The sequence below is a fragment of the Cataglyphis hispanica genome, chromosome 5 (assembly GCF_021464435.1).
Source record: "Cataglyphis hispanica isolate Lineage 1 chromosome 5, ULB_Chis1_1.0, whole genome shotgun sequence".
Lineage (NCBI taxonomy): Eukaryota > Metazoa > Arthropoda > Insecta > Hymenoptera > Formicidae > Cataglyphis > Cataglyphis hispanica.
The window spans coordinates 8142-296499 of NC_065958.1; the positions used below are offsets into that span (position 1 = coordinate 8142).

The following is a 288358-nucleotide window of genomic DNA, read 5'->3' on the forward strand; positions in this document are numbered from 1 at the left end:
ATAAAAGTATAATAATGGGAATGAAAGAATAATAAATGAACAAAAGAAGAGAGAGAGAGAGAGAGAGAGAGAGAGAGAGAGCGTAAGTGAACGTATAAGTGAATATGCGAGAAGCATAAAACGATACGTACATAGTGAGCGAGCGATTAGAAAGAGACAGAGTATGATTGAAAAAGAAAGATAGAGAAACTGCAATAATGTTAATGTATGCGTACTCTACATATATGAATTTTGCTCTACACACATAAAAGAGACGAAGATAGTACGATCAGGCCTGCTTTTGTATATATAATATACACAAAAACACACATACATACATATAATACTTTTTTTATATAAAAAATACACAATATTTCATTTATACTCTATAAAATAAAGAATAATTAATTTATTATCTTGTAGAAAAATAAAAAGAAAAAGAATAAAAATCAAACAAATAAAAGAATATAATAATGAGTATAAATGAATACAGTAAAGAACAAGCAGAGAAAGAGAGAGAGTGAGAGAGAGAGAGAGAGAGAGAGAGAGAAACTCAAGTGAGCGTATAAGTAAATATGCGAGAAGCTTGAAATGATACGTAGTGAGCGAGCGATTAGAAAGAGACAAAGTGTATGATTAAAAAAGAAAGATAAAGAAACTGGAGTAATGTTAGTGTACACATACTCTGCAAACATGTATTTTGCTCTACACACATGAAAGAGACGAAGATAGTACGAATATATCTGTCTTTGTCATGTAAGATTGCAGCTCTGTCTATCGCGACATCACGCAACTAATCTACTGCTCTGTTTTACTCTTCAGCCTCGATCTCGCACACACACATATGCACGAAAATTTTAGATTGCATTAACTTTTTTATAAAGCTTCTAAACTCATTTCTCTAAGTTCACTGATACTCTTTGATGAAATGCCAAATCGGATTGTTACTGATTAGGCACGTGCAGATTACAAATTTTTTGTATTAAATAAATGTTGACGGCAGAAGCCGATAACTAAACTGTAATTTTGTAATTTTTTTTCACTTTTTTTATGAAATCATATCTACTCGAGTACGTTATTATATATATTTTAATTATGGAAAAGGATTTATCGATATTTATAATAAACAAAAAGATTATGCACTTTAACTTAATATTCGCGTTTTGATCGGTAAACAGACCTTAGGATCCACTAACTCAATGCTATCCGAACATCTCCTCTACCGTCCACTCCTTCATTCCTTCTCCTTCTTTCTATCCTCCATTCCTTTAATCTATCGTTCTTCCATTCCTGCCCTTCCTTCCTCTTCCGATTCGATTCGTCTTTCTATTCCCCTCTATCTTCGATTTTAGCTCTTTTCTTTCTTCCTTCCATCTCTTCGATTCTATCCTTTCTTCTCGATCTCCACTACCTTATCCATGCTCCTGATTCCTTCCTTTACTTCCTCTTTCATCTTTCTAATCTCTTCCCTCAACCCCTTCATGCCTCTCACTTCATTCATTATCTCCTCGATTTTCAATTTCCAGCTTTTCATCAACTGCTGTAACTCCCCTCCTCCCTCTATCCATCCTAACTCCGCATCTTTTATTACTCCCGATTTTTTTTTACTTCTTAACAACTCCTCATCTCCCTTTCCCAACATCGGCTCCTCTCTTTTCCTTTTCAATAGCTCCTCCACATTTCCGTAGCTACCTCTTCTTTTCCTTCTTTCATGGCGAACTGTGCCATCTTGTTTTCTCGCGCCCTCTATGCAGACTCCCGTCACCTTCCACTAACTTTCCCGTTATTTCACAACGTAAAACTTACGTTTTTCGTTATAAAACGACGTATTACTTACGTACATCAACGTTATTCGTTATGAAACGACGTATTTACTTACGCACATCAACGTTTTTCATTATATAACGACATATTATTTACTTTATCTCGTTATATAACGAAGTATTACTTACATACGTCAATGTTATTTGTTATATTACAACGTATTACTAACGTTATTCGTTATAACGAATATATATAGCGCTATATAGCGACGTATTACTTACGTACATCAACTTTTTTCGTTATATAACGACGTATTACTTATTTATATCAACGTTTTTCGTTATATAACGGCATATTATTTATGTTTTTCGTTATATAATGGCATATTACTTATGTTTTTCGTTATTTAAAGGCATATTACTTACGTATATCAACGTTTTTCGTTATGTAACGACGTATTACTTACGTACATCAACGTTTTTCTTTATATAACGACGTATTACTTACATTTTTCGTAATATAACAACGTATTAGTAACTACGTAAGTACATCTACATTTTTCGTTATGTAACGACGTATTACTTACATTTCTCGTTATATAACGATGTATTACTTACGTTCATGAACGTTTTGCGTTATATAATTACGTATGAATTACGTTTTTCATTATATAACGACGTATTATGTACATCAACGTTTTTCTTTATATAACGACTTATTTCTTACGTACATAACGTTTTTCATTATATAACGACGTATGATTTACGTACATCAACGTAATGTAACAACGTATTACTTACGTATATAACCGTTTTTCCTTATATAACAACATATAACTTACGTTTTTCGTTATATAACGACGTATTACTTACGTTTTTCGTTGTATAACGGGGTATTATTTATTTTTAGAAAAGTTTAAAAAACTCCTTTTTTAATAATTAATTATTTTATTTATAAATTTATAATAAACAAATAATATAATTATGCAATATAATTATGCAGAAAAAAACATGATTTGAAATATTTATCGTACGAAATCTGTTCCATAATCGGATATATTATATACTTTTTAAAGTTTATTTTAAACAAAAAAGTAAAAATTAATATCTAATTATATATATATATATATACAGGGTGTCCCATTTTAAAAGTTCCTCTCTCATAACTTTTCAGGATCAACATTTGAAGGAAAACGACTCGGATAAAAGTTGTGAGGAACAAAGGGAGTTATGTAATAGTGACTTTGGATTTGACATTAAAGGTCATTTTCAAGGTCATTTGAAGGGTCAATTTTTGTTTTAAATGGAAACCCCCATTGCATATTCTTGTAATATATCTCTAGAGCTTTTCAAAACATTATAATAAAATGTTATATATATATATATATAATAAAATATTATATATATTATATATATATATATATATATATATATATATATATATATATATATACGTGTACATAATTTTTGCCGTAATATTATATAAATAATTTAAAATGTTTAAAGCATATAATCTAATTAAACTTTTTATTTAATTGTTTAATTTTATGTCTCATCTTTCTAAATTAATAACAGTTAATTTTTCGAGAAAAAAATATATATTGACCAAGAGTGAACTTTTACGCTCTTTCTTTTTTTATTTAATTTTAATATTCTTTATATAATAATTATATATATAAAATAATTATAAAGTTGAATAATAATTGCTATATATATTTGATTTATAATTTGTATATGAGCATTTAATTGATGAGCTGAGCGCCAAGCTGCTCACATGTATTCTCGATTCTCGATAATAGCTCTGTCAGCTGTAGCTGTAGCTACGCTCGCGCTCGAGAAAGAAAAAGACAGCGCTTGATATGTCTGTTCTCTTCTATTATCCAACTCTATCCGAGCGCCGAGCACACATACACACGGCTCGTTTCTTGTGTGCGCTGCCCCCTCCACACGCGCCGGCAGCGGGCGCAAAACGCAGAACTGGTATCTCTGGCTATAATTGGACCCGCGGGCGTAAAACCCTGTCGGGGGTTGGGAAAGCTACTGCCGCGGACCGACTCCCTAAGCCAAGCTGAAAGCCATCGCGATGAAGGATGCGTGGCACTGGATATGCAGTGTCGTGAACGATGCCTATAGAGTAGCGGGCGAAACCCCGAAGTATCTAGCCTTACCCGGGCATGCGTTGCTCTGCCCGTGCAGACTTCCGTTCCCTAGCTTTTCGCTGGACCAATTATGGATCTAAGTAACTTAAAAATCAATGGCAGTCTTGGGGGAACTAAGGGTGAAGATTCGCAAGGGCTCCCACCTTCAGGGATAGCGGCCTCGGCTCCCAAACGGGCTCTTTAGGGGCGAAAGGGCCGCTGTTGGTGAAACAGCGGCTTCTGGCAAGAGGAACCGTTGTAAAGCCGAGAAAAGTAGGTCCAAGAAGTACAGGAAGCTGGTCTTAGCAGGATCAAATCCCTCTTCCTACGGGGTTCTCGGAGCGACACCTAAGGGGGTGGAAAAGGGGCCCACTGGCAAAAGAGACCGGATAGTCTCTGGGGATGGGAACGGCTCACTTGCGCACAGTACAATTGGACACGTTGCAATTGCGCACTGTGATATTAGACACATAAAGTTGCGCACCGTTCGATTGGACATATTTCAATTGCGCACAATTCGTTTGGACACATTTCATTTGCACACCGTTCAATTGAACACGTTGTTTTTGGACACATGTTTTTGTATAAATTAAAATACATACACATGCATGTATGCATGTATAATTTTGAAATTTTTTGACATTTATTATTAACTCCATTTGATAAATAAATATTTGTTACAGTTCGTTTACACACAGTTTCTGTGCGCGCATTTCTTTTGCGCACATTTCTTTTGAGCACATTTTTTTTGCGCACATTTTTTTTGCGCACATATCTTTTGCACACATTTTGATCGGACATTGTAACGTGTACTTTGTAAGTTGTAAAGCGAGGTCCACCCAGTCTATCGTCGGGGAGGGTGCGGAAGTGGGGCCGAAGGCCCTCCTTGCATTCCCACGTATGTATGTGTGTGTGCGAGCTTAAGAAATGTGTGTAAAAGAAATGTGCGCAAACGATATGTGCGCAAAAGATACGTGCGTAAAAGACATGTGCGCAAAAGATATGTACGCAAAAGATATGTGCGCAAAAGAAATGTGCGCAAAAGAACTGTGTGTAAACGAACTCTAAGAAACGTTTATTAATCAAATGAAATTAATAATAAATGTCAATAAATTTCAAAATTATACATATATACGTGTGTATGTATTTTAAATTATACAAAAATATGTGTTGTGTCCAAAAGCAATGGTGTCCAATTGAACAGTGCGCAAATGAAATGTGTCCAAACGAACTGTGCGCGAATGAAATGTGTCCAATCAAACGGTACGCAACTTTATGTGTCTAATAACACAGTGTGCAATTGCAAAGTGTCCAATTGTACTGTGCGCAAGTGAAGGCTTCTCTCTGGGGATACCCTTCGGTGCAAAGACTGATAAAGAAGCCTATGACTCAGACAACTGGGTCTTCTGCTTCTGCTGCCGACCCCCTGGCGAGAACGATTGTTCAGTAGAGCTACCCCGAACAGGTGGTGACTCCAGAGCAGTTGGTCTTCCCGCAGCTGCGGGGAGCGCTGGCCGCGGAGATAGCGGGAATCCGGAAGAGCCTCCTTTCTCGCTTCATGGGAACTGCGGTGCTTCGCAACAGTGTCATCAAGGGAGAGGATGAATTGGCGCTCAATTAGCTCTCTGAGCGAATTGGGCACATCTCTCCTTGTGAGGGCGCCAAGATTAGGGTGATGGATTTGAACGCTCTTCAAAGCCTGCACAGGACGACTGTCTGGATTCCGGGTCCTCCAGTGCCTGCGGCGGCGATTCTGGGGCTGCTGGAGAAGCAGAATCCGGGCATTGCCACGGCCAGCTGGCAGATTTTTGCCAAGAATGTTGGGGCTTCCCCTCAGGAGAGGAACCTCATTCTCAACATTCCGGAGTCCAGCGTCCTCAAGTTGAGGGCGTGAGACTTTAGGCTTTGCTATGGGCTCAAATAGATCACTGTGGGTCTGTTCGGGGCTCGTAGCGAGGCGATGAGGCAGGAAGAATCCCAGCCAGCATCAGGTCCTCCAATAAAGTGGGCATGGCGATGGTGGGTTTCACCCATATTAACTTGCACCATAGTATCAAGAGCACCTCGGCTGTTCAGACTTGGAGCATGGCTGTAGTGCATACATGTATCACCCTGATGCAGGAACCCTGAGTTTTCAGGAGCTGCATTAGGGGCATTGCGGCCTGTGGTCGCAAACTCTTCAAGTCTCCCACAGAATTCAATCCTAGGGCTGCAATTGCGGTCAAGGGATTGGAAGTGCAGCTCATGACGGAGTTCTGTTCCAGGGATGTTGCAGCGATCGTGATGGATCTTTACAGATTCAACACGGATGAGATCAGGAAAGTAGTAGTGAGCTCAGCGTACTTCCTGCATGAGGAGGGGGGGGGGCTCATTTCCGCCAGGACTTATGGTCAAGCTGGTGGAGAACTGGCAGGCCAAGAGGCTACTGCTAATTGTAGGGTGCGACGCTAATGCGCACAAGGGTTTAAGGTAGCACCAATATCAACGCTCGGGGCAGAAGGCTTCTGGAGTACTTGGTGGTGTCACGTCCTGTCAAAAATTTTAACTTTATTTTCTTTTTTCTTTCCCTCTTAAATAATCAATGTCCAACAAGCGCAACTTGAATAGCGCGCCAAAGACACGTCATGACACCTGATTTCCTCGAGCGCCGAAGCATGGCGCTTCATTAGCTCTTCCCACTACCGCGCGTCCCACCACTACACATCCCTACTCTCGGCAGCGGCCGAGCCGCCGAAACGAAGGAGCTCAGTGCGCGCTCCAACTTAGCCAGTCTCTCCCGCGTCTCCGATCGAGCAACCAAGCTCGCTCGCGAACTCAATCGACATCTGACTCTAAGTTCAAATTCAAATTCAACTTTATTTCTAAATCCAACTTCTAATTCTAGCTTTAATATTTAACCTTATATAATCTTAAATCATCATAATTCCATCTAATTATAATACATATTCCAAATCGATTTAATACTACAGTGTATAAGTATAAAATATATTTTTGTTATAAGTGAATTATTTTTCATTTTTATTACTTATCCTTTCTCTGGATCCAACGTATTCTCATGTTAAGTCTCGTAATTCTGTGAGTAAGTGATACATATCCTAAATTCATTTCTCTACTCTCAATCGTCTGGTTATTCGTTTTTTATTAATATATATATATATATATATATATATATATATATATATATATATATATCTCTATCTGGCTCTATTCAACCACACACACACGCACACACTTACGCTTGATATATCATACCAGCAGTGCGGACCGCCGCACGCTGCTATTGCAAATCAGAATAAAACACAAGATACTGCTATGCGGATCGCCGCACGCCGTGTCCTCTGGTATTACACAGCATTTTGATTAAAGCCAGTAATTATTTTAACAACTTATCAAATGCCTAAAACCAGACGAGGTGGAGTAAAGAATCGCGCGCGCAAAATTCTCCGCGAATTAACGCTACAACCTGCGGATTCTAATAATTCACGATACATCGGAGTAGAATCTTATCGTGATCCAGAATACGAAAAGTTGTTTATAAATCACCATACCACGACTCTCGCGATCGCTCAACGCGTCACCAAGTGCATAACTATTATCGAGTGGCCAGCCAAGTTAATCCTGATAACCATAGAGAGTCCAGCAGTTCCACTCCGCGAAATTGACGACAAGGATCCAAAGAAGGCCAGACATCAGTAAGCCAGGGTAGAAACCCCGCTTCCTCCGTGCAACGTCCCGACATTGAAACATCGAGGTAAAGCCGAACATCACAAGGTAGGAAATTATACTTATGCGCCTGCTAATATCGAACCTCCGATCTATATTCGGATTAGAGGAGGAACGACCACGAGCTTTCCCCTCATATTTTTGCGTCAGGGCATCCGGACGATGTCACGTAACTAGAGCGGCCCTTTGCCAACATTGTTTCCGCAATTTGCCTCGAAACGATCTTCGTGAGTGGCCCACGAGAGATTATCATCGCGTTGAGATCGATTACGATTTCCCAAGCCGGATTGCGTGTTCTAAATGTAACGAAATGTCACACGAGGTTGAGTTACGCTAGACTAGGTTCTGCGTGCCACCACTGTACAAGTAAATTCGTTGAATTCGAAAACAACCCTGATAACATAAAATGGCTAATTAATCACTACGGAAGGAACATAGCATTCAACTCAGAAATAACTTCCCAGTTACCGAATTTATTTCGTTGACTCGACGTACGAAGTTCCTTTAGGTAGTCTCCCTAACATATATATATATATATATATATATATATATATATATATATATATATATATACACTATAGACTATATCTATATATATCTATCTATATCTATCTATATATATATACAGGGTGTCCGATAATTCGCGAATTACCCTTTAAGGAAGGTAGAGGATGTTATTCTGAATAGAAAAGTCCTGTACCATTTTGTGATTTTCTCAATATTTAAGAAAATATTAATTTTAAAGATCAGTCAACGAAGTGCCGCGAAAGCTCGTGGCGCGAAAATGCCTCCACTGTCAATTGATACTCGGTCGCGGCGAAGCAATGGGAGGAGCAGTTTACGAGCATGCTTCGCTATGGCAACCAAAGAAATACACACATAATGCGCGCTCCGTTTTATGTATGTGATCTTTTCATTATGTGTGTATTTTTCAGTTGCCATAGCGAAGCATGCTCGCAAACTGCTCCTCCCATTGCTTCGCCGCGACCGAGTATCAATTGACAGTGGAGGCATTTTCGCGCCACGAGCTTTCGCGGCACTTCGTTGGCTGATCTTTAAAATTAATATTTTCTTAAATATTGAGAAAATCACAAAATGGTACAGGACTTTCTATTCAGAATAACACCTCTACCTTCCCTTATAGGGTAATCCGCGAATTATCGGACACCCTATATATATATATATATATATATATATATATATATATATATATACACTTCCTAGCGGATGTGAGCGTTGAGGCCCAAGGACCCGTAGAACTCTTACTGGGGCTTTTCTTTTAGAGATCCCGGGGGCCTCTGGGGAAAAGGCCAACAAATTGGCCTCCTCTTTAAAGATGGCCCTGCATGAAAAAGAGGGAGTGACAATCACCCGACCGGTGAAGACGGCAGAGGTCCGGGTTCACCATCCAGTCGAATCTTTCGATGCTGAGGAGTTGGCGGGAGCAGCGGCCCAGATCGATGAATGCGAGGTAAACAACATCAAAGTTAGCCGCTTCGCAAAAATAGCAGATGGCCTTAGGGCCGTCATTATTACGTGTCCCGTGGCCGCGGCTAATAAATTGGCCAGGGCAAGCGCGCTGCAGGTGGATTGGAGGTGAGTTGGAGGGGGACAACTAAGCTGCTACCTGCCCGCCTCCTGCAGTGTTACCGGTGCCATGCGCATGGCCACGTACAGGCTGCGTGCAAGGAGGCAGTGGACCGCAGCGCCCAGTGTTACCGCTGTGGCGAGATGGGACACACGGTGACTGGATGCACTGGGCAACCCCACTGCCCGGTTTGTAAGGAGAGGGGGCTCGCATCCGGTCATAAGGCCGGAGGACCGGCTTGCCCCCTTCCAAAAATAAAAGGAAGGTGGGGCACTCTCCCTCATCTTTTGACGAAGGGGCACTCCTCTTCGTCTAAAGATGAGGGTTCTAGGCCCTCCCCCGCCTCAACCCAGGCTCCTCCCCAAAAAAGGGAGAGACCAAGGAGAGAGGAGAGAAAAAGAAAGGCCGACAGGGAAGAATTGGCCTCTCCCGTGTCGGCTGCTCCTAACGCGATAGCTCCGAGTAAACGAAAACGTCTCCGTGTAAAGATCGGAGGCGCTTCAGGAGGAGACGAGATGGAGGCTGAAGTGCTGGGGAATGTTTCCCTATCCCAATTCTCATCCCCGTCCCTACCCATACCTTTTGAGATGGTAAGGAGCGACCCGGAGACCATACCGGCACTGAAGGAGACATCCGCCTCTACAGAAAAGAACGGCGAGAGGATCGGTGATTGGGAAGAGGAGGCCCTGAACAAATGGGATGAGTAGGGCCTCCTCCTTTCCAATTCTTCAGGCCAACCACAACCACTTCTACCAGGCAAACGATCTGTTTGCCCAGTCCCTAGTAGAGGGTGGTTGTGAGTTAGGGATTGTCGCCGACCCCGTTAGGATTCCGCCCGACGACACTCGCTGGGCGGGTGACTCTCTGGGGTGGCGATTATACGAGGGCCGGCCACAGGGTCCCCTCCCATAATCCCGCACACGTGGGGGGAGGGCCTCGTGGCCGATTGGGGGCCCATCTCGGTGGTGGGGGTTTATCTCCCCCCCCCCAGTCTCTCAATCGGGGAGTACGGCGGCCGGTTATCTGAACTGACCAATTGTGTTCGCGGTCTGGGGCCGCGACAGGTTGTCGTCGCGGGGGACTTTAATGCCCACTCCGAGCTGTAGGGTTTCCCGCGAACCAATCTCCGAGGAAGACTGGTGAAGGACTGAGCCGCCGCCGGGAATCTTCGGATCTTAAACCACGGCGGCAGTAGCACGTTCGTGGGGCACCGGGGCAAGTCCATCGTGGATCTCACTTGGGCGAACGAGGCCCGACGAGGGAGACGCCGAGATCACCGATCCCGAATCAGAAGCTGATCGCCTCATGCAGGGGGTCAGCGACGCGTGTTCTGCGTCGATGACCTCTTGTACCGGTGGGGTCAGTGAAGAAGAAAGTATACTGGTGGACTCGGGAGATCGCGAGTCTGCGCTCCGAGTCCGCCAGGAAGGCGTCTCCGTCGAGCCATTAGAAAGCACGGACCGGACCATCCGGACACGCGGAGAGAGCGTCTGGCCCACGGCGAAGCCAGGATCCGCCTTCGCGCCTTAATCAGGGTAGCGAAGCGAACGGTCTGGGGACTCTTGGTGGCCACGCTGGACGAGGATCCCTGGGGGCACCCGTACATAGCAGTCATGACTTTTCATGACTATCAGAGGCGGGCCCCCCAGTCATCGACTCCCCAGCAATTGGATAGGATCGTTCGATCACCTATTCCCGACGGACCCGTCCGAGCTATCGGGCGGCGGAACACTTGTGCCCCCGTTAGCGCCCAGGACGATCCCCCCTTGGTGGTCAGCGAGCAGGGGGTGACGGGGGGGAGGTCGAGAGGATCCTCGAAAGGCTCCGGGGCACTAGGGCTCCCGGACCTGACGAGGTTCATCGAAGGATCTGGGCATTGTCCTTTGGTGTGTTCACGGGAGCCCTGGCACAGCTCTTTGCGTATTTGAGGGAAGGTGTATTTCCCCGGCGGTGGAAGAGGGCCCTTCTTCCTAAAGCCGGAAAAGATCCCTCAAGCCCGGCTCCGTACAGGCCGATCTGCCTGTTGAACGAGGCGGGCAAGATGCTGGAGCGATCATTGCCGACCGCCTCATCCGGCACTTGAGGGAGATAGGATCCGATTTAAACAAATCCCAGTATAGCTTCCGAGAGGGAAGATCAACCGTGGACGCGATATTGCGACTGCGGTCCCTCGCGGAGGGCCATAGTGCGGAGGACGGGGTGACGTTGGCGGTATCATTAGATATCGCCAACGCGTTTAACACTCTGCCCTGGGAACGTGGGGCCCTGGAGAATTTCGGGTCCCCGAATACCTTAGGAAGATAATCGGAGACTATCTTCACGATCGAGTGCTGTTGCACCCGGATCCGGATGGTCAGACGCAGGCCAGGCCCGTCAGTAGGGGGGTTCCGCAAGGGTCCGTGCTGGGCCCCCTCCTGTGGAGCCTCTCTTATGACAGGGTCCTCGTTAAGTGGCTGCCCCGCGGCTGCGGCCTCGTTTGTTACGTAGATGATACGCTGGTCATAGTCGGGGGCAGCAGTTGGCGGGAGGCGTGCACAAAGGCACGCCTCGCGGTGACAGAGGTGGTGCGCAGGATAGAGTCGGTTGGGATGAGGATGGTGCTCCAGAAGACGGATACGTCCTTTCTGCACGATGGCAAGCACGAGGCGCCGCCCGAGGTTAGGTCCAACTAGCTCTGGGAGGAGATACCCGAATATTCGTGGGGCCGGGGTTCAAATACCTCAGCCTCTGGATAGATAGCACCTGGAAGTTCAGAGATCATTTTGCTCACCTGGCCCCCAGAGTGGCCAGGACCTCCGCAGCGTTGGGTAGTCTACTGCCCAACCTCGGGGGTCCGAGAGGCGCCGTCAGGCGCCTCTGGTGTGGAACAGTGCAGGCCATGGCCCTTTACGGGGCCCCGGTCTGGGCCGAGAGGGCCGGGGTCGACCGTTGCATCAAGGATGCGCTACGACGCATCCAACGGCCCCTGACCCTCAAGGCGGCGCGGGTCTCCCGCACCTTCTCACACCGTGCGGCTGGCCTCCCCCCGTGGGAGCTGGTAGCACGCTCGCACGCCGAAATGTATCGGCGTGTGCGCCAGCTCAGGGGGGAAGATACCATCCTAACGGCCGGGACCAAACACCAGTTGAGGTGCTAGGCCCGACGGATCCTTCTGATGAGGTAGCGTCACCACCTCGCCGTAGAACAGGCCCACGTGGAACGAACATGGTTGTTTCGGTGAGTACCTGCATAAGATTGGCAAAGAGGGCACCATTGCGAGGCGGAGAGGGACATGGCGCACACGCTGGACAGTTTCGGGCGCCGCCCGAGGACAACTTGTCCACCGTGGAAGTGCAAGCGCCGTGTCCTTACTAGTGTGATAGGCTTTGACCTTTCCCTCCGGGTAGTAGTCCAGCTGCAATGCTGGAGGGAGAGGTCAAGTGGAGGGTGGTGACCTTCTTCTGCGAGGCAGTTATGTCGCGGAAGATGGCCGAGGGGGGGGGCAAGAGGGGGAGGGAGAGGGATGGGGGTCGCGCCCCTGTTCGGCCGTGGAAGCGGCGGACTCGGGACCCATCGTCTTCGCGGCCCTCAGTGTCGCCCTCGCCGCCCTCTCGTCACCCCAGAGATGGGATAGGAAGACGACGGTGGGGGTCTGTGTCTTCGCTTTCCTCCCCCTTCTTAACTTGAGTTAGAAAGTAGGGCGATGGACGTCTCATCAGGGCTGCAGAGACAACTCCCTCTCCCTTAAAGGAGCAGGATGGGCTCCGAGTGGATGGTGGGTCGCTACGGCAGCCCGTGCGATCTTTACATCCGGAGCCGAAGAGGTCAGGGCGAGATTGGGTCCTCACTCCGAACCTCGCACCCCTCACAATCTCCCCCCCTCCTCCAAACCAGGGGAATATGGTAGGCTGCGGGAGAGGTGGTGTCCCTCCCGCGGCCTAAAATATTGGTTCGACCGGGCCGGAGAACACAATTAGTTCCCCGGCAATGCGGTGGCGGTGGCACAGTTACACGGGCCATCGCTGCCACAGGCAGCTCATGCCCGCGAGGAGAGTGGAAGATTATGCCGCTGGCAAGGCCCACGCTCCCCCCATCCCAAAGGGCAAGGTCGAACACCCGGAGGGATTTTAGTGGGTATTCCCCCGGTAGTCAACGCCGGGAGCGAGTCCCACATAACCCCACCTCAACCCAAAGAGGCGGGGTATGCGTAAAGGCATTTCCCCTCCGTCATAAAAAAAAAGGAGTGCTATTTTATCGATGACGTTCACCGTTGAAATAATTGATTAAAATGTATCTTTTGAACATTTCAACTTTGGACATACCGCCCGGAACCGCTTGGAACAATAGTTGAAATAATATGATGATATGAAATAATAATAAATACAACAATTGCATTAACCGACAAGAACGCACGCCATAATTAACATCATAAGCGAGAATAATGACACAATATGGTTTGACCTACTGCCGTCCGCCTTGGCGGAATGACATTTGCATCTTAACAATTTTAAACTTAAATCTACTGAATTATAATAACGCAATGTAGCGAATGTCCCTAATTGCTCGTCACCTCATTTTTGACCAATATTGCGCACAGTTTCACAATCAGTCTTTTAAATTCAGAGATGGCCGTTTTTACGGTGGGATCGTCCCATTTACGCACATTATGGATCGGACACGACAAAATTTCCCGATCGGATACAAACCCTATCGAACACAGGCTCAATCGGACACCGGCCCGATTGGACACCGGCCCGATCGGACACCGGCCCAATCGAATACCGGTCCGATCAGACATTGTAGCATGTACTTTGTAAATTGTAAAGCGAGGTCCACCCTGCCTTCGGATGTTGTAACGCTGATAAGCGATTGATAATCGCGTCGGCTCCGACGAATATAGTCCCGTTATCCGAGTACATAGATTGCGGTGAGTGAGTCTCGATTGCGCACATTACAGATCGGACACGACAATATTTCCCGATCGAACGGATTTAATAAAGTATTGTTACACCATTTAATTATCTCGTTATTTTTATTTATTAAAAAATGTACTTGGTCATCATTAAAATTTTTAGATATAACTTTGCAAAAGAATTTGTTTTACGTACTTCATTTTGAAGGCGCCATAATTTTAATTGTAATTTCTTTTTATATTTTTTGTGTTTTATCTTCATTTCTTTCATGATTCGATTTTTCTTTCTCAAGTGTCTTTCCAATTGTTCAACTTTTTCTGAACTTTCCTTACTTTGATCCATTAATATGTCACATTTAAATTGATATTGTCACAATCAGGTGTATTTAGTATCATAACATTATTTTCTTTCACTATCATATCTGTGACTTCTACGTTGTCTGTTTCAATCATTTGCTTCTCAATATTTTCTTCTTTTAGCTTTTGGTTGGCAATGGTTTTTCTGAATTAATTGTGTATTCCTTTTTTTTAAATACTGACTTCCGTTTCCGGTGTCGAGTGGTGTGTGGAGAAGTTGTTGACGTGTGTATCTTGTGGGTAGTAAGGAGTTAGAGTGAGGAGGGAAAGAGGAGTGAGTGTGTTGGTGGGAAAGCGTGTGTGAGAAAGAGCGCGGGGAAGTGAAGAGCAAAAGTGGAGGCGCGGTGTAAGGATATAAGAGCATAAAGGGAGGCGTGGAGCAGTGGCAATAGGCCATAGAATATAGATATCGGAGAGCGTAGAGCGGACTAGTAGTGAGGTGTGACGGGAGTCGGCATAGAGGGCGCGGGGAATTAAGATGGCACAGTTCGCTTGTAAAGAAGGTAAAGAAAGGAGAGGGAGTTACGGGAATGTGGAGGAGCTCATGAAAAGGAAGAGAGAGGAGTCGATTATAGGGAAGGAGGAGGAAGAGCTGTTAAGAAGCAGGAAAAGTCAGGATTAATGAAAGATGCAGGGTTAGGATGGATAGAAGGAGAAGGGGAAGAAGGAATGGAAGGTTGGAAGGAGAGGAATGGAAGGAGGAAGGAGGATGGAAGGATGGAAGGAAGAGATGGAAGATGGAGATGGAGGAAGGGATGGAAATGGAGGGAGGAGGAGGAATGGATAGGAGATGGAAAGAGATGGAAGGAGGAAAGAGAAAATGAAAATCGGAATGAGGAGCTAGAGGGGAAAATGGAAAAGATGGAAAGATGGAATGGGAGGGTGGAAGGAATAGGACGGAGTAGAGATGGAATGAAGGATAGGAATGGAAAGGATGGAAGGAATGGAAAGGAGAGAAAGGAAGGAGGAAGGAGGAAGGATGGAGGAATGGAAGGAAGGATGGAAGGATAGGAGAGTGGAAGGAGGAAGGAAGGTGGAAGGAATGGAAAATGAAGGAGGAAGATGGAGGTTTGGAATGAAAGAAACTGTGAAAGGTGGAAGGAAAGAATGGAGGATTGGAAGGAAAGGAGAATGGAGATGGAAAGGATAGGAAGGAGGAGGAAGGAAGGAAGGATAGGGTATGGAAGAATGATAGATGGAAATGGTGGAGATGGATGGAGGAAGAAGGAAGGATGGAAATGGAAATGGAAAGGGGAAGAGATAGGGAGGAAAGGATGGAGTGGAATGGGGATAAGGAATATGGATGGAGGATGGAGATGGATGGAATGGAACATGGAATGGATAAAAGGATGGACAGAGTGGAATGGAAAGGATGGAATGGAGGAAGAAGAAGGGAATGGGAGGGATGTGATAGGAATAAGGAAGGGATGGAAGGTGAAGGAAAGAGATGGAATGGATAGAAGAAGAATGGAGGATAGGAAATGGAATGGATAGAGAGAGGAGATAGAGAGGAATGGAATGAATGGATGGAGAACAGGGAGGAAAATGTTAGAATATTGATTGGGGATGAATGAGAACAGGTGGAGGGAAGAGATTGAAGGAGGAGGGATGGGGAGAATGGAAGGACAAGAGAATTAACAAGGAGGGGAGGGATGGAGATGGAAAAGTGGTGGACAATGGAATGGATGGAATAGAGGGGGGAATGGACGAATGGAGGAAGTGGTGGATCGGATAGATAGGATGGGAGACGAAGAGGTGGATAAATGGATAGGGTGGATAATGGGACTGGATCACCAATCATAGGATGGATAAAGGGAAGAGAGAAAGAAGGAAGGATGGATGGAAAGTGGATGGAGAGAGGGAAGGATGGAATGGAGGGAATGGAATATGAGAGACAAGATAAAGGAGGTGGAGAGGATGGAAGATGAAAGGAAGATGAGGAGATCGAGTGTAAGGAGGAAAAGAATAGGGTGAGAAGAGAGCTGAGGAGATGGAGAGGAAAGGAGGAGGGAATGGAAGAGAAGGAAAGGAAATAGAAGGAATAGAAGAGAATAGGAAAGAAGGAGAAGATGGAAGGAATGGAAGGAAGATAAGAATGGAAGAGTGGGATGGATATTTCAGAAGTCTGCTGGGGGTAGATGGCAGAGTGGTGATGGGGCAGAGAGCAGGAATTTGGATGGATGAGGAGATGGACATAGATAGAAATGAGATAAGATCAGCGATAGGAAGATTGAAAGATAATAAAGCGGTGGGTTTGGATGGAATTCCGGCGGAGGTGTGGAAATATGGAGGAGAGGGCCTGGAGGAATGGGTATGGAAAATATGCAATAGGGTTTGGAAGGGAGAAGGATGGATAGAGGAGTGGAGTGAGGGAGCAATTGTGCCGATATTAAAGAAGGGGGAGGGGAAGAGAGTGGAAGAGTATAGGGGGGTGTCGTTGACCTCGACGCTTTATAAGGTGTATGCTTCGGTGCTGGCAAGTAGACTAAATGAGGAGGTGGAGAAGAAGAGTTTGGTACCGCAGAATCAGACCGGGTTTAGGAAAGGGTTAGGGACAATGGACAACATTTTCATACTAAACTATTTAGTGAATAGACAGTTAGGGAAGAAAAAAGGGAAACTAGTGGCATTTTTTATAGATTTGAAAGCAGCGTTTGACTCGGTGGATAGGAGGAAATTGATGGAAGCGATGAGGGAGAGGGGGGTGAGGGAAGGACTGGTCAGAAGGAGCGAGGATGTTTTAAGGGAGACTAGGAACAGAGTGAGGAGGGGAGAGGATTTAGGAACAGGTTTTTGGACAGGGAGAGGAGTAAGGCAAGGATGCCCTCTGAGCCCTCACCTATTCAATTTGGTAACGGCCGATTTGGAGGAGGTAATGAGAAGAGGAGGATGGGGAGGGGTTAATCTAGGAGGGATGAAGATATTTACCTTGGCATACGCGGATGATGTGGTTTTGATAGCGGAGGAGGAGGACGGGATGAGGAGTATGATTGGAAGGTTAGAGGACTATTTGGAGAAGAAAGGATTGGAGCTAAATATAGGAAAGTCAAAAATATTAAGGTTTAGGAAAGGAGGAGGGAGAGTAAGAACGGTAAACTGGAGGTGGAAGGGGAGGAGGATAGAGGAGGTTAAAGAATTCGCTTATCTGGGGTATATAATGCAGAGAAATGGAGGACAGGAGGCGCAGATAAGAGATAGATTAAGGAAGGGCGGCTGTAATGGGTCAGGTATGGGGATTGGGAAAAAGGAAATTTAAGAACGATTGGGGAAGAAGATCATGGCTCTCGATAAACTGGTGGATGGTGATGGGGTATGGGGTAGAAATTTGGGGGTGGAAAGAGAGAGAGGAGTTTGAGGGGTTACAGGAAAGGTATCTAAGATGGGTGTTAGGAGTGGAATGGGGAACGCCGGGATATACGATGAGGGAGGAGTTGCAGAGAGAGAAGTTAAGAGGAAGGGCAGGGAGAAGGACGTGGGGGTTTGAGAAGGTGGAGGAAGGGAGGAGTGGAAGGAAGATGGAGGAGGAAGAAGGAGAGATGGAAGTGGAAGAGGAAAGATGTGAAGAAGAGGTATGGAATGGAGGTGGAGGAGAAGGAGAGGAAGGAATGTGGAGAAGGATATAGAGAGGGATAGGAAGGAACGATGGGAAAGGATAGAAAGGTCGAGATACAATAGGTTCTATGGAAAAATCAAGGGGAGTGGGATTCCAGAGTACTTGAAGAATGAGTGGGGGGAAAGTAGGTGGCAAAGGTTGGCAAGGTACAGGTTGGGAATGGAATGGAGAGGAATGAGGAATATGGAAGGAGATGAGGAAATGGAGGGAGGAATGGAGATGGGAATGAGGGAATGGAGAGAAGGAATGGAAAGAAGGAGGAGAGATGGAGAGAGGAAAGGAATGAGAAGGAAGAGAGGAGAGAGGAGTGGATGGAGATGAGATGAGAGAGGAATGGAAATGAGAAAGCGGAGGTCGAATAGGAGTGGAAATGGTTGTGTGTGTGTAGGTAGATTAGGAATTGATAGGGATTAAGTTAAGATAAGTTAGAGATAAGTAGTGGAAAGCTAGAGTTAAGATAGTGTAAGTGTTAAATGTAAGAGATTGTAACCCCAAGGGGAGCTAATAAATATCTATCTATCTATCTATCCTTTTTTAAATACTGACAAAGTGATTTTTTGCATTTGTGTAATACCTGTAAAAAGGAATGAAAAACATACATAACTTAATCCTGACATGAGTTAATACTATTATTAATTGCATTGCACCCTATATAGATGTAGATCAAGTTTATTATAGTATTAATTGTATAGATTATTATTAAAGATATATTATGAAAGCCTTCTAAAACAACATTCTAAATTAGCAATTGCTTCATCAAGAATCTCGCTCTAATTGTAAATTAACGAATAGTAGATGTAATATAAACTCAAGTGCTCAAGTTATATTTTTAACTTTTAATAAAACAGATATCAATATATAAGCTACTCTCTAACTATTTGTTTAACAAATAAAATAATATATATTAAGCTTACTATATTGTAACATATTTCCGATAACATATTGTAACATATTTTAATTGGCATTGTACATTTAGTTTTAATTTTTATTTTTTCCCAAATATTTCTTCGTCTTCCCACATATCATTATTAAAATGTTTCTGAAAAAAGTATTAGAATTAAGTATAATATATATTAAAATAAATAAATAATAAATAATTATAGCTCATCACAAACAAATAAAAAATAGCTTTAAAATTTACGTTGCAGGATAATGCAGGATATCTTTGTTGAGGAAAACCAATATCTTTTGCCCACATTTTTCTTTAGAAAGGATATTTAAGGAAATTGAACATTTTATGCCCATTTCTTGAACTATGACAATTACGAGCAGTGTTCGCATTGCAATTGATATTGTAAAACTCATAAAAGCTAACGAATAAAAATTATTTCTGTCTCAGAGGTTAGATATTTTTCTATGATTTTTATTTAAATAACAATTTTGCAAACTATAAAATATCACAACATTAATTCTTTCTTATTTATACATAATACTTACATTTATGAATTTACTTTTGTACACATTGGCTGCACTCAGCAACCAAAGCAGCTCACTGCAGTCACTGCACTGCGCAACAATCAAAGCTGTCAAAAGCATGGCGCACATTTTGAAACACGGAAGTGACTCTTGAATGGCGACGACCAATCCGCAGCCTATTTATCTGTTGTTTGATCCCTTACTAAAGGCCGTTCCAAAATTCACTGCCAGTACTGAAAATTTATAATATAATATAATGTTACGTGAACTATAGATTTTCAGTACTGGCAGTGAATTTTGGAACACGGCTAAAGAAACAAGAAGAAACATATTAATCACAAATTGATATCGGAGATATCGTAAGAAATATAATAATCGTTGAAATAATGACGAGAAATATTAAATTTTTTTAGCTTAATTATGTCGATGAAAATCTTGTAAAAAAAAAGTTACAATTATGTGCGACAATATAAAAAGTAACCCATTTGCTGGGTTGTTTTCCACGGATAATGATGCTGTCTCATTCTCCTTTCAACATCAAATTGCTGATGAAAGTTGCAATACTAATTACATGGATGAATTATCGGACACAATTAATAATAAATCTGAAAATGAAGAGGCAGAATCCAGAATTTTGGATGACAAAGTCAGTCAGCTCCTAGCACATGTATTTGGATTAACGCTGCGTCGAGATAGCGATGGTCGTACACAAGGATCTCTGGTGTACATCGATGCTGATTCAATTGAACATGCTGTCTTCGAGCGCCTGATGTTGTCAGATCCTAAATCTACAGTGAAAGATATTGTACAAGATGCCGATAGCCACATTGTTCAGACACAAGTTATAACTTATCTTTATGAATGTTATTGTCGATTAAAACATTATCAGATTAACAATGATTTGGAACATATTATAAGAAATACTTGCCAAATTGTATTGAGGAATGTCAATACAGCTTTACAGGAACCAGACTTGTTCCAACATCAAGAGGTATTTTATATTTTCTTGATAGACCAATATAATTCTATGAGAAACTAAATTTTCTTTTAGAAAACAATTGTGAAAATAAACTATATTAGCAACGTGTATAGGGAGGGTGATTCAAAATATTACTGACAAACTTGAGGAGCGCATAAAGGCATCATAATATAACAACTTTTAAATAGGAACTCATGTTCTCCAATTCTATGTCAAAACCTGATTTGACATCTGTCGATTACTTTTTTTTTTGAAGTAATTTTTTTCAAAAACCTTGTTTATGAGACATCAGTAGATAACTCTGAAACATTTACAGCATCTGACTTGCTCTGGGAGATGCCTGGGGTATCAGAAAGTATACCAGAGTTTTGTTTGATAATGTTATGCTTGCATTGAATGTGGTGATCATTGCTACTATAATAATGTACAATATCATTGTATTCCTTTGTATTTTCATTGTATTATCTTTATTTAATTATTAAATTTTGTACAAACTAAGATTATTTTTCTTATTAACATGTTGTAGTTCCACAATGTAGTTTTTTATATTTAAAGCTTGTACTTCACAATTATTTTGGAGAACATGAGTTTCTATTCGAAAATTGTTATATTCTGACTCTTCTATTCGCTCTTAAAGTTTATCAGTAACCTTTTGAATCACCATGTATATTATAATAATTATATATTTATTATTTATTTAGATTCACAGTCAATTTGTTGCTTTATTTACGGATGATATTACATCAAAATCAGAATTACCGTCATTTGTTAATGATATAATAGAAGAATTGATAGCGGCAAATAGTGAAAGCGATATAGAAGATATAATTAAAATGTCATTTGTTCCTGTTCTTGACATTATTCAAAAGGAGGCAGCTCAAAGTAATCTGTTCACTTTTCGTCAACAATGGTTTGCTTTACTGAATATATTTTCCACTATTGAATTATTAGCAAAGTTGGTAATTTATCATAGCAGACCAAAAAATAATCAAGGTTGTGGATATTCAGATACATTATTAGGTGCATTCTTCAGCATAAGCTGCTTACCAAAAACAGCTAAAGATCCATACGATCTATTTGATAAACCTTTACAGCAAGTACGGCAACTTTTTTTTACTACTAGAGTAATATTTAAATTACAGAATTTTTGTTTTATACATTGTTGAAATATCGCAGCCAAATACAGTCATGGAAGGTACCATATGGATAGCTATGAACAGCCTAAGTGAACAGTTACACAAAGTTTTTTATTCCTTATTGAAGTGCTCGACAGAAGTTCGTCATTTAACTCTGCAGTGGCTGAGTAATTGTCTTCATACGAATGCAAGTAGAGGAAAACTTTGGAATTCTCACATGGAAGTGGGATTACTTGGGGTATTGTATGTGTCAGATGGTTTCATGCTGAATATGGGCAATGTATTGCTACGTCTTTGTCAACCATTTTGTGTCAAATTTAATGATACCAAAATACCAAAGATAGATCCTACATATTGTAGTGCTGAGGTTGGTTTTTGAAAATTTAACAAAGTGATTATTCACAGACAAAGTGATTAGTCACAGACTAGTTTAAATGTTGATTCTATATTTTATATATATATATATATATATATATATATATATATATATATATATATTTAAGTAAATAAATGTACTTCATTAATGCTATTATATATATTTACATTTTTAGGCCAAAGATGAAACTGAGAGTTTACAACGTGGTATACATATGAAAGAATTGAGTTCAGAGACATGTTTGATACCAACTTCAGAAGGAGAAAGACGACCAATAGCGCATTCATTCGGATTTGTAACAGAATGTTTTTTTCTTACACATCATGCATTAGATCTTAGTTACAGAGTTATACTCGATAAATTTTTAAAGTATGGAAAAATAATTAATCGTGTCATTTTTTAAATAGGTTAACAACATTGCAAAATATTTTATTATTTTTAATTCTAGAACAAATCAAGATTTGGCTAGAATACAAAGAGCTTATAATGATGCTCGAATTGGTGGTAGTTCAGAAGTGCTAGAACTCATAACACAGCGAATGGAGACCGAGATGACAAAGTACATATAAACATATTAATAGATATACATTTTCCATTTTTCTTTCATATTATTATCAAATTTTATGTTATACTATAGATACTTGTCTCTTAAAGCAAGCCTTTTAATGCCAGAAATGTTGGAACACTTGGCAAGATTTCATGCAATGACAGCATTTTGGTTGATACAAGTAAACTTGCATGTCATAACTGATGAAGAAAACGTGGAAAGCTTTGCGCCAAAGCAATATATATCAGTTACATTCCCATTATCAGAGACTATCCCGATTACACTGAGGTATTAAATATATAATATTATAAATGCAAACAATTAAAATTGATAAAATTGATTTATGTCCACAGGTGCATTCCTGAGTTTGTAGTAGAGAACACTATTGGATTCTTATGTTTTTTACATCGCTTTAGCCCGAACACATTTGAGGAGCAGGGTCCCAGTTTTCTAAATCCGATTTTAACAGAAGTAAGTAAAGACACAATAAGCTGTACGTCATCCTGCCAAACAGCATAATTATTACGTTTATGTCAATTTTTTTAGATTATAGTTTTGATGGCGTCTCAACATCGTTTATACAATCCACATTTACGCGCTCGTTTAGCCGAAAGTTTGGAGGCACTTTTGCCGATTGCAGATGAGAGCAGTATTCCAGCAGTACCCAACTTAGGAACATTCCATAGAGAACAGTTGTTTCTTTCTCATCCACACAGACAACAAGTAAGCAGTATTCTACACATATGTAGAGTTCACTAACAAGTAGGAATTTTAAAAAATCGAATTTTTTTAAATGAGGAAAGAAAAACTAAGTAAAAAACTGACACTTTTTGGATAAAAAAAACTTTTTTTTTTTTGTAATTTTGAAAGATAGTACCAAGTTTTTTTCAAACAAAAGATGGTATGGAAATTGAATTAATTGTATTTACTGGAACTGTGTTTCGATATTCACTATCAGTACTGAAAATCTATAGTATACGTAATGTAAATTATAAATTTTCAGTGGCAATGAATATTAGAATGCAGCTTAGTAACCAATTTCAATGAATGTGGTTGAATTGATTACTACTTTGCATTTATTTAATCAGTTGAGTTAGAATATTTTAAAGTAAGTTATTTTTGATTTTTATAATTCAATAATATTTTTTTATGTTCTTTATTTTTAAAGTTATATAAAAGTTAGAAGAAAACTCTTTCAAGCATAGTTAAATTGTTATTATTTTTGTTATTTTATGAACCAGAAGTGAGAATATGACATAGAGAACACAGGACAATGGAATCTGATACCTAATTTTAGTAAATTTGATACTCATTTTTCAAAGCTGTACATCAAAAATTAATAAATAAGCATCAAAATTAGATTTTTACTAATTTTGCTAAATTTTTGAAAATTCTGAATAAAAATTTTGAATTTTGAACATTCTGAATTATTATCATAAAGGATAAAAATTAATAGAGTAAAAAACTCATTTTTGGAGGAGTAAAAAATAATTCTTTACCGAGTTTTTTACCTAATGTATATATCTGTTTTTTATTATCCTTTTAATGTCTACATGCTTGTGCAGTTAATTTCTTTCTCTCATATGTTGTTGATTTGAAAATAGATAATTCCTAATTTGCTGCATGTATTTGTAAGTATCGAAATGACGGGACAGAGTGTACAATTTGAGCAAAAATTCAATTATCGTCGTCCCATGTATATTGTAATGGATTATCTATGGAAGCTTGATGAACATCGTAGCATTTTTATGTAAGTAAAATTATGGTATTTAATCACTATTCTCATTCTATATTTATAAAATTCGGCAGAAAGATGAAATACATTTTATTCAATTATGTGTCAGTGCTTTAGCAAAAGATGCGGAAAATAACATGGAAGCAGTTCAACCACCACTGTTCTTATGTTTTATTAATCTATTGATGAATGACGCTGTATTTCTCTTGGATGAGGCCTTATCAAACATGGCACAGTTAAAACAAATGCTCCAAGCTAGGTATTTCTAAAAATCATGATTTTTTCTATTGTACATTATCTTTTCTGAATCTGTGAAATACTCCGTAAAATATATGCATTAAATATGAAAACTGGTTTTTTTTTTTTTTATATAAATAAAAGGGAAAGCGGAGAATGGAATAAACTGCCATCAAATGAACGCGAACAGCAGGCAGGCTACCTTCAACACATTGGTATGATTGCCCGCTTTGATAATATTCTAGGCAGAAAAACTATACAAACAATAAAAATGTTGACCACTGAAATAAAATCAATCTTTTGCCATCCAACCATGGTGGATCGTATTGCTTCTATGCTTAATTATTTATTATTACAATTGGTGGGACCAAATAAAAAAAATCTCAAGGTAATTTTTAAAGATTTGTGAATATTATGTTAAAAATGATGTCATATAATTTATTGTAATTCCACATCTTCGAAATCTAGGTGAATGATCAAAAAGAATATGCATTTAATCCTGCAAATTTAGTGCTGAATATATGCGAGATCTACATTAATCTGAGTAAAAATGAAAGTTTTACACTAGCTGTGTCGCAAGACGGACGTTCTTACAGCCCAGAACTTTTTAAACTTGCTGACAATGTGCTTGGTAAGCATTTCTACATTTTTCTTAATAATTTTATCTGCAATTTATCTATGTTAGGCAAATAAAAATATAAAAATTAATTTTAATTAAATTATTTGAACAATTAAAAAAAATGTACGTCATGCATACGTCATAGTTCGTATTGGTGGTGTGGGAATCTTGGGAGATTTGGATCAATTTGCAAAGAGCGTGAAAAAGGCTGCAAATCAAAAGCGAGAAGAAGATGAAATTTTGGTCGGTATTCCCGACGAATTCCTGGATCCAATTATGTCAACTGTTATGACAGATCCTGTAATTTTGCCATCGTCAAAAATAACTGTCGATCGTCAAACTATAGCAAGGTTAATTATGCGAAATATAATAAAATATTAACATACATTAATACAAAATATTATATGTATCAATATATTTCAGACATTTACTTAGTGATCAAACTGATCCTTTTAATCGATCTCCTCTTACTATGGACATGATAAAATCAAATGTCGAGCTTCAACAGAAGATACAAGAGTGGATCTCGCAAAGGAAACGAGAAAAGTTAAGCGTCGATACATAATTTATCATTAATTGTTATTACAAAGGAACGTCAAAACATACGCGATATTTGAGATCAATATTTTAAGGCATCAAAAACAATACATATCGATGATAAAAAAAATTGTTGAAGAAAATCCGATTTTGTGGCAACCATCAGTTTGAATTAATAAAAAATAGAACTTAGATATATACTTTACTTTTTTACATTGTTGTTAAATTGGAATCTTATCGTTCGCTGATGTTCGATTTGTCAACGATAGACAATTTTGTATACAAATTTGGCAAATGTAATTATGTACAGGATTTTAAACTAGTTTAGAATTACAATTATTTTAATAGCAATTCATAATGGAGATAATATATTATATACATAGATGGCACACAAAGAAATTGCTATTTCCAGAATAATTGTTTATTATTTCACGTATTGTATAGAACAAAATATATTATTTATGAATGATATTTTTCAAATAATGTCAACTTTAATTTGTATAGTTTAATTCCTAGAGATATATACACACAAATCAATCTGTTAATGGCAATAATTTTTTTCTATCTCAAGACTCTTGGTGGTTCTTCAATAACATTTATAAATTATAAAAGCAAAAACAAGAAACTATAAATTTTTTTCTAATCAAATATATATATATATATATATATATATATATATATATATTCATGTACATATGAATATAAATTATACTATTATAACTTTAATTTATAACTTAAACAACTATAATAAATTCATTTTTGGAAAAATGTAGAACATAGGTTTAATTATGTAGCTTTAAGCCTAAAGATAACAAAAAATAGCACATGTTAATATATTTGGCATATTGTTGATATATTTTTGGCATATTTGATATATTTTACGAATTTATATAATGCATATTTTAGAAATTTAAATGTAGTTATGCATATATTAATTTATTTCATACCTGTATGTGTATATATGTGCGCACACACATGTAATATATAATATACTTATATATATACAGACATATTCTATTTTACAATTATAAGTTTCTCCTAAGTTCATCAAAGTGCATCACAAACCATTCTGCATGTGATTTTACACTTTCCCGAATGATATTACCACCGAATCCTATGTAAATACATTAAAAATTTACTTATTTATTTAATTAATATCATCATTTCAGCATAGAATATTATAAAAATTTCAATAAAAATTCTCTAAAAATAAAAATAAAACAATGTCCCTCAAAGATTCTTAAATAAACATTTTACACACCTATAAATGCATCTGCTGGAGGACACGCTTCTAAATCTGTTGAACCATCACCAATGTGTACAATAGTTTTATATCTTTTTGTTTCTTTAAGATGCTTTATTATTTCTGCTTTGCCACCACTTCTAGATGTTGGCTGATTCTCATCAAATCCAGCATATTCTCCTAAAATATAAAATTGTGTGTTTATATATATCGTACTCTCTTAAAAAAAGCTGTAAAATTTATTAACTTATATTCTCTCACCAGTAAAATAAAATTTCAATCTGTTAGCGTAAATATTCTTGTCTGGTATTTTTAATTGTGAAGCAATTGGTGAAATAAGACAGCGGAAACCACCAGAAATAAGAAATACATCTTTTCCACGAGCTTGTAAATCTGATACCAATTCTCTAAAATATCAATCCTTAATAATGTAATGTATTAAATTAATGTTTATTTTTCCACACATACGTACATACACATATTTTATTTAAAAAATAAATGTCTTACTTGATACCACTACTTAAATTTGATTGATGTATATCCAGGAATTCTTTCACTTGAGTTAAACTTGGATTTATAATCTGCAGTCGCAAGAACAAGGATTGCTGAAAAGTCATATCACCTTGCATGGCCTGCTTTGTCCTGAAAAATATGTTTCAATATTTTGCATTAAGTGAAAGATTTGAAATTTATATTACAACATAATAAACAAGATTGAATTATAATCAAGCTCAAGAAATGCATACAATTTACGAATTTGTTCTCCTTTTCCACAAAAATTTGCGAGTTCATCAATGCCTTCTTCTTTAATAACAGTCGAATCCACATCAAATGTCACAGCATCAGCAGCTTTCCAAACATTTATTATTTTCTTTTGATTCGCCATTTGTAGAAAATATATGCTAAAATATTAATAAAAAAAAGATTATAATAATGTAAATAAAAGCAAAAAAAAATTGAAGTATATATAGAAGCTATAATTAAGTTTTGCATCCTTCTTTTATAATTTCAAAAAAAAAAAATTGTAATTTAGAAAACACTAAAAAATTAAATAAGTTATGTAAAAACATTAAATCACAAGTTTCATAATAATGAGCAAAATTTTGCTATTGTTTTTTGCTTTGCAGTCAAATTGTGTGAATGTAACTTATACATATCCATATAATGCAAGTTTATATTCAGTTGCATATACACTTACATTCAGCTTATTACGTGTCACGTGTCATATTATGATAGTCTCGTGCAGATCGCCGATCGATCACGCGTACGCGTCAATAATGACTCGTGCAATTCCCGATAAATTAAGTAATATAAGGTCGGTCACGCCGAAATAACAATAACCTATTATCACTTTACGTCATTCAGAAAGCAAAAGATCAAGTAATCATGCCGATGTAAACAAGTCCCCTTCTATCCTTCTTTATTATTATCATTTTAGATACAATGAAATGTAAAGCATCTATTTCTGTCAGTTTCTTTACTGCCATCATATTAAATTGTGTCAAAAACGGAGGAATTATGTGATCTTTTATCAAAATTTACGGCTATTTTTTAATCAATAAACTCCAAAAATTTTTGATATACTTTATCAGTCTATATATGATTATACATAAAAATGTGTGTAGAAATTAATTTATTTCAACACAAGGAAAACGAAAAAATTCACGTGGTCTCTGACGCAATATAGGAATATAGCTGCAGTGAGGAATGGTAAGGAAATAGAAGTCGAGCATGAACTGGCAAAAAGAAAGATAGGTCTACAGCTGCATAATTATAGATATAGACTACTCGTAAGTAGAATCACGCATTAAAATGCAACAAAGAAGATAACGATAATTAAGGAGAAACGAGGAACTGAACGGATCAGCTGTGTCAAAAGTTAATAAATCTAAATACATTTCGAGATTCATGAATTTGACATTGCTCACAAAGCACTCTTATATATTTTAGCTTTTTAAAATATAAAATTAATAATTAAATTATTATTAAATTATAATTAAAAGTAAAGATTAGCCTTCCCTGCAGAATTAAAATTTTTATTTTTATAAATTTTTGTTGTGCTGTTAAAATTGTGATATATATTTAAAAAATTGTTAGTTCGATATAAGATAAAATATTTACGATTTTGAGATTAAATTTGTATTCTGCAAATCTTTAATTTATTTAAATTAATTATTAATTTTATATTTTAAAAGTGCTAAAAATACTAAAAGTGCTATATGCGCCATATCAAATTCGTGAATCTTATATGAAATATGTATTTCTAGATTTATTAAAACTTTTGACGTAGCTGATCCGTCCTATTTCCTCCTTAACGGACTGTCTTTTTATTTTTATCAAAAATAAAGGATTACTTGTTAAAAAAGTACTAATAGCGTTAAGTAATTTTATACTTTTACTCGAATATTGTTTGCTCTTTTTACATATATATATAGGGTGAATCTAATAAAAAGTACATCACATTTATCTCGAAAACGGTTAAAGAGATAGAGGAGAAAACACATTATCAAAATTGTAGGAAAAGTAGAGGGATATGATGACCTTGAATAATCGAGTATTCTTGGTTTTCATATTATAAACTAATTTCTTTTTTTAAATAGGAAGAGGTACGTTTGAGTTACTCCATCGATAATACTTAAAGAACTCTTATTAACTTTTGTATCAGACCATCTTTTTGGAAATCATTATCGGGATATTTATAAAATTAGAAGTTATAATATATATATAGAAAATAATATAATAAATGTATAAAAATAAAAACTCGAATTTAAATTTTACATATAAAAATATATAAAATATATAAAATATATAAAAAATAGAACTATATCGTTAATAAATAGAAATGCATTTATTTATTTTAAATTTAAATATTCTGTTAAAATAAATAAAAGATAAAAAGATGTATCTATGCTTAGGATTATTTAGAATTATGCATAGGGTTGTTTAGAATAAAAATTGTGCTCTTCATTATGTATTGCTGAAGCAAGTTATATAAATTACGCTTTTGGTTACACACACACATTAATTTTTTTTCCAACTATTCTATTAAATTTATTCAAGATATGGCGCATGCACACAACAAAAAGTTATTACTCATTAAAAAACTAAAGCATACTCTTATCTAATCATAAAACAAAAAAAAAATTTCATATACATTTGTTAACTATAGAAAGGTATTAATGTAAACCTAAAAAAAATTTAACAGGAAGATAATATCTATCATTTATTTTACTTTGAAAAATTGTCTCAATTAACTTTAAAAAGAAATTATGACTTGATTTATAATGTATAGAATAAAGTATAAGACAAAAAATGCGAAAGGACATTTCGACTAAATTCCGATTATTAATGATTAACATTTGTCAATAATATTGCAGTATTTGTTAATATATGAATAAAATACTAATAATTTTATTCATATATTAATATAATAGAAAAAAGATAGAAATAATAAATTATGTATATTTAAAAAATTTTATAAACAATTGTGCTATTTGAATTAAATGAAGCTTAATTGACTTAGTTTTAAAGATAAACTGTTGCAATGTTTAGAAATACATTTGTAAAAATTATAAGATATAATATATTATTATAATTTTTGAAAAAAAGGGAAATATATATATATATATATATTTTTCATCTGATTAATTTTGCAGTTTAAGGTAATTACCTCGCGACAATACAAACTAAAATTTTATACTCTGTGCCAACGTTAAACATTCGACTACCTATAATCTATAGTTATGGATTGAAAACTTTTGGACATTTTGTACGCTATTGTCAAGTCAACGCTATTGCCAAGTACAATGTTTGCGAGCATCATATGTCTTTGTTTAACTTTTGGTGAATAATAAGGATAAAATGATACTGCAAAGTTTTTATATTATGGTATTTCTAAAACTAAAGGGTCAATAATTTCAGTTTTTTTTAAATAGAATTCCTAAAGTGTCCTTCTATTTTATATTAGTTTTTCATCACTTTCTTATTATTCTTTCTAATTATTAAAATTCAAAATATAAGATTTTTGTATGTTTTGCCTATGCAATACGTATAAAAAGTGCAATTTTTAATAGTGATTATCTCGCGTTGGGTATGATCAATTGCTTTTAAATTGTACAAATGTTTAGATACCACATTTATTAATGTATAGTTAAATTTTTTAATTTTTCTTGTTAATTACGATTTACGAGACAACTATACCTTAATATGAAAAAATTAATTGCGATAAAAGAAGTGAAAAGATTTTTATTTGAGATTCTTTAATTGCAAACTGCATGATAGAAAGATGAGATCGCGAAGAATGATATTTACCTTTTTGATACTATAAAATCAGTAGACGCGATGGATGACAACGGCGAACCAACCAGAACTAACTGCATGTAGCATCGTAACTAGAATCGAAACTAGAATTTATGGTCACGGAGAAGAGGGCAGAGGAAATCTCTGGCGGATTTATTACTCGGTCGACCGCAATTTCAAAGTCGTCGCGTAATCGCGCGTTACTACCGGCAACGACTGAGCACGTTCAAGCTCATTGAAACTTGTTTTTCAATATATATATGATGGATTCTCATCAATACGACAGATTTGTTTTTTATCGATAAAATTACATAGTGATGACTTGGATATTTACTGATTGACTTATCTAATAGTGTCATCCAACTGAATCTTGTGCTCACGTGCTAAAAGGTTTGGATTTAAATATAAATATTTTAGTGTTCAACCGAAATCACTTTTTTTTAGTTTTGACCGAAACCGAAAACGAATATTCGTTTTTTTTTTTCAATTTTGGCCAAAACCAAAATCGAATTTTGGAGGAATCTTACAAGAGCTATTATGATTTAAAAAATATTGTTACGTAAATATTGTTATTATTTACCAAATAATATTACGGAATAATATGCTACAAAGCATTATAATATTGAATTTTATTATCCTCAACTTTTAGTTATAAAATCACAGTTATTACTGAGATCATATAAAAATTTGTATTTAAATTATCTTTATTTGAACTTAATAATTAAATTTAACTAATTTTATATTATAACTTATAGAAAATAAGCCTGGATCTACAATAAATATAATAAACCTCAAGCTATAAAAAGTTAATCAATCTCAGTCAAATGTGAAGAGAATAATCATTGCGGTAATTTTTTATAATTAACTTAAAGGTTTACTATATCAATTGTAGATTCGGCTTAAAAGTTTCTCAACATTTTTGCCCAATAGATTATTGCGACTGTCCACATAAATCTGCCCAGCAGAAATAGCTGTTCGCTTGCCACACTGGTCGCCAGAGCTGATAACAATTTTGTTGCAATCTTTTGTGATTAGAGACAATCTTTATTCTTTTTTTGTAAAATGTGAACGTATTTGTACAGAAATAAAATAAAAAAACGCCAAATATATCTTTCTCTAGCCGAAACAGTTTTTTAGAAAAATTAATTGCCATCAAATATAGTATTTTTAAAAATATTATTTTTTTAATTATTTATAAATTATATTTTTAACAATTGATCCGATCTCGCTAATTTCCTCCCTTTTTTATTAATATTTTCATACATGTTGTTTGAAAATTGCATATAATTCAAGAAAATTCCTTTGTTAATAACTTTTTAATAAACAATTTTAATAAACTTTTTAATAAACGAGCGACGGCTAAAACCTTTTGAATGTTGTTCAGGGTCATGACCTTGACAACATATATCAATGTCATTGCCTTTTGAAGATAGTGACCTTATGTGAATATTTACCAAACTAGTAATTAAACTTAACCAATTTTATAAGTACTTTGTCAAAAATAAATTTTTGGCGCTGCTATATTGATCTAATTAATGTACTTAATTGTTACACATTTTAAATTTAACAGCTTCAAGTTTTTTAATTAAAAATTTTGTACTTGATTTTGTTTTACTATTTTAAAAGACATTACAATTTAAATATAGCATCTTTTTAATATATTAAAATTAATAATAAATAAATTTTGTAGGAGAAGTTTTTATCAATTGGCGCGCTATCTTCCAATATTTTTTTTTTTTGTAGAAAATTAATCAATAAATCAACTCTTTTGTACAACTATGAAGGTAAAATAATACTATATATATATATATATATATATATATATATATATATATATATACACAGAGTGTCCGAAAATTCGCGCGACACCCTTTAAGGAAAGATAGAGGGTGTTATTCTGAACAGAAAAGTCCTGTATCATTTTCTTCTGTAACGCTGTAAATGTTAGCCTATCATCGCCGATCTTCAGCCGGGCGCACGTCGGTGAGCCGTCATAAACATCTGTTCGCTCACGCATACTACCAGGCGCGCGGCTCACCGTGTGTCCAGCTAAAGATCGATGATGATAGGCTAGATTTCATTCAATAATAACTCTTTTATTAAGCGTTATAGAAAAAAATGATAAAAATGAATTGTGTAGATACACAAGATATCTCGCTGTTGCGCGTGACTTAAATAAAACCATTTAATAAAGTTTAGTTTTTCTTATATATATAATACTATATATAATATTACATAATTTTTTACAGCGCGTGCACTTAACATCCATATATATATATATATATATATATATATATATATATAATACTATATATAATACATAATACTATATTGTATATAATACTATATATAATATTACATAATTTTTACAGCGCGTGCACTTAACATCTTTTTCACTTTTTTTTAAGAAGGTAATTTTAGGAATTTATTTTTTATAAATCAATAAAGGAATTTATATTTTAATAAAACAACTAAAGTAATTAAATAAAATAAATAAATAATAAATAAAATAAATTAATTGAGTTTCTAATTAATCAATAGTTTGAATTCATATTATAATAAGTATTTTGTAATGTCTAATGCAAAATTTTCATATAAATATAAACTTTTGAAATTACAAATTAGATCATCAATTTTATAAGTATATTAATTAAGGTTAACTTATCGACCGTATGTATTTCGGTCGATAAATACTTGCCTTAATACGATACATATGGATAACTGCGAGCAATAATATCACAAAATGCTACTAGCGCAATCTTATGTCGAATGCTCTAATCCAACTGTACAATTTCTTGCGCATGCGCATGAGGGCTTGGACGCCTGGGACATCGATGATATTTTCGTAATACAAAACAAACTCAAAGTTTCAATTCAGCTTATTAAAATCGGTTCAGCCATTGCTAAGATTCGATAATTTAAGGTACTCTCTCGACTAACTCGCATATAATGTATAGATAATTACAAAATACTTATTATAATATAGATAATTACATAATATTACATATATATAGATAATTAACAAAATACTAATTATAATATGAATTCAAACTATTGATTAATTAGAAACTCAATTAATTAATTTATTTTATTTAATTACTTTATTTGTTTTATTAAAATATGAATTTCTTTATTGATTTATAAAAAAATGAATTCCTAAAATTACCTTCTTAAAAAAAAAGTGAAAAAAGATGTTAAGTGCACGCGCTGTAAAAAAAATTATGTAATATTATATATAGTATTATATACAATATAGTATTATGTATTATATATAGTATTATATATATATATATATATATATATATATATATATATATATATGGATGTTAAGTGCACGCGCTGTAAAAAAATTATGTAATATTATATATAGTATTATATATATAAGAAAAACTAAACTTTATTAAATGGTTTATTTAAGTCACGCGCAACAGCGAGGTATCTTGTGTATCTACACAAGATACCTCACTGTTGCGCGTGACTTAAATAAAACCATTTAATAAAGCTTAGTTTTTCTTATATAAATCTATTTTTATTTATTATTTTATATATAAAAATATTAAAATAAAATTATCAAAAATTTAAATATTTAGACATGTTTTAACATATAAAATGTGAGATATCTTATAAAGTGTGTTCATTCTTTCATTAAAATATTTACTAAATTTTTTACAGAATAATGAATAGAATCGATTTATAATTCTGTTCTAATTTATAATTCTGATTTTACAAATATTATATAACATAATATAAAGCATTACATATCTGAAAGATGCAATTGTATATTTTTTTCTTAAATGCAATTATGCATATTTTATTATAATATCAATCTTTTTAGACATCTAAAAATGTCTCCTAAATATTTTTTAGAAATGTCTTAAAGATTTCTTTAATGAGACATCTTTTAGACTTCTATAAGACTCGATGTTGTTTTGGTAGTAAATCGTTATATTTGGACATGAATAGAATACTCAGCTACAGCAGACTTGCCCGTTTTCTAGATATACCAATATATAAAATACCAATATATAAATACCAATATATATACCAATATATAAATAATAATTTAATATATGTATAAATAATGTATAAATAATAATTTAATATATATATAAATAATGTATAAATAATAATTTAATATATTAATTAATAAGTTTATATTATTAATCCGGAAAATGAGTATATTAAATATGCTGATACTGAATATTTTGTTTATATTTGAACTTTACTTATAACACAATTGACTATTCGTTATCGAAAAGAATAACACAAGCCGACACAAATTTGACTTTACTTGCGCTATCTTTGAGCTGCATAGGGTGTCCTTGAAGGATTTTGACGCGCTAAAACCGTTACAATATATATATATATATATACAGGGTGTCCCATTTTAAAAGTTCCACCCTTATAACTTTTCAGGATCAACGTTTAAAGGAAAACGACTCGGATAAAAATTGTAGGAAACAAAGGGGGCTATCTAATAGTGACTTTGGATTTGACATTAAAGGTCATTTTCAAGGTCATTTGAAGGTCAACTTTTGTTTTTTTCATGGAAACCTCCATTTTTTATTGCATATTCTTGTAGCTTATCTCGAGAGCTTTTCAAAACACTATAATAAAATATTTTTTCATTGAGAATTTTTTTAGTCATTTTGTATCTTAATCTGGCATATTTTAGTATAAAATATATAATATCTCAAAAATTATTTAGTGTTCGATAATTGTATCGTAATACTTTTATGTACAGAATAATAAGATGAATCAAATGGTGTACAGAAAATAATTGTTTTTAAAAAAAAGTATGCAATTATTTGCAATATATTTTTATAACAATTATTTATTTTTCTTTACATATATATATCTATATATATATATATATATATATATATATATATAGTGTATATATATATATATATTTTCTGTACACCGTATATATATATATACGATGTACAGAAAATAATTGTTTTAAAAAAAGTATGCAATTATTTGCAATATATTTTTTATAACAATTATTTATTTTTCTTTACATATATATATCTATATATATGTATATATATATATATATATATATATATATATATGTAAAGAAAAATAAATAATTGTTATAAAAATATATTGCAAATAATTGCATACTTTTAAAACAATTATTTTCTGTACATCGTATATATATATATATAGTACAGAAATATATATATATATACACTGTATATATATATATATATATATATATATATATATACTATATATATATATATATATATATATATATATATATATATATACAGAGTGTCCGAAAATTTGCGCAACACCCTTTAAGGTAGAGGGTGTTATTCTGAACAGAAAAGTCCTATATCATTTTTTTTTTATAACGCTTAATAAAAGAGTTATTATTGAATGAAATCTAGCCTATCATCATCGATCTTTAGCTGGACACACGGTGAGCCGCGCGCCTGGTAGTATGCGTGAGCGAACAGATGTTTATGACGGCTCACCGACGTGCGCCCGGCTGAAGATCGGCGATGATAGGCTAACATTTACAGCGTTACAGAAGAAAATGATACAGGACTTTTCTGTTCAGAATAACACCCTCTATCTTTCCTTAAAGGGTGTCGCGCGAATTTTCGGACACTCTGTGTATATATATATATATATATATATATATATATATATATATATATATATAGTTTATTTTTGAAGTGGATTTAGCATCACCCATTCTATATCACGTGAAGGTACCATTACTTTACAGAAAGAAAAATATGAAAAAATGTTTGTATAAAACTTTTCAAATTTTCCACGTAAATTTGAAATCTTAAGCTGCAATTTGCGTGGTTACTGCAGTCTGCATCACACTTTTGGTTAGAGATATAATCGATCAAAAATTGAGAAAAAATTTTTTTTTTTTTGCACTTTTGGATAGTTTTATCAGGACAAATATTTTTGCTTTGGGACTTTTAAGATTTTCTACATAGAGTACATAGAAGTCTCAAATTTCAATTTGTGACATGTTCCTATTCAGAGATAAAGCAATCGAAAAGTGCAAAAAATGCGACTTTTCGCACCTTTTGCTACGTTTATCTCAAGAACTTGATGTGATAGACCAAATAATTTTGTCAACGGATTTGGTTTTAGTGCGTCATAATCTTTTGGGGTTGCTCTGTCCAATCCGAGATAACGAGAATGTGTCGGTTTGTGTAATTTTTAAATATACTTGATCTTTTCTTTGTTTTTACGTCTATAGGATATTGTCAACTAGCAAAAAAATTAATATAATTTAATTTTCTTTGTTTCAATAATTTTCAAATCTGTCTTTTATATATATATATATATATATATATATATATATATATATATATATGTTTTCAATTTTATTTTCTGTAGAAAACTTATTTTGGGTAGAGAAATTTTATTTTCGCAAAATAATTGTTATTCTGACTATAAAGAAAGATGTAGGTGACCCTTTTTTACAGCTTTATGTGACGTCTTTTTTAAGCTGATTTCATATATTCTGCAAATTATACATATGCATAAAAATTTATAATTTTTAATTTTCATATATGTCCATTAATCTGCAATAGATCAATTGTTTTTATCCGTGGTATTAATGCATGCAGCAAAATTCAATTATTTCTTTGATACAAATCGTTTAAAAAAAATTTGTCGTATTTAAAAAAATATAATTATTCTCAAATTTATAATTAAAAAAAGCATTTTGAGAAAAGATATGATGTAGCTCTGATTATGTCTATGTATATGTATATATGCGCGCTTATATATAGATGTTGAATGCACAATTACAACTATGGATTCTAGTACGGATGCGGTTGTAGATGCGGATGTGAGTATAGGTGCTGATATGGAATGTAAATATGGATATGCGGATATGGGTGTGATGCAGTGCAGATGTGATATGAATGCAAATGCAAATGCGGTTGAGAATTCGAACGTTATTTATAAAATGTATAAATAATTTATATAATGTTTGCCTAAATCTCTAATGGCAGCGCTACGAACAATATTTAGCGACGTTAAATATAAACCTACAGTTTCCCCATCTCAAAATTTTTTGTGAAGAAGAGAAGAAAAGGAAACATATGACCTCTTGAATTCCTGAAAGCCTAAACAAAAGCGTGTTGTTCAAAAAATGTTCTTTGTGAAATCAAGTAACTTTTATTTGAAACATTCTTCTATAAAAAATATAAGATTTATCAAAAATATCTTAAGATTTATCAAAGGAAGTAAAATTTGATTATTTATTCTATATATAGTTGAAAGCATCAAGTATTCAAAGATACACGAACATTTATGTGATAATTTAACAATAAGTGTTTGCATTGTCATAACTTTTTATAACAAAAATTATAATAATTATATAATAATTATAAAATTATATAAGTATATAATATAATAAATATAAATATTATAACTTCTTCCTTTTATAATAAATAATTAGAAAATATTTATAAATATATATATTTTCTCTTTTTTTACGAAGCTCCCATTTTTATTTCAGTACGAAATACAAACGTTTTTGTACTTTGAATATTGACAATTTTATTGAAATAAAAAGTTGTTTTTTTGTGACTAAATTTCTTGCATTTTTTGTTTTCCACTTTTTAAATACAAAACGATAATTATCTCCCGTTTTAAAATGTGCAAAGGTTTCATTCAAAAAAAGAATTATTTTCTTTACAACTTTTAAATATACAGGGTTATTCGTACAATGTGACTGATGCAATATTAGCAAAAGTTAAAAATATATAAAAAAATTTTGTATACAAAAAATATTTAATACAAAAGAAGTCGCGCGTATGATGGAATGATTTTTTAACGGCATTAAAGAAATTTCAAGGTCAACTTAGTGTAATTTTAAATGAAATCACCGCAATTTATCAATTCCTCACAATATTTAATGTAAAAAGTTATAAGAATGGAGAATGACTAAAAATTTAATAAATTACTAAATATTTCATAATTTATATAGAATTATGTCAAATTAAAGTATAAAATATTTTGTAAATTTCTTAATTTTCAGCCATTCATTATTTTTATTTTTTAAACCGAATATTACGAGAAATTGATTCATATATACAAATTAGAGTGGTACCATTTAAAAAAAAAATAGATTGACTTTGAAATTTCTTTAATGCCTTCATTTACAAAAAAATCGTTTTCATCATACGAAATACGATCTTTCTCTGTATTAAATATTTTATGTGTAAAGAATTTTTTTATCCTATTACACACTTTTGCAAATATTTATATCGCTTTACACGAATCACCTTATGTACAAGGTGTCCGATAATAATCGTACCATTTTTCGTGTACAGATAAAGCAAATGAAACAGAAGAGCAGAAGAGTCTTTTGCCATTTTCGTAATAATTATTGAGAAATTAATTTTAAAAAATCGCCCAGTTCGCGCGAATGTAAGCGCGCTATGAGAAAAGACAGCCCGAAAGTATGCAGTCACTTGGCGCGCAATGAAGTTTTGGGGGAAGCGCTCTACAAATGACAACGGGTACATACGAACAGTACATAACGCTTTTCGCATCTTAGCAACCACACATCAATAGACTGTTTTTTTTTCACGAATTGGTCGATCTTTTTTAATTAAATTCTTAATAGTTATTACGCACACTGCCAAATGGTAGAGGACTTTTTTCCTCGATTTCACTGCTCTATCTGCATAAAGATTGTCTCATTTTATTCCATTCCAATATGTACCTACAAAGAACAAACCTAGGATTTTCAACTATCTTCATACATAAAAAAGTTTTAAAAATTAAATTTATGTCCAAATTATTTTATTCTAGTATAATTTTGTGTATCAAAATAGAATAAAACTTTTTTTATAATTGGGGACCAAATATTTTGTGAAGTAATTCACCTACACTATTGTTTTTTTCTATCACTTGCCGATATAATTAATTAAAATCAAATGCGAATTTTGTTGAGGACATTATTAAAAACGTGATAAATCAGAATTTAGAGTCCAAGATTCTCTGCAATACCAAGATAAAATGTCGCTTTTTTTAAGCTTTTTATTTTCGAACATTTTTTTTCTTCGAACATTCTCCGAAGCGATGAGATTTCATCGGCGTGCGAAAGCGCGAAGCGTCGCGGCGCCACACTACGGCGCGCATCCGCCGACGCAGAGGTGTCGAGCGCCGAGTACGGAGTGGAGCTGCCACAAATAATCACTGTATGGATCGCGGCTGATAGTTTATGATCTTCGGCGCCCTTGTCGTGATGTGCGCCCGCTCTGCGAATTTTAATTCGGCGGTCTTTCTCGCCGCATGCGGTCTGTTGACGGTCGATAGCAGCAGTGACATCGCTAATGATAGATCATTGCCAGTATTAAGGAACGATTCGCGTTGCTCATCGTTACTTAGCATGGTTCTCAGCAATGATAGTATTTTACTGATGGAAACGTCGCAAACGCTCGAAAAGAACGGCAGCCTTCTCTATGATGGTTTCCTTTACCCGGCCGATCTACATTGGACGGACGGCAATGTCACATATGTTTGCGTCTGCAAGTTGCGCAACTGTATCAGGAAATGCTGTCGCGGCGACGAGGTCCTCCGCAAAGATCTTACGGAGAATATTCAAAGGAAGCAACCGGTATGCCAAAAGATATTCCATAATGATACCATGCTGGCTGGAGAAGAAATCAAAACGCAGGATCTACGTTTATCAAAGGAACAAATGGCCGAAGAAATTCAACATGTTGACAAACTGAAAGACTATTTTCTGTTATTAGAAAGTTCAGTTTGTCCTGCCGGCACTTACGCTCTTGATCCAAACGAGTTTCAAGAAAAGAAATATATTCTTCAAGCGAACGGCAGCCTCGTAAATGCCGATGAGGAGATATTCTCGTTCTGGAATTATTGTATCGATTGGCAGATGAATTTCGAACGAATTAATATTTTGATTTGCGTAACACCAGAAACGCCGAACGAAGAAGCAGACACAGCTCATCATATAGGCATCGCAGTATCCATTCCATTTCTTGTCGCAACTTTTCTGGTGTATGCGATTATCCCCGAATTGAAGAATCTCTACGGCAAAACACTCATGTGCTATGTCATCTGCTTAATTATTGCCTACGTTTTCCTGCTCTTGGTTAACTACATTTACATGTCTTCTATGCGCGCGTTATGCTTCATTACGGGTAAGCAGCCACCTTATAGATGATCTAATTTTTTTGCATTTCGATATTTTGATATTTGCTTGATCATGATTGAGATTGCTTACTTTTTCTTCCTTAGATTTTGGCAGTTCTGTTACTTTTTAACTTGCTCGCTCGGTTGCAAATTAAAATTAATTATAAGTTTTGTACATTAGATATTAGATTATATTTGTACATTATATATATTAGAAGTTAATTAAATATGAAAAGAATTAGAATGTATGTGTCGTAATATTAACAAAAGCATGAAAATTTTATAGACTGATCTACTATTTCTTTTGAGTGTGCAAAAGCTAAGCACAATTCTCTTAACGGTTTGGAAATTATTTAAATTTAAAATTAGTATTGATTCTTATGGAAAAACGCGTTGTAACACTTATTGACAAATTTTGACAAGGAAAAAACATTGCCAACAAAATACATATTTTTATATATATTAAAAAGACTGTAATAAATATTTGTGCAAAACTTGATTTAAATTTAATTACACGTTTAAAAGTTTTTTACTTAAAAATTCTAGAAAATTATTATTTCTTTTTCTCTTTTTTTCTACAAATTATTCGATTTTTTGTTTTTTGCAATTGATTTCAGAAGGTATTCACATCAAAAGTTTTTGTTAAAATAGGAAAAATATTAAATATTAATTACAAATATTTTCTTTTACAAAGACAAAAATATATTATTTGTGATATTGTTTTGTGATATTTTAATTGTTTTTATAATTTAGATTTATTTAATTTTAATTTTTCAAATAATATAAAAGTAAGAAATATGTTTTTTTTTTATTTTTGACAATTTTTTGCTACTATTGTATAGCCAAAATATCCTTAATGATGCGGATTAAGAGACATTTATAATTAATTATTTCGCGATATTATCAGTTTAGAATTTTAGGATATAAGCAATGCGAGAAAGATTAATGATCGCATCTTGTAACATACAAACATATTTAAAATAATAAGTTTTATTCTGAATCAATATATTTCATTTTTTAAATCAAATTTACATTTTATTTTGCATCATTTTATTTTTTGTGCATGATGATAATTTTAGAAATAATATTATATAAATATAATAATGTTAAATAATATTATCTATGTATAGAAAATATCAATGTCCATCTCTGCACAAAAAATGCGAATAAATTTATACATACGTATAAATAAAATAGAAACAGCGTTGAAAAAGTTACTTTATATAAAAGTAACTTGTTACCGTTACGATTTCTTTTTCTGAAAGGTAATAATTCGTTTTAAAAAGTAAATTGTTATTTGAAAAGTAACGAGTCTTGAGTCTATAAGTCTACAAAGTTATTTTTTTTTAATGTTAATATATTGTTAAATACATGACAACACAAACAAAAATATTCAATAAAATATATATTTCTAAATATTTTTTATATTAAACTATATAAAATAAATGCGATATAATATTTAAATATTGATGTTTTATCGATATAAAATTAATAGTATAGAGTTAATTTTGATAATAATTTTGGATATTCATATGGAAGAAAACTTTTCTCCCAAAAAATGCAAAAAAATTTTTTTCTTAAAATTTTCTAATGTAATTATGTAATTATAAATAAAAAATACATTTTCTTAGTTTTCTTTTTTAAATATGATTAAAAACAAATCTTCTGCAATTTAAAAATCGTGATGCAAATTAATTTACGAGTCAAATTCGTTTTTAATATACAAAAGTTTGTAAAATTACATGATTTGATTTAAAATAAAAATCCTTGAATTTTATTAAAATTGTTTAAGCTCTATCGTGCTTTCAAAAAATTTTATACGTTTTCTAGTGCTTTCAACCGATTTAATATTTTATATATATTTTTCTTTGCAGAAAACAAACCATAAGTTTTTAAATATTATTTTCCAATGCTGGATAGCACATGATACATTAATTGAAAAACTAATTACTATACATAATCAATATGATTATACATTAACATTCTGTATACATATAATATTTTGTTTTTAAGGCATTTTTAAAGTTGCTAAAATATTGGTTGGAAGCGTTTCACGTAAATCAATTACTCTGCAAGAATAATATTTAATTGTTATTAAATATTATAACATTTTCTATATGTGACAGAACGCGTACATTTTTAAAAACATTTTGTTTTCTTTAAACTTCTCACTCAGTATTAATTGTTTCAAGAAATATTTTATATTTTTTTCAGACTTTGATTTTTAGATATCTTTTGTTTAAAAGTTTTTTGTGAATTAAATTATTATTATTATATTAGTGTCTAATTTTGTGCTTATGCGCATGTATATATGTGCGTGTATGTATATTTTTATACATACATATTATATGTAATATTAGTGTATGTGCTATCCGCATCTGTTTCATTCACTAATACAAAATAAAATATAAATAAATATATTGTATAAATCAACTACAAATGTGTGTGCGCGTTTTTCTGGACGCATAATTCCCATATCTCTGCGATTAGCGATAACATAAAAACCACATGTTATACTTTCTAATGCAATTTAATTCTTACAATTAGTATATGTTTCGTGTTATTTCGAGGAATTTAATGTGATCGAGGGAGTCCTTTTTTGTATCGAGTATACCGAGAAAGTCATATAAGTCGCCAAATATGTCGGAAATCTTCAATTTCTAGTAAAATAAATATTAACGATCCTGCTCTCCCTTTTGCAGCATGTATGTAAGGTACACGCAACGAATGCAAACCGGTTTTTATAATAAGATTTTTTTGCTTTTGCATCGGTTATCATTATCCGCAGAGTGGGATAAATACATTTGCAAAATGAAATATTCAATGCAATTTCAATATTTTAGATCACATACGCGTATCCAAGGGCGTCCGCAGGATTTTTTTTAAAGGGGAGGGGGGGCATGACATAAAATGTCTCAGATTGATTGAAATATATGCTTTGATATTTATCTTTTAATATTAATATATAATAGAATTATGATTATAATTTTTTTTTTTTTTCAAAGGGGGCATGTATCCCTTCTTGGTCTCTCCCCCTTGCGGACACCCATACATACCTATTTTGAAGTCTAGTGAGATAATTATATAAAATTTATGTATGATTTCTTTTGCGTACTATCGATGTATTATTTTTCGAAACATAAATCTTACCATATATATTTAGTGTAGCTAAAAAAAATTTTGTTGTTTGTCTAACTACTTTGTAAAACTAATCTCAGTTTCTACAATTTTCTAAAAAAATATAAGCGTTTAAATTTCTATTGTTGCTTAAATAATTAGTGAAACTATTCGATTAGTGAAGCTATTGATATATAAAGATTTTTTTAGACCGCCCTGTATATATCGCCTCGCAGCAGGTAAACGTTTCTTCAACACTGTGAACGATTCATCGTTTAGTAGTGTCGCCTCATTGCTCGCGTGAGTATATACGTTTTTCGCGCACTCCTGTCTTCTCTATTCTAGAAGAGAAGTAGCAAAATCGAATATCAGTGCCAGTTTTATCAAATCTAGTGAGATAACTAAAAGTCAATCTTAGTCGTTAGCGATAATACAGCAGTTATTTTTGATCCGGATGGATTTTTTGTGTTTCGACGATTTACTGGAAAAAAAAGAAAGAAAGCCGCATAATATATAATAACTTCACTTTCTTTTGCGTTTATTTCATTTTGCTCCGAAAAATGCATATTATATTGCGTGCGTCAATAATTTGATGATATTGACATAAATCTTGTGGTTTTATATTTTATGACGTTTAGATATACGCCCCCTTTTTAAGATAATAGATCAATTGAATTATTAATTAATAATTAATTAAAAAATTACTAATTATTAATTAAAGGTTAGCAGAGAAAATTAGCAATATAAAATAATAGAATATTTTATTGCAACAATATATAACAGGTAATGATCTTATATGTATATAAATTTGCTTATTCAACAATCCGATTAAGACCGGATAACTAAATGCTATTGTACATATTAATTTTGATGTATTACTATGTACTTAGTTATATAATACTATATATTATTAGCCTATCATTATATATAGATATATGTAAATATATATGTATATATAAATATTGTATGTAGATATGTTTTCAATTACATGTAGCATACTAGTACTGTAGTTTACATGTAAACTACAGTAGCTTTAAATAATGAACATTTCATGAAAAATGGGATTACATTAAGAGTTTATATTATTTTTTAAATTAAAGATCACTTAAAAATATCATATACATTTAAATTATCTGAATTTATATGAATAAAATTTTAAACAGTTTTTTAGTATTGTATCTACATATGATTTATAACTACATTTATCATTCAATGTGCTACTTTGTTATACATTTTTATTAGAGATTTTACTTGTCTCATAAATAATCATTTTGTGACCAAAGATTGTTATACCCATACTATCTTTCAAAAAATACACTACATAAGTTCACACTAAAGTATACACTAATCAATCACGCTTTTTTTTATTACTATTATTATTTTTTACTCAGTTCAGCAATTTACGTACTAATGATACGGTGAAACGGATTAATAAAATTTTTCTAAATAATAAGATTAACTGTACGTATTATTAATATTATATGTGGGTCGTAAGAGAGTAGTGTGCGTGCGTATTCTCGAGAGAGTCATTTCACGTTTTCTTTCTCTCTTTTTCTCTTTCACCATTTCTTGCGGCGCTTTCGTGCGTAAACTTCCGCACGATGATAACGCTGTGAGAGACGACGACGATAATTATTTCAAGTTGCCATTTGAGAACAGTTTCACTAATTAGTATAGAATGGAACGGCATCTGAGAACGGCCTTATTCCTTGTTTGTCTCGTGATTTTGATCGCGAACGCTCTCGAAAGCGATCATACAGAGGAAGAGCCAGAGGGATCGTTGGAGGAAAATTTTATCATCCCTCATGTTTATTCAGAGGTAGAGATAATTTCAAGTCCGATCACATTCTTTGTATTGGATACTTAGAATTTATGACAGCAATTCGCATCGCTTTGCTAACGTATAAATATTATCTCCCATAATGATTCTATTAATATTTATACATAGTTCACAAGCAATGTGATTGATATAACATAATATAATAAAAAATAATTTTTCTAAACACAAGAATAAAAATAATTATATTTTATAATTTTTTGATGTTGCACATACAAATCTGGTCCTCAAAATGCTTTTTCATACATCACGATTTTCAGAAATTCAAATCTAAATTTGTCAAAAGGAACTAATTCAATTAATTTACTATATTACAGTTATGATAACATATGTGTAATGTGTTAAAAATATTATTACAATTTATAAACTTCAAATCAACTTCAAATTCAATGTCAAAAATATATTTAAAATGATAGATTTATAATATGGCATTTATATTAAAATTTAAAAAAAAGATAAAAAATTTATATTTGTCATATTGGATTATTTTGAATTTGTTAATTTTGATATCGAATTGTAGTCAGAAATATCAAAAATTTTTATGTACATATAAATATAATATAAATTGGAAAATAATTGATTATATCATCTATAGTTCTTCTTATAATGATTTAATATAATCTTTAAGCAATACGATATTTAATTACAAAAATCTTATTAACTTTAAATTTACAACAAAAATTTTACAAAATTTTTTTCAGGTAATAATTCTAACAATATAATTAATTTTAAACAGAAACTTTTTTACATCATAGTTGTAATATAATATATATATATATATATATATATATATATATATATATATATATAAGTTACTTTAAAAGAATTTTTTACACATTTTTAATTTTAATTTAAAATTTTTTAAAATTAATGATTTTGGAAAAGCCGAATTCATATTTAGTTTAAAAAAAACTAAAAAAATTATTATTCTTTCTCTTATTAAGTGTTTTTCTTATTGAATTATGTAATTAATTCTGGAATAGTAAAACTTTCTAAATATAATAATAACATCAGAAATGGTTACTTACTATTTATGTCATAATTAATCAAGATTTTTAGAAAGACTTATTTTTGAAACTTAAACTTGATTGTAAAAATACTTTAAATGTAATTACATAACCTAAATACTTATTGTTAGATTATGTTAAACAAAAGTTAACAAAAGTTAAAAAAGTGTGATATTATATATAACAAAAATATTAACAAAAATTTTAGCAGACCTTTTCTGTAACTTTAATGTATGCGTTATAAGACTCTACCTAAATAATTGCCTATGTACAAAAATGCGTTATATGTATTTATAACGCATGTATTAAAATTTATGGAATAAACTTGCACATTTCCAGTATTATATCAATTTGTTTATTTGTGATCAATTTAATCCATAATATAATTTGAAATCAATTTTTATAATTTGAAATTTATTTTTATTCTTCAATTGTATAAGTATAGTATGTAGCAAAGAATCAAAATGTTGGATAATATTTCGGATATAGATAGCCATTTTAAAAGAATATCAGAATTAAAATTTTATATGATGAACTAAGACAAAATTGTTTTACCAGGTAGATATAATAATCAATTTCTAATAGTTAATTTTATTTATGCGTGATGCATTACGCATATTCAACAAAATTTTGCAACAAAAATCTAAAAATTAACATTTAGTTTTTTTTTGCACAACTACAATTATAGGCTACTTCATTTGTCTTCATTATTCCCTCGGGCTCTTTTTCCTAGATGACGACCGATATCGAAGATGATGATGGTTCCGGAAAGCCCCGTGTTTCGTTATGTTGTCGCGTTAACACTTTCCTCACCGGAGACAACTGCGTGAAGAGCGCGATAAATGGGACGGAAATAATCCAACTACCGTCAGTTTATGATACCAATCTTGAACTGGCAAATATCACTACGAGCGACGAGTATTTTAATTTTACGGTATGGAATCCATGCGCCGGCAGGAACCGATATCCTTTAAATCCGCACGTTTACTTGGACGAGAAATGGTATCTCATGTCGAATGGCTCTATATTACGACCTCTAGCCGAGGAACGGGAGGAGCGTATTCTCGATTATCATCAATACTGCTTAGCGCGGGTGAAAGGCTACGAGTATCACGAATACTTGCTATTTTTCTGTGAGGAGATATACGCAATTGAGGATGACGACGGCGGTGGGATCGTGTACTCTTTTGGAATGCTTGTGTCCGTGCCGTTTCTAGCCGCCACGTACATCGTCTACTGGTTACTGCCTGATCTGAAAAACTTGCATGGTCTAACGTTGCGCGGATACGTTGGTTGTCTGGCGATGGCGTACAGTATAGTGGGATTGGTTCAATTGACACCGCAGGAGCAAATCCTAACCGACATTTGCATCACACTCGGTATTATATATCCAGAATGATGTAACTTTTCTTTTTGACTTGTGTTGCTATATTAACGCAAAAAAAGAATCATGTTATTTTGAGATGAGATTATGCTGCTGCATAATCTCATCTCAAAATAATCGACGAAAATCTCCGACTGTATTAAACATCGTTGCTATCGATTCTTGAATTTTGGCTTTTCTTGTCTCGAATTATTTTATATTATGCATAGCATATGAATAAAATGTGCCTTTAGCAATATTGCGGATTAAAGAAAGAGTATTTAATATAAGTGAGCGCCAACTTTCTAAATAAGCATTCTCGCAACATCTCTCTGATTTTTCGCAGACATAAGTGACATTTAAAAAGTTATATTAGTTTATTATAGCGTTATTTACGATTTATCTATAGTTTATGATGTATATAAAGTTAATGATTCTGCTAATATTCATCGTATAATAGGTATAAGCAAGATACTTGAACAATGATTCTCAAAAGATAAATATGCTTGGATTATATAATTAATTACATAATTAGGGAATGCGTCATTGGAGAATACTTTTTCTCAGCTCGCTTCTTTTCATTATTCTGCTTGGTATATTTGCACTTAATGTAACTGCTTGCTTTTTTTTATTCAACTAACGCATATATAAAATATGGCCTAATTTAATATAAAATTTTTCACAAAAAATTTTACACAAAATATATAATTATATAATTATTTTAAATAATTATTTTAAATAATTAAATAATTATTTTAAATTACTCTTCTTTCAGAATTTTTTTAAAAATATTAAAAACAGAATATAAGAAAAATTTTCACGATTCAATGATTTATCTTGGCTACTATAAAACGAATTGTGAAAACAAATCAAAACAAATATTTATATTGTATCCTTCTTCAAATCACACCCCTCGCAAATCAAACTATTGACGTTTTTGAATAGATGAGTTAATCCAACTCAGATCAATTAATTACTTATTTTACTATGAATTCAAGTCTTTTATTGATACTGACAATGCAATGATGTCATTAATGGCAGAGTGAATTAACTTGCTATATTTGAAAACGCTATATGAAATTTAAAAGAATTAATGTTTTCCATTGTCATCCTACCATTATTTTCGGCTGATCGAGGATCTATCTTATCGCGATAGCTTCTTAACAATGTGACTCTCTTTTTAACGTGCATTCGCCACGTGTATTTGCCACGAAAGCTGGTTTGTCCTTTGCTGGAATAAAAATATTCCTATTGCAGTCAAGGCACTGCAAATTAACACGCGTATTCTCGTTTCCGTAGTCCGCGATATCATTGTGGTTGCTGGACATATCTGACAAGGCTGACTAAAGAAAAACCAAGCCGTAATTTAAATTAGTAAATTCGACGCATCAACAAATGATGTATAAATCCGCGTTTTGGTGTGGCACGTTTTTGCTCGTCGTTTCATCCTCAGAACTTCGACAAAATTCTACAAGATATGAATTTTATACGAACTCTACAAGAAATCATGGAGATAAAGAGAAATTGTTGCAACGTAATTTGCACGAAAATTCCACTAAGGATAACGACAATATGCAATATAAATTCCATACTAACTCGACTAACTACCGCGAAGATGACAATTCGACGCGATATGAATTTCGCTCGCATTCCATAAAGGATCATAAGGAAAGAAATCAAATGCTGACGGAGCTTGGCGTGAACTCTACTAAGATCGACGACAAGAATAACCCCATGTCAATTCATGGAAACTTTACGCGAACCAAAATCAAGAACAACTTTACGTCGTATGAATTTCGTGGAAACTTCACACAAATCGAAAATCAAGACAACTTGACATTATATGAATTCCATGAAAAATCCAACAGAAATGATACGAAAAACAATATTTTTCCATATGAAATTTGCGATAATATTACTTGCATTCCACTCTGTTGCCCCCTTGGTGATCGTTTGATTGAAGAGAAATGCATCGCTGGAAAAGGTAATTATCCTTTTCCAGATGTATATAGTTACGTAAGGAGCGATTCGCTACGGAGAGAAGATAAAAAGTTGGATGCATTATTTGAACTGGTCGTCTACGATCCATGTCAGCAGACTGAACGTTTTGTGCTTAATCCCGACGATTCCGAGTATCCAAACGATGAATATATATTTCTCACCAATGGCTCTTTATATCAACCGTATTACAAGGATTTCGTTCCAGCGACATCCTATTGCCTCGCCGTCGTAGATCGGGACAAGTTTGAGGTGACTATCTGTTTTGGGAACCAGACATCTGATAACGAGATACCTGATGTAAATCATTCACTCGGTATACCCGTGGGTCTTATAATATCCCTGCCGTTTCTACTGGTTACGTTCGTGGTATACTCTATACTGCCAGAACTTATGAACATGCATGGTTACACGCTCCGCGGATACGTTGGATCGTTGTTCATCGCGTACACAGTCCTCGTGGTGCTTCAGCTAACCAAATCAGATGCTATAGCGTATTCCGTCTGCATTATACTGGGTACAGCATATCTAAATTATTTAAAAATACAATATAATATATTTGAATCTTATCGTTTATACATTTGTTTGTTAACAATTTTTTTTTCTTTTTTTTTGCTACTCTTTGATATAACCGCATAAATTATTGAAATCTTAAAAATTAACTAGGATAATTAATAGTGAATAAAATTTAAATTTTTGGATTATTTAGATAAATATCTTTTTTTGTTATCTAAACTTTCCGGAAATTATATTTTAATGTAATAAGAAATGATAGATTAATGTATATAATCAGTTATAATAAAAATTAAATTATCTACAATACAAAAAATACAAAATTAAAATAACTTCGTAATATTTAGGGAATATTTAAGTGTAAGGAAAGTTTTTTACATGATATTTATAAACAATTGGCAGTTTAAACAATAATACTAATTGTTTGCAAAAAAAACATATAATTAAAAATAATTAAAATTTATTTAAAAAATTTATGATATTAATTAAAAAAAACTTTGAGAGAAACAAAGTCTAACATTTAATTTTTGTATAATAATGAATATAATAATAATATAACAATACGTAATAATATAACAATATATAATAATAGTTTAAGCAAAAATAACAAAAATTTTTTTTTAACACGTGCAAGAGTGTTATCATTTTTTGTAGTTTTTTTTACGCTAAATACTTAATAATTTTTTTTACATGATATACTGAATACTTAATACTTAGAGATTGAAATGATTATTTATCTGTTTCAGCCTTCGTCATACAATTCTCATTTTTGGCGAGTTTCTTCTGGTTAAATGTAATGTGTTTCGACATTTGGTGGACATTTGGGTAAGTTTTTGAGTATAAAAAGATTTATTTTATTTTTAAAATGTGCTGTGAATCAAAGAATATCTTAAAAATGATTATTTGGATTACTATTTTTATTATAATGAATTATTTATATTTAATATACTTTTAATAATTACAATCGAGACATTAATTAGAGTTTATCAAAGGTGAAAGGTGTAGATCAAATGTAGGTCAAAAATGGGTTAATTGATTCATAAAATATTTTTACAAGCGCCACTTGATCCGGCGCTTATAGCAAAGAAATTTGATAATTGATAAACATAGGGAGGAAATTGATAGCGACAGGATGCGAATTAATATCCGGTACGTGACTGACGTGCGTATATAGCGCAAACACAATCGAGTTAATTTTGATCTCGTTCGCGGTCAGACGTCGGTCCAAGAAGCCATTTCAATCGGGCAATATATTTGGTGCTCGGAAAATATCAGTAGAGTATATCCCCTAACATCGATATATGCACAAGCGTGAGTTTACTGCTGTAATCAAATAATATAATATCAAAAAAGATTTAAAACTAGCTAAAAAAATAATGTACCTTCTAAATAAAATTAGAAAAAGATTGCGATATGTAAATAATTGTCGCTCATATAGTGATCAATTTAATAATGTGTTATCATACATATTATATATAAAATATAGTTCATGTGTTTTCGATTGTGCTTATGACTTACACGTGCGTATTTTTTCATTTGTTATGCACTCTTTATTATTATTTTTTTCTTTATTCACGCAGGGCGATACCACGAAGTAATTTTTTACCTTTTGCGTGTCAATGAAATTCCATCACGTGGCAATTTCGTGTTACTATTTACTGTTTCCGTATGTGTGCGAATGATCTGTTGTCGCCAAGCCTACAGTCGTCACGTTGTTACGAGGGTGTGACGATTATCTGTGTGCGTATGCTGTGCGTCCTCTTATAATCAATTACGGCAAAAAAGTGTTATGCGCGCGACCATATACTCAGAATTGAATTAATTTCCTTCTTTATTACATGTACACATCGTATAGCGATATCATGTGTTGTCCTTACACACATCTAAAAATACGCATGTCTTTACACACACCTAAAAATACGCAAGTCCATCTTATGCTATCTTATATTATCTACCAAACATGCATACATACATACACACACACAACAAATATTTATAAAGGTCATAATGAATTTAATAAAAAAATATAAGTTATTAATAAAGTTAGAGATATTATATATATATATATATATATATATATATATATATATATTTATATTTATATATATTATATTTATATATATTTATATATGTATAACTATATGTATATACCGGACTTTCTTTTAATGGCAGATTCCTTAGAACATTTCAAGGCGAAAATCCTAATACAAAAATGTCGAGAATATAATAGTTTTTAAATGGGAAGTAATTATACAATTTTACGAATGAAAGGGCTGAGATTTCGTGAGCTTAGGCACGGCGAAATAACAAATGAAAAAAATGTTCTTTAAATGGATGCCCTTTTTATAATATTATGATTATCGTATAAATTTACAATAGCATATATATATATATATATATATATATATATATATATATATATATAATATAATATAATATAATATATATAATATAATATATATATAATAAAAAAACACGATTTTTTTAAGATAATAAAACCTTAAAAAAATCATGTTTTTTTTCATTAAATTAACGAGCGTTAAAAATGCGTAATTTTAAAGAACAAAACAATGTATTCCTTTTTAAAGCACAGAACAAAGAAAGTAAAAAAGAATTTAAAAACTATGACAATAACGTGTTAAAGCTGAAACTTCAAGCAATAAAATGGTGTTTTAGTTTTTTGTCTATGTTGATTTTTCGTCGAGTTTCAGCGGTTGAAAGTAGCCCAATTTTTAACGTATTAAAAGTGTTCCCTATCTTTTTTTTTAGTATGTATTATAATAACATATTCTTCAGATAAAATAAAATTAAAAATTTTAATACGAAAATAAAAAAGGATTTTATGTATGCAATAATTTTTAGTTATAAACTCAAAATTTACCAATACGATATAATAATATTGATCATGTACAATGTCACGCGCTCAGACTTGTAATTACGTAACAAAATTTATTAATTAAGAATTTGCTAATTTATTATTAATTTTTATAGTTATTTGATATTGATTTTTAATTTTATTTAAAAAAAATTAAGTTTGATTGATACGAGACAAACTGTTAAATTCAATTTTTCTTGAATGACAGCTTCCTGGCGACACTGTTTTAAGATTTATAATATTATAAAGGTAATATTAATGAATCAATAACTTTTTTGTGATGTACCACATTTTCTAACATAAATAACATTTATCACTTTTTATACCTGAAATTAGAAAAAAAATGCTGTTATATTTTGTATTATATTTCTAAATCTGTTCATTATTTGAGGTTTTGTAATGTTCTTCTGAAAGAACTTAGAAATTCTATAGAGTTTATAACTTATAATTTTCAGCTTAAATAATAATCGAGAGCTAATAAGAGCTATACGAATGATACTTACCGCGAAGATTAATTTTTGAACAAAAAAAGTTATAAAAAAAAATCCGTATCATCTAACCGTTATTTCTTTTACATTTACATTATGAGTTCTATCCTATTTATTATTGACTAAATATAATATGCATACTAAATATGTACTATAATATGTTCTTATAGAGGATTCCGCTCGTTACAAGGAAGCGTGAAACAACGAGAGAAAAAGAAGTTTATAATATATTCGATCTATGCATGGGGAAGCGCCTCCATCTTCACTATTGTCTGTGCCATCATGGATTTCGTTCCCAACGTGCCAGAAAGCTTCATCCGACCGGAATTCGGCGCCGAGAGATGTTGGTTCCGTAGTAAGTGGATAGGTTATTAGTATAAGTATATTTTATTAAAACAATATGATTAAATCTTTGTTAAAATTAAAAATATATTATATAATCATATATATATATATATATATATATTTTTTTCTGATAAAAAAAAGAAATGTTTTTCTTCTTAAAAAAAAAAAAACGCACGATTTTTTAGAAGAACGGTTAATTTGCTTGAATTTGTGATATATCGTACTTCTTGTGTCTCTGATCAAATTATAGAAAATTTCTATGTTAGTTTCTGAATTATATGGGTATACAAAAAGTCGGAATCTTTTAATTTCAAAAAATATGCATTATTGAAAACAATATTTCATACAAATTGTAGTGTTTTATGTAACGTATTATATAACAATATTTTTATGATCTTGGATAGCATTGTTAAAGTCACGTAAAAATCGCCTTGAAATTCTTAAATGGATACTTATTTGAAATATTTTTCTCAAAAATGCTATATTTTGGAGATTTGAAAAAATATTTCAAATAAAAATTGTAGGGTTTTAAGTTACGCATTATGTATTAATTTGTTGATTGTGTGTCTTTAAATAGCATTATTGAGATCGTGTAAAAATAAATTTCAGATAATACTAATGCTGTCAGTATTGTATCTTTTTCAAGCTTTCTAACTCAGAAAATACTTAATGAAAAAATACTTTTTTATAGTGTTTTGAAAAATTCTCAAAGTAAACACAAGGATTGAGATGAGGAAAGAATTTAAGGCGGCAAGTCTTTTGCTTTCCAGGTAACTGCTCTTACCACTGACAATGAGTTGTTCAGATAGAATACTCACATATTATGCTACTTAATATAATTTACACGGCTATAAGAATATGCAATCAAAAATGAACGTTTCCATTTAAAAATTTAAAAATGATTTTTATGTGACCTTAACAACGTTATGCAAATCCATAATAATATTACTATGTAATGCGTCATATAAAATCCTACAACTTTTGTATGGAACATTTTTTTCGTAAATGCGTATTTTTCAAAATATCAAAGAGTTTTGACATTTATTATATATATCCGTATAATTCAGAAACTAGCAATAAAAATTTTTTGTAACTTGACACTTTTGATCAGAGACACAAGAATTATAACATATCACAAATTCAAGCAAATTGACTGAAAATATTCTTCTCATAAGAATCGTGTGTGGTCTTTTATTTTTTTTTCATTTTTTCATTTTTTTACTTTTTTCATATTTTCTTTTATTCATATGAAAAAAACCAAAGTTCTTATATTTCTAATTTATCTTCTTTTAAAAGAATTTTTTATGGATTAATGAGACTTTTGTGGCAACTTAAAAATATGGCATGATTCGGTTACTTTTCAGTTAGATACATAACAAATATGCATCTACAACTGAAAATTATCATCATGTTTAATATTAGTTTAATTGCAAAAATCTTATTAATTCATTAAAATACTTTGGAAAAAGATAAATTAAAAATATAAGACTTTAGCTTTTTTATTTATATTAAAATAGTAGCTATATATAAAGTATATTTAATAAAAATACAAACTGTGTTTTTGTCGACACATAAATACAATTTATTCAATTTTGATTTTTTTGAAGAATTTATTTAATTGAAAATAGTGGTCACATATACAAGATGTCCTGCAAAAATTGTGTCAACGCTCGTGAGCAGGTAAAGGACAGTAAATTAAACAGAAAAATCCTTTTTGCAATTTTTGCAATAATTATTGAAATATTAATTAAAAAGTATTGGCGAATAAGCACGCGTTTCGCGCGGCTATCGCGCGGTTAGACCATGGGACGTATGCTTTAAGCGTGACAGCACCGAGCTTCATAATGTCGCACGACAATGAAAAGTTTGGCCTCGCGACGAAAGGGATACGCGTGAGACCAAACTTTTCGTTGCCGTGCGACACTACGAAGCACGCCGCTGGCTCGCCTAGAGCATACCGTCTCATGATCTAGCGCGACAGCCGCGCGAAACGCGTGCTGATTCGCCAATACTTTTTAATTAATATTTCAATAATTATTGCGAAAATTGCAAAATGGTAAAGGACTTTTCTGTTCAGTTTACTGTCCTCTATCCACTCGAGCGTTGGCACAATCTTTGCAGGACACCCTGTATATATATATATATATATATATATATATATGTATAACTATAGCCAATTTGAATACAATATATATTTAAAATAGTGGTAGTTCAAATTTATTATATAAAAAAAAACTAAAAATAATGAAAAAAAATCAACTTGCAATAATCAAAGATGTTAAATATTATAGTTAAATATCTGAGAAAAAGCTCAGAAATTGAGAAAAATATCTGAGAAAAACCTAATCTAACCAAATTATGAAAAAAACAAGGCTTATTGTATTTTTTACAAAAAATCATATTTTATGAAACAAAAATCAATAATTCTTTTTTCTATTTACATCTTTAGATGTAATATTACAAATTCATTTCTGTTTTAGCGAACGATGCGAAAGCGTTATACTTTTACGGACCCATGGGTATCACTGTTTTCTGCAATATTTGCTTATTCATCTCGACAGCATTAAAGATCGTGCGCCATAAGAAAGACACAGCCCTTCATCTGAGAAGTTCGGAGAGCCGGCGTCATGATGACAATAAACAATGGTTTGTACTAAAGTCTTTTTTTGCATATTGCTATTATTGATAATTTATTTGAATAACGAGATATGTATTTCGATATATCCGTTTGCTAACGGCTTTGTATAATGTCAATCGTTCCCAAGATGATTATTTTTAGACGGCAATTTCCCATGCGGAGCTTTGCTTTCATAATTGCGAAATCTTTTGTAAAAACAAACACGTCATTGCTGTTTCGATCGCGTGAGCGGGATTCCATGAGAGCATATGCGATTCTTGAAAAGATGAGAAACTATATAATACTAAAACAAATAAAACTAGAAAATAGATATTCTCATTTAGTAAAAATGGAAACCATATTTCTTAAGGCTTCTGTATTCTCACTGCAATTATATTGTATTATAACATCAAAAGCAAAAAATCATATAAATTTTTTTCTTGCAGAATGCATCGAAATAAATTTTTTTTTTTAAATTAGAACACTCGAGATAATATGGATTAATTAAAATACGGTAAAAACTCACTTTTCTGTCATTCTGCATTTGTTGTAATCCAACCATTTACGTAATATCAAACATTAAAGAGTATTAAAAGAAAAGATTAAGAAAAAGTGAACAGTAAAAATTGAATAAAAATTTATTTAATATAGTTCTTTAAATCAATAATAATTAAAAATGAAAATGCGTTAAAAATAATATTTTATACATAGTGTTTTATTTTTTAATTAATTTTGTTTTTTGATCTTTTGAGCTTGAAATCCTTTTAAACTTATTTTCTTAAGGTTAGTAAAAAGCTGCATTATGAAATATATATTTGTAATCTATTCGTAATGTAATCAAACTTTAATTCTGTCACAAAATTAATTATTAATGTGATTGAAAGAAGAATAAGAAATGGGGATTTTGAGCTTAGATCTATTATTTTTTGGAATTGAGATTTGATCAATTTATTACTAGTTATTTAAGAATATTTAAAAATAAAATAACTACAGTTTTTCAAAATTTTTATTGTCTTTATTGATATAAAAATCGATTGTTTTGAATTTTTAGCCATAGCTAAATCTTCCAATTTGATCCGATTAATTTCGTTTTTAGTGATCTTATAATTAAAAATATGTATATTTTATTTATTTCGGGCACATAATAATAATGTTTAGTTTATTTTAGATATAGTAATAAATCGTCATAAGCATAAAAAGTACAGAAACAAATACATTCATTCGTAGGTTCAATCTGTATTTGAAGCTGTTTATCGTGATGGGCATAAATTGGTCTATGGAAATAGTGTCATGGCTGTTTGATAAGAGTGTGCCGACGTACATCTGGTATCTCACCGATTTGACAAATGCCCTGCAAGGTCTCATTATTTTCATTATTTTCGTGTGGAAGGAGAAGATCAAGCGACTACTGCTAAAGCGATTTGGTTATCAGGATCGCGGTTTTTTTTCTAGAAGCTCGACCCGCAGTGGTTGCCACAGCTTGTCAGCTTCACGTACTTGCACCACTACATCAGGGATAATACCCCTGCAGGAAAAGATCAGTCCTTTCGTACAAGCGAACTGTCGTGCAAAAAATTCATCTGATAAAGCCGACCCTTAATGCTATAACGCGCCAAAAAAAAAAAATTATCATAGATCAGGGATTAATAATTAATTTAGCAGTTTGCCTGTACCATAAATTACCTACATAGCGCAGAACATTACAACAATATTGCAACAACAATATTGCTACATTGCCAACATTGCAATATCACTACAATGTTCTGTGTTCTGTAGGTAATTCTCTAACCGAAGATTAATTTTACTTTATTGTTATGCATTAATCTCTTTATTTAGAACACGGAAATGGTACAATCACAAATTTTCACATAATAATGCTTGTCTTCTTCTTTTCGTTAATTTTTTTAGTAAAACTACATAAAAGGTAACACACCTTTAATATTTTATTGCTACTTAAGCATTGTCTACAATACGTGGAGTAAGTCTGACGTAAGGAGTAAGAGTAGGCGTAAGACGGCTATTTCCGGTTTAAGAGGGCTGAAGTAAGGGCATAAGCGAAATAAATTATTTTTATTTCTTACTCCTACTCTTTCTCCTATTGTAGACGGGCCTTTAAATATGTTGTAGGAGAGATTCTTCAGGGTAACTTTTGGAGGACGGCAGTGATTTAGGAGGCTCCGCCCCTCCCCCTGTATCCCTCGAAAAAAATCTAACCTAACCAAACCTATTTTCAGGATAAATCTTCAATATAGGTATGACCTCATAATTTTTGGAACTCACATATTTTATATATTTTGAGGCATAGAAAAACGAATTGGAAAGCAGAAATATAAATTTTAATTTTAAATCAGAAATAGGTTTGGGTTAGATTATATCTTCCGGAAGCGAAAGCCTCCCCTTAAGAAAGCGGAGTCCATTATATTCATTATATTTTACAACGCGAAGCGAGGTTCTTCCCACAATTGTTGGATAGGAAAGTGTATGCGTGGACGCAGTGAGTTTCGTCCCCCTTCCTCTTCTTTACATGGTTCTACTTTTGAAAGATATAACCTAACCCAAATCAAATTTTAGTTTTAAATCAGAAATAAGAAAGACTTTGCTCTTATAAACAAACACTTTTTCCACGTCCGCTCTACACAAATACAACATAAACAAACTTCATTTTTCCTTATTTTATAATAGAAAAAACATTAAAACTGTAAAATTTTTATCTGTTATATCTTCTGAACCAATACTGTCCCCTACAAATTTCTTGCTTATTTAGAAGAAATACCTCCTCTACAACATATTTAAGTGGCAATAAAATCGAAGGTGTATGTTATGCAAATTTACCATTGTTTTTATTTTAAAGATATATTTTAAATCTTTCTTTCATTCTTTTTTTACAATTCATAAAATATTATTTTTTTTTAATTCTTTCATATTATCAACATATCATGACATTATAATCAATTTTTATTATTTATAATATTTTTTAAAGTTTAAAAAATTTATATAATATTATCACAAAAAAATTTATATAAAATTATCATAAACTATTATTACATTCATAAATTATTATTATACGCACTTCTTATAATATTAATGTGATCATATATATTTTTATATTATCGTCAAATTATTCAATTTCATTTTTTACTTATATAATATAGTTTCATGATTTTTAATTTCATCTTACGATAAATTTCTGACTGATTTATTGTTGCATCTATGTCAAATAAATGACTTTTTTTAAATTTTCTATTCCAAATATTCAGCTGCATATTATATAAAAATATTTATATTGAAAGAAAAATATATTTCTGAGACAACGAATAAAAACAAATTAGATGAAGAAAGAATCGAATATATCTCTTGAAATATATACATATTTCTTGAAATTACTTGAATATATTATATGATCGATATTTCCAACATATCTATAAGTGTGACTATTTAAAATTATCTTATCATAAACGTATCCTATTGCGTCTCAAAGATAATATTTTTTTTGTTCAATAGTATCTTTATTTCGATATTTTATATACTTGGCGATGGAAATATCTCAACATTTAAAATAATGCAATCGAACTCATACAATATATAGATATTCATATTATGCTTCATGAATTGTGTTTGACAGTAAAATGTGTATAAGCACAGTATATACCAAAAATACGAATATATATCGCTAAAACTAATTCAAGAGAAATATTTACATATGTCTTTCTATAGTAATAAGAAAACTTAGCTTATGTTCTATAGAGACAAATATATGTGCTCTCTCTCTCTCCCTTCCTTTCCTCCTCCCTCTCCTCCCTCTTTTCCTTTCTTCCTCTCTTTCTCTCTGTTTTAAAAATATGAAAAATGTAACGTAAATATACAACATTTATAGTAGTACTTTTTTAACCAAAGATCACGATGAACAAATATCTATATATGATGTATAAATCTTGAGTATGTAAAAATATATGCAACATTTTATAATATTTCAAATGCATATTTATGGTATTAAATGTATAATAAATTATTCTTAAAAATAAAAGCGCCAGATCATATATAATATAATTACAGGATGTCCCATTTTAATCGCCTCAAGCAAATATTTCAAAAAATATGAAAGGTACGAAAAAACGTTTCAAACAAAAAATTGTAGGATATCAAGGGAAACAAATGATGCTGACATTTGTTTGACTTGCAATTGCACCTTGAAAATCCCTGCCAAGGTCAATTTTAAATTTTTTAATAGGAACCTGTACTTTTTATTGCATATTTTTGTACCTTATCTTAAGAGCTTTTCGAAACACTGTAATAAAGTTTCTTTCCAACAGCATTTTCCGAATTATGAGGTTTGAAAAGTACTTTAGAATTAATATTACTTGAAAGTGATTGTTACATAACATTAACAATGCTATTTCAAGTCACATTAACATTGCTACTTAATGCGCCGCTAAGACCGTACTATTATATTTGTATTTGAAACATTTTCCTCAAATCTCAAAAATAGCATTTTTGAGAAAATGTTTCAAATAAAAGTTGTAGGGTCTTAAGCAATGATACAATTTTTGTCTAAAATGTTTTTCCGTATCTTCCATATTTCTCGAGAAATTTGCCCGAGACAATTAAAATAGAACACCTTGTATATATCAATTTAATTCAAAAATAACAATAGTACTTATGTTAGTACGCGCGTAATATAAGAATATAAGAATATAAAATTACTCGCTCTTCTCTCTCTCTCTCCCTCTCTCCCCGTTCCCTCCCCCCCTCTCGCCCCTTTCTCCTTTCCCCTTTTTCTCCCCCACCCCTTCCTCTATATTTATTATTATCCTTAATAAAATAATAAAAGCATGTAGTGTGTATGTTATGTATTGTGACAATTGTGACATACAGGGTGATTCAGAACATCCTGATGTCCTTGAAATGACATATTTTTGAGCGAATCCTAAGACAATTTTTCCTTTTAAAATTTTGTACGAAGTTTGGTTTTCGAGTTTATAATTGAAAATCATCCTATATTATGTATATTGACTGCCATATGCCATAAATTTATTTACATAAATTTTGCTTTAATATATATACAAATAATGTATTATTGTATACTTAATAACATTATTTTGATAAAAATACTATGAACAATTATATTAAAATTTACCTTCAATTTTATTAGATTTTTTTTTAAATTTAGCTTCAATTTTTTTAGATAACTCTAATGTATATCTTTTATATCCGCTTTTTTCTGTATTAATAGTTGTTTTATATTTTTCTTATATGTTTCATGTTATTAAATCTCTCTCAACTAAAAAATACATATAATAAATGTATTTTTGAATATAAATATTTATATAGATAAAATAATTTCTATATCTTTTTTCGTTGCAATAATATTTATTATTAAATATTCAATATGAATGTCAATCTGTATATTAAATAAGACGTATCTTATATCATATATCTTGGAAATCTTTATGCTGAACTTTATATAACATATTTATATTTAATTAAAATATTATTTACACATATATTAAAATAAACAAAATAAAATTAATTTATTTATATTAAATTGCACATAAAATTTTCTGACATTTTACTCATCTACTACAACAAAAATATATAATGTACTTTATTACAAAAACTATATAAAACGTATGTGTTTTTACTTCTGTCCATTTCATAAAGTACTTTTATGATTATATAAATTATAAATAATATTTAATATATAAATAAATAATATTTAATATATAAATAATTATTTAATATATAATATACCTATATATTAATATCTGGATAAATATGCATAATAGGTCATCTCACGATTTTATTGCTACTTATTGTTAGATATTTGATAGAAGACGTCGTGTGTGTATGTGTATGTGTGTGTGTGCGCGTGCGTGCGTGCGTGTGTGTGTGTGTGTTCTGAGTAATTCCCCACAAAAATTAAGTAGAGGATGACATTGCTTTAGAAGATATTAAGACTAAATTAAAATTTGATAATTATAATGCTTCTCTTTAGGTATTATGAATTGATATTAGTAAAATTTGTGTGTACGCTAATTAATCTATTTATCTTCATCTTCTAAGTAGAAAAAATTTTTTATATTATTTAAAGGATAGCTACATGGACATAGATATTTTGTCAACAATCAGTTTCACATATTTCTCGCAATTTGTTAACAATTTTTTACATAACAATACAATTTTTCATATAACAATACAAATTTTTAAGCGTTGAAGAACAATGATTTAACAGATTTTCTTGCTGATCAAAAAGTTATGGACACAATATATATGTTCACAGTGTGGAAAATAATATTTATCAAATGCGGAGCTTTTCCTCTGTCTACGTGTGAAAATCATAAACATCAGAAACTTTTTCAGTCAATCACTAACAGATTATTATGGCGTACACACACTTTACTATCAAATTTTAATTTGTCATATTTTCTAAAACGCGCGCGTGCGCAATATCTACATATTTAATACATTTATAAAATAAAAGCAAAGTATTAAAAATAGACTTTTACAAAATTACAATGCAAGGAATAATAAAAACAGGATTCACAATCGCGCTGCAGTTAAATACATATATGTATATGAAATACATAATGTTTATTTAAGGCTTTTTAATCTGTATATTTACATATATCATTATTACATGTATTTGTAATCGTCTATGTATACGATTAGATGAGGAACCAAAAAAAAAAAAATAAAAATTATTATAACATTCTTACATACTGCTTATATTTCACTACTATATGTATTTCATCAAAAGATTTTCAAAGATTAATTATATTTTGTTATTTAGCGTTTTTAGATTTTCTAATCTAACAGAACTACTGAATCATTTGAAGTTTGTCTGGCAAATGGATTTTATAATATAAGCTATGTATTATACTAGCTATAGACTGCTAACAGTGATTAAAGTGAGTTAATGGCTAAAGATGATGTTAAAGAATATGTAGGTTGAAGATAAAATGTTCACATTACAAATTCTATCATATTTTTATTTAGAATCCAATTTTATCTTTTATCGTATTTTCAATTAGATTGTTGATATTTATCTTTGAACATAAAGCTGCAATATTTCATATAAAAGTTTTTAATTTATAAATATTTGATGTGTGTTTAAGAATACATGAGAATATAGTTTCTAGTCAAAAATTATATTTTTCTTGATAAAAAATTTAGTCTAATTAAAAAAAAAAAAATGTATGTACTTACAGAAAAAAATTGGTATTTCTTTCTCTCTTTAGAATATTTAAATAATTAATAATATTTATTAAGAATATTTATTTGCAGTCAAATATGTTATTTGATACAATTATTTTTTATTTTTATATTTGCACTATATACACTTGATTATGCACTATCTCAATTTTTCTTTAAAATATACGTTTATTATTACGTTATCAAATATCAAATTTTGCGACATTCAGTATGTAGCATTCTATCCACTCAGAAAATAATTATCCTTGCATATTTCATCATTTACAATTAGCCATATTAGCGGTATAATATAGTCTGTAATCGTGATTTTTATTTTATAGTTTCTATTCGGAGTTGGTCTGCCCCTCCTATCAATCTTTAAATAATATTTAAGACTTTAATTTGTATTTGTTTATTATTATTATATTTACGTATTTATTAATTGCCTATACAATTAAACAAGATAAAAAATAAAAAATATAAATATTATTCGACAAACGTTTACTATTGTTTATTATTATTACGGGTATTTATTTATAATCACTTATGTATACGATAATTAGAACAGGAAATAAAAAATGAAAAGCATTACAAGTAATACAGACTTACAAATTCGTTATATATATATATCTTGTTTTCATTCTATTCTTGAATTTAATTTATGCAAACATGTCTTCTCGATCTGCTCCAACGCCGTCACCGTCTTCCAAGCTCGAGAAGTTGAGAAAATGAGCTGGCCTGTGCACTTCATGATAAAATTCTTTTGGATTCGCCAGTTGTAGCTCGTATTTCATGTTGGGATCATGCCTTACACCCATAAAATTGTAATTCCATGAACCTTGGCTGGGCACCATGAAAAAGCCAAGGAAACGATCGGACAGAAGCATCTGTACCTTTTCGTAATGGCTAGGTAAATAACCCTTCGGATTGTTTCCCTTATCAGTGTTTTGCTTGCCCCACTCAAAGCCACTCGGAGTCAACTTGTACGCTGTAAGAGAGCAAGAGCCGGGTGTGAAGCTGCAAGTGATAACAATAGTTTTCTCGCCGTCCCAGATAGAATTCTCCGCCATAATCCGGGCGTGAGTAGATATGTCCTGCGGTGACAGTTGCGGCAGTTCGTTGGGCTGCGTATGTATCCATCCCAGCGGTTCCATCTCCTTCAAGTATTGATGATTAGGTAACGTATTTGGCAAGTGAACAGTTTGATGAGTTCCCCATTGTGGTGCCATTACGATGCATCTGATTTCTTTCACCTATTATATTATAAAATAAAATTCGATCAATTGAGACAAAAGAATCAGTATGAAAATATATATATATATATATTTTTTTTTTTCAATCAATTATTGCTCGTTTAGAGAGCTGCAGCGATCTTTTTTTTTAATTACCCTAATATATATATATACATACATACATATATATATATATATTAAGGTGGTTAAAAAGAAAAATTATCGCTACCGCCTCTAAAAGAGTAGCAATTGATAGAAAAAAAGTTTTGTAAAACCCTAAGTCTGTAAATTAAAGGGTACAAGTGCCTCATGAAAATACAAGTTTAATAATCTGCTTTTTTTCATTTTTTTCCCAAGATTTTGCTTATTATTTGATTAATATAATAGTTAATTTTTTATTGAATAAATTATATTTTATTGAATATTTTATTTTATTGAATAAAATTATATTTTCTATGATTGACAAAAAAATTCATTAAAATTCGATTGTTTCCATTTAAATTGATTGTTACATCTATTTGTCGTACTAAAAATGATAAGCAAAATTAAAAAAAAAAATTAAAAAATGAAAAAAAATAGAAAAAACAGATTATTAAATTCGTATTTTCATGAGGCAACTGTTCTCTTTAATTTACAGACTTGATTCTACAGAACTTTTTTTTTATTAAGCATTACTCTTTTAGGGCGCAGCAGCGATAATTTTTTTTTATTACAAAGTAATAATTAATGCAATACATAATTATTACGTATTATGTATTTTATATATTTCAATATTTAATAATTAGTCACAGATATCAAAAATCCACTATTATATCAAAGCCTTTCAAATATAAAACCTTATATTTATTTTCTCTAAATTATATAATAATAATCTTTTTTTAAATTAACACGCACGATGTATCAAGCCCATGTATCAATTAATTGACTTAAGTTTTTGCACATTTTTTAATCTAAAATATTTCGCATTTTTCTAAAAATGTTCAACACACACATGTTCAAGATAAATTTTTATATATAAAAATTTGAACCTTTTTTTCATTTGAAAATATATTATTACTTCTGTTTCTCCAAAATAAAAATTTTCAAGTCTCCAAATTAATATCCTCATTAATATATATTTTAAATTGTCTTAAAGAGAGAAGAATTAATACGTACATTATAGATGGATTATAGATTTATATATTACAGATTTTTCTAAAGTGATCTTTTACATACTATTTTCATTCTCAAAACCTAATATGTTCCCTTTTTCAAATTTAAATATGCAAAATGTCTTCAATCATTAGTATGTATTAGATAAAATTTCATAAAACTAAAAATATCTAAAATCTATTCTTCCTCAAAAAAATCCTAAAAATATTTTTTTTTTTCAAACAAAAACTTTTATATTTAGACACTTAATGTATTTAGATAAAATTACTTTTTAATAATAGAGATAATTAAATCAATATTATCTAAATATATAATATAAAAATAATAAAATGAAAAAAGTTTAAAGGATGAACGATATTAAAATATATTATTTGTAAAGTTCGAGATAATTTTAATAAACAAAACTAGTAAAATTACTTACCTGAGGATTATCAGGAGGGCTGATACCGTATAGATAACCGGCTATCTGCGCTCGCAGATCAGAGATCGTAACAAATTTCTTCAGCACATTCTTCGGCAAGATGTAAGTATAACCAGTTTCTTTGATGTCATCAGACGAGACGTAGATATGATTTGTCCGAAGATGAAGATTGGTCGCTGAAATGGCACGTACTCGCCATTCAGTCTTCGAACTGAAGGTCTGTGTCTCGTAGTTGGATGTGGTCGCGGTGATAATCTCGTCACCATGCTTATTCACTGTTCGTGTGGTAGTGGCGGTAAGCTGACTCTGCTCTTTAGTTTGCTTCTCGATTTCAGCGATTTGTTGACGTTGCGCAGACGGCGCACTTATCTCCATACCCAGAATGATATCGCGGATCTCAGACTGCGTGAGCGACGCAACGTTGACGTTATTCTTTTTACCGTAATCCGCCAAGATCAGATCCTTCAGCTGCACTTCCACCTTGATCCACTCATCGTCCGTCAGCGATGGCCATATGTGATGCGGCTCAGTGATAGTTGTTTTATCGGGCTTTAACACAACTTTCGTTCTTTCGGTGTTGACGTGCAAAGCCCGTAAGATCAGGATCAGTCGTGAGAACGCCGTGTAAGACGAGATAGTCTTCAACCAGTCATCGTAAAGATTGAATAGTACCATTTGCGGCTCGGTTGCCTTCAGAATCAAATCGCCGAACTTCTCCACCTTGAGACACGCCTGGAAAGGTAACTGCAATTCAGATCCTTTAATGACTATATTGGGAAAGTCCAACAAGTGAACTTCCAGCGGATCTAACATTCCCTTTCTGGTAACAATAATCTGCTTCGGCTGTTCCTCCACTGGTAGGGAGCGAATCAGTGCGGCAACTTCCTCGGCGGTCTTCCACTTGGCTAATTGACCAAGACGCTTCTGGCCCGCCCAGACGGAGGTATGAATAATTTTCAGGAACAATTGTCCCGTGCGCGGATTGAAGATGAAAATCGCACCGTTAATTGGTTTTGTCGTCAAGTTGCCCTCGAAGGTTTTATGAATCGTCACGCGATACACATTTGTGTCATCAACGAACCATATGATTTGATTGGAGAAGAGTTCACCGTAATTTTGCGAAGAGAGATAAGGTTCCGTGGGTTCAGATGAATATAGCTGCAAGGCTTTGCGAATGCGTTCGCGTAATACGTACAAAGCAGGATTCGCTTTCATAATCTTCGCCATGGCTTGCTGTATGAGCGGCTTGCAGCCAGGGAACCAATTACCATAGGCACTGTGCAGATTATATGCCAGGTCGATAGCTATCAGAAGACCGGTGGGCGATGGGTATATCGACATATTGTCTGTTGTGTAATCCAAGAATTTAGCGCGAGCGTATCGTTCGATATCATGTGAGTCATAATCGCCCCATCTCAGTTGAACATCGATCCAATATTTCTGCGTAGTGGTGTTGTCCATCACATCTTTCGAATCGGCGAGGAGCGATGGTCGAGATACGGTCCATTTATAAGCGGAGAACAAAAGGATGTCGGCGCATGAAGAATTCATCTTGTAGGACTTTCGCGGATGTATAGTTTCCTTCTGCACGGTCTCAATTTCCAGCGCGTCCAATTCTTGATCGAACACTTGACAAAGATCCATCACGATGGATTCGTGCACCTTTTGCCACAAGTGAGCGCGGAATATTTGGATTAAGGATATTTTGAGAGTCGGTATTTTACCATGCATAAATATTCCTGTCAGATCGAGTTGTACTTGAAAACCAACGTAAACGTTAGCGCGATTGATAGTGGGCGACCACCATAGAGTAAATCGACGATTGGGAATCTGATTGAGACCAGAACGTTGCGCGTTTGTCAGTTTCTTGTATTTCATGGACTCCTCAAAGCCAGACGCCTTTTCCCAGAAGAGACCCTCCCATGTCGGGAAGTAAGTTCCCTTAAAAAGAGTGTGCTCAAGAATACCTTCGACACCGCCTAGCGCCTGGATCATGTCAGTTCGATAGTTATTTAGATTCCACAGTTTGCCATCGTGACGCTGATGAGTCCACCAAAACGGATTCTGCTTCAGTACCTGATATTGTTTGAATTCTGTACGAATACGCCAACCCTTGTCATAGGCCAGTGTGTGCCGATCTTTCTGGAATAATGTATTTATCCTAGGGATACCACGATCCCAGCTGTCCTCAAGATCCTCCAAAGTGAGCCTGCGATTCTGAGCATTGGCCTCTTGTCGTTTCAGGGCATACTCTGCCCAAACACGTTGAGAATCAATAAATTCTGACTCCCAGGGCTGTATGTAGCGATATAAGTTGGGAATCAATTGATCCTCGTCGTGACTCATACCTGAACGAAAGTGAGTGATGCCCACATCGGTTTGTTTCGACCATCTCAAGTCCGATTGAGGTATCAACACATGACCCATCGACAGCATTCCCAGACCACCCAATTCCTTAGGAGTATAAAAGACGACGGGTGGAAAACGCGACGGCATTTTGGAGTTCAACCCAATCTTGATACGCGTCTGGATCTTGTTTTCACATTTGACCAAAAGATCCAGCAATTCTTGCGTATTCACCACGGCTTCTCTGAAATAAGTCATCAGACCGATCAAAGCGGTGTTCCATTTGTTCACGATTTTCGTGAATGTGGTCGAACCTGAAGCCATTAGAATCTGCCTGACTCGATTGTGAAAACGCTGCAGGCTCTCGTCGTCGACACGCAAGAAACATTGCGCCGTTCTTTCCTTCGTGATCTCGTTCTGGAGATTCCAAACACCATCTCGGTGAGTAAATTCTTCATGGGTCGTTCTGCATTTAGGCAAAATTCTGCACTCGAAACCGCTCATATTAAAGAGCAAATTGGGATTATCCTTACTATAGACACTAACAAAACTGTTCTCCCACTGGATAGTGGTGGTGGAACGTGGAAGTCGGTTCTTGATATCCCAGAATACTGCGCGACCTAGATTCACATCGTGCTTCATCAATCTCATACGGGCGTCCCGCGGCCAACATTTCTTATTATTGTAGCCAACAATATTTTCGTTATTTGGATCAGGATGTTCAGTGAGGTAACGCTGAATGAGGTCTCTCGCCTCATCAGCAGAAAAGCGCAGGAACAGATGTATCCTATCGACATAGCGGCAATATAATCTAATAGGGTGCGCAGTCTCAGAGGCAACATCCTGGAATGTAAGAAAGTCGTTTGGCATTTGCGGCGGGCCGGCCATTTCGCTGGCTCGCTGGAGACCCAACACCAGTAGGTCCAACACTAGTCCGTAATATTGGGCAATAAAAGACGCGAATTGCAATCCTCTAATAATGCCATAGCTGTTAGTGTGGTTCATATCTTTATAATTGATGACAACATTATTCTTTGCCGTCATATAATCAGCAATGTTATGATCGACTATCAAACGTAACAGCCTGTTGAGTAGCGTGAGATCGATCTTTTCGTACAGCTTCTCAAATTTCGATTCTAGCAGCACGTTGCACTCGCCCTCGTTGACATCCCAAACATCCTGGAGGTTGTTGATACCTTGGCACCACTTGTAAACAAGAAGCGGCGGTGGTTCCGTGTCAGCCGGTTTCACCCACGGTGGGAACAATCGCCTTTTGTCTGCCTCGTACCACAAATATTGATCTAGGTAGGCGTCTGTGATTTTCTCGAGTGGCTCCACATCATACACGGGAATTAAGTGACTGTAGAGATCCATAAATTCGATGCCAACTTCCTTGAAAGCTCTCTGTGTCAACAAATGTCGCTTGATCCTGGACAATGCCTCATGTGGATTATCGTATGCTTGTTCTATTAAGCCCAGTTCTTCTCGTTGACTTTGATTCAGTCTAGATTTAACGCTATAAGCTTCCTTCAAGCGTTCCAGGGCTAATATCAACAATTTCGTATCGTGTTTATAAGATAATGGCGGAAAGGGTATTGGCGCGAATCTTCGAGATTCTAGCCAATGAACCGAAGTTGTGAATATAGCTACAGCTTCCTCCGGCGATATATACGGACCATCCTTCAAATAATTGTGTTGCCGTTCCTGCTCGGCTTTCAAATAGAGACGCGTCAAGCGACCAAGGTTCTTTTTACACACAGTTTTGTCCACCGTAGCTCCGCGTCGAATTCTCTCTCGATTGTAATGAGCCGTATTCGTCCACCAGTCGGCCTTCATCTTGACATAACGTAGTATCATGTTTTCGATCGGAATCGGCAAACCCGGCACTTTCCACGGAATATTCGCTTTCCAACAGCGCCAAGCTTCGCTCAAATGCTGAAGAATTGTTCGCGCCTTATTCTGCTTTATTCCCTCGGGCATCATATCAACTATATCGTGCATAACAGACGCTCGTAATTCAAGATCAAAGTGTGATTCAACTCGCTGCTTCGTCACCGTCTTCGCTACGCCCTTCGAATGACGGCCCTCGAATTGTCTTGACAATAAGTTACCCAACCATCTTTCCAATAACGGAGTGATGCCTCTCATAAAGAATAACCAAACGCGCCAACCGGGTGCCCAAAATCCACAGCCAGGTCCTTTACCAACTGGTCCAGTGTTAAAACGATAATAAATTAGATGCTTCAAGTCTTTACACATCCTGATCTGTCGCATCAATTTGTACTTATACCGATACATGCCGGTCAATTGACCGACGTGTGCGAAAATATATTGCAGCCCATCGGCGAGTTGAAAGGCATCCACGTTGTTCAACCGATATTGAACGTGAGAATCGATAATGAGTTTAGTTAGGCGAAGAATTTCGCGACATAAATGGAAGGCGTTACCAAAGCGCGATTTCTTTCTCTCTTTTGTTGTAAGCGTTTTGACAGGTTTCAAGTTAAAATTGTAATCCAAATGAAGATAGTTGAGATTCTTTCGATGTATTAGTAGATTCAACATATTATATCCTTGACGACACACCTGCAAACCAGCTTCTACCCAATCTATTGTCGTTGTCTGAAAGAACTTGGTCGATTTAAAAGAGCGGAACAAATAGCGTTTCTTTTGTGGTTTCGGTGGTCTGTGCTTCAAAGCGTTCAGAACAAAGTATTTCAGCAGTTTCTGATAACTGACTCGCACTTTTACAGGTTGACCGGGTGGACAGTGCTCTCTGTACCATGACTTGACTAAGGGAATATCAATGGCTCTTCTTGTTCTGCCGGAACGCGTATTAAACGGCCTCGGCGCCCACAAAAGAGCTATTCCATTCGCTGTATTATCAGTATAAAGAGGTGTTTCCTGAAGGAATGGTTGCACTTCGCCAGATAGAATAAAGTCTTCATCATCTTCGATTTGTGGTTCCATCGTCTATATGATAATAATTGAATATTATATAAAATTATGGTACTACAATATTTATTTTATTTAATAATTTCAAATTTACCTTTAGCGAATTTCTATGAGAAATTGGATTAATTAATGGATCAAAATAAAATGCAGGCAAATCCGGATCTTCGGTCTTTATATATACAACATTTGGAGCATGATACCTATAAAACGTATATGCATAAATTATAATGCATAATATAAAAAAATAATACACAAAAATATTTTATTTAAAAAAAATAGTAGAAATTATTGTATGTGATATCAGCGGTTTCTTTTTATAATCTTCATAAAAGAACAAATAACGATCACTAAATTTGCTTTACCACACTGCTAGAAAGATCATTTTGTATTGATAACCAGATCTTAAAACTAGTGTGGAAATAAATTTAATAATAAAAATTTAATTAGACATAGCAGCTTACCATGAAAGATGAACAAAATGTGGCATATTATTGTATAAATAAGGAAACGCAATCCTATATTCTGTCCTAATAGGTTGCCTGATAATAATCTTATTTATATCATTGAATTCATTCCAATCTTCATCAGCAGCATTTGAATCTTTTACCAGTGGCTCGAATTTTGGTCCTCCAGGAATAGCCATATTTAAGGCTTTTGCAGTAAAGAATGACTTGGGATCAAATAGATAAAAAAAATTTTGATCCACTAAGTCAGTCAACAATTGATTAGCCAAACGATACAAAGTAGCCATTTGCGGTAATGTCAGATTCCATCTCCGGTATGTAGATCCGTTAACGTGTCTAAAATATGTTTTATTATTTAAATTTTATTATATATGCAATGGATAAATAACATTCTCAAAAATATTCTTTCAGTATAGCATTTTGTCCAACTGAATAACTTGTACCATCTTAATGATAGCCAGTAATTCAAGTTGTCAACTCACATATATAGTTGATTTCAGGACCCCTACGCTTTTCATCATTAAAGAACAAATAAATTAATATAATGCGCCAATAAATAAGTAGTATAGCAACAATCCTTTTTTTTCTGTTATAATTATTCATATATACAAGGTTCGGCCTCAATCGTATCATCTGCACACGACGAATGATGCGATTAACGCCGGACACCCTGTATATATGCCAATATATATTTACTTACTTTGTCCCAACTAATGGCTTGTGTTCATAAAACCATGATGCGACCGATTCATCTTCCTCCGAATCAAGTTCGATTTGTATAGCCTCTAAAGGTTCAACATCCAAAACATTATCCGCATAATCTAGAGGAGGCTCTTCATCATCAAAAGGTGGAAATCTCATTCTCTTAAAATGTCTGCGATCTCTTTTTTCTCGTCTCATCATAATCCACATAGTGCTAAGAAAAAAAAAATAACATTTTTAATGTAATTTGTACTATTAAATAAAAACAAGATTTCATGACTGTGCAAAATTTCTTACCCCCACTGAGCTATGTACACAGGCTCTATAACCCAAGGAATTTCATTGACAAATGTAATGGCTCCAGTAATATGATACAAGACCTTTACATCCCTTATTTGTTCCCATGGCATTGGCATATTTTCCAATAGTTTCATAACAGCATGTGGCATGTACTTTAACGCCCTGTAACAGATTACAGACATTTATAAAAATTCTGATTATGTATAATTTTAAACAATAACTTACCCCAAATAAACACGTTTATCGTGTCTGTATTTTCTACTGCTCATATCACCATGATCTCTAATAATTTTTCTTATATGCTCAGCTGGCATATCTTCTTTTTGAGCATCTACAAAGCCAAACTTTCTCTTTTCTGCGAAACGCTTTGACTGCAACTGCTGCCATTTTTGAGCTAGAACAATTAATATTGTTATTAATAGGAAATTATATATAGGGTGTTAAAAAAAAGGATTCAAGATTTTAAGGATAGTATTCACAAAATGAAGGAAAAAATTGTGTTTTATTTTGAACAATTTTTCATTTTGATTAAAGTAAGTGATTTATTTGTTTATGATACTCTCACGCAGCATAAAAAGAAACATTATGACGAATTAGACATCAGACATTATGACATCAGAGTATAAAATATCAAATAGTTAAAATAATACTGGAAATTTTTTAAAGAGTTCGCAATTGTATGACAATGTAAAACATTTGGAAATGAGAAATTGTATGTAAGAAACCTTCTGTAAACTTTGAAATTTTAAGAATTCTTCTTTTAAAAAAAATAAATACTTCTCTTGGATGAAAAAATGATAAGATAATCCATTGTTGATGAATTGTTCATAACTCCAACAATATTAATTTTTCAATCCACATTTATTCGAACTTTTTACTTCCATTTTGTGAGTACTATCTGCCTTTAAAATCCTAAACCCTTTTTAATATTCTGTATATAAATAATATTAATTATCTAAAATAAAATTACCTTTTTCTTGAAGTTTGTCCTCAGACAGAACTTCCGGTTGTTTAGGAATCTGAGGCAACGGCGGCCCTGCTATAGCCTGCATGTGAGCATGATGAGCGGCTTGTGCTGCAGCCTGAGCGTGCGCTTGGGCAGCTGCCAATTGGACTTGTTGCTGGGCCATCATTGTGGCCCATGGATTTGGACCCAGCAAATATGGTGGGATAGACATGACTTCAAATTGTCTTTAAGAGCTCTGCAAAATGCAAAATAACAATATATAAAATTCAAGAAATTGTTTACAATATAAGTACATTGATATATTTCTTTTTTATATAAAACGGATTTATAATAAATATTTTAAATTAATTCTTGGCTCCTTAAAAGGTTAAGATAAAATGGATCAATTATTTTTTTTTTTTTTAATAACGAAATTCTGGAGTAATACGAGTAGCCGCGTGGAAGAAAGTGTCATGTTGTTGCACAACTAGCCGATAATTAAATAATGAAGTTGCACATACGTTTATCACTTATCTGTTTATCAGTTCTTATATGATAATCATGATATAATTAATTCATCGCTTACAATTAACTTTTTAATAGTACTTCGCACTTTCGTATACGCATAATCTCACAATCTTACTCTCGATACACATAATGGCCGTGTTCGGTAGAGAAAATGCTCAGTTTCTCAAAGTGAGGTCGAGAAGACGCTAGAAGTGCTTCGGAGAATTTCGAGAACGGTCGATTTAGAACTTGAAAACGTTTCAGCAGAATTAATAACATTGAAATAGATATCCTCCTTTATTTTGCTTCCAAAAGGTGCGTTCAGGAAATAAAATCATTAGATAACTATCGAACGTGATTGGTTGTAGAATCAGCAAATCAACGTCGAGTGTTGATTTGCAGATTTCCTTATAGCGTATTGGATTTGTTGACTCTACCCGATTCTGGATCGAATCGAGTCAGATCTCAAGTTCGATTTGAAACAATATTATTTATCATATTTTCGTTATTACTACTTATTCTTCTTTTTATTTTATATAATATAAACTTATATTTCTATGATGATGATGATGATCAAGAATAATGTTAAAGACTCTTTGATGGAGGTTATGAATCACGAAACCAATCATAAACCGCTTTCCGCCATGATAGTTTAGGAAGGATAGTTTAGTAAGGAAATTGATTGGTTCATTTTCTTATGCATACATTTGTGGACCAATCAATTTCTTTATGTTTATGGTTATGCACTTATGCAAAAGTGTGTGCTCCCCGCTTTATTGAGGTTGCGTTCCGTTTCACGCATAGAGCGCATAGATCGCTTGAAAATCTATAATATATGTTACGTGAACTATAGATTTTCAGGCGATCTATGCGTTCAATTCGTGAAACGGAACGCATCCTGAGTTTCAAATCGATCTTGAGATCTGACTGTAATCGACCCAGAGTCGGGTAGAGTCAACAAATCGAATACGCTATTAGACGACTGAAAAATCTGGATGGAATTGTTCGCCGCGGGATTGAAGACAAAAGGGGTAAGAGGATTGAAGGTTCTAGTATGACGGATATAAACATCGGACAAAACAACCAAGATGACGGAGTATCCAATAATCATATATGTAAACTACTATAGTTACTACTATAGCTAGTGTTCATGACGTAATCTATAGATTTTCAGTACTAGCAATGAATATTGGAACACAGCCTATATTGCTAGTCAAAGCTCAACGCAGACGAAAACGTTATGGTGCAGACGTATATCAATCTCTTGCTTTCACGATTTGTATACTTGATGAAATGTGCAATGCGCATGCGCATACATAGAACCCATACAGCGGCAGGATTCAGTAATTTGTCGACTGTTTTCGGTATCGGTAAAGGCCATTGCACGTTAAAAAATTTTAGTCATAATCATAATGCTGTAAGAAAATTGACCAATCACAATCAAACATTCTAAACATAATAAGAATGTTTGAACTGATTGATTGATTTACTTACGGCTTTACGATTATGACTAAAAAAATTTTTAACGTGCAATGGCCTTAACTAGCGACAGCCAATGGCAATGACAATCCTAATAAAAAGCGCAACTCTCATAGGCTATCGCTCGCTAACGACAACGATAATTAAGCGGGGAACACACACTTTTGCATAAGCGCATAGCCATAAGTATAAGGAAATTGATTGGTTCATTTCGTTAGGCATATGTTTGTGGACCAATCAATTTCTTTATGCTTATGACTATGCGCTTATGCAAAAGTGTGTGTTCCCCGCTTTATTGTTAAGCGGGAAGCACACACTTTTGCATAAGCGCATAACCATAAACATAAAGAATTGATTGGTCCACAAATGTATTCATAAGAAAATGAACCAATCAATTTTCTTATGCTTATTGTTATGCGCTTATGCAAAAGTGTGTGCTCCCCGCTTAAGACCAGAGAGAAGCCTGAGAGCGGCCATCTCGGCATTTTTCGTACGATAACTCTCAGTCCCGTACAACAGCGCCTCTACGTCCATTTTACGGCCGTTTGGAACTACATAGCCACATCCATTTTCAGGCAGGATAAAACAGCCGAATGGTTAATTTCCGTGCTACGTCCACTTTTCAATTTTGTTGATACTGGTAGTACAGTGATCGCTAGACAAAGAGAGATGATTGCGCCGTCTTCGTCTCTCTTTCATCGCGTATGGTGCATCCATGAAGGCACAAGCGCCACATGTTGAGCACATGGATGCGATTGTTGGGAATTGGGATGAGATAATATCAGACAAGGAGCGACAATCGCATGCTGTCCTTGTTTCTCAAGCGTATCGCTTTAAGGTCGAGATATAGGCTGAAAATGCTTTTTGGCCTTTCGTGGTAGAAAGCAGTTACGCAACAAGACTAATAAGCACCCACTTTTTGCAAATTTTATACTTGCGTATATACATATGTGAATATATATGTTCAAATTATAATTAAAATTATACAATGCAATTAAATATTATTTGATGATAATTATAATAGTCGAATAATAGGTAACAGAATGAACAAATACAAAATATGTAAGACACGGGTGTTCTCTTTGTCTAGCGATCATCAGTGTACTACCATCGACAATATCGTAAAGTGGATGTAGCACGGAAATGAACCATTCGGCTGTTTTATCCTGCCTGAAAATGGATGTGGCTATGTAGTTCCAAGCGGCCGTTAAATGGACGTAGATGCGCTGCTGTACAGAACCGAGAGCTATCGTATGAAAAATGCCGGGATGGCCGCTCTCAGGCTTCTCTCTGGTATTACATATATGGCTCTATCTATATTTAATATATCTATGATCAAGACGAATGCAGCCATAGCCTATCCTAAGCAAAATTTGAGGAATTGGCAGTCTAGGCATCATATAGAAGTCCGTGGATAAAGAGGAATCATTTTAATAATAAGAGAGAAACAATTGAAAAAGGAGAAAAAAATGGATATAGAACGAAAAAATAACTATAGTATGTGTATGTAATAGAGTGTGTTCAAAAAAAGACATATATTGAAAAAAAAGACGAAATGAACCCGATTGAGCTATTTTTCTTGTAATATACTTTAATATGCTCATGTGTGGTATATATTTCTTCGCAAGCTCTACATACTAATATATTTATCATACGTGGAGATATCATATGTTATATACACACACATACATACATATATATGTATGATCAGGGAGTGATACACACGTCACACGAATGAATTGACAATTTAATTGAGTTTAATGAATCGTGTGCCACACGATATAAAACAGTGTTTTGTGCAAAGGTTAGAAAAATTTATAAGAATTTTGTAAAAGATTATATCCTATGATGTGTGATATAGAAAAGTAATTTCCATCTTGATACATGTCGAAATTAAAATATATCTTATAAGGTTGAAAAGGTATATAATTCACATTTATATAAAATCTATTTTTTTTTATGTAGTTAGTATTCGTCATATGCCTCATGTCTCAAAGAATCAGTTAAAATTTTAGGAATGTAATTATATAGGATATCCCAGACCTACCAGCATCACCTAATAATAGCAGATTCTTGGGATCATTTTAAGATGATTTTTTCCTCAGCAGAAATGTCAAGGCATCAATAATTTCCATGTTATAAGCAATTCAAAAAAAAGATTTTTTACAAACTGAACTTTATAGAGAATTAAAACATTCTTTAATTAATTTTAGATAGAATTTATTTTAATAGAAGGAGAGAATGTTAATTTAAGACTTAGTAGCGAAGATATGTGAAGGAAAAAATTGGAAACTTACAAAAAATAATGACCTCTCTTGACATTTTCATTGAAGAAAAATCATCTTCAAATGATTTAAAAAATCTGTTTATTAGCAGATGATGCAGTAGATCTGGGACACCCTGTATACAATACATATATCTTTGATATATTTTTCTAAGAAATTCTTGAGATATTTATTTTTCCATTTATCGCTCATAAGAGGTTCAATCAAAACATCTATGATTTTTGGTATACGAAATAGCAATAATTTATATGTGTGTAAATAAGTAAAAATATATATTTTTTATGAGCATGTATTTGCAAAAATATATAAATATATAGACTTCTTAATGAAGAAAATAATAGGACAAACATTTCACTTTTTAATATATATATATATATATATATATATATATATATATATATATATATATATATACATATATGTATTATTATATAAAAGTTTAACATATTAAACAGCAATAATGCTAATTGCACATTTATCTTACAATATTTGTTTTTCATAAGAATCTTAATTGATGGGATTCAGAAATTCTTTATTTTAATATTTTAACTGCTGCAATTTAAAATAATATCTTTAATTTGATTAATTTATTATATTTACAACTAAGGATATGTAAGATTGAAAATTATTTAAATAATAATATAAATAATAAAATATTTAAATTCTAGTTTAAACGTTCAGTTCTTTGCATAAACATTAACAAAATTATGATACACATTTATAATTTTTATCTAATAAAATAAGTATTAATCATAAAGATTATGTAATAAGTATTTAATCAATGTTACATTCTTATTTGTTATACATAATATCATTAAACCACTGCATGACATCAAAAAATAGGATTTATAGCAAATTTTTAAAATTTTTTATATTAGTTATAATGAGATAATTGCTTCTTTATCATGTTCTAGATAGTAACAATAATTATGATATACAGGGTGTCCCATTTTCAAAGTTCCACCCTCATAACTTTTCAGGATCAACATTTGAAGGAAAACGACTTGGACAAAAGTTGTAGGGAACAAAGGGAGCTATCTAATAGTGACTTTGGATTTGATATTAAAGGTCATTTTCAAGGTCATTTGAAGGTCAACTTCCGTTTTTTAAATTAAAACCCTCATTTTTTATTGCATATTCTTGCGGCTTATCTCGAGAGCTTTTCAAAACACTATAATAAAATATTTTTTATTTTATTAAGAGTTTTTTGAGTTATTTTGTATCTTAATCTGACATATTTTAGTATAAAATATAAAATATCTCGAAAATTATTTAGTGTTTGATAATTGTAATATTTTTATGTACAGAATAATAAGATGAATCAAATGGTGTACAGAAAATAATTGTTTTTAAAAACAGTATGCAATTATTTGCAATATATTTTTTTATAACAATTATTTATTTTTTTTTACACCATTTGATTCATCTTATTATTCTGTACATAACAGTATTACGATACAATTATCGAACACTAAATAATTTTCGAGATATTTTATATTATAAAAATACTAAAATATGTCAGATTAAGATACAAAATAACTCTTCAAAAAATTCTTAATGAAAAAATATTTTATTATAGTGTTTTGAAAAGCTCTCGAGGTAAGCTACAAGAATATGCAATAAAAAATGGGAGTTTCCATTTAAAAAACGGAAGTTGACCTTCAAATAACCTTTAATATCAAATCCAGGGTCAGATAGGTCAGGTATTAGATAGCTCCCTTTGTTCCCTACAACTTTTATCCGAGTCGTTTTCCTTCAAACGTTGATCCTGAAAAGTTATGAGGGTGGAGAACTTTTAAAATGGGACACCTTGTATAGCAAAGAATTGAAATTAATTAAAATTTATGAATTATACTTAAAGAGAAAAATAAACTAAAATTTTTTCCTTTATAAGTAATTTAATATATAATTTTTATATCTATAATGTTGAAAATAAGATAGAATAAAGTTAAGAAATAATATATAATCTTTAATTAAAATAAATTTTTCTAATGTGCTTTATGTAAATATCATAACTTAACAATATTTATAAATTTTAACAAAACGGATATGCATATTGTATATTTTTGATATTATATTTAGTTTTACATGCCAAAAAATTTATACATTTTAGGTTTTTTTGAATATTATATAAATATATTGTTGCTTACAGAGTGTTCCCAATTTAAACGTCAAAACATCTGGAGTATGTAGAGGACCGATAAACTAAGAAAAAAAGTCCTTTAGAGATTTGCACGTTTTTGCTTCGTTTTGAAGAAAATCGCAAAAAAAGAAACAATAAATTTTTATCAAAAAACTTAAAACAACACTAAAATTATTAGGCCTAAAAATACCACGAAATAAAAATTGTAAGGCACGAAATTAAGAAAAGAGAGATAAAATTAGATTAGAGAGAAAATTTCGCGTTGTCGCGTATTTATTTACAATCTTTTAATTTTACCTCAGGATCACTATTTTAATTCACTTTCTTTTTTAAATTTTACAATTTTTATTTTGTGATACTCTTTGCTAAGCTAAATAATTTTAGTATTGTTTTAAGTTTTCTGATAAAAATTTTTTGTTTCTTTTTTTAAAATTTTTTTTAAAACGAAGCAAAAACGAGCAAACCTCCAAAGGATTTTTTTTTATAGTTTATTAGTCCCCTATACAGTGACCGAAGATTTGATGCTTAAATTGAGGACATCCTGTATACTAATATGTATAACAATATATCACTTTGTTAGAAAGTAATAATATAATTTGATATCAAAAAAGATATCAGTAACTTATGTATTTATGTTGAACAGTACTATAATTTAACTTTTGACTTATAGCAGAGAGCTCATCTACTCTATAACACATTTTTTAATGATAATGCCAAGTAGTTTCTCAATGTTTTACTATTATGTATGGTTATTTTGCATTTATCACAGTACATTCACAATAATGATGAAGATTGGAATTTAAGCAAGCTAAACAATTTATAATATGTATATATGTATATATAATTATATGTATATATAATTATAAATATATATATAATTATATGTATATATAATTATATGTATATATAATTATAAATATATAATTATATATATGTATATATAATTATATATAAGTATATATAATTATGTATAATTATATATAATTATATATAAGTATATATAATTATATATAATTATAAATATTGATATTAATACTACATTGACTAGAACAAATTATTATGAAATATTGTTTGCATATTATAATAAAAACAGGGTTGGAAAGTTATTAAAAGTAACTCGTTATTCACTATCAAAAAATGTAATGAAGTTACTTTTTCTGTTACAAATAAAATTTGTAATGCCGTTACTGTTATAATTGCCGAAAAAAAATTGTAATGGCATTACAAATAACGCGTTACTTTCCAACTCTGAATAAAAATCAGTTTTATATTATATTATTTTAATGTTAAAGTGTTATTGTATTATATTATTTGGGATATGCGAATGTATATTTTTCACACATATATAACAACAAATGTTGATAGATGCACTATTCTTGGCATTACAAATACTTTAAAATGTGTGATTGACCAATCAAAACAGAAAAAAAATTTTTTATCCTGATTAATGATTGAAAATGATTTTAACTCTTAGGACTAATTTCACCACCTTCAGTTAAGTTAAAATCAGCAGGCGGTTAAAATCAGCAGGGTGGCAACAGAAAATAGAGGTGAAGGAAAACCAAGCATTCTTATCATTTCAGTTGCCACTCTGCTGATTTTAACCGTCAGTTAACTTAATCAAAGATGGTGAAATTGGCCCTTAATAAGAGTTTCTTAGAAGCATATCCTATATATATATATATATATATATATATATATATATATATATATATATATATATATAATCATATTATATCATTATATCATTTTGAATTAAATTCTTTTTACTATAAAAGATTTTTATTACAGAAGAGTATGCTTTTATTACAGTACAACGTATATTTATTCATGTTGTACAAAAAGGCTTGGTAACATATATTTTCAAAGCTATTTATAAAACAATACTAATATTATATAACACACACACACACACACACATATGTACATATATATATTATTGCTAAATTATATTTTGATTTTTGCAAATTTTATTTACAGATTAATTGTTTAGAAAGTCATGTTGAGTAATTCTACTGCCATTCAACGTTCAAAAAATCAAGCTCCTACTAATGGTGCTCAAAAAACTGCTGGGAAAAAAAAATCCACTCGAATGGAACACAGTTTGAGCCATCCACACAATGTTTCAATCCAGAATTTGGATCCAGATCATTTAACGCTTTGGCAACATCCAATTACAACATTACATTATTTCTTTAGCGAAGTGTTCATCAATATATTTAGTTTAGTGAAGAAAACGTGGCTTTACAAACGAACAGTATGCATTATAATTTCAATTATAATACTATTTCTTCTATCAGGCCGAATATCTGGTCCACAACAACAGGTATGTGTGTGTTGTATCATTTATAATTTTGGACATATATATTAGTAGAATTATATTATTGCTTCACGTACAATTCTTTGTTTAATTTCTTTGGGATATATATGTTGAAAGTGGAAAATTATGATTTTTCTTGACATTTTTGATAATAGTAAGCAAAAAACGACGATGTGCGCGCGCATGCATATTAGGTATATAAGACTTCATATAAGGCTTTTTCTTCACCAACTATTGAAAATAATAAAATTATTTTTTTTGGCATTTTAATGTTAGTTTATATTTTTTTTGGCATTTTAATGTTAGTTTATATTTTTTTTATGTAATGAAATATCGATATTAAAACTTTAAGGGGACAGAAAAGAGGGTTTCTTTCATTTTTTAAATGAAATATGATTTGTTTCATATACTACAAGTATAATTATTTTGCTTATTAAGGTAGAATCATATATATATATATATATATATATATATATATATATATATATATATATAAATCATGATTTTTTTACTTTTTTGAAGATACAATATTCTATCATCTGGTAAAAGATTTTAGTCCAAACTAAAATGCTCAGAAAATTTTTTTGCTATCTTTAAGTTTCCAAGAAAAAAGCTTATAACACTTTAAGAAATTATTTATAGTACTTTAAGAAGTATTTATATATATGTATAATATATGTCTAATGTGTATATAAGAAATTTTTATCTAGATATATAATAGATATAAATTAATTCTTTTGTTTTTTATTTCTAGATTTTTAAGTTGTGGGAAGCTAAGATTATATGGTGGTTATATTGGATAGGACTTGGTGTATTATCAAGCGTAGGTCTTGGAACAGGTTTGCATACCTTTGTGCTATACTTAGGACCACACATAGCAGCTGTTACTATGGCAGCATACGAATGTGGTGCTCTAAATTTCCCTGAACCACCTTATCCTGACCAAATAGTATGCCCAACGAAAATTGATCCAATATGGGCAGTAGGTATATTAAATATTATGAAAAAAGTACATGTAGAAGCCATGCTATGGGGAGCTGGTACTGCACTTGGCGAGTTACCGCCATATTTTATGGCTAGAGCTGCAAGGATAAGTGGTCAAAACAGCAAAAATGATAATTTTGATGAAGATCTAAAAGAATTAGAAGCCTTAGAAGAGTTAGAAAATGAGAAAAATGTATCGTTTGTGACGCGTATCAAGTTGTCTATGAAGCATTTTGTTGAGAAAGCTGGATTCTGGGGCATATTAGCTTGCGCATCAGTATGTATAATTTTTTCTTTTTTTTTTTTAAATTTTTCGCAAGAAATTATTTATAAGCAATAATATAATCTACTTTTTATGTTGCATTTATTAAAATAAAATTTGGCAGATTCCAAATCCACTGTTTGACCTGGCTGGTTTGACATGTGGACATTATCTCATTCCATTCTGGACATTCTTCGGTGCGACGTTAATAGGAAAAGCTGTCATCAAAATGCATATACAACAATTAGCAGTAATCATAGCCTTCAATGAAGAACTTTTAGATAAATTTATTAGTTTATTAGCAGTCATACCATTTGTTGGTAGAAAATTCCAAGAACCATTAAAGAAATATTTTATTGAACAGAAACAAAAGCTACATATTAAGTCATCAATGGTAAGTCATTTTTATAAATTATAATAAACAATATGTATCGAGACCAATCTCAAAATTAATATATTTTTACAGGATGGAACGACTACAATATCATGGCTATTTGACAAATTTGTAACAATAATGGTTTGCTATTTTTTAGTAACAATTATTCATGCATTAGCGCGAAATCATCATCGTAGACGAACAAAACCGTCTATTGATTAAAACTTAAAAGATATAGGACAATTAGAAATAAAGTTTTATCACAACATGTAGATAAATATAAATTGTTTTTGTGGCAAGAAAAATAAGGTATATAAAAACATGGGGAATGTTATATTTTTCATTTCTGCAGTTTCTGTTCACATTAGAAGCACATATTTTACTTGATATATTAAGTATATAATATAGAATATTAAGAAAATTCTTCTTTTTGAATATATGTTTTATTTTGTTATAATACTTTGTGATTACTACAAGATAATTCTTGCTGTATGTACATGTTTGCATGTATATAAATATTTTTTTTTTCCTTTATGAAACAAATATTTGAACAATATACTATAACATTTCTGCATAATTGGTTGAGATTCAAATTTTTACATATTATATTATTAACACGGGGATTAAATTTGGACAATTTTGCAAACAATGAAAATTATATATATATATATATATATATATATATATATATATATATATACATATATATATGCTGTAATCAATAAAATTATCTAGCTAAATTTCTATAAATTTGTATGCATATATTAAATCAAAAATAAGATTAAAATTTCGAATTCAGCTCCAGTTATTTCATATTAGCGAAAGAGATATGTAATAAACTCTTGATTTAAATATAAAAAAATAATACATTATTAATGAAACATTAAATATTTTAATCAATTTATTGTAACTAAAACATGTGAATGTGAATTTATAATAAAACTTTTTTATAAGGCATATAGAAAATCCTCTATTCTGCAGAACCACAATTAAACTAATTATGATAGTAGCTAAAATTAAAAATAACTAACTAATAAATAATACTCTCTCTCTTTCTGTGATATACTAACTAAATATATAATATTAGTTATGCTACATATATTATTAACAATATATGTAAGTTTAAGAATTTTTCACAAAATTTTAATAAAATTAAATTCTTTAAATATGTTTATTATTTTATTATCTTTAGTACAAATTATTTTTATTATTTATTATTATTTTTAATATAAATTATTTATTATTTTATTTAAATAAATAAATTATTTGCTTCTTTTTGGATTGAATATCTTCAAATCTATGATCGATATGTGAACACTTCAAAAATTTCAAAAATTTTTATTACAAAATATATTATTTTTGAAGATTGCTTATACCTTTTATTTATATTTTTTATTTTATTTATATATATTATAAATATTATATATCTTATAAATATTAATTGTTATATTAATAAAATTAATTCTTATAATTTGTGACGGTGAACAGCAAGCATTGCTACTACAGGTCCACCCCCTGCTCCCCCGAACTCTGTATCATAATCTTGTATAATGTCATCATAATACAGTTCTCACTATCTCTATCTCTCTTTATCTCACGCATGACATAATGTAGGATAAAATTATTTTTTTCATGCACGCGATCCTCTCCGCGAACTCGACCTCTATCGTCGGTATAGCACAGTGTGGGGCCCTGTCCGAATATATAAGGCCATCCGGTTAACACACCGATACCAGATCCGATCCAATCTTCCCGTTCATCCGATCTATGAAACTCCTTCGACTTTCATATTACCTGTCCGGGCTAAGATGTATCTCGGTTCTGTCGAGTTTCCGATACCGCTTCACTCGCGCTTGCATATACATGCCGCTAGAATAATGCGTCATTCTGCAACAGCGACTATTTATCCAAATTCGTATTGTTATCCGTATCGTCACCGTTTATGTGTATATATAAATGTTGACTAAATTTTTAATAACACTTGTACAAAGCTTTCCATTTGTATGCGTTTAAAAGATAAAACTGATTATAATTGGCACTTTTATACCAGACAGTATATAAGAATGTATATATGTATAGAATTCAGTTCATTGTACTTATTGAGCATTATTGCCAATCCATATAATTTCGAAACATTCCTTAGTCCTTATATCTATTTTATAAGTTTATTATATAGATTTAAACATATCCAATTTTATTAATTTAACAAATTCGACATCAACAGTTAAAAGAAAAAAAAAAGTTACATAAATATGCACAAAAAATAATTCTTTAAAAATAAAGATTGTATATTTTTATAATTGAACTCAATAATATTCTATTGAAATTAATTTAACATCACTTACAATGTTAAATAAAAATTATAAGCGCAAGAAAATACGTTCTACATCAGCACAGTTATAATAAATTAACTAAGATGCAACAAATTAGATTAATTTTATGACTAGATATTTGTAATTTCACAATGAGAAAATAAATCGTTTGTTGTAAAAGTCATAACTGGTTTTTCTTAGCCTCCGATATGCTGTATTTGCGATTCTTCAAATTAATCACAACGACGGTAATATTATCCGCAGATCCTCTACAAAACATAAAGAGATATAAATAAATTATATATTACATTGACATAAAATACAAAATAGATTACATATTATATACTAAACTTACATTTTAAACTATTTTTTAAATCAAATTTTTTTCAAAAATGAAAAAAAATCAAAATTAATAGATTATAGAGATTAATTTGACATAATTTTACATAAACTCTCTATGAAATATCTCGTAAAAAATTAATTTTTTTATTATCTTACGTCAATATTTTTGCACAAAATAATGAAAGAAATCAACTGATGTAAAGAAAACACAATTGGTTTATTTATTTATTTTTTTTTTAATATGAATTTGTAATGAGCAGCTACATATTTTTTCTTCAAAACAAATATGCTTTCTTTGTACTAATACTATATGTTTTCTTTATACTAATTGATTTCTCTTATAATTCTGTGCATAAAAATAATCAAGTAAGAAAAACAAAAAATAAAAATTTTACAAAATATTTCATAGTTTATGTAAAATTATGTTAAATTAAAGTATAAATTATCTCGTAAACTATTCAATTTTTGGTCACCCTACTCTTATAATTTTTTACATCAAATTTTTTGAGAAATCGATTTATATAAAAAAAATTATAGTGGTTCCAAAAAAAACTAGATTGATTTTCATATGACTTTGGCACCTACATCAAAAGTCAAACTTTTTCTCTATCTTTTCCTCCTTCAAATCAAACAACTTTTGTATAAAACATTTTTTATAATTCAACAAACATTTCTAATATGCTTTAAGAAAATAAGTTTTAAGAAGATAAGCTTGTAATATTTTGAATGCTTCATCCTGTATATGCGCGCAAATGATTTTTATGTAAAATCACGCACATCTTACCTGTAAAAACTCTGCAGTGTAATACTTTTCGCACCAAAATGTGGCTCATTGATACGCTCTTTAATAAAAGCTACAGCTTCTTCGTTCGAAAACGTATCCCATAGGCCATCGGATGCCAGTACTATAAACATAGGATTATGATCATTCAAATCAAATGTTAAAATATCTGGATCAGCAATGACAAGTTTTTTATCTTTTAAAGGATAATCTCCTAGAGCACGAGAAGTTGCTAAGATGCCAGCAACTCTCCATACACCGTTAAAAGTTACCAAACCACCAGCTTTATTTATTCTCTTCCTTTCTCTTTCCTAGAAGCAGATAAATTTAATCCAATAATTTAAAAATATGATTATTAATACATAATATCATGTTTGTATATATAAAATATTTTTTTATATTTTTGTGTTTAAGTTACCATAAATCTATTTACAATTATTTATATTTGATACAAAGTTCTTATCTCTAATTCTTTGTTGAAATTGGAATAAATTTTTTCTTATCTAAAAATAATTGGAATAAATTTTTTCTTATCTAAAAATTCTTTTCTAAAAATAAAGACAATATAAATTTTTTAAATTTAAATTTTAAATTTCATAATATTTTAAAACTATATCCATTTTTTCAACAATGACGAATTAAATCTCTTGTTATTATTTTTAAAAGTCAGCAAGAGAGAGAGTGACGGATAAACTCCGAATTAATATTGGAGATTTCGCGAGATGATAATCTGACAATGCGCAATTCCAATTTCAAGATTATTAAAATGTAATTATAAAAAAGGATTATAAAAAATACTTGTTGTGGTTTGTGATCGAAAGATAAAGGAATTGCATTGCCTTTTCCATCACACATCACTCCTCTAGAATCTCCAACATTTGCTATAGTTAGCTTATTATCTTCCAAAAGAGCAATCAAAGCAGTTGTACCTAAAATTATCAATATAATTTGCATTAAAAAGAAGATAAACGACATCAATTACAAACAATAAAATATATACAATTGCTTCTTTCTTAATTTTAAAATATTTTACGTTTTCAAAAGTTAATATTTTTTTATAATATATTTCATATATACATATATGAATACAGATTAATATTATTCATAGTGACTTATTTAAATTGTTATTACAAGAGAATTGTCTACTTTTATATTTTTTTTTAATGTTACAAGATATTCTGCTAACTTAATATATTTTTACTCTCAACAGAACTAATATCAATAACTTATTCAATATTTGTAGTAAGATATTTGTTTACATTTTTAGAAAAACGAAAATAATTACCAGCAACATCCATATGTTTCTTAGCAGTTTCCACCAACAATCGATCAACTGCTAGAACTTCATCTGTTAGAAGCTTGCCATAATTAATTTTGTTTCCTTCAAGATATTTCATCATATCTACTTTAGGCATTAGTTCCTCATTTTGCCTACATGGTCTGACCTATGAATAAAAAAATGTAATACACAATAGAAAACAGATAAAACTTACTTTTTTTTCCAAATTTATCTATTTACTATTATTTTTTACTATTATTATTATCAATTTATAGATTCTTCTTACGAAAAATAAACTGAATTTTTTAGTGTAGAAAATTGAAAATATTTAATTATAAAAAATATAAAATTTTTATATAATGTATAAATAATTATAAATTATAAATATCTTTTCACATGTGCGCGTGTGCGATGTTTTGAGTTTTTTAAATTTTTTAATATAATAAGTATAAACTACATAATTCATGCTCGCATATTAAATAAATAATTGCTATAGAATATATAGACATTCTAGCAGTCCTATACATACAATCTTGTAGAAAAAAATTATTTGTAGTATGAAATATAAAGTATAAAGAGTATGAAATCAAGCCTGTCTTTGTACATATTGTTAAGAATTCAATCTGCTGCCAAATGACTAAGCATTTACTTTAGCTTTAGAGGTATTTATTGGCTGTAGAGAGTATTATATACAATGTTTATATCTGTACAATACACATATACAAAATGTATAAAGATGTTTTATATTAATAATTTGTAGCTCTCAAAGAAGTTGTTTATTTTCGAAAGGCGATATTCCAGGATGCCATACAGTAGTTGCTTTCTATTTACATCAAAATTCAGATAATTCTCACTTATGGTGTCATAACTCAGTTGAATGCTCTTTTTGATGCTGAGAAAGTGAGATTCAAGTGAGTTTCTGTACACGATCGAGACCGTATGCTTTAGGAAGTCTAATAGACTAACATACAAAAGTAAGTTATGAACCTGCAATATCACTTGCGCGTTCCTTTTACTCATTGAACAATTGACATTTTATCTGAGTGTAAAATACTCACATAACTGAGTGACTCAGTATCACTTGAGTGCAAATGGAAAGCAACTAGCAAAAATGTTTAGCCTTAGACTGCATTCCAGTGCATCAATTAGGATGTACTCTGTATGTTCCCAATGTATTTTCTATGAAAGCAGAGTCTGGTCGCTTCTATTATTACATCTGCAGCGATGGTAAGAGCAGCACAGGTATTTGCCAAACATGTCACAACTTCTGAGACCTGTATTATCTTACTCTTATATTCTACAAAGCTAAGAGCTCCTTCGATGGACTTGTAGTAAAATGGAAGCTCAATTTGAATTCTATGAGAGCAAAGATCAAGATATCTGCTGTAGCTTTGGTTCTACTGCTTGCTGCTTCTGTTCCTCATCATGAAAGTCCTGGCAATTTTAGTGGTAGTAAACAACTAGACTTTGTCATGTCTAGACTACTGACTGCACTATGTATGTCTCATTTATCGAGTCCTTAAATTATTGTGGATACTCAACAATTGTACTTACTGGCTGCTCGCTGGCCGAGAATAACAATAAGGTACATGTGAAACGATGGGAAAACTTCAACTGCATTTTTCTATTCACATTTTTATTCTTCTTTCATAGCTGTTTTTTTTAGGAAATCTGTAAAAAAAAAATCGATATTTTTCTTTCACAGAATTGTTATTCTATATGCAACATATTTGAATTATTTTACATTATTTAACTTACTTATTCACATTTATTTATAATAATGTCAATTAGAAGAAAAATTTCATTTCTCATCCAACACTTTAATTCTTCAGTTGTGTGATTGCGCAAAAGAATTAATGCATAACACCATGATGTTATATTATATAACTTTCTTATATAATTTTTTGTTGACTGCGCAAAAGAATGGCATATTTTATCATAAGTGCAACGAGATGCGGCCTTTATAATAGCCAATTGATTATTCAGCAGGCGCCGGATGTTATCGGCTGCCGTGCTTTTAGGCGCTCTGAGAGACTGCCATAAGAAGTATAAAATACAAGAAATGAAGCATAAACAGTAGAAAACATATATTAATAATTTTATTTAAGTTAGAAATCTTCTTTCTAATCATCTTCCTAATAGTAAAAATCTATTTTATGATATTTTTTCATGTAAATATATCGAGAATAAAAAAAAACTAAATAAGAGAATAAAATAATCTATTCTACATGTGTATGTTCTACATATATGCATAATATTACGTATATATTCTTAAAAAATCGATCGATGCTATTTGATATATATTAATTTTATATATCTCGATTATTTGTATTACTCTACCTTTCTTGTAATCGGTGTTATGCTCTCCAATTTATCCAGCAATTCAGAGTCAGTTACTTCAATAGCTTTTTTCATGCAATCGTCCGTTAAAGAAGTACTCGCAACTTTACGAGTACTTTTAAAAGATTTTCTTCTTTCCAGCGAATTTTCATCTGTTTTGTCTTCTTTCTTTTTCTCTGGTTCAGTTATAGTCAGCTGATTCTGAGAAATTAGTACTTTACCAGCCAATATATTCTTCAATTCAATAACCTTTTTGTTAATATTGGAGATAAGTTTGTCACGAGCATAGTTGGCTGCAAACTGGAAAAAAAAAAATTGAATTAACATTGCATATCTTTTTGATAAAAAATTTTCTCGTTAAATTTAAGAATTTTTTTTCTCAGCAAAAATGTCGAGAAGAGTCATTGTTTCTAGAAGTTTTTAATTTTTATCATATATTTTTGTAACTAACAATAAGCCTTAGAATAAAATTCTATTAAAGTAAACTCTACTTGAAGTTAACTAAAAAATAGTTGTGTTAATTTTCTCTTTTCATAAAGTTTAATTTAAAACTTTTCTTTTTGAATCGTTTATAATTCGAAAATTAGCCTTAGATATTTTCGCTGAAGAAATTATTTGTCTCCAAATACTCTCAAGAATTTGCTAGTGGCAAGTAATACATTGATTCTTGTTTCATATTAATAGAAACAATTATATATTTTTTAAACTTGACATACTGCAGAAAATATTTCAGATAAATTATAGAAGGTTTTGAGAAAAAAAGAATTAATAATATTAAATTTTTAATTAACAATAATATTTTTCTAGGTCATATAAGTCAACTAGTTTTTTTAAATAAAACTATACACAAATGATAAAAAATAGAATACTGTACTTTTGATATAATTTTATATAAATTATGAAATATCTCATAAAATATTAAGTTTTTTAATTATTTTATCTCAATACTTTTATATACAAAGTAATGAGAAGAATCAATTGGTGTAAAGAAAATACATAGTTGTTTGTAAAAAGAAGTAACTTGCAACAACAGTTATGCATAATGTTTAAATGCATTCGTTTTACAGAAATATGATGAGTTTATGAAAGATAATGCAAAATTTAATCAAATATCTTGTTTTACTAAATATATGTAAATATATTATGCATATTGTATTTAATATCTCATTAACTGATGACAATAATATTCCTAATTGTATTATTTGTACACTATAATATATATACCTAATATATATATATATATATATATATATATATATATATATATATATATATATATATATATATGTATGTATGTATATGTATGTATGTATGTATGTATGTATGTATGTATGTAATGTATGTATGTATGTATGTATGTATGTATGTATGTATGTATGTATGTATGTATGTATGTATATATATTTATATGGATGTATGTATGTATGTGTGTGTGTGTGTGTGTGTGTGTGTAGTGTGTGTATATATATATATACTAATGTATATACTTTGCATTCATTGTTTATAATCAAGATTGTTTATTATGTAACAACTAAGAGAATAAAGATAATATGCAGCTAATTTCAGTGTGATTACTAAAAAAGGCAAAGCTTATGAAAGGAAACTCTGTTGAATGTCTTAGCATAAAAATAATTAATAATATACATAGTACAATATTATCACAATAAATAACTGAGATAACACTATGAAGTAATGTTTACGAAATAATCAACAATATCATGCAGAGATATATGAAATAAATATTGGAGTTTACCATTAGATCAGAGGAAACAGAATCAGTTACATTACTCATATGAGTTATTGGACAATCTAAAGTTATATCAGCATTGAGAAATGGTATATATTTAAAAAAAATTTATATAAATAAAGATGTATAAATTATTATTCTTCTTATTCATCTGCCAGTCATTCTCTTATTCATTAACATTTTATTCTACTTAAAAATACAATATTAAAATCAAAATTAATATAAATTATCAGTTTGTATTAAATTAATACCTCTCCACCATGGCCATCAAACACTGCAAACAAAGAAACTCCAGTATTGTTCAGATCTTCATTCACCACAAAGCGATCTTCCATCCGAGCCCTGTGTCCTTGCACAGCATATGCTGCAATGTGACCTTGTTTTAATTCCCAACTAAGTTTTACTGCATTATTCACTGAATCATTAACTAAGAATTGCAGTTTAGATCCCTGCAGGACACCAAAAAAATATATAATATAAAGAAAAAAAAAAAAAAATATATATATATATATATATATATATATATATATATATACAGGGTGTCCTGCAAAGATTGTGCCAATGCTCGTGAGCGAGTAGAGCACAGTAAACTGAACAGAAAAGTCCCTTACCATTTTTTGACCTGAGTTTTCTTTTCGTTTTTATACGATGTTAAAGTTAGCTAATCAGCTCCTACCTATACAGCAGAAAGCCGTCTCATTACTCCGACCTCCGACGTCCCTCCTTTGTTTTTCGTTGTAGATAGGCGCTGATTAGCTAATTTTAACATCATATAACAAGGAAAAAGAAAGCTCAGATCAAAAAATGGTAAAGAACTTTTCTGTTCAGTTTACTGTATTCTATCCACTCATGGCGTTGGCACAATCTTTGCAGATACCTATATATATATATATATATATATATATATATATATATATATATATATATAAATATATTGTGTATTGTATATAATATATAGTCTATACAAATGTATATATATATATCTTTCTTGAAAATATATAGATTAAAATTTAAAAATATATCTATAGCAAGACACAAAATAGCATGTGTTATATGTATTTTGCGTTACATTTTTTTATATAAAGAAGATACTCAAAAACTCTGAATATCTTGAATTAAAAAATATTAATTAATATATCAGAAAAAACTTAATTTACTTCAAATATTTGTATTTATTTGTATTTGAACATTTAATATATCTTTGAAAAATGATACATGTATGTGTGTGTGTGTGTGTAAATAATATATTTTTATAATGCAATTATACCTTGGTACGTCCCAGAGTATATTGAATTCTTCCTAGAAGTGCTTTAGTCCAAATATCTACAGCTTGTATATAGAATAAAATAATTGCCAGGATCATACCACAGATAAGCACTTCTGGTCTCAAAGCATAAATTCGCATAATTCTATAGAGATAATTTAATGGGCTGTTAATCCCAATATTCAACCCAGAGGGAATGCTCACAGCAAACTTCGATACTAGCTTCATGTGTGATATATATGTCTGTATGAATTATAAACAATTTAGATTTTTAAATAAATTGGTTTAAATAAATAATACAATATCAAAAAGGCACACTTTTTCTTTTATAGAACGCATCTGACATTTATGATATATTTGTTTTATTAATATAATATATATATATATATATATATATATATATATATATATATATATATGATGAGAGAGAGAGAGAGAGAGATTTCACTTTTCAACACATTAAGCATTAAGTTACTTAATGTTAAAAATTTTTAACATTAAGTAGCTTAATGCTTAATGTGTTGAAAAGTGAAATCTCTATTCAAATTGTACAAGTAATTAAAAATGAGATGAATTTACATATACGAAAAGATTTATTTATCAGGAACTTGTAATTTTCAATGTCTTTAGAAACTTTTATTAAAAGATTTTTAATTTAGAATATTTTGAGTTATATACATTTAAAAATTATTTCTAAATTAAAATAATTTGGTATTTATTGAAGTATTATTCATATTACGTTCTTATTAAAGGCTGGTACGCCAACATCTCTTAGGGCAAAATTTAATTTAAAAAAATAATTGACTAGTTATTTGCTTAACCAATCAATTGCTATAACCAACAAAGTAATTTATTTATTTCTTAGTTTTAAAGGAATTCGTTTGTTTCCGTATCTGTACTAAACAAAAGACTATAACCTAAAATAGAATAATGACTCCTTAAATTAAGCTGTTTAATCCAGACACTTAATACACGGACAATAAACGAATAATTTTAAATGTTTATAATTAATTAAGACAGCTAATAAAACAAAATGTTTAGAAAATCACTAGAAAATATATATGTAATCTCTTTATCTTTACGTTAAAAAAATTATAGTTAAACTAAAATATAGCGTACTATGTATATCATTATATGATACAACTCAACAAAATTTTTTAGGTTTATTTTTAAACTCATTTTTATGTAACGTTATTTCTTTACCTGATATAGAATTAGATCTTCAAGCTCGTCGTCCATAATATTTTGATGAATTTTAAATTATTCTTGATTCTTGTATGTATTACTAGTGCCTATATTGAACTTTGAACACTATATGTGTGAATTGTGAACAATTATGAACAGCTGGATTTATCTCTTCGTTTAGTACTGATATTGGATTAATATAGGATGCGTTCCGTTTCACGTATTGAGCGCATAGATCGTCTGAAAATCTATAGTTCACGTTACTTATATTATAGATTTCCAAACGACCTATGCGTTCTATGCATGATACGGAACGCACCAACAACATAGATTGCGTTCCGTTTCACGCATAGAGCGCATAGATCGCTTAGAAATCTATAATATATGTTACGTGAATTATAGATTTTCAGGCGATCTATGCGCTCAATGCGTGAAACGGAACGCATCCATAGTTTAAAGGCCGTATTACACTAGGGGTTGTAAGCTCGGTTGCGGTTGTGGATTGACCAATCAGAGCAAAGCCGCTTGTCAATTGATTGGTCAATCCGCAATCTGTAATGTAATATAGCCTTAACATATGCGTTAAAATATGAAGCAATGATGATGACGACTCGAATTTAATTTCTTCCTCTAGATATATCCAACAATTTTAAATTGAATAATTTTTTCTTAACACTAATAGTTTATGAGTTATCAAGAGTTATTATTTTATTTGGGATATGTTGGGGTGTTGTATACAAAAAAAAAAAAAATTATAACTAAATCAAAATTATACCAAAGTAATGTCACAAGATGGAATTATAATTACATGAATTTAATATAAAATCGATATATATATATATATATATATATATATATAATATAACATTATATATATTGGAACAAAATGTACTAAAAAACGCGATCTTGGTATCCGCTATCAGCCATACTGGAACTCGGCTTAGTTGGTCCCCCAGGTACTTGATGGTGTGGATGACGCAAGTGACCAGGTCGTCTGGGCGGTGCCAGATATTCAAACATACTCTGAGTATGTTGTGCCAGCATTTTACTGAGATCACATGGCATTGGATCAGTCCAGAAAAAATCATGATTGAGGGCTGAGTCAGAATCGCATCTTTTGCTAGGATCGAGAATTAAAAGTTTGTCCAACAAGTCACAGGCATAAGGATCCTTCAGATATGGCTTTAATCTATCCTTCACCTATATAAAATCATATTAAAATTACACAAATTTATTAAAATTAAATATTATTAATTATATAAAATTATATAATTACACATAAATTAATTATATAAAATTGAAAACATGTTTCTGTTATAATTAATATAAATATTAATAGGTATAATTTATACAAGAAAAAAAACACATTAATAAAAAAGTAATAATAAAAAGTAATTTATAATTCATTCTTTGTAAGAGTTTAAAATAAAGTTTATGTTAAAGATTAAGTTTTTTTCTTTCTATCTAGAGTAGGCTTTTATAGCTGTGTTAATAATTATTGATAATATTAATTATTTGTAAACTTTTTATGATAACAATTCTATAAAATTTGCTATCATTGGAACTTGATGTATTATTAATTTTAATATAATGTAACGCATGTATGTAGGTTTTTATACATTTTAATTCTTAGAAAATAAATTAATTCTAGAAAATAAATTAAAGGTCAATGTTATTATGTTAATATGTTATTAAAGTCACTACAGATATATGCATATGCAAAAAATTTTTATTGACTCTTTACCTTTCTTTTTTGCCCTTTAGGAAGATCCATTTTGTTAAACAAATCTAGGTTTTCAACTCCAGGCCACACTTCAGTCGTTATTGAGCCACATAATTGCGAAATCAATATAAGCTGTTGCTGCTCAGTATTACCCTGCATTATAGGAGACCTGAGAATTTATAAAATATGCAAATATATATATTTGTATATAAAATTATACAATTACACACAAGATAAAACAATTACATACGTTGGTCAAGATATATTTACAGAGAACGCAATACATGCCTTGTCCACATTTCTGCCATTATACAACCAGCACCCCACAAATCTACAGGAGGTCCATAATTCCTATCACCGAGTAGAAGTTCAGGCGGCCGGTACCAAAGAGTAACAACTCTGTTTGTGTAACGATTTGAATGACCATTTTTTGCACTAAATGCTCGTGCCAAGCCAAAGTCAGCTAACTTTAGTACACCATTCTTTGTTATTAGGACATTAGCAGCTTTCATATCTCTATGTAAAATCTATGATATATAAAATAATATATTATTTTTTACCATTTATTATCTTTATCGTGATAATAATAAATAATAACTAGTGTTATCATCATTATCATTATTATTATTATTATTCTTATTGTTATTATTATTATTATATTATTATTATTATAAATTAATTCATTAAAGAATAATTGGATTATAATCTAATTATTCTTTAATGAATTAATTTATAATAATATATAAATATAATAAATATTCAATAATCTAACATTATAGGATGGCTCATTTTAATTTATTCAAATATTTCAAAATCTATAAGTTTTAGAAGAAAACTATTTAGACAAAAGTTGTTTGGTAGAAAATAATTGTTTTTAAAAAAAGTATAATTATTTACAATATATTTTTTATAACAATTATTTGTTTTTTTTTACACTATTTGACAATCAACCCTCAGAACCAAACAATTTTTATCTGAAAAGTTTCCTTCTAAAATTTATAGGTTTTAAGATATTTGAGTGGATAAATTAAAATAAGCCATCCTGTAGAATGTAATTCTTTTAATTAATTATAATGATAATATTAAGAGTAATAATGATGGTGAATGGTGATATAATGATGGATAATGGTGAATGAATATGGTGATAATGATGATGATGCTGATTATTATGTTATAAAATAACAAAATATTCTTATTAAATATATGTAAAGAATACTTATAAAAAATAAAATATGTAATAATTTCTCACCTTATTACTATGTATATAATAAAGACCATTCAATAATTGTTGCATAACTTTTTTTATCTCTCCTAAACTAAATTTTACATTTACATTTGACAGCAAGCCAGCCAAGTCATGTTCACAGAAATCGAATATTAGATAGAAAGTAGAACGATACCGATTGTATTGAGTTGCTGAAAGCACACACACACACACACACACACACATATATATATATATATATATATATATATATATATATATATATATATATATATAAAAATTATAAAAATTAGCTATATTTAAAAATTTTAATGATTATTTTTATAAAGAAAAATTTCTAAATAAGAACAAACATTTATAAAATAATTGGTCATAAAGTGTCTTGACAAGTAATATTATTTTTATTTATTGTACAAGTTTATTCTGGAAGAATAAAATCGACCTTGCAAACTGAATTTTTTATTTTTACTTTTTCATTTACAAGTAACAGAAGATATTAAAAACCTTCATAAAAAATTATTTTTTAACTAAAATTAGTAGTATATATACATATTAAAAATACCATGTTACATAACATAATGTAATGGTTTCTGCACACAGGACGCGGAAACGTTTGCCGCGCGACAAAAAGTGATACGATAGCTAATCAATTTACGATTATTATTAGAACGAAAAATTAATTGGCTAAGAGACGTTGCCTCTTGGCACATGTAACGTGTTGATGCATCTTGTATGCAGAAGCTTAAAGCGACACGATGCTGTCAAAGTGACAGGTACATCTACACGTTATAGTTTATTAATAATTATAAAACAGTATATTATTTACCTCGTGTTCTGCAAATCTCTATAAGATTGACAACATTTTCATGTTTCAGCAATTGTAATATTTTTATCTCTCGTAATGCTGTAATAGGAAACTGTAACAAAATTTTATATGTAACTGCTAGTTGCATATTCATACTTTTTCTTAAAAACAACTGTTTTCTTTACACTAAATGATTTCTCTCATTATTTTATGCATGAAAATATTGCAGTACGATAATCAAAAAATAAATATTTTACGAGGTATTTTATAGTTTATGTAAAACTATGTGAAATTAAAATATAAAATATTTCGTAAACTATTCAATCTTTAACGATCCTATCCTTATAACTTTTTACATCAAATATGCGAGGAATCGATTTATTATTTACAAAAATTTTATTAAAAATTATTATAAAAAATTAGAATAATTTGATTTAAAAAAAATTTGATTGATCTTCATATGACCTTGAAAAATGCTCTTAATTAAAATCCAAGGTTATCAACTTCTTTCTCCCTCAAAATCCTAAATTTTGTCTGAAACATTTTTTGTACGACATTAAGTTTCAGAGAAAACAGCTTGTAACATGTTAAATGTGTCCCACCTTGTGTATATATATATATATACATTTAAAATAAATTACAAAACATTTTTTAAAAATATTAAATAAAGTTATCTATTTTACATCAAATTAACATAAATGAGTAAAAAAAAACTAGGTTTTTATAACAGATTAAGATATTCTTGATATCTTAATTATACAGTGCACAACAACAACAAAAAAAAAAACAAAACTAATCACTTTCCATAGTTTTTTTTTTTTTAATGTTGAATACGATTTCGATACCAAATTGCTCCATCATAATTTTGAGAAATTTGCAGTTAAAGTTGCAAGAAAAACAGCATTTAAAAATTTTAAAAAAGCTAATTAAAATTCTGAAAAAAGATAATCAGAGCCAAACGCGTTATGTGGAGCGCAATATATTTTATTGTATAAGACAAACTCTATAATACAACTCTATAATAAAAGAGATGGAATATAAAGACAGACGTTTCTATATATTATGCTTGGCTGATTGCCTTTTTTTCAGAATTTGATTTTAACTCTGAGAGCTTTTATATATATATTTGTTTCTTAAAAAAGCTTTTTTATAACTTTTTAAAGTTGTTTTTTATTCAAAATTAATTATTATTAGCAAAATTATTACACATTTTATATCAATAACAATTAAAATTATCAATTTTTTTTATATTTTAATATAAAATAAAATTTCACATGTAAATTTTTTAAATGTTCAAATTGATTTTATATTAATTTCAAAAAAAGAAACGAAAATTGTAACAACTCATTATCATTTGAGTAACATCAAACTATAATTTGAGTAATGGTAATAAATTACTTTTAAAAATTAATAATCTAATAAATAATCTGATAAACTATTTTTCAAAAAAAGAAATGATGTAATGTATATTTTGATTGCAATAAAATTTTTCCAATACGTCACATGCTATAACTATAATATGATATAAAATATACTTAAAAAAAAATAAATAAAAATAATCTTTCTTACAACTTAAACTGAAAATTTCTCAAAATTGTGACATGAATTGGACAGAATTTGAAAACTGGAAATATATTCAGCACCAAAAATATTATAAAATTTAATTAATTTTGTCCTTGTGTTTCAATAAAAGTTTTGGTTGAATTATGTTATTATATAACCATAATTATATTATATAAACTTACTCCTTCTTTTTCATTGTCCATTAAAACTTTCTTCATTGCAACAAACTTCTTATTCGTTTTCTTGTCTCTAGCCTTAAATACTTCTCTGTAAAATAAATATATATATTAATTAAAATATAAAAATTGATAAAAAATTAGATATATATAATACACATTTATAATGTAGTTATATAATAGCTATATAATAGTAGCTATATAATAAATACAGTGGATATATAATTTTTCTTTCATATTTCTGAAAAATGTATTCAAATAGATTTAAATTTTTTAAATATAAATTACATTTTTATATAAAAAAAAGATAGTAGTAAGTATAAGATAGTAGTCAAATATTTATACGTTCAGACTGTATTATTGCAACAGTGAATAGCAAGGATAGAATAAAAAGCAAAGAATGATAATAAAATTGATCGCAAGCTGTGTAATTGCTTGCAATGCAATTTGAACAAAAAAATATATCATAATATAAAATCTAAATAATTATTTCATCATGATCATTTGATCGTAATATTTAAGCTTAATTAAGTAAAAATCCAAAAATCAATACAGTATAACTTCTTAAAAATATTCATGGATGTACAAAGTGTAGAATATAAATATCACTAATAATATAAACTTCATAGTATGAGCAATCATAATAGAAAAAAAGTCAATGACGTAAATTAATGTATTCATTCAATCGTAGATGACTAATAAACTACAAGGTTGCATTCTAAAATTTATTCCTTACAATAGAATAACATTTATTGATTAATCTGCACAAAAAAAAAATTTTTTGTTCTTATTAATCAAATGTTACTCTACTCCAAAATATAAACTTTAAAATGTAATTAAGTATGTAAATAACAAATAATAATATATGCTACTCTCATATGGAGAATATTTAGTAAAAATCCAAATAAAATTTTTAAAATTTATAGATATGTTTGAGTGTAATTATAAGAAAAAATAAAGATTAACGCCAATAAAAAGATGAAAATTTATATATATCGCAATTCTAAATCTAGTGTTACAGACTTATGTAACATGCAGGCTGTGTTTTGATATTCACTATATATATGTGTGTGTGTGTGTGTATTATATTAATGTACATTATATAGATATTTATTTTTTTAAAGTTGATTATTAACACACACATGCACGCATATATATATATATATATATATATATATATATATATATATTCTAACTGAATTAAAAATATAATTACAAATAAAGCATTACAAATTATAAAAATCTTTTAATAACATTATTACATAACCTTAAAATAGATTACGCTTACCCAAAAGTTCCCTGGCCAATTTTTGCAACTTTTTCATACTTCGAAGATTCATCGCAATATGGAAAATCGAATTCCTCAATGTACTTCTCTTTTTCTTTCGTATTCATTATCGTTGTGTTATGTATGTACAATTTCTTGAAATAACTTGAAATAACTGTAAATAATATAAAAGATCGAAGCTTTTATCACCATAAACTATGGAGCACAAATGTCTATTGGGATCTGACATGTAGCACCACGATTTCTGGTGGTAGAAAATCAAACTACAGCAAAGCATACTTTTTGCACGTTTCGCATATTATACATAAAATCATCAGTTATATAATATTTACAAAAAAGTTAATAATGATCAAAATTAGCAGATTTTCACCACTTCATAAAATTAGCCGGTCAACATTCACTTTTATAATTTTTTTTTAACGAATTGTTTGTTTGTCATTTGTTAGTGATTGTTGGCCTAATTACAACACATTTGTTGGTTAATATTTTTTTTGAAAATACGAAATAAAATTTTATGTGAACCGGAAAAATATTATTTTTCTTTTAATCTTAATTCAATCGATGCGCAATTGTTTGTTGGTCACGGAAAAACTAATTAAAACGTTTGTTGATTCATATTTGCCGTGAAAAACGAAAAAAACTAATGCAATATTGGCGGGAAAGGGATTGGTAAAACTTAAGATTAAGAGCGATCTCAATGACCTTGATATATGTTGTCAAGGACATACATATGTTCAGAAATTTATAAAAAAATCCTGAGTAGATTCATTGAAGTGATCAAAAGATGAGAATTTTAATTTGCAGCGAATTAAGAATGTTGTGTCATATATCGAAATATTAAAAGCATGAAAATTTCATAGACTGTTCTACTATTTCTTTTAAATATCTGTACAAAAACTGAGCACAATTTTTTTAACGGTTTGGAAATTATTTAAGTTTAAAGTTACTACTCTTATGGAAAATCGTGTATTGTAGCACTTATTGATAAATTTGACAAGGAAAAAATATTACCAATAAAATAAAAATTTTCACATATATTAAGAAAATTCTAATAAATATTTGTGTAAAACTTGATTTAGAGCCATTTATTCCTTTAAAAGTTATTTACTAAAAATTGTAGAAAAATATTGTCTCTCTCTCTTTCTGCAAATTACTCGTTTTTTATTGTTTCTGCCAATCGATTTCAGCAGATATTCACAATCAAAAATTTTTGCCATAAATTAAGAAAAATATTAATTACAATTATGTTTCATTTACAAAGACGTCAAAATCCATATTATTTTGTCATATTTTAATTTTTTCACAATTCAAATTTATTTGTTTAATTTTTCAAACAGTATAAATATAAGAAATATATATTTTTTTTAATTTTAACAGCTCTTTGATGAAATTTTAACAGTTCTTTTTTTAAATTTTAATAGTTACTATTGTACATGCAAAGCAATCTTAATACACAAATTATAAAAGAATTTACTTGAACAATTTTAAGATATCTTCAAAATGACGTCTTTTAAATGCTTCTAATATCCATTATTGATCAGTGACGTCGTAAATTATAAATAATTAAAAATAGACATTATTGAATAATCTTCTGATCACTCTATTATTTGGGTTTCAATATATAAAAAGTTATTCTCCCATTCTTTTCAGAAACGCCGAAAAATTTTTCAATTACTATGTTTATAATGGCTGAATAATACGTCAACATTTGACCTTGGAAAAATCATAGCAAACGTGACAATGATATAAATGATAACTAATCAAATGTCATTTGATTTTTAATGAACATATTACATCTTTTTTTCGGACATAATTTGCATTAGAATTAGTGTTTCGGTTATTACTTTTATTATATGCAAACTTGCATATTAAATTATAAAATTTAATCCCTAATCTATCTACCTATCTCTTTCTCTCTTTCTCTCTCTGATTTAATCTTTGATCTTTCTCTTTCTCTTTCAAGCATAATGTGATGGTGGCACCGTTAGATCTTGTAAGACAGCCAATTGTTCCTCTGTAAAATGTTGCGCATGACCATTCATGCCTGTCCAGCCATCATAATGTGTTCGTTTGAAATCACTCAGAGTCTTTCTTATTGTCATCTGTAAGTCAAATATTTATTACAAGAAAACTGATTATATATCATTAATATAATCATATATCCAAGTTGAACAATTGTTAACATATATATATTTAGTAATGTATTCAAGAAATATTTAAAGAAAAAATCAAGAAAAATGATAAAATTACTGGTATGGGTTGCGGATCATTCATATGAAAACCGAGATGTTCGAAGACTGAAGGCACATATTTCGGCACATCATACGGATGGGCGCGAATGAAAGCGCATAGTCCGAGTATACCTGCATGACGTATACGTATCGCATCGACCTTTTCTATATTTTTCAACGCATTATCGGTCTGATTATTTTTCTTGTGCAACCGCGTCCTCGACTTTCTCTTGAATTCCTCCTAAAATCATAAAAAATATTTTGTCTTCAACTTTTTTGGAACGCTAATGCGATTACTACGTGAGACAAAAGCTTTAAGTAACAACATTTTAGCCACTTGCCAATAATTTTTCTCCATCTGCAATGAACGTGCAGTGCAACAATCCCCCGAGTACCAGACTGGCCTTCTCCCTGACTTCTAAACGCTCATCCTCTAATAAGCGCAGAACGATATTCTTAACGCAATCAATCCACGATATGTTACTAAGAATTATACCCATGTTATGAAAGACTAATACTTGAAGGAATTCCAAGCTAGTGAATCTAGCAGACCATGACGAGTGCTCGGACATTGTCTTCACAGCGGTCAATGCTATTGACATAACTTCTGGCAATGTGAACGCTTGCGCGAGCGTTGCCAGGGTACATAAACACAACTTATTTAGTTCTTCGTCCGCTTCCGAGCTTTCTAATTGACATATAATCGGAAATATCTCATAATATCCTGATCTCGCAGCGTATTGCGAACGAGATAGACTATTTATAATCCATTTGCAGACAGTTTTTAGCAATCTCTTAGGAATTTCCTCTTCTTCTGCTATGGATACTTCCTTTAATTCATCGAATGAAACATTAGCAACTTTTTGTAATAAATTCTCTTTATCTAAACCATTTAATTTGGTTGCATCATCGTCCTCTATAAGTTGTTTCAGTTTTGGTATAATTTTATCAATCAAAGTCTGCATTTGCGGTATTGCAGTGTCGGATGAGCCATGCGGAAATTTTAGATCAGCGTCGAATACAGTAACCAGCACTGATCCTAGGCGTTCACGAACGTTCTGAAACGGATTAGTGAGTAATCGATTTTCCAAGCGCACTAATAGACGTTGCAGTAACTCTGTGACTCGCCACGACTGTTGATTCAAGGCGCCTTGCAGCACGTAAAGACGACCGCATTCTACGAAGGAAGATTCTGAGTCTTTCAGAAGCGGCTCCTCCATCAGGCACTCTAGTAGCCAGTGGTGCCTATTTGGATCCCTACGTTGTTGTGCCGTCGCGAGGCATATACCCCAGTCTACGACAGTTTCTTCTGTTAGATTCACAATCGCGATTCTTATAATGGGCAACAACGCTTGCCACATGTCGCACACCATCTGAAATGGCCAATGCTTGGCACCTCTGATGATCCCAGCTGTGATTTCCGCGGCGCATCGTTGGCTGCTCTCGTGCTTGTCCGTCACCAGTCGCTGCAAATGCGGCAAAAAATGTTTCAAGTAGACGATTCCATGATTGCGAAACAAGCCTTTAAATAGAAAACATCTGGACGCATTGAATTTGTCTTTGCCCTTCTTCTCTTCCAGACTGAGGTAACTTATGAACTTCTCGATGTTCTGTGGATTGTCAAAAAAGAGATGGACTTCTCGCTCGCAATCTGTTAGCTCACGCATTTGCATATCGAGGCATGGCTGTTGAGATGAAGGCGCATATACTTCCAAAGTTTTTGGCCAGACATAATAGCCCACGTATGGTTGATGAACGTATCTACATTCATCCCATTGCTCGGTAGTCAACGGACGAGTCTCATAATTGTATTGAAGCCAAGAATTGTCACTTCTTATTCCGGGCGTAATATTTTGACCTTCTGAGCTCTCCTTTAACATGTTCTTGTTAGACAGACTGCATATGTCAACTGTCACCTTTAAGTAAACATTTTAATGTATAACCAACAATTTATATAAATAATTAATATTTATTGTACATGTAATAAAAATTGCATACTTTTGGATGTTTTTGCTTTTGTTGTTTTAACATAAATACTACTACTTTAATAGCAATCTTTCTTTCTTCCAAGGAATCATGTATAAGCGCTTGCAAGAAATAACGCACTACTTTTGCGGAATAGATTTGATTTGGCTGAACCAAATCCCGTATAAAACTCATTGCCATTAATTTATGTCGCCAGTGTAGAGATTCTTCAAGTATACAACGTAATAGTTCATCAAGCAAACCGGTATACATCATTAGATTAGATTCACTAAATTGCTTTAAGTTTTGTGCGCCCTCTTGTGTTTCAATCTCATTAGGCTGCGGCAGTGTCGGTTGCGGGAAATTTTTCCACAATGTGCGCGCAGCTATCAGGCATCTGTCAGGTATTTGGAGTTCGATTGTATTCATATAAAAGTATTTGCTTATAGTATTTACAATATTCTCCTTAAGTCGAATCACAGAAAGTTTTTCTGATGGCTTGGAAAGTACGATGGCTGGCCACAGTGATTTCAACACACTCCAGTCTCTCTCTGTAATAATGGGAACATGTTGCGGTCCAAGCAGCATATATAAAACACCCTGTTTTCAAATAGTTTAAAAATTTAATGTTATTATTTTTTCAGCAATTATTCTTAATAATTAGCATTTTTATAACTATCATTATTACCTTATACGCATCGTGATATTCTTCGGTATCTTTTGCCAAAATATCAATAAGACGGGGAACTATAAATGTATAAGAATATGGGAAATTTTTTAGGGCAGAGAAAAGGCTGAATTGAGCTTTCGAACGCACATCTGCGTATCTGCTTATCGCTAGCGTGAATAGCTCCAACATTATTCGTTTATGAATCTCCGTTAATGCGATCGATTGCGCGAGTATTCGGAGCTCATGCTGAATATCACAACGTTCCAGTATCAATGGACCCATCCGGTCCTTGTTTCCTATCAATTTATCTTCAAATATCCTTTTGGCGACTTGAAAAGTCTTACGTCGTTCATCATGCGATTCGCGCAATCGTATTTTTCCCAGTAACAAACTAGACCAAATCTGTAATTTAAATAAAATATTTTTGAAAAAGTAATAAAACACATAAGTTTAGCAAATTTAAAAAATATATAAAATAGCATTTTCCCACAAATATCCTTCGAAATGTTGTATCTAAAACTTTTACTTTAATAAGTATCTAACAAGGGAAATATCAGACATAGCACTCTCCAATTTCGCCAAGTCTAATATACAAGGTGAGTTATTTTAATCAATACACGCAAATATCTCGTAAAGTAAGCAAAATAGAAAAAAATATTTTATACAAAAGTTCTTGAAAAATCGTATTGCGCATAACACAGCAGACATGAGGCACCAGCAAAGAGACTCACACTAAACTCAAGCACTCCAAGGGGAATAAAAAACTACTACGTCCACGTTGTTCCTGGGTAGCGTTAAAAGAAATAGAATTAAAAATATTATGAATTAAAAATCGTATGCTGCCGTGTTACGCGCAGCATACGATTTTTCAAGTCTCATAACTCAAAAAGTACTTTATGAAAAAATATTTTATTATAATGTTTTGAAAATGTCTTGACGCCAGCTACAAGAATATGATATAAGAAATTGGTAATTCCACTTAAGAAAATCAAGTTGACCTTAAGATGACCCCTAAATTTGATTCCAAGATCAAAGTCAAGATCACCATCAGGTTCCCCTCTTAACTCTACAACTTTTGTATAAAATATTTTTTTCCATCTTACTTTACGAGATATTTGCGTGTATTGATTGAAATGATTCACCCTGTATATTATAGTCCTACTCCTCCACTAGCCCATGATAAAATAATACGACCTAACTCTTAAACACTTGCAAAAAAAAACGCATTAAAAAATTTATGTTTCTATGTATCAAGTTGTAAAAACATTATAAGAACCTATCTAAGCCATGATTTATTGTTAGTGAGCAAGGCGCCAGACTACTATAATATATATTATTGATTCTTGCTTTTTGAAACTTCTTTTATTTTTTTAATCTGCATTGAAGCGAATTATTGTGTTATGTATTTTTATTATTTTAACAAAAAAAATGTTTTAATTATAAAATTTATTATATTTAAAAATTGTTTGCATTATGTATCCTTCTTATAAGATATTATATTGTGTCTTTAAAAAAAAATTGATTTTGTCCTTTTCCTAGTAAAACTCAATAAATTATCATTACACACACACACACATATTGCACAAAAAAAATTGTGAATATACATGTACACATTTTTGTACAATGTGTGTGTGTGTGTGTGACGAGATTGATGAGTTCTACTAGCAAAAATATTGATATCCGAGTAAAATCTTCATGAAATGATTTATATGCATATGTACGCGTAACACACATGCATAAAAACATACATACATACACATGCACGCACGCACACACACACACACCACGCGCGCGCGCGCACACACACACGCACCCGTATTAATGCAAAGAAACTCTTCGTATTGTCTTCTGCATTTTTAAGCATCGTTTGTTGGACTCGGCTCATAATCTCAGTGAGATGATGCCTAACATTGCTACCATCAGGCATTGTAACATGTCCGCTCATTCCATATACAGGCAATACAGATACATTCCACTCTAAGGAAGATTTGACTACTTCAAGTGGTGTTTCTGTCCAAACTGGTAGGACAGATTCGGAACCTCTAATAATGCTGCATATGATGTTTAAACTGGAGAACAACTCCTCCCTACAATTATTCATATAATTATTATTATTATTATTATTATTATTATTATTATATATATATATATATATATATATATATATATATATGCATCATTTGAAATTTAATCTAAACATTTTACATAAGGCTCAATATATATTTTACATAAGTTTGTTTTCTATTAATGCAAAGTAATCTAACTTGTATGTGCTTTTTATTATAAATTTAAATTCTGTAGATAAATTCAAATATAAAATATTGAAATAAAAATTGTGCGAACTGACCTATCTAGAACTCTAGAATCTTTGCAGTATCTATTAAGCTTGTCAATTTGAATTGTCAAATATCTTGAGAATATTCGTTGAATAGCAGCAATCTCTTCTTCGCCAGGAATATACCATTTGATGCAAAAGTTATCAATATCTACGCTTTGACCCCAATCTCTAATGTAAGGATAGTTAGGATCATTGTAGTCTCTCTTGCTGGACTTATATTGGCATGGAGTAATAGTCGACAATGACCAGAGAATACATTTTAGTAGATGACAGGCTAGTTTATTTCCGTCTATCGATCTTAAGAGAAGAACGCGATCGAGGACCTTGAGCAGCGTGTCCATATGTGGTATCAAGTTATTTCCTGGAGTATCGACAATCGCGGACAATATGAGCATAGCATGTAGAAGGCGATGATCCAAATTCTCTTCCTTCAATACATCCTCTTCTTCATTAACAAGCGGTAAGATAGTTTGTGTAAGTACAGGCACCAGCGCATGCAGTGTATCGCGCCCATTAAAGCGAGAGAAACTCTTGCACACAACCGCTGCCAATTGGCCTGCAACTTTTGTCTCGAGAATACGTTCTGTCATGAACGTACGTAATTTATGCAAAGCACTCTCGAAAATCGCGTCACTGGTCTCCATCAAAAGTGTCGTGCATACGCCAGAGAGTGCTGTTTCCGCGATCGACTCCAGTTTGCTTTTCAAGTTACCGCCGCGGTTTTCGAGCCGCACGCTTTCCAACGAACTGGAATCTATGAACATGAATACCCTGTCCAGAAATTGCAGTATAAAATCTTCGAAACGCGATGTCGCTTCGCAAATCATCCTTTCATTCTCTGTCATAATCGCAATTGATCTAGAGGAATCCACAATGGGGATTAGCGTGGCATAAACGGAAATGAAACGGAACGTAGCAAAACATTTTCCAATATCATTTGGATCGATCCCAGGTAATGATGAAAACAGCAATGGCAATACGTGCGATGGTCCTTCCAAGAATGTGTAACCTGTAGAAAACAAAGATAAAATTATATATATACATGAGAGAGATAGATATACCGGGTGAGGAAAAAGTATCGGACCGGTAAAATATCTCAAAAATAAGACATTTGAGAAAAAAATGTTATATATAAATATACGATTTCAACAAATGCATCAAACAGAGATATCCATTTGACCTTAAATGCTATTATGAAAAAGATCTCAAAATCAACTCTTTTAATGTAAGCTATAAGAATATCTGATATTTATTTTGTTAAATTGTTCCTGAATATATCTATAAATTGTTAATTTTGTACCTGTGTTTATATTCCTAGAACCTTGCACCATTGGTCTGGCAACAGCTACCATACAGATCATTGAGGCTGTAAGTTTATGCGGTTCAGTCAAGGAATCAAATGTAGAATACATTCTTTCTAACATATCTGGTATTACTAAATTCGGTCTCATAGTAGCAAGGTACTGTAAAGCGTGGCAGGCGTCATTTACACCAAATTTACTGAACATAGCTGTCATAGCTACAGGCAACATACTTTTAACAAAGGCATCAACATCACTATCAGTTAATTTGTAATTATCGGGAATTGAAGTTTCCCATGTTACCTTCGCATATCTTTCTCTGAAATCATAAGTATATTTATTTAATTGGTTATCTTAAAAATATATTTTAAAATAAATTTTACTTGTGCTGAGATGGGGAAGAGGGAAAATTTTTGTAGAAAATAATATAAAATAATATAAATATTATAATCAAGGTGCAAATATTAAATATCTACATACTTGTGTAAGCGTAAAATAAAGTGATATGGAAGTTTGATAAGAAGTTCCTTTAACTTTCCAAACCATCGTCCAAAATTGGCTGGATAAAAATATGTTTCTATAGTTTTTAGAAATTTTTCCAAATACATCTGTGCACTTGAGCCATTTCCCTGTACAAGATATATATGTATGTATATATATATATATATATATATATATATGCATATATATGAGTAAAATTAATGTATATATGCAAGAAATAAATATTACAGGATAATTCTGAATAAGTGTAAAAAGCTTTGAAATTAAAATATTTGTGGAAAGAATTATTTTAAATAAAAATTGTCATATGAATATAAATTCCCAATACACTTATGTAATCACAGAAGTTTTAAAATTTTATTACTGCTTAGTAAAATCACATGTTTGATACAATGTAATTTTTAGGAAATTAAAGCACAATAGAAAAATATAAAATATTATTTATTTTTAGTTTATGTTCATAATAAATTCTCATTCTTGAGAAAATTTTAAAACTTGCAAAATATATATATATATATATATATATATATATATATATATATTGAAAAATATATATTGAAAATAGGACCTATGACACTTTTTATTCAGAATAACTTTCCGAACAATATATCAAATTTTTCTTACACTTGTTCTGAATCAATCTCTCTCTCTCTCTCTCTCTATGTATGTATATATATATATATATATATATATATATATATATATATATATATGTATATATATGTATATGTATGTATATGTATATATATGTATATATATGTATGTGTGTGTGTGTGTGTGTGTATACGTATGTATATGTACGTATGTATATATATATATATAGGGTGTCCGATAATTCGCGGATTACCCTTTAAGGGAAGGTAGAGGATGTTATTCTGAATAGAAAAGTCCTGTACCAATTTGTGATTTTCTCAATATTTAAGAAAATATTAATTTTAAAAGATTAGCCAACGAAGTGCCGCGAAAAGCTCGTGGCGTGAAAATGCCTCCCACTGTGAAAAAAATACACACATAATGAAAAGATCACATATATAAAACGGAGCGCGCATTATGTGTGTATTTCTTTTGGTTGCCATAGCGAAGCATGCTCGCAAACTGCTCCTCCCATTGCTTCGCCGCAGACCGAGTATCAATTGATAGTGGGAGGCATTTTCGCGCCACGAGCTTTTCGCGGCACTTCATTGGCTGATCTTTTAAAATTAATATTTTCTTAAATATTGAGAAAATCACAAAATGGTACAGGACTTTTCTATTCAGAATAACACTCTACCTTCCCTTAAAGGGTAATCCGCAAATTATCGGACACCCTGTATATACACATACTTTAAAAAAATATATCTTACTATTCACATATTAATCGGGCAATCTTACCAAAACCGCTACTATCCATAGAGCTATTGGTGCTATTTCTAGTTTATGATTCTTGCTGTTTTGTGTTTGCTTGTATGTTACTGGCAAATTTAAGCACCGTATAAATCTAGTGAACATTAAGGGAAAATGTGGTTCCCAGTCAATGTATCCAATATTGTGAGTTGCCAATCTTGCCATTAACCACATCATATTGTTTTCCCACTGTGGCGCATTGTGACACACTTTCCATATAGTCATAAATTCATCAAACCATAACTGATGTCCAATAGAATGATGCTTAGGAGGTAGTTGCAATGGTAAAAAACATTCTAAAGTCTGAAGACTTGTACACATTGTCATACTATCAAAAGGACAGAATGTTGGTCTTAGCTCATCTAATATTTCTTGCGTGGCATTCAACTGTTGCAACAATATTGTTAAATATAGAATTAGTTACATGCTGAATGAAAAAGGAAAAAAGAAATGCCTCCTTTTTTAAAAAAATTATTCTTACAGGGAAATAAATCTTTACGGAGCGAATTACGCAATGTAATATATTTTTCAACCATAAAGGTTGACGATATATTTCTGCTGAATTCTCTTTTAAGGGACGTATTATTTCATATAAAGGTCTCCATGCAAGTTCTAGCTCATCAGGACTAATTAATTCTTTTTTCCTAAAAAAAAAAAAAAATGAGATTAACTATGTCCAATAGAGTATCTATATATATGTATGTGTGTATAAGTATATAGAGGGTGTTAAAAAAAAAGGATTCAGGAGTTTACAAACAAATAATTCTCATGGAATAAAAAAAAAATCTCAATAAATATAGGTCGTTAAATTAATATTATTGGAGTTATAAACAATTCTTCATTTTGGTTAAATAAATAACTTTCTTGCTTCTAGTGCTCTCATGCTCGAGGTAAAAATATTATGATAAACTACATCAGAGAATATAAAATGTCTATCAAATAGTTAAAGCAAAGCTGGGAATTTTTTAAAAAGTTCTGTGGTACGAAAATGTGAAGCTTATGTGATAAAAGAAAGACATGTAGAAAATCTATAAACTTTGCAGTTTAAAGAATTCTTTGTTTCTTTTGGAAGAAATTCTTCTTTTAGATGAAGAAATGGTAAGATAATCTATTGTTGAAAAGTAATTCATAACTCCAACAATATTAATTTTTTGATTCATATTTATTAGAATTTTTTTCTTCTTCCTCCATTTCATGAGTATTATCTGCTCTTAAAGTCCTAAACCATTTTTTTTTTAATATTCTGTATATAGTGTCTTTTGAAACTATTTTCGATAGCAAATCGTCAATATAAAAATGTCTAATGTACAAACTAAATTTACAATGCTCTTTAATTCTATTCCCCTTACTTCAGTAGTAGAATTAAGGTAGTACCAAATTTGTTGACAAGATTTGGATCTAAATTTGGTATGGTAACAAGTTCGTATATTAATTTTACAAACGCTATATGATCTTCCTTACTAAATTTCATCCCATATAGTTTTATATATCTAGAAGACAATGCAAAATCAATATTAATAAATAAATTAGTATGATGTAATATCTAAAAAATTTATGATGCCAAGAGCGAGGCTATACATATTGCTCACATATTCAATCTATTTGTCCAAAAAACACATCCTGGCTTGAGCTCTCGTAGCATGACTGCACGTCCTAGGTTTCCTTTGATCTCGGCGAGCCATACTCGCGATTCTACGTCAAGCTTATCCGCGTATGGTAACAATTTATTGTACACTAATTCCTTTTGCGGTCGAAATCCTAGATCTGTTCTGGACAATGCTTGTCTCCGCGGATTGTCTTCTTCGCTGCGCTTGCACTCGTCGATTATCATCTCACTTTTGACGTTATTTAGCATCACGACAAGTTAGATCCGATTAATCGAGTTTTACAAAGTGTCCGTGGACAGTGTAGTATCACGAGCGTGATTGAATCAGCAATAACTTGCTTATTCTTGTTCATTTCTATCGTGTCATGTTTTCTATCTCTGGAGCCATGTTTGTTACGTACAAGCTGAACTCAGCTGAATTTTACTTGAAGAAAGCGCTGTCATCATGAGCCAAATTAGGCCGCATTCTAAAGGCCCTTGTACAATGCGAGGCGATAGCGATAAGAATAAGGAAATAGCGATAGCGATAGGCAATATTCAATGACAGATCTACTTTTTCAAAAAAGCAATGTTCTCATTGGATATTGCCTTTCGTTATCGCTATTCTCTTATATCGCTATGTCTTTGCACAATGCGAGGCGATAGCGATAGAAACAAGACAATGGCTGCATTCAGCCGAAAAAGCAGCTTTGCAACTATTATAAAATTCTTTAATATGATTGGATCTTGCCCTTAATTCCAGCCGGATCTAAATGCATAAACCAATCATATTAAAGAATTTTACACAGTTGCTTTTTCTGCTGAACGCAGTCAATAGCAATAGTGATAGACGATATCCAATGAAAGATTTAAAGCCCTTGCACAATGTGAGACGATAGCGATAAGAACAAGAGAATAGCGATAAATGATAATCAATAAAAGATCTACTTTTTCGAAAAAGCAGTGTTCTCATTGGATATTGCCTATCGCTATCGCCTCGCATTCTGCAAAGGCTTTATTGCTTTGCATTGTACAATGGCTTTAGAGAAAATGGCGGCGGTCCTGTATGTGTAAAACGCATTATTTGGTGAGTTTTATTTACGGTATGTATCAATGGCTAAAAAAAATCTTTTTTGTAAAAATAAAAAATATGACTTACTTCACTCGTGTCGTTTGACAGTTTGACAGATCGACAGTTTAACAGTTTCACAGATTATGATAAAAAATTGAATAAAAATAACTATTATTTTTATAATTAATATTTATTTTAGTAATTTATTTAATTTGTCAATCTAAACCATAGACATAGTATATCTAGACCGAGCATTTGTCCCATATAGTAGTTATGTAATACTACTATATTGCTAGTGTTACTTCTCAGCGACGCTCTTTTTCTCTCTATACCTCAGTTAGTGAGAAAAAGATTGCTCTTGTAACGTCCTGCCAATTTTAAAAACTATATTTTAGCTAGTAATTAAGTACCGCTTTTATCCCTACAAAATACCTATAGAATAATTATGTAATCCATTTGCTTTTATTTTAATTGTTAACTAATTTCATTAATCGCTTATTATTTTAGTTCCATATGGTTATTTAGCCTAAAACCTGAATATATTTTAATCTTTTTAGTATAATAATCGATGGCGCAAGGAATTAAGAATTCCTTGGATTGACGAATCAGGAAGCATTATTTAGAACTAGCTAGTTGTACAGCAGTGACTTTCTAGAACTAACCTGCTGATTACTTTAAGAACGAACTTGCGAGCGAGTTTCATACTCGATAATATCGATACTAATATCTAACTTTTAAGATTTTAATATTTAATCATACAGACAAATATATATATAATAATTACTCACTCTTAAATTGAGGAGTAAATGCGCCGTACTTTATGGAATCATAAAACGTATATAATAATAATTTGTTGACTATAATTTGTTGAATATTTATAATTATTTTATCCAAAACATCACATATAAAACTTTCAATACTATATCCAATACAATTATACTTTATAAATAATTAAAATCATATTAATTAAAACAGGTTATTATATAATGCGCGAATGCTTCCATAAAGAAATGATTTTAATAAAATTAATATGCTTTATTGTAGTATCGATCAAGCGACCATAAATATAAATTTAAGAGGCTTATATTCTATGGAATCATAAATTATATACATTGCATATAATACAAATAAGTTATCTAAAATATCTATATAGTTAAACTATAGAATGCCATAACTTTAATTAAATTGCCAACTTATTATCAGAACTGAAATAAATAGAACAAATGATTCCATAAATTAATAAGCATAAATATTAACCATATTATTAAGGATTTTATATTATAAAATATTAACTAAGCTTAAGAAGAGAATGCGCATAAGAGGCCTCATGTTAGTGAAACCTGATATTGCGAGCGATAAGTCGAACGGACATGCGACGGCTACGACCACGAGCGCCGAAACTCAATAGTCAGATAAACATATCGATCGACAATTCTCAGAAGAATTGTTGTTAAAAATCTTTCTTCTCAGAAGTCCTTCACTGAATCATTCTAAGAATCTTCCAGAGCGCGACGCGTGTGCTGCGCACGGCCCGAAGACCCTTTGTTTCGACAGTATATAAGCCGGCGATTTCGAACCTTCGGGGCAGTCAAATCGGAGCAGTCAAATCGGAGCAGTCAGTTTGGGGCATTACATTCAGATCATTCAGCATTACGTTCATTGCAGTCAATTCAGAACTCTTCAAACATTTGAATCATTTATTCTTAGCTAACATCATTCATTATTAATTCCTTACTATTTCGTACAAGTATTCGCTCCGTATTATTCGTTCATTGTTCGCGTACTATTCATTATTCCATTTCGATTAATATAATTGTCGATTCAGTGTTAAGGTGTGTAAAACTAAAGAAATAATAAAGAACTTTGTGCATACATCTGTGTACTTTTATCTACTTTTGTCTACTTCATCCACGACCGAGGTCTTAAAGGACGAGAGAAGGGCTTAACAAAGTACGACCAGAACTTGAACAGAAGAAAAGATTTTTCTGCCACATTACGGTAAGTACTTACAATTACTATAAATCCCATCTTTCCATAAATATTAGAAACTTTATTTGAATTAACTGACAACCCCTAACATCAATTAATTATCTTTTCATCCTCTAAATAATAAGAAATCCTCTGTCAAGCATTAGCATGTGGCTGACAGTTTCCAGTCAGTCAACTTTAATCTATTATCCTACTATTATTTAAAACACACCCCTAATATCAATACTAAGTAAGATTTATAAATTCCATGCAAAATATATACTACTGTTGTCATTTGAACCTGACTTAATCTTGCAACACTTTGCTCTTTTTCCCGAAAATCCATCGTTGCCGAGCGCTTATGGTGCCCCTGGCGACTCCCTCCTTTCTTTCTAAATTCTGAATATAATCCTCAAACCACGTTGCCGAGCGCTTATGGTGCCCCTGGCGATTCCCTTTTTCCTAAATTTTGACCTCGTTGCCGAGCACTTATGGTGCCCCTGGCGACGCCCTCCTTTCTTCCTAAATTCTGAATATAACCCTTAAACCTCGTTGCCGAGCGCTTATGGTGCCCCTAGCGACTCCTTTTTTCCTAAATTTTGACCTCGTTGCCGAGCGCTTATGGTGCCCCTGGCGACTCCCTTTTTTCTAAATTTTGACCTCGTTGCCGAGCGCTTATGGTGTCCCTGGCGACTTCCTCCTTTCTTCTTGAATTCTTTATATAACCCTTAAACCTAGTTGCCGAGCGCTGATCGAGGTGCCCTGGCGGCGTTTCCTATCAATTTAAAAATCTCCCACAAGAAATGACAACAGGAGATTAAATTAAAATCAAATTTATTATCTAATTTTCTGAACACAACCCAATCCTTGAACCTAGTTGCCGAGCGCTAATTACGGTGCTCTGGCGACATTACACATTCTCCCTAAAATTCCATCGTTGCCGAGCGCTTATTACGGTGCCCCTGGCGACATTCGACCTCTTTTCTAAACCTTCTCTTTCTATCAGAAATTTAGAGTCATAATATAATCAAGTATTGATATTAAATAAAAGACCTTATTTCTTAGACAATTCTCATAATAAATTAATTCGATCTAACTAACTCTCTATTATTTAGTGTCCACAATTTGTTAACTATCTTTAATTTCTATCATAATGTTCCTTTTCAAATCTTAATTCTCTAACTCTTACGGTTTCTAATTAATATATATATATATATCTTAAGTAACAAGCCCCTTGCATATGGTGAACCCGCAATACAAGCGGATGTACGTCTCAGCGACGCTCTTTCTCTCTCCATACCTCAGTTAGTGAGAAAAAGATTGCTTTCTACTTTTATAGGGCAACCTGCTTCCACCGGCTATACCCCAGGGACGCCGAGAGCTAGGACTAATCTAGTGGATCTAGGGGAATGATGTAGGCGCGGAACTATTTGGTTACTAGGAAGTTTCACTAGGTATTTTAGGGATATAGACGCAACTAGGTATATGTAATTCGAAGGTTAATCAGGTTTAAAGAATAGACTTTTAATATTATAATAAAAGAAAGATATCGATTATGGTTGCGTTTTAGCGGCAAGTCCGCTTGTATTGCGGGTTCACCATATGCAAGGGGCTTGTTACTTAAGATATATATATATTAATTAGAAACCGTAAGAGTTAGAGAATTAAGATTTGAAAAGGAACATTATGATAGAAATTAAGGATAGTTAACAAATTGTGGACACTAAATAATAGAGAGTTAGTTAGATCGAATTAATTTATTATGAGAATTGCCTAAAGGATAAGGTCTTTTATTTAATATCAATACTTGATTATATTATGACTCTAAATTTCTGATAGAAAGGGAAGGTTTAGAAAAGAGATCGAATGTCGCCAGGGGCACCGTAATAAGCGCTCGGCAACGATGGAATTTTAGGGAGAATGTGTAATGTCGCCAGGGCACCGTAATTAGCGCTCGGCAACTAGGTTCAAGGATTGGGTTGTGTTCAGAAAATTAGATAATAAATTTGATTTTAATTTAATCTCCTGTTGTCATTTCTTGTGGGAGATTTTTAAATTGATAGGAAACGCCGCCAGGGCACCTCGATCAGCGCTCGGCAACTAGGTTTAAGGGTTATATAAAGAATTCAAGAAGAAAGGAGGAAGTCGCCAGGGCACCATAAGCGCTCGGCAACGAGGTCAAAATTTAGGAAAAAGGGAGTCGCCAGGGGCACCATAAGCGCTCGGCAACGAGGTCAAAATTTAGGAAAAAGGGAGTCGCCAGGGGCACCATAAGCGCTCGGCAACGAGGTTTAAGGATTATATTCAGAATTTAGGAAGAAAGGAGGGAGTCGCCAGGGGCACCATAAGCGCTCGGCAACGATGGATTTTCTGGAAAAAGAGCAAAGTGTTGCAAGATTAAGTCAGGTTCAAATGACAACAGTAGTATATATTTTGCATGGAATTTATAAATCTTACTTAGTATTGATATTAGGGTGTGTTTTAAATAATAGTAGGATAATAGATTAAAGTTGACTGACTGGAAACTATCAGCCACATGCTAATGCTTAACAGAGGATTTCTTATTATTTAGAGGATGAAAAGATAATTAATTGATATTAGGGGTTGTCAGTTAATTCAAATAAAGTTTCTAATATTTATGGAAAGATGGGATTTATAGTAATTGTAAGTACTTACCGTAATGTGGCAGAAAAATCTTTTCTTCTGTTCAAGTTCTAATCGTACTTTGTTAAGCCCTTCTCTCGTCCTTTAAGACCTCGGTCGTGGATGAAGTAGGCCGGATAAAAGTACACAGATGTATGCACAAAGTTCTTTATTATTTCTTTAGTTTTACACACCTTAACACTGAATCGACAATTATATTAATCGAAATGGAATAATGAATAGTACGCGAACAATGAACGAATAATACGGAGCGAATACTTGTACGAAATAGTAAGGAATTAATAATGAATAATGTTAGCTAAGAATAAATGATTCGAATGCTTGAAAAGCTCTGAATTGACTGCAATGAACGTAATGCTCTGATTTGACTGCCCCGATTTGACTGCAATGAACGTAATGCTCTGAATTGACTGCCCCGATTTGACTGCAATGAACGTAATGCTCTGATTTGACTGCCCCGATTTGATTGCTCCGATTTGACTGCCCCGATGGTTCGAAATCGCCGGCTTATATACTGTCGAAACAAGGGGTCTTCGGGCCGTGCGCAGCACACGCGTCGCGCTCTGGAAGATTCTTAGAATGATTCAGTAAAGGACTTCTGAGAAGAAAGATTTTTAACAACAATTCTTCTGAGAATTGTCGATCGATATGTTTATCTGACTATTGAGTTTCGGCGCTCGTGGTCGTAGCCGTCGCATGTCCGTTCGACTTATCGCTCGCAATATCAGGTTTCACTAACATGAGGCCTCTTATGCGCATTCTCTTCTTAAGCTTAGTTAATATTTTATAATATAAAATCCTTAATAATATGGTTAATATTTATGCTTATTAATTTATGGAATCATTTGTTCTATTTATTTCAGTTCTGATAATAAGTTGGCAATTTAATTAAAGTTATGGCATTCTATAGTTTAAAAATATAGATATTTTAGATAACTTATTTGTATTATATGCAATGTATATAATTTATGATTCCATAGAATATAAGCCTCTTAAATTTATATTTATGGTCGCTTGATCGATACTACAATAAAGCATATTAATTTTATTAAAATCATCTCTTTATGGAAGCATTCGCGCATTGTATAATAACCTGTTTTAATTAATATGATTTTAATTATTTATAAGGTATAATTGTATTGAATATAGTATTGAAAGTTTTATATGTGATGTTTTGGATAAAATAATTATAAATATTCAACAAATTATTATTATATACGTTTTATGATTCCATAAAGTACGGCGCATTTACTCCTCAATTTAAGAATGAGTAATTATTAAATATATATTTGTCTGTATGATTGAATATTAAAATCTTAAAAGTTAGATATTAGTATCGATATTTTCGAATGTGAAACTCGCTCGCAAGTCCGTTCTTAAAGTAATCAGCAGGTTAGTTCTAGAAAGTCACTGCTGTACAATTAGTTAGTTCTAAATAATGCTTCCTGATTCGTCGATCCAAGGAATTCTCAATTCCTTGCGCCATCGATTATTATTACTAAAAGGATTAAAATATATTCAGGTTTTAGGCTAAATAGCCATATGGAACTAAAATAATAAGCGATTAATGAAATTAGTTAACAATTAAAATAAAAGCAAATAGATTACATAATTATTCCATAGGTAATTTTGCAGGGATAAAAGCGGTACTTAATTACTAGCTAAAATATAGTTTTTTAAAATTGGCAGGACGTTACATAAGACACGATAATGAGATTAAAGCGAAGAGCACACATTTTTGCATAAGCGCATAACCATAAGTATAAGGAAATTGATTGGTTCATTTTCTTATGCATACATTTGTGGACCAATCAATTTCTTTATGTTTATGGTTATGCGCTTATGGAAAAGTGTGTGTTCCCCGCTTAACATTTATTTCACGAAAATCACATCTAAACTAATATTTCAAGAGAGATTAGATTATTGTATTTTTTTTTTCAATCTAAATAGAGACCATAGATGGCGTTGATAATCGCGAATGTAGCTTCGGGCGCCCTCGGGTTTGCTCGGCCATTCAAATTTTCCGATTCAAATTTAGTTTAACGACGCCACGGACAACGTACGCACAAGTCGCACAATTAGAGGTAATTAAATACGTTAATTAACTTTCTAGATGTTAAAAAAACTGCTCGAACAGCATTTTCTAATTCCTTATGCGTCTTGAAACATCTTCGTGATATCTGTTATGTTCGAATTTCGATAATCGACGAAAAATAATAATATAATTTGTCGCGAAACGCCATAAGTACTGCGAAGTAACGGAAGTTGAATTTTACACGAAGAAAAATGTTTATTTATCTTGTACTTAAAATCCCTTGAGATGTTTATTTTTGCGACAATTAGTTGCAAAGATTAATTGCAATGTTTTGTAGATGATCCTCGATCAAGATCGAATTTTCACACCAAGGGACGCTCATCAGGATAGATGTTCGAGATTGCAGCAATCTCGAACTCGCATGTTGTTGCCGCGCGACGCGTCATCGCCGCGCGCGCGATGTGAGGCAGCGTTTTCTGTGACCGAGCGAAAACGCGCGGTAACAACAAACATCGTCGCCCTTCTCGAAGGATCTAAGGTAAAATTGCGACAAACAAGTCACCTAAAAACTGTCGGCGGAAATGACTAAATTTTGGGGACCTTCTGGATCCTTCGAAAAGGCGACGACAATATAAAAGTAAGCCGCCAACCGAGCGCGACGCACTCCGCTCAGAGTGCTTTGACGCGAGTACGCTACTCAAGTGAGATAAAGATTCGGTCTCGTTCGTAGAAATAGACATATTTCAGTGCCGTTGTGTGACTACCGGGGCTATCCCGAGACAGACGATTTATCGCTGTTTATCCGCCGCGTGCGAATTACAATCGTATCTCGCGTACGATTAATACAGCAAAAGTGTTAAGATTCTATTCATCTTAGAATCGAGCGCGTTTCGATACTCGCGGGTGTCGTTGTCCGTCGGCCGCCTCATTTCGCGCTTGTCTCTTTTGGAGCACGCTTGCTCGCACGCTCACTATAACTTTCGCGCTCAATAGAAAAGGATAGAAAAGGACAGAAAAGGAATAGGAAAAGAATACACAGGAGTATATGAGTAAGAATTGTTTATTTATATTAAATTGAGATAAATATATATAAGCCATTGCAAAGAAAATGCATTACTCGACGATCCGAACATTCGAATCATATTTCGCAAATTGTATGTGCGTGTATTGTTAATCGGCAAAAATATAACTTACACACGCAATCTATATATATATATATATATATATATAGACTTATGTATTATGTACAATAAGTTAGACATTTATTTAAATAGGAGAAAATACTTAATCTAGACGAATAGAGACATAAGTTATTTGAATAACGAATAAATATATATATATATATATATATATATATATATATATATATATATCTTTCTCTGTCTTAATAAAATGGCCGTTCTTAATAAAATTTGCTTACTCAGAAATAAAATTCACATTTCAATATAAATATAATATGTATATAAATATATATCTTCTTTTCGCTTTCTCTACGGCTGTAATAAAATGTGGCGAATTGTCAAAATCACTGTTAGAATTTTATGCACATGATAAAGATTGCTTAATTTCGCAAAATTTGACAAGAGATTCCGTAAATTTTTTATACACGATAGAAAATATATACGACTCATTATTAATCGGATTGATTTTTCTTTTCTCATAGTCTACGATCTGACGGATATAGTCGAGATAATGGGAAACGCGCGTGTAAACGCCGGGTACGCCGGCCTGACCGCAGCCAATGCCCCAGGAAACGACTCCGGCTAATTGCCAGCGGCCGTGACGCTCGCAGACCATCGGACCGCCTCCGTCACCTTTGCAGGCGTCTTTGCCCTCTTCGCCGCCGGCGCAGATGAAGCCCGGATGCAGATTGAAGCTGGGTCCGAGCCGCGTTCGTCTCATCTGCTGCTGGCAGACGTGATTGCTGACAACAGGTACGTCAACCTCCTTCAGTATGTTTTGATACTTGCCGTAGTCGCCGAAGGCGTCCTTGCCCCATCCGGTGGTCCAGCATCTATATCATATGTCATGATTATTAATTAAATTTGAATAAAGACGAGTTACATTTTTAATAAAGATATCGCTCAGAAAGAATAATCACATTTAATAATGTTCTAAAATTTATCGAATTCTTGAAATAATATTTAATAATAATATATATTTAATTTTAATATAAGATATAGATAAAAATACTTTATATTTATACTTTATATATTTTACAATTATTTTTATCTCCAAAGTCTCTTATGAAATCTTCTCTCCACTATAGTGTGTGATAAATTATTTTATTAGCAAATCCAGAAAATTATAGAAGTTTAAATTTTTCAATTCTGAATTTTTAATTCGCGATGATAATAATTTTTACGCGATTCGCTGCTTTGTATTTAAATTAAGGGGAGAGAGACATACCTTGTTCCTGTAAAATCGTCAAGTTTGTCCGGTAGGCAGGCGGCACTAATGTGAGGATTCTTTCCGAAATCGACGTCGTGGTCTAATTTAAGAATGGCGATGTCGTTTGCGAGAGTAGCGGCATAAAATTCAGGATGCACGAATACGCTGACGATGTCGCGTTCGATGTAGGGATAGAATTCGACGTCGTGATTCACATCCCATTCGCCCAATCGCGCACGAAGATCACGACCGGCGTGAGTCTTCACGCAATGAGCAGCGGTGATAATGTGACGCGACGAGATCAATGTGCCACCGCAGACATAGACACTTTCGGTAGGATCCTTTTTCAGGATGGCAACTTGCCACGGGTATTCACCTGAGTTAAGGAAATATTTCATATAATAGAATAATTAAATATTATAATTAAATATTATTTAATGTTACAATAACATTAAAAATTTAACATTTTTAATATTATATATATGAAATATTTGAAATGTAATATCACACATACAAATTAATATTTCAACTAGAGAAAATGTGTCAGATATTTAAAAAGTTAATATTATTGAAATTAAATACATAAATACAATATAATTTTTAATTTAAATATAAAATAATAACAGCTGTTTTTATTTTTAATATTTATTGTTAAACTAGATCAACACATATCTATTAAAACAGCGATCAACAAATGGCCACATTAAACATTTGTTATTGTTAAGAAAAAAAGAAAAATAATAACTTTGTCAGCGTGATATTCTTGAGAAACTTTGCGGAGGGATTAGAATCTCGGGACGCGGTTTTTGTAAATTTCCATCGCAAATACAACATTTCTAAAGTGGCGGTACTCCACGATGGTTATTTACCTCCAGCTTCGATTCCGGATTTCTCTTTGCCGGAGGTAATTGATAGTAGAAATGTAATAGGAACGAACGAGACCAGAAACTATCCCAATTATACCATTCCCCTGATCGGGATTTCTTGCGAGCTCTCACGCGCAAGGGTTTACAAGACATGAGATATCTGGGGGACACTGGGTTACAGGCACCCCAACATCATCGACCCCAACATCGTCGATCCACTTTTTCGCAAGGCAAACATTCTCGACAGACTACAACCCAGTTTCCTCCTCCTGCTCCTTCTCTTCCTGCTGTCGGTGAAACACCGGCCTCCTTGGCAAATCGCATCAATGTAGAAAAGATGTCTTGTCAAAACACAGGAGACGAATTGTTCTTCAGGTAATCTACGCTTAGCTCTCTGTTTCTTTTTTTACATATTTTTTAAATAAAATTTAGCAAAAATATAGAAAAAAAAAGTGATTAATATAAAAAGCCTAATTTAATAGAATAGAATAGAATAGATTAATTGATCATTAATCATTAAATTTTAACAAGTTTATCATATTTATTCGAGTTTAATTTAGATTATTTCTTACATATGTGTTACGCAATTCGTTATATCATAGAGCATCCATCAAAGTACCGAGAAACTCGGCTCCGCCGGTGATAGATAATGTGATGCGTGAAACTTGTCAAGTGATAGCTGTCAGGGATTCTTATCACATTAATTTTGAAAGGGATCAAGTCTGGGATTGCGGGGTCGTTGATTGTTCCGCGGAGGGTAACCGATCGTATTGTCTCGAGCTGAGATTTCCAATGATTTCCGGTCTACGTTTGAGAGACGATCACAGGGTGACGTTACAATGTAAAACACAGGATAAGATCGCGTATCACACAAAGCGAATCAACGTGAAAACTCTGGAAGTGTAAGAAAGATGTGTCATTTATCTTTTGGTGGAAGGCAGCAAGAATGAGCTTTTATCTCTGATGGAAAATGCAGGAAAATTATATTCAAATATATATGTTGATTTCAGGAAAACGAGAAATGTTCCGAGTATGCTCAACGGCGGTTCCAAGAACGCTCTGGACGTGGATGTGGGACTGTTTAGAAAGACTTACAACTCGGAAAACATTTTCGATACAAGGATACAATCAGGCGGCACTGTCGTTCTCGGCGAAGAGATTCTGCTGCGCGTGTTAGTCAACGGTGACGACGGTAAGCGCATTAGAGTGCTGAGTAGCATGGTGATAGTACCGTACACATTTTTATTCCTTTAGTAAGACAAATGGTGTTTCTGAAACTCCGACAGGGGCTTTGTGTAACTTGTAGTTTCCTAGATCGATAAATTTATCCGAAGAAAGACGCGTAACAAAGATATTATTTATACAATTTTACTAATAAAAATTAATATAATCAAGTCAAATATACAGATAAAAATTAGAATTGCATAACATCATTAATTTTTTCTTTTACTCCGTAATTGAATGTTGCAAAATATCTTAATTATACGATTCTAATTTTTTTACCCATCCATACTCCAAGGCTGGCGACATTCTAAGATTGGCCAAGTGACGATGCACTATGTGGAAGAGAGACAGCAACAGAAGGTTGTCAACAGTTTGTGGATCCTGGACAAGGATGGTTGCTTAAATTCGGACGTACACGAAATCTGTCCTCGAGAACAGTACATGGCATCGTCATTGGAGAGCTATCTAATTTTCCAGGCATTCATGTTCGATGGCATGAAGGAGACTGACGAAATTTCTCTCACCGTGAAGGCGATGGCGTGTCTGGAGCCTGTGGATTGCGTTCTGAATTGTCCTGCCGGTCATATTAGACGCGCCAGGAATGTTCCAGATCGAAACAATACCGTCGAGTGGCAGGATGACATAATCCTGCGTGTGATTCTTCCAAAATACGAATCACGCATTTCGCAAAATTATTATTTAGCGATCTTATTGTTAATAATGGCATTACTCGCGCTAATCGCAATATTACGGATCATTAAAACTTCGCTTCGTCGAAGAACAATAAAATCCTGAATAATTTCAAATATTTAATAAAAAAAAAATGTAATGGTCACTGCTAATATATTATGCGGTAAATAGCTTCTCGTTTATTTTAATATGACTGCCACTGCAATTTGATAGGATAGTTTTAATAATGATTATACAGCGATTGATGTCAATATCTGATCTTACGAAACGCGATTTGGCATCTCCCATGCATCCAGCTCGGAGCACAGCTTTAATCCGACCGCAAACAATGCGAGAGACGCGAATACGCTTCTCACGAATGGATCCCTGCTTAGAGCGTACACCATGCAAGCTAGAGAACACGTGCATACGTCTTCGAAATAGTTGAAGCCCTTTGGCAGATAATAATGATCTATGACCCATTGTCGTTCCTTCAATTTGCGCATAAAACGTTCTGCAATACGAAGAAATTTCGATTTATAAAATACAAAATAATGTATAAACTATGATGCCTACAGATTTTCTTAAGAAGGAAAAAATCAATATTTCTTGAAAAATGACAGTACTGAGGTTTTCTTTTTTGAAAATAAACTAACTGCTTGCCTTTCTGCTCTTTTACGAAAGGGCACGTCTCATCGCAAACATCTGCAATTTTAGGTTTGCGCGAGATAATTCGGTTTACTTTTGCAGGTATTTCTTTTTTAATTCGTCGTTCTTCAGGCTCTCTTGATGGTCTGGCATTGTTGCGATCAATTTCCTCATAGACCGCATTCCTGGGAATTTCTCGAGGCATCTCTCTTGGCTTCTCCGGAATTTTATTTTTTCTTAGAGCGTCCCGCAATTCTTCGGCGATAAATTTTTCGTAATCGGTAATGCCTTCTTCGCCCTCGTCATATTCTACATGCTTCTCGGGTTCAACTGGAATTACGTTTGAAATTAGTGTCAATCGAAGTTCTCTATAAGAAAATTCATTACTCTTATAATTACAATATTCTTCCTCCGGCAATTCAGGTTCGATTTCTGCTGCCCGCTCAATTTCAGCCTCGATTATTTCAGGTTTTTCAACTGGTATCTCTTTTACCGGTTCCGCTACAGTTATTTCATTTACTAATTCTTTCTTTTTGATTAAATCAATTTTTTCTTCATAATTTGATATCCTTTCCATCGGGATGGCAACTTCTTCCTGAATGATCGTATCTTCTTAGACCTCTTCTTCAACCAAATCGATTTTCTCATTATGATTCACTATCCTTTCCGCCAATTCTTGGACAATTTTTGTTTCCTCGATAACTACTTTCTCTGGGATAGGCGTTACTTCGACGATCTTGTTTGATGGTATCTCCTCAATTTTTTCATTATAATCGATTGGTTTTTTATTAATTACGTCAATCACAATTTTTTTTTCCTCGATAACTGCTTTCTCTGGGATAGGCGTTACTTCAACGATGTCTTTTGATGGTATTTCCTCAATTTTTTCAATATAATTGATTGGTTTTTTGGATAATTGTATTGCAGATATTTCGATAATCAATGCGCGAAATATATCTTAGAAAAAAATGTACTATGCTTTACAGACACATAAATGTTCTTTCAATGGATTGGATTATCTCGCAGAAATCCTTTGGAATCGTAATTCGCGACATCCAAGTAGATTGTGTACTTGGCTGAATGTGTTTGACATACCACAATTTAAACTTTGGCTAAAATCACAGTATGAAAAAAAAAACATATTACTATACTTTCATTATGAAATTATTTTTTAGAATTATTTTCTAGTCCTAGGTCAATTTATCCAAAATCATGGCTATGGAATAAAGAAGATGCAGCCTTACAAATACAGAGATATGTTCGTGGTTGGCTCATTAGAAAGAGAGTGGAGGTTGAGGAGATGCGCCAATTTTGGAAGGTATCAGTATGATTGAGAGCCAAAGAATTAAAATATATAATGACTGTCATGTAAATTGTAGGTCATCCGTACAGAGAAAATGGATAGTTTTACTCCTGAACTGGACTATACATTTAATAAAGCGGAGCTTTGAAAGAGTTAGACTGATCATTATATTTTTATTTTTGCTTAAAATAATTTATTGCATTACACTTTTCAGAACTTATTTATAAAATATTTATTTTTCTAATAAATATATTTATTCTTCTAAATTAAATACATGCTCTCATGAAGACGTGACTTCTTCTGACTTTGGGAAAAAAATACTAGACTCGTCCACATTAAAATTCAGTTTCACCGTAGGACTTTCTCCCTCTTCAGCTAATCTGTAATTCTTAACGCTACCTCCCTCAAAATTATACTTAAGACATAATTTTGGTTCCTCGGATACTTTCTCTCCTTTTGCCTTCATCTGCCGCATTATGATTTGTGCAAGTAACGGTGGAAGATCTGTTGTTCTAGGCAAGATTCTTTTCTCTGGTAATTTCGCATTCTCAAGATACAAATGCTCCTGATCTTTGGGTATCAACATATAATCAGCCTTGTAAGTCACAGAATCCAGCTGAACAGGTTTCGGGTTTTTATGACCGCGAAAAACTCTCTCGACTAGTACCATAACTTTACGGTCATTCTAAAATAAGTTATGTCTGTGTGAATATTGCAATATAAGCACTATTTTATATTACAATTAATCATTATTTTTAATTAATACTTACATAAGTTTCATCGGGCAAGGGCATTGCAGCGACTTTCAGTATCTTCATATAACAGGCTTCGGGATATCTTTGGAAACGATTTCTTATCACGAGTCTTCCGACGCCGAAGTTTCTCAAATTTCCCAAAATCTCCCATAAGGTTTTCCCTTTAAAATCTGTCGAGCGACCGATGAATTTTATAGGCATCGTGTAGCCGTTAAATCTCGTTAAACGTCTTTTCAACGTTATCCTCTATTATTTATAAGACACGTGTTGCGTCTCAGCGACGTGTCTCAGCGACGCTCTTTCTCTCTTGTTACGTCTCAGCGACGCTCTTTCTCTCTCTATACCTCAGTTAGTGAGAAAAAGATTGCTCTCTACTTTTATAGGGCAACCTGCTTCCACCGGCTATACCCCAGGGACGCCGAGAGCTAGGACTAATCTAGTGGATCTAGGGGAATGATGTAGACGCGGAACTATTTGGTTACTAGGAAGTTTCACTAGGTATTTTAGGGATATAGACACAACTAGGTATATGTAATTCGAAGGTTAATCAGGTTTAAAGAATAGACTTTTAATATTATAATAAAAGAAAGATATCGATTATGGTTGCGTTTTAGCGGCAAGTCCGCTTGTATTGCGGGTTCACCATATGCAAGGGGCTTGTTACTTAAGATATATATATATTAATTAGAAACCGTAAGAGTTAGAGAATTAAGATTTGAAAAGGAACATTATGATAGAAATTAAGAATAGTTAACAAATTGTGGACACTAAATAATAGAGAGTTAGTTAGATCGAATTAATTTATTATGAGAATTGTCTAAATAAGGTCTTTTATTTAATATCAATACTTGATTATATTATGACTCTAAATTTCTGATGGAAAGGGAAGGTTTAGAAAAGAGATCGAATGTCGCCAGGGGCACCGTAAGAAGCGCTCGGCAACGATGGATTTTCAGGAAAAAAAAGCAAAGTGTTGCAAGATTAAGTCAGGTTCAAAAGACAACAGTAGTATATATATTTTGCATGGAATTTATAAATCTTACTTAGTATTGATATTAGGGTGTGTTTTAAATAATAGTAGGATAATAGATTAAAGTTGACTGACTGGAAACTGTCAGCCACATGCTAATGCTTGACAGAGGATTTCTTATTATTTAGAGGATGAAAAGGTAATTAATTGATATTAGGGGTTGTCAGTTAATTCAAATAAAGTTTCTAATATTTATGGAAAGATGGGATTTATAGTAATTGTAAGTACTTACCGTGATGTGGCAGAAAAATCTTTCCTTCTGTTCAAGTTCTGGTCGTACCTTGTTAAGCCCTTCTCTCGTCCTTTAAGACCTCGGTCGTGGATGAAGTAGGCCGGATAAAAGTACACAGATGTATGCACAAAGTTCTTTATTATTTCTTTAGTTTTACACAACTTAACACTGATTCGACAATTATATTAATCGAAATGGAATAGTGAATAGTACGCGAACAATGAAAGAATAATATGGAGCAAACACTTGTACGAAATAGTAAGGAAATAGTAATGAATAATGTTAGCTAAGAATAAATGGTATCGAATGCTTGAAGATCTCTTAATTGACTGACCGAACTGAATGTAATGCTCTGAATTGACTGAACGTAATGCTCTGAATTGACTGCTCCGATTTGACTGCAATGAACGTAATGCTCTGAATTGACTGCTCCGATTTGACTGCAATGAACGTAATGCTCTGAATTGACTGCTCCGATTTGACTGCCCGATTTGACTGCTCCGAAGGTTCGAAATCGCCGGCTTATATACTGTCGAAACAAAGGGTCTTCGGGCCGTGCGCAGCACACGCGTCGCGCTCTGGAAGATTCTTAGAATGATTCAGTGAAGGACTTCTGAGAAGAAAGATTTTTAACAACAATTCTTCTGAGAATTGTCGATCGATATTTTTATCTGACTATTGAGTTTCGGCGCTCGTGGTCGTAGCCGTCGCATGTCCGTTCGACTTATCGCTCGCAATATCAGGTTTCACTAACATGAGGCCTCTTATGCGCATTCTCTTCTTAAGCTTAGTTAATATTTTATAATATAAAATCCTTAATAATATGGTTAATATTTATGCTTATTAATTTATGGAATCATTTGTTCTATTTATTTCAGTTCTGATAATAAGTTGGCAATTTAAATAAAGTTATGGCATTCTATAGTTTATTAAAAATATAGATATTTTAGATAACTTATATGTATTATATGTAATGTATATAATTTATGATTCCATAGAATATAAGCCTCTTAAATTTATATTTATGGTCGCTTGATCGATACTACAATAAAGCATATTAATTTTATTAAAATCATTTCTTTATGGAAGCATTCACGCATTATATAATAATTTGTTTTAATTAATATGATTTTAATTATTTATAAATTATAATTGTATTGGATATAGTATTGAAAGTTTTATATGTGATGTTTTGGATAAAATAATTATAAATATTCAACAAATTGTAGTCAACAAATTATTATTATATACGTTTTATGATTCCATAAAGTACGACGCATTTACTCCTCAATTTAAGAGTGAGTAATTATTATATCTATTTGTCTGTATGATTAAATATTAAAATCTTAAAAGTTAGATATTAGTATCGATATTATCGAGTATGAAACTCGCTCGCAAGTTCGTTCTTAAAGTAATCGGCAGGTTAGTTCTAGAAAATCACTGCTGTACAACTAGCTAGTTCTAAATAATGCTTCCTGATTCGTCGATCCAAGGAATTCTCAATTCCTTGCGCCATCGATTATTATTACTAAAAGGATTAAAATATATTCAGGTTTTAGGCTAAATAACCATATGGAACTAAAATAATAAGCGATTAATGAAATTAGTTAACAATTAAAATAAAGCAAATGGATTACATAATTATTCTACAGGTATTTTGTAGGGATAAAAGCGGTACTTAATTACTAGCTAAAATATAGTTTTTAAAATTGGCAGGACGTTACAAGAGAAAGAGCGTCGCTGAGACGTAACAAAGTAATATATGGCCTTAAACGGGGAGCTCACAATTTTGCATAAGCGCATAATTATAAGCATAAGGAAATTGATTGGTTCATTTTCTTATGCATATATTTGTGGACCAATCAATTTCTTTATGTTTATGGTTATGCGCTTATGCAAAAGTGTGTGCTCCCCGCTTTAATACTATTAGCTGAACGAAATTCGCGCATGCGCATTGCATCAAGTACACAATTGAGAAAGCGAGAGGTTGATATACGTCTGCATCGTAATATTTTCGCTAACGCCGCTTATTGGGAAGATATGTGACTAGCAATATAGTAGCATTACATATATGCCTCAACTCAAATATTATGTAAACGTGGAATGATGTGCGGTGGTCTGTCTGTCTGTCTGTCATTGTTTTCCATACATTCAATTTTCCGTTTTGTTTCGCTATTTAATAATACAAGTATGTACAACGGCTACATTAACAAAAATGAGCGATGACTAATTATCCAAGCAAAAAAATTCGCATCATTCAACTGGAATATTTACATACCGTATAGCTCGTGTATTTGAAGGTTGGGATTGACGTAAGTTCGTCATTTTATTTAAAGTTCAATAATAATTACATTTAATTCTCCATTTTATTCCAATTTATTTGGTACGACTTACCGGTACTATTAGTTTTCGTTTCATAATCGTGATTTAGTCATGCATCATGAAAATATCTTAGCTCTTAATTAATATGGACTCTGATGCATTGCATGTAGATTAAGTACTTAGTTGCTTTCCATTTGTACTCAAGTGATACTCAGTTATGTGAGTATTTTACACTTAGATAAAATGTCAATTCAATGAGTAAAAGAAACACGCAAGTGATATTGCAGGTTCATATCCTTACTTTTATATGTGAGTCTATTAGACTCACTAAAGCACACGATCGTGTGCAGAAATTTAGTTGAATCTCAGCTTTAAAAGGAACGTGCATTCAACTGAGTTATGACATCATAAGTGAGAATTATCTGAGTTTTGATGTAAATGGAAAGCAACTATTAAGTGCCTATTTATGTAACATTAACTTCTAGCGAATTCGATCACTCCTATAATCTACTAGTGAATATTAAATATATGAAGTATCTAAATACAATGGCATGATATACAGGGTGTCTTACAAAGATTGTGCCATCGCTCGTGAGTGGGTAGAGCACAGTAAACTGAACAGAAAAGTCCTTTACCATTTTTTGATCCGAGCTTTCTTTTCGTTGTTATACGATGTTAAAGTCAGCTAATCAGCGCCTATCTACAACAGAAAACAAAGGAGGGACGTCGGAGGTCAGAGAAACGAGACGGCTTTCTGTTGTATAGGCAGGAGCTGATTAGCTAACTTTAACATCGTATAACAACTTTTCTGTGCTCTATCCGCTCACGACCATTGGCACAATCTTTGCAGGACACCCTGTATAGTATTAAAGAAAAGATCTTATATTTTGAGACCAGGTAATATTGATCAAAACAAGAAAAAAAGATCTAAATTCAAAAAGATCTAATTCACATGGATCCTACAGTCAATATCTATGAATCAAACTATCTTCCTCTTTTTTCTTTTCTTATTAATTGTGTCATCTCTACAATGCAGTAAACAAAACAGTACCTATTAGTTTTGCAGTCAGCATTATAGGAGGTGTTCTGTGATTCCCATTTATTGTCGTGCATTTTTTAGCTCTACATTTCAGAGAATCACGCATTTTTTCAAACACATTAGCTGTTCTCATATTTGCTGACACGCATTGAAAATGCAGTCCTGCAGTATTTATATGTTATTGAGTATTGAATATAACAAGATCTTTAAGTGTCCCTGTAGCCAAAAATCTAGAGGATTAAGAACAAATAGACGAAAAGCTCAAATAAAAAAATAGTCTGCATCTTCAAAAATATTGATTGTAGAATCCATGTTAATACAATTAGACCTTTTTTTTATTTTGATCAATACTATAATTATAATTAATACTAATATTTGCTTTCAAAATATGTGACCCTTTTTTTTTATTTAATACTTTGTATAAACATCTTTGATGATGATTTAGAATTATTAAGAAAACTGCCTTTTAAGATAACTTCATAAATATTATTACTATTTGTTAGTTTTACACAAAAAAAGTTTAAGGCAAAAGTTAAATAATTTTAAAAGGGTTATATTTTGGTAATTTTAATTTATTTTTAAGAGGCACCAAAAAGTCTTGAAAGTCATTTCAAATTTTTTAAATGAAAAACTCTATTTTTGATCAACTATAATTGTAGAGAATGATAGATGTATATATATATATATATATATATATATATATATATATATATATTCCTTTTATACATATATATATATATATATATATATATATATATATATATATATATATATAAAGGAAAGTAAGATAAAACCGGATAAGGATCAAACCAGGTACCTCTATTTCTTCGTGATAAGTGTTATTATTGTTGGCTAACTTATGTTATTAGTCGTAGATTGATGCCATCATTATTTTGAAATAAATTATGCCCATATGCTCACACACGATATTTCTTTCTTAAGAGTTCAAAATTTTTGGACCGAAAAAAATCGATATCAGGGCAACAATCGAATCATTATAGATTTTTTCTACACAGAGCATTTACTTCGATAAATGCAGCATTGCATTCTGTACATATTAGAAAGTACATTAATTTTGATCACTTTGTACGTCGGAAGTACAGTCGCTGAATTTATTTTCCTCGTGTTGGGTACCTATACATTTTTCATGTAATGAGAAGAGGAAAACTGTTATCCTGACTTTGTCTCCCTACAGAAAGTAGTTAAAAACGAAAACTATTACTTAGAAAAAGAAATTACCAAAAAAAATTTTTTTGCGATAATTGCAATTGGTGTTATACGTTTTCAAATGGGTATTCAGTTTTATCCTTCCAGTAGAGCAAAATCGGGTATTTTTGCTAAAAAAGTCTTATTATCAAATATTTTTTTTAGCAACTAGTCTCATTTTCTCATAGTTTAAGGCCCACTAAAGACTATTAACAGTCAGCAAAATTTTTTTTACTTTCTGATTTTTTATAGGAAGACAAATCCAAAAAAGTACTCGGTTTTTTTATCTTACTTTCCTCTACAGGGTATTACAAAATTATCGGACTTCCTTTTAATGGCAGATTCCTTAGAACATTTTAAGACGAAAATCCGAATACAAAATGTCGAGGCATAATAATTTTTAAACGGTAAGCAATTATATTTTACGAATGAGAGCGCTGAGATTTCGTGCACTCAGGCACGGCGAAATAACAAGTAAAAAAAGTACTCTATAAATGTGATGCTCTTTTTATAATATTATGTGATTATTGTATAAATTTATAATAGCATTGTAATTATATGTTTTCCCACTTCTCTACGCATTACAATAATATATTCTTTTTACGAATAATGAATGCGAGAACTAAAAGCATCTTAAAAATGATTCAAATAAAATTTTGCAACATGTTTCAACTTCATCTGTCAAAGTGATCAATGTTACCGTGGTGTGTGCTATGATATGCTATGCAAAACAAATAAATTGTAATAGAATTAGATTTGACATTTATTTATTTTGCATTTTGAAATATTTTGGAATCTTTGTAATGAAGTACAAATCGTAACCGTTTTCATAACATATCATAATAGACATCTTCATTGTAATATTAATCGATCACTTTGACAGTTGAAGTTGGAACAGGTCGCAAATTTTTTAATCATTTTTGAGATGCCTTATTTAGTTTTCGTATTCATTATTTGTAAAAAGAATGCAATGCGTAGAGAAGCGAAAAAACATATAATGACAATACTATTGTAAATTTATACGATAATATTATAAAAAGGGCATCCTCTTTATAAAGCACTTTTTTCACTTGTTATTTCGCGGTATCTAAGCGCGCGAAAATCTCAGCCCTCTCATTCGTAAAATATAATCGTTTCCCGTTTAAAAACTATTATAGCATCAACATTTTTGTATTAGGATTTTCGTCTTGAAATGTTCTAAGGAATCTGTCATTAAGAGGAAGTCCGGTAATTTTGGAACACCCTGTATATATGATTATACATAAATAATCAAATCTATTTACCCTGCTTTCTTAGATTTTTTTCTGCAAACAGGCACTTGTTTAATTATAAATGCAAGAATATTTTTAATAAAAATGTTTTTTAATTTAATAATGTTTATTAAATATTATTTATTAAATTTATATTCAGAGAGAGCCTATATCTATGAATTATGTTTCTTAATAATGTTTTCTAAAAATACGTGCGTTTCTAAAAATATTCTATTATATATCCAATTTACACATATGCGCGCGTATGTCTTTGTATATGATTTTTGATATCAGAGTTGTGTGATCTCTTTTAATAGAACGATATCATATATTTATTATCTCGAGGCAATGTTAATAATATTCATTATTTTTATACTTCAGCTTATAGTTTCATAGAAGTCTAAAGAAATGGCTCAAGAGGAGAAAGCTGTTCCGTCACCCATGACTCAATGCTATGAAAATTACATTATAGTTGATGTTGGTGCCAATTTAACAAATAAGAAATATAGTCGAGATTTAGATAGTGTAATACAACGAGCAAAGGATGCCGGTGTACAAAAGATTATGGTGATAGGTGCCAGCATTCGTTCCAGCAAAGAAGCCTTGAGGCTAACTAGAATATATCCCGGGACGCTTTACTCCACAGCTGGCATACATCCGCACGATGCCAAATCTTGGGAAGACCCAGACACTTTGCGTGAACTAGAAAGCATAGCTAATAATCTTGAATGTGTTGCGATCGGAGAATGTGGCTTAGATTATAGTCGCGACTTCTCCGCCCCGGAGACTCAACGCGCTGTGTTTCATAAACAAATAGAATTAGCCTGTACATTAAATAAACCGTTAGTAATACATGAAAGAAGTGCACAAAAGGATGTTTTAGAAGTTCTTAATCAATATAAGAATCGTTTACCGCCTGTTCTGATTCACTCCTTCATCGGCACTGCGGAGGAGGCACAGATTTACTTAGATCAAGGCTTTTATCTAGGTATCACAGGCTACTTATGCAAGGATAAATCTGACAGCGGGATAAGACAATTGCTAGAAGGTGGACAGGCACCATTAGATAAAATCTTAATAGAAACCGACGCACCATTTATGTATCCCAATACCAGAGCCAGCAAATTACCCGCATATGTGAAGGATGCTTTAACGGAACGGTCTATGATGTTCCTCCATCGTTATTGCACCTTTCAACGTAATGAACCATGTGCCTTGCCAGCAATTGTAGAAATGGTAGCGGCATTTATGCGAACCACGCCGGAGCAAGTTGCATTGGCTACCGCTTTTAATGCTTTAAAATTATTCGGTTTAAATCAATAATGATATTCAGATCTCATTAAATTATATATAAAATGGTGCTAAGAGAGTCGGTGCTATGTAAGAGTTTTATTATGATTTTTAATGTATAAAGCTTTAAATTTTTTTTAGTCATGATTTATTTCTTTATAATGGTTTTTTTTCTTGATGAGAGAAATAGTACATTAATACTTTAAAAAACTGAGTTAATAACTGGCTGCTTGTAGATTGATAAAAAGTTGATAATAAAATTTATATATAATTGTATAAGTTTATATAAACTATAAAGAAGTGTGTATGTTTTACAGATATTTTTGTATATATTATTCTACATATAACATATTAATTGTACATGTATCAGAATATTTTATTATATTGAGATTTTTGAATTTCTCTGGGTTTTTTTTTTTTTTTTTTGTAAAATGTTGATTGTTCAGCTATACATATGATATATATGTAGATACAAATCTATATACTCTAATATTATATGTTTTATTGTTAATGCATTATAAATATTTTTGTACAAATAAATTGTTATAAAAAGATATTTTTTTTTTAATATTGTCAAAGATAATTCTTTTTCTCTTGATGAGTGGTGTAGAATTTATAGAATTTAAAGATAAAATGTGCATTTAGAATTAATTAAGCACAAGACAATTGATAAATTGATTTATTTTTTAAAATCATTTAATTGTTGAATAAAGTTGTATATTTTCATTTGTACATTTTTAAAGATGTATAAGTGTCATGTGTCAAAATATTGACAAAACATGAAAATTTTGTAGACTGTTCTACTATTTCTTCTGAATATCCACGCAAAACCTGAACACAATTCGCTTAACAGTTTGAAAATTATTTAAGTTTAAAATTAGTATTGATTCTTATGAAAAATCGATATTGTAGCACTTATTGACAAATTTGACAAGGAAAAAACATTACCAACGAAATAAAAATTTTTAAAAATTAAGAAGACTAATAAATAAAACTTGGTTTACATCCACTTACCCGTTTAAAAGTTATTTACTAAAAATTATAGAAAAATATTATCTCTCTCTGTCTCCCTTTCTTTCTACAAATTACTTTTTTTAATAATGTAATGTGGGTTAGCTAATAATTTCGTGCGGTTTTCTTATATGTAAGATGAATGATCTTACATGAAAGATGATTTTTTTATAGATGGGAATAACTTCAATCAACAATGTATTGGCCATTTTGCTCTTTTGTCATCTTTCGGGCAGCTGCATAATTCCTCGCTTAAAAAACTTCTTGTCTTTTTCGGCAAAAAAATTTTCCAAGTGTTGTTGATGCCTTCCTCGGAAATGAAGCGCTGTCTATCTAGAGAATTCTGAAGGGAGCAGAACAAATGGAAATCTAAAGGAGCAAGGTCTGGTGAATATGGAGGATGCGATAAGACATCCCAGCCTAGCTCCAATAATTTTTGCCGCAAAATGTTCGCAAAGTATGCGGCCTGGCGTTGTCGTGATGAAAAACGACACCCTTGCAAGTCACCAATTCTGGACGCTTCTCGTGAATTGCTGCGTTCAATTTATCCAGCTGGCTGCAGTAAACATCCGAATTGATTGTTCTGTACTTCGGAAGCAGCTCATAAAACACAACACCCTTCCAATCCCATCAAATTGAGAGCATGACCTTGATGAAGCTCTGCCTTCGATGTGGTTTGTGGCAGTTTGTCGCGCTGTTTCCTCTTCTTTTGCGCTTGATATTATTGTAGAGGATCCATTTTTCATCGCCCGTCACCATTTGCTTCAGAAACGGATCGCTTTCCTCACGTTTTTTCAATGAATCGCTAATGAAAATGCGTTTGATTAAATGAGCTTCACTCAATTCGTGCGGAACTCGAACATCGAGCCGACTAACATAGCCAAGTTGATGCAGATGGTTTTCCACGCCCGATTTTGATATTTGAAGAATGTTTGCAATCTCCCGTATCGTGTAGCGTGGATTGGTATCGATTAATACCTTGATTTTATCGCTGTCAATCTCAATTGGCCGGTCCGATTGTAGCGTCTTGGACAGAAAAATCTCCGCAACAAAATCTCGCAAACCACTTCTGGCACACGCGTTCTTTCACGGCATCTTTGTCATACACTACACATATCTTTTTACAAGTTTTGCATCGCGTTTTTGCCTTTTTCAAAATAAAAAAGCATGATATGTCAAAAATACTCATTTTGGTTATACATCTTTCAAATAACGCCAAACACATAAAACGTAATCAATTTTCACGCTTTTTTTTTTAAATGCGTTGAAATTTCACAATCAAAAACGATTATACACTTTCAATATTTGAAATGAATATAGTTATTTTTCAGAGCACCTAAAGCCATCTATCGGCAAAAACCGCACGAAATTATTGGCCAATCAAATATTTATTTGATTTTTTAAATAGTATAAATGTAAGAAATGTTTTTTTTTTTTAATTTTTTGCTACTGTTGTACAGCTAAAAACATTCTTAAAACATTTATTGTATTTTACATATTTCTAAATTTATCGTGATATATATATATATATAGGGTGTTCCATGAGGTCCATACATTAAGGATGTATTATTGAAATCATTTAGAATTGAAATTGTTTAATAAACATATATGTCTGCAAATGCTTTCTAACAGAACTACAATCATTGAAAATTGGTGTGAATATTGAAAACATTTTCAGTCTGGTAGTTAATTGTTTACATTTAAAAAATGTTTACATTAAAAAAATAAAAAAAAAATTTTGATGGAGCTATTAGATCACTTTTATGCAGGGCAACACTTTGTATCTGCAAGAGATAATTTTGAACAGAATTTGTAATATATTTTGTAAATAAACAAATTAAATTAAATGTTTTTTCTTTCCTTTTTCAAATATTTACATCAACTTTCAATGGTTATAGTTCTGTTAAGAAGCATCTACAGATATATGTTTATTAAATAATTTTACCTCTAAATAACTTTATGCCCTTAATGGACCTTGTGTCATAGGACAGCCTATATATACATACGATGCGTGCGCATGCATTTCAAATATACATACAAAATGTATCAAAATCAGCGCACTAGTATTTGACGAAAATGTTAAAATATTAATAATTTTTAATAAGTTATAAGCGATTAAAAAGCTTTTTGCAAACTAAACTTTGAAAGATCCATATTTTATCGACTATATGTTTGTTTATTCTGTTAACTATCCATTATTATTCAGCATCCTAAAATATTAAAACACACATAATTTTTAGCTAATAATTTGTGTATATGTACACGTAAATATATAATCTGTATTTTACAGAGCTATACCAGAAGTTTCCATGATTTTTTCTGTCAGCCATTACATTAGTGAATTTAAAAAATAGAATTATTATTGGAATATATAATCCTTTTGGTAGAAAAATAATTTATACTTTTATACATATAAGGATGTATGTAAAAAAAAACACATAATAAATAACAAAAATCCAAAAAAGTAGCTACATAAAATGCATTGCCTATCATTGCCACACATTATTTATACATATTTTTATGTACAATCTTCAGGAAAGGTCTTGGCAAATTGGACAACTCTCAAGAGTATTGAACGACTTATTAAGAGCAAAGGATACAAGGAAGCCGCAAAACTGAAGCACAGAAGGCATTAGCAATAATATTAAGGATGTGTTAATTAAATTTATTCTGATAAATCTTATAAATAAGTTGTTATTCACAATATATAAAAACTTCTTTTATTTTAATTTAAAAAATTAGATCTAGTTGCTATCACTTTCCGATAGTTCTGCCTCTTTTTTTATCTTTCGTGTTGCCCTTTTTATCTTTTTTGTTTTATCTAAACCTTTTTTTGATTTTCTATATATCTCTATAGCATGTAATTTTCTTTCTAATGCACATTCTCTATCCTTTTCTCGTTGTGGTATATATTCTTTGGTATATTTTCTTTCGATAATGGATTTAAGAGGTTTATTGGTGATAGCATTTACTTTTGGAAGTGATTTAGTCTCGTGAATCGATACTTCAGAATCGACTATATCTTCTTCTTCGTTCAACTTTTGGACAGCGTTTATTTTGCTTCTTTTAGATCGAGATTTGCAATCTACATTTTCTTCATCCATATCGACGTTATTTAATCTGCATAGAGCTTTCTGCACTCTTTTGCTTAAGGTTAGCTCCATAGATCGCGGCGATATTTTCATTTTAAAGTACATGTCCAACAATTTTTGATTCCTGCTTTCCTCCATTCTCTTCAATATCGGTATCATTGTGTCGTCGAACTTGCCTTTCGTCCATCCAAATTTTTGCCTGGTGTAGTCGCAAAGAAGCACAACGTTCGGTTTACCCCAAGTAAAAGTCTCTTTTGATTCATCAACCGTAGGAAAAAGATACGCTTGGACGACTGCTTGACTTGGAAAATCTGAAATTAGATACATTATTTGCTTTTTCTCTCTCCTTCTTTTTATTTATTCTATTCCTTATCTATCATCTTTTACAGATGATTACTGCTTACCTCTGTCTAACTTCACGTTTCGCAACTTATTGTGTAGGCCCGTTTTTCCGGAAGATTTTCCTTCTTTAATCCACGAGCAAAAATTATATAATCCATGTAATAAGTTATCCCCTTCAGCCGGGAAGGCGGCTAATATTTCTAATGCGGTGACTGGTCCAATACCCGCCACTCCTGTGGTATAATCACTACCAACCAAAAGGGCCAATTGTATCAATTGATTCCGGCTGAGTTCTGTGATATAAAATATGTATATAATGTGTATATTGTTAAACATACATGTACATACATATACAATAATTAATTTCATAATTAATTTTAATTAATTACAAATATTTTAGATAATATATATTATTTACGTATTTTTTGTTTTATTTTAAAAAAATATTAATGGAGATCTATCTCATGCTTACTAAAATGATGTTGAATATCACAGGCACGGAATTGTAACATTCTTCTGTTATTGTTAAAAAAGTTCTTGTATACATATTGACCACCAAACAACCAAATATCGGAGTCGTCTGTAATCGTACCATCGGTGAGTTTAATCTGTTCCAAGAATGCGCACTGCGCTTCCGCTTCCATTGGTGCTGTTATATATGGTATGCCAAATAAATGTAACAATTCCTATAAATAAACATAATATAACACAAATGCAATAAAGTTGCACACATAACAACAATTTCCAATAATATATCCTGAAATATACTTGTGCCTCGGTTTGTATCTGATCAGAAATATTGATAGCTTGTCTCTCAAATTTGCCAATGCCTTTGGTAAGTTCTTCCTGCTCATATTCTAATTGTCCCTGAAATTAGTAAATTCACACATATAAATAAATAATTAAAATTAAAACAATATTAATTTATTTACAGAAGTAATATTGAAAGTATACCTTCAATTCTATTAAATCTTCTTCATTTGTAGGCAATACTGCTATCTTCTCTTGCATATCTTCATTACAATTGTCTTGAGTAGGTAATTCTATATTATTCTTTTTTATTAAAGTGTTAAAGTCTTGAGAGTCGTGCACTTTGCCTTTATCATTTGATATATTCTCGACTAACTGAGTATTTTCCAGTGACTTGATTTCTGTTTTCTCTATGATCAATTCCTCAGGTGTAGTATCCAATAAATTGATTTTTAAATTATTATCTTCAGAAATTAATGGCATTCGGTGTTTACCGTTTTCATTGACAGACTGTATTTGTTTCAAACAATTAGTTAGTAAATCTTCATTTTTATTCTCATTTTTATCCGCTTTTTTAAATATATCGGCGAAAATATCGTCTTCTAATTTTTCATCAGTCTTGAAAGCTATCTCGTCGTTTTCTATATTTTTTTCTAATCTTCCCATATAAGGTATTGGAACATCTTGAATCTCTACAAAATCGTCAGAATCGGAATCTGATGTGTCTGTCTGTACTGTTGAAATTAATTCAACTCTTGTATTGTTATTAGACTTTATAGAAGATTCCTCAGACATCATTGATTTATTAACCATGGATATGACATTAGATGTTGGAACATCTAATGCTTCAGCATTATTTTTTAATGGTTCCTGTTTGGTAAAATCATCTGATTTCACGTTAGATGAAATTAATTTGACAATCATATTATCATTGGTTGAGCATGCATTTAGCATATTTTGCGACTTTACAGATTTCGAAATTTCCATACAATTTTCAGGAAATGTTAATATGGATTTAGCAATTGCTGGAGTTTTATCTTCAGTTAATTCTGAGTTAATATTTTTCTCGTGCATCTTTGCATTTTTACTTACGATTTTTGTTTTATGGCTTTTGTTTTTATTGTATTTCATGAGATGCATAATTTGATTCTGAGACAAACCGCTATACTCTAATAGATATGCTAATGCGGGATTCGATTTAGTTTTACTTAAATGTTTATCTAATGACGCCAACGATTCGTTGATATCAATTTCAGATTCCTTATCACTGTCAAATGCATTTTTATTTATGTCGTTCGAGATAAATGAAAAATCATCGTGAATCGGTACATTAATGTCTTCATCAGAATCCATTAACTCATATTCGTTTATGTCTTCTATAATAGGCGCATGATTACTTGGACCAGCAATAGATTCAATTTTCTCATTCGCATTTTGTAACGTATCATCCGCTTCTGATTCATTTGAGTTTTTTGCCAATGTGTTCTTGTCTGTGAGCAATGATATATATTATATTACAATATATATATATATATATATAATGAAAAATTTTTATTTTGATACTTTGCATACATACCACTGATGTAAATTAATCTCGTTGCACTATCCGCGGCTATTCGAAAAGCTGCATCTTTGCTATTTGTATTAACGCCTTGTTCAGTCAGTAATTTATCTAATTCCTCCAATGTCAGTGTTTTTCCACCCATTTCCTTCTCAGCAGATTCCAAAGATTCTTGCACATATCTACGTTTAAGCAAACGTTTCAACTGGTAGCCAGAAAATTCTTGTGATTCCTATAATTGAATTTTTGTAAAACACTTTATAATTTATTTGTGCATATATATATATATATATATATATATACACAATTATTTAATTTTCATTTCAATTTAATGTACATTATATATATATATATAAGTGTGTGTATATATAGTATGATGTGTGTGTGTGTGTATATAATATATATATGTAAATATAATTTTTTAATTCTTGTACATACATACATACTTGGGGTATTTCATGCAAGCGACCCCAGGAATTTTGTTTCCTCGTTTCTTTAAGATCAGTGAGTATATCATAACGAACATCTGCAGGTAATGCTTTAAATTCATTGCTGGTTACATCAACATTATGTATGTTTCCCATCCATTTAGATTGCTTCCGTGGACTTAGCTCAACAGTAGTGTCAGAATCATCTTCATTATCACTGATATAAGTCTGCATTTTGCTAGTGCTAGGCATATCAGGTAACGTAAACATATCTTCCTTAGAACAGTTAGATTGCATATTTATCATTGCTTGCATTGTTCCATTAGTTTGATCCACCTTGGAATCTTTGTTGAGAACAGTTTTCACAACGCTGTGTTTTATCAAGTTGTTTATCAAGTCTGCCTTCATTTTTTGCGCCTTACTTGTGGCAATAGATTTCTGCTTCCTGCGTAAGGCCTGTGAACAAAAGAATGAGATGGCTCTTTTCTCACTACCTGGTTCCCACGCTGAGAACTAATTACAGTACAAACAATATTATAATCAAGATAAAAAGAACAGTTTTGTTTTTGCATAAATACATAGTGTGTTTAAAGTTTGTAACATACTGTATCTTTTTTGCATTAAATGCACAATATTAGAAAAAAAAAGATCTTATTTGTTAATTAGACAGAATATAATCCTGTATTTACAATTGTATTTTTCTTGAGCATAGGTACGCCTCCATCAAAGACAAAAACAGGCTTGATCTTATAATATAAGAGTTTACATATTCTAGTGAATAATCCAAGCAAATGCGCATTAGGTCTAGGAACACCGTGACGATCTTGATATCCTTGTAATACTTGATATATCCATATCGATATATCTGAAAATTTATATTATATGGATTATCTATTTCACAAAATCTATTTTTAAGTAAGCAAAAGAGAAGCTTTTTTCTCCCATTTATCTTCTGAAAACTTCAACTATAAAAAAAGATACAAAAAGTTGTCATTTATAAATAGACGTTATATTAAAAATTATATTTTCTATCAAACAGTGTTATGGTAAAATTATTATAAGTATTAATGCTTACCAATTGCCAAGACCTTGCCTTCGAGGCTTTCTAGGGGTACCGGTTTCCCGGATGCTTCGAGTAATTTCCATAGGCCGTATACCCCCATTATTTAACACACACTTTGATCTTAAAAATAATACTTATCGCATAAAGATATACAGCAGAAATATTTTATACGAATATTAATTTATTTAAACACGTGTGAGAAAGATTTAATTTATTGAATTATATGTAAATAAATATCATCGGTCATTATTAAGACGTAATCTACAAATATGCAATGAACAAACCGATTTCGTGCAGTACATGATTAATATCGTAAATGCGGAGGTATATAAAGATTTATTAAAAGATGCGTGTTAAATAGTAGAACAAAAATATCGCTTTTTTTCAGACATCGCCATGATTGTCGGCTTTGTGATCAGCTGACGAGCAAAATATAGTGACGAGCAAGTGTACGCGACATATTATTGACTGTAATTATTGACTATACTTTTTCAGTACTGGCAGTTGGCAATTGACAGTTAAGCGGGGAACACACACTTTTCCATAAGCGCATAACCATAAGTTAGGAAATTGATTGGTTCATTTTCTTATGCATACATTTGTGAACCAATCAATTTCTTTATGTTTATGGTTATGCGCTTATGCAAAAGTGTGTGCTCCCCGCTTTAATATCGAAACGCAGTTAGGGCTAATTTCACCACCTTCGGTTAAGTTAATCGACGGTTAATATCAGCAGGGTGGCAACAGAAAATAAAGGTGAATGAAAACCAAGCATTCTTACCATTTCAGTTGCCCTGCCGTCGGTTAAGTTAACCGATGATTAAAATCAGGTGGCAACAAAAATGATCCTAAGGGTGCCGTGTAACAATATTCTATTGACATTTTTGGATGGATGGGTTAACTCGGATTATGAATCCATGTCTTTTATTGGCAGAGACATACAAGTAATGACGTCATTGCATTGTTTCTGCCAATAAAAGACATAGATTCATGATCCGAATTGGGTTAACCCGTCTATCTGAAAACGCCATATGTTTGTATGTACCATGCGCACATTCATGATACTCATATCACAGGGGAGCTATTACAGTTCTTGGGAGTTATTATGGTTCTTGAAACGAGGTGAAAATTACAAAAGTGAACAGATTTACTAGATTTCAACAAATGAAATTGTAGATATTCTAGTGAATTTCCTCACTTTTGTATTTTTCACTTTGTTTCGAAAACCGTAATAAGCCTCAGATAATATAAGGTTCTGCGCGTAATAGAAAAAATATTAGAAATAGAAATAAATATTAAATTTTAAGAAGAATTTGGAATTATTTATTTATTTCAAAAAAAGAACGGAATGTATTAATGCACAATAAAATTAAAATTAAGAATAATTAATCAGTTTTCTTGGTCCTATCAAATTTTTATTAGGAATAGAAATAAGTATTAAATTCTTAAAATTTAATATTTTATTTCTATTCCTAATATTTTCTCTATTGTGCGCAGGGCCTAACATTTGATGATTGTAACGTTCATCATCCGTCTTTGTTTAACTTTCAGTAAACAATAAGGATGAAATAATCCCGAACGTCAACTTGCCAACATAAAATAGAACAATCTATGCTGGGTGTTTTAAAAGTGAAGATGGATCGCTCGAAGGTGATTGGGTACTCAAAAACAAGAAAAAAAGTTGATACGAACATAGATTCGAAAAAACTCGTTTTCGAATTATGCCATTTTTATGTTGAAATTTCAAATTAGTTTGTTTTCAAATTTTTTGTCAAAGTTGAAAGAAGAGATAGTTTTGTATTTATTTATTTTTTTTATTTTATTTATTTTATTTGTATTTTTCTCATTATGGTTTTTTTTAATCCTGAATAATGCTAAAGCTTGCAACTTTTATATTTGACTTTAATTATGTTATAAAACTCATAAAAACCATTTCTTCTTTTAATTTTGATAAAAATTTGAAAGCAAAGCAATTTGAAATTTTAAAATAAAAAAATATTTACATAAAAAAATTTACATAAAATAACTCGAAAACAACGCATTTTCGAATCTATATGTTCATATGAATTTTTTTCTTATTTTCCCCAATCATTTCCCGAATGATTCACCTCCACTTTTGAAACACACCCAACATACTCACACGCGCGATTTCATGCAGTGAGCTCTATAGTATACTGAATCAGAATTAGAGACAAAACAGATATAAACACATATTTTTGGATGAATTTCTGTCTCTTTTTATATTTATATTATCTGAGCTATATAAACATTTCTAAAAACGATACATAGATAAAATAGAACACAACTTCCAGAAAATTTTGATTTTGTTGAAATGAAATTGAAAAAAATTGTGAATTATTAATTTTTCTTTAAATTCGTAAAGCACATATGAAATCAATGTTTTGACTATAATCAGCAAAATCCTCGACAAAGATAGCGATTCACACAAATGTGATTCACATATATTATCTTTTCTATGAATTGGATCATTCGCTCACTCTCGAAAATTTATTCCACGTGTTAAGAAAACATAGACTTTTATTCATTATACTAGACAGCAATACTAATAAGAGCCACTTCGACCTAACTCTGATTAATTTAATTATCGAATAACTTACAGAGCGACTAAAAACAGAATTTAAAAATTCGTATTATATTATATATACGAAAATTATATTGTTAGAATTTTTTATGTTGATCACTCTGTAAGTTAATTAACGATTAAATTAACCAGAAAAGCCCTAAAAGTGACGCAAGGGCATCCGTATCTAATTGAGCTAAATATATATATATATATATATATATATATATATATATATATATATACATATAATACAATATAATACAATATATATATATATATATATATATATATATATATTGTATAGGTTGGACAGCCAAGTATGTTATACAAATCATTGGCATTTATTTATATGTGCACTATATTTTATATGTATACTTGATATTTCCTATTGTTTTCTTTTTGTTTTAAAATATATATTCTCACTATTATATCTTATCAAAAGATATACAACATATCGAGAGAGAATTTTGCAATTGAAAAAAAAGTATATATATATCCCAAGCAAGCACATGATTTTGACATTTTAAATTATATCATTTGATCGTGAATTAGCGTTATTTTGTCAAATGGCGTGCATTTGCTATTAGAATGTGTATATATAGCTGCCCTTATATTACGTTTTACTATATATGAGCCTTATACATATAAGCGATCTCATATATAATATATATGGTGTCTGATAATAATTATATCACCTTTCGTGATGGAGACAGATTGAGTTAAATCGAGTAGGTCTTCTATCGTTTTGCGATCATTCCAATAATTAATAAAAAATTAATTTAAAAAAAAGCTAATATATTCAATCTGCACTAATATAAGCGGTAAAAAAGATAACTCAATGTTACGTAGTTGCTAGGCATGCGGCGAAAAGTTGCGATTAATAATCAAGTGTTTATTAATTATTGCGCCTAGCAACTGTATAATAAATAAAATGTCTCTCTTCTCGTCACGTGTTTATATTCACACGGATTGCCCCAATTTTTTGTTTAAATTAATTTCTCATTAATTATTGCAAAAATCGCAAAATAGTAGAGAACTTTTCTTTTGTTTAACTTGCTCTATCTGCACACAACAGATGATACAATTATTATGGGACACCTTGTATAGAAGTCTGTAGTTATAGAGAAACTCAATGAGTACTCGATCAATTATACAAAACATGAATTTAGACGCATATCGGGACATAAGTATGCTTCGATATACATATATGTATAAATTCATGTGTCAAGGATATATATTAGGATGTTTCAGAAAAATGTTAAAAAAATTTAAGGAGAGATTTCCCAGGTCAAAATGACAGAAAATATTCGTATAAACATCTGTCCATAAATGCTTCATTTCTGAAACACGGCCTCTGAAAGGTGTGGTCAAAAAATGTATCTTTGTGAAAAAAATGTGATAATTGTTGTAAATTAAAATTTGAAATTTTAAGAATGTATGTTAATACTATAGTAGAAGGTCATAATCTGGGAGTTTTGGACATTACTCTTGCTATTTTTACGTGTAATTAATAAGTAGTTAGAGAAACAAAACTTAATTTTACTCCTAGCATTATGCCACTGCATTAAATCAAAAGATTTTACTAACAATAAGATTAAATAGTTGTTTAGATACACCTTTCAAAGAAATTGAAGAAATTGAAGAAAGAAATACTTACTTTACGAGATACTTGAAAAAAATATTGTTTTTTAATTTTTTCTTTAATACTCTGTATCTCTCTCCGAAATAAAGCATTTCTGGATATGTTTATCAGAAATTATTTTCTTGTTTTGACTAGGGAAATTTACTCTTAAATTTTTTTAACATATTTTTAAAAATATTCTATATATATATATATCTACATAAAATGGAAGTACTTTTCGATTTTGGTCTGCAATTTTCCAGGAGGAAAAGAAAAAGAAAATCTCCAAAGTACTGAAACATTTAAATTTTTTTGAATGATTTTCCTCCTCTCTTTAAAAATGTTTGAGGAAATAGATAGCCATGAATGTGGCAAGATATGAAAAACGATAAGCACAAGCGCCTTATTGTTAACATTGTCGATCGGCAATTATTAAAAACCGCGACAAAAACAAAAAAATAAGTTATATAGTGCAATATGTAATGTTATAGCTAGTACAATTAAATGCATGTTGTATTGCATAATATAATTTTGTCAACATCTTATTTTTATACTGATCTCGTAGCAATTTTATGGAAAATGCATATACCATATGCTCCGATATATATATAAATTTATGTATTGAACCATTTCTATTTCGGTATGTATATATATATATATATATATATATATATATATATAATATATATAGTCCGACAATTCGTGATACACCCTTTAAGGAAGATAGAGTGTTATTTGAACAGAAAGTCTGTACCATTTTTTTCTATAACACTTAATAAAAAAGTTATTACTGAGTGAAGTCTGGCCTATCATCGCCGATCTTCAGCCGGACGCACGATCGGTGAGCCACGCGCCTGGTAGTGTGCGTGAGTGCTCAGATGTATGACGACTCACCGACGTGCGCCCGGCTGAAGATCGGCGATGATAGGCCAGACTTCACTCAGTAATAACTTTTTTATTAAGTGTTATAGAAAAAAATGGTACAGGACTTTTCTATTCAAAATAACACTCTCTATTTTTCCTTAAAGGGTATATCGCGAATTGTCGGACACCCTGTATACATATATTATACATATATCGCTCGTGGACATTCGTGAGATTCAACACCACGGATTCTTTTTCTTTTTTTGAATTCTCGTTTTAGTTGAAATAAATTACGATATTTTCAATTTTGATATTTATAAATGTATAAATTATTTATTTTCTTAATACGTATATACATCATCCCATATTAAATTCTTATTTTTCTTAAAATTTTTTAATTATTATTTATATAAAATTTATATAAAATTTTAAATTTTAAGTTGTAAATTACAAAATTGCATAAGTCTACATAATTGCATAGAAAGTCTGTTTAATTTTACTATATATTATATATATTATACACATTAATCTTTCTTTCTCTCGCAAATATTTGAGAAAAATATTACGTTTTTAAAAAAGTGCACAAAATTACAATTAATTACAGAGAATTGAGAACTCTCGAAAAAAGGAAACATTTTTCGAAATCTTTGAAGCAAAATATTTCGAGTAGCTTCGCACGAGAACTTACACGATGATCTCTCCTCTCCTCTCTCCCTCTCTCTCTCTTATTCGCTGTTCTCACACACGCATATGCAGATATACTTTGGCATTATTACGCAGTATCAGCTATCGCTATACGTCTCGCACTCGGGAATCATCACGCGAGGATCACCGTATGGATGCGCCAGTTTATATGCACGCACGATTGTGTGATATATATATATATATATATATATATATATATATGTGCGTGTGTTGTGATGTGTATGTGTGTATGTGTGATATGTGCATGCATGTATGCATGTATGCATGCCATGTCGTATGCATGCATGTATGCATGCATGCATGCATGCATGCACGTACGCACGTATGACGTATGTACGTATGTACGTACGTATGTACTGTACTGCATGTGCATGTATCGTATGCACTGTATGTACGTATGTATGCATGTATGTATGTATGTATGTATGTATGTATGTATGTATGTATGTATGTATGTATGTATGTATGTATGTATGTATGTATGTATGTATGTATGTATGTATGCATATACATACATCTCGTACACTCGTACCCATACGCACATTTATAGATACGGCATATATATATTGTATCGTCATCATCACAGAAGTGGAGTGAGGTAGAGGCCACCCACTCTTTCCCACAGCAGGTTTTTCCCACGCCCCCCAGAGTAACCCCAACATCCTTTTGCGGCAGCAATTCCACGGCCCATGGGGACGCCGTTGGGGAGGGGGAATGACAACCATCAGGACGGGATAGAAGGGGTAAGGGGAAAAGAGGAGGCCGCGAGCGGTACATATCAGGTAGGGAAGCAAGGAACTGAAGGCGCTCGGGTTGACCGGGCCATTGTACAATAGTAAAACAATAGAATCTGCAACACCAGTGACGTATCCGCATGCGCAAGCGCCGTGCCATCACGAAAAATCGCGAATAAAAAAGTGTCATTGCAAATAAAGAAAGAGAGAGAGAAAGAAAATACCAGAGAGTGCTTGATCTACTTCTCGAATACATAATACAGTCTTAAAAGTGCATATATTCGACTCGCTCACATCGATTTAGCGTTCAACGGTGCGATTTATTAAATTTTTTTTTATCTACATCGCAGAGAACAAACACTATAATCCAGAAAAAAAATGCTGCAGGAAATTAGGATTAATCAATATCCTGTAGAACGGCAGGTAGGACTCGCATAAGTATAATACAAACTTTCTCGCATTTTCGAATGTGTTCTATCTAATATATATATATATATATATCCAGCACTTTTTGTACAAAGATCACAAGAACATTAACTTTTAATATATACGCGAAGCGACAGTCTATTTTCAACTACAAAAAAAAATTATGCGCCGGATGCAATATTATCAATGGATGTAATTTAACATAATTGAATGTATCGACGATTTCATGGACAAAATTTTTTCAATGTTTCAAATGCTATTGACATTCGCGCGCGATTTTCATACATTGATATGAACATCGTCACATATCGGATAAGCGCGTACTGTGAGCTCACGTGCGGGATCTCCCCTCCACCCTTCCCCCCCCACACTCATCTCTTTTAATCTCGCCATATTCATGGGACAGTTACTTACCGTATGGCAGTAATAATTTTATGTACGTAGTTGCCGCGAACTCAGTCATCTGTCGGTTGTTGGCTGTGTGGGTAGGCCTTTAACATCGCCGACTCTTTGTGCCAGGCCAATCACGAAGGAGACGATTTATCAGTCGTGCATTAGGAACTCTACTGTCACTTCACTGTCATGTCTGATCGCGCAAAATCCAACGATTTTGCGCTGTCACTCTTCTTATATTCTGCATATATTAATTTAGAAAATTCGTAAAGAGAATCGAGAAATTCTTTCGCGTAAAAACGTGTTATCTTATCCACGCGGGTGAAGTTTAAACTCGCCGCTACTGCGAACATCGTTCGTCGACAGGTTGGCAGGACTGTTCGGAAAATTCGGAGAGTGAACAGGTGTTTTTTGAATGGATTAGAGCGAATATAGGCGACGAGAGGACGGGTGTCTCGTGGACGGTGAATGATCGTCGGGATTTGCCGGCCGTTTCGGATGATCGATAGCTCGGAGGATGCATGCGGGTACGCGGTTGTTCTTGGCGTCCGGGCGAAAATGAGGAGGTTGGTGCTCCGGGAGTCGTGACTTTTTTTTCCCGTCCGCCGGATAAATGTGTGTGCCTGGTAACCTCTCATCTGTGCCGCCTGAAAACGTAAATAAACAAATGACTAACTCTCTCACACACCGCTTCCTTTGCATCGCATCGTGCGAATCGATTATCTCACAATCCTTCATGTCGAACGAGTGCGCGTAATATTTTTTTTCTTTTATTCTCACGCTCAAAGTGTGCTCCGCTTCTTTCATCTCTACCTCAGTCATACCAGTCCAAGACAATGTCCATAAAAAATCCTTTTTCGAGTTTTTAATCAAGTGACACAATAGCGTCGCGATGCCAAATACATAAAAATACAAATAATTTTGCCTACATTTAAAGACTATCATTTTTGCCTATGTTTACCCAAATTTAGATGAAACGATATTATATTAATTTAACTATATTATATGTTTATTTTATATATATGTATTTTTGTAATTTTTATATACATATATATTAACAATTTATTAAAAATTCTATTAATATTTGATAAATAAAAGCATGCATGACAGTAACATGTAAGAGAAATTTAAATTACAAAGCTAGAATGTATATTTTAGCGCATGTTTATATTTTATTATTCATTACCATTACATTAGACACAGCTTGTAAGATATTTTTCTTATTACTGAGCAATAAATTTACAGTTCTTTCTGTTCCTGTGATATTCGATCAGACACTCAGTTATGTTATTAGACAAATAGTGTGCGAATGACAGTTTAAGATTACACGGATTAAACTAAGCAAGTTAAGACATATGTGAGCATGACAAATACTTTTCTCTTTCTCCTTTCTGCATTCTGAAATTATTGCTATCTCAACAAATTTATTATAATAATTTAGTAATTGTTACCTAATTTGTGCTTTACTAATTTTCTATCTAGTTATATAGTTACTGAAAACTACGGTCCAAAAGAAGACTGAAACATACAATTTGGATAATTAAAGAATCTGTCTTTAAGAAAATTGATTGCATCTTTGTGCTTGGCTTTTAGCCTATTATTTAATTTTTATATTTTTATAATTTAATTTTTATAATTTGTGTTATTATGTTACTTTCTCATATTGTTTGATATGCTGCAAAATTAGAGTTATTGTGACATTATGGAATATATAATAGTAACAAAAGCAAATTAAAAAATAGATAAGAAACTCTAAGTATATAACACACATCATTTTTAAGATTCAAAATTAAAAATATTTTATACAATTTAAATTTGATTTTGGCAAAGAAAGATTTTTGCTATTACTCCTCTACTACTTCCAAAATAAAACATTTAGTAAATTGAGTGCTTTAGTAAGATTTTATTCCCTATAAGGGGGGAAATATAAAAAAAATCCTCGGATATTCCAAAAAGAAGATTAATAAAATTATAAAATTTCTTTATATACAGGGTGTTTCAGGTCAGGTTAATGAAAATTCAGAATCTTATAGAAAATTAAATTTGGAACAAAAAAGTTACTATAAACATAGATCCGGAAACAAAATTAAGCTAATGAACTCTGTAAGTAATGTTAATTATGATCAAAATTTAATAAGAGCATTTTTATATTTGCATTTGCACTATAAATAATATATAATGTTTACGTAAAAAGCATCAGAAAATAGTTTTTTCAAGTTTTTGCTTTTTTCAGTGTTTTAAGTTTATTTTTTTTAGATGCTTTATCAGAATTAAATGAAATTGATGTAATTTAGTTTGCTATTTAATTATCCATATTTATTTCGTTATTTTTTTTCAATAAATAAAGTTTTGAAGTTATTTTTGAAAATCATTAAAAACATCATTTTTCGAAGTTTATTAGCTATAACTTTTTAACGAAGCGTTTCTGGAATTATGTTTTTTATCAGAAATATTTTTTTTTTTGTTCCAAATTCAATTTTCTATAAGATCCTGAAGATTTATTGACCTGACCTGGAACACCCTCTATATGTTCGATTTATAACGTATACATTTTGTATAATTAATAAATTGTATTTAATACGCTATTAATTTATATATTTGACCTAACGTGTATTTTATATACATACATACATATATATATATATATATATATATATATATATATATATAATCTCTCTACCTATATAATGAACAAAAAGTGCTTTAATTCGTACAGGTAAAATGAGCTCAACTCGGTTCTCACGATATACGCGTACGTATATATACATGTATATTGTTTCCTTTTTCCTGTGTACTAAGACTAGCAATTCTTGGTGGCTTATTCAAAGAAAGATATCTCGAATTAATTATACTTCCCCTCCCCTTCCTCTCGTAAAAAGCAAAAATTTTTCTCACGCTGAAGTTTTAAATGAGCGAACATTTGTATGCAGTTTGGTACGCTTAATCGCGTTAATAGTGACGTTATTGCATATTATGCGAATATATTATCACGCGCGTTACAAAGCCGCCATAATTTACTTCCAAATATCTTATAATTATTATTTAATAATTATACATGTCTTACTCACGCACAGATTATTTTAAATCTATTCAATGCAATGATGTGTGTACATGCATACAAAACATTATTAGAAATTTATTAAAAGAAGGAAAAACATCATTAAATTGTACTGTTCATTTGTTTTTTAACTGCGTACTAACAATAAGAACTGTTATATAAAACCGTGTTCTACACATCACTCTTCTTTATTAGGGCTAATGACTTGCTTCGAAGCTTTCGACATTCGAAGCTTTGAAAGTTTGAAGATTCGAAACTTTGGCACTAAAATCTTCGAAGATCGAAGTTTTGAAGCTACGAAGCTTCGAATCTTCGAAATTATGATACTTCAATCTTCGAAGGTTCGAAGAATCAAAATTTTATAATTGTTAATTTAAGATAATAATAATAATACCGCAACTATCGAGGTACACATTAATATATAAAATTATATGATAAAATCCAAATAAAATTTTTAATATTACAATAATTAATGTTGAATAATGACATATTTTTTGAGCATATATATATATATATATATATATATATATATATATATATATAATTTCTTTATATTAATTCCTTATATAATATATATTAATAATATATATTATATAATATATGTTAATATATTTCGAAATATATTAATATACTTCGAAATAATATACTTCGAAATTGTCAAAAGTAACAGTTCTACTCTTTATTAATGTTGGAATTAGTATTTTAGCGTTTACGTTCTTTAAGTGATTTTGCTTAATATTTCTATTTGTGTGTAATTCTTCTTTATTTCTTTACCTGCATGCTGTACGCTATTTCCACAGAATAATAATATTATACAATTATTTAATAATTAACGATAATTATATGATACTTTAGTATTTTTTCAATATCATTAAACTTGTATATCTGTAACCTGAGTATATTGAAATATTTGAATTCGTTGTATAGGTAGAAAAGCGGTATAAAAGTGTCTTTCTTGGCGCCTAGAAGATGAAGATATAACAGCGTCAACGGCGGCAGCTTTGTTATCCCGTTCGCACCTAAGGCCCAGACTTATAAATATGCCACATCAGTTTGGATTGCCAACAATGGCGCATAGTATGCAGTCACCGCCTTCACCGACCTCGGTCATGTCCGTTTATCCTCGATTCGGCTCTGGCATCTACAGGCCCGATCAACAGGACCAGCGATTGACCCGCGAGGCAATGGAACGTTACTTGCGCGACCGTAGCGACATGATGATCGTTATCTTACACGCTAAGGTTGCGCAAAAGTCGTATGGTAACGAGAAGCGGTTTTTCTGCCCTCCGCCATGCATCTATCTCTTCGGCGATGGCTGGAGGATGCGTCAGGAGCAAATGCTGCGCGAAGGCGAGAGCGAACAGAATGCTCAGCTGTGCGCTTTCATTGGCATCGGTAATTCGGATCAGGATATGCAGCAATTGGATCTGAATAATGGCAAACAGTATTGTGCGGCGAAGACTCTCTATATCTCCGATTCGGACAAGCGCAAGCATTTTATGCTCTCCGTCAAGATGTTCTATGGCAGCGGTCATGACATCGGTGTGTTTCTCAGCAAGCGCATCAAGGTGATCTCGAAGCCGTCCAAGAAGAAGCAGTCCTTGAAGAACGCAGACCTGTGTATCGCTAGTGGCACAAAGGTGGCGCTTTTCAATCGATTGCGCTCGCAAACGGTCAGCACGCGTTATCTTCACGTGGAGAATGGTAACTTCCACGCGAGCTCGACACAGTGGGGCGCGTTCACCATTCATCTTCTGGACGACAATGAGAGTGAATCAGAGGAATTTCAAGTGCGCGACGGTTATGTGCACTATGGCAGCACTGTAAAATTGGTATGCTCCGTGACGGGAATGGCACTGCCGCGATTGGTAATCCGCAAGGTAGACAAACAGATGGCCAGTTTGGAGGCCGACGATCCTGTCTCCCAGTTACATAAATGCGCCTTTTACATGAAAGACACGGATCATATGTACTTGTGCCTATCGCAAGAGCGTATAATACAATTCCAGGCTACACCTTGCCCGAAAGAAGCAAACAAAGAAATGATCAATGATGGTGCCTGCTGGACGATTATCAGCACGGACAAGGCGGAATATCAATTCTTCGAAGGCATGGGTCCAGTACGATCGCCGGTGACACCCGTACCGCTGGTCCATAGTCTGCATCTGAACGGTGGCGGTGACGTGGCGATGCTTGAGCTCACTGGCGACAACTTTACGCCGAATCTGCAAGTCTGGTTCGGCGATGTTGAGGCCGAGACTATGTACAGATGTCAGGAGAGCATGCTTTGTGTCGTGCCTGACATTTCCTTGTTTCGCGGCGAGTGGCTGTGGGTGCGCCAGCCGACGCAGGTGCCAGTTTCCCTGGTTCGCAATGACGGCATCATCTACGCTACTGGTTTGACCTTCACATACACGCCCGAACCAGGGCCGCGTCCACACTGTCCACCGGCCGATGAAATCATGCGAGCGCCACGTACCATGCACAATCAAGCTAATATACCATCCGCCGCGATGCCTACCGACGTACCCTGGAATACCCACGGACAGCCGCCGCAGTCGGGTCTCTGATATCTTCTAGATAATCGTCACAATGCGAACCAAAGTCTACGATGTAGTAATGATATGGGTGGTGCGACACCAATTGTAGTGTCTCCCGATGACGATGATGAGGATGACAACGATGATGGAAACGAGAGTGGCGGTGATGAGTGCTCATATCTGGCGAAAGATTTGTTACTCGAAATCGATAATAGCGTAACGCAACATGACGCAAACTTAGACAATACGAAGACGTAGCGTTTCGCTCAATCCACTCTACGTGTGGGACATCCGCCTCCGTGCGCTAAAACTGTCTTAGACTAAACTCTCGTAATTTGTTAACAAAAATTTACAGAGATAATAATTTATATAGTAGTTTTTGATTTAACGGTTTATGCGAGAATGTATAGACAGAGTATATGGAATCTGATGATAAAATTTTCAAGAGTGAAGTGAATGGAATTATATAAGATTTGATTCAAAATTTTTGTCGATGCATCCGAAACACTTCTCTTGGAACTTTATTGTCTCGTCTAGCATTTTATGAAGAATTAAAAAAGAAAAACTATTAAACAAGCATAGTTAGTAACGAATGTAATACACAATCTTAGTCTATACATTTGCATATTGGTCACCGAACGGTTGTGCTTTTAACACTATATTTGTTACGAGAGGAGCTATTACGCTCGGAAATCGGTATAGCAAGCTTTGTAATTACAAAGGCATTCTTTGCTCTCTTTATAGGGCGTCCATTAAAGTTCGGGACCAAATTTATACAATAATAATGGGATCGAATAGGTAAAAAGAGTTCATATAAATCTATGTTCGGAAAGCTTTATTAAAGAACAATTTAAAAAATTAAGGTAGTTGTCTACCAAATCGCAATTAACAAGAAAAATTAAAAAATTAATTATACATTTATTAACCATACATTTATTAATAAATGTAGTGTACACATTGAAAGCTATTGATTTTCCCGAACGCGAGATAATCATTATCAAAAATTGCACTTTTTATTCGTACGCAAAACGTACGAAAATCTCATATTTTGAATTTTATTAATTAGAAAAAATAATAAGAAAATAATGAAAAACTAATACAAAGTAGAAAGACACTTTAAGAATCCTTAAAAAAAATCGAAATTATTGACTGTTTAGTTTTAGAAATACAATAATAAAAAGACCTCACGGTATCATTTCATCCTTATTATTTATCGAAAGTTAAATAACCGATAGTAGGATATTTTAAAGTTAATTTCAAGTGTCAAAATTTTAGATTGTACTGTCAAGAGATACCTTAAGATTCTCAAGTGAAAATCACAAATTTTAAATAATCGCAGATTAGTAAGAGTTAGGACGCAGATGATGGTGCGTCAGATTCATAGAAAAACAAGTTTTTTTTATTAAAGAATTATAAGCTTTTAAAGATAAACGAGCAAAATTGTTCTTATAACTTTTTTAGAGTCTTAAGTTATATTAAACGAAATCGTTGATTCAGAAATAGATAATTTATTCAGTTATTTTTACATGTCTTGACCTATACGATCTCTAGACTTCGCACTATACAGGTCTTTACTTCTGTTAGACTTTAATTTGTTTAATGACATAATTTTGATGTTTGAATTGTGATTTCATTTTTGCGATTACAATAAATAATTACGCTCTTTCTGCGAATTATGCGATATTTATTCATATAATATTGTATATCGGCGATTAAGTCTAACAAGTACAACAATTTTACTCGTTTATTTTTTGAACGCTTATAACTCTTTAAGAAAATATTTTCGCGGACATAAGTTTATATGAACTTTTGTTTCACCCACTCGACTCCATTAAGAGGCCATACCCGTTTGAAATCTCGAAAAATAAATACATTTTCCAGAATTTTTTGCAGTGCAACGACTTGATAAAAATTTTTTTATTTTTTTACAATATGAATACAATTTTTATTAATTACTGAAATAAAAATTTTCAGCTTAAACAAATTTTTTTTTTTTAAGTTTATATTCATGTTTCGAAAGTTCAAACTGATATGTTCCTTTAACATGTTGATAAATGTAATCCTGATCATTACGGATGCTCCGTGCACATCATCGCTAGATCATAAAGCAAATTCTAATTTATTGGGATCGCCAATATTGGCGATTTGTTATTCCACCACAAATGGAAATGACTTCGTGAAGAAGGAAAAATATATGGGAAGAAAATAGAAAAAAAAAGAACTATACGGACGTCTGAGCGTTGCCTCGTGTGAATGGTCTATCATGTACAAAGTAGGATAAAGAAAGAGGTACGCAGGGTATTTTTGAACCTACGTTCCTGACATGCTCGACATTTGGTACATTTGTAAATTCGTGCGCGCATACGCAGTGTCAATAAACTTCTCATTATTATTTATTAAAAAATGCATATACTCTTTTTAGCGAGTGAATGTGTGTATCACGTCAATTGGTGCTGATTGTAAAAACGGCTAGAGATTGATTGATCAAGTCAGTAGAATTTGCCTGAATTTTTTATTTTTATTTTTTTTTATATCTCGGAGAAACAATCGTCCAATTTTAAAAATGACACATAGATTTTCTCCTGATATAGCATGCGTACGTGTTATTTTATGTACATAGTATTTCAAATGTATACGTACAGCATTTATTGTGATTACGGATCCCGGTGTAATAATTACGTTAAACATATACCTTCAAGGTATTCGCGTGAAATTAATTTTTGATTAATCATTCTCTTGTAATTCTCATAAAGTATAAAAATCGAATCTATTATATGTTTTTACTTTTTTTATTTTTATTAAAGAAAAATGGAGATATATATGGACACACAATGCCGTGATGTCTAAACAAGATATTTTTAAATTATAGAAAGCTATTTATAAATTATATATTTAATTCTATCATCAGGATGTCTACTTCCTGAAAAACCTGGAATTCTCAGGGATTTCTATTTGGAGAAATTAAAGAGTTCTGATGAAATTTTATTGGGACTCAGGGAATTTTTTTTTAAATTCTTCTTGATAATGCTTTATATTGTAAGCAATCTACAATTCGCCGATAAACCAAGTTACGAATATATAAATTATAAATATATATCTATCTCTTTGTTTATATATTAGACATCTTAACAAAATCTTGCATAGTAAATATTTTTTTTATTGTAACTTTTAGTGATAAAGGAATGAAGATGTTATATAAATGAAAAATATTTATTTTACGAAAGCCACTCAGTTTTTTTAGTAGTTTTGCAAATCTAATATTTGAAACTTAAATGGCTCTGTATTTTTTTTTCGTGTGACTAAAAACCATTAGAAAACAAAATTATACAATAAAAAATCTTATTTAGAAAGTTGCATCGAAAAATCTTTATCTTCTTTACCTGAAATTTTGAACAAGAATACTTGGAAGAACAGAAAATTTTCAGGAAATTTTTTCAGAAGATTTGAGTAGACACCCTGATCATACACTTAGGAGGACTTATGTGCTATGATACTTGAGTTTTTTCAGATGGAGAATTTTCTGTATTATAATCTGTGTAGAACATTTTTTTTTCAGTACTTCTTTGATTTGAAAAAAATGTATTGAAAATTACATTTATATGCTTTATTGTAATTATATATTATAATTATAATAAGTACAATGAAGATATAAAAATATGAATTTTTATCTTCTATATAATTTAGAATAAACTGACAGTTTGTACTACATAATCTTTAATCAATATCAGTTCCTGATTAATCCCCGATCCTATATGTATCTATCATGAAAATTTATAATAGATAAGATATCTCAATAATCTTACGCGCATAAATTTTTTGTTAATCACAGATTGTTTGATGAATTCATTTTAGCATAAGTTTTTAATGTGAAAAAAAGTTAAGTCCGCACACTCAAACAAAATATCTAATACTTTTTATTTTAACAAATTTTTGAACAACTTTAGCGAATAATGAAAAAAAAAATGCGATTTTTTTGCAGCGAGTTAGTTAAGATTTCTTTGATGCAATGCTTTCAGTCATTAACGCTTGGATCTCCTTTTCCTTCTTTTTTTTCCAAGAAATAATCAAAACACCGTCATCTCCAAGAGGAAATGAGATAGCATCGCTTGGGAATCTGTTTGCGAAGAGATCTATGTTGGAAAGAGGGAACAGTAGTATACATTCCATGGGAATTTACCCACGATTAACGTTTGTACCTTGCATGTAAAGAACATGGTCGTTTTTATTCACAATTATAAAAGCGAATTAATTACAATCTTATATGAGGCGTTTATTTCGGAAAAATACTCCGTATATATGTAGACAAAGCGATATTTGAGATATTTCTTATTGTAGATCGCGTCAGTTTATATTTGTATTATCATGCAAATTCATGATTTTCTGACATTTGATCCACCATTTATAAAATAAGCGACTCGTATATTCATTGAACAGGTATAACATGCTGATCATTCGTTATCATGTAGGTGCGCAAAGTTATTACAAATTGCATTATCAAATTATACTGCTATTATGCTCTTGTTATATTAACGCGCACGAGAGTACTTTAAAATCTTATTAATTTTTGAACACAAAATTCACTAATAATAATTAAAATATAGAAATGGTAATAATTTATACAAAACTGTAGTAAAATTCTTAACTATAAGTAAATCATGTACAAATCTTTTGATTAACACAACTTGTGTACATATATAGTTTGTCATTTTCTCTTATTATGAATCGTAAATTAACAGGTAAATATGATCAAATGTATGATTTTCATATTTTATATAAATTATAGCATTAAATGATTCTAAAGATACTTGAATAACTTTTATATTGTGTATAATAATATGTAACATAAACAGGGACGGATAAATATGCGAAGAAATATAAATTCAAATTTCTCGCATTTTCAATTAGATGGAAATAGAATTAATGAGACAATATTGAAGACACTTTTGTGTAAGTGTGTACATCTGTAATATAGAATTTTATATATATTCTCAAATTTATATGTAACATGCCCATAAAAAAATAAATTTAACAATTATCGAAGAGAACGCAAAATGTTACGAAATTATTTTCGTTTATTTGATTCGTATTGTGCGTTGCTTGTTCATGTTCGTGAGCATCAGCGAAATGTAGGAAGTCAAGAGGTCGTCCATCTTATAACCCAGCGAGGTTTCACATAAGAGTTTCGAGCCTCGCACGAGGTTTCCTATCGTCATGTGAAAGTAGGTGTTGCCGGACGACCAATTAGAGATTCTCGTAAAGGGATGTGTAATTAATATGTCCTAGAAATATATGCACAATAAAATTAGCAATAACCAAATTGCTGCACTAATGAGAAGAGATCGTGTACTAATTGTTAATATACATTTTGTCATCTTATACATATAATTAAATATATGTATATATATATATATATATATACATATACATACATACATACATACATATACATATACATACATATATATACATACATACATACATACATACATACATACATACATACATACATACATACATACATACATACATACATACATACATACATACATACATACATACATACATACATACATACATACATACATACATACATACATACATACATACATACATATACATACATACATACATACATACATACATACATACATACATACATACACACATACATACATACATACATACATACATACATACATACATACATACATACATACATACATACATACACATACATACATTACATATACATACATATATATATATATACATATATATATATATATATATATATATATACTTTATATCGAAAGAAGGAAAGATAAAAAAAAGAAGAGAAGGGAAAGCAGCAGAAAGAAGAAAAGAGGAGAAAGAAAAAGGAAGAACGGAAAGAAGAAATAAAGGGAGAAGGGTAGCGAAAAGAAAAAGGAGAGAAAAGAGAAGGAAAAAAAGGGAGGAAGAGAAAAATATCTTTATTACCTTTGATTGAGGATGTATTAGACTCACACCATGTTTATTGATGGCGATTAATAGTAATTCGGGATAGTTCGGTTCCGTGCTTTGTTTCACTTCGAAGAACGCGGAACCGAACGTCGGCCATCGATATACGATCTTTAAGAATGTGATTTTTGCATCTTCCGGACTCATGCCTATGAAGAAATATCTTGATAAAAAATCCGTTCTCTCTTTTTTTTACAATGCATATAGGCTCTATTGAGTTGTGCTGTTTTTTACTTACCAGCGTCTTGATTATAAGCAGCGATTATCGATCTCTTCCAATCGTTAACAGTTTGTACTTTAATCAAATCACTTGGTATAAGTTCTCTTAACATTTGCCTAAAATTAGTCGATATTTTTCTTTCATGTTTTTATTAAATTATTATGTAACGCGAAATACTTACGGGATTGCTTGTAATTCTTGTTTGTTTTCGCCGAATCGTACTCTATATACCAGGGCTGCTAATCTCGAGGCTTCTTCCTTCATACACTTATGATAGCCTATACATTGAGCGACAAAAAAGGGCGCGAAATGCGATTTATAATTACATAATACATTACAATTAATAAATATCTGTCATTACTTACCTCTTAGCAACTTGGGAAGTTCTTGATGGAAATGAAAAATTAAATCGGCATTTCTATCTTTACCGGGAACTGTATTTGTCCACAGTTTTTTCATAAAAAAGACTTGATATGTGAATTGCGGCAGAACACCTTTGGATAATCAATTGATTAATATATACGCATGTATGTATGCAAAAATGTATAAATATATGTAAAAAAATAACAATTTCTATTAAAAATTGCAAAGAAAAATTGCTAATTGCATACCATCTCGTGATGGTCTAGCTTTCCTGATCCAATCGGTCAAATGTCGTACGAAATCAAAGAAGAAATCTCCTTCTGGGACAGAAATGACTTTATCGGCGATTTTAACAAACAAACTAAAGCCTTCCGCCGATCGTAGATTGAGTCTCTGAGCGATATTTTGGCAAAAGTCTTTCGCTCTAGTAGATGAGTCAACTTCGAACGCCTATGAACGGAAATGTGATAGTTAAATAAGTGTCATTAAATAATTATTAAAAGATTGTTTAAATTCAGATAAAATTAAATAATAAGATACATGCCTCGTCTGTATCGTCTGGAAAATAAACCTTGTGAAATATTTGCGTGGTTTTGTGCTGGATAGCTTCAACTTCCACTTGATGCGGCGGATATTTCCGTTGACCGTTGCGCAAGGTTTTCTGTAATCTTTGTAAAGAATCTTGGGATATAGGATGACGTCTTGTACGTAGGAACAGAGTTAATTCCTGAAACAAATGATATATGTATAAAATCATTAACTTTTCATTAAACACGTCATTAATAACATCCTACGAAGAAATTTAATTTGTGTTCAAAGAAATTTAATGATCACTGATAGCTATATGTATATCGTACTTTCAAGAGACTTTGACTGCAAATAAATAGCCCAGTGGCAAGCCACATTAATTCCCATCCTCGCTCTTCACTCAATCTGTTGCGATTATCGGTGAGTTGCTTCATAATCTGACAGTAAATTTCATCCCGCAAAATCTCATTCTTCAACGGTCCGTCAAAGATTAGATCCGTATATTCGTTGCCGATGCGCGGCCGTTTTGTCGGTAGATCGCCCATATACTTCAAAATGGCATTGAAGGCAAAGCATGCTTCTTCAGCCAATTCCTCCTTGGACACGAGTTTTTTTAAAAGTGGTTGCTTTAACGGCTCTCTGGAGTGATGCCATAACTCATCCGTGTGACCACGTCGCGCAGATGTTAAAGTCAACGTCTTAGACATTGTTCTCTTTGGTGGTGTTCTAAGATAAAAGCATTCGAAAAATTATCATGAGTATTATTCGAAAATATAAGATATAGTGTGTTTTGTAATATTTCTATTTACCTGAAATGATCGATTGCGTATTCTAGAAGAGTGTGAGGCTTGTCGCGCGAATCCACGCCGTTTATTTGCTGTGGATAGAGCCTGCGAGTGTTCTCCGTACCCTCGATACTGAATAAAGCCTGAAAATTATTATTGAAAAATTAGAAATAAATACTTTTTAGAAAAAATTAAAGTTATAAATAGGTTTTATATAAGGATATGTAACAAAAGAGAAAAATAAATAAAAATTTATTTTTCTTGAAATTTACATATTCGTTTCTGGCTTTTACTAGAGTTCAGGCAATTTAAATTATATTTTTCAAATAAAAGTCGTATTAATTTTTTTATGTAAAAAAGAAATAAAAATGAAAGAAAGATACAAAAATTTGAATTACAAAAAGAGAAAAAAGAATTCGCGTGCAGAAGAAAAAAACTTAAAAAAAAAAAATTAATAAATGATTGGATTCTTCTTCTCGAAAAGAAAATGATTAAAAATCTATAATTCTCTAAAAATCTAAATAATCTATAATAAATAATACAAATTATTCATATATCGACATACCAATATATCGTTAGGTGGTTTTGTTAAGGAAGGCAATACATAGACCGTTTCAGCCGGAAAATCACCCTTTTCACCGGTCCTCTCGCAGGCTCCGATACACCATCCTGAGTTAAGTACTGTCTCGCCAGTGCTTTCATCGTCGAGGACGATGAGATCGCCTTTTTGAAAGTTCAAGAATGATGAGGCCTCACCGGGCGGTTTATAATCCTGCAGAGCTATGACGAACTTGCTGCGCTTCTTCAGCCCTTCCAGGAAATACACCACTAAATCGCGAATGTCCTCCGCATTCGGGCTTTGGAATGTGAACTCTTCTCCTCGTACCGTTGATAAACTAAATGTTTGTGTAAACATCTTGTTTGTTCTGCAAAAATGTCATCAAGTTGAAGTGTTTTATGATTTTAAATTTAATTTTTTAGTCGCTGCTTACGCACTACATACTTTTGACTAGATACGGTGGTAATTTCAGGGAAAGATAACTCCAGGAGTACTTGCTCCTGATCGTCGACGACATATACTCCGGTCCAATTGACGGCTATGATAACGTCGTTTTTAGGCAGATTCGGTCCGGAATTCCTGTAAGCTTCGTAGAAACGAGAAAACAACAAAGGCCACTTGAATTTTGCATAGCTGACTATATCTTCTTTAACGCGTAATGCTGGTACCTTCTCTTTCAAGTAGTAACTCTGAAAATAAAATATCAAAAATATCAACTAATTAACGGGTCATATCTGTCCACATTATTAATACATTTTTCATAATTCAACATTTAAAAAATTTTTTAGAAAAAATATATTTTTTTTGGCTTTAATACTAATGAATACATGAGAAATTTCTCTTTCAAAATAATAAAGAATTTGTTTTCTATTTGTTTTATATGAAAAATTCTTTTTTATTAAATAACATTAAATTTACATTAAAATATGTAAAATTAATCTATTTCAATTTCCTACTAAAATTATGCTAATATTTGTTCTTATATTTCTTCTCATATAAATAGATTTATATTAATGCTTTTGTATAAATATCTTTTATCCTATTAGAATAAATCATATACTATTTATTATAATAATATTTATTAAAATTTTACCTTCTTGTATGCTTGCAAGACGAGGTGCCCCCATCGATCGATCGCTTTGTCAATCCCCGTTAGACAATAATCTGGTATGTAATTGGGCAAGAGAGTGTACAGTCGGTCGATGTTCATGTCAATGTGATATTCTATGTAATATTGCTGCGCTGCGATCATGGCTAAATCCTCCTCTTTGTCACAGCGATATTCGCCAAACTTGACGCCACGCACTACCTGCTGATAAATTAGATTTGTAGCCACTTGATCCTCGGTCGGCTCGTGCCAAGGTGCAAAGATTTCCTTCCTGAAGAATAATCTCCATGGAGCATTCCGCTCCTGAGCGCCCTGCTCCTTGGCGTATTGCTCGCACTGAGATATCGCATCCATCACATGATCGCCGCCACTGCCTAAGGACGACACCTTGTCAAACAGAGCAATGTACAAAGAAAAGCCGAATTGGTCCCTCAGAGAGATCTTATCGGACAACTGGTTACACAATTCCCTAGCGGTGGTGGCCGAATCGGCTAGCAGTGTCTTCGTGTTACCGTCCATGAAAGTGATCGGCAACATAATCGGTTTCTTCGACTTTGTCGCTTGAAGTTCCAGCCAGCTTGGCGGCTGATTACGGGTGCCATTGTTAAAAGTTCTCTTCAATCTGTCCTCGCAGTAGGGTGCGTAACCGGGTGGTCCCTCTCTGATAAAAGCTCGCAGATAGTTGACAAATTTCTCCGAGGGCGCGAAACAGCCGACGCAAAGGGACAGCAAGATCCAGCCTCGCGCGTGCGACGATTTGGATGGATTGTTGGTCAATTGTTTGCAGATCTGACAATATATTTCGTCCCGTAATTCAGCGCGCAATATACCGTGGCCAATGATAAAGTGCAGCTTCTCGAGGTTCGATGTTGGTCTGGCTTCTAACCAGGATTGATAACTATCGGCAGTATATTCGTCCTCCTGCAATCTTCTTCGCACATCCTCGCCCAGCTTATTCTTTCGCTTCAAAGTTAGCGACACAAGCTTGTGCCTGATAGAGCGTGGTTTTTGTTTGAGGAATGTGTCCTGTAAAAGATACAGATATTACTGTATAAAGAGTATAGAAGTATTTTTCTTATGTTAATATAATTGATGTAAATTTAATATTAATTATAAAGAGAGAGAAAGAAAGAGACGTTCACATATACGTACAGGGTCCATGCCCATCATTTGAGCCTCCTGAAATTCTTTGCTCCTTATAAAATTCCGTCCAAGCGTTGCTGTTACCTTCGACATCACTGAGGTCGTGTCTCTGTCCATAGTATGAAATCGCGGTTCGGGTAAATCGCCCGTAAATCGAAGTATAGTTATCCACAAAGCCTGAGCGGCCAATTGGTCACCTTGCGTGTGTAACGGTAATAATGGATGTTTGAGCGGTTTTCTCGAGTACTGATGCGTGATATTGCCCTGAAAATATGTGGCCGCGAATTTCTGGAACTTAAATTCAGATAGATCCTCCTCATCCTCTGAGGCCATCTGAATCGGGCTAATTATCTCCTGCTGATCGGCTTTTGGTGCAGGTAGATCCTGTAATGAATAAAAAAATTGTATTTCCTATTGAGAAAACAAAATATGTTTTTTTTTGCTCCTATTGAATAAATAGAAATTTCTACTATTAGTCGCAGTAGAGCAAAATTTCTATTTACCTTATTTCTGATCTTCACTCATTTACTTATATAGTCAATTTTTAACAAGAAAATATAAAAACATTATGACTTACGTTAAATACAGATGTTTCTCTCGCCGGAGTTGGAGCCTCGCTACTGGAGTCTGGCAAGAAATCAAACATGGCTTCGACTAGCTTACTATCATCGACCGGTTCATCTTGTTTCTTGGCTGCATCGTTAATCAAATTCTTCTTAATTTCCATTCGCCGTCTGTCTTCAAGCTCCATTTCGATTTCCTTCCGCTCTAGCTCTTGCATGCGCTCCTAAAATTTGTACAAAGTCATAGAGAATTCACAATGATTATGTGAATTGTGATCGTGACTTGTTAAAAGAAATTGGTCAAAGTTCTCAAGAGATAATTCATGTTTTCGCTGTAAGTACTTGCTAGTTCTTGTTAGTTCTTATGAGATTTTTTTATACTTATATACGTATATAATGAAAAAGAAAAACTAATTAAACTTGTGATACAATACAAATAACAAAGAAAAAATAATATTAGATACATTTTTTTTTACCTTCGATAACTATAAAAAGTGAGAAATTCAGTTTCTTTCGTTGGTTATGATAATAAATATAGAATGAGAGAGATTTATTTTACCCTGTAATTTTGTTCCGCGATCTCCTTGGCTCGCTTATTGCCCTGATCCTTCAATTCGCGTTCTTCCTTCTTTCGCAATCGCAGCGCTTCTACATGCAATCTATACTCATATTTGGTCTTCTTGTATCGTCTTTGCGCAATCAGTCTTCTCACGTGCGCCTGTATCTTCACTATAGCCCACAACTTCTTCTGGTACATCTTACGCACTAGGTGACCTCGTGCTCGCGCCTGAAGTGCTACGATATGGCCGCGCAAGTGTCTGAATCTATGCGACAACACGCGTGATCTGATGAGTGCCTGTAGTCGCATGTAACCGATCCGCATGCGTTTGTATCGTTGACGTTGAGCATAGCCCCGCCAATACTTCTGTACGATCTTTGCCGCCATCCTCATCTTTAAAAATCTCCTCCTATAGACCCAGCCGCGAATGTTGCGCTGTAATATCAATATCTTCCGCGTCAATACACGGTCGCGCTCCTGCTCGAGAAAGAGGTCGTGAGCATCCTTGAGAAAAACTTTAGTGTGCCCAAGCTGATAATCCGATCGACCTAATACCGCATGACAAATTTTTGAAGTCGCCGCACGACAGTCCACCTAAAATTAACGATACAAGTTTTTTTAATTAAGAGAATTGACAAAAAGAGAAAAGGAAGAGAGGCGTGTATGTGCATATGTATGTGTACTATATACAGGGTATTCCATTTTAATTATGCACCCCGATTAACATCACAGAAAGTGGTCGGAAAAAATGTTTTAGAGAAAGTTGTTGGATTTTGAGAGAGACATCCAATGGTAACCTTAAGTTTATCGTAGACGACCTTCTTCAAGGTGATTCCAAAGTTGACTTTAGTTTTTCAAATGGAATGACCCATTATTAACACCGGAAATCGAGAGAAGGAAATTTTACGTTAAAAATATGTGATATTTGAGGTCAGATTGACCCCTAAAGGTCATATGAAGGGCATCTTGTGTGTAAATCAGTTTGATGAATAAAAATTGACAGTTCTGCCAATCAAAATCAGTATATGATTTAGCCAGTCAATGCAAGATCTAGGCATGATCCAGCCAGTCAAAGCAAGATCCTGCTCTTTGGATTTTATATATTAACAAGAAAAATAACTTATTTAACAAATTATCTACCTTATGCGCAGGTGGAATACCAGAGATGAGAAATCGATATCTTTCCACAAACTCGGGAAAGGAATGACGAATAGGGTAACCAGCCCGACGAATCCTGATGGTCTCCATCATGCCGGAGTATCTTAATTGTCGACAGCAAAGACCTCGATCAAACATCTGGAATCAAATTTTATGTTTGTAAGATCGTTATGATTATTACGATGGAATTAAGTAAAAAAAAATATTAAGAGAAAATGCTTACCATCGGTTTTTTATATTCGTTTGGCTTGATACATCTTATGAAGAAAGGTTGGCAACTGCATAAGGTTTTCATGAGAGAATCCAGCGATTTTTTGAATTGCGTCGATAATGTGGGCGCTCTCTTCCTAGTTTCCGATCCCATTCCAATGTCTTCGACAAAGCAAGCTTGGAGAAATTTATTCGACGATATGTGAATAAGTTGTAAGAGGTCCGCACTGAATGTATCCCTGTTTTTCTCTAGAAAGCTCCTAGTGTCGTAAAAGACGACCCCCGCAAAATGATTCAGGCCGAAAGACGTGTTAATATCCGATTTTGGTTTCAAATAATTTTTATGACTGCCATGAGTTTTATGGATCTTCGCCAACATGGTTTGATCTGTGCCCTGAAAAAAATTGATAAATATTTAAAATTACGGATAGTAAATAAATATTTTTCAGTTTTTGACAATTTCTTTCCGATTATTAGAGATTTAAGAGATTTTAATGTTTTTTATTAATACTCTTAAATTATCTGAAGCTTATAAAATAGCGCATTTGTACTTTTGGAAATTTCGATTCCTCATCGATAAGTGCCATAATGTTGAGCTGCTTGATAGCTATCAGATCTAAGGCGTCTTGATTGTCAACAAATTCTATGTGTTGCCAATTTATGCCTTCGTGATTGTATTCTTCTTGTTCCAATTTAAATATATGTTGAACGAAGAATTGCTGGAGATTCTCGTTGGCATAGTTGATACAAAACTGCTCAAAACTATTGTGATTGAAATTTTCGAAGCCGAAGATATCTAGCACGCCTATAGCGCTACGGGAATTGTTCTTCGGCCTATATATGGCCTCGTTAATTTTCTTTACAATGTGTATAAATAATCGGCCGTATATCCCTTTCACGAACGCATCTCTGATGTCGACTGATTGTTCTCTCGACAATGTGGAAACCTACGAATGATACAGTTTCGACAGAATACGTCATGATAATTCGTTTGTGATAAAAATTTCACAATCTTATATGAAAAAGAAATACTTACTACTGTCTCACCATGTGCAAATATAGTTCTGCGAGTGAGCGCGTCTATCAAAGATTGTCCTGGCACTCCCAATAAATATGCCACCCTATGTACATTTGTTTGTTCCGTTATCTCCGTAGCGTCCAAATTATCTGGACGTCATGAGTGGAAAAAAATTAGATCTGTCCTAATGTCAACATTATTTATAATAATTTGCGTAATTAAGTTTCATACCTACGACAGTGGCTCTGTACTTTATATTGCCAATGTGTAATAAAGCCGCAAGCAATTTAAGCACTTCCCAGATTTCCATATCGGAGAATAGCAAAACCTTCATAGCCGATCTTATGTCTGCAAATTCGGCCGCGTCGTCACGCCCTTCGCAAGTAATGCCGCCACCCTGAAGATAAAAATAACAATTATGTATATTGAATATTGATAGAGCATATGTGTAATAAAAAGCAAAATAAAAATATATCAAAAAAAGCGTTTTTAAATTATTTTATATAAAATTTTTATTTTATAAAAAATAATACAAGCGTGCGCGTCCGATATTAATATAATACTATAATACTTTAATTGATATAATAATGTGTGTGTGTGTGTGTATGTGTGCGTGTGCGTGCACGCACGCACTTTTTGCAAATTTTATATTTGCGTATATATATATATGTGAATATATGTGTTTAAATTATAATTAAAATTATACGTGCAATTAAATATTGTTTGATAATCAATAATAATAGAATAGTAGAAGAATAATAGAATTTGTTGCTTTGTGACTATTGATACTTTGTGTATCATATCAACGGGAAATAGCACGGTTGTCAATTCTTGTTTGGCATTATTGTTTAACAATCGTAATCGCAATTTCATAAACTAACAATTGCATTATTTTTTTTCAATTGTACAGATATTGTGTAAATACAGATGTACATAAGTATTGTGGAACGTTCCGCATATAAAAGTATTATTAAAATAAATTTCGATAAAACAATTTAAAAAAAAAATAATTTTTATAAAATAATTTATTTTATATAATATTTTTGTTATCTTCATAAAGTGTTACGTACAATAAAATACATTTTTCATTTTATGTATTGTATAACTTATATCTATATTAAAAATTATTTTCCCCCTTTTTATTACCTTTGAAATAAAAATATTGTAAACGTAAGAAGCATACAAGTATATAAAATAGGTAACGATTAAATTTGTCTTACTTTCAACACTATCAAGTAGCTAAATGGGAAGCGTTCGTTTTTTCACGCAGCAGTTCAAATTTCCCGATTTTGTCAAAAAATTTTTTTTTATCTAAATGTATTGTTTGCTCATATGCATTTAAAAAATGCAATTATGTGAAATAAAAAGAATTTTTTAAAATTACTTATTTTATATTTATAATGTAAAAATATTAGTAAACAACATTAGAATGTTTTAATGTTAATATTGATATTAATTTAATAGTAATATTAGAATGTTTAATGTTAATATTAATAAAACAAATAATATATATAATACACACGACCACACGCACGCACGCACGCACGCACGCACGCACGCACGCACGCACGCACGCACGCACGCACGCACGCACGCACGCACGCACACATATATATATATATATATATATATATATATATATATACACACAGGGTGTTCCAAAATTTTTAACACACTCGAAGTGAAGGTAGATTGGGCCAAACTGAATCGGAAAAAAAAATATATATATATATATATATATATATATATATGTATATATATATATATATATATATACTATTATTATTATTATTAATTTTATTTACTTACTCCTATGAGATATTTGTATGTAGATGCATCCTCCAGTTCGAGCTTTTGTTTCTCTTCCCTCGAAAGGCCAGCTAACATGCAATAAAAAATATGATAATTTCTCTCATCTGCGCTTTGATATACGATCCGTGATTTTTCTAGAAGATATTGTTCTATCTTGGCTCCTTCTATTACACCTTGCTCGTTGAAGTGGATATCAATATATTTGCCAAAACGGGAAGAGTTGTCGTTTCTCACGGTTTTTGCATTGCCAAAGGCTATAATAAAATGTCGTTTGATCATCCATTAATTAATTTGGATACTTTAATTTAGATACAAGATTATAACAATTTTACCTTCGAGTATCGGATTTGCTTCCAAGATTTGCTGTTCGATCCATGAATGCTTTCCGCTAATCGCTGCTAAATATTGCAGAATTAATTTCGTGCTTTCTGTTTTTCCGGCTCCGCTCTCGCCGCTAAAGTAAAAGATTTTTTTTTTTCATTAATAATACAAAGGAAAAGAATTGTATGTGAGTTATAATATATAATTTGTATTAATAACGCGCATGCTCTCTCTTTTATAATATATTTATTTATATATAACTATATTTTCAAAATAATAAATATTAGGGCTGGCGATTGGCTTTGAAGATTTCGAGTTTTGCTTCAAAGATTCAAAGCTTTGGCATTAAAATCTTCGAAGATCAAAGTTTTGAAGCTACAAAGTTTCGAAGCTTCGAACCTTTAAAATAACGATACTTCTAATCTTCAAAGTTTCAAAGAATCAAAATTATACAATTGTTAATTTAATATAATAGTAATAGTAATAGTAATAATAGTAATAGTATCGCGATTACTGTGTACCGACATACATATTTATAAAGTTATATGATAAAATCCGAATATAAAATATCTAATGTTACAATAATTAATGTTAAATAATTACATATATCGCACGAATATATTCTTCGAAGCTTCAAACTCTTCGAAGTTGTCAAAAGTCTCTAATAAATTTTATGAAATTAATTATCTTCTTTGCAGACTTCATTTATTTAACAAAATGTCATTTGAAATGATTGATCATCAAGCGTTTTGTGAAGTCGCGCAACATAAATCGCCTTTGACTTCCCCTTTAGTGTCACATATGCAGAAACCTCTCGTACCTAATTACTATGCACTGATCCTGGCCGTATCGGTTCATGTGTGCATAACTATTATCGCCGATGGCAAATATGTGTGGTGGAAGCTCTCCGATTTTACGATCTTTGTAGAGTTTGATTTGTTCCGCGGTATAAATAGGTAGTATCTGATATGGATTAACGGCGACCAGAATGGAGCCTGTGTATGTCTGCAAAATTATTATTTTCACATTGTTACACATTGTGTTTGCGACGTACGGTTGTCGTATTCATATACTTACGTAAATGAGATTCTCGTTGTAACGTATTAATAAATTTCGCAGAATTCCCGCTTCATGGAGGTCTCCTAAACTGATCATATCTTCTACACCTTGCACCGAGGTGGCATGCATGGCTTTTATTCGTCTCTCTGGTGTTAACCATTGTTCCTGCGGAGTTATTTTCTCGTCAATGAATTAAAATAGAATAATTGGGCCTCTTAGGAAAAGTGCGAGCAGTAAAATTCTTACATTCTTCACGATCGGATTTTATTTTATTTTAGCAAAACACACTTCCGTCGACGGATGTCATTTTTAGAATTTTAGTGGGCTCCAAATAGATTCAATTAATCCAAGATATCGATTATAAGTCTCAAATTTGCAAATTTTTTTATACAATACATTTAGAATTAATCAAAAAACTGTTAAAATTGAGACTTTATTTTTTAATTTGTAAAAGATGTTTTTGTAATCACTTGCATTATATGTACCAGTACAATATTACTTTCAACCTTATAAAATGCCATTAGATCTTTTTGCGATATTATTACTCTAACGATCAGATAAAAATCTTGGATTTTCTTCCAAAATAAGTAAAAATATACACGACAATAATATTATAATAATACCTTGTTGTCGTCGTCCTTTACTTGAATACGTCTACCTTCTGCTGAGATTACTCGCGCTCCGATCGCGACGTCAAATTCTCTTCCTGAGATTGGTTCTATCCATATATAATCCCCCTGCAAAGATTTCAATATATTGCATGTCTTCCTTCTTTGCCAGAATTTTACCGCAATATGATGCGGTTCAATGGAAATTGTGTGATTCGTAATTGTATTTTTTCCCGTGAAAACATTCCGGTTCAAGCACGTTTTATTAAAATGTGATCTCAAAGTGTGGAGCATAACACGATTGTGTAATAATTATCTTGTTAAATATTATTACGCGTCATCATTATTAGGATAATTGTGGTAATTTAACATAGTGTAATATAAGTTTGCATTTCTCCATTTTTACATATTTAAACATTTCTTCATTTATTGAACAAACTATCTATTTAATCTTGTAAAAGGAATTCTCTGAAAATTTCCTTATGTATTTTTGAATTCTTTGAGTTCTTTGAAAATTCCCTGAGATATTTTTGTCAAAATTTCAGATAAAGAAAATATTGTAAAAATTTTGGGTGCAACTTTCTAAAATAAGTTTTTTTTATTGTATGCGTTTTTTAATGCTTTTTACTCATGCAAAGGAAAAACACAAAGTCATTTAAGTTTCAAATGCTAGATTTACAAATGTACTGAAAAAAACATAATTTTTATAAAATTTTTTATTTGCATACATTTTCATTTTTTTATTACTAAAAATTACACTAAAAAATATGTACAACATTTTTTGTTAAGATATTGAATATGTAATTGAATATATATATATATATATATATATATATATATATATATATATATATAACACACACATAATTCATAAACTTGGCTTATTGGCGGACTGCCTACAATACAAGATGATTCAAAAGGTTACTGATAAACTTCACGAGCGTATAGAGGAGTCGGAATATAGTAACTTTCGAACAGTAATGATATTCAGTAATTCTGAATCGATATAAGCCTTACATTGAACGTGATGATCGCCTCTTCAAACACCTTTTGTAACATTGTACAATATTATTGTGTACATGTAACCTTTGCTTAGTTATTAAATTTTAATTACAAGATTATTTCTATCATTGGTACATTTTCCACAATATAATTTTTTTACATTCAAAGATTTGAATCATCCCGTATAAAAGCAAAATTATCAAAGACAGAATTTTTGAAAAATTGTAAATTGCATGAAAATTCTCTAATCTTCAAAGTACAAAAAAAAATCTTTGGGAATTCGTTTTTTTTTTTTTTTTCTTCTTCTTCTACATAGAGTGAATTTATAATCATCACATTAAAACAGAATATTAGGCGTGCTTCTATTTTTATTCTTATTGTTAATAGGTATTCAATAAAGCAGTTTTCCACATATGTCTACGCTAGTGTGATTAAATACGACATATGTATATGTAAGCTAAATAATTGTCAAAAGTAGTGAATGTGGCATTAGCGTTACACATAGACGCAATAATTAGGACTATACCATGAAGGAAAAGTAAGGAGAATTATCTACCTAGATTAGAAATGATCACGAAAAATGTTCCGTATGTGGCCAGGTTTGCTAAATAGAATAACTTGGACCATTTCGTGGCCATCTTGAATATTCATATGTGTAATGTTACATTTAGTTTGTGGTAATAATTTAGTAAATAATGTATCGCTAACACATTTTTGCCAATTACTAATACAACTAAATGTAACACATATATGAATATTCAAGATGGCGACAAAATGGTCCAAGTTATTCTATTCGGCACACCTGGCCATATACGGAACATCTTTTGTGACTACTTTTTTGCACTCTATCGAGATATCTCTCCTTTCTCTTACTTCATGGACTATACCACCGACGAGATACTATTAAAGACAGACAGTCCTGGGTAAATTTTTGTGACAATCAAATGGGCCCGGGGGGCCGGGAGATAATTGGAGAATGTTGACATTATCAGCCGTTTGACTGCATCGAAAATAATTACATGAATTATTTAATTCATACAGTGATTTTAATTCATCCAGTTATTATTTTATTATTAAAAATACCGACAAGATATCATTAAAGACCCATGGTCTTATAGAATTTAGTATATTACTCGAAAAAAATTTTGTCACGCTACTGTAGGTAAGTAAATCTTTGCATTGTCGATAATAAAACATTAATTTTACAATAAAATATTTATGTTGTTGTTCTTGAAGCAGTTACATAAAAGATTTATACATTTTTTATAATAAAACAATAACTAGATAGACTAAAATAACACACATCAAATTTTTTTTTCCAATTACACTAAATCCCGTAAGACCACCGGTCTTTAATCATATCTCGTTGATGACTATACTAATTAAAATATAAGTCACGTTAATAATTCACGTTATTGAGTAATTTACAACTTGGCTGGTAGAAATATTTATAGCAATAAAAAATTCTCACGTTTGCAAATATCTACAAGAAATAAGGATCAATCAACGCGAAATATGAAATTTGTATTAATGCGAAAGAGTATCAAGAGTATCTAAATTGAGTTATGATAGTACCGTTGTAATAACTGTATGCTTTATCATTCGGCGTGGTGCGCAGTGCGAAGGAATAAAAAGATGTTATTTCACAATTATTTACACAATGTATTTTTTTCTTATATTGATCGCTTTTAATTTTATTAAATTGTGTCGCATATTAGATCGGTTCGCTCTCTCTTATTATTAGCATTTATAATTAGATCAGGAGAGCACAAGGATTGCATCGCGTTCAAACTTCATAACGCGTAAGATTAATGGAGTGCATTATATGGAGTGCATTTATTTAAATGAGATGTAGGCACTTCCCTTCTCTTATAATCTAAGCCTAATAAAAAAGAAAACAAAGATGTGTCATTAAAAAAAAAGAGAGAAAATCAGAATCAAGATAAGAATGCATAGAATGTGATGTGTTAGACTCTGTGTAACTGATTGTTTCAAGAAATATCTTATAATACTTTAACTGATTTTTAATTAAATAATTATGTTTTCATACTTAAATAAATACTTTTTACAATTTTTGTAAAAATTTGATTAAAAAAAATAGCCATCCTCAAAGGATTAAAAAATTCTTAACAAACAATACTTTCCCATTACTCTATTATGATTAAATACAATGGTCTAAATTAATTTTCAAGCCAGCGAGCAAAAACGAGAGTGAAAAACAGAAATTATACATTAAAAATAATTATTATAAATTATTTTAAAAAATATATAATTAAATAACATATACACAATGTTATTTAAAATATATACACTAACATTTTCATATACTTGTTAATCAAACGGTATTGAAAGTTCGACAAGCGAAAGTAAAGCTGCTGGTGGAAGCAAAAGATAGAAGAGGCTTTTATTTCAAGACGAGGAACGGATGGGCTCTTTCGATGTTCCGGTGAAATGAACAATCGGAACGTATACGTGTATCAAATATACGATCTCGTATTCGTATATTTGATACACGTATACGTTCCGATTGTTCATTTCACAGAAAGATCGTGCCCAAGCTCGTGCCACACGTACATACTATACGCATGCAAACAGTTGCAACATACGGAACTGCATGAAGCATTTCATACAGTGGGAGTTCGATGAGCTTTAATTAAACTGTCTTGCTTAATTTAATTGCAGATTATTCACAATTGATAGATAAAAGAAATAGAAAAATTAATAATAAAATCAATTTTTTTTGAGATGATGATTTTCGTTGTTGTATTTTAATGTTTAAAACAAAAATTGTTTTGAAACTTTTTGCCCTTTAATTCGCTATAAGCCAAGCAAAAAGTGGCAACTAATTCTTTAAAATCTACAAGGAACGCATTTCAATAAATAAGTCAAACTCTGTAGTTTGATGAATATAACAAAAAAAGAAACAGGCAAATGAGAGCCAAAGCGCATTAAATGAGGCGCAATCACATTTTTCAAAATTCTTTTCAAATTTCATTTATAACAAGTTTGATTAAAGAAGAATTTTAAAGAATTTGACTCATTTGCATTGCGCTTTGGCTCTTGTTTGCCTGTTTCCTTTTTTGTTATTATATTATATTATATTTATTATATTAGAATCTAACTTTTCTTTTTGTAATTTGAATCATCCATGCAATCTACGCGATTTTATTTTATTTATTTCCTTACTTTCCTTTCCTATTTTTAATAATTATTTCTTTCTCTATAATGATTTACACAATTCCTCACCATTACCGCAAAATACACACAACGTTGTTTCTTCCTCCAACCATATACTTGAAATAAAAACTATACTACATCATTCATCACGATTTTTCAATTTGTTTCATTCAAGTTGTGATATCGAATGGACTTAATTGGTTTTCGCGATAAAAGACAATAATATGGCACATAAATGATTCACATTCCGTTATGCGACAACTGCCAGTTTTATTTGCGCAAAATACAAAGATGATGTTTGTTCACGAAGTAATAAAAAACTGCTAATTATGCCTAATTAACTGACTATCCATTTCAAAATTCGCGCGCCATCTCTTATTCGCGCATCATTTTGATAAAATACAATATATACTCTTCGTACAATATAGAATTCTACACTAATTTATTTCAGAATTGTTAAGATGATATCTCCGCGGAAGATTTCATTAAGAATTTAAAACTTGACGTACACATTATTAGATATATTATTTAAATATCTGTGGAATTTAAATGAGATTTGCCGTCTCTAAGTCAAGATATTTAGATTTGAAGTTGGCATGATTTGCACGTAATCCATGTACAAAACATGCACCAACAACACATTTTTAATTTTACCGTTAAAACTACATTTACGAATGGAATAAAAAATAAGAGAATATTAGAGAGAGATTACACGAATATTCTGACAAAATCAGAGGATGATTTACCGTCTAATTTTGAAGACACAGGCTTGAGAAGCATGATATCTTTTGTATTATTAGACATATTGGGCGAGCTAATTATCGCGTGAAGAGAAAAAAGGAACGACAGCGAAGCACAGCGTGGATAGACCTAGCAAAAAATTTACTCCCACCGGCATAACAAAAATAATTAATTAAAACAAAAGTTTTGTTATTGATGATAAATAATATTCCTTGTATTATTATACCATTAGAAAGTATCATGTCAATATTATATGTTTTATAGATATTATACTTTATAGATTTTTATACAATGAAATTTTTCTACGACCGTTTAAATTATCGATCTCTTAGACATATACATGAGACAAAACTTTTGGTTGAAGTTGTCGCGGAAGTATTACTTTAAGATTTTATCCCAAAAGATTGAGCTGTGAGAGAAGCTGGAGGAAGGCATACTGACACGTAAGCTTGTTAAATAAAGTTTTTGGACTTGCCGCATGCATCGCATTTTTGAATCCCTAGCAAATTGTTATTTTTCACCTCGTACATTTTATGTAAATTGACCAAAAAACAAATTGTGTGTCGGTCATCATCTTTCACAAAACAATCTTTCGTTTATGTATAATCCATTGTATAAATATTTATTAATATAAGAAAGCCAATGGACCAAAATCTTCTTGATTTCTACAATCCTTTTGTACGCATGACAACATAGCGTATAATCAATCGTCTATAATCAACGTTATCTAATTTTTTCTTTTTCTCTTTTATGCAAAATGTTTTCGATTGTTATTGCATATTAGTCACAATAGCACAAGTGTACATTACAAAATATATAGATATAAATAGATATAGAAACTATTGCCGGCTATCAAATAAATACTAATTAAGCGAACATGGATTTGCGCAATACTATGTACGATTTTATTTTCTAATTATCAAGTGTTAAAACTATATAAAACGAGCTATATAAGAACTTATCGATTATTGTTTTTTTTTTTCAAAATTTGTGCCAGTCGAGTGTGATTTCTCACATAATCGATGTCAAAGTGAAATCGTTCATAAAACGATTTCACTTTGACATAGCTTTACAGTTTGCTTTACACAATTGGAATATCTTACGCTTGAAATATTATTTGCATATTGTTTAACACCTTTTCGGCACTGTCAAATCGAATAGCTCTGCATATACTTATCTTAAATTTTTTTACATCTTTGACCATAGAATATTTCGAAAAATATTTTGATGATTTTCTTTTTTAACGGTTAGTGTAGCGTTTATGCAGCAATAATTTGAGAGAATAAGAAGTTGTATATGCATAAAGATATGAAGCAACGTTTCATTCGCTGCGCTGTCCATCAAAATGACTACGTGAGCAATATTTAGCGATGGGTACATTATTGTTTACAATGAGAGAACCCGATGACTCCCGTTCGATTATTTTCACTCGTCACAGATTCCTACTGACCGTGTTTGAGAATGACGAGGAAAGCGGTAAATGTAATGAATTTAAACTGTGCGAGATTGCAGCTTCATCGAATTTTGCTTGGTTTCGCCATTCGATGCATCAATACACTTACATGCAAATTTCTACCGCTTTTCACCTGCGGAAATTTGTTTGCAATATATCCTCGTTATGATCAATAAAATACAGATTACGGACACAGCAAAATATGTATAATATAAACAGTGTTGCATAGATAATATTGAATTCATTTAGATAAAGATAAGATAAGATATATAATTTTAATTTACATAAGATAAAGATGATTTATTTCAAATTTATTTAAATAATAAATTAAATTAAGCATCTAGATAATATTCTAATTTTTATCTAGATAACAGATATTCTTATCTAGATATTCAGATAACATTACTTAAAAAAAAATAATTAAGAAAAATATGTAACAACTCTCTCTCTCTCTCTCCCTCTCTTTCTTTCTTCCTAAAAAAAATATTTACTTATAAACTTTTTCATTAAATACTTTTTCATATTTTCCGCTATGATATTACTAATAGAGAAATTATACAAAACTAAAAAAATCACATTCGGCAGTGAAAATAATAGAATGTACTACGCACGTTGTATTAGACAGTATGACGCAACATACTTTAGATCTATTCTTTAATAATATAAATAATTTCATACTAACAATGCTTAGTGATTCTTTAATATTCTTTGATTATATTTTATCTGTAGTTCTCGGTTGGATCTAAATATAAAAATCATACTTATTAAAGAATAAAGCGATTACTAAGGGCTAAGTTCTGCTGAATGCAGTCATTATCTTAAATAATTTAAGGCAGATAAAGCATTTTTCCATCTAGAATAAAGATGTAGATAACACATCTTATTATTATCTAAATGAAGATGAGATAATGCAATTGCTTCATGTAATAAACATTATATGCAAACATATAGAACATTCTGATATGATATACTGTTATTATCATATGTGATCAAAATCCGTCAAGTAGAAATTGGTTAGATGAAAATAATAATCTACTTACTACTGTGTGTATATATATATATATATATATATATATATATATATATATATAAAATATATAAATATTATATCAAACTTACCCGTGTGACGATGACCATCTCTTAAGTCGTGGTTGTCGGCACTCTGCCTAGAAACAAAAAAAATATATATATATAAGATTAAATTATATGCGTCAAATGTACGTTTATAATTTTGAATAATAAGAGATTTTTAAAAAATTATATGTATTAAAATTTGCAAATTTTATACATACCTATCACGCAGGTATCTTTATATATAGAGTGTCCCAAAATTAAACCGACAAATTTCAGATGATTGTAAAGAATAAAACAAACCAATTTTGTCGATAAATCCGTGAACCGTTTTGGCATTGGAGAATCAAAGACTAAGAATGACAAAAATCTTTGAAAAATATTATTTTTTTCAAAATTTTATTAATAAATAGAGGTGTTAAATAGTGTTTTTATCATAAAACTTTTGTATAAAATTATTTTTTAATATCTCAAATAATTTTCGAGATATATCGAGGAAAGTAAAAAGCCGGTTTATATATGAGGAGTAATTTCATCCCTTAGAATCATTTTAAAGCCGCAACTGGAAATTTCTAAAATCATCTATTTTTACCTCCACTACATGTGTAAAGTTTCATCAAAATCAGAATTTTTGGATTCGCGAGGTTCATCTTGTCTTTGATTTTCTTATTGTTAGTGTCAAAAAGGTTCATTGAACCTGGATTGGATTTATTAGTAAAATTGACTTGTTTTAGTGTCTTTTATAACTATCTAAAGTTTATTGGTCTAATTCTAAGACACTCTGTATATATGTGTAAAGATTCGAGAGAAATATGATATGAGAGAAATTTACAAATTCATAGGAATTCATTGAAACTGTTAAAGAAACTATGAAAAATCACTTGAACTTTCGAGTCCCAAAAATTTGACGATACTGTGTATCATACGCATGTGTCGTTGCATCTATTTCAAGGAAAAAAACATCCCTATAGACATCGGTAATGTCTGGCGGATCACCGTTACTATGGTAGCAACGCAAAACCTGTTCACAAAAGTGGGTTAGATAGTTTACGTTGCGAGCCATATGGCCTCGATAAGATCCGTGAATCTTCTCGAGATCAATCTCTCATCCGGTGCGCACAGCCATTTAATATTGTTCGAATGCCATCGCACGTTCAGATCCGCAGATCGCAGAATCAAGACCAATTCGAAAATAAAAATTAAAAAGCATTTTATATATTGTTTTTAATGACATATTTTTCAGCCCAAATAAGATATAAATCCGAAGACGAAAGTGAAAGAGACTATATTATTTTTTTTAAACAGAATGCATTATTTTGTAAGATTTGCGCGTTTAGGCACAGTATATATCGCTTATTGTTAATAATAAAAATGCTTTTCTTCTCTTATCATTTATTAATGAAATATTTACGCGCATAATATTGAAATGCTTCATTGACATGAGTGATATTTAAATACAAATAATTAGTAAGTACATTATATATGCAGATAATAATATCATAAAGTATATAATTATATATAATCATATAAAAATCTATAAAATGTTAAATATGTAGTATGCAACGAGCTATTCAAACTATAAACTCATAAAATATCATATGCAATCAAATTCTCTCATAAAAATGTTTTGCTCAATATCAATCGGTATATATTATTTTTAATATACAGATCAGATAGATGTTATACAACTCGATAATGCACAATAAAATATATTGATACAAATGCAATATTTGTGTATTGGTTTACTTATTTCGATTGACAAATTTTATTTACGCGATAAGCTGTCCATTCATGGTAAAATAAAAAATTTTAAATATTGAGCATTTAGTTATTTACAGAATTTAAGTGTTTAGAATCTTTCTTGTATTTATGTATATCTCGCCAGAACATTTTTACCACATTGATACTGGTGGCTGATCTCAAAGTATATAATGTTCGCTGCGCAGATCTTTTGTAAGACTTTTAATTAATTTATATGTCTTTACATACAATTAAATCACACTCATTGTCAGTTTAGTCCTAAAAAATGAATTACAAAACTTGAAATTATAAAAATTTAAGAAATTGATTCACGGAAATTTATGATTTAGTCACAGAACATTTATAAGTTTTATAGAATAATCTTTGATCGCGTCGTGCGTCTCATGTTAGAATGACTCCGAGCAATTTTACAGGTCAACAAGGATTAAGAAGTGGATCAATGCGCGGAGCGTAGACAATATATTAGATTATTTTTCTTAAACCCATACAAACCGAAGACTAATTTTGGAAAAATGATGTAATATTATGTATAAGTCATAAGTTTTTAAAAAATTTTTCTCACATATGGTCTAATTAAATAAAAATTAATGACTTTATATGAGTTATATGATAATTATTTTTAAAGTTCTTTCCACGACGAACACATACATATGCATATCATCTCTCTCTCTCTCACACACACACACACACACACGCGCGCGCGCGCGCGAGCTTGTGCACGCACCGCTTTACGATTTTAATGCAATCTAATATAGAACATAAAACATAAATCCATTCTTCGATATCGGATCGGATCATATTGATAGAATTTAGTGAAATGCAGAAAATTCTATTCTCTCTCTCCAGATGAAATGTATCGGTTTGCGCTTGGCTGCGCAATATATTTTTGAAAAACGAGATAAAAGACAGAATTATTACCGCTCGCAGATTGAACCCGTAAATTGAGCGAATAAATGTATTTGCTTTGCATTATTATTAGGATAGTTTCAGTAGTTTGTTTTTAACAGAAAACAAGTTTAAAATAATTTAATGTAAAAAATTTAATTATTAATTAAATATATCTATATATTCAAAGAGATTTTTCATTTGTACATTTATTATGAAAAAAACTATGAAAGATTGGCAGATTCCTGGCCACGTTTGTTCTAAGAATACTACCCTGATAAATCTTATATGTATGATATTTTTTTATGCTAATTACAAATACGTTTTGTATTATATGTCATGCGTACTGTAGCACATGCAAATCTTTCAGTAAATCGTGAATAAACAAAATTTGTTTATGCGATTGTTGATGCATATATTTTATCGTCCGATAAAATTTCAATTTAATTTCATTCTTGAAATCTCGTTTGTTTTATTAACATATAATAAAACTTGATAATTTTTTAATTATTTATTAATTGACTCTTGTAGATGAGACATTTTGTTTCTCTGTTCCTGATCACATTCATATGAGTCACAATGTCATATCGCAGATTTAGTCATCTCAAAGTGCATAAAAAATCCTACAAAAATGTATATACACTTCTTGATCTGCAGAAAAATGATCATGTACAATTAAATAAAAAAATTAAAAAAATTAATTTTAAACATTTTTTGATAAATATTTATAAAGTGACACCTCATCAATTTTTCCATTTTGATATATGTTATAAAGGATGAATTTTTTTGAATAACTTTTACTTAAGAATTATTTGGGGGTCGCATGTAATTTTCGAGATATATCACTTTAAAGTATTGATGATGGTAAAACTTTACAAAAACGGATTCAATGATTTTGACCCATAGACATAGAATTATTATGTTTATGTTTTGACCTTATATGTCATCAAAATCGCTGTCCTGAGCATTTAAAAGGTTCAAGCATTTCTTGTTGTTTATTAAAAAGTTATTAATAAAAGAATTTTCATGATTTATATGTAATTTTCAGACACTATGTATATTTTATAAAATACATTTTTAACATATTTATTTATGTAGATAATTATATTTATTTGTGTAGATAAATCAAACGCGTGAAAGAAGAAGGGGCTTTGCACCTTCCTCTATATTCCTATCCCGAAGAAACTAAACTATCCCAACTCATGTCCGAGGGATGAATCTTTATTTTAAGTAATAATAGTAAAATTTAAAATAAAAACTCACTTTACGTCGATTGTAGAGTAATATAGAGTAACTTTGGAGTTGTAGATGTATATAAATTACTATTGCTCCCTCTGAATTAAAATCGTTGCTTTCGTTTTTTACATATATAGACATTCGTGTCTCGCCATGAACTTGAAGCACGGGCGTGAGCAGTCGCAGTCATTGACTTTGAAAATATCCGCAGAGAACGGTCAATGGCGTAGCGCCATGCGCGCGAGTAGGAGACTTTAATGGGTGATCGAACGAGGCGTCTTTAGCGCTGGGGAAGCCTATATAACTTAATCCTTAAGTGCATCCCCTACAAGAAAATTTATATATAGACAGATTAAGACATATAATGTTCCAGAAGCCATATTTCTAGTAATATTAGCGTTAATCGTTAAACGTAAAAATTGTATTACATCATATTATAAATTATATTTAAAACGTCATAATTATTAAACAATAATTAATATTTAAAGAATATGAAATAAAAAAACACTGATTTTGACATGCGCAGAATGTTAGATATCTGTTTATTTATCTCTCTGCTCTCTCTCTTTCTCTTCCTCTGGGAGTGTGTAGTGTAAATAATTAATTATGAAGAAAATAAATTTATAATTATTACAATTTATTAATGCGTAACGTGCCCTGTCACGAGTGATATTTTTCTACGAATTATTGATGACCATATATTAAATTAATATTCATGATATACAATTTCAATATGTTAGAAAATTATCAGAAATGAAAAACTAATATTTATTATTCGAAAAATGTAATATATATATAAATATATATATATATATATATATATATAAATATATATATATATATATATATATATATATATATATATATATATATATATATATATATATATATATATATATATATATATATATATATATATATATTAAATGTATAAGTGTATTTGCGTGCATTGTAAAACTCATGTTTCAAACACTTTTCGTCTTAAAATCAATTTATCAATAACTTTATCTCATAGTTAAATATACTTATCTTTTATTATTATCACAGCATCTTTTATTATTATCACCACACGCGCGATATTCACATATACCTATATTAAAGACTCGTTATGTTTTTCTTTTTTTTTTTCATTACTTAGTTATTACTATCGTCAAGTTTCCTCGTAAAAAGACCTATTCGATTCATCGACGCAACATTTGTAGTACAGTTTATCGTTATTTGGTTGTTTATCTATTTCATATCTCAATTATAATCTTTTTGTATTAAAAACTAATGACCGAGAATTCCGGTATCTATCAGTAAATGCTACGTTTGATAAGACTGTTTTAAGATGACTTTTTTTTAAAATCTTTTTTTTTAGGTCTGTTTTTAAGGAAATTGCAAGAGATGCTTTTAAAAAACTATTTAAATTCAAGATTCCAGCTAAACTTGACATGTCAGGGTCGCATTATAAATACATTTTTATTAATATATTGATAATGATTTTTGATAATCTTTTGTAAATTTTTATTCCAGATCAGATGTGCAAAATTTTTGTATATCAGTTTAATCTTCTTTTCGTTTCGAAGCTATTTAGTAAAGTTTATGATTAATTTTAAAACAAATTAATCAGCTTGGACACTTTTCAATTCGAAATTGGTGATGACAATGTGATCGATAGTATTGCAATAAGGATTAAGTAGTTTTATAATTTACGATTTGTAATAAAATATGCAATAAAATAGTGCTATTTTATATACTGTTATATATACTATTTTATATACTATTTTATACAAAATATTTATTTGGAACATAATAATATAATTTTGTAAAAAAAATTAAATGCATTTTATTTTTCTCGAATCTATAATATTTCTATAAATGCAAGATTAATATTATGGTAAATATTATTGTAAATCACAAATCCTCACAACTAAATGAATTCTAAGTACTTGACTAATTAACTATTGATTTCATTTAGTTTTAATTTTTATTTTTAAGGGAAAATTTTTTTATAATTACTTTGTAAAAATAAATACTTTTTTTGTTGCGTACAGTTTAAAGTTGGAATATTTTTTTATGTATTTGTACTAATACTTTTATGTATTTTTTTTATCTTTGTAAGATTTTTTTAATAGCTGTTTTAGTGATGAAGAACATCTTTTCTTGAGAGTATCTTTTTAAAGAGCAAGTTCTATCAAGAGATGCTTTTGAAAAATTATATAAATTCAAAATTTCTCCTATACATAATGCTCCCGCTCTTCAGCGTTAAATAATCCTCGAAAATCCTGATCGTGCAATGACGCGTGGAGATGTGTTTCATCGGCAAAATGAAAAATTGAAATTTTTATCAAATTTTTATCGAATTTTCGCAGTTCTGTTTATGTACTTTCGCTTTGTTCATCTGGAATACGCTTTTTCAACCTGTTCGACTCTGATAATTTCTCGGGATAATAATCTAGTCAATCCTCCATAATTCAATCGCCGAAACAACGGAAAGAGCCAGGATGGAAGGGGGAGAGGGAAGATTTGTGAATCCCCAAGCGTGAAACGGAACTTTCAACAACGTACCTGTTGCGAGTAACGAGAAACACGACGAGAGCGGCTTATATGTCGACGGCACGCTCCATTAAAAGGCACTATACACTGGCACTACACACTTCCGACGCGGTGGCGGACAACTCTCTTCTCATATCCGGTCGCTAGAGATCGGCACCACGATAATGACGGATGAATAACGAGCGAGTGCAAGATGCAAGATGTATAAATTTAAGCGCGAGATGATAATTGAAGTCTAAGTGAATAGGTAGATAAGAGGTAAGGTAAAGTAAAGTCGCTAAGGTGATGAAATCGCGCGCGGGACAGCTAGTGACGATTTACGGAATCACGACAACCAAGAGCAGCAGTCGTCGTTCAGTCGTTGTTCCGGAGGATAGATTACGGTGAACCGGCACATTAATACGTCCGCTCGGCGAGCTTCGGTTCGGATCGGGTGTGCCAGGCTAGAGGCTAGCCAGGCGAAGATAGTAGCGGTAAGGCCGCACGCACTTCGGATTTCCCCACCGAACACTTCGCATCCGCGATAGTGAAGGGTACTATCGTAGACAACAATACGAAACCAACTGTGATTAACCGACTGTCCGACTCTGTACCAGAGTAGCTTCTACGCTGCCAGATTAGTCCACTAGATAACGAGCTACTTGTGCGCTACATCGTTCACCTGGCAGCCCCGTGTCACCTGTTGCAATCGGATCGGCGCGCATTATCGACCGTGGTCTATCTTATCGACGACATAAGAAAATTGACTATATATGGGATGTTCCTAAATTAAACCGACAAACAGTTATCACCAAAGTAGATACCAAAAGTCAATTTTTTTTTAATAAATCCATGTTCGCAAATGAACCGTTTTGGCACTAGAGAATTAAAGACTAACAAGGGCAAAAATCTTCGAAAAAAATTATTTTTTCAAAATTTTGTTAATGTGGTTAAATAGAAGTGCTTTTACCACGAAACTTTTGTATAAAACATTTTTTGATATCTTGAATAATTTTGAGATATATCGAGAAAAGCAAAAAAACACTCTATATATGTATAAGAGGCGAATTCACTTCTTAGAATGCAGTTTTTGGACTGCAACTGGAAATCTCTAAATTCATCTATTTACTCCCACTATACATGTGTATAAAGTTTCATTAAAATCAAAATTTTCGAGTTTGCGAGATTTGTCTTTATTACTCTATTTCTCTAATGTCAAAATGATTCATTTGCGGACACGGGTTTATTGACAAAATTGGCTTGTTTTGGTTTAATTCTGAGATACCTTGTATACATAAGATGGCCCATTTTAAATGATGCATTGATATTTCTCGAAAACCAAGGCTTCCATAAAAAAAATGTTTTGTAATTTTAGGGGAAACATAAGATGGTGCTATCAATTTGATCTTGGATGAAGATCATGAAGTTATTTTAAGATCATCTTTATTTTATTAAATGGAATCACTTTGATTTGCTTATAAAAATTGATTCTTTGCAATATTCAGCATATAAAGTTATAAGGGTAAAATGATCAAAAGTTGAGAAGTTTACGAGATATACTGTAATCATTTTGACATAATTTTATATAAACTATATAAAATATTTTATGTACAATATTTATTTTTCGATTATCTTTATATATTTTAATAGTTTCATACACAAAATAACAAAAGAAATCAATTGATGTAAAGAAAATATGTAGTTGTTTTTAAGAAAAAATATATGAATTCATAATAAATTTGCAACCAGTTTTTTTCATATATATATATATATATATATATATATATATACATATACATATACATATCAGTGTTGGACGTTATTCGAATAAATATTTAATTAAATAACAAATAATTTTTTATTCGTTATTTGTTATTCGAAGAAGGAAACTAATTATTCGTTATTTTTTATTTCTTATTTTTTATTCGAAATAAATATTATTTTTTATATAACAATTTTTTAAATGATTGCTTTGAAAACTGTTCAAATATTTTATTTAATTTTTAAGGGACTTATTTAATTTTTAAAGGACTTTGACATTTCATCAAGACAATTGTCATTTTCAATTTTTTTATTAGGTTAAGCCTTACAGTGACACATAAATGTTAGAAAATCAAAGATCTAGTTGCAGAAAATTTGCTACCTACATGGAAACTTGTGGTAAAAAAGTATTTGATTTCTTCTTTGAAGTAATTATTATTTATAAATACTTTTTATAATTTTTTTATGATAGATTTTCTATTCTTATCTATCGGATCATTATACACGATTGGAATGTCTTACAAAATACCCCGAAATATACGAAAAATATTTATGAAATTCAACACGCCGATAATCTCTTCAACTCCCGTTAAGAGACTTTTCTTGTATGCTACAATGATTAATTTACCACGCTCCTATAAAATTTCCGATAATGTGTTTGAAAAAAGAGTGATACTAAAATCAAATTTAAATAAAATAAGTCACTAAAAAAATTTATTCGTCTTTTTATATAAAAATTTCAAATAACGAATAAAAAGATAACGAATAAATGGAATTTATTTGTTATCCGCAAATAATAATTAAGTAGTTAATTTGTTATTCGTAAATAATAGCTAAATGAAATTTATTCATTATTTTTTATTTATTTTATATTTTATTTTCTTATTTAAAATAAATTTTGCCCACTGATACATACATACATACATATACGTATACATTATATATATACGTATATACATATATATTATATTATATGTATAACAATATATATACATACATATACAGGATCCCATTTTATTTTTGTCAATCAAATATCTCGATATCATGTAGTTTTAGAGGAAAATGTTTCAGATAGAAGTTGTATAGTTTCAAGGGAGACATAAGATGACAATATTTGATCTTAGATACTCGTTTGAAAGTTACGTGAAAGTCACTTTTAATTTTTTAAATGGAAATCTATATTCTTTGCATATTTTTGTAGCTTACCTCAAGATCGTTTCAAAACACTATAATAAAGTATTTTTTTAATTATTTTATATTACAATCTGATATATTTTATAAAATATAAAATATCTCGTAAAATATTTAATTTTCGATAATTGTATCGTAATACTTATGTACAGAATAATGAAATAAAATCAAATAAATCAACTGATATAAAAAAATAATTGTTTTTAAAAAAAGGTAGTTTGTAGCTTACCTCGAGAGGTAAACTACAAAACGCTTTTTAAAACACTTTAATAAAGTATTTTTCATTAAGTATTTTTTGAGTTATTTTATATTTGAATCTGACATACTTTGATATAAAATATAAAATATCTCACAAAATATTTAGTTTTCAACAATCTTACCGTAAAATTTTTATGTACAGAATAATAAGATGAATTAAATGGCATGAAAAACCAAATAATTGTTATAAAAAATACATTGTAAATAATTACATATCTTTTTTTAAAAAACAATTATTTTCTTTATATCATTTGATTCATTTCATTATGTACATAAAAATATTACGGTACAATTATCGAAAATTAAATATTTTATATCAAAACAAAAATATGCAAAGAAAAATATAGGTTTCCATTTAAGAAATTGAAGATGACTTTTACGTGATCTTCAAATGACTATTCAAGATCAAATCATTGCCAACATGTTATGTCCCCCTTGAAACCATACAACTTCTGTCTGAAACATTTTCTTTTAAAACTATGTGATATCAAGATATTTGACTGACAAAAAAAAATGAGACACCCTATATACTCATACACAGGGTGTTAAAAAATTAAACTTTTGATAAACTTTGAAGAAAAATAAAGGACTTCAAAAGAAATATATTTTTTGTTAATAATATTTTTTTCTATGACTTTTTGTTTTAATACTACAGGGTACAAAATAAGAATTTTGTGACTTCAATAAACAAATAAATAAAACATATAAGTGGAAAAAACAAATTATATTTTTATTTTGAACAAATATACGAAAATAATTCACTCTTTTAACGATAAATGCTCAAAGATTCTTCTATTAACTTCAATATAAAAATAACATCGTCTAAACATTCATGCCCTGTGCTGTTCGTCCATTACAATTAACTATTCTATAAATATATATAAGATGCCAATTCTATCCGAATGTACCGCTTCATAATGATAAACAAATTATATATGCAATTTGTCAAAACACACTAAAAACCTTTGTCTATTAAAAGTTTAAATATAGTATAATAATAAATAAATAAATATACTATAATAATAAAACTAAAATGAAACGCCGCCTTATTATCAAGTCCTCTATTTTGTTTCAAAGCTTCTTGATCTAATATTTTAACGCCTATACAGATTGTCCCGCAACGTGATGTCCATATTAAAATTGCGTATTTTTTATGTAATTTTGAATCGAAAAGTCTTAATACACATATGTTCTAGTCCTAAAGTCGAGTGTTTTAAAGTTATAGTGAAAAGAATGCAAAAATAATTATTTCCAAAAACTGCATTTGATTCGGACAAACTTTGACAACGCAAACAAGTGTTTTTATCTCTAGTCTATACAGATAAGCCAGTCAATCAGCAGCAGTTATAGACAAAATAACATACGTTTGTAATGGTATACGTAACGATACGAGACTTCTTTTACGTTCTATAACATTATATAATAACTCAAACAGCAGAATTGTGTGGATTAAAACAGTTGTCATTTTGAACATTTAGAAAGTAGTTAATTATTATTTAATATTATTGTTATCTTTAATAAATAATACTATTCTTATTTTACAATTTTGTTTTTGCGTTCTAACTTTAAAACAATCGACTTTAGGGCAAATGGATATTAAGACTTTTTATTTAGAATGACCAAAAAAACAGAGTTTCGAGTATGGACATCATGTTGCAGAACACCCTGTATATATATGTTTATATCAGGATTAAGTAGTAACTAAAGTTAGTAACATAAGTTGAACCTGTTGCACGAACATTTTTATAACTGTAGTTTTCATTATTTGTTTCTTTTTTTTTGCAAAAATTATCAATCATATGGATAAAATATATATAATTATGTGTATAAAGTTTAAAATAAATTGCCCGCATAGTTTTCAAAAAACAATTTCATAAATATAGACTTTTTTCAGGCTCTCGAAACGACCCTCTAACCTTTTCTTAAAAGTTAAATTAAAAAATTGAAAAGTTAATAATTTTTAACTTAACTTAGTTAATTTTGAACATATTAACTTTTAATTTAATTTTAATTATTTATAAATGCATTAACGTTAACTTATTAATTTTTTTTATACAAGTTAATATAATTCATCAATATTAAAGTGAAAATCATGTGAAAATAGTTAAGCATAATGAATAATGAATAATTCATTTACAATAAATACAATGAGTTTATTGGATATGTCAATTCGCTGTTGGATAGAGAGAATTAAAACTTTTAACTTTAATGAATTAAAAATTTTTTAACTTAACTTTAACTTTAACTGAGTTAATTTTTATTTAAATATCTTTTAACGTAAATTTAATTATTATTTGGACCTTTGCCTTTAAACTGAACTTATTGTTAGTCAAAAAGAAAAATTAACTTACACAATGTTGATGTTCTGAATCCCTTTTATTGAGATTGTATCAGAAATTGAACTGACAAAAAATACTTTGGATCTTATGTTAATACCGGTCGTTTGAAGACTTTATATCCATTTTATGTTAAAAACTTGAATATAAATTATATTAGTTAGTTTTGGTTTTGGGTGCCACATGCGCATGTATATATATGTGTAAGATGTCCTAAAAACATATGGCCAAATGTTATATATACAAGATGTCCCAAAAACATACGGCCAAATGTTAACTAATATATGATGTTCGATTTAATCTGTCCACGCTGATATTTCTGAAATTATCAAAGCTAGACGAAAATAGCTTCATCATAAAAGAAGCTTTGTTTTCAAGCTTTGTAACAAAACATTTATTTATTAGTTTTCTATGCCAATATGCTTAGAATATTGCAAAACGTCGAAAAATTATATTTTTTTAAATGTCCACATGCATGTAATATGTATGTATATGTATGTATATGTATGTATATGTATGTATATGTATGTATATGTATGTATATGTATGTATATGTATGTATATGTATGTATATGTATGTATATATATATATATATGTATGTATGTATATGTATGTATATGTATGTATATGTATGTATATGTATGTTATGTATGGAATATACAGTGCATTCAAAAAGTTATGGGGCTGATTTTTTTCTGGACATACTAACTGCATTATCTCTTGGTCTATATTGGATCTAGTTACTATGAATCTGCCATAGTTTTTTTGCCGCCATTGAATCAATAGTTCCAAGTTCGCATGCATTTAAAATTTTTTTTAATTTTTACGTTGTCATAATTTTCAAAATAGAAATTTTTATTCTAAATATGGAGAAATGGCAACAGAAACACATTAAATGCTGCAAAATGATGCAAGATGCATTTGAAAAAGATTGTCCAGCGCGTAATAAAATGTTCAAATTATCGGCTCATTCAACAAAATTCTGCGCCTCTGCAACGCGCTGCTATCTCTGCTTCGGTGTCAAAGAGTGCGAAATGAACCTCGCACACATATTTCTTTTGTTGAATACGTATAGTTGTTTGTTGAATACGATAGTATGAACATTTCCCATGTATTAATTTATTCAATTTATGTGACATTTCGATCATCAGTTGGCGATTTTGGGCGAGAAGCGCGCGCATACATTTGACATTCTTATAAAAAAGCATTCTTTTCTCGTATCTCGTATCTCGTATCATCCTCAAGTATTTCATGATCATTCTTAAACAGGGTATACCACAAGAACATTTTACCTGTTAGACAATCTTTTTCAATGCATCTTGCATTGAAATCATTTAATATGTTTCTATTGCAATTTTTTTTATTTAAAACAAAACTTCATGATTCTATTTTGAAAATCGTGATAACGTAAAAATTTTAAAAAATATTAAATGCAAACTTTAAAGTATTGATTCAAAGACGGCAAAGAAAATATGACAGTTTCAAGAGACATATCATAATAACTGGACTCAGAAATGTAGACCAAGAAATAACGCAGTTAATATGTCCACATAAAAATCAGTCCCAGAACTTTTTGAATGCACTGTGTATACATATTGTACAAACTTCTAATTTCCACAATTTGTGAGATATGAAGGGCTGAATTTTTAAAAATGAAAGAGTATCATTAAATGATGGTTGGTATTGAATTTAATTAGTAAGAGATTATTTTTTATAAAAATTTGAATTTTTTGAGAAATGTTTGTACACGCTCTAACTTTTGCAAATTTTGAGATTGGATGAAATTTTTTTACTAAAAAATTTTTTAATTAAAAAATCATCATTAAAGGATAGTTGGTATTGATTTTGGTGAGAATCAGTAAAAGGGTTCATCTTTTATAAAATTTTAAATTTTTTGAGAAATGTCTATACACATTATATAATTTTCGCAAATTTTTAAATATTTTCCTCTTTGAGGAAGCCAAAATTGAGACTCACTTGCTTTAAGGAGCTTAAGCTGTGTGAGCGAAATAAAATGATGAGGAAGTAATGTGCAAATTATTTGTACAATTTTCATCTTGTTTTTCTATGGGGGTCATCTTAAAATTTTAGTTTATGCTGCAGAACCTATCCAAAATATATTGATGAATTTCGGAAGCGCATTTTGTAAATTTATTTGATATTATATACAAAATTTTTTAATTATTTATAAAGATTAAGTTAAAAAAGAGTAAAGCCGGAAAAATAAAGAAATGAGATGTTTTTGTAACGTATTGCTATATAAACTTTTTATACTATATAACGTTTTTATCAGTAATCAAATAATTCCATGATTAAATGCATTCTTGCTGAATATATGTGTGGATCGATATCCCATCGCATTCATTTTTTTTCGTCAAATAAAAAAAAAACAATAAAATCATGTAACTATTTTACATTAAAAATATATTTTTATTTTGTATATTAATTCGACGTTGATAGGATACATACACATAGCTTATTAATTATTTCTTTTTACATTCTTCTCTGTTAGTTACATATGTATACTGTATTCCGATAGCGAGTGACATGCAGTGCGTAATTTAACATTCGTTCGTTTTTGTGCATACAATCATGAATGTTTGAATAATCGTCGTTTGACGATATAAATGTTTGGTCGTATAACAGCGTACGTTTATAATAAGAAGCACATATACATATATGTGTTAAATATTGTACATATACCTTTTAGCAAAACATATACAAAAATGCGATAGCACTTGCTATAGTGTTCTCTAATCGGGCTTATAAATGTACAATACATATATATATATATATTTATATTTAATAGATTGTTCATTTGGACCATGTAAATTGTATTTGCACGTTCATCTACTCAAAATGCAAAATTTATTCTGCGAATAAATTTAGATGCACTTTGATAACAAGGATGTTTTCTTTCATAGTCTCAGTGAGACAGTAATTGGTATGAAATAATTTTACATATTTTCAGGTACAAGATATGCTTGTTATGTACATCGGGCGGGGATGAAAAAACTAATTAAAATTGCGTTCTTGTGTGATGTTTACATGAAATAATGTTTTGGTGTTATAATTTATTCGTCTTATACATTCTAAATTTGATGGAAGCTTTTATTATCACTGTATTATCAAAGTTTTTATCATTTTAAAATCGTTTTTTCATGCCAACAAGATCTCTATAATTGCAAAAGTCTATGATAATAATAATAATATCATTTTATTCGACGAAAAGTAAATTATATATAATTTTATAATAGGAAATATAATAAATCATTATATTTAAATGAATTAATTTTGCATAACTTGTACCTCTATATTTTTTGTATTCGAGAAGAGAGAAATTTTAATAATCAAGAAAATAATTGATATAATTAATGCTAGATATTTTTTCTAGTTCTCTCATAAAAAAAGAATGATATAATAATATTTATAAATTATATAACAAATAAGACTATATATATAAAGGACATAATACAAGATATATCACTACTTATTTGAGTTCATTTAAAAATGGTATATAGCTGAAAATTTACATACTAAATTACTCAAATAGTTTAGTAGTAGCAAATAATGTAGAAACGCGAACAAATACAAAATTCTTAAAATATTTGCCTATTTCTATTCTTATATTAAATAAATCATAGTCAATACTTGTACCATTAGTCAATTACTGATTCTATCATTCTCTTAATTGTTTTTTCACCAAAACTAAATTTGGATAACATATACGAGAATACTTTGAAGATTTTGATAATAAAATATGCAAAACAGACAATTGCATTACAATGTATGTAACTAAATGTTGATTTAAATTTGATTGGCCTTTCAATTTCATTATTCATATATCATTTTCATTAATATAAATGTCATTTTTTTGAAAGGAGGATTCTGCGCGATTATATCATTTAATGTAAATTTATCATTAAAAAAATCCAATTTTATTTCAAAAGATATTGCACATTTTTTATGTTGTGTATAGTAACTATATACACATTGTATGTGTTTTAAATTAGGAAATTTATAAACTTTGCATTTACATTCAGGGACTATTATTTATGTGTAATCAAGTATTATTACACAAACGCTTCTGTGGAGGATGGGAAGGCGGGGATATTTCCATTAATACAATATTTTTAAAGACAATTCCATTGAATTAACATGCTTGCGCTGTACTCATTATCTTCTTGAATTGTTCTGATATCTAATGCAGAAAATATATATATGAATAAGCACGTGCTCTAGCAGTATTAATCTGATCGTTTGTTTGCTATTTTGGTATTCTATCAGTACGACGACTAATAACAGACCACCAATTGAATCCAATTTATAATCAGACATATAACATAATCACAAAAAAATAGGTTTTGGGGTATTCTTCCTTCTTTCGCAATTCCAGAGTATATGATATCTATATAATTTGATTTCAACTTCGACATTATATCGATATTCATATATATATATATATAATTCATTGAAAGAGTGCGGTTATATCCCAAATTTTAATAACACGATCCTGTCCGATAGTCAACAATCTTCTCTTAGGAGCATCTAAGTCCATTCCAATGATGCTGTGTTTAGCATCATGGAAAGATGCTAAAGACAATTGGCTATATAAACCAAAAGTAAATCATTTATTATTATTACATTTATCTCGTAATGTCTCCGAGAATATTTCTAAGCAGGACTGGTGACTTACTTCTCAGACTTGAGTTGTATATGACACTGATCACAGACTCTTACTTCAAACTCGAAACCCATCGCCGGTATCGGTATCCGTTGCGATGTGCAGCGGGCACACAATGCGCGACCACAATAGCGACAATGGTGTTGCCTCAAGCCTAATTGTCTTTGATCCATCATTGCTTTTATATTCCAGAAAAAAGGTCTCCCGCAGGCCTACATTCATTCATTTTAAATCAATGTCGCAAATAAAATAGCGTGAAATTTTAAGATCCTGCAAGCAAATAATACCTGACAGATGTCAGATTCGACCCAAGCCGCAGTTTCTTTCCTATTTGCTGCCATATTCCAACAAACGATTACGCCATCTTCGCCTCCGGATAAAAGGAGACGCTCATTGCTCGCATAACATAATGCTGTCACTTTGTTACTGGAAAAAAGTATTTTTTTTTTTAATAATTAAAAGATTTCTGACACAAAAAGTCAGACTTGAAATAATTTTTTCGTATATACTCACTGATGTCCTTGTAATTCATAAGCAGTGCCTTGACGACCTCCAATGTCCCAAACAATAATGCTTTGATCAAAACTTCCAGAAAACAATAATTGTTTTTCAGAATCCCATGCTAATGTATGAATACTTCCTGTGTGTGCTTTTAATGTAGTAATGAAGGTAACACCATTATTATCCAATTTTAACATTGCTATTTGACCAGAATAATCTCCTACGAAAGCATGTTTGGATTGGGCGTCAAATCTATATGCATGAGTTAAGTTTCTCATAGATGTATTATGATTATACTAATATATTGTTCCATTTTTTTACATTGTAAAAATTTCTTTTATTTGCAAAAATATAAAACTTTGTAAAAGGATACTGTAGAGCGGTATACCATGCATCTGTTTGGTATGATCCTAATTTCTGTCCTGTTTCAGAACTGTGCAGTTGAAATAATTTATCGCGACCTATACTTAAAACCCATTCGGAATCTGGCGCAAAAATAATCCCTGTGACTCTTGCTTGATGCGCCAGATAATCGCGCATAGCTGTCATTCGATTATAATCTTGTTCCAAGATAAATTCCTGTAATTGTAAATTCAAATATATGTATAAATTACATATAAGTCTAACAAATAACAGAATAAAAGTAATAATTTAACATACATTTATACTCCCATTATCCAAGCCAACAAATAATTGTCTTGTTTCTATGCAATAATGCATGGAAGTAGCACCTGCTGGCATATATTGACAAATACTTGGCCAATATTGGCCAGAATCCCGCTTTAACCATACTCTAACAGTCCTATAAAAAAAAATATTATTTAAAAAAAATTAATAATATATTAATAAGAATTTTTATTTTATTTTTTTTTCATTTTATTTTGAAATAGTACATTTTATTATGCAAAATAATTATGCATCTATATTAGAATGCTTTTTTTGCTATCATATATCAATGATTTTATTTGCTGTATCAGTGAAGATTAATTATATTTAATTATTAATTATATTATTAATTATATTTATATAATATTATATTATTTTTTATATTATATATTTTTATATTATATTTTATTTTATATTATACTATAATTATTATACATTTATAATTATTATAAGAATATTATTATATATTATATTTTTTTATTACATTTTATATTATAATTATTATACATTAATTACATTATACATTAATTATTATACATTAATAATTATTATAAGAATAGTATTATATATTATATTTTTTATTACATTTTATATTATATTATATTTTTATAATATAATTTTGAAGCATATATTTGTATAAAATTTACTATTCCATTTTTGTATCATTTGACAATATAATGTTTGACAATATAAGGCTTCTTTAGACTTATAATTCGCTATAAAATTTAAGGTAGTTCTATTTATAATTTTGTATTTTTAAATATATATATATATATATATATATATATATATATATATATATATATTGATTTATATATATTTTACAAATAAAAATCTTTTAAATGTAGGAATTTTTTACGCGATTGTTTTAAATGGCGAATAAATTTATTTTGACAAGATGATAATTTCGATATAACAAATAATAATATAAGCATGTATATATAAGACAGAAAAAGAGCAAGATAGAGTCAAAGGTGTGTCCATATAATAACAGAATTATGCGCAATTTTAACATGTAGAGTAAAATTTGCTAATCGAGATCGAAATTAATATTACAAAGACAACCCGTCGAGGAAAAGAATACAAAATATCGACACGTAAAAAACATTTAATTTCCAAAAATTCATGCCCCTGCACGATTAGTACCTGTCATCGCAAATACTGATTACACCCTCTTCCCGCGGAATAATAATAGCGGCATTAACATCGTCACTGCAGCCCTCCAATTTCGATAGAAGTATCGGCTTGCGATTGCTGCTGAATTTATCGTGATTTACACCCGGGGCGGGCTTTATTTCCGCTGCCATTCTAAATTCTTCTCAACCACGCGCGAACGTAAATTCTTAATACTATTGTCATTTGACAGTTGTCAGTCTTCTTATGCTGACCGCAGTTCATACATTAATGAAGATGTCTTCTTTTCAAGCTGAACTTGCACCATAGTATAAATTTATGTAGAGTAATATCATATTACTAATATGATTTTGTTATTCTCGTAAATCAAGTTTCTAGTGCGCATGCGTCACGGCCAATTTCACCACTTTTGGTTAGATTAACCGACGACAGGGTGGCAACTGAAATGATAAGAATGCTTGGTTTTCATTCGCCTCTATTTTCTGTTGCCACTCTACTGATTTTAACTATCGGTTAACTTATAAGCGGGGAGCACACACTTTTGCATAAGCGCATAACCATAAACATAAAGAAATTGATTGGTCCACAAATATATGCATAAGGAAATGAACTAATCAATTTCCTTATGCTTATAATAATGCGCTTGTGCAAAGTGTGTGCTCCTCGCTTTACCTAGTGGATCTAGGGGAATGACGTACGCGGAACTAGTTGGTTACTAGGAATTTCACTAAGATTTATAGGAATATAGACGCAACTATGTATATGTAATTCAAAGGTTATTGAGGTTAAGTGGGGAGCACACACTTTTGCATAAGTGCATAACTATAAGCCTAAAGCGAGGAGCACACACTTTTGCATAAGCGCATAACCATAAACATAAAAAAATTGATTGGTCCACAAATATATGCATAAGGAAATGAACCAATCAATTTCCTTATGCTTATAGTTATGCACTTATGCAAAAGTGTGTGTTTTCACTTAAGGAAATTGATTGGTTCATTTCCTTATGCATATATTTGTGGACCAATCAATTTTTTTATGTTTATGGTAATGCGCTTATGCAAAAGTGTGTGCTCCTCGTTTTAAAGAATAGAATTTAAAGAATTAAGATTTGAAAAAAAATATTATAAAAATTAAGAGTAAATGAATTTGTGAAGACTAAACAATGTAATGTTAGTTAGATCGAATTAATTTATTATGAGAATTGTTTAAGGAATAAAGTCTTTTATTTAATATCAATACTTGATTATATTATGACTCTAAATTTCTGATAGAAAGAGAAGGTTTAGAAAAGACGTCGAATGTCGCTAGGGCACCGTAATCAGCGCTCGGCAACTAGGTTCAAAGATTGGGTTGTGTTCAGAAAATTAGATAATAAATTTTGATTTCAATTTAATCTCCTGTTATCATTTCTTGTGGGAAGTTTTTTAAATCGATAGGAAGCGCGCTAGGGCACCTTGATCAGCGCTCGGCAATGAGGTTTAAGGGTTATATCAAGAATTCAGAATGAAAGGAGGGGGTCGCCAGAGGCACCATAAGCGCTCGGCAACGATGGATTTTTGGAAAAAAGAACAAAATGTTACAAAATTAAGTCAGGTTTAAATGACAACGGTAGTGTATATTATGCATGGAATTTATAAATCTTACTCAGTATTGATATTATGGAGATGTTTCAAATAATAGTAGGATCATAGATTAAAGTTGACTGACTGGAAACTGTCAGCAACTTGCTAATGCTTGACAGGGGATTTCTTATTATTTAAAGGATGAAAAGGTAATTGAATGATATTAGGGAGTTGTCAGTCAATTGAAATAAATTTTCTAATATTTATAGAAAGACGGAGGTTTATAGTAATTGTAAGTACTTACCGTGTGGCAGGAAAATCCTTTCTTCTGCTCAAGTGTTGGTCGTATTCTGTTAAGCTCTTCTCTTGTCCTTTAAGACCTCAATCATGGATGAGGTAGGACGGATAAAAGTACACAGACGTATGCACAAAGTTTTTTATTATTTCCTTAATTTTTACACAACTTAAACGCTGAATCAACAGTAAAAGCATTTAATGTATTAATCGAAATTGTATAGCGAATAGTAACGAATACGCGAACAATGACCAGATGCAGAGCGGATGAATAAGTCGAAAATGAGTTCGTGAGTGAATGAGTTTAATAATAAACGAATAATACGGAGCAAATATTTGAACAATAATATACAAAATAGTAATGAAATAGTAATGAACCGGAGTAGTGAAGTAGTAATGAAGCGCGACTACTGAATGCCCGTGAAATAATGCTTATGAAATACTGCGCTATAATGCTCCGGAAGTTCAAAATCACCTGGTTATATACTGTCGAAACAAAGATCTTCCGGACCGTGTGCAGATCACGCGTTGCGCTCTGGAATGTTCTTAGGATGATTCGGATGATTAGGATGAAGTGGAGAATTTCCGAGAAGAAAGATTTTTAGCGACAATTTTTCTGAGAATTGTCGATCAATATGCTTATATGCCATTTAAGTTTCAGCGCTCGCGGTTGTAACCGTCGCGAATCCGTTCAACTTATCGCTTGCAATATCAGGTGTCACCGATATAAGGCCTTTTATGCGCATTCTTTTCAGCTTAATTATTATTTTGTAATATAAAATTTTTAATAATATGGTTAATATTTATGCTTATTAATATATGGAATCATTTGTTCTATTTATTTCAGTTCTGGTAATAAGTTGAAAATTATAGTTATAGCATTCTATAATTTAGAAAATAGTTATTTTAGATAACTATTATATGTAATGTATATAATTTATGATTTCATAGAATATAAGCCTCTTAAATTTATATTTATGGTCGCTTGATCAATACTACAATAAAGCATATTAATTTTATGATCATTTCTTTATGGAAGCATAATATAATAACCTGTTTTAATTATTATAGTTTTAGTTATTTATAGGGTTAAATTATATTAGATACAGTATTGAAAATTTTGTATGTGATGTTTTAGCTAAATTTATAACATAGAAGAAATATAAATATTTTCAACAAATTATTATTATATACGTTTTATGATCTCATAAAGTGCGGCACATTTACTCCTCAATTTAAGAGTGAGTAATTATTATATATATTTACCGTGGTAAGTACTTACAATTACTATAAACCCCTATCTTTCTATAAATATTAGAAACTTTATTTCAATTGATTGACAACTCCCTAATATCATTCAATTACCTTTTCATCTTCTAAATAATAAGAAATCCCCTGTCAAGCATTAGCAAATTGCTGACAGTTTCTAGTCAGTCAACTTTAATCTATTATTCTACTATTATTTAAAATACCCCCATAATATCAATACTAAGTAAGATTTATAAATTCCATGCAAAATATACACTACTGTTGTCATTTAAACCTGACTTAATCTTGCAACACTTTGCTCTTTTTCCTGAAAATCCATCGTTGCCGAGCGCTTATTACGGTGCCCCTGGCGACATTCGATCTCTTTTCTAAACCTTCCCTTTCCATCAGAAATTTAGAGTCATAATATAATCAAGTATTGATATTAAATAAAAGACCTTATTTAGACAATTCTCATAATAAATTAATTCGATCTAACTAACTCTCTATTATTTAGTGTCCACAATTTGTTAACTATCCTTAATTTCTATCATAATGTTCCTTTTCAAATCTTAATTCTCTAACTCTTACGGTTTCTAATTAATATATATATATATATATATATATATATATATATATATATATATATATATATATATCTTAAGTAACAAGCCCCTTGCATATGGTGAACCCGCAATACAAGCGGACTTGCCGCTAAAACGCAACCATAATCGATATCTTTCTTTTATTATAATATTAAAAGTCTATTCTTTAAACCTGATTAACCTTCGAATTACATATACCTAGTTGCGTCTATATCCCTAAAATACCTAGTGAAACTTCCTAGTAACCAAATAGTTCCGCGCCTACATCATTCCCCTAGATCCACTAGATTAGTCCTAGCTCTCGGCGTCCCTGGGGTATAGCCGGTGGAAGCAGGTTGCCCTATAAAAGTAGAGAGCAATCTTTTTCTCACTAACTGAGGTATAGAGAGAGAAAGAGCGTCGCTGAGACGTAACATTTTAAATTTTGGTGGCAGCGGTGGGATTGCCAAAAGGACTAACAAGGATCTTCCCGAGGGAAAAAGTCTCGAAATTAATCCTTTTCTTCTAAAAAGAAAATAATTTATATACATATTTTTAACTTAAAGATCAATATTTATATAACTGAAATTCACCTAAGATTCGTCGCTGTACAGCGAGGCATAGTATTGTCGCTGACGAAGAGTGTGGCAACAAATACTATTGCTGCTGAAAGCGTGGCAACAAAACAATTGTCGCTGACGAAGAGTGTGGCAACAGTTGTATATGTCGCTGCCGGAAAAGGTGTGGCGTAGTATTGTCGCTGACGAAGAGTGTGGCAACAAATGCTATCGCTGCCGGAAAAGGTGTGGCGTAGTATTGTCGCTGACGAAGAGTGTGGCAACAAATACTATCGCTGCCGAAAAAGTGTGGCAACGAACAATTGTCGCTGACGAGGAGTGTGGCAACAGTTGTAATCGTCGCTGCCGGAAAACGCGGCAACGAACTGTGTTGAATTTCTGACATATTTCAATCTTTATACAGATGCCCAAAAAGGGTGGATGTCGAGTTCAAATTAAAAGGATTAACTTCCAGATTAAAGAAGCACTTCTTTCTTCCCAAGACCCTCTTCCTCATCTTACGAAATTGCAAAACCTATAAAATTTATGAATTATTTGATCCAAAATAAATAAATTTAACAACGTAAGAAAAATCTAAACCTTGAATCATATTCTTTGAATCAAAACATATACATACATCCATTATAGTAACCTAAATAATTAACCATGCCTAATACACGATCCCAATGTTCTAACACTCCTTCTGAGACTAACGAAATTTTAACACAATCAGATTTAGAAATCCTCAATCAAAAATTAAATGAAAAAGAAAAGATGCTTAAAGAACATGCCAAAATGTTACAAATAAAACAGGATGAATTGAAAAACTTACAACGCGAAATTGAACAAAGTAGAAATGCTAATTCCGATAACAATCAACACGAGTCAATAATAAAAAATCTAAATGAACAAATCTCTGCTTTAGTTTCATTGCCTGAACAAATGGAACAATTAAATCAACGTATTAACGACATTCAATTTTCTAATCCACCTCACAATCAACAAACAAATTATAATTCCGATTACTATTCCGCTCAAAATTTTCCTCGCAGGTCTAGCCCTGCAGATACAGCCTCCCCGATTCGCCTTAAAGATGTAGTTGATTCTATTCCTAAATATGATGGACACAAAATTTCTGTTTTTTATTTCAGCAAAATGTGTGAACGAGCCCTCGAATTAATTCCTGGTTATCATGAATATCATTTAGTACAATTAATAATTAATAAATTACAGGGACACGCTTACGCTGCTATAGAAGGTACGGAATATCATACTGTTTTCGAATTAACAAGAAAATTAAAAAGAATTTTTGGCCCTAACAAATCCGTAGACCAATATCGCGGAGAATTAGCAAATATTTATATGAAACCTAACGAAAATATATTTGATTATATAGAAAGAGTAAAGGAATTACGCGCAGCTATAATTGATGGGGAAACTAATGCCGGTGGATATATAGACGAAATTACAAAAGATAGTATTGAGCGTAGCGTAACTACAAGTTTTATTAACGGTCTCCCTTCCGATCTTTTAATCAGAGTTAAATTAGAAGGATCTTATACATTCGATGGAGCTCTAGAATCGGCAATACAACTTTCAAAAACTTTAGAAGCAGAAAACGCGCGTAAACGGACCGTACCACTTTCTAAACCTAACTTTTCCCCTCGCGCTGATTTCTTAAATAAATCGGGCCCTCCCCAAACAAGTAATTTACCGCAATATAATGAAACACAACATCCTCGAAATAATACAACTCCTTTTATAAAACCACTCATTCCCGGAATACCTGGACCTAATTATCCTATCGGAAAAACATGTCGTTATTGCAAAAATCCCGGACATCTTATAGACGAATGTCGCAAACTCGCGTACAGGCGATCTACTGAAAATAATCCATCTACTTCGTATTCCAATAACCATAATAATAATCCGGGAAACGCACAGAGCGTTCCGGTAATAAACGGCGTCCGCCGGAACGACATTCAGACGGGGCGCCCTTCCCTTCCACAACAAGCGCCTGTGACTATGGCATTACCTCAAAACCAAACTCTGATTCCGTCACCCGCATCGAACGAGTAGAAAATAAAATAAAATCTAGTAGTTTACCCTCTGTTATTCTTTCGTCTCCAGATTTAAATATTAAATGTTCTTTCATGATTGACTCAGGCTCTGGAGTTAATCTCATAAAACAGCGCTTTATTAATGAAAATATAATCTTGGATAAAAGTGAAACCTTAATTCTTCAAGGTATATCTTCTGAACCTATCTGTACTGTAGGTTCCGTCATCATACATTTACTCAATCTACCCACCTATTTCCATGTAGTTCCCGACACAGTTGGTTTTCCTCAAGATGGTATTTTAGGAAATATGTTTCTAAAAGAACGAATGGCTAGTATAGATTATAAAAATAAATGCTTGCATTACGATAACTCTAGTATTCCTTTTTCAGAAACAATTTATATTCATATTGGTAAACGATCTGTATCTCCATTTTATATCAATATTACTAATCCTGAAAAACAATATGGATATATACCACGTTATACACCAGCCGAAAATGTTTATTTCGGAGAAGCAATCGTCACGAACATTAAAGGCAAAGCTTATTTACCTATTTTAATACCACTGAATGTGAATACGATATAAAAATTCCTTCTATCGAGTTACTAGACTTTGATCTTGCGGATACGTTTGAAGGATCCACGATCCGAGACGGTGTCGTTGAAGCCCGAGGGAATGAAACGACCAACGATCCTCTTATCAAAAACTCAACTCTCGATATTAATAAAGAAAATAATTCTAAATACATCACTGCAACCTTAGGGCATACAGTGATCAATACAAACTCACTTAATTCTGAAAATAATTATATCGCCACAGCCTTAGGGACCTTAGCGATCTATAATAATCTTAATTCTTCTATTGATAACCCTTTATATTATGAAAGAAATAATAATAATATTGCCCCTGTTAATTTTCTCGACAAGGAAGCCCCCCCTTGCGATCGCGCATCTGCTGTCATGCAGCTTTTACGATTGGAACATTTGAACTCCGAGGAGTCAGACAATGTTAAATCGTTGATTATTAATCATTCCGATAGATTTCATCTTCCAGACGACAGTCTTGGAGCCACTAATGCTACGCAACATTCTATACCCACAACCGACGAAATCCCTATCCATACGAAACAATACCGATTTCCCCCTGTCCACAAAGACGAAATTAATAAACAAGTTAACGAATTATTATTCAATGACTTAATCGAATATTCTACTTCTCCCTATAATTCTCCTGTGTGAATAGTGCCAAAGAAACCTGATTCTCAAGGTAATAAGCGATGGCGAATGGTCATCGATTATCGCAGCCTTAACGAAAAAACTATAGGAGATGCTTATCCTCTTCCAAATATAACTGATATTCTCGATCAATTAGGATCTGCCAAATATTTTTCTGTCCTCGACTTAGCTTCTGGTTTCCAACAAATTCCTATGGCATCTAAGGACGCCCCAAAAACCGCATTTTCAACTCCATATGGTCATTATCAATTTAAAAGAATGCCATTTGGTTTAAAAAACGCTCCTGCAACCTTTCAACGATTAATGGATAATGTCCTTTCCGGGTTGCAAGGTAACGAATTATTCGTTTATATGGATGATATAGTCATCTATGCTAGATCTTTAAAGGAACATGAAGTTAAATTTAATAAATTAATGGAAAGATTAAGAAAAGCAAATTTAAAACTACAGCCGGATAAATGCGAATTTCTTCGCCATGAAGTAGCCTATCTCGGTCATATAATCGGAGCTGACGGAGTTAAACCTGATCCTAATAAAATAAAATCAATATCCGAATTTCCTATACCTAAAAATGAGAAAAACATTAAACAATTTTTGGGATTAGCAGGTTATTACAGACGATTTATTCCACAATTTTCTAAGACTGCCAAGCCATTAACCGATTTGTTAAAGAAAAACAATACATTTAATTGGCAACAACGTCAAACAGAAGCATTTAATATTTTAAGAAACGCATTATGTTCTGAACCGGTACTTCAATATCCTGATTTTACTAAACCCTTTGTTTTAACGACCGATGCATCCGGATATGCTATTGGAGGAGTACTCAGTCAGGGACAAATCGGAAAAGATTTACCTATCGCTTATACATCTCGCGTGTTAAATACCGCAGAACAAAATTATTCCACTATTGAGAAAGAATGTTTAGCAATAATTTATTGTATTAATCACTTTCGACCCTATCTATATGGTAAAAAATTCACAATTGTAACTGATCATAAACCTTTAGTTTGGCTCCATTCAATTAAAGACCCCTCTTCAAGATTATGGAAATGGAGAACAAAATTAGCAGAATACGAATACGAAATACAATATAAGAAGGGAAGTTTGAATAATAATGCAGACGCCTTATCCCGAAACCCACCTATAAACTGCATCCTACCCTTATTTACCGCTAATCCGGTAGACGAATCATCAAACGAATCAACATTTTCTTTTGAACGTAGACCTAGAAGGCCTATCTCAGACAGAGAAATGTCCTCTTCACCAATTGATTTTTCCCCGTATAATCAACAATTAGAAGATAATCAATCCGCATCTGAACAACCTAATATAACAATAGAAGAATATTTTAGCGATGACGACGAAATGGATAGATTAATTGCAAATTCAGATGAAGATAGTAATCAATACGAAGAGATAATTGACCTTAACGATGAACCTCAAAACACAGACCGAATCATTATAACCGAAAACCGCGATAGCTTATTGAAACAATCAGATAACCATGTAATTTTTATTTATTTAAATGGAACTCCTTTTGATAATGGCGCTAAGGAATATCAAGAAGCAAATTTATTACCTAATTATCAAGATCTTATGTATGAAAGGGCTAATGTAAAATCTTTAAATCACGGTAAATTAATATCACTTCCAATAAAACATAATAATCGGACAAATATAGAAATTCAAACTTTAAAAAATTGCATACGCTCTCTTTTAGATGTAATAATGGAATTACAATTAACTTCCTTCAGTATTAGTAAAACTGATAATTTCGATGATTTACCCTGGCATTATATAATAGGCCAGATTCAAGGATATTTAAGAGACTTACCAGTCCACATTACTGTTTGCAAAAACCTTGTCCGAACTCCACCTTTCGAACAACGAGAAGCTCTTATAAATGAAAATCATTCTTCAGCTCACGGTGGTCATAAAGGCATTACTAAAACATATAATCGATTAAGACCTCACTATTACTGGAAAAACATGAAAAAAGACATTCAAAATTTCATTCAAAGATGTCGTCAATGTCAATTAAAGAAATTAACAAGAATAAAAACAAAACAACCCATGGTGATTACAGACACACCTGGTTCTGCATTTGATAAAGTTTCTCTTGATATAGTAGGCCCTCTTCCAATCACAAATACCGGTAACCAATATATTTTGACTATGCAAGATTTATTAACTAAATATTCAGTAGCCGTACCATTAAGAGAAGCAACTTCTTTAGCCATAGCCGATGCTCTTACTAAAAATTTTATTTGTATTTATGGCACTCCCAAAGCTATTCTTACTGATCAAGGAACTAATTTCCTCTCCGCCTTAATGCGTAACTTAACAAAAAAGTTTAATATCCAACATTTTAAAACTACTGCTTATCATCCACAATCCAACGGTTCAATTGAGAGATCACATCACGTACTAACCGAATATCTAAAAACCCAAGTCGAAAAAGAAAAGGAATGGGATAATTATATTAATATGGCAATGTTCTCATATAATACCAGCGTTCACGAAGGTACTAAATTTTCACCATTTGAATTAATTTTTGGTCGTATAGCACGATTACCCTCCGCTCACACACCAATAGACGAGAATCTAGAGATAACTTATCAACAATATTTAACTGATTTATTTAATAAAATCAACGATATACAGGAAGAAGCACGTAAAAATCTTATAGCAGCAAAAGAAAAAAGTAAATATTATTATGATCGAAAAATTAATCCGCAAAATTTTCGCGTAGGATCATATGTATTTTTATTAAAAGAACCCGCAAGAGGGAAATTCTCTGATCAGTATACGGGCCCTCATCAAGTTATAGAAATCTTACCTCAATATAATGTTAAAATTTTAATAAAGAATAAACCTCGAATTGTACACATCAATAAACTAAAACTCGCTCACGTTGAGCCAGGATGAAACAATGTGAATATTATTTTTGGTTACAGATGCGTTGGCATCGCCAACGAATTATTTTATTATTATTTCAGGACAAAAGCATCATTCCTCTTTAACCGCACACCATCATCTGTGCTTTGCTTATTGTGCTAAAGTCCTGGGTTATCTTAAGATGGATAACAACTCTATTCTTTTTTTGAACGGTTATTAACTACTTACTATAAATTATTTTATTTTCGCTTGTTTTATCATTTTATTTTAGCTGGATTATATCATACAGTAGTTATTTATAAATTTTGTCAAATTTGAGAGAGTAACTTAATTTATACGCGCTCAATTTTACGATAAATGCTTTATTTTATACGTTTGATTTATTATTACTTTTAGGAATACCCTAACGCACTATTCTAATGGCATATCATCTGCTTATCATTATTTAACAGCTTCTACTAATTATATTGAACTAATTACTTAATACTTTAACGGAATACTACCATATTATAATTACTAGTGCTAGTTACTAATAAATCTAAATAATAATCATTAACCACTAATCTTTACTATTAACATTAATTAGAATGACATAAGAATATTATATTATAAAGATTATACCAATATAGTTACATTAATAATATTAATATGCTTTGAAATTTCAATAATATATATAAATATATTCCTTCTCAGTATGTAATTATAAGAAAATATATATATAAGAAAAAAAAACATATTTTTTATAAGATAACATTTCTACTTTAGGAAAATATTGAATTTAACACATAAAATACATATTAAGTATTTTATTCATTATAAAAATACAATATAAAATAGATCAAAGGGGATATCTTCTTCTTTTATTGTGAAGTCCATGCACGATCTGAAACAAAAACCAGTAATTTCTGAATTTAACTATAAAATAATAAAGAAAGCACACTCAAGAATAAACATATTATTACCAAAATAAAGGGACTGTTCCCAAGGATCCCACGGCTCCTCCACCTTCACAACTTCGTAGGGCTCCATACCAAATAATTTCGTTAGGTCGAATATGTCGAAGTCGACGCCGTTCCACTCTTCTATCTCCCTTGCTTCCTTTGTGTCGCGCCAAAGTTCCTCCAAATTTCGACGCGCCTCTCGACGCACCGCCCTCACCCACTGGCGATTTTCTATATTTATGAATCCTTCTATTTTTACGTCACTGGAGAACTGGAAAATATAAAATTATATATATTTTGTATTACCAATATTATATTTATTTTAAATTTTATAGAAAGATACATTACCTTATAGAAATTCTATTATAATAATACTGCTTTAAAATTTTAAGACATTTATATATACTTTTCCTTTTAATTGATGTATCGATAATATAATTATTAATATAATTACTCATAACACATATATGTGTATATTAAAACGTACTCTCATATATCCAAACTCTCAAGAAATACATTATGTAGCTATTTATGAGTAGTGACAAAGAAAAAATAATAAAAAAAGGGAAATTTAATCTAGACATTAAGTAAGTAAAATAGGACATCACATATATATATACATGTATATATGTATATTTGTATAACTGCAGAGATGTTAAGACATCTTGCAATATTCATTTTTATAAGCCCACTCTGCGCACTTATCGGGTTTGATTGCGGCGGACAACACCTTAACATTACTTCAGTATCGCTGCTCGATGTTGGTGAATGCAACCTAAATTATCGAAAACCCAATACCAGCGAAACATACGTCCAACTTTTACAACTTTCCGATTACAACCATGCAGAGGTTATCCAATGCAAGGTTGAAATCTCAAGGACAATCTACCACTGCGGAATGCATTCGCACGTCTCGGCAGTCCACAATGGAAGAGCGGACTATATCCACGAGACTGGATACTCCTTATGTCGAAGAATGTTTCAAGATGGAACCTTCTCATTAGGAGCCGGCAACATCATCCATGGTCTGAGAGCTAACCAGACTTCTTTTCACAGCCTTACCCTGGCTGGACGAATTAGCAACGATGGAAGCTGTAAAGGAACGCAATACTCCGATCCTTACGGCACATGGGATGACGTTATTGTTCAAGCTGTCCTTAAGATATCCTTGAGATCATCGCACGTCCCTGTACAGCTAAACTCAGGGAAAATAATATTGAAATCAGGAACCGTTTGCGCTCTCAGCGAAAGTTTCTGTATTGATTCAGACGACGGCTACACGTACTGGAAGCCTATACCAACATCATCATGTAATTTTCATCGGTATGATGTCCTCTATGAAGGCCCAGCCACCAGAATTGTAGATGACGCTATCAATTCTGTGTCTCCCATCATCTACAGCTTAACAACGGAAGACATCACCTTTGCTCTCACCAAAACTAAGGAACAACCCTTGTGTGGATACACTCTACTCTGCACAGAACATCCAAAACTTTTTATCCTGAAAACCAAAAAGGGAGATACCTTTGCCAGTCGTGGCATCATTTCCGTGGATAATCTAGATATTTTCGCATATATGAACTCTAAATTTGTATATGTAGAAAAACATATTCGTCATCAAATGACTTCATTATATCATAATGTCATGCAACAAAAATGCGAACTGGAAAGACAAGTAATAACTAATGCCTTGTCTTTTGCTACTCTTCAACCAGATGAATTCGCATATCGACTTATGAAGGGACCAGGCTATATGGCAGTCACCACTGGAGAAGTTACGCATATTGTCAAATGCATACCTGTAGATGTCACAGTAAGAAGGACAGAAGGATGTTACACGGAGTTACCAGTAACTGTGCGTAATATTTCCTTATTTCTTACTCCTAAATCTCGAGTAATTACCAAACTCGGAAATCAAAGAGAGTGCAGTTACGAATTACCTACGATATATCGCATCGAAGATACTTGGGTTCAATTTACACCTGAACCGCAAGTAAGACAACTACCACCTCAACAATTACGACCATTAACAACTTTATCTTGGGACTACTTAACACCAGGACCTCTTGCTATCAGCGGAATATATTCCAAGAAGGATATAGAAAAGCTGAGGGACCACATTATGTTTCCTGCAGAGAAACCTGCTCTCCTTAATACAATCGCTAGAGGACTCACTGGCCATTCCATCGATACGAACGTAGTCTCCATGTACAATCTGCTAGACGAAGCTTCTCTCAATAAAATAGCTGAGAATGCCGCTTCTCGAGTATGGAATGGATTTGTTACATTTGGTTCTGCAACAGCCGGTATATTTGGCATCCTAGTAGTCATCCGCATTATAAAAATCGTTGTCGATACTGCTATTCATGGATATGCTCTACATACTGCCTATGGATGGAGTTTACATTTATTGGGAGCGATCTGGAGCTCTCTCACCCATTTGTTACTTCATCTTGCACGAGGACCAATTAACAAAGACGACAACAACAAGGACGACATATCACCACCCTCTGCACCCGAAGAGCCACCCCTATTGCCCCTAGAACCACCAGCGACCGATTGTTCTTTAAAAATAAGCGAAAATGCTGGAGTCAACATCGAATCAGCAACCATTGAGATAGATGATTCTGAAAATCATGCTTATAAAAATCTAAGAGACCGATTGAAGGATCTCGAACAAATCACTACGAAAACATCGTAATTTGTTCTTAAATAAGGGGGGAGGTGTAACGTCCTGCCAATTTTAAAAACTATATTTTAGCTAGTAATTAAGTACCGCTTTTATCCCTACAAAATACCTATAGAATAATTATGTAATCCATTTGCTTTTATTTTAATTGTTAACTAATTTCATTAATCGCTTATTATTTTAGTTCCATATGGTTATTTAGCCTAAAACCTGAATATATTTTAATCCTTTTAGTAATAATAATCGATGGCGCAAGGAATTGAGAATTCCTTGGATCGACGAATCAGGAAGCATTATTTAGAACTAGCTAGTTGTACAGCAGTGACTTTCTAGAACTAACCTGCTGATTACTTTAAGAACGAACTTGCGAGCGAGTTTCATACTCGATAATATCGATACTAATATCTAACTTTTAAGATTTTAATATTTAATCATACAGACAAATATATATATAATAATTACTCACTCTTAAATTGAGGAGTAAATGCGCCGTACTTTATGGAATCATAAAACGTATATAATAATAATTTGTTGACTATAATTTGTTGAATATTTATAATTATTTTATCCAAAACATCACATATAAAACTTTCAATACTATATCCAATACAATTATACTTTATAAATAATTAAAATCATATTAATTAAAACAGGTTATTATATAATGCGCGAATGCTTCCATAAAGAAATGATTTTAATAAAATTAATATGCTTTATTGTAATATTGATCAAGCGACCATAAATATAAATTTAAGAGGCTTATATTCTATGGAATCATAAATTATATACATTGCATATAATACATATAAGTTATCTAAAATATGTATATTTTTAAACTATAGAATGCCATAACTTTATTTAAATTGCCAACTTATTATCAGAACTGAAATAAATAGAACAAATGATTCCATAAATTAATAAGCATAAATATTAACCATATTATTAAGGATTTTATATTATAAAATATTAACTAAGCTTAAGAAAAGAACGCGCATAAGAAGCCTCATATCAATGAAACCTGATATTGAGAGCGATAAGTCGAACGGACATGCGACGGCTACGACCACGAGCGCCGAAACTCAATAGTCAGATAAACATATCGATCAACAATTCTCAGAAAAATTGTTGTTAAAAATCTTTCTTCTCAGAAGTCCTCCACTGAATCATTCTAAGAATCTTCCAGAGCGCGACGCGTGTGCTGCGCACGGCCCAAAGACCCTTTGTTTCGACAGTATATAAGCCGGCGATTTCGAATCTTCGGGACAGTCAATTCGGAGCATTACAGTCAATTCGGAACATTACGTGCATTGCAGTCAGTTCGGGCAGTCAATTCGGAGCATTACGTTCAGATCATTCAGTCATAGCATTACATTCAGTTCGGTCAGTCAATTAAGAGATCTTCAAGCATTCGAATCATTCATTCTTAGCTAACATTATTCATTACTAATTCCTTACTATTTCGTACAAGTATTTGCTCCGTATTATTCTTTCATTGTTCGCGTACTATTCACTATTCCATTTCGATTAATATAATTGTCGATTCAGTGTTAAGTTGTGTAAAACTAAGGAAATGATAAAGAACTTTGTGCATACATCTGTGTACTTTTATCCGGCCTACTTCATCCACGACCGAGGTCTTAAAGGACGAGAGAAGGGCTTAACAAAGTACGACCAGAACTTGGACAGAAGGAAGGATTTTCCTGCCACATCACGGTAAGTACTTACAATTACTATAAATTTCCATCTTTCCATAAATATTAGAAACTTTATTTGAATTAACTGACAACCCCTAATATCAATTAATTATCTTTTCATCCTCTAAATAATAAGAAATCCTCTGTCAAGCATTAGCATGTGGCTGACAGTTTCCAGTCAGTCAACTTTAATCTATTATCCTACTATTATTTAAAACACACCCATAATATCAATACTAAGTAAGATTTATAAATTCCATACAAAATATATACTACTGTTGTCATTTGAACCTGACTCAATCTTCCAACACTTTGCTCTTTTTCCCGAAAATCCATCGTTGCCGAGCGCTTATGGTGCCCCTGGCGACTCCCTCCTTTCTTCATAAATTCTGAATATAATCCTTAAACCTCGTTGCCGAGCGCTTATGGTGCCCCTGGCGACTTCCTCCTTTCTTCTTGAATTCTTTATATAACCCCTAAACCTAGTTGCCGAGCGCTGATCGAGGTGCCCTGGCGGCGTTTCCTATCAATTTAAAAATCTCCCACAAGAAATGACAACAGGAGATTAAATTAAAATCAAATTTATTATCTAATTTTCGGAACACAACCCAATCCTTGAACCTAGTTGCCGAGCGCTAATTACGGTGCCCCTGGCGACATTCGACCTCTTTTCTAAACCTTCCCTTTCTATCAGAAATTTAGAGTCATAATATAATCAAGTATTGATATTAAATAAGAGACCTTATCCTTTAGACAATTCTCATAATAAATTAATTCGATCTAACTAACTCTCTATTATTTAGTGTCCACAATTTGTTAACTATCCTTAATTTCTATCATAATGTTCCTTTTCAAATCTTAATTCTCTAACTCTTACGGTTTCTAATTAATATATATATATATATATATATATATATATATATATATATATATATCTTAAGTAACAAGCCCCTTGCATATGGTGAACCCGCAATACAAGCGGACTTGCCGCTAAAACGCAACCATAATCGATATATTTCTTTTATTATAATATTAAAGGTCTATTCTTTAAATCTGATTAACCTTCGAATTACGTATACCTAGTTGCGTCCATATCCCTAAAATACCTAGTGAAACTTCCTAGTAACCAAATAGTTCCGCGCCTACATCATTCCCCTAGATCCACTAGATTAGTCCTAGCTCTCGGCGTCCCTGGGGTATAGCCGGTGGAAGCAGGTTGCCCTATAAAAGTAGAGAGCAATCTTTTTCTCACTAACTGAGGTATAGAGAGGGAAAGAGCGTCGCTGAGACCTAACACGATATTATCGAGTGTGAAAGTCGCTCGCAAGTTCGTTCTTAAAGTAATCAGCAGGTTAGTTCTAAAAAGCTGCTGTACACTTAGCTAGTTCTAAATAATGCTTCCTGATTCGTCGGTCTAAGGAATTCTCAATTCCTTGCGCCATCGATTATTATTATTAAAAGGATTAAAATATATTCGGTTTTAGGCTAAATAACCATATGGAACTAAAATAATAAGCGATTAATGAAATTAGTTAACAATTAAAATAAAAGCAAATGGATTACATAATTATTCTATAGGTATTTTGTAGGGATAAAAGCGGTACTTAATTACTAGCTAAAATATAGTTTTTAAAATTGGCAAGACGTGTAACGTCTTACACTTAGGACCAATTTCAACACCTTTGGTTAGATTAACCGACGGCAGGGTGGCAACTGAAATGATAAGAATGCTTGGTTTTCATTCACCTCTATTTTCTGTTGCTACTCTGCTGATGTTAACCGTCGATTAATTTAACCGAAGGTGGTGAAATTGGTCCTTATATGGCCTTTACGTATGCAACGCATGTGCATTGCATCAAGTACACGAATTGTGGAAGCGAGAGGTTGATATACGTCTGCACCGTAATGTTTTCGCTAACGCTACTTATTGGAAAGATACGTGACTAGCAATATAGTAATATTACATATATGACATAACCACAGCCACTTTATCAGTGTTGTTCTCGAGGACGCTTTCTCGCGCATGCGCGTTAAACGTTGTCTTAAGATACGTGTCAAATATGTTTTAAAGAAAAAAAGTGCCATTAGGCCCTTTACTTAGACAATGTTAAAAATAATCCATATTGTTTTACAAATTAATGAATTATAAATAAATAATTAGGAAATTAATTTAAAAATTAATTAAAAAATAATTATAATTAACTTAAGAACTTCTGACATTAAACATGTTATTGTAAACAATGTCTAATACAAATATGCACTAGATACGTCGTCACTGGATTTCTCTACTACTGGACTGCGCATGCGCGAGAAAATGTCCCTGAAAACAACACTGCATCTTATATCGACTGATGCCTAAGATTACTAGAAACAATTAATTTTAAATTAGCCAATTGGTGACGTATCCAACTATGCTAATAATTAAGTACTGCATTTATTTTTGCAATATATCTATAAAAGGTAGAAGATCCAGATTTGCTTTTATTTCAATTATTAATAAATTTCATTAATAGTAATAGCTTATCGTTCTAGTTTTATATGATTATTTAACTTAGGGCCAATTTCACCACCTTTGGTTAAGTTAACCGATGGTTAAAATCAGCAGGGTGACAACAGAAAATAGAGATAAAGAAAAACCAAGCATTCTTATCATTTCAGTTGCCACCCTGCTGATTTTAACCGTCAGTTAATTTAACCGAAGGTGATAAAATTGATCCTTAAAAATTAAATATATTTTAGTTCTTTTAATAGTAATTAATACAGATTTCTATATAATACTAGACCGCTAACTCCCTTATACTGACCGAAATATTGACCACATAAAGTATGTATAACATATAAGAAGTAAGCACTGCGTATGCGTAACTTAACTAGGAATCGTGGGAATCAATAGGAAAGAAAAGGATAGAAGCTGAATATATAATATGGCCGACGTGTACAGTCGAAAAGTATGTTTGTGCGTGTGAGCTTCATAAAATTAGCTGGTTAACATTCATTTTTATAATTTTTTTTTACGAATCGTTTGTTGGTCGTTTGTTGGTGATTGTTGGCTTAATTACATCGTTTATTGATTAATATTTTTTTTGAAAATATGAAAATAAAATTTTATGTGAAGTTAGCCGGAAAGATATTTTTCTGTCAATTTTAATTCAATCGATGCGCAATCGTTTGTTGGTCACGGAAAAACTAATTAAAACATTTATTGGTTTATATTTGCCTTGAAAAACCGAAAAAATGGTGGCGGGAGAGAGATTGATAAAACTTAAGATTAAGAGCGATCTCACCGATTTCAATGACCTTAATATATGTTGTCAAGGACATAATTCCGAATAACTTTTTCTCCTAATTTAATCGTCGCTTATTAAAAAGTTGCTTATTAAAAAATTGTTTGTTGTTTATTAAAAAGTTATTAACAAAAACAATTTGAAATATACCAAAGTACATGCTTGGAAAGGAAGCATGAGCGCGCACACACACCACACATACGAGGAGGGAGTACAAGGGAGGCTTTTGGCTCCCTTCTCGCACCCTAAACATCGGAAGACAGGGTGGACCTTGCTTTACAATGCATGTACTTTGTAAGTTGTAAGGCGAGGTCCACCCTGCCTACTTGCGGTTGGGTGCGAAAGAGAGATTGATAAAACATAAGACCAAAGGCCCCCCTTGCATCTCTACGTGTGTATGTGCGTATGCGCGCGCACGCGCGTGCTTTCTGTCATGCATGTACTTTGGTATATTCATGCATGTACTTTCGTATATTTCAAACTTTTTTTGTTAATAACTTTTTAATAAGCAACGGGCGACGATTAAATTAGAAGAAAAGATTACTCAGAATTATGTCCTTGACAACATATATCAAGGTCATTGAAATCGGTGAGATCGTCCTTAAGTTTAAATTTTATTCAACCTCTCCCGCCACCATTATTGCATTTGTTTTTCAAAGCAAATAAGAACTAACAAACCTTATAATTAGTTTTTCGGTGACCAACAAACGATTGTGTATCGATTAAACTAAGATTGAAAGAAAAATAATATCTTTCCGGCTAACTTCACACAAAATATTATTTTTGTAATTTAAAAAAAAATATTAACCAGCAAACGTTGTAATTAGGCCAACAATCACCAACAAACGATTTGTAAAAAAAAAATTATAAAAGTGAATGTTGACCGGCTAACTTTATAGAGCTGTCATAAGCATGAGGAAATTGATTGGTTCATTTCTTCATACATATGTTTGTGGACCAATCAATTTCTTTATGTTTTTGGTTATGCGCTTATGCAAAAGTGTGTGTTTCCTGCTTAAGATTTTAATAATTAATTGTATAGAATATATTTTCCAAAATTTAACAAATATACAAGGTGTATCAAAACAACTATAGTGTCCTTAAAGAGTCGTATTTCTGAATGGATTTTAAAGGATTTTTCTTTTACGAAAATGTGATCTGAAGCTTAATTTTTTTTAATTTATTAATTAATTTTTTAAATTATAAAAGAAAATAGTGAGCTAATTACGGGACGGATACATAAGGCAAGGGCGGCGCAACTCGTCCGATGTAGGCGCTTACGCCAGACGCTCGCTGCAGCTGATCGAGCGCTACAGCGTACCGATCCCGTAATTCGCTCGCTATTTCCTTTTATAATTAAAAAAATAAACTTCAGAAATTTTTGTAAAGAAAGAATCATCTTAGAAATCATTCAGCCATACGATCTGTTAAGGCCATTACACGTTAAAAAATTTTAATCGTAATCGTAAGGCCGTAAGAAAATTGACCAATCACAATCAAACATTCTAAAACATAATAAGAATGTTTGAACTGTAATTGGTTGATTTACTTATGGCTTTATGATTACGACTAAAATTTTTTAACGTGCAATGGCCTTTAAGAACGAATGGTTGTTCTGAATTACCCCGCTATAACGCTCGATCAACTGTATGCTGACACACATTTACAGTTTGCGATCGGCAATGGTAGTATCGACTAAAACGGGGAGCACACACTTTTTCATAAGCGTATAACTATAAGCATAAGGAAATTGATTGGTTCATTTTCTTATGCATACATTTGTGGACCAATCAATTTCTTTATGTTTATGATTATGCGCTTATGCAAAAGTGTGTGCTCTCCGCTTTAACCTGCTTGTTATCGTTGCGCAATGTCTGCGTAACCGACGAGATATCATTAAAGACAGGTCTTATATTATTATATTATCCCATAGTCTTATGGGATTTAGTGTGACTGGAAAAAAAATTGCTGTGCGTTATTTTAGTTCATCCAGTTATTGTTTAATTATCAAAAATGTATAAATTTTCTTTTAGTTGAAAAAATATTTGTCTAAAAAATAAAAACTAAATGGGAAATCAATAATTAAGCCAAGTAGAAGAAATTTAATTTGTAAAGATTTATAATTTGAAATAATATTTAGCATAAAATCAATCTTGCATTTAGAAACATTATGGAGTGTCTCAAAAAAATTAAAACGCATTTTATTTTTATTAAAAAATTACACTTATGTTTCAAATAAATATTTTGTATAATATAGAAAATAACATTATTATATTACGGTTTTTATTAAAGATAGTAAATCATAATATTACTTAATCCTTACTGCAATAATGTCGATCACATCGATCACCAATTTTGAATTTAAAAGTCCAAGCCAAATATAGATCGATTTGTTTTAAAATTAATCATAATCTTAGCAGAAGTCCGGAACAAAAGGATTAATATTAAAGCTTGATCTGAAATATAAATTTGTAAAAGATTATTAAAAACCATTATCAATATTAATAAAAATGTAATGCGACCCAGGCACGCCAAGTTTTTATATATCACTTTAATATTAACCTTTTCGTTCCGGGCTTTTACTAAGATTATGATTAATTTTAAAACAAATCGATTTATATTTGGCAAGGACTTTTAAATTCAAAATTGGTGATCGATGTGATCAATATTATTACAGTAAAAATTAAGTAATATTATGATTTACTATCTTTAATAAAAATCGTAATATAATAATGCTATTTTCTATATTATATAAAATATTTATTATACAAAATATTTATTTGGAACATAAGTGCAATTTTTTAATAAAAATAAAATGCGTTTTAATTTTTTTGAGAAAATCCATAATATTTCTATAAATGCAAGATTGATTTTATGACAAATATTATTTCAAATTATAAATCTTCACAAATTAAATTTCTTCTACTTGGCTTAATTATTGATTTAACCACTTAATTTTTATTTTTTAGGGAACAATTTTTTTACAAGTTATTTTTTAGAGATAAATATTTTTTCAACTTTTTGTGGCGTACAAGGAATATTTTTTATGTAAACTTGGCGTACATTTTTTTTTACCTTTTTGAGGTTTTTTTAATGTGATTAAATTGTAGACATTTTTCAAGAACTTTTGCGATCGCGTGTAATAAGGTATTACGACGAACTATGACAACATACGGAATTATTGCCTACGCGCTCTTACTGTATAAATGATAAAGTGAGACATTCCATATACAAAACAATAGCACTATATACAGAATGTCCTGCAAAGTTTGTGCCAATGTTCATGAGTGGGTAGAGCACAGCAAACTGAACAGAAAAGTTCGTTACCATTTTGATCTGTAGCACTTAATAAAAGAATATTATTGAGTAAAGTCTGACCAATCAACGCCGACCTTTAGCCGGACGCACGTCTGTGAGCCGCACGCCTAGTGTGGTGCGCCGCCGTAGTGGTGGAGCGCTCATGCAATCAATCAATCTTCCGCGCTTTCTCTCTTTCTCTCTCTCTCCCTCCCTCTCTCTTTTCTCTCTCCCTCCCCCTGCTGCTCTCTCTCACACTCACTCTCTCTCTCTCTCTCTCTATTTATCTTTTGCTCCCGCTGTCTCTTTTCTCTCTCTCTCTCTCATTCTCTCTCTCACTCTCTCTTTCTTTCTCCCGCTTTCTTTCTCTCTCCATCCCGCTCTTTATCTTTGCGTCACTACTACTTGCGATACTACTGTCAACTACGTCGCTTGATACATATCATATACGCACATACATATTGCCTCTCAAGGCGTATTTGCACATTCAAACGAATAATCGTACATGAGCGCTGTAAACGCGCCTTGAAGGACAAAGTCGCTTTGTATGTGTGCGTGCGGGCATACGTACGTGAGTCTGAAAGTTAAAGAAGAAATTTTTTTCACAATTCTGAAGCTAACGATTATCATTGTAATCACCTTAGAATTGACAGCACCAATCTTATTGAAACTGGTTGCAATCGAAAGCTTGCATCCACATTATATGATAAAAGTGTCATTAGATTTTACGGCTTTAGTTCCTAAGATATTTTAATCGAAAGTTTATCAAAACCATTATAGACATAAAACTCCGGATAAGCTACTTAGGACCATATACTTAATTTTACCAATTTAACTTTTGGTTAAGTTAACCGACGGTTAAAAGCAGCAGGGTGAATTGGCTCTAAGGGGCAATTTCACCACCTTCAGTTAGATTAAAGGTGCCTTTAAATGGCAGCATCGAGCATCGAGCATCGAGCGTCTGCGCTGCGCAGAAGATCATTTCGCAGGATTTCAAAAAGATAGATTTCAGCTTCTTGTTGCTTTTTGCGACTAATAACATGGTGAATCGCACGAGTACGGTCGAGATTAAAAAGATTATATTCTAATATACATTATTATACAATATTGAAAATTAATATTTATTAACATTATACATAAGTAGATATTATTATTGTTAAACAAATATATTGCAGAACATTACTGCCGATAGTGCATATTAGAATCTAATCAAACATTAAGGGATTAATTTTCATAAATTTTTTTACATGTTTTTTCATAATACACACAATCTTACTTTATATATCTTTTCTCTATATTAAAATTACTTCGCAACATTGTTTATTATAGGCATCAAGCTTAGAATTTTAGTGTGGGGTCTGTCAAGTGTAGATGAAAAAGAAATTTTAATCTCGACCGTACTCGTGCGACTCACCATGTTATTAGTCGTAAAAAGCAGCAAGAAGCTGGAATCTATCTTTTTGAAATCCTGCGCAATGATCTTCTGCGCAGGGCAGACGCTCGACGCTCGATGCTCGATGCTGCCATTTAAAGGCACCTTAACCGACGGCAGGATGGCAACTGAAATGATAAGAATGCTTGGTTTTCGTTCACCTCTATTTTCTGTTGCCACCCTGTAGTAACCTGTACATAGGCAAATTCTTCACATGCCAGAAAATTTTTGTCATGTACTTGGCGATTTTTTTTTATGAATTTGGCGTCGCAACGCTACCGCGTCGCTAAATGTAATTGCTTCAAGAACAACAAAATAAACATTTTATTGTAAAATTAATGTTTTATTATCGACAATGCAAAGATTTACTTACCTATAGAAGCGCGGGGCAAACTTTTTTCGAGTAATATACTAAATTCTATAAGATCATGGGTCTTTAATGATATCTTGTCGGTATTTTTAATGATAAAATAATAACCGAAAGAATTAAAATAACCGTATGAATTAAATAATTAAATAATTAAATAATTCATGTAATTAATTTCTATGCAGTCAAACTGATCGGAAATAAGTTAGCGCTGAAAGTTCATATTTTTTAATAATTAATAGTTCAAACAATTGCTCTCTAATTGCTCCGTCAGAATCCACAATTGCTTCCAGTTTAAAATTGATATTTTTTTAAATATTTACAAAAAACGTAAAATAAATTATTTTAACGTAAAAATATATTTTCGATAGTTTTTTGCAACTATATCCAACATAAATCAATTGCTCCTTAATTGCTCTATATTATTCCATTATTATTTTTATTATTTATTGCAATTTTTTTTATCAAAAATTAACTAATTAATCATTTCCCAAGCGAAGCCGCAGCCATCTATCGGCTGTCTATCTCAACTACATGGCTCAGCAGGCAACGACGAGAATATTCAAACATCTCAAAAAGTTTAATCAACATTTCCTATTAATTTTTTGGTAGAATAATTGCTCCTGGCTTGCTCTATTTTGATATTCAAGATCGCTCCACTTGTATAATTAATTTTTTATGAGATTAGCAAAAAACCAATCATTTTCTTGGAAAAACATAGTTTTTGTCGTCTACTGCAAGTATATTCAACATAAAATGATTGTTCCTTAATTGCTTTATATTTAAGACCGTTTTAAGTGTGGTCTTATGCGTCGTCTACAATAGTAAGCTTTAAGCGTAAGAAATTGATCAATCACAATTGAATGTAAGAAAAATAATCGAATATAATTGGTTAATTTTTTACGCTTAAAGATTACTAGATTTATTGTAGTAGACGCACATGTCGTCGTTAACTTGGATCTACAATAGGGGTAATAAGCTTTAAGCCGTAAGAAATTAACTAATCACACTAATCACAGTTAAATTTGAGAAGAATACTCGAATATAATTGGTTAACTTTTCACGGCTTAAAACTTACTATACCTGTTGTAGACTCAGACTTATGCGTTGTTCGTTGCCGTCCTTAGACAGGTCCAAACTTTTTTCAACACGTTACAAGCAAACTTTCTTATTACGTTACTAGAATGCTTGAATGTGATTGGTCAACTTGCTTATGACCTTACCTCCGTATACTTAGTTAGCAAACAAATTTAATATTTCTTATTTTTTATTGTTGCAATTATTTGGGAATTGTTTGGGCAAATTTAGGAATATATTCTCATAGTTTAGAAAATAATAATTTATTTATAATAAATGAAAATTAATTGAACATAGTTGAGTATAGTTGGAAGACATAATTTTAAAAAAATTCTTTTTTTATTTTAATCAACGTGAAATCATTTAGGAAACATGTCTATAATGTTTTCAACGTTTAGAAAATAATAGTTTATTTTATAATAATTAATTTTATATTAGATAATAATGCGGAACCGGATATATAAGGTCAGATATGCAAAGCTAGGTAGACGGGATTCGACATAGCCCATATTGCTAATTGGACATCTACACACTAGAACTTTTCGGTTAATGATATTGGATTAGTTTAATTTCCTTATTCATACATACATATATATTTCTTACATATCGATGGGATTGTATCCATTTGATGATGAAAAAGCACAAAGTAGGTAATCTATTTATAAAATGGAGATATGTTTCATGCTGCACAGTCCCATAGCAGACACACGACACTAATTTATTAAAATAATCATAAGTAAACGCATGTGTGTGTAAGCGAGTAGATATGTACAAGCGATATATCGAGCATATTGATGGTTTTCTTTATCGCGTCTCTCTTGACAAATATCAATTGAAAATACGGATGCATATCTTTCCGCGTGGTGCGTACCAGCAAGGTCCGCCACGTGTACGGAATTTCTCTGAAATGTGAACATATTAGACAATATTAGAGTGTCCAAATCACTATGAGACTCGACATTTTGCTCCGTGAATCCCAAATTTCTCAATATTATAGAATCGGCGGATGACGGTTCCTTTATCGTCTTACCGCACAATAAGGTAGACTTTTTCTAAATCTTTTCTTTATGTTCTTCTTACATTTCAATTCCTCTGGTTGATTACATTTAATTGATTTAATGTCTTATGTACGTTACTATGCATTGGAAAGAATATATACTTTTGTAGTATTTATTATATATATGTCTATATACACAACTCGTTTTTTATCTAATTAATAATAAAAGAATTTTTTACATAGTATATATAATATGGAAATATTCTATATCTTTCAAATAATGGTTTACAATATATCTATAAAACATAGATAGGAAGAATACGAGCAGACTATCTTTTAATAGGTGGACACAAAGGACACTTGTATTAGATATTGCATGGTGTTCTCAACGATAATATCATAACTTCTGATTTTGAAGATTATGTTGTCAAAGTAAGGCATCTGATGGAGGTATTTCTAGGATACTAATTGAATCGATAATAGATCTGCTACTATACCAACGCAGAGTCAGTTTAGTGCTATAGCATCTATTCGCATTAAATGTGTTGACAGCTGGTTTGGACAATCTTGTTATTATCTGAAATGTTTGTACAGAAAAAGCCTTAATATGCATTGATTATCTCCAATTATCTCCGAACCCATCGGGCCCACTTGATAGTTACAAAAATTTATCCAGAACTGATTGTCTTTAATAGTATCTTACCGGTGCCCGCGTACTTTGTGTATTTAATGCGTTTCTTTAAGTGATTAATCGGTAGTGATCCATTGTGAATAATCGGTAATCGATTGTAATCATTATAATCGTTAATAATTGTCTAATTCATCGATTAAGTGCATGAGTGTAAAAGTATAAAAATGTCGATATAACATCGACAAGTGTCGATAAGAAATATTTTGCGTGCTATCTACGGCAGTGCAGCAATTATTTTTGTGTAATGTGAATAATCGGTAATCGATTGTAATTATTATAATCGTTAATATTGTCTAATTCATCGATTAAGTATGTGAGTGTAAAAGTGTAAAAATATCGATGATATAATATCGACAAGTGTCGATAAGAAACATTTTGCGTGCTATCTATCGCAGTGCAGCAATTATATATGTAAATATTTTGTTTATAAAGAATCAAATCTCTACAAGGTAAGAATAAGAGAGTGAGTGAGCGAGCGAACGAACAAGCGAGAGAGAGAGAGAGAAAAAGTGTATTTACTTGTGTATAAAAACGTGTATGCGTTTTACATACACACTCACACACACACACACACAAACTCTCTCTCTCTCCTCCTTTTCTCTCTCTTTCACTCACTCGCTCGCCTTCTCACTCACTCACAGTTCGTCCTTAACAGATCGTAAGCCTGAATGATTTCTAAGATGATTTTTTCTTTACGAAAATTTCTAAAGCTTAGTTTTTAAATTATAAAAGAAAATAGTGAGCAAATTACAGGATGCGTACGCTGCAGCGCTCGATCTGCAGTGAGCGCCTCGCGTAAGCGCCTACATCGGACGAGTTGCGTCGCCCTTGCCTACCATGTATCCATCCTGTAATTCGCTCATTATTTCCTTTTATAATTTAAAAATTAAGCGTCAGATCAAATTTTCATAAAGGAAAAATCGTCTTAGAAATTTATTTAGGAATACGACTCTTTAAGGACACTACTTGTTTTGATACATTCTGTATATGTTTACACAGTTGTGTTCTATGATTATCTAGTACTATGATTATCTAGTACAATATATGATTTTGCATAATTCGTTAGAAAATGGAGATGATAATCTACGATATGCCGGATAGTTATTTCTATTTTACAAATCTGTATACATCATCAGATGGTGTTAAATATGGCCTTCTGTTTTTTAGTTTGAATAACAAAGATATTTTATCACCTAATAACTGATTTTTATAAATATCACAATATATAATATTATACAGTTTATTACAGATATATCCTGCTACGTATTGAACTATGTTATCTATATGGTGTAAACTGCCATAACATTTTTATAATCATAATCGAAAATTAGTATTATTTCATCAGAGTTTTCTATTTCTTTATTTGCTATGAGACAATAAAATTTAAATATTTTTGGATTTGATGATGTATATAAACTTTCTGAACTATCAGAGAGACAATTGTCGATATCAAACTCTTTTAATTCATATCCGATCAATAAACGCCCACATAGCACAGTATGTCTTATAAACATTCATTTTATGTCCATTTTATGTCTGTATATTCATGGATATGAATGTCTATCGTATATCCGATTTGAGATATCAATCAATAGCCAATTAGGACGTCCACAGGATGTCCAGTCTTGAACATCTAATCCATTAATTATAGCATAAGATATCTATAAAACATCCTAATTTGATCGACGTTATTCCAAATTCAGAAATAGAGTCATCCATAAGATTACCTGAGGATATTTTTAATTATTACATACATATTTCTTATACTTCTATTACATATATATTTCTTTTACTTTTTTTTTTTTGTTAAAGTATTTGTCAATTTTATTTTATCGACATTGAAAAGTAAAAAAATTTTTTCGTTTTTTATTGTATCTATATATTAATTGCACGTACACGCATGCGTGCTTTTGCGCATGCATACTTTTGCGCATGCATTTGTGTACAGTTGTCGGTCCGCCGATCTCTATAATCGGAAATCGGAATACTAGTCGAATAATCCTATATCATTTTAGTATGCGGCCGATTAAAAAAAGAAAAATGTGTGTAAACGGACGTGACAGGATAAGATAATAGGATAAGATGAAAATTAGGCACACATCAATTATCTCAAATTGTTAAGTAAATTAGTATTATAAAAATATATTAATATTTAAGATTACTTATACAGCACAAAATATTGCAGTTACATTGCAGTAATGTTACAATCTTGCAAGTTGCAATATAATATTTCTTAAACATTACTAGAACGTGTAATTGTAATAATGAATGATAATGTTACAGCAACTTTCCAAAAACATTACAAAAACCAATATTTGGTAATCATTAATTTGTTCGTTTACCGTTATGCGGCGTGCGTTGCATTATCTATCTTGTATTTAATTTTTAGTCACGATGATTATATAAAAGCTGCAAAGAGCGGCTAATAAGATTAAAGAATAATAATTATTTTTGACAGTATAATTTGTCTGACGATCTTAACACAGGGATTTCAGATATTTGATTGATTGTTCAGAAATCGGACAGATAAATGTCTGAAAAAATTAAAATTGTTTATTCATTATCTACTTAAGATGTAAAATAGAGTCTAATATTTATATAAATAAGATTTTAAGTTTCTCAAATTAAATTATTTAGATTTAATTATTTAATTATTTACTTATGTTATGTTTATATCAAAGTGTTTTTATCATATAATATATATACGTATACAGTAATAATTGTAAAAAATGTAAGGTAGTTTAGAAAGGTATATAAATAATAAGGTATATAAATGTTGAGTTGAAAAACATATATATAGATCTATATTATTATAAATATAATTACACTGTAATGTATTATTACGTTATAAGATTACTGCAATGTTATATTGCAATATTACAAAAAGCGGACATTTTAATGTTGCCGCAATCGTAGCAATGGTGTAACAAATGTTTTGCAACCAATTTGCAATATTACAATGTTTCAATAAAATTATTCTGCAACAAGCCTGCAACCTTTCTGTGTTGTATGTGTATAGTGTTCTGGCATGCACGGATCATCTTATGTATATCACTTGAGAGACATGTATCTAATGTTTTGACTGCTCGATATCAGTTAGAATAAAATATTCAGTAAAAGATAGGGGTATTAAAAAATCTTAATAACATTGATCTCGGTAATGCAAATTGGTTTATTATTCTCTTAAAATAAAACAACTTTGTTTAAAATATTATTTTACAATATTATGCATTTTTTCAAAATATTTTAAATATCGGCATTTAAAATGAGTTACCCTTGTATTTAGCCCTGTATTTAATTATTTCATATCGATCAACTTAGGATAGCACAAAAGATATTTACACACATCCAATGAATATTATTGGGATAGAATTTCGTTATGTAGTTGGACATCCTAAAGATTTCCATTTTAGAATGTCGTATAGATATCTTATAAGCGGACATATAGGCATCCTCAATATATCCTAAGTAAATCCTTAGGTTTTACACGGATAAACTGGTTTTACACGGAAATATCTAAAAATCCCTCCAGATATATCCGACAGACATACCTCGGATCTACTTTTGCTATGTGAGCGTTTGTATACACTTTTCATTTGCAGAGTATTGGATTATTTTTGAACTTTCCACGACTTCTTATAGTACTAAAAAATATTTCAAGACAATCTTGAGATAATTTATATGTTAATAAATATTTACATGACTTTTTTATTTTTAATTTTATATATAATACATATAATTCAATGATTTGCTTTAAAATATAAATTAATTTTGTATAATAGACATAAAATTTTATAATTAATTTAATTTTAATATGAAAAATATATTACAAAAAGTTCAACACTCCGATATTTAGCTCATATAAATATATATAATTTAACAAAAAGTATTTAATATTATTCCATTATTTACTAATCATCAAATTATCTATAGCATCATCAGAAATTAAATTTGATTCTTTCAAATGAAATATCAAATCTTGCAATGTAGTAACTCGCATTAAAAGTTTTCTGTTTTGGTCTTGTAAAGATTTTATTTGTTTGCATTTATTTTCATTCACTTTTTTAACAAAATTGATTACTTTTTTTGCTCTTCTTGGTGTACTAACATCAGAAATAGTAATTTCTGAGACATATCTAGGATATGCAAATGGGCGTTTTTTCGGAGAAGAAAAATTCTCTCTCGATGTACTAATATCAGAAGTTATAATTTCTGAGACATTTGCAAATGAATGTTCTTTCGGAAGAGAAGAAAAGTCTTCTCTCGGTATACTAACATCGGAAGCAATAATTTTGGAGACATATCTAGACTTTGCAAGTAAGCGTTTTTTCAAAGAAGAAAAATTTTCTCTCAGTGTACTAACATCAGAAATAGTAATTTCTGAGACGTCTGCAAATGAGCGTTTTTTCTGAGAAAAAGATGAAGCCTCTTCAGAACCTAAAAATATAAAATATTTTTTATAAAATTATTTATTATAAAATATATTATAAAAGATGACATTTATTTCTTCTAATAAGTATATATCTATTTTTATTTATTTCTATATAATTTATATTTAACTTACATAAATGAGAAGTGGAAATTTCTGATATTGGTTGAACTGCATTATCATTATCTATTATTTTAAGAGTTGAAGATGTACTTTTCACTTCAAGTAATTTAGATATATTTGTACATTTTATTATTGGCACATTTGATAATTTAATTGTTGGATGATTAACTATTTCTGGTGAGGTAGTTACATTTATTGCTGCATTATTATTGGGTATAGCTCCAGGAGGTAACCTCATTTTCTTTTTTATAACTAAATTATGAGGTAAGTTGAAGTGATATGAACAAATATATAAATTGGATACATCAGCTTTTTCTTTAAATCCGCAAGCTTTAATCCATTTTTTACGTAATTCTGTTCTCTTCGGAAATCTCAAAAAAATAATTTAATTTTTGTTATAATTATTGTGAGTGATTATACATTTATTCTTATTATTTGTCAGTAAATTTACTTGTGCAAAGTTGTTTTTCTTTTACAAATGTAACAAGATCGCATTATCGTTGCTTTTTTTATCACTTCTTAAATAAAAACTTCATAAAATCTTCTTAAAATCACTTATTGAAACTGGTTAACTGATTATGGTTAACTGCTATAAGTTACACTAGCGCAACAAAACGCGCGCATGCGCATTGAGTAAAGTACACGAATTGTGGAAGAGAGAGGTTGACGTGCGTAATCATATATACAAGCTGTTCCGGAATAACCTTCCGTCCGTAAAATGACGTATTCCTATACAATTCTAAGACAATTTTTCCTTTACTAAAATTTGAATTGAAGCGTAATTTTTGAGTTACAAGCAAAAATAGTTAGCAAATCACGCGTTGAGTACAGAAGACAGGTAGTCGTGGCGCTTAAAGCGGGGAACACACACTTTTGCATAAGCGCATAACCATAAACATAAAGAAATTAATTGGTCCACAAATGTATGTATAAGAAAATGAACCAATCAATTTCCTTATGCTTATTGTTATGCGCTTATGCAAAAGTGTGTGCTCCCCGCTTAAACCATATATTTATGGACCAATCAATTTCTTTATGTTTATGGTATGCAAAAGTGTGTGCTTCCCGCTTTAACTTCAAAATTTTTCTTTATCTCTCAACAATAAGTAATAATTTGTAATATTTTTAATTGTTTCTGTACTGATTATGTTATGTTACTCCTACTGCTGCTAATTTAATAAATGTGTGTACATACATATAGTTCCGTCATTTTCATTACATAGATTTCAAACTCCTACATCCCCATGGAGCGGAATGAGCGCAAGCAGAATGAACAGAACGAATAGAATAAACATAATGTTTTTAAAATGACTTTTAAATATTGTTTTTATTGGTCATTTTTTATCATCATATACATAAATATTGAAATAAATGCATTCTTATTAGAAATATTGATTAAAAATGTTAAATAAATTAAATAAGTTTTAACGCAATTTTAGCCCTTTTAAAATAATGGCCTAGTTTATACCGATAAAGCGGGGAGCACACACTTTTGCATAACGCATAATGCATAAGGAAATGAGCCAATCAGAATCTCTTATTTTTATCCCCACTCTTCGTTCCGAGGAGCTTGCATTGTGCATAAAACATAATGCATAAGGGGTCGAAAAATACGTAAGAATGAATTTTTATGGTTATGGATTGTGCGAAGAGACGTGTTGCGTGCTGCGTACTACATACAACAAACTACGTTTCCAACCTTTCTAACCTTTTCGCAATATTCTATGAAGATATGTTTAAATGTTTTTTATTAATATTAGATAAAATTCTTTAACTATCATAAAATTATTTTTTTTTGTTATTAAATCATATCTGTATTTAATGTTGATAGGAAAATGGATCATGATTCATATCATTATGCTTCGTCATATCAAGACGAGGACGAAGATTTTGATTATGGGAATAAAAATGAAATGAGCGGAGATGCTTTGCTGATCTCTTTAGTTCGTGATTATCCTTATTTATATAATAAGGAGTTGACTGATTTTAAAGATAGCCTCAAAAAACAGAATGCTTGGGTAGAAATAGCAAGTGTCATGGATATGACAGGTACGTACATAATGCTTTTCTACATTTAAATTATACATTCAGTTATTATTTGAACGCATTTTCAGTAAAAAAAATTACTAATAATAATGTTATTTTTATTGCAAGTGGAAGATTGTCAATCTAGATGGATGCGACTGAGGGAACGCTATTCACGTGAAAAAAAACAACAAGAAGAAACAACCACCGGAAGTGGAGCATCAAAAAGAAAAACATTTGAATTTTTTGACAATATGCAATTCCTAAAACGATTTGTTAAAAGGAGAAAGTAAGATTAATATGTTATTATCTATAATATAGAATATAATATAGAAATTAGATTGGCTAATAAAGCGCATTTCTGCTTTCAGAAAAATAATGAAATTGATAAAACAGAAACAAATAATTGATGTTCTAAGATATTTTATTAATATAATATTAGGTTGTTAAAATTTATTTTAAATTCTCGAACTTCAAACGAATTTTTCGAATAATTTAATACATTACAGGATATTTGCAAGTATATTATTATTCATTTTTTATATTATATCTTTAAAAATATTTATTTCTTTCTTTTCCAGAACGATGACCAACATATACAAGATGAAAAACAAAAGTGTATCTCCGGTAATAGGATCTTCAAATCTACAAAAGTATGTAACACGTAAATTACTGATCAATTTTCATATAAAGTAGAAATCTTATATTTGTACGTAATAAAACCTAGTAAGTAATAAAACCTTTGTTATTTTGTTTCAGGAATTTTGACTCACACGATGAAAAAGGAAATAATTCATCTTCTCAAAATGTGGCTACTTTAAATAAACCGTTAATAAAAAGCATCGTAGATTTAACAAGTGACAGCGCGCAGCATATAGGGTCAGTAAAAGTTGTTATGTTTTTTAAATTCATATGTACATACAGAGGCATACATAGAATAATGTTAAAATTTTTTTTGTTTTTAATGACTCTTTAAGTCCGGATTTGCACTCAAATGTATCTGGCAGCTCTTCTACATCTGCAGTAAATGTCTCTGGACATACGGGGGGCAAAGATTTAATTGGAAAACAGATAAAGCCAAAAGGAAAATCCCAGCCGGATGTTCTAGAAAATGCCATTTGTAAAGTTACTTCTTTATTAGAGAACAGATGTGCTCCAGTTTTTTCATCGCCGTCATCTCTAAAGCCGGAAATAGAAGTAGATTTGGCATTTTGTCAATTAATACTTTCATTATTTATCAGTATGCCCCAATGTGCAAAGGCAGACAAAATGAAAGAAATAATGCGTATTTTATTTGATTATTAATTGCTATATCTTATATGACATTCTACTTTTTTTATATGATATATAATTATTAGTAATAAGTTAAATATTTTAATGCAACATGTAATAATTATGGTACGTCATTTTAAGTTAATTTTTATAATGCAACATGTGATAATCATGGTACGTTATTTTAAGTTTATTTTTATAATGCAACATGTGATAATTATGGTACGTTATTTTAAGTTTATTTTTATAATGCAACATGTGATAATCATGGTACGTTATTTTAAGTTTATTTTTATAATGCAACATGTGATAATTATGGTACGTTATTTTAAGTTTATTTTTATAATGCAACATGTGATAATCATGGTACGTTATTTTAAGTTTATTTTTATAATGCAACATGTGATAAATAGTGATACATGTTAAGTTATTTTTTTATGTAACATGCAATTATTACTGATAAGATATATTAATTTTTAATGCAACACATGTGATAATTAGTGGTACATGTTATGTTTATTTCTTTTATGCAATATGTAACGAGTGACACAAAATGTTATATTTATTTTTTTTATGCAATGTAATAAATCGTTTTATTATAACATAAGCATATGTTTACATAAATATATATATTTAATTTTCAATAGTATTTTATTATGAATCATCACGATGTTGTCCTCTTCTTACATAATCATACTACCACGGAACTTCGCCGGGTTGTGTTAGAAAATAATCAGCCAGTTTGTCTCGTTGTTTGTATGCAATTGTAGTTGCATGATGCTTTGAAGTGGGAGCTATATCTCTCAGTACATTTTCAGTATATTGTCGCCATTCCCCGGGGATGATGTTACCTTCAGAGTCCTCTGAATCTATAAAATGTGGAGGACAGTATACTCTGTTCTTCGCTTCCACAAGATCTTCCTCATATTTTATGAAATTATGTAGACATATAGTCGCCATGACAATCATGTCTACATATTTCGGATGCATATTAATGGGCTTTCGATAAATTCTCCATCGTGAAGATAAAATACCAAAAGTATTTTCTATAGTACGCCTTGCTCTAGATAATCTGCAAAATTAATAAAACATAAAAATAAAAATTAATAAGATTAAGATATATTTTAATAATAGTACATTGTAATAAAAATAATAATTGCGCAAATTGCTTACCTATAATTAAATATTTTTTTTCTTTCATTAAGTATTTTTCCGGAGTAAGGTCGCATCATTAATGTACTGATCGGGAAACCACTGTCTCCAAGAAAAAAACAAGGCATTGTAATGTTACTTCCAGGAAGATTTACAGTCCCTTTGGGAAGATTCAGTAATTCATTTTCCAATGCTGAATAAATGTCAGAAGAAGTAAAAATACCACCGTCACTATTGCCACCATATGAACCAATGTCAACTAGTGAACATATATTTATAATCACATGCAGCCATTAGCACAATACTGAATGTCTTTTTGTAGTTAAAAAATAAACTCCCAGAATTTGGCGGAGCTTGTATTTCTATATGTTTTCCGTCAAAAGATCCAACGCAATTGGGGAAATTCCAGCTTTCCAGAAAACCAGTACAAATATTATTCCATTTTTCTTCTGTTGGCAAACAAAGGTAAATTGGCTGCAATACTTGGACTAGAACTCGACAAGTTTCGTGGATAATTTTTCGAACAGTTGACTCTCCACATCTAAACGCTAATGCAATAGATAGTATTTGATCTCCGGTTGCTAAAAACCTATACAAAATAATTGATAGAAATATTGATATGCAAAAATACTGGCATAAAAAACATTTGGAAAATGATATTGTTTTACACATATGTTTCGTTCTTCAATTAAACAGCCCATAAGAAAATAAGTAACTACCTTAGAGTTATGATCAAACGTTGCTCTGGACTAAATGCTCGATGGTTTGATTTGGTCAAAAATGGTCTTGTCATTTGCAACAGAAGCTTAAAAGTTTCCTCTCTCATCCTTGTATATCGACAAAATATAATTGAATCATTATACTTTACCTCTTGAAAGAGGTGTTCATAATCCCCATATATAGAACGTACAACGTTAATGGGTCTAACCCACCATCTCCGATTTAGCCATCTTTTTCTTCATTTTCTTTTCTTTAATAACGCCAATAGGCACAATTGCCAAACGTACAAAATAAGATCATTTTCATTCATATTTATGGGAACAGATGCCCTGTATCTAGATATATAATCAGACATCGCCTAAAAAAATATTTAAAAAAAACATAATTTCCAAATTCTTACATATACTTAATTACTTACATATTCATATCACATTATTTTATCTTTTTTTACAGCTACATATGAATTATAATATTCTTTAAATATTCGTTACATTTTTAGCGTCTACATTTATAGGAATTATGTTATTAATTACATTAATATTTTATTTATAAATTCAGATATACAACTTACAAAGAAAATCGGTCAATTGTATCTACTTCTCGAATATTTCACAACTTTTTACTTTTACAATATTTTGCCGAAGATTTCACACTTTTAAGTTAAAAAGCGAACTTTGCCATCTTGAATATAAAATTCTTATGTATCGTACATACATACGCGTTGCTGCATATTATGCTATGTGCTAAGCATTATGCGTTATGCGTTATGCAAAAGTGTGTGCTCCCCGCTTAAACTTTAATACGTATTAAGTATATCGGTGTAAACTAGGCCAATGACTTGTGATTGGGTGCGTATCGATTCAAGATGCGCTTATTAAGACCCTTGCACAATACGAGGCGATAGCAATAGGAAAAGGGAATAGCAATAGCGATAAGCAATATCCAATGAGAACACTGCTTTTTCGAAAAAGTATATCTCTCATATCTTAGATATCGTTTATCGCTGTCGCTATTCCCTTGTTCCTATCGCCTTACGTTGTGCAAGGGCCTTTAAGCTAGAGTGTGTTCAATTCCTCACTCGGGTGTACCTAGACATCCAAAAAGCGTTCAGATTCTTTCCAAATGCTCCCGCCGGACTCTCAAGTGAGACGTTCAAATTGTCACTCTATCCATCCGAGAGAGTGTAAAAGCCATTCGGCTCGTAGAGCCGGGTGGTTTGGGTGGTGGTGACGCAATATGCGGGCAATATTGAAAAGTCTAGTAAGTCTAGTTCATTAAGTCACTATTGGGCAAACTATGGAATGTGTTCAGATTCTATTATCCTTTCAGACACTTTTCGTTAGACTCCGCTCATCACCCGCTCACCCAACTATCACTCATCGGGTGAAGAATCGGAACACAGCCCTCCATGGAGATATAGGAGTTTGGAATCATGTAGTAAAAATTGCGGAACTCTTGTGATTGGTTCCGCTCTCGTTCCGCGTTAGGGCAAATTCACACCTTGGCAGAAAAGCAGAAAAGCAGAAGCCAATCAAAACTCACCTGAATCAATAGAACAGCAGAAAAGCAGAAAGCAGAATGTATTGCTTACCAGCGCGAGTTCTGATTGGCTTCTGCTTTCTGTCTTTCTGCCAAGGTGTGAATTTGCCCTTATGCTATTGCGCTGTATGGGTTCGCACCCTTATATTTATATGTAAGTTGTTGCGGTTGGGAGCTTATAGATCTGTAGATATGCAGAATTTTGATACGACTATTAATAAAATAAATTTTTATCATCACATTAATTTAAGCATGTATTTGAAAAAAATATTGATATTAATAAGATTTAAAATTAGCAAAAAAAAAAGAAATGATGCCAACGGTATATGGTATTTCTAAGCAGTCATCCATCTAAGTACTAACCATGCCCAACGTTGCTTAACTTCAGTGATCAAACAAAAACTTTTTTTTAATAAATATATTTATTTCATACTTTTAATATGAATACTAAACATCACAAATATGCTTATATCTATAGTTCCTGCCTATTTCGGTCTTAATCTTCTCGAATAGTTATAATTTATAATAATAATAAATTTTTTACATTGTCAGTATATATTTATTTGCTTTGTCCTTATTTACTATCTTACCCTATGTGTTATAAACCGCAGGAAAAATATAAATAAAAAAACCTACATGTCAATTAAAAGAGATAAATAAATAAATTAAAATTAACAATAATAATGTAAAATAAAAATAAAATTGAAATCGTTTAGTGCGTATAACTTTATGCAATACTTTTGTTTAACTTAAAAATTTATAATTCTTTATATAAGATGACTAATTTTTGATAAAGATACTTTATATTTAAAATGCTTTGGCATATTATTGACTCTTAATTGCATTATATCTTTTGTTAGATTATTATGCTCTAACTGTGTATTATAAAATATTTCCGCTATATTACAAATAAATTCCTTAATGTATGGTATCTGTGTTTGTTCATGTAGCTCAATAATTCGGCTATATCTATCAGCGTTGAACATCAGTCTTAAGACATTTATTTTGAAAATTTTACAGAGGTTTTAAATTAATTTTCGTCATGCCGCACCATACCGCCACCGCAAATGTCAAAATTGGCCTTAGTATAATTTTATATATTAATATCGTATTGCATCTGTTATTAACTGCAGAATCTTTGACCAAAAAAAAATATTGATAAGATTTAAAATTAGCAAAAAAAGAAAAAAAAAAGAAAAGAGATGATGCCAACGGTACATGGTGTTCCCAAACAGTCACCCATCTAAGTACTGACCATGCCCAACGTTGCTTAATTTCAGTGATTAGACGAGAACTTTTTTTTTTCTTAAATAAATATCTTTATTTCATACTTTTAATGTGAATTACAAACATCACAAATATGCCTATTTCTATAGTTCATGCTTTTCAGGCTTAACCTAACTTATCAAATAATTATAATTTATATTAATAATAAATTTTTACATTTCTTTATATATTATACTTTATTCTTGTTTACTATCTTATCCTATGTGTTATAAACCCTAGGAAAAATATAGGACGAGAACTGGTGCATTACAACGTGATATAACTGTTGGCAATAGTAAAATTTCTAATTATTGCAAAATGTAAAATTTAAAAAAATTTTGATATAAATAAAATAGAATTTTATTGTTATAATAATTAAGATATTTAAAAAAATGATTCGTTATTGTTATAATAATTAAGATATCTTAAAAAATGATCTAAATTATATCGTATTTAATATCTTTTTAGTCGCCTTTTAGTCAAAAATTTCATTAAATCATTAAAATTACTTGCAAAAAGTTACAATAAAAAACTAATGTTTTAGTTTTTATGATAAATCATTTCGTTTTTGCTGTTTATCCAGTCTCTTGTTTTCGCACTTATTATAACGATTCGCGTTAATACAAATCGGAAAAATAAGAGAGTCCAACAAGAATTATCGGCTGTCAGTTATGCATCATTTCGGAACTCTGATGATAGATCAACTCGCTCGTCTACTCTGTATTCAATTTTTCTCTCGTGCTCAAATTATGCTAGGACAATCGGAGATATAAAAACAACTATCTTTCGAAGATGTTCATTCATGCACAAGCTGCCAGCTGCGAGAGCAAGCCAACAATACGAACCGAATAAAAATGAGTGAGTAAGATGACTCATCTTCAGAGTGTTTCAAAGTCTCATACATTAAGTTTTCCCCAGTTATCATTCGTTCATATCACAGCAATGACAATTTTTAAAATCTAAATATAAATTCCATTGTTGATATAAATAATAGAATTTTTCTTTTTATATAATATTAATTTTAAAATGTATTATTTATTACAAATTGATTTTTAAGAATAATATGCTGCTGTTGTAATATATATACACACACACACACACACACACACACGCACGCACGCACGCACGCACGCGCGCACGCACGCACCACACACACACATATATATATACATTCAGGGTGTGTCAAAAGTTTGGATATACTCAAATATCTCGTAAACGTTACATTTTAGAGAAAAATATTTCAGATAAAAGTTGTAAGGCTTAAAAAGACGCTCTTATGACAGTATTAATTTGACCATAGGTAGTATTGTCAAATTCAGGTCAAGGTCAACTTAAAATTTTTTAATGGAAACCCTCATTTTTTATTGCATATTTTTGTAGCTTATCTCGAGAGCTTTTCAAAACACTATAATCAAGCGACGCGGTACCATCGCGACGCCAAGTTCATAAAAAAAACGCCAATTATAAAAGAAATCTGTCTGGCTTGTCAAGAGTTTTGTCTATGTACAAAAACCGCGGCGCTACCAAGTAGCTAATCCGGAGTTTTATGTCTATAATACTTTCGATTAAAATATCTCAGGAAATAGAGCCGTAATTAAAAATCTAACTGCACTTTTATCATATAATGTAAATGCAAGCTTTCGATTGCGACCAGTTTGAATAAGATTGGTGCTGTCAATCATGAGAAATGATATTCGTACATAGCAAACGTGGGATTTTTTTTTCTCGGATAAATTTCAGACTCACGTATGTATGCTCGCACGCACACACACAAAGCGATTTTGTCCATCAAGGGACATTCACATTATGAGAGAGAGAGAGAGAGAGAGAGAGAGAGAGGAGGGAGAGGGAGAGGGAGAGGAGAGGAGAGGGAGAGGGAGAGGGAGAGGAGAGGGAGAGGGAGAGGGAGGGAGGAGAGGGAGAGGGAGAGAGGGAGGGGGGAGTAGTGACATGTATACACATTGCAAATAAATTGCTTTAAATTTTAATAAGTTACGATTTTGAAACTAAACTGTATTTGTAGAAATAATGTCGATACTAAATATCATCAGACAAAAATTAGAAAGCATTTTATAAACTTGAAATTTAACTTTAACGCTATTGATAATTTTAAGAATTTTATCATTTTTATTTTTAAAAAATACAGATTTCAAACTCGTGTAACTCGGTCAAAAAAAATCGTAGAAAAATTTAAAAAAAGCATTTTGTAGGCAAAATAGAAATGTTGTAGTTTCTGGAACATGAGATAAATTTTTTAAAAGAAATTTTTTTTATCAAGTTGCAAAGTGTCAAAAATACATAATTTTAAGGAACAAAACAATGTATTCTTTTTTAAAGTACAAAACAAGGCAGATAAAAAAATTTTTTAAAACCATCAATAGAGCGTAAAGTTGAAACTTTAAGTTTTAAAATGCTTTTTTAATTTTGTGTACGATGATTTTTCGACAAGTTTCAACGATTCATCAAAATATTGTAGTTTATAGAACTTAAGTTGAATTTTTCAAGAATTTTTTTATCGAGCTGCAGAGTGTCAAAAATATGTAATTTTAAAGAACAAAACAATGTGTCCTTTTTTAAAGTACAAAACAAACAAGATAAAAAAATATTAAAAATTACTGATAGTGCGGTAAAGTTAAAACTGCAAGCTTTAAAATGGTTTTTTAATTTTGTGTACAATGATTTTTTGTCGAGTTTCAACTTTGTTTGAAAATAGTCCAATTTTTAGGTATGAAAAATGTTTCCTATTTTTTTTAGTAATATATAATTTAGGTTTGAAAATAATCCAATTTTTAGAATATGAAAAATGTTCCCTATCTTTTTAGTAGTGTATATGGATCCAGACTTGTCCATACAATATTCCACGCTATATGAAAATTATTGTTATGTTATATAATAAAAGTATTATTATATTAAATATTTGTATTTTATACAAAATTTTATAAAGTTTTATATAAAAACGTCAAAAAAGATATAATAATAATTAACCAGTCTACTAAAATTTCAATTTATTAGTATATGTTCATTTATAAATTTAAAAAAGTTATATACTTTACAAGAATTAATACAATATAATTTTTCACAATGGAATAATATTCAAAAAATATGTACCAATTGTGATGCTGTCTCAATACGTGAAAAGACTGATATAATAATAACAAGAAGTATTATCATCTTACAGTTATTGTTATTTAAAATTAGTGATATAAAAATTATTAAAATAACAGATTTAAAAATTAAAGCTGTACCTACGGAAAAGATAAGTATTGGTGCGAATATATATAAAGTCATTAGTAGAATTTTTCATCAAGGTAAAAGTATAACTGATGGACATTATGCAAGCATAGTACGTGCTAAAGATACCGAGTGGCAATTAATAAATGATTTAAAAGTACAAAAGTGCAATTGTCCTCGAAATGCTAAAAACACATATATATTCTTTGCAGAAAAAATATAAATTTTTACAAAAAGCAATGAGATCACAATAAAAAAACCTCATAAAGGTAAAAAAAAGTACGCCAAGTACATAAAAAATATTCCTTGTACACAATAGAAAGTTGAAAAGATACTTATCTCTGAAAAATAACTAATAAAAAAATTTTTTTCTAAAAAATAAAAAAACTAAATGAATTCAATAATTAACTGGCCAAGTATTTCAGTTTGTAATTTGAAATAGTAGAAATCATAAAATCAATTTTTATAGAAGTGTTTTAGACAGATTTTCTCCTTAAAATTAAAACACATTTAATTTTTATTAACAGAATGATTTCCGAAATAAGTTCAATTTTGAATAGTATATCACAAATTACATTACTTTAGAGTTTATTAAAGGTGTTATATACTATAATATCAAATCATATTATTAATGTTAAGTGCAATTAGAATTCTTTTGATTTACAAAGTATATCTTACAGGATGTATACTTTGAAAGAAAATTTTTCGTAAACTCTAAGTCGGGGCGCGCGTATAAAACAAACTTACAAAGCAAAATAGAAAAACTTGGCGTGCCCGTCGTAAACATGGAACTAAATTTGTGTTGTCTATACAATATTGCATGTAATATGAAAATTATTTGCATATTATATCATATATTTATTTATATAATTATATATATTTTATAAAATATATTTTGCAAATCAAAAGAATTCTAATATAATTATATATATTTTATAAGATATATTTTGCAAATCAAAGAAATTCTAATATAATTATATATATTTTATAAGATATATTTTGTAAATCATAAGAATTCTAATATAATTATTATATATATTTTATAAGATATATATTTTGCAAAAAAGAAATCTTAAAATATAATTATATATATTTTGCAAATTAAAAGAATTCTAATACAATTATTATATATATTTTATAAAATATATATTTTGCAAATCAAAGAAATCTTAATATATAATTATATATATTTTATAAGATATATTTTGCAAATCAAGGAAATTCTAATATAATTATATATATTTTATTAGATATATTTTGCAAATCAAAGGAATCCTAATTGCACTAATAATGATAAATGATGCAAGTAATTTTTACATAATATGAAATATTGTACAACACGAATTAATTGTATACGTTTATGACCCGGGCACGCCAAGTTTTTATATTTTGCTTTGTAAGTTTGTTTTATACGCGCCCCGACTTAGAACTTACGAAAAATTTTCTTTCAAATTATACTGTAAGATATACTTTGTAAATCAAAAGAATTCTAATTGCACTTAACATTAACAATATGATTTGATATTATAGTATATAACACCTTTAATAAACTCTAAAGTAATGTAATTTGTGATATACTATTCAAAATTGAATTTATTTCGGAAATCATTCTGTTAATAAAAATTATGTGTTTTAATTTTAAGGAGAAAATTTGTCTAAAACTCTACTATTTCAAATTACAAATTTTTATAAACTGAATTACTTGTAAATACTTGGCCAGTTCATTATTGATTTCAGTTTTTTTATTTTTTAGAGAAAAATTTTTTTATTAGTTTTCAGAGATAAGTAACTTTTCAGCTTTCTGATGTGTACAACATATATTTTTTATGTACTTGGCGTACTTTTTTTTACCTTTGTAAGGTTTTTTTATTGTGATAAAGTATTTTTTTATTAAGAATTTTTTGAGTTATTTTGTATCTTAATCTGACATATTTTAGTATAAAATATAAAATATTTCGAAAATTATTTAATGTTCGATAATTATATCGTAATACTTTTATGTACAGAATAATAAAATAAATCAAATAGTATACAAAAAATAATTGTTTTTAAAAAAAGTATGCAATTATTTGCAATATATTTTTTTATAACAATTATTTATTTTTTCTTTACACTATTTGATTCATCTTATTATTTTTTAAAAGTATTACAATACAATTATCGAACACTAAATAATTTTCGAGATATTTTATATTTTATACTAATATATGTCAGACTAAGATACAAAATAACTCAAAAAATTCTTAATGAAAAAATACTTTATTATAGTGTTTTGAAAAGCTCTCAAGATGAGCTTACAAGAATATGTAATAAAGAATGGGGATTTCCATTTAAAAATTTTAAGTTGACCTTGACATGACTTTGGCAATGCCAATTATAATCAAATTAATACTGTCATTAAATGCGTCTTTTTAAACCTTATAACTTTTGTCTGAAATATTTTTCTCTAAAACGTAACGTTTACGAGATATTTGTATCCAAATTTTTGACACACCCTGTACACAAACATATTGAAAGTTTGCTGCTTTTCTCTTTCTTTTTTATTTTCTAAATCAACATTTATACTCATGAATATTATTGTATTTAAGGTATAAAATTTTATAATTCTACAATACATTAAGCATTTAATTCAACTAGAAAAAATTTAAATTTATAAAATTGGAAAGGAATATTACACACAGATTGAGGATTATTTTTGATAAACTACATTGTTTTTACAGATTTATATGTAATTTTATCACGTGTAAATTGAAAATTAAAATATGAATATATTTTATTATACATACAGATTTAAGTTAAGTTATCATGACTTTGATTTGTAAATCATTTATGCGATTTAGAATTTGCGTAAAATTTTTTTTTGAACTATATATCATATAAAAAAATGATTTATTAAAATAATTCTAATTCATTAGTGTGTATTACAAATTTTAATAGCACGTAACTTATTAAATTTGATTTAATTGTATTGATCTCATAGCATAGTTTTTATTTTTTCAAACTTTTTGTTGAGTATAAGTTAAAATATTTTTTATGTACTTAGAGTATTTTTTCACCTTTGTAAAGTTTCTTTTTAGAAGGTAAGAATTATTGTACAAAAATGTGATACTAACGTAAGTTGATTGCGAAACATTGACGTTTATATAAAATTATGTAAATAATAGTATACATAATATCAGGAGAATAATTTTATAAATTACGAAGCGTGCGCGCGTTTTTATTGCAGAAATCGTAAATCAATAGCGTGAAGAAAAAAACAACGACGAAGGAAGATTGCGGCTATACCGACGTATATACATCACGATGTGCATCACGATATACTATAAATAAACGCAGACATAGGCGCCTTACTGCAAAACGCAAGTATTTAATTGTATGTTCATTCTACATTCATCATTCTACATTTTTAAGCTGTTCTTTCAACATGTGTGTATGACGGAGATATTCGAGAGAGCAAACAATTTAAAAAATCAACAATTTAAAAAGAGCAATTTAAAAATTAATAAATTATCTCGGTTCTCAGCGCGTGTACATTTATTAATTACTAACTTCACACGCGTTTTGATTCTCGGATTTGGGATCCTCTTCAGTGGAAAGAAAATGCAATATAAATTAAAATATTGAATAATTTATTATTGTAAATTAAAACTATAAAAATACAAAACACAAATTGAAGAGAATCTCAAATCCGTGATCAAAACGTTTGGAGTTAATATGATATATTGTAATTTAAATAATAAACGCACACGCACTATCAAATGCTGCAGCTCATTAACTGGTTTTTCTACCCAAATTTTTCAGATTTTTTATTTTGTAAACTTGTGCAAAAAATATTCATTTTAATTTAAATCTATTGTGTAAAATTTTTCGATTAAAATAATCGTCAGATAAATTGTTTGTTAACAAAAACTATTCAGTTATTTGCCAATTTATCACTTAATTTAAAATAATTTTTATTTAAAAAAAAAGTTAACAATAATTGAAACAGTTATCAGTCATTGAAAAATCATTGTTGAAACTCTTTTTAGTAATAAATTAAACATGATGGTTTGTTTTAAAATATAGGTCGACGCCAATGAAGTGTAAGCAATTGCATCAGCTATCGCGCTTCGACGCGCGAACGGCGATGATTGGACGCGGCTGCTGAGCGGGAAATCCCCGTTGAAACCTGCTCCGCACCGCGGTTGTCTCGCATTCTTGTATTTATCTTTTCTACTGAGTGAAGACATATACTTAGTAGCTCGAGAGACGTTCAACGATGAACGTATGATGCTGCTCGTATAGAACGTGATATAGCATCTCGCGGTTTCGTAATTTTCTCGATCAAAAATTTTGAAACAAAATGAATTATTGTGCGATAGTATCTTCGTGAAAATTATCGCATTTGATATTCTTGTATATACGTTATCATTACCACACACGTAAGTGACGAGTGCGATTAATGTGCACTGCGTTTTTTTTTTCGTTCTTGTAGAATACATTGATATCGTTATATGCTGAAATTGAGGTGGAACAGTTAATACCATATTAAATAAAAATGGATTCATTTAATAATTACGGTAGGAATGATTTGTCGGAGGTAAGTTTAACGCAAATGAGAGATGTTAACATATATGTATATGCTAGTATATGTTTATGAGATCGTTCAGTCTTTTATCGTAGTTTTTTCTCGGACTTCTTAAAACTTCGAATTATTTATTCAAGTCTAATTTAAAACTTCAGTTTAAACACTTTTATCATTTATTTACATAAATCCTTATTAAAAACAAAATAGATATTTGCACAGCATTAAAAGTCAAATTAAAACAAACATAATTTTAGCAAACAACTATTTTGTTTATTGAGAGTTATCATCGATTATAAGTTTCAAGTTGTTACGCGTGTTCTTTTTCACGCTTTATACTTTGCGAATATTTTCATTAAAGATATTTATATGTGTCACGTATTTTATCAAAACTGACAAAAGCATTAAAATTTCGTAGACTGTTTTACTATTTTTTCTGTGCAAAACATCAGCATAATTTTCTTAACAGTTTGGAAATTATTTAAGTTTAAAGTTAATATTGATTTTTATGGAAACTCATATATTGTAGCACTTATTGACAAATTTGACAAGGAAAAAACATTGTCAATAAAATAAAAAATTTCACATACATTAAATTAAGAAGACTCCAATAAATATTAAAAAAACTTTAATAAATATTTGTGCAAAACTTGATTTATTGTTAGATCCACTTTACTCGTTTAAGATAGTTTTGTCTCGTAAATGGCAATTAACAAGAAAAATTTGAAAAGTTAACTATACATTAATAAATATGGTATCTATAACATGTTTATATAACTTAAAAGCAATTGACTATTCCAAACGCAAGATAATCGCTATCAAAAATTGAATTTTTTATACGTATCACGCAAAACGTACGAAAATCTCGTATTTTGAATTTTAGTCATTAGAAAAAATAACAAGAAAGTGATGAAAAACTAATGCAAAGTAAAAGGACATTAAAAAAAGCGAAATTATAGAAATTATATTGTTTAATTTTAGAAATACAATAATAAAAAGACCTCACGGTATCATTTTATCCTTGTTATTCCGAAAATTAAACAAAAGTAGATGATGTTCGCGAACGTTGCGAACAATTTGCGCTTTTATTTGGCAATAGCGTACAGAACGCCCAAAAATTTTTAATCGATAACCGTCGTATGTTTCAACGTTGATACAGAGTATAAAATTTTAGATTGTACTTTCTCTCTCTCTCTCTCCCTCTCTCTCTGTCTCTCTGCAAATTATTCCTTTTTCTTGTTTCTTACAGTTGATTTCAGAGAGTATTCACGATTAAAGGGTTAAATTTAATTTGTCATAAATTAGGAAAAATATTAATTACAACTATTTTCTTTTACGAATACGTCAAAAAACATATTATTTTATGATACTTTAATTCCTTTTATAATCCGGATTTATTTATTTGATTTTTCGAACAATACAAAGAAATGTTTCTTTTTTTAATTTTGGCAATTTTTTACTACTATTGTACACCCAAAACATCCTTAAATTTATATTTAATGATTTTTTATTGCAAATTTGTCTAAGAAATCAAATATATATAAAAATCTTTTCCTGTATTATGATTTTCTTCTGTTTATCTTATCTAATACATGCTATTTTAAAAATTTTATCTTTTAAACTCTATGATTGCAGATGTATCCGTCGTTTATTAATTTAAACGAAGATGAAAACAATCACTTACTCTTAGACATGGATTCGTTGGTTCCTAGACGTAGTAATTTCTTAGCAAGTCGCGGTTGTGAATCTGCTAGAGACAAGAAGAAATGTTTTCTCGGTAATACATGTAATTTTTTATTTTAATTAAATCATTAGAAAAAATTAATTTTCAAATTTATTCAAATATTTGTTTTATATCTTCCTATCCTTTGTTACAAAGTCTGATAAAATTTCAAACCAAAATCGTGTTATTGTAAGAAAATAATAAATATTAACGCGTTTTTTTTTCTTACATCGCTTTGGCGTCTACGATGACTCGCAACGATTTTTTATTATGATTGCGGGTCCGCAATCACCAATGCAATGATAGTTGTTGGAGGGGGTTTCTCGGGACTACTTAACATTGACGTATTGCGTCGATTTATGGAAAAACCGCATTTAATTTTAGCATTTAATCATTCTAAAAAAATATACGAGATACTCGGCAGATCCGACTTTAAAAATATTTAAATAGGTGATGAGGAATGCAAGGAAATCGATGGTACCGGATGGTCAGACAAACCTATCAAAAACTGGTGTCAAGAAGAAACAATAAATTGGCTTATGTCAGCCGCATCGTATATTGGTCAACCATACAGTTCCATTCAACATAGTCTTGCTGTATCAGGGAAGGAACTTGTGACTTTTACCCGACAAGATTTCATCAACTATGATCCAATATATGGGGATCGATTGTACGATCTTCTTCATTCACAACGTGTATCGAATCTGCGTACGTACGTGAATTTTAATATGTTTATGAATTTTAATATGCAGAATTCATCCCAAAAAACTCAGAGTTTAATTAAGCGATAGATTTTCTGACGAATTTATATTTTGTAATTGTGCTTTACAATTGAAAATTTAAAAATAATGTAAAAAAATTTACCGAGATAGTTCGAGAGAGTAGATTAAGATAAGATATATTAGATATTATAACGCGAAAAATAAATATTAAATGTTATAAACTTCAAATCTTATCGATTTTTTTAAATAGTGCCATCATTCGATATTATTCAACCACAATCGGAGGATGAATACGCGCCAATTATTTCAAACAACATATCTGGTAAATTATTAAAAAAATTTCTATGATTGTATACAGTTGGAAAATTTATGTTTTCTTGTTAAAAAATATGCCGGTTTAAATTTTCGTATTAAATATTTAACATATTTATGTGTTATTTCAGCATATTGCTTTTAATTGAACTCAAATATTAAATCATTAAAACAACTGAAAAAAGGATAAAATAACACTGTGCCTTATTTTTAATTTTACACAATAGATATGTTCCTTATTACTAATGACAGGATTTATCTATTAAAATTTATAGAAAAAAAATGTTGATTTTATTTTTTAATAGCAGTGAGGATGACTACAGGCCACCAATAATTTTTTTTTCTAAGTTCATTTTATTATTAAAAATGTTGATTTTACAAAAAAATATTTTTAATTACTATGAAATTGCATTCATTTTGTATTGAAATATTAATAGTATTATTATCACTATTTAACATATCCATATTATGTTAAATTAACACAAAAATTTGTGTAAACCGTTTGAAATATGCAGATGTGTTTAACACAAACTTTCCAATTGTGTACTGATTTGTATTTGTACAATTTTCACACTTTTTTTTTATACGCTGATGTTTTCGTCTTTTTTCAGATGCAGAATCAGATAACAGTGTCGAAATTGCAACAAAAAGACTACCTGGTAGACCGAGAATATTAAAGACCAAAAAGAATCGTAAGTAGTGCAAAATATTTTTTCGATATAATTCGAAAATGCATGTATTGTATCGACTTAATTACACTTATATAGCTGCCAGTCAAGGAAAATTATGGGAATTTATTAGAGATTTACTACGTAATAGAGAAACGTGTCCTAGTTTAATCTGTTGGGAAGATTATTCACAAGCCAAATTTCGCTTTGTAAAAAGCGACGAGGTAGCAAAACGATGGGGTTCACGGAAAGGAAATACAAAAATGACTTATGAAAAGCTTAGTAGAGCTATGAGGTAATAGAATAATTTGGTTGTGTGTGTGGATATATATATATATATATATATATATATATATATATATATATGATGTGTGTGTGTGTGTGTGTGTGTGTGTGTGTGTGTATAGAAAATAATTTTTAATTATATTCACATGCGGTCGTGTTCTTATAGATACTATTATAAAAGCAAAATATTTCTACCGGTGCTTGGTCGAAGATTGGTATATCAATTTGGACCAAATGCAAAAGGATGGCAAACGGATAATCCGAATTTCCGAAATTGAAACGCCATTGTCAAAAAAAATATTGTCGAGCATATAACGAAATGTGCGAAAACAATAGAATAAACTGAATATTTTGTGATGTTCTCGAAATGTTAAAGATAATCGCGCACTTAACACTTCACTAATTAAAGAAATTATTAATAGGCCTCTCATATTAGAATGAGCCAATCAGTAATATGTTAATATGCTTTATCTAGTATCTTTTTAAATAGTGCCACAAATATAATTATATTGTTTCACAAATATAGAAGCATAATAATAAGATAATATAATAATAAGATCTTGCACAACAAAAAAAGGAGCCTCAAGGAATGTTCCTGTCTTGCCTTAGCGACTCTTGTCATATTCTTATATTTTTAATATTATCAAAACTCTAATTACATATTAATTGCGATAACAATAATTTTAAAATGCAATTTAAAAAAATGTAATTGCAAGAGATACTATTGAAGAAGAAAAAATTACTATTCAAGAAAAAATGAATAATTTCGCAAATAAAATCACGAAGAAACGAATCTTTTATAAAAATGAAAATTCTTTTTATTTCATTGTAATCGTATGTACATATTTATTATTTATATATAAAAAAGACACATTTATTCGTATTTTATGATTATATTCTTATGTAATAAATGTTCAGAAATAGCTTAACAAAAATAAGTTCGTAATTTATTTGTAATAATTTAAAATTATGTAAAATATATGTAAAATATTATTTGTATAAAAATAAAATTTAAAATATTTTTTTCAAAAAGAACAATTTTATTTTCTTTTTTTTTTCGTTGTCAATGAAAAATTTGATATTGCTTTTCTCTTCAGAGGCTACAAAAAATAAACATTTATCAAAATATATGCTTCTTTTAGTGGGAATACACACAAATTAGATAATCAAAATAAATAAATAAATAAATAAATTATATATATATATATATATATATATATATATATATATATATATACATACATATATTTATATTTGTATATATTTATATTTATATGATAGTTTCTTAAAAAGATCAATTTACCTTGGCTTGTGAACCTTTATCTTCCTCTTTAATTTCATCGTTCTTTTCGGATGTATTATTTAAATTAATATATTGAAAGACAAAATTTCTTGTGTTTATTGCATGAGAAGCAGAATCACCTTGCTTTGCCAATGAAGCTATCTTCGCCAAGGACTCTTCTCCTCGAGTTAAGAGCGAACGTTTTTTTATAACATTCTGTAATACGTAGAATCATATGTAAAAAACGTATAAACAAATTTTGTTGTCATAAATAAAATATGGCAATAACATATCATAATGTTGTAAACGTTAATTAACAGTTAATTAATAATCTTACATATATCGTTTGGGATTTTTTTCCAGTATTTGGTCTATTCAATAGATCTGTTATATTTCGCGGCATAATTGGTTCCATATTTTCAGATGAATCTATTTTGTCATCAGAAACATGTAGTTCTTCAGATTCATCATTTTTATTAATCTTTTTAAGCGCTTCCAGTCCAAATTTAAAAATTTGGCTATTGCATAACTCATCTTCAATTTCATTGTTTGAACATTTCTGTAAATATATAAAAGATATTTATGTAAACATATTTTTTCTTTATATAATATAACAACAACATAACAACAATAATAATAATACCATCCTTTCTTCAAGAAACTTGTCTCTTTCTTGCCTGAGTTTACTCCATTTTGTTTCTTCTTCTTCTTCTTGCCCATCTATCCAGCCATCGTTCTCATCAGATGCTTGTGACATTTCAGTATTACTTCCTAATTTATCTGATACAATAATGATTACATTACTATTGTTATAAACATGATAATATATTGCATATTAATATCGATTTTTGGAAATTGAAATTTTGCAGAATATTTTTACAAAATCAAGTTTTTTTTTCTAATGCAAGCATCATGTAATATAAAAAAAAAATGCAATAATTATCTAGTAAATGAGAGAAAATCGACTATATACTTTTATACCTATATTTTTCCACTTAAACTTGCGCTCACGACCCATTCCATTGGTATGCAAATCTCCATCCTCAAATAATAATTCTTGAAGTAATCTAACTTCCCTTTTATCTTCATCTAGCACCTGTTTCATGTATATTCTGTGAATCTTGTCCAATTGATTTTTCATTTCATGTTCGTCTATATGTTCGTCATCAGCTTCTTCGTATTCTAATTTATCCAAGTCTTTTTCGTCCTCATCAGCGGAATCCCAATCACTTTCGCTCAATTCGGCCTCTTCTTCTAAAAAATCAGCCGCAACTTTTTTTATATCTTTTTTCGATATAACTTCGTTCTCTTCGGAATCGTAATCTATATATTGTTCTTCTATCTCCTTGTCTGTACTATCGTTTTCTTCGTCGGACGATTGAACATTTTCTTCCTCCGAATCAGATAAATACAATCTTTTCATTGTACGTTTTCTGGGTTTCAAAAACGTATCCGTCTCATCCAATTCATCATCATCGTCTGAAGAAGCAATCGTTAATTTTAATTTCGAAACTTTTTCATCAACTTGTTTCGTTTTGATGTGATTTAACCCAGAATTATTAGAATCTTCATCTAATATCAGTTTTACATCTTGAGAATTTTTATCTTCTATTTCGAGACTTTCTAATTCTTTGATATCGATCAGTTTCGTATTCGAATTTTCTGGACACAATCGCGATTTACTGTTAGTTATTTGTAAAGATAAATTTAAATCGGTTTTTTGCGTGAATTCAAATTTACCTGAACATAATCGCATAAGATATTCATCATCAACACTTTCTTTAATATCATCAAATAGTTTTTTCCCTAAAATATTTTTGTTCCCAGTATTATATGTATATTCAGAAGATTTATCGCTTTGTGTATTTTCCATATAAATGGACTTCTGATCTGCATCAACGAAATATTCTCTCTTTTCTAGTGTATCTTTCCTATTTTTTGGAGTATCCAAAGTAGTATTTAATATACTTAATTGTGTTAAAGGAGAAACAAAGTCGAGCATACTTGTTGAAGGTGTCTTATTTATTTGGCTTCTAGTAATAACTTCTGCACCTTTCTGATTAGCACACATATTGCTTTTGTTCTCACTTATTAAGCCATTATCTTCATACCGTGTCTCATATGTATTTACATTTATCAAAACGTTTTTTAAATGATAATTATCGTTTTTCGGATAAATCGGACTTGTAATGTTTAAACCGCCTTGAAAATTCTCCATCAATTTTGTCTTATCTTTTTTATTCTTGATATCAAAATTTTTACAAACATTAATATCATCATTGTCTTTAGGATCATATTCATTTTCTATATCTGTGTCTGAATCTATCATATCTTCTATCTCTTCTTCTTTCTGATCGATTTCTGTCTCGCTTGTATTACCATTCATATGTTCTTCTCTACGCTTGAAGTTTGCAGATTGTTTATTGTTATATTTTGCTTGGATCATATCATTCTTGCTATACGTTTCCTCTGCATCTGTACTTGATTCTTCATTGTCTGTAACTTCAGCTTCGTCATCTGCAAACAAGCACTTACTCTTTTTTTTGTCCTTAATACAAACATCATCCTCTTCGAGTTCGCTCTCTTCACTATTACTTGATTCAAAATTAAGAATTTGTTCTTGTCCATCTGAATCAAAATCATTCTCTTCTTCCTCATCCCATTCTTCTTCTTCTTTTTCTCGTAATTCTATATCTTTATGCTTCCATTCTTCATTACGTTTTAAAGTCATTTGTAACTTTAAATCTTCTTTTAAACGCATGAACTTGGCCCCAGGTTTATTCAACTCAGGATTATCAGTATTAGTGGGTAAATTATATGGAAGTAACTCTTTGATCGGAAGAGAATTGTTTGGAGTATTTTGTAAATCTACCACAGTTTCTTGAGTTTTATCGTTAGCCTGTTTTTTTGTATTAATAACATGTTTGTAGAAAAATCTATCCAATAAAGTATTTACACCTTTTCCATATGATTTCACATTATTCGTCAAATCAATAATCATACCTGGTGATCCTTTTAGTGTAATTGTAGAATTTGATGCTAATTTTGGTAATAATTTTTTTTTATCAATTAAAGTTTCATCTACAAACTTCGAAAATGGCAAACCAAATGCATGACTATCAGAGCCTTTACATTCTTCTGTTAAAGAATTATTTTCATATTTTGGTAGAATGTCATTGGTTAAAATAGTAGATGATGATATATTCATTTTAATGCACTTATCCTTTTTTTTTTCATTTCCATCTTGTATTATAATAAAATCATTAGAATTTATAGACGTAACAATATTATCTGCTTCATAATTATCTCTCTGAAGAATTTTGACTATTTCCTTATTACTTATATTACTAGGAATTTCTGATATTTTTGTTTTTGCAGTCAAATTTTTATCTCTATCTATGTTAATTGTTTCAGAATCGCATTGATATACTTGTGATATTTCTGATATGTGATTTTCTATTATACTAATTTCTGATTTCTCCTGATTTTTTATTTTTTTATCATTAACACATTCATCCCTCTCCAAAAAAGTAATAGTTTTAACTATGCCTTCAATCTCTTGTTTGTTGGAATTAATATCAGAATCTTTATTTGTTTTACTTTCAAAACATGTATCAAACAATTTTCTCGATACACTAAATTTTTGATGATTTTGTTTGTCTTCATTATCTGTTTGTTGTGATAATGTATTGGATTCGTCATCATGATTACTGCTATTTTCAGTTATGAAAGGTGCCTCTCTATTTTGATCATCTACTTTGCTAAAATTTTTTTCAGATATCACAGATGTATTGAGATTTATATGATCTTGTATAATCTTTCCTTGATTATATATAGTTTGAGTGTTTATATCAATTTTTTGAGAATCTTGTATACAATTATTTTTGACATCTATTAATGGCATCTTCTTATTTGTAATGGAAGACTCTTTTAATGTATTTCTGGCAGTAAAAGATATAGGTTGTTGTGTATCATCTTCTGAATCTGACGATTTATAAAAGAATTCTGCTTCTTTTTCTTTTTCTGCAACGACTTGGCTGTTTAAAATCATATAAAAAATTATTTATTTTTTATCTAAAAAATTTTATTTTGTATAATTTTTGTAAATAAATATAGAATTAGATCTACAACAATTGGACTGTTTTTTTAGAACAATCAATAAATAGAATTGAAAAAATTAAATTGTTTTGAATACAAGAAATCTCAATTTTATTCAATTTATAATCAAATTTATTAGCATATAAAAATTATGTAATAAAGTAATTTAATAATCAAATTTATATTTAAAAGATAGTGCAAAAATACATGCAGTGATAGGCAAAATATGATTATCAAATTATTTTATGTTAGTTTTATGTATATTGAAAAATAGACAGATATCTTGTATTCATAAGTTTATTTTTTAAAATTCTAAATTTTTATTCTTATATAACTGTTAAATATTTGCATTGTTATTATATATATGATATGCTGTAAAACTGTAACACTTTTTATATTTCTAATAATAGATTTTATGATCAAGTTGAAGTTGATTTTTCTTTAAGCAAAAATATCAAAAAATATTTTTTGCAAGTTTATAATTTTTTCCATTATATATCTTTGTAACTAAGCCTCAAATTAAAGGCCCTTATTACATTGTACTTGGAATTAATTAAAGAATATAGTTTTATTAATTTTTTAATAGCAAAAAATTTAATTTGTAAAATGCCCTTCTTTTTCAATAGCAATTTGATCTTGCAATTTGATGATTATTAATGATTCCACATCTTTATTCCAAAGAAAAAAAAGAAATTTATCTCCAAATCAAGGAAAATTTGCAACTAAAAGCATGTAGCCTTGGAATATCCTGTATATATAGGGTGAGGCATCTAAAACAAGCCACCCAAATAAGTCCCACAATTTTGGAGATAGGAGAAAATGTTTAAAATAAAAGTTGTATGGTATTGAGGGAGAAATCTTGTGGAGGTAAACATTTTTTAGGTAGAGATTGCTTAGGAGATTGAAGATCATCATTTTTTTTAAATAAAACTACACTAATTTTTTTATACAAATCGATTCCTCACAATATTTAACATAAAATATTATAAGAGTAAGAGGGCCAAATATGAATAGTTTATGAAATATTTCGTACTTTGTTTTTATTTTTCATCTTTATTTTTTTAAATAAAATGATGTTTTACTTATTTTTTTATACATACATTATCAGAGGATAAAGATTGAAATGTACAAGATGATTGAATGTTTATTTACATTCTACGATTTGTATAAGCAATACACCAAAGAGGACACGAATCTATTGACATGTAATTGTTACTTGCAAATTATATACTTTTCCTTAAAAACAACTTATATGCTTTCTTTATTAATTGATTCTTCTAATTATTTTGTCCATGAAAATAATGATAAGTTCATTTCAAAACATGAATATTTTACGAAATATTTTATAGTTTATATAAAATTATATCAAAATATAAAGTACAAAATATTTCGTAAACTATTCACTTTTTGGCTATCTTACTCTATAACTTTTTGTGTCAAATATTGCGAGAAATTGATTTATATAAAAAAATTAGGGTGGTTCCATTAAAAAAAAATGAAGATGACCTTCAAATCTCCTAAGCACCTTCACCTAAAAAAAAATGTTCACCTCCACAAGATTTTCCTCGATACCATACAACTTTTATTTCAAATATTTTCTCCTATCTCCAAAACTGTGGGAATTATTCGGATGGTCTGTTTTAGATGCCACACCTGTATAAAAACTTACCTTACTATTGCAGATGACATTTTCAGTCTTGCAGCTGTTGTAGGTGCCTTTGGAAGAGATTCCAATATTTTCTTTCTGTTCAAGAATTCCTGTAATGTACGCTGTTTTGGTCTGTGATATGGTAAAGAAATTTCTGTTTCTCTTAATAAACGTTGGGTTTCACTATGTATCTGACGCATTGCCTCATCTTTTGAAGCTCTAATAGATCCCTATTTTGAGAATCAAAAATTTTAGATTAATTTAAAAGATTTTGTTTTATATTAAATATTATAGCTATTAATTATTATAGCATTATGATTTATTATATAAGTTAGATTAAGAATAAAGATATCCAAATACCTTTCTCTTTTTAACAGATTCTTTTTTAGTATTTTTATCATCAGATATTTTAGATTTTTCAAATGTAACAACAGAATCTTGAGTTTCCCCTTTTTCTTCTTCAGATTCAGAGTCTATTAAAGATTGGTACGCACTAGTCTATAAAACAAAATAATGTAATTTCAAAAAATTTCTAAACATGGTATCACATTTCTCATTAAAATTATAAATTATTAATAAAAGTATATTTATATAAACTTGTACTTACAGTAATATTTATAGTTTTATCAACAGTTTGAGGAAAGTTATTAATTTCGCTCATCTGTGTGTCATCTTCAATATCATCGCTATCATCGTCTATTACTCTTCTTGCATTTTTATTTTTAAGATTTTTCTTACATTTTGCAATGTTTAAATGTTCATCATTTTCATTGGGATTACAAGTTTTTTTCAATGTTTCATATAAAGTAGGTTCATTTTCAGAATCGCTATCCACAAGATTTAAGAATCTCTTTGATAATAATTGTTTAGGACTATTAATGTTATTAACTTCATTGCAGTATTTATCACTAGTTCCCAATTCATTCTTTTTACTATCCTCTAGTTTATTAGAGTCACTTTCAGTATCTATATAACTATTGTTAATCAAGACAGAATCGCATGCAGTATCTTCTAAATTTTCTTCAACAGTTGTCTCATTTTTTCTATTGTGTGCTTCTTTTTCGTCATTGTATTTTGAAATATCATTAGAGATATTTGATTCACTGTTAGTGATGAAGTGTTTCTTTTCGTTGAAATCTTTATTACTTGATGAAACTTCCATTACAGTAATAAATAATATAGATGTTAAATAATCCTTGCCGTTGTCAAAAATCTGACATTTCTTTTTCTTCAATGAAAAAAAAATTAAATGTAATTACAAGATAGTAAGATAAAAAAATATATAAATATAAAAAAAAGTATCCATATACATTCTCTTAGGTACGCAGATATGTTGAATTTATAAAAAACAGTGCTTTTGTTCGGCCCTTTATATTAATTAACGAGATTCATTATCTCTTTCTTCTTCAGCCAAATCACAATATATTTCTAAAGACCATATTACACTATGGATTGCAGACTCGATAATGGTTGAGGTTATGGTTATAAACTGACCAATCAGAGCAAAGTATTATCAACTGATTGACAACCTCAATCGGAACTGAATCCGCAATCCCTACTATTCGTAGTGTAAAGTGTGAATCTTACATAAAGCTAGTCGACAAAAATTATTAAATTATTAATTATAATTATTAATTTTTCTGAGTGTATTTCGTTTGTAAATTGCTTGTGATTATAAATCTGTTTGTAACAAATTAATGGACAAACATTAAAGCGGGGAGCACACACTTTTGCATAAACGCATAACCATAAACATAAAGAAATTGATTGGTCCACAAATGTATGCATAAGAAAATGAACCAATCAATTTCCTTATGCTTATTGTTATGAGCTTATGCAAAAGTGTGTGCTCCCTGCTTAAAGTTTATACCAGAGAGAAGCCTGAGACCGGCGTTTTTCGTACGATAGCTCTCAGTCCCGTACAACAGCGCCTCTACGTCCATTTTACGGCCGTTTGGAACTACATGGCCACGTCCATTTTCAGGCAGGATAAAACAGCCGAATGGTTCATTTCCGTACTACGTTCACTTTTCAATTTTGGTTCATGTCTGTGCTACATCCACTTTTCGATATTGTCGATATTGGTAGTACACTGATCGCTAAATAAAGAGAAATGATTGCGTCATCTTCGTCTCTCTTTTATCGCGTATATGTGTAGCGTCCATGAGGCACAAGCCACTGACATGTGAGCACACGGATGCAATTGTTGGAAGTTGGGATGAGATAATATATAATAGACAAGGAGCGACAATCGCATGCTATCCTTGTTTCTCTAGCGTATCGCTTTACAGCCAAGATACGGGCTGAAAATGCTTTTTTGCCTTTCATGGTAAAAAGCAGTTATGCAACAAGACTAATAAGCACTTACTTTTTACAAATTTTATGCTTGAGTATATACATATGTGAATATATATGTTCAAATTATAATTGAAATTAAACAATGCAATTAAATATATTGTATGATTAACAATATTAATAGTCGAATAATAGGTAACAGAATGAACAAAATATATAAGACACGGATGCTTAATTGTTAGACTTGATGATTTGTTGCTTTAATTGTGACTATCATCGATACTTTGTATATTATATTAATGGGATAGAGAAATAGCACAAAAATTATTTGGTTGTCATTTTTGTATAAACTTTATTCTGAAAATATAATAAATTTTAAAAATAATTATATTTTCCAAATGCATATAAATGCACATAAATGCATGATAAATTTTCGCTAAACTCGGGAGATTCGAACTCTGATCTACGGTGTGAGAAACCGAACGCTACGCTGCTCATTTAGCTACTTTGTATCCTTGGAAGACATTAATTTAATCATTATATATATTACATACTTGTATTCTTCTTACGTTTATGATACCTTTATTTCAAAGATAATGAAAAGATAGTATAATTATTAGTTATGAAATTGCTATTACAATTGTTAAACAATAATGTCAAATAAGAATTGATAACCGTGCTATTTCTCTATCCCGTTGATATGATATACAAATAAAGTATCAATGATAGTCACAAAACAACAAATCATCAAGTTTAATAAGCACCCGTGTCTTATGTATTTTGTACTTGTTAATTCTGTTACCTATTATTCGATTACTATTATTGATCATCAAACAATATTTAATTATAATTTGAACATATATATTCACATATGTATATACGCAAGTATAAAATTTGCAAAAAATGGTGCTTATTAGTCTTATTGCATAACTGCTTTCTACCATGAAAGGCCAAAAAGCATTTTCAGCCCGTATTTCGGCCCTAAAGCGATACGCTAGAGAAACAAGGATAGTATGCGATTGTCGTTTCTTAAGCGGGGAGCACACACTTTTGCATAAGCGCATAACAATAAGCATAAGGAAATTGATTGGTTCATTTTCTTATGCATACATTTGTGGACCAATCAATTTCTTTATGTTTATGGTTATGCGCTTATGCAAAAGTGTGTGCTCCCCGCTTTATCTATTATATATTGTAGCGGGGAGCACACACTTTTGCATAAGCGCATAACCATAAACATAAAGAAATTGATGCACAAATGTATGCATAAGAAAATGAACCAATCAATTTTCTTATGCTTATTGTTATGCGCTTATGCAAAGTGTGTGCTCCCCGCTTATAGCGGGAAGCACACACTTTTGCATAAGTGCATAGCCATAAGTACGAGGAAATTAATTGGTTCATTTCGTAAGGCATATGTTTGTGGACCAATCAATTTCTTTATGCTTATGGCTATGCGCTTATGCAAAAGTGTGTGTTCCCCGCTTATCTCATCCAATCTTCCAACAATCGCATCCGTATGTTCAACATATCGGCGCTTGTGCTTTCATGGACGCTACACACATGCGCGATGAAAAAGAGACAAAGACGACGCAATCATCTCTCTTTGTCTAGCGATCAGTGTACTACCAGTATCGACAATATCGAAAAGTGGCTGTAGCACAGACATGAACCAAAATTGAAAAGTGGACATAGTACGGAAATGAACCATTCGGCTGTTTTATCCTGCCTGAAAATGGACGTGGCCATGTAGTTTCAAGCGGCCGTAAAATGGACGTAGTAACGCTGCTGTACGGGACCGAGAGCTATCGTATGAAAAACGCCGGGATGGCCGCTCTCAGGCTTCTCTCTGCTTATACTAATGGAGAGGCCATGGCGCGCGCAAGAAGGATCGACAAAGAGAGATATATTTTTCTATCTCAACTATGGCCGTAGCATACATATACGCAGTTCACGCTTGTTGCGTTATCCCCTCCACTGCCGGAGCTGGTGATTGGTGAGTTGAGTCACCAATGTCACCATCATGTCACCATGCGTAGTCCATAGTCCATACGTGAGAGTTATTTAGGCGAGATAGAGACTTTACTACAAATTAGAAGAATTTGTTATTCCGTAATTCGTAACAAATGACCTTGAAGAAGCTACAAATTTATGTTAATAATGAAATATATTCAACGTGTCCAATACTGAAGAGGTTTCGTCATTATTATTTTCTCCATCAATATCAATCTGGCTGCAAATAATAACGGAAGATACTACAAAGAGCATATCAACCAATATCTCAGAATCGATTATGTATCTTGAAACGAAGTGAAAATTAGAGAAATGAACAGATTTACTAGATTTTAACAAATGAAATCATAGATGCTCCAATGAATTTCCTCAGTTTTGTAATTTTCACATTGTTTTAAAATATACAATCAACCCGCTCATTTATCGTCTGTTACCTCATTACCGATTGTTTACAAACAGTCCAAGCGCGCATGAATCTGTGCCGTTTCTCTATACGCAATAAGAGTGATAGGAAAAAGGGAACGAGCCAATGCGCGCATGCAATGCGCGTTTCATGCGGTTCATGCGTGAAACGCGCATTGCATGCGCGCATCCTAGAACAACACTGTTGACGTGTTGACAGCGGCTGTCAGAGTTCAGACTGTGAGCATCTGTTTCTTACACTTGTGTGTGACATTTCTAAATTATTGCTGAAAATCACAGTGTTTTAAGTTCCTAATCAATCAAAAATGATTCACATAATTACAAAATAAAAGCTATTATAATAATCGTCAGAGACTACACATAAATTAGCGAATAAATTTTCGAAACATCAAATAAGTTGATTTATGAGATTCATGAACCTAATATCTCATACTCGATGAATTCATAGAGTTTAGTGCTCGTTGAAAATTTAAAACTGATTTCTACCATGTAGTCCTTTATAACGGTAGACAAATTATATTAAGAAATTAGATATAGGTTCACTTTTATTTTCAACATTACTAGTCATCATTTAAGTGAAACGTTAAACTTAATGCAGAAAAAAGATTTATGACAATGAGAACCAGAAGGACCATTGCCATTCTCGGAGTAGGCTTGATCCTTGCTTGTTGCATGATGATCTATTTAATGATGGATTTAACTCTCTTCCCACCTGGGCAAGATTCTAAGCTTTCCATAAATAATGTAAGTTATAAAAGTATTTTCTATAGTACGCTAGCATTAAATCAAGTATACAAGATTTATTACAAATGGTAAAAATTATTATATATGCTTTTTTTTTAGAATCAATGGCTCCATTTTGAAAACAGACTAACAAAATTAGAAAAGGATTTTGATAAACATCATAAAGTTATGAGCGCTTTGCAGGAACAAGCGGCAAAAATCAAACATAATTTTATACCAAACAGACAAACAGTCAATCATTCAAATTATTCCAATATTACAATATCACATGTAGGAAAAAGTCTCATGTGTAATTTCAACATTCAGAAAGTTCCAGAAGTTGATATACAAATGTTAGATTTGTACAAGCAATTGGAGTTTGATAATGCAGATGGTGGAGTCTGGAAGCAAGGCTGGAATATTATATATGATGAAAAACAGTGGCATCCTAATAGAAAATTAAAAGTATTTGTTGTGCCTCATTCGCATAACGATCCTGGATGGTTAAATACTTTTGAAAAGTACTATATATTTCAAACAAGAAGCATATTGAATAATATGGTGACTAAGCTGAGTGAGGATAAAAGACGCAAGTTTATTTGGGCAGAAATGTCATTCTTTAAACTTTGGTGGGACGACCAATCCAAAGTAATAAGGGACGAAGTGCGTCGCTTAGTACATGATGGACAATTGGAAATCGTATCGGGAGGATGGGTAATGCCTGATGAATCTGTATCACATTGGATTGCTCAACTCACACAACTAACTGAAGGTCATCAGTGGCTAAAGTATAATCTAGATTATACACCAAACTCGGGATGGGCTATTGATCCTTTTGGCCTCTCTCCCACTATGCCGTATCTCTTAAAGAATTCAGGCTTAGAAAATTTCTTGATACAAAGAGTTCATTACTCGGTTAAAAAGAGACTGGCCAGGGATAAGAATTTAGAATTTCGCTGGAGACAATTATGGGACAACGATGGCTCCACAGAATTGTTCACTCATGTTATGCCATTTTACAGTTATGACATTCCTCATACATGTGGACCAGATCCGAAAATATGCTGTCAATTTGATTTCTACAGAATGCAGAATTTTGGTCTTAGCTGTCCATGGAAGATCCCACCAAAAACTATTACTAAATCAAATGTAGCAGAGAGAGCAATGCTTTTGTTAGATCAGTATCGTAAGAAGGCACAGCTTTTCAAGACTCAAGTGGTTCTTGCACCTTTAGGCGACGACTTTAGATATACACATCTCGCTGAATGGGAAGCTCAGTATGATAATTATCAAAAACTTTTTGATTACATGAACGAAAATCAACATTTGAATGTTCAAATACAATTTGGAACTTTGAGCGATTATTTTGAAGCAGTCAGAGAGAAACGGAATTTAAATGAGTTTCCTACTCTGTCCGGTGATTTCTTTACATATTCGGATAGAGACGATCATTATTGGAGCGGTTACTATACTTCTAGGTAGAAAAATTTCTTTAAATTCTAGGTAGAGAGAACAATCTTTAATCTCTTAAACTTTTTGATGATGGTAAGTAGTTTAAACATTAATCTATTATAATCTTAACTTATATGTATGTAGGCCTTTTCATAAACGATTGGATCGTGTATTATTGGGTTCTTTGAGAGGATCCGAAATATTAGCTGCTATAGCTTGGGCAAAAGGTAATGATCAGCTAGTGGAAGGAAGTCTTGCATCTCGTTTGAGCAAGGCCAGAATGTGGCACTCTCTGTTTCAACATCATGATGGAGTTGCTGGAACTGCCAGAGACAATGTTGTAATAGATTATGCCCAAAAGATAATAATGGCATTGAATAATTCGGCTCATGTACTTCAACAATCTGTAGCACATTTATTGAAAATTCCACAAGTATCGTCCATAGATGTGGAAGCTGTATACTTCTCATTAGATGAAACTAGGTATGAGAATAATTTATAAATGATAATATTTCACATATATGATGAAAGATATAATGTATAATTATCTTTTAAAGGTCACATCATACAAGTGCAGGTGAGAAGCATGTCCTTAATCTTGGTGACGATAGTCCTTCGAGGAAGATTATCCTGTACAATTCTCTTCCAAGGCAGAGAACGAAAGTGCAAACTTTGATTGTATCAACACCATTTGTCAGAGTTACAGATCGAAAAGGTCAAATTGTCAAATGTCAAATATCTCCCTTTTGGATTGGTTCGGCTGCATTGTCTGCGGCTAGATACGAGCTATCTTTTTTAGTTACTGTACCAGGATTTGGTATCACTACATACTTAGTTCACGCACTACATAAAGCATCGTACACGAAGTAAATAAAAATGTTTACATATAAAAAGTGATTAAAAGAAAATGTTTACAATAATAGCAATAAATGCAATTTATTATTCAGCTATTATTTCTGTATGCTTTTCTTTCTTTTTTTGGATCACTTTATAAAATAATGTGTACATTATATATTAAAGATTTAATATATTTATTTTTTCTTTACAGGCAAGTGTATCCGGCCAATGTCACTATCTTTAATACTGACATTAATCTTCCATCAGTGCCAGGTCTCGGTCATCTGACGATTTTACCGCATATGCAGGAATTCTCAATCAGTCAACGGCCAGAATTGTCCGCCTCTTTTGGAAAATCTGGTCTGTTGAAAGCTCTGCGAGTTGGCAATGTCACGTTTCCTGTGCATTTGGATTTTGTAAAATATGGTACTAGAGGCTCTGGCAAAGACAAAAGTGGTGCTTATTTATTCCTGCCCGACAAACCGGAACCAGATCCAGTGTTTATGGATAGCAGGACGATCGTTCATTTAGTAACTGGACCAATTTTGTCGAGAGTGTTCATAGAATTGCCGCATGTGCGACATACCTGTACACTGTTCAATTCTCCTGGCAGTGATGGATTTGGATTGCATATACTCAATGAAGTTGACATAACAGAAACGCAAAATTACGAACTTGTAATGCGTTTCAATACAGATATCGCATCCGGCGATCAATTCTTCACGGACTTAAACGGGCTCAATGTAAGATTTAATATTTTAAACAAATTAATTTTAAACGAAATTTGTGATTTTTTTCTATTAAGATATAATATATTAGGTTATATTATAATATATTAAAATATATATATATTAAAAAAAATATATATATATATATATATATATATATATATATATAAAATTTTAAATTTAGATGATCCGGCGTCAAAGATTTCCAAAGCTTCCCACACAAGGCAATTATTATCCAATGGCAGCAAGTGCATATATAGAAGATAAAAGGGTTAGATTAACAATCGCCACAGCACAGCCATTAGGTGTAGCCTCTATGGCATCTGGTCAACTTGAGGTAAATTTTCGAATTTTCGAAAAATCGAATAAATTTTAGCTCATCAAGAATTAGACATAAATATTTACAAAAATATATAAGCTTAAAAATGATAAAGCTGTTATACAAAATACTAACAAAATAATTCTATGTATAAAAGAATGTGTGCACTTAGAAAATTTATTAATATTTTACATATAATAAACCATATTTGATTTTTATAAATAGATTATGCAAGATAGAAGATTACTTCAGGATGATAATCGAGGATTAGGGCAAGGCGTAATGGACAATCTATTGACAAATCATATGTTCACATTAATTTTAGAGAAGAAAGAAATGAATTGTCCCTCTACTGTACCGTCAGCAAATTATCCTGCAGGATTGTTGTCCTTGGGTAGCCACTTAGCTTCGGAAGAATTACTACATCCAGTTATAGCGCTGCATCCTCACAATTCTCTGCCATTCGATCTGCACGCGCATTTCTCACCGCTTCGATACGATCTTCCAGTAGACCTAAACATCGTTAGTCTCCGAGTGTTTCCCATTCCCGAAGGTGCCGGCAAAGGTATCGGTATGGTGTTGCACCAATCAGCCTTAGATATTTGCTTCAACAATTCTCTTCTGCGACACTTTAATGTTTCGGAATCAGGAGAGATTGATTTGACGAAATTCCTCAACGACATGGAAGACTGGACTATAAGTAAAGCGCCTCTTACGTTCCACAATGTTGGACCGTCTCTGAAGTCGCCCATTATAAACTTGTGCCCCCATCAAATATTGCCGATTTTGTTTCATAAAACACAGTCTTAATCAGGAAAAAATATATAAGAGAAACTCAGCATGTTTTGTTTTCTTTTTATCCATGTAAATTTTGTTTACTCAAGATTATATAATCCAAGTGTGCTGAGGTTGGACTCGAATTATCTAACTTATATCTGAAATACATACATACAATTGTTATCATTTTGATTGAAATTTTACAATACACTATATACGTATAAATACAATATTTAAATATACAGGGTGTCTTAATTAGATTGATAAATTTCAGTTATAAAGCATCAAGCCAATTTTGTCAATAAATTCGTGTCCGCAAATGAGCGTTTTGGCACTAGTGGTTTTCAAAGTGAAATATATTTTTACAGCAGAGTTGTTCAAAATGGTGGCCATTTACTTCCATACAAAGACTGCATGGTCAGTTCAAGAATTCATAGATCTTATGGAATATTCCTGGAGCAACTTGTACACGACCATCAATCATCTAAAAGATCTTCTTATCCAAGTACAGGAGTCGCGTACATCAAAAATTTCTCATTTGCGAACATGGGTTTATTGACAAAATTGGCTTGTTTTGGAATCCTTTATAACCACTTAAAGTTGGTCAATCTAATCCTGGGAGATTTTATATATATACATTACTTATACTAGTCAAACTGTATAGCAATAGGAAATCTATCCTCTTTAAAATTATATATATAATGTGTATTTAAAATGAAAAGATTTCAATAAAAATTTTCATTTTATCTCATGCACATACAACACACACATGCGTATGTGTATGCGATAAACTAATAATTGCATATGCACATAAAATTGAAAATAACACATTACACATTCTCATAATTAAATTTGTCACTGATCATTTAATGTTTATTATCACTTATAGTTATTTTAGTAATTTTTTGTTTAGTTTATACTATAAACTATAATTATATTATTCTAGGGTAAGTCAAAAAGTACTTGATTTAGCATTTTTTAATAAATATAAATGCACAGATAAAGAAAAGAAGAATTTCGATCCAATATTAATAATGGCAGCATTTGAGAATTGACAGAATGCCAAATCAAATATTTTTGCAGAGACAATCTGTACCCGCGAACATCGCGTTTTGCTGCTATAAAAATTAGCTAATTAGTTGATTATTTCCTCTTGATTTGTCTCTCTCTCATTCTTTATGAAACCTCAAATGTTGTCAATGTGCTTGAATATTTTCTGTATAATAAGGAATATAATTTCGATATTTTATGCATATGCATTTAGTTTTAAAAAATGTTGCACTAAAAGATATTACTATAAAGATATTACTATGATTGAATATTATGAATGATTGTAACATAATCTAATATTCTGTGTTAAATATGATTCTCCAAATTCTGGCTTGTTTATTTTCTAATATAAAATATAGCTAAAATATAAATTCAAATAATTACACTTAATATTAGTGAATTGAGTGAGAATGTGTAAACCAGTATAATGATAGTATTTCTTTGTTAAAGGAAGTATTTTGATACTAGTCAATTATAGAGTCTATAAGATAGACTTGATTTGCACAGCAATTTTATACTTGTACTACATTGTACACACATTAATATAAAAAATATTAAATAACTCTAGAAAATATGATTGAAAAATAAATAGAAATTTTGTATGTACAATGTAGTACAAAAAAAAAAGTAATATAATATGTCAATGTTATTAAGAATATCATGCTCTATATGCAATAATACTGATAAATATCCATTACCCAAGTGTATAGAAGAATTGTATTGCCAACAAATTACGTTTAAAAACTGTTAGAACAATTTTCAACATCTGATTCTGATATGCCATAGATTCCAGGGCTGACATCATAAAACGACCAAGTCCTTTACGTCTGACTTCTGGTTCCAATTGTAATTCATAACTATACACATATATAAATATTTAATTTTTATCACATTCAATTTTATATATATATATATATATATATATATATATATATATAATATATTATGTATATATATATATATATATATATATATATATATATGTGTGTGTGTGTGTGTGTGTGTGTGTGTCTAAACTATATACATATAATATACCTACCAATATAATACTACATCGCCATTGTCGATATCAAATCGAAAATGTGAAAAGCCTAAAAATTTGTCATTGCATGATGCTATCAAATACCAAGCCATTTCTTCCATTAGTTCTGCTTGTTTCTCAGCTGCATCCCAACCCCAAGTAGATTGTTCATACATGTCTTTCATGTTTCTTTCCATGATATCAAATATCCAAGAAAGGCATTCCGGCTGCGCATTTTTTGCTCTAATGCAAGACAGTTTTATCGTATAATCTTTTGTAATATATTCATGGAACTTGTCTAAAGTTTCCAAAGGATTCGTCAAAGCATTTGCCCTATTGATTAATTGTTGCTGCACTGCTGCCTTATCTGCCAAAAGCTGACGCCTTGTTTTCCTGGCTTTTTTCTAGAAAATAAAGAAAATCAAAACGTTCAAACGTCAATTAAATACTCTTAATAATTCTATATCCGAGCATTTAAAGTGCTCGAGTTGGCGAACTAACCTGCATAGTTGATAATATAAATTCTAAATTTCCCGCTTTTTTCACTCAAACATTATAGATTACATATACACGTAATGTTCTGTATAATTATTTTCTGTAGTATTTCATATACTGCAACAACGTAGAAATTATCAATTAAAAATTGCTATTCTTTTTCTTTTTTGAATGGCTCTTGTCCTCGAGCAAGGGCATATAGGGTCAATACGGCCGGAAATCTTTCGTATGACGTAAATGGCGTTAAAAAAGAATTTTCTTGAGTGTTGTTAAATTGGCGTAGACACTCGTAGACCGTGTAAGGATCTCAATGCGGTAAACTTGTCATCGTCAGTTTGAATACAATAGAGATACGTATGCGTATTGCCCATAGAGCTTATACTAATGGAGGGGCCCTGCCTATATCCAAAGCATAGGCTAGTTCACGCGAGGAAGATTGACAGAAGGGATATATTCCGTCTCAACTGTGGCTCCGTATCAAGACTCCGGCAGTGGAGGGGATAACGCACCGCGAACGCGTAAGCGGGGAGCACACACTTTTGCATAAGCGCATAACAATAAACATAAGGAAATTGATTGGTTCATTTTCTTATGCATACATTTGTGGACCAATCAATCTCTTTATGTTTATGGTTATGCGCTTATGCAAAAGTGTGTGCTCCCCGCTGTATATGTGCGTTAAGTGGGGAGCACACACTTTTGCATAAGCGCATAACCATAAACATAAAGAAATTGATTGGTCCACAAATGTATGCATAAGAAAATGAACCAATCAATTTCCTTATGCTTATTGTTATGCGTTTATGCAAAAGTGTGTGCTCCCCGCTTTACGATTACAGTTGAGATAGAAAAATATATCCTTTGTCGATTCTCCCCGGTAGCTGCCGCCACCCTATTCAAGGTATCAATCATATATTATGGCGCTGCCCGAATCTTCAAACCATAGAAACACTCTTCTTTCTTCTTTCACAAAAAAAAACCAAAAAATCTCCTCCTTACAATATATTTACCTTACTCAAAAAACCCTACCCACACGGAACAACAATCTCTAATAAATGTCCAGTAGACATCCATCATAGAGATTCAAAACCTCTATGAGACATCTATGTAATCTCTTATAGACATCTACTAGACATCCACAGTTCCGCATTTCTTCCTTTCATTCGGTATTTATTAGACGTATTTATAGATGTCACATGGACATCACATGGTATAATCATACATATTTCATGAAACTTTGCTGAATAAATCCTTCACAACAGATCAAAATTTCAATAAGAAGTTAGAGTCACTTTAAATTGTAAGATTAAATTGTAACATTCCACGGAGAAACCTGCCATTAACCTCCCAGCAATATGAAAATGTTTATCATCCAAACTTATTCCATTATCATCCCAGAGATCTAGCGCGTTGTATTAATATTCATATAATATGTCACAAATCTCTTAATATTATTTTCATTAAAGAACCCTTACAAAAAAATATTGACAAAAATCGATTAAACTATTGATTTTCAATCAATTAAACTTTTTCACCAATAATTGAATAGTTCGAATTTTCTTTTCTTCAGTATATGGCATTTCACAAAAATACATAAAATTAAATAAAACTCTTCAAATCTCTTTAATAATAAACAAGTGTTTATACGACCAAACTGGCAATTTATTGTTTGATTATTATATCACGACGTTTCGACCATATGGTTTTGATCCTTATCAAGTGAAACTAAAATAACAATACAAAAAATAATGATAGTCATGTTACAATGAAATAAATAGAATTAAGCACTTACGTTATAATTAAAAAGTAGAAAGAGAAAAATCGAAATGTCAAACTGACATTGTGTCAACCACTATGTTTGGAAAACTGAAATCAACTAAACGACCTTTATTAATTTATCGTATATGTTGTTTAAATTCTCTGTATCTTTTTGGGAATTAATAGTGTTGTCAAATTTTTTAATAAAAAACATTTCAGCTATTTCTCTCTTTCTTACATGTTTTTTGTTATGTAGAATATCAGGCGCTGACCAATCGAAGTCATGATCAAATTTTAATTTGTGTTTGCTAATTACGGATAGATTACTTTCGTGCATTTTTATATTATTACAATGTTCCTTGACTCGGGTGCTTAAGTGTCTTTTGTCGCTTAAGACGTTTGGAGCAACACAAGCACAGCGTGGGAAAGGTCAAATAAGGATGAAGTGATCGTAGAGATCGCAGATCGGTCGATGAAGATCAAAGATCGAGTGCTCGGTACAGAGCGAAGCATCGTCGAGATCAGCAATCTAGGAAGATCATCGGCAGTCGAGATCAAAGCATTGAGTCACTGATCGCACGTCGTCATAGATGGTCGGTCAGGAAATAAAGGTCAGAGTCAGGACAAATCCGAGACATCGGCTTTGGCTAGCATCGCGTCGCAGAAGTCGATAAGAATAATCAAAGTCGCTTATCGAAATTCGTTTCGAGAATCTCAGAAACGATCCGTCGCTGAGCATCAAAGCGTCGATCGCTCGGCAATCATCAGTCGTTCCAGAATCGACGGATCAAGAATCCGTCGAAAAAATTCCAAGAAATCTCGTCAGTCAATTCATCAAAGATCAATCAATCGTCAAGATCAAGGATCGCGCGTCATCGCAGATCGTCATCGATCCGATCCTTTTGCGTCAAGCATCATCGATCAGAAAATCGATCCAGCGCAGCATCGGACTCAAGATCAGCGTCAAAGAATCGGCGCAATCAAAAATCAGATCGCGTCGGAAGATCGTCGACAAGATCGAACAGATCAATCGGGCTCGTCATCGGCAATCGAAATCTTTCAACATCAGCATCCGAAATCAGGCGGATTCGACGCGTCAAAATCCCGCGCAGATCAGTCGAAAAAGTCAGCGCGAATCAAGCACTCGAGGATCATCGCGCATCAAAGTCGATCGGATCATCAAATCGGATCAGGATCCGATTCAATCAATCAGCGTCGATCAGATCCGTCGGCATAAATCCGCATTTCCAGATCGGCGCGGCGAAATCAGCGGCTGCGAATCGTCATCGCGATCAGCGGATCGAATAAATCGGCGAAATCATTCGGATCGAAATCATCTCGGCATCATCGTCGTCCGATAATCGGATTCGTTTCCGCATCAGATCTCCGAAAGCTTTTTACGAATCCGTCAGGAAATCGCTCGGCAGGCATCCAGGCAGAGATCAATCGTTCCGTTAATCGGCGCAGAGATCCGATCGGAGATCAGATCGGCAAAGATATATTGATGGATAATTGGAGGCTGTGGATAGATGGGAAAGAATGGAAGTGGAATGAGGAGAGAAAAGTATGGTGGGAGAAGAGGGCTAGGTAAGAAGGAGGAAGGGAAAGAAGAAAAGGACAAAGGAGGGGGTAAAAAAAAAGGGAAGATCGAGAGGCGAGAAAGGGAGGGGGGATTCAGATTGTGAGGCTAAGAGCCAGGTTGGGGTGATGAGGAAGGAGTCAAGTGTAATGCAGATGTGTAATTAAAATCCTGAGGGGATCAATAAAGATACATACATACATACATACATACATACATACATATATACATACATACATACATACATATATATATATATAATTGTACATCTTAAATAGAGAATAAAGAATAATTTTAATTTTATCGGACGTTCTGCCCAATTTTTAAGAAACGATCAGTCTCCAATATCTGAATTTCCTATAGGAATGTATCAGAAATTAGACTGATAGAAATAGTTACATTTTTAATCTTCTGCCAATTGCTCTTTGCAAGTTTTATATAATTCTCATGATTGAATCTCAAATGCGAGATAGATGCATCGCGCGTCACATAGCGGTAAACAAATGAACCAGCGATTGAATACTACATATTTTTTTGTAAAGTTTTTGAAATGTTGCGCGCTGTAACATTTCTCATAAAATATTAAATAAATAATATTTTTGAATCTAAAAAAATATGCACATCAATTATTAATATTAAACGATTTTTCATAGTTTTGTAATATTTTCAGCATACGCGAAAAGTGAAATGATTGCGCGTAAGTTCGCTGAAATATTAAAATAAGATTCCATTAATTTTCCAACAATATTATAAAGATTTAATTGTAAAGTAAATATCAGTAATATGATCATTAAAATATGTAAATTTGTAACCTCCCTATAATTTTATTGCAATGTTCAATGCTGTGAGGGACACATTCCTCAGATATAAATGTTCAAAAAAGTTAAAATCATCCGTGGTCTACTTAAAAAAAAATATATACAATATATAGATCTTATCAAAAAGATCTTTTCAAAAATACGCTAATAAAGAGCTCGTTTTATTTGATTTTATGGATTTTTTGTGAAATTCCATATACATTAAAAAAAAGTTTGAACTATTGAATTATTGGTGAAAGAACGATTGAAAATAGTGATTAATCGATTTTTTTCAATGTAATATTTTTTTTGTAAGAGTTTCTTAATAAAAATAATATTAGGAAGTTTGTGGCATGTTATATGAATATTAATATAACATTACGTGCAATATTTCTATTAAGAATATATTAATGAAATGAGTTTGGACGAATATTTTCATGTCGTTGTGAGATTAATGATAGGTTTGTTAATCTCCGTAGAATGTTATCATTTTAGGTACAATTTAAAGTGACTGCATCAATCTTATAACTAATTACATAGATTTATTATAGATGTTTTTTCTATAAAAATTAAAAACTAAACTATCATTTATAAATTCGTTAAATTAATACTATTTTCTTTTTTTGTGGGTGTACCAATTGTAATTAGAAATCTATTTCATAAAATCAAAAATATATTAGTTGTTTTTAATATAATTATTTAGGCAATTGGATATATTTTATTTATCTATTTATTTATTTTTGTGTGTAAAAAAACAACTAAAAAATATATTTTTGATTTTATAAAACCAATTATATAATTAAAAAATCTGTAATTTTAATTTATAAATTAAGAATTTTCTTTGTTAAATTGATGATATATATTATATAGATTTTGTAAAATATTTTGATATCAAAGAAATCTTTTATCTTAGTATAAAAATTTTGCTGATTATTAAAGTTTAGTAAAGATTAGTAAAATTTTTTAATAAATTTTAATTGTCTATAAATTAATATATATATATATATATATATATATATATATATATATAATATTATTAAATTTTAAATATTTTCTTAAAACATTAGCTGAGAATTTTAAATAACGCTTAAATAAAAATTAAATTTTATTTTGTTAGAAATATATGTATATAAATCTATCATACATCCATAACAAATTTCTAATGGACATCTATGATGGATTTATAGATGACATCTACCGTGGAGATAATATGAATTTCTATTAGAAATCTATACAATATCCACTGTATCTGTTACGTCCAGACCCTTTAAAGTCAGAGTCAGCGGGAGGGCGTAACCTATTTAACTCCGCTAGACAAACGCTAGACAACGAGTGTCTCGGAGTCGAACGAATTGACCTGGGCCTATGACAGGTCAACGACCGGAATGGTCGCTTTTACTCGGTCAGTAGGCCGTTCGTTCGATGGTCCCCTTTTCGGTAAAGGAACTAAATCCTTATTACCTGGGACGGGACCTTGTGCGATCTCGGGATATGAGATAGGAAAAGGATTAAGCAAAAAAAAGAATATTATTGTTTACATATCAAATTTTCACATTTATTGCGTAATAAAAAAAATGAGAGCAAGGAACAAATTATTAAGTTTATCTAGTTAAACATTTAGCTTAGTATATATCGCTTATTAACTATTATTTTGTATTTATATGTCTTTGTATGTATATGTGTGTGTATGTGTTATGGGATCTCCTCTAGGATACAGGGGAATTGTCTCCAGAGGACTTCTATAAGAACAGCGACAGGATAGTGACACCCCGGGACGAACCACGGGATTACGATGTCTGGTAGGCCCTCCGTCAGTGCAGTCAGCAATTCCTCGCGTCTGGAAGTAGAAGTAGTCCTCAGAAAAGTTTGGCCAGTGGGATGACGGCTCCTGTTCGGACCGAGACGAGTCTTTGGTCCCTGTGGATACTATCTCTGGTTCGCTGTCAGTACCCCGTAGTTCGAGGGGGTCTTCTTGGTGAGGGGGGCGATGAGGGGAAGAATAAGGGGAGTCACCCAAAATAATGATCGAGGGGGTGGGCGACTCCGATCTTGAATGGGTAGAGAGAGGTGGAGGAGAAGTAACGGGGGTAGGGGAGCGAGGAGTGTCGGTAGTGGCTATGTTTGTGTTGATATTAACGTTAACATCGCCTAAGGTACTAGTTTCCGCCTGAGCCCGAGCCAACCTCTTCCTAAGCCGTCTATTTCGACGGTTACGCGCACGTTTCACCGACGCACGGGAGGAACGTTTCCTATTTACTCCTTCCACTGAGGGAGGATATAATAATAAATAAAAATAAAAAAAAAACGGTTTGGGGATATATATATATATATATAAAATAAATCCGAAATAATTCTTGGGGGTTTGCAACAAACTTGCTAGTTAATAGAAAAGGGAGAGTGAGAGGGCGAGAGAGTCACGGGTAGCTCCGCAAAACGCGGACGACCCTTGGTAACTGGATAATAAGAGAGAGATAATAAGAGAGTCACGGGTAGCTCCGCAAAACGCAAAAGTGAGGGTGAGGCTTTCGTTTTACGGATTGAGTCATGCTCAGTTCGCAGTAATCGCCTAGGTTGACATTTTATTTGAAATTTATGATAAACATATAACATAAGCGGGTAGCCTGGCAATCGAGCGCGCGGCGTCGAGTGTCGCGAGTCTCAACTCCGGATCATCAGTGGATCATTGTTTTTGTGCTCTGTTTATTATTTTTTTAGTTTAAAATTCTTAGGTCTGATATCCGAACTCGAGCTCGAGTATCTCGCTATCTGTTTGTCATGGTTTAAAATTTCTAGTGCTTGACTATCTGTATTTTTTGTTTGAAAATTTCGAGCCTTTAGAGTGAGTTATAATGTTTAAATTTATGGATCTGTTTTTATACTTGACTTTCGACAACGAGATTACACAGTCTCGCTTTTCAGACTTCGCCTGTTTATTCTTTCTGTCGGACGTAGACTATTTCTTAGAACGTAATTTATATCACTAACAAATCTTATGTCATTAACGAATTTTCGATGAAAGAAAACAATCATGCAGTCTCTTTGACGCAATAATTTATATATAGTATATATAAAAAAAAGGAATATTCGTGAAGTCTACCGGACGTAACAGTATCAATAGATGTTGCATGGAGCTCCGGAAGCTATATGGACGTCCAATGGATGCCATGTTCCGTGTGGGTATATTTCTCACAAAATAAAATTTAATTTATATTTAAACGCTATTTAAAATTTTCAGCTAATGTTTTGAGAAAATATTTAAAATTGAATATTATATATATATATATATATATATATATATATATATATATATATATATATATACAGGGAGTCCTAGACCACCCGTACAACCTTTTTCTTTCAAAAACTAAGCATTTTAGAGAAAAACGTTTAGAACAAAAATTGTATGGTTTTGAGGAACATAAGATGGTGTTATTGGTTTGACCTTGGATGGCATCGTTAAGATCAAATCAAGGATACCTTTAATTTCTTAAATGAAATCCCCTATTTTTTATTGCATATTCTTATAGCTTATGTCGAGAACTTTCCAAAATACTATAATAAAGTATTTTTTCATTAAGAATTTTTTTAGTTATTTTGTATTTTAATCTGACATATTTTAGTATAAAATATAAAATATCTCGAAAATTATTGGCAAAAATCAATTAATCACTATTTTCAATCGTTCTTTCACCAATAATTCAATAGTTCAAACTTTTTTTTAATGTATATGGAATTTCACAAAAAATCCATAAAATCAAATAAAACGAGCTCTTTATTAGCGTATTTTTGAAAAGATCTTTTTGATAAGATCTATATATTGTATATATTTTTTTTTAAGTAGACCATGGATGATTTTAACTTTTTTGAACATTTATATCTGAGGAATGTGTCCCTCACAGCATTGAACATTGCAATAAAATTATAGGGAGGTTACAAATTTACATATTTTAATGATCATATTACTGATATTTACTTTACAATTAAATCTTTATAATATTGTTGGAAAATTAATGGAATCTTATTTTAATATTTCAGCGAACTTACGCGCAATCATTTCACTTTTCGCGTATGCTGAAAATATTACAAAACTATGAAAAATCGTTTAATATTAATAATTGATGTGCATATTTTTTTAGATTCAAAAATATTATTTATTTAATATTTCATGAGAAATGTTACTGCGCGTAACATTTCAAAAACTTTACAAAAACATATGTAGTAATCAATCGCTAGTTCATTCATTTGTTTACCGCTATATGATGCGCGATACATCTATCTCGCATTTGAGATTCAGTCATGAGAATTATATAAAGCTTGCAAAGAGCAATTGGCAGAAGATTAAAAATGTAACTATTTTTATCCGTCTAATTTCTGATACATTCCTACCATAGAAAATTCAGATATTGGACTGATTGTTTCTTAAAAATTGGGCAGATAAACGTCCGATAAAATTAAAATTATTCTTTATTCTCTATTTAAGATGTAAATTATATATACAGAGTGTCCCGAAACTTTTGTCATACCCGAAGTGTAAAGGTAGATTGGGCTAAATTGAGTCGAAAAGTCCTGTACCATTTTTCTTTATAACGCTTTAGAAAGAAATTATTATTGAGTAAAGTCTAGCCAATCATCGCCGATCTTTTGTCAATTGCACGTTGGTGAGCCACACGCCTGATAGTGTGCGCGAGCGTTCAGCTGTACAACGGCGCATACTACCAGGCGCGCGGCTCACTGACATGTGTCTGGAGAGAAAAATGGTACAGAACTTTTCAACTCAGTTTGGCCCAATCTATCTTCACACTTCGGGTGTGTTAAAAGTTTCGGGACACCCTGTATATCATACTGGAATGTGCACAGCCATAAGCGGGGAGCACACACTTTTGCATAAGCGCATAACAATAAGCATAAGGAAATTGATTGGTTCATTTTCTTATGCATACATTTGTGGACTAATCAATTTCTTTATATTTATGGTTATGAGCTTATGCAAAAGTGTGTGCTCCCCGCTATACTTCCACCATTACTACTGCGGTCACTAAAGAATAGCTGCCGCTTTTCAGAGCTGTCTCTTTTTATCGTGAACTACCATGACTGAAAACATCGTCCTACAACACATTCACATGCGATCTTTAATGCCACGCTATCATTTATTTGTATATAGTTGAAAACATTAAGAAACAGAGAATTAAAATAAATATGAAAAATGGTAAGATGTATTTTAAAAAATTACACATAAAGTTATGATAAAAACATAAGACTTAGTTTTCACAGGCAAAGAACGAATAGTACATATAGTCACGTGGTCGCATAGTTAGACAGACAAGAACAGGTCTGAAAAGTGACAACTCTTGCAGTCGCACATTTCTGGCCGCCAATCAGCAGAGCCGTGCACATTACAGTATGATATATAGTTTAGTGGACACAGGCTCGATCGGACACCGGCCTGATCGGACATAAGCTTGATCAGCATAGACGCTATACCAAAGTACATACATGGACAGAAGCATGCGCGCACACCACACACATACTGCAAGTGGAGGCCTTCGGCCCTCGTCCTGCACCCGCCCCGCCGGTAGACAGGGTGTACTTTGCTTTACAACTTACAAAGTACATGCTACAGTGTCCGATCGGGCCCGTGTCCATTCAGGCCGGTGTCCAATCAGGTCGGTATTCAATTTGCAACCATGTGTGTCCGATCGAAACTGTGTCTGATTGAGTATGTGTCCGATTGAGCCTGTGTCCGATTGGAGCTGTGTTCGATAGCAACAGTATGTGTTCAATCGAAACTGTGGCCGATTGAATTTGTGTCCGATCGGGAAATTTTGTCGTGTCCGAATGTGCGCAAACGGGACGATCCCTCTAATATACTTCAATTACAGTAAATAATTAATTATTTTTATCCAATATTTGCCTCGTAATTCTTAATTGTAAATTTTAATCTTTAATTTTTTTATTTGTCTGTAAAAAAAGTAATATTATTTATTATGTGCATATAATAAATACCTGTATTTAATCAAATAATATTTAATTCAAATAATGTACACTCATCAAAAGAATTATCACATAGATAATTGAAAAACTCTTAATTTTAACTCTCTCTTTCTCTTTCCTTTTTCTTTTTTCTAAACGGCTCGTTAAAAAAATTTTATTTACAAGTAATTTCAAGAATATACTTTTTTACTTTCTAAAAAGATGAATATTTTCTTTTTAAACGCACAGCACATAATCATATTAATAGCATACATTGACGATACACAATATAATTTAATATATTTTTTTTTCATTCATCTCTCCTTATTCTTCCTCCTTTATTTATTTTCTTCTTTCTATTTATTCTACTCTCTCTTTCTTCCTCACTCTTCTTTTTGCTTTTTCTTTTGAGAGTTGAAAAAATTTTATTTAAAGCAGATAAATTATTTTGATTATCGAGAAATTAATTTGATTATCTAAAAAATAAATATTTTTTTATACACATTATTAAACACACGACATATAAACAATAAATATTGACCAAATATTAATAAAACGCAATATAATATACTTTTTTTTATTTGTCACTGCTTTCTATTCCTTTCTTGTCTATCTTCTCTCTCTCTCTCTCTCTCTCTCACTATTCTTTAACTTTAATTTCTTAATATTAATATTAACATTAATATTAATTGATTTATGTTATTAAAGCTGCATATGTACATATTATCGCCAATTATCATGTCGGTTGTAACCATAAATATATTACATATAAATAGAGCTTTGTATCTTTGTATCATCTCTGCCTTAAAGGTTCTTACATAATGCCAGGCAACAGATAATAAGAATAAGGAATAATACAGACAACAAGTCAACAAAGACAGACAACAGGAACAAAGACAGACAACAAAGACTATGTTAACACGCATAGACATAGTATATCTAGAGCGCTTTATTTAAAGAGTGGCAGTAAAGCGGGGAGCACACACTTTTGCATAAGCGCATAATTATAAGCATAAAGAAATTGATTGGTTCATTTCGTTAGGCATATGTTTGTGGACCAATCAATTTCTTTATACTTATAGCTATGCGCTTATGCAAAAGTGTGTGTTCCCCGTTTAAAGGTTACATAGAAAAGGATACACTCTATTTCGTGCTCCTTGTGTTCTCTCTCTCTCTCTCTCTCTCTCTCTCTCTCTCGCACGTAACATAGCGCTCTCTTTTACTATGCTACGTACGAATGAGAGAGAATGCAAGAGGCACAAAATTTATCCTTTTCTATATGCCTTTACTCCCATTTCTCAATACTCAGTCTAGACATATTATATGTCTATATTTACACGTCATTCCTAATCGGGTTTAACAACATCCATAGTTTTAAGGCTGCCCAATCACAGTCATTCCATTCTTCAAAAGAATAATTATGACTCAATTTTAAAACTATTATTTAACTCGATAAGGATGACATGTAATAAAGACCCATACACAATGCGATAGGATAGGAGCGATAGCGATAGGAATAAGAGGATAGCGATAGACAATATTCAATGAGAACATTGCTTCTTCGAAAAAACAGATCTCTCATTGGATATTATCTATCGCTATCGCTTATTCCTATCGCTTCTTATTATGCAAGAACCTTAAACGTAGTCAGAAATTCAACGCGTCAGAAAATCTATTCCTATTCCATATTTTATTGTGTGTAGACATTTCAATTTATCAGATTATCAATGCACAATGGAATATGGAATTGACAATAGAAACAGAATTTTCAATGCGTTGGATTTGTTATCTGTGTTATTCCCTGTTTCAATTGCCCGTTGCCTAACATTGTGCAAGGACCTTCAGCGTGTACTATTATAAAACAGAGTCTTCTTTTTTGCGTACGCGCATTCATATATTTTTGTCGACGAACACACATCATTTGTAAGGATTTGAAATTTACATGAAAATTTTAGGATATTAAAATATTACTATTAACATTGCTAACGATATACAAAAATGAACTTAGCTCACTCGACCATCAACCAAACACGCATTTTTTATTCTTCATCTGCTTTAAATTTAAATAAATCTTCTTCCTTCTTTTCTTTTTTCTCTCTCTCTCCTTCTATTAAAATTTAATAAAATATAAAATAATATTAATAAAAGAAGAATATTATATTAGTAATATTTAGAAAATATGTATGAATCTTTATTGTTCCCCTAAGAGTTTCAATGTTACAACAATGTTACAACTGTACATTTACATATCTCCTTCCTCCACATCCCGACCTGGATCATTCCCCTCCCCTTCTGTCTCCCTCCTTCCCTTCTTCATTCCCTTCTTTATCCTTCTCCCTTCCTTCCTTCTCTTTCATCTTCTCCCTTCTACTCTCCTTTTCCTTCCCGTTCCTTCTTCATCTCCATCTTCCTTTCCTTCTCTTCTCCGTCCATTCCATTTCCATTCTCCTTTCTCTTCCATCTCTCTGTCCTCTTCCTCTTCTACCCCATAAAACTTTTCTTCCTCCTTCCCCTTCTCTTTCTATTATCCCTGTCATCTTTCTTTTCCTGTTCAGAACCTCCTCCATCACTTCCGTGACCATCTTCGCTCTTTTCGCTGCATCCTCTCCTCTCACATCCCATCATATCATATTCCTCCTCCTCCTGTCCCTTCTACCTTCTCTCCTTCCATTCCTTCCTTCCATTCCTTCCACTCTTCCTTCCTTCCTTCCATCCTTCCTTTCCATTCCTTCCTTCCTCTTCCTTCCTTCCATTCCTCCATTTCCTCCACTCCTTCCTTCCTTCCATTTCCTTTCTTCCATTCCTCTTCCCTCCTTCCTATCTTTCCATCCTCCTTCCTTCCTTCCATCCTCCTCTTCCTTCTCTTCCTTCCTCTTCTTTCCATTCCTTTCCCTCTTCCTTCTCCTTTTCCTCTCTCTTCCTCCTTCCTTCCTTCCATCCTCTTCTTCTCCTCCATCTCTTTTATCCTTTCCTTCCTATCCTTCCCTTCTCATTCTCCTTCTTCCATTCCATTCCTTCCTTCATTCCTTCCATTCCATTCCATTCCTTCCCTTCCTTTCCT

The 288358-nt window shown here is 31.3% G+C and overlaps 26 protein-coding genes and 3 long non-coding RNA genes across 50 annotated transcripts; 13 read left to right on the forward strand and 16 right to left on the reverse strand.

The window, feature by feature from the left end:
- Window positions 1-8939: 8939 nt before the first annotated feature.
- Window positions 8940-9898, forward strand: LOC126849545 (uncharacterized). Its single transcript, XM_050591488.1, has 2 exons — window positions 8940-9074; window positions 9173-9898. The coding sequence occupies exons 1-2, from the start codon at window positions 8940-8942 to the stop codon at window positions 9896-9898; spliced, it is 861 nt and encodes a 286-aa protein (XP_050447445.1).
- An 8687-nt stretch (window positions 9899-18585) lies between these two features.
- LOC126849803 (uncharacterized) lies at window positions 18586-19356 on the reverse strand. Its single transcript, XR_007687451.1, has 3 exons — window positions 19194-19356; window positions 18967-19091; window positions 18586-18626 (listed from the first exon to the last, which is right to left on the reverse strand). It is a non-coding gene; the product is annotated as an uncharacterized LOC126849803 (long non-coding RNA).
- Window positions 19357-19760: 404 nt separating this feature from the next.
- On the forward strand, window positions 19761-26634 carry LOC126849761 (ubiquitin conjugation factor E4 A). The gene is made up of 14 exons (XM_050591962.1): window positions 19761-20459; window positions 21149-21544; window positions 21624-21950; window positions 22135-22328; window positions 22408-22518; window positions 22597-22794; window positions 22860-22977; window positions 23053-23229; window positions 24111-24256; window positions 24351-24500; window positions 24623-24866; window positions 24947-25109; window positions 25243-25447; window positions 25521-26634. Exons 1-14 carry the CDS (start codon window positions 19926-19928, stop codon window positions 25660-25662), a joined length of 3105 nt encoding a protein of 1034 aa, XP_050447919.1. The 5' UTR covers window positions 19761-19925; the 3' UTR covers window positions 25663-26634.
- LOC126849791 (phosphoserine phosphatase) lies at window positions 26467-31395 on the reverse strand. 2 transcript variants are annotated; one of them, XM_050592030.1, is made up of 6 exons: window positions 31189-31395; window positions 27624-27779; window positions 27385-27519; window positions 27139-27284; window positions 26896-27057; window positions 26467-26748 (listed from the first exon to the last, which is right to left on the reverse strand). In XM_050592030.1, exons 1-6 carry the CDS (start codon window positions 31254-31256, stop codon window positions 26660-26662), a joined length of 756 nt encoding a protein of 251 aa, XP_050447987.1. In that variant the 5' UTR covers window positions 31257-31395; the 3' UTR covers window positions 26467-26659. The 2 variants fall into 2 exon arrangements, with proteins under 2 accessions (XP_050447987.1, XP_050447988.1); XM_050592031.1 differs by lacking the exon at window positions 31189-31395 and adding an exon at window positions 28076-28229.
- LOC126849804 (uncharacterized) lies at window positions 28554-32260 on the forward strand. The gene is made up of 3 exons (XR_007687452.1): window positions 28554-28667; window positions 31932-32023; window positions 32107-32260. It is a non-coding gene; the product is annotated as an uncharacterized LOC126849804 (long non-coding RNA).
- Window positions 32261-34079: 1819 nt separating this feature from the next.
- On the forward strand, window positions 34080-64666 carry LOC126849769 (G-protein coupled receptor Mth2-like). Of its 8 annotated transcripts, none has more exons than XM_050591986.1 (7): window positions 44746-45237; window positions 49961-51176; window positions 51919-51997; window positions 54706-54890; window positions 57361-57526; window positions 58725-58855; window positions 58950-64666. In XM_050591986.1, exons 2-7 carry the CDS (start codon window positions 50057-50059, stop codon window positions 59015-59017), a joined length of 1749 nt encoding a protein of 582 aa, XP_050447943.1. In that variant the 5' UTR covers window positions 44746-45237; window positions 49961-50056; the 3' UTR covers window positions 59018-64666. The 8 variants fall into 8 exon arrangements, with proteins under 8 accessions (XP_050447946.1, XP_050447942.1, XP_050447941.1 ...); XM_050591987.1 differs by having other exon boundaries at window positions 58930-58980; XM_050591983.1 differs by having other exon boundaries at window positions 44752-44846; window positions 45176-45237; window positions 58725-64666.
- A 121-nt stretch (window positions 64667-64787) lies between these two features.
- Window positions 64788-75980, reverse strand: LOC126849747 (pre-mRNA-processing-splicing factor 8). Of its 3 annotated transcripts, none has more exons than XM_050591911.1 (9): window positions 75844-75980; window positions 75225-75456; window positions 74480-74648; window positions 74252-74416; window positions 73953-74168; window positions 73250-73588; window positions 72883-72988; window positions 67491-72806; window positions 64788-65938 (listed from the first exon to the last, which is right to left on the reverse strand). In XM_050591911.1, the coding sequence occupies exons 2-9, from the start codon at window positions 75430-75432 to the stop codon at window positions 65345-65347; spliced, it is 7113 nt and encodes a 2370-aa protein (XP_050447868.1). In that variant the 5' UTR covers window positions 75433-75456; window positions 75844-75980; the 3' UTR covers window positions 64788-65344. The 3 variants fall into 3 exon arrangements, with proteins under 3 accessions (XP_050447868.1, XP_050447867.1, XP_050447866.1); XM_050591910.1 differs by having other exon boundaries at window positions 75787-75952; XM_050591909.1 differs by having other exon boundaries at window positions 75722-75952.
- Window positions 75981-78522: 2542 nt separating this feature from the next.
- Window positions 78523-86206, forward strand: LOC126849777 (vacuole membrane protein 1-like). Of its 3 annotated transcripts, none has more exons than XM_050592000.1 (5): window positions 78523-79107; window positions 83595-83940; window positions 84689-85195; window positions 85305-85574; window positions 85647-86206. In XM_050592000.1, the coding sequence occupies exons 2-5, from the start codon at window positions 83614-83616 to the stop codon at window positions 85776-85778; spliced, it is 1236 nt and encodes a 411-aa protein (XP_050447957.1). In that variant the 5' UTR covers window positions 78523-79107; window positions 83595-83613; the 3' UTR covers window positions 85779-86206. The 3 variants fall into 3 exon arrangements, with proteins under 3 accessions (XP_050447957.1, XP_050447958.1, XP_050447959.1); XM_050592001.1 differs by having other exon boundaries at window positions 78523-78990; XM_050592002.1 differs by having other exon boundaries at window positions 78525-78683.
- A 769-nt stretch (window positions 86207-86975) lies between these two features.
- LOC126849774 (protein phosphatase 1L) lies at window positions 86976-97147 on the reverse strand. The gene is made up of 8 exons (XM_050591996.1): window positions 96825-97147; window positions 95625-95864; window positions 94609-94806; window positions 92611-92910; window positions 90277-90436; window positions 89790-89920; window positions 88995-89302; window positions 86976-88137 (listed from the first exon to the last, which is right to left on the reverse strand). The coding sequence occupies exons 1-8, from the start codon at window positions 96858-96860 to the stop codon at window positions 88050-88052; spliced, it is 1461 nt and encodes a 486-aa protein (XP_050447953.1). The 5' UTR covers window positions 96861-97147; the 3' UTR covers window positions 86976-88049.
- Window positions 97148-97586: 439 nt separating this feature from the next.
- On the reverse strand, window positions 97587-103812 carry LOC126849782 (cyclin-dependent kinase 9). Its single transcript, XM_050592017.1, has 7 exons — window positions 103587-103812; window positions 102305-102389; window positions 100581-100671; window positions 99779-99945; window positions 98818-99056; window positions 98551-98698; window positions 97587-98006 (listed from the first exon to the last, which is right to left on the reverse strand). The coding sequence occupies exons 1-7, from the start codon at window positions 103691-103693 to the stop codon at window positions 97698-97700; spliced, it is 1146 nt and encodes a 381-aa protein (XP_050447974.1). The 5' UTR covers window positions 103694-103812; the 3' UTR covers window positions 97587-97697.
- Window positions 103813-105351: 1539 nt separating this feature from the next.
- Window positions 105352-116243, reverse strand: LOC126849753 (proteasome activator complex subunit 4B-like). The gene is made up of 13 exons (XM_050591938.1): window positions 115565-116243; window positions 115325-115465; window positions 114457-114619; window positions 113964-114362; window positions 112572-112720; window positions 112091-112410; window positions 110800-111799; window positions 110266-110539; window positions 108471-108854; window positions 107816-108382; window positions 106159-107733; window positions 105837-106058; window positions 105352-105688 (listed from the first exon to the last, which is right to left on the reverse strand). Exons 1-13 carry the CDS (start codon window positions 115828-115830, stop codon window positions 105545-105547), a joined length of 5604 nt encoding a protein of 1867 aa, XP_050447895.1. The 5' UTR covers window positions 115831-116243; the 3' UTR covers window positions 105352-105544.
- An 8340-nt stretch (window positions 116244-124583) lies between these two features.
- LOC126849546 (phenoloxidase-activating factor 2-like) lies at window positions 124584-126088 on the reverse strand. The gene is made up of 3 exons (XM_050591489.1): window positions 125709-126088; window positions 124976-125313; window positions 124584-124588 (listed from the first exon to the last, which is right to left on the reverse strand). Exons 1-3 carry the CDS (start codon window positions 126086-126088, stop codon window positions 124584-124586), a joined length of 723 nt encoding a protein of 240 aa, XP_050447446.1.
- Window positions 126089-126228: 140 nt separating this feature from the next.
- Window positions 126229-128575, forward strand: LOC126849547 (uncharacterized). Its single transcript, XM_050591490.1, is given in 6 exon segments — window positions 126229-126248; window positions 126444-126646; window positions 126649-126931; window positions 127159-127458; window positions 127567-127748; window positions 128076-128575. Coding segments are annotated over 6 exon segments (1488 nt in total).
- An 85-nt stretch (window positions 128576-128660) lies between these two features.
- Window positions 128661-129700, reverse strand: LOC126849790 (titin-like). Of its 2 annotated transcripts, XM_050592029.1 has the most exons (3): window positions 129497-129700; window positions 129113-129427; window positions 128661-128963 (listed from the first exon to the last, which is right to left on the reverse strand). In XM_050592029.1, exons 1-3 carry the CDS (start codon window positions 129672-129674, stop codon window positions 128731-128733), a joined length of 726 nt encoding a protein of 241 aa, XP_050447986.1. In that variant the 5' UTR covers window positions 129675-129700; the 3' UTR covers window positions 128661-128730. The 2 variants fall into 2 exon arrangements, with proteins under 2 accessions (XP_050447986.1, XP_050447985.1); XM_050592028.1 differs by having other exon boundaries at window positions 129113-129700.
- A 355-nt stretch (window positions 129701-130055) lies between these two features.
- On the forward strand, window positions 130056-130442 carry LOC126849801 (IQ domain-containing protein K-like). The gene is made up of 2 exons (XM_050592047.1): window positions 130056-130220; window positions 130286-130442. The coding sequence occupies exons 1-2, from the start codon at window positions 130066-130068 to the stop codon at window positions 130425-130427; spliced, it is 297 nt and encodes a 98-aa protein (XP_050448004.1). The 5' UTR covers window positions 130056-130065; the 3' UTR covers window positions 130428-130442.
- A 100-nt stretch (window positions 130443-130542) lies between these two features.
- Window positions 130543-131508, reverse strand: LOC126849796 (28S ribosomal protein S34, mitochondrial-like). The gene is made up of 2 exons (XM_050592038.1): window positions 131171-131508; window positions 130543-131085 (listed from the first exon to the last, which is right to left on the reverse strand). The coding sequence occupies exons 1-2, from the start codon at window positions 131354-131356 to the stop codon at window positions 130681-130683; spliced, it is 591 nt and encodes a 196-aa protein (XP_050447995.1). The 5' UTR covers window positions 131357-131508; the 3' UTR covers window positions 130543-130680.
- Window positions 131509-134400: 2892 nt separating this feature from the next.
- On the forward strand, window positions 134401-141930 carry LOC126849788 (3'-5' ssDNA/RNA exonuclease TatD). The gene is made up of 2 exons (XM_050592024.1): window positions 134401-134729; window positions 138616-141930. Exon 2 carries the CDS (start codon window positions 138643-138645, stop codon window positions 139555-139557), a length of 915 nt encoding a protein of 304 aa, XP_050447981.1. The 5' UTR covers window positions 134401-134729; window positions 138616-138642; the 3' UTR covers window positions 139558-141930.
- A 1249-nt stretch (window positions 141931-143179) lies between these two features.
- LOC126849758 (DNA excision repair protein ERCC-5) lies at window positions 143180-148776 on the reverse strand. Of its 3 annotated transcripts, none has more exons than XM_050591954.1 (10): window positions 148553-148776; window positions 147784-147891; window positions 147398-147573; window positions 146727-147164; window positions 146296-146512; window positions 144924-146209; window positions 144738-144836; window positions 144442-144655; window positions 144032-144262; window positions 143180-143938 (listed from the first exon to the last, which is right to left on the reverse strand). In XM_050591954.1, the coding sequence occupies exons 2-10, from the start codon at window positions 147869-147871 to the stop codon at window positions 143280-143282; spliced, it is 3408 nt and encodes a 1135-aa protein (XP_050447911.1). In that variant the 5' UTR covers window positions 147872-147891; window positions 148553-148776; the 3' UTR covers window positions 143180-143279. The 3 variants fall into 3 exon arrangements, with proteins under 3 accessions (XP_050447911.1, XP_050447912.1, XP_050447913.1); XM_050591955.1 differs by lacking the exon at window positions 148553-148776 and adding an exon at window positions 148056-148237; XM_050591956.1 differs by lacking the exons at window positions 147398-147573; window positions 147784-147891; window positions 148553-148776 and having other exon boundaries at window positions 146723-146977.
- Window positions 148777-155160: 6384 nt separating this feature from the next.
- On the forward strand, window positions 155161-164385 carry LOC126849770 (suppressor of hairless protein). Of its 2 annotated transcripts, none has more exons than XM_050591990.1 (2): window positions 155161-155753; window positions 159084-164385. In XM_050591990.1, exon 2 carries the CDS (start codon window positions 159197-159199, stop codon window positions 160724-160726), a length of 1530 nt encoding a protein of 509 aa, XP_050447947.1. In that variant the 5' UTR covers window positions 155161-155753; window positions 159084-159196; the 3' UTR covers window positions 160727-164385. The 2 variants fall into 2 exon arrangements, with proteins under 2 accessions (XP_050447947.1, XP_050447948.1); XM_050591991.1 differs by having other exon boundaries at window positions 155161-155664.
- Window positions 164386-164900: 515 nt separating this feature from the next.
- On the reverse strand, window positions 164901-193557 carry LOC126849751 (myosin-VIIa). The gene is made up of 27 exons (XM_050591929.1): window positions 192587-193557; window positions 186203-186249; window positions 178726-178839; window positions 178121-178267; window positions 177864-178048; window positions 177055-177176; window positions 176720-176976; window positions 175142-175307; window positions 174929-175059; window positions 174444-174839; window positions 173906-174286; window positions 173665-173820; window positions 172525-173118; window positions 171980-172189; window positions 171412-171786; window positions 170245-171285; window positions 169596-169840; window positions 169158-169518; window positions 168617-168735; window positions 168137-168533; window positions 167824-168006; window positions 167528-167729; window positions 167282-167410; window positions 167098-167194; window positions 166935-167032; window positions 166676-166845; window positions 164901-165975 (listed from the first exon to the last, which is right to left on the reverse strand). Exons 2-27 carry the CDS (start codon window positions 186218-186220, stop codon window positions 165769-165771), a joined length of 6501 nt encoding a protein of 2166 aa, XP_050447886.1. The 5' UTR covers window positions 186221-186249; window positions 192587-193557; the 3' UTR covers window positions 164901-165768.
- Window positions 193558-200509: 6952 nt separating this feature from the next.
- LOC126849780 (WD repeat and FYVE domain-containing protein 2) lies at window positions 200510-205370 on the reverse strand. Its single transcript, XM_050592009.1, has 7 exons — window positions 205098-205370; window positions 203946-204087; window positions 203659-203864; window positions 203298-203537; window positions 203072-203210; window positions 202797-202996; window positions 200510-202707 (listed from the first exon to the last, which is right to left on the reverse strand). Exons 1-7 carry the CDS (start codon window positions 205256-205258, stop codon window positions 202569-202571), a joined length of 1227 nt encoding a protein of 408 aa, XP_050447966.1. The 5' UTR covers window positions 205259-205370; the 3' UTR covers window positions 200510-202568.
- A 4629-nt stretch (window positions 205371-209999) lies between these two features.
- Window positions 210000-215790, forward strand: LOC126849548 (uncharacterized). Its single transcript, XM_050591491.1, has 5 exons — window positions 210000-210591; window positions 210730-211286; window positions 211526-211688; window positions 212639-213027; window positions 213082-215790. The coding sequence occupies exons 1-5, from the start codon at window positions 210000-210002 to the stop codon at window positions 215560-215562; spliced, it is 4182 nt and encodes a 1393-aa protein (XP_050447448.1). The 3' UTR covers window positions 215563-215790.
- A 19363-nt stretch (window positions 215791-235153) lies between these two features.
- LOC126849787 (uncharacterized) lies at window positions 235154-237568 on the reverse strand. Its single transcript, XM_050592023.1, has 3 exons — window positions 237005-237568; window positions 236566-236924; window positions 235154-236438 (listed from the first exon to the last, which is right to left on the reverse strand). The coding sequence occupies exons 1-3, from the start codon at window positions 237046-237048 to the stop codon at window positions 235906-235908; spliced, it is 936 nt and encodes a 311-aa protein (XP_050447980.1). The 5' UTR covers window positions 237049-237568; the 3' UTR covers window positions 235154-235905.
- Window positions 237569-238030: 462 nt separating this feature from the next.
- Window positions 238031-240494, forward strand: LOC126849793 (transcription factor Adf-1-like). Its single transcript, XM_050592034.1, has 5 exons — window positions 238031-238281; window positions 238383-238602; window positions 238708-238867; window positions 239160-239231; window positions 239338-240494. Exons 2-5 carry the CDS (start codon window positions 238389-238391, stop codon window positions 239552-239554), a joined length of 663 nt encoding a protein of 220 aa, XP_050447991.1. The 5' UTR covers window positions 238031-238281; window positions 238383-238388; the 3' UTR covers window positions 239555-240494.
- A 143-nt stretch (window positions 240495-240637) lies between these two features.
- On the reverse strand, window positions 240638-242410 carry LOC126849802 (uncharacterized). 2 transcript variants are annotated; one of them, XR_007687449.1, is made up of 4 exons: window positions 242294-242410; window positions 241722-242080; window positions 241024-241591; window positions 240638-240922 (listed from the first exon to the last, which is right to left on the reverse strand). It is a non-coding gene; the product is annotated as an uncharacterized LOC126849802 (long non-coding RNA). The 2 variants fall into 2 exon arrangements; XR_007687450.1 differs by having other exon boundaries at window positions 242256-242297.
- A 9598-nt stretch (window positions 242411-252008) lies between these two features.
- Window positions 252009-256839, forward strand: LOC126849789 (ETS homologous factor-like). Of its 2 annotated transcripts, none has more exons than XM_050592025.1 (7): window positions 252009-252337; window positions 253958-254099; window positions 254496-254753; window positions 255018-255089; window positions 255691-255771; window positions 255847-256042; window positions 256199-256839. In XM_050592025.1, exons 1-7 carry the CDS (start codon window positions 252296-252298, stop codon window positions 256308-256310), a joined length of 903 nt encoding a protein of 300 aa, XP_050447982.1. In that variant the 5' UTR covers window positions 252009-252295; the 3' UTR covers window positions 256311-256839. The 2 variants fall into 2 exon arrangements, with proteins under 2 accessions (XP_050447982.1, XP_050447984.1); XM_050592027.1 differs by having other exon boundaries at window positions 252009-252179.
- A 147-nt stretch (window positions 256840-256986) lies between these two features.
- Window positions 256987-264535, reverse strand: LOC126849754 (claspin). The gene is made up of 9 exons (XM_050591939.1): window positions 264371-264535; window positions 263668-264288; window positions 263421-263558; window positions 263082-263290; window positions 258296-261351; window positions 257958-258094; window positions 257652-257873; window positions 257336-257530; window positions 256987-257132 (listed from the first exon to the last, which is right to left on the reverse strand). The coding sequence occupies exons 2-9, from the start codon at window positions 264220-264222 to the stop codon at window positions 257073-257075; spliced, it is 4572 nt and encodes a 1523-aa protein (XP_050447896.1). The 5' UTR covers window positions 264223-264288; window positions 264371-264535; the 3' UTR covers window positions 256987-257072.
- Window positions 264536-267165: 2630 nt separating this feature from the next.
- LOC126849757 (alpha-mannosidase 2) lies at window positions 267166-272813 on the forward strand. 4 transcript variants are annotated; one of them, XM_050591953.1, is made up of 8 exons: window positions 267166-267351; window positions 268390-268535; window positions 268635-269992; window positions 270111-270449; window positions 270524-270832; window positions 271015-271546; window positions 271716-271868; window positions 272076-272813. In XM_050591953.1, the coding sequence occupies exons 2-8, from the start codon at window positions 268401-268403 to the stop codon at window positions 272658-272660; spliced, it is 3411 nt and encodes a 1136-aa protein (XP_050447910.1). In that variant the 5' UTR covers window positions 267166-267351; window positions 268390-268400; the 3' UTR covers window positions 272661-272813. The 4 variants fall into 4 exon arrangements, with proteins under 4 accessions (XP_050447910.1, XP_050447907.1, XP_050447909.1 ...); XM_050591950.1 differs by lacking the exon at window positions 267166-267351 and adding an exon at window positions 267389-267549; XM_050591952.1 differs by lacking the exon at window positions 267166-267351 and adding an exon at window positions 267584-268010.
- LOC126849795 (N-alpha-acetyltransferase 40) lies at window positions 272637-275310 on the reverse strand. Its single transcript, XM_050592037.1, has 4 exons — window positions 275200-275310; window positions 274717-275102; window positions 274376-274534; window positions 272637-272785 (listed from the first exon to the last, which is right to left on the reverse strand). Exons 1-4 carry the CDS (start codon window positions 275203-275205, stop codon window positions 272707-272709), a joined length of 630 nt encoding a protein of 209 aa, XP_050447994.1. The 5' UTR covers window positions 275206-275310; the 3' UTR covers window positions 272637-272706.
- Between the last annotated feature and the right edge of the window lie 13048 nt (window positions 275311-288358).

Excerpts from the sequence above, each read along its gene's own strand:
- LOC126849546 (XM_050591489.1), bottom strand. The coding sequence starts at position 126,088 with ATGAAATATTTCCTTAACTCAGGTGAATACCCGTGGCAAGTTGCCATC. Across the intron at positions 125,314-125,708 it reads GACGATTTTACAGGAACAAG|ATGCTGGACCACCGGATGGG; the intron begins GTATGTCTCTCT and ends CATATGATATAG.
- LOC126849793 (XM_050592034.1), top strand. The coding sequence starts at position 238,389 with ATGGATCATGATTCATATCATTATGCTTCGTCATATCAAGACGAGGAC. Across the intron at positions 238,603-238,707 it reads AAGTGTCATGGATATGACAG|TGGAAGATTGTCAATCTAGA; the intron begins GTACGTACATAA and ends TTTTATTGCAAG. Across the intron at positions 239,232-239,337 it reads GGATCTTCAAATCTACAAAA|GAATTTTGACTCACACGATG; the intron begins GTATGTAACACG and ends ATTTTGTTTCAG.
- LOC126849788 (XM_050592024.1), top strand. The coding sequence starts at position 138,643 with ATGGCTCAAGAGGAGAAAGCTGTTCCGTCACCCATGACTCAATGCTAT.
- LOC126849753 (XM_050591938.1), bottom strand. The coding sequence starts at position 115,830 with ATGCTAAATAACGTCAAAAGTGAGATGATAATCGACGAGTGCAAGCGC. Across the intron at positions 112,411-112,571 it reads TTTATTTTACGCTTACACAA|AGAAAGATATGCGAAGGTAA; the intron begins GTATGTAGATAT and ends TTATGATTTCAG. Across the intron at positions 106,059-106,158 it reads CAGATGGAGAAAAATTATTG|GAGGAATTCAAGAGAAAGTC; the intron begins GCAAGTGGCTAA and ends TTATGATTTTAG.
- LOC126849758 (XM_050591954.1), bottom strand. The coding sequence starts at position 147,871 with ATGGGGGTATACGGCCTATGGAAATTACTCGAAGCATCCGGGAAACCG. Across the intron at positions 147,165-147,397 it reads TGCTCAAGAAAAATACAATT|GCCTTACGCAGGAAGCAGAA; the intron begins GTAAATACAGGA and ends TTTTGTTCACAG. Across the intron at positions 144,837-144,923 it reads AAGATTTAATAGAATTGAAG|GGACAATTAGAATATGAGCA; the intron begins GTATACTTTCAA and ends TACTAATTTCAG.
- LOC126849789 (XM_050592025.1), top strand. The coding sequence starts at position 252,296 with ATGGATTCATTTAATAATTACGGTAGGAATGATTTGTCGGAG. Across the intron at positions 252,338-253,957 it reads GTAGGAATGATTTGTCGGAG|ATGTATCCGTCGTTTATTAA; the intron begins GTAAGTTTAACG and ends CTATGATTGCAG. Across the intron at positions 254,100-254,495 it reads CAAGAAGAAATGTTTTCTCG|GTGATGAGGAATGCAAGGAA; the intron begins GTAATACATGTA and ends ATATTTAAATAG.
- LOC126849796 (XM_050592038.1), bottom strand. The coding sequence starts at position 131,356 with ATGCCTATAAAATTCATCGGTCGCTCGACAGATTTTAAAGGGAAAACC. Across the intron at positions 131,086-131,170 it reads CCTTGCCCGATGAAACTTAT|AATGACCGTAAAGTTATGGT; the intron begins GTAAGTATTAAT and ends AACTTATTTTAG.
- LOC126849754 (XM_050591939.1), bottom strand. The coding sequence starts at position 264,222 with ATGGAAGTTTCATCAAGTAATAAAGATTTCAACGAAAAGAAACACTTC. Across the intron at positions 258,095-258,295 it reads GTTTAAGTGGAAAAATATAG|ATAAATTAGGAAGTAATACT; the intron begins GTATAAAAGTAT and ends TTATTGTATCAG. Across the intron at positions 257,133-257,335 it reads ATAAAGGTTCACAAGCCAAG|CCTCTGAAGAGAAAAGCAAT; the intron begins GTAAATTGATCT and ends TATTTTTTGTAG.
- LOC126849545 (XM_050591488.1), top strand. The coding sequence starts at position 8,940 with ATGGCCCTGCATGAAAAAGAGGGAGTGACAATCACCCGACCGGTGAAG. Across the intron at positions 9,075-9,172 it reads CCCAGATCGATGAATGCGAG|GGCAAGCGCGCTGCAGGTGG; the intron begins GTAAACAACATC and ends TAAATTGGCCAG.
- LOC126849774 (XM_050591996.1), bottom strand. The coding sequence starts at position 96,860 with ATGGACGACGAGCTTGAAGATCTAATTCTATATCAG. Across the intron at positions 95,865-96,824 it reads AAGATCTAATTCTATATCAG|ACATATATATCACACATGAA; the intron begins GTAAAGAAATAA and ends TAATTCATACAG. Across the intron at positions 89,303-89,789 it reads TCGATCACAAACCACAACAA|GAAAGAGAAAGGAAGAGAAT; the intron begins GTATTTTTTATA and ends ATCTGCTTCTAG.
- LOC126849782 (XM_050592017.1), bottom strand. The coding sequence starts at position 103,693 with ATGAATACGAAAGAAAAAGAGAAGTACATTGAGGAATTCGATTTTCCA. Across the intron at positions 102,390-103,586 it reads ATTGGCCAGGGAACTTTTGG|AGAAGTATTTAAGGCTAGAG; the intron begins GTAAGCGTAATC and ends TTTATTTTACAG. Across the intron at positions 99,057-99,778 it reads ATTATATACATAGTAATAAG|ATTTTACATAGAGATATGAA; the intron begins GTGAGAAATTAT and ends TATATATCATAG.
- LOC126849769 (XM_050591984.1), top strand. The coding sequence starts at position 50,057 with ATGATGTATAAATCCGCGTTTTGGTGTGGCACGTTTTTGCTCGTCGTT. Across the intron at positions 51,177-51,918 it reads TTCCGTCTGCATTATACTGG|CCTTCGTCATACAATTCTCA; the intron begins GTACAGCATATC and ends TATCTGTTTCAG. Across the intron at positions 51,998-54,705 it reads GACATTTGGTGGACATTTGG|AGGATTCCGCTCGTTACAAG; the intron begins GTAAGTTTTTGA and ends ATGTTCTTATAG.
- LOC126849757 (XM_050591953.1), top strand. The coding sequence starts at position 268,401 with ATGACAATGAGAACCAGAAGGACCATTGCCATTCTCGGAGTAGGCTTG. Across the intron at positions 269,993-270,110 it reads AGCGGTTACTATACTTCTAG|GCCTTTTCATAAACGATTGG; the intron begins GTAGAAAAATTT and ends ATATGTATGTAG. Across the intron at positions 270,833-271,014 it reads CATAAAGCATCGTACACGAA|GCAAGTGTATCCGGCCAATG; the intron begins GTAAATAAAAAT and ends TTTTCTTTACAG.
- LOC126849801 (XM_050592047.1), top strand. The coding sequence starts at position 130,066 with ATGTACTATGCTTTACAGACACATAAATGTTCTTTCAATGGATTGGAT. Across the intron at positions 130,221-130,285 it reads AAACTTTGGCTAAAATCACA|TCCTAGGTCAATTTATCCAA; the intron begins GTATGAAAAAAA and ends ATTATTTTCTAG.
- LOC126849795 (XM_050592037.1), bottom strand. Across the intron at positions 274,535-274,716 it reads GGCGATGTAGTATTATATTG|TTATGAATTACAATTGGAAC; the intron begins GTAGGTATATTA and ends ATATGTGTATAG. Across the intron at positions 272,786-274,375 it reads CAATTCTTCTATACACTTGG|ATATAAGTTAGATAATTCGA; the intron begins GTAATGGATATT and ends TATGTATTTCAG.
- LOC126849548 (XM_050591491.1), top strand. The coding sequence starts at position 210,000 with ATGCCTAATACACGATCCCAATGTTCTAACACTCCTTCTGAGACTAAC. Across the intron at positions 210,592-210,729 it reads CGCTTACGCTGCTATAGAAG|AAAGAGTAAAGGAATTACGC; the intron begins GTACGGAATATC and ends TTGATTATATAG. Across the intron at positions 211,689-212,638 it reads AGTTGGTTTTCCTCAAGATG|TGCCAAAGAAACCTGATTCT; the intron begins GTATTTTAGGAA and ends CTGTGTGAATAG.
- LOC126849790 (XM_050592028.1), bottom strand. The coding sequence starts at position 129,674 with ATGGAAAGGATATCAAATTATGAAGAAAAAATTGATTTAATCAAAAAG. Across the intron at positions 128,964-129,112 it reads TTTCGTAAAAGAGCAGAAAG|AACGTTTTATGCGCAAATTG; the intron begins GCAAGCAGTTAG and ends TTCGTATTGCAG.
- LOC126849747 (XM_050591911.1), bottom strand. The coding sequence starts at position 75,432 with ATGTCTATCCCACCATATTTGCTGGGTCCAAATCCATGGGCCACAATG. Across the intron at positions 74,649-75,224 it reads GGACAAACTTCAAGAAAAAG|CTCAAAAATGGCAGCAGTTG; the intron begins GTAATTTTATTT and ends TAATTGTTCTAG. Across the intron at positions 74,169-74,251 it reads GTGTACATAGCTCAGTGGGG|CACTATGTGGATTATGATGA; the intron begins GTAAGAAATTTT and ends TTTTTTTCTTAG.
- LOC126849780 (XM_050592009.1), bottom strand. The coding sequence starts at position 205,258 with ATGGCAGCGGAAATAAAGCCCGCCCCGGGTGTAAATCACGATAAATTC. Across the intron at positions 203,211-203,297 it reads TATGAATTACAAGGACATCA|TAACAAAGTGACAGCATTAT; the intron begins GTGAGTATATAC and ends ACTTTTTTCCAG. Across the intron at positions 202,708-202,796 it reads ATACAACTCAAGTCTGAGAA|CCAATTGTCTTTAGCATCTT; the intron begins GTAAGTCACCAG and ends TGGTTTATATAG.
- LOC126849770 (XM_050591990.1), top strand. The coding sequence starts at position 159,197 with ATGCCACATCAGTTTGGATTGCCAACAATGGCGCATAGTATGCAGTCA.
- LOC126849751 (XM_050591929.1), bottom strand. Across the intron at positions 174,287-174,443 it reads AGGAATCGAAATTTCCAAAA|GGCACAGATCAAACCATGTT; the intron begins GTACAAATGCGC and ends AATTTTTTTCAG. Across the intron at positions 171,286-171,411 it reads AAATGATGGGCATGGACCCT|GACACATTCCTCAAACAAAA; the intron begins GTACGTATATGT and ends TATCTTTTACAG.
- LOC126849787 (XM_050592023.1), bottom strand. The coding sequence starts at position 237,048 with ATGCGATCTTGTTACATTTGTAAAAGAAAAACAACTTTGCACAA. Across the intron at positions 236,925-237,004 it reads AGAAAAACAACTTTGCACAA|ATTTCCGAAGAGAACAGAAT; the intron begins GTAAATTTACTG and ends TATTTTTTTGAG. Across the intron at positions 236,439-236,565 it reads AATTTCCACTTCTCATTTAT|GTTCTGAAGAGGCTTCATCT; the intron begins GTAAGTTAAATA and ends TTATATTTTTAG.
- LOC126849761 (XM_050591962.1), top strand. The coding sequence starts at position 19,926 with ATGTGCGACAATATAAAAAGTAACCCATTTGCTGGGTTGTTTTCCACG. Across the intron at positions 22,978-23,052 it reads TAAATCCGATTTTAACAGAA|ATTATAGTTTTGATGGCGTC; the intron begins GTAAGTAAAGAC and ends CAATTTTTTTAG. Across the intron at positions 24,257-24,350 it reads GAACATCGTAGCATTTTTAT|TGCTTTAGCAAAAGATGCGG; the intron begins GTAAGTAAAATT and ends ATTATGTGTCAG.
- LOC126849777 (XM_050592000.1), top strand. The coding sequence starts at position 83,614 with ATGTTGAGTAATTCTACTGCCATTCAACGTTCAAAAAATCAAGCTCCT. Across the intron at positions 85,196-85,304 it reads GCATATTAGCTTGCGCATCA|ATTCCAAATCCACTGTTTGA; the intron begins GTATGTATAATT and ends AAAATTTGGCAG. Across the intron at positions 85,575-85,646 it reads TACATATTAAGTCATCAATG|GATGGAACGACTACAATATC; the intron begins GTAAGTCATTTT and ends ATATTTTTACAG.
- LOC126849791 (XM_050592030.1), bottom strand. The coding sequence starts at position 31,256 with ATGCAGTTAGTTCTGGTTGGTTCGCCGTTGTCATCCATCGCGTCTACT. Across the intron at positions 27,520-27,623 it reads GGAGAACAAATTCGTAAATT|GACAAAGCAGGCCATGCAAG; the intron begins GTATGCATTTCT and ends CATATTTTTCAG. Across the intron at positions 27,058-27,138 it reads ATTGAAATTTTATTTTACTG|GAGAATATGCTGGATTTGAT; the intron begins GTGAGAGAATAT and ends TTTATATTTTAG.